This window comes from Pristis pectinata, chromosome 3, assembly GCF_009764475.1.
Source record: "Pristis pectinata isolate sPriPec2 chromosome 3, sPriPec2.1.pri, whole genome shotgun sequence".
In the NCBI taxonomy this organism is placed as follows: Eukaryota; Metazoa; Chordata; class Chondrichthyes; order Rhinopristiformes; family Pristidae; genus Pristis; species Pristis pectinata.
In genome coordinates this window covers 27,878,554-28,151,595 of record NC_067407.1, presented here as the reverse complement: position 1 = coordinate 28,151,595, position 273,042 = coordinate 27,878,554, and the positions used below count along the sequence as shown (strand labels likewise).

Sequence of the window (273,042 nt, the reverse complement as noted above, 5' to 3'; positions counted from 1 at the left end):
GATGCTGGAAATGCGAAACAAACAACAAAAAAAGTCAGAAGTCGAGTTTATTGTCATATGCACAAGTGCATGTATGCACAGTTGCAGTGAAAAACTTGTTACAGCAGCATCACAGGCACATAGCTTTAGTATAAAAAGTACAGCCTCTGGGATACCAGATGGTAGGATGTCAGGCAGCATCTGCTGAGAGAAAAACTTGAAAAGTTTTAAACTTTTCCCCCTCTAATTTCTGCCTAACCTGCTGAATATTTTCAGTTTTATAACTGGATTTCTAGTACTTCTAGTATTTTGCTGTATTTATATGTATATGGAGGTAGAAGATGTAGGTGTAGTGGACTGGCAGATTTTCCACACTGTTGGATATTATTTCAATTAGTACTCCAACACACATTAAATTCAGTTTTTTTTAAGCAGTTACATCGTGGTACAAATTTTTCAGCAAACCCAACTAAATTTTAAAGGAATGGTGGAAATAGAAGCCAGTGAATTTCAATAAAGCATGGAAATAGGGCCCTGATGAGTTTAAAGAGAACACGGGAACTGGGGCCCTTGTTTGTCGAGTAGAGCTTGAGAACCCTGGGCCCTGGTGTTCATAGAAGTGGACAGAACAGCACAGAAATGGGCCTGTATAGCCCATCTCGTCCATGCCAACCTTGATGCCTGTCTACACTAGTCCCATTTGTCTGCGTTAGGACTGTATCCCTCTGCTCCTTTCCTATCCAAGTACCTGTCCAAATGCCTCTTAAACATTGTAATGGTATCTGCCTCCACCACCTCCTCCAGCTTTTTCCAGCTGAAGCATAGGGGCTTAAGATCCCCCCACCCCAGCATCCTTTTGGCCAATGTGCACTCACTGGAGAACAAGATTGCTTTATCAGAGGGACATAAGGGACAACTGTGTACTCTGTTTCACAGAGACATGGCTCACCTGCAACTCTCCTGACACGGCGCTCTAGCCCAAAGGTTTTTCAATCCACTGCATGGACTGAAAATTAGTTTGACTGAAAACCAAAATACTGTAGATAAAGGAAATCTAAAATAAAAACTGAAATTGCTGGAAACATTCAACAGGTCAGGCTGAAGAGAAAAAGTTGATGTTTTGGGTCCAGGACCGTCAGCAGGAAGGAGAGAAAATCAAATTAGTTTTGGTCGTATGGCATTTTCCATCCAATCGCAAGATATGCAACGCCTGGCCTTTCACTCTTTCCTTCCCATCATCCAGGGATCCAAACAGTCCTTCCAGTTGCACTCCTTCCAATCTAGTGTACTGCACATATTGTTCACAATCTGGTCTCCTCTACAGTGGAGTAACCAAATCAGATTGGGTGATCACTTTGAGGACCTCCTGCATTCAATCTACAGGAGTGACCCTGAGCTTCCGGTTGCCTGCCACTTTAATTCACCACACCACTTAAATTCTGACCTGTCTTTGGCCTCCTGCACTGTTAAAATGAGGCCCAGTGCTAGCTTTAGGAACAACATCTCATTTTCCACATATGCATATTACAGCCTTCCTGACTCAATACTGAATTCTACAGCTTTAGATATGTCACTCTTTTTTGTCTGTTTTAGAATTGGTTATTTCTGCCTGTCATCATATTGGTAGTGTTTTTCTTATTGAATTCATATAATCTGGCCTTCTGAGCATGTCCTATAGTCTTGTCATTAACAACATTACAGAAAGAAGCGTAATGTGTTTGTAACTGCACCCATTAACCTCATCCATAGGACTCGCCCTATCCTTATTATAACACTTTGTTCTCCCCATCCCTTCCCCACCTTCTCCCCATCTTTTCCACTACTGAAAATTCCTTGTTTTTCTCTCTTTCCTAGGTGATGAAGTGTCCTGGACCTGAAACCTTAACCATTTCTCTTTCTAAAGCATGTTGCCGGATCTGCTGAGTGCTTCCAGCAGTTTTTGTTTTCATACCATGTGAGGTCACCTGCTTTACACCAGTGGAATTGCCTGTCTATAGAATCACTTTCACTGACAAATTTAAGCATTAGTTCAAGGATTAAGGAATCTTTTTCTCATTAAATCATAAAAGATTGAATAAAGGCTGAGCTTCTAAGGTTGTCACCAAACTCCGAGACCTAGGACTCAACATCTCCCTCTGTAACTGGATCCTTGACTTTCTAACCAACAGACCACAATCAGTGAGGATAGGCAGCAATACCTCCGGCACGATTATTCTCAACACTGGTGCCCCACAAGACTGCGTCCTCAGCCCTCTACTCTACTCCCTATACACTCATGACTGTGTGGCCAGATTCTGCTCTCACTCCATCTACAAGTTTGCAGATGATACCACCGTTGTAGGTCGTATCTCAAACAGCGATGAGTCGGAGTACAGGAAGGAGATAGAGAGCTTAGTGGAATGGTGTCATGACAACAACCTTTCCCTCAATGTCAACAAAACAAAAGAGCTCGTCATCGACTTCAGGAAAGGGGGTGGTGTACATTCACCTGTCTACATCAATGGTGCTGAGGTTGAGAGGGTTGAGAGCTTCAAGTTCCTGGGAGTGAACATCACCAATAGCCTGTCCTGGTCAAATCACATAGATGCCACGGCCAAGAAAGCTCACCAGCGCCTCTACTTCCTCAGGAGGCTAAAGAAAATTGGTTTGTCCCCTTTGACTCTCACCAACTTTGATGAGAGTTACTGGATATATCATGGAGATACTGAGACACGGAGACACCGAGATACTGGATGTATCACGGCTTGGTTCGGCAACTGCTCTGCTCAGGACCGCAAGAAACTGCAGAGAGTTGTGGACACAGCCCAGCATATCATGGACACCAGCCTCCCCTCCTTGGACTCTGTTTTTACCTCATTGTCTTGGTGAAGCAGCCAGCATAATCAAAGACCCCACCCACCCGGGTCATTCTCGCTTCTCTCCTCTTCCATCGGGTAGAAGATACAGGAGCCTGAGGGCATGTACCACCAGACTTAAGGACAGCTTCTACCCCACTGTGATAAGACTATTGAATTGTTCCCTTCTACAATGAGATGGACTATGACCTCACGATCTACCTGACCTTGCACCCTATTGCACTGCACTTTCTCTGAAGCTGTGACACTTTACTCTGTACTTTTATTGTTTTCACCTGAACTACATCAATGCACTCTGTACTAACTCAATGTAACTGCACTATGTAATGAGTTGACCTATACGATCGGTTTGTAAAACAAGCTTTGCACTGTACCTCGGTACAAGTGACAATAATAAACCTATACCAATACCAATTTACAGAAGAATATGCTACAGGTTCACTTCAAAAAAGATTGCTGTTTATACAGTTCAACAATGTAATCTTGAAGACAATGTAATTTTTAGCAGGCTACAAAGGACAGAGCCAGCCTAAACAATCCAAATAATGGAATACATTTGCATTACTGTGGTTGTGTATTCCAGCAATCCTAGTTAGTAACTAAGGTTTGCTAAATATTGCACAGATTTACATAAGGAATAGATGTGAGCTGTTGCATTACAAATAGTAACCCTTTTATGAAAAAGAGTATGGAACCCAGATGTCCAGACTTAGGAACAGCAGGGAGAATAACACACCTGTGCAAATCCCCACAGCATCTGGTGACCCTGTGTTCTCTGTCTCAGAGGCTGATGTCAGAACATCCTTCAAGTGGGTGAACCCTTGCAAGGCATCAGGCCCCAACAGTGTACCTAGCAGGGTACTGAAAATCTGTGCTGACCAACTGGCTGGAGTATTCAAGGACATCTTCAACCTCTCACTGCTGCAGTCGGAGGTTCCCACCTGCTTCAAAAGGGCATCAATCATACCAGTGCCCAAGAAGAGTAGGGTGAGCTGTCTTAACGACTATCACCTGGTAGCACTCACATCTACTGCGAGGAAGTGCTTCGAAAGGTTGGTCATGGCTAGAATTAACTCCTGCCTGAGCAAGGACCTGGACCTGCTGCAATTTGTCTACCACCACAACAGATCTACAGCAGACACAATCTCACTGGCTCTCCACTTGGCTTTGGAGCACCCAGACAACAGCAAAACATACATCAGGCTGCTGTTTATCGATTACAGCTTAGTGTTCAACACCATCATCCCCTCAGTACTAATCAACAAGCTTCAAAACTCATACCTCCCTCTGCACTGGATCCTTGACTTCCTTATCAGGAGACCACAGTTAGTGTGGATCGGTAGTAACATCTCCTCCTCACTGACTATCAACACAGGTGCACCTCAAGGATGCATACTTAGCCCACTGCTCTACTCTCTCGACACTCCTGACCGTGTGGCTAGGCACAGCTCAAATGCCATCTATAAATTAGCCGATGACACTACTGTTGTTGGCAGAATCGCAGATGGCAATGAGGAGGTGTACGGGAGTGAGATTGATCGGCTGGTTGAGTGGTGTCGTAACAATCTTGCAGTCAATGTCAGCAAGACCAAGGAATTGATTGTGCACTTCAGGAAGGGGAAGTTGGGAGAACATATACCAGTCTTCATTGAGGGGGTCAGCGGTGGAAAGAATGAGCGGCTTCAAGTTCCTGGGCATCAACATCTCAGAGATCTATCTTGGGCCCAACACATTGATGCAATCACAAAGAAGGCACGTCAGCAGCTCCACTTCATTCGAAGTCTGAGGACATTTGGTATGTCACCAAAGACTCTTGTAAATTTCTACAGATGTACGGTGGAGAGCATTCTGACTGATTGGAGGCTCCAATGTGCAGAATTGAAAAAGGCTGCAGGGGGCTGTAGACTTAGCCAGCTCCATTACAGGCACAATCCCCCCCACCATCGAGGACATCTTCAAGAGGCAGTGCCTCAAGAAGGCAGCATCCATCATTATGGACCCTCACCATCCGGGACATGTCCTCTTCACTTTACTACCATCGGAGAGGAGGTACAGGAGCCTGAAGACCCACACTCAATGTTTCAGGAACAGCTTCTTCCCCTCCATAAGATTTCTGAATGGTCCATGAACCCACAAACACTAGCTCGTTATTCCTCTTTTGCACTATTTCTTTATTTTTGTAACTTACAGTAAGTTTTATGTCTTGCACTGTACTGCTGCTGCAAAACAACAAATTTCATGACATATGTCAGTGATAATAAACCTGATTCTGATCTTCCCCACTGCCATCGGACTTCTGAACCAATCACCTCTTTCACATACCCTTCCCGGTGGTGCTGACACATTCTCGTACTCTTATTCCATTACTAACACTTTAGCATTTCTTTCTGCACTACTTCAGATTGCACTACAATCTTTGCACCGTTCTGCTGTTTTGCACTCAATGCTATATTTATTGTTGTACTTATTATTACCATGTATACTGATTACTCTGTGAGTCTCATGCGAACAAGGAATTTCATTGCATCCTGGTGTATATGACAATAAACTAATCTAATCAAAGAGGAGGAAGTCCTGCGGCTTGGAAGTGTGGAGTGTATTTCATTACTGTAAATCTGATTCTATTATTTGTTTTATAAGATATCTCTAGTAGTCACATGTACATCAAAACACACAGTGAAATGCATCTTTTTTGCGTAGAGTGTTTTGGGGGCAGCCAGCTAGTGTCGCCACACTTCCGGCGCCAACATAGCATGCCCACAACTTGCTAACCTGTACGTCTTTGGAATGTGGGAGGAAACCGGAGCACCCGGAGGAAACCCACGCAGACATGGGGAGAACGTACAAACTCCTTACAGACAGTGGCCAGAATCAAACTTGGGTCGCTGGCACTGTAATAGCGTTACGCTAACCGCTACACTACTGTGCCTGCAGCTGATGGCGATGACTACCACACATTCTATCCAGGAAACCCTTTTTGCACTGATAACCTCCCACCATCATATTATCAGTTGTTATTTTAAAATGTATTATTTCCAAAAACAATTGTTGGCCAAGGAAATTAAAATGCTTCCATTTCCCTATGTTTGCTTTGCACAGTACATATGATGGCTTTCCTGTGATGAGGTTTTGTGACATTGTTCTTTTACTTAATGCAGGTCTGAGTAGGATAATCTAGGATGGTTGTGGTTCTGTTCAGTGTGAGTCACAAAGAACAGAGATTTGCCTGTGGATGCGGGGACACCTGCCCACTAATGCACACAAAACTTTTGTAACCTTCTGTATCAATGATTTCCCGGAGGGAATCACCTGATGACAGGTACAGGGAAGCAGACCGTGAAGAGAAGGCAGGTGAAAGAATCTTGAATTTCATGATCCTTGGATGTTCAAAAGGTTTTTCAGCCAATATAAATACCTTTAAAGTGTACTTACTGAGATAATGAAGGAAACGTCTAGCTAATTTGTGCTCAACAATCTTCCACAAACAACATTGTGTTGATCATAAAATCTGCATTTTTGTGATGTCAATTGAAAAGTGTACTAGCTTACAGGGAATGAGTTCAGTGCTCTTTTTCAAAGTAGTTACTTAGATCTTTTACTGTTGCATGAGAAATTCCATTTGTAGGTCTACACCCCCAACAAAACAGCTTTCTACCTGTAATCCACTAGATTGTCAATCTGGCATTTGAGAGTAGTAATAATACATAAACTTATGTGGTGGCACGGTGTCGCAGCTAGTCAAGCTGCTGCTCCACTTCCAGCAACCTGGGCTCTCCGTCACACATGGATTTCTCATGTGCTCTGGTTGCCTTGCACATCCTAAAGACAGGTGGGCTGGTAAGTTAACTGGACACTGTAAATTGCCCAGTGTGAGAGGAAGAGGTAGAATTTGGGGGGAGTTGACAGGAATGTGGGGACAGTAAAAATCGATTGGTGTAACTGACTGCTCATGGTTGGTGCAGACTTGGGTTGAAGGACCTGTTTCCATGGCTTCATCTCTTAATGACTCTAAGGCTGTATTGGAACACCTTGAAGACACAATAGAAATAGGCTCTTCAGCCCACTGGGTGTGCACTAACTGTTAAGCACTCATTTACATTGCACCTACACTAAGCCCAATTTATTCTCCCTTAAAGAGTTTTATAAAATCATGAAGGGCATAGATAAGGTGGATGGTCAAAGTCTTTTTCCCCAGGGAATGGGAGTCTAAAACTAGAGGCCATTGGTTTAAGGTGAGAGGGGAAAGATTTAAAGGGGAATCTGAGGGGCAAGTTTTTCCCCACACAGAGGGTGTTGGGTACATGGAACAAGCTACCAAAGTAAATGTAATTGTACCTGCCTCTACCACTTAAGACATTTGGACAGGTTCATAGATAGGAAAGGTTAAGAGGGATATGGGCCAAATGCAGGCAAATGTGACTAGCTCAGGAAGGCATCTTAGTGGGCACGGAGGAGTTGAGCCAAAGGGCCTTTCTATCATGTATAACACTGATTGTTGGATTGCTCTGCTGCCTATAACATGCTGTTTCTTCTGCCCAGCATTTGTGTATTACTACATTGTGGTTTTACCAGGTTAGCAACTTGTATTGAACAAGGGTTGGACATTCAGTTTCACAGTGAAGGGTAATGGCAGTGAGGAATCTGCAAGACCACCAGGTAACAAATTGTAGTGGAGTATAATCATGCTGCTACTGATTGCCTACATTTTATGGTTGCCTAGTTTTGAGCAACTAATATCTGTTCTAAATCTCTCTCACTGTGTGGTAATACCACAGTACTAAACTATCACCGTAGTGGAAAACGTGAATTTAAATCCAAAAGAACTATGTAGCAGTTACTCCTTCAGCTGACACTGACAGATGTATCTGGAACAAGTAGATCGGTACAAAGTAAACTGGTATTTTCACTTTGGTCTGCAGCAGATCAGCCTTTAGCAAAGATACCCAAAACCCTTCTTCACACCACCTGCCACTGCTTAGGCAGACAGGTAGGTCATGCTGTGCTTGGTCAGCGAGGTAAGCTACTGAATCACACCCTCTACTGGACATTGAAGTTCCCTACGTAGAGCATTCTATGTCCTTACTATCCTAACAATGCTTGTTCCAACTGGTGTTCACTATCCATACCAACATGATGAACTTGTCTTTAAAAACCATAATAAATAATTTAAACTAAATTTGCGACCAAGACCTTATTTCTCTACCTCCACCTTTCCATCATTGCAACCCTCACAAACCACAAATGAAAAGCTGAAGCTACAATAGGAACAGAAAGTAAAGGAATATTAAAGGTTACAGGCCTCCTGTAAAACAGGACATTCTTGTTGCTCTAGATTAGAACAGAAGGAAAACAAGTAATAGTACTTCTTTTTTGGGGCAGGAGTCTGGCATTTTAATTTCCCCTTGACTGCATACCAAAAGTTGAGGGAGAATTTTGGTTGCCTGTTTGTCCTTTATTTTCCAGCAAGGCAGATGATAACAAGTTGGTAGCCTCAGAACATTTAAGTGGGCGTGAAACAAAAAGAAAGAGATTTCTTTTTAATGAATTTAAAACTTCTGGCTCTTAAATGGAGAAGCTTACAAAACATCAGAATAAACAATCTAGTGAAAACATGAGATTTGAACCATTTTCATACCACAAAATGAAAATTTCTATTTTACTTTATTTAGTAAAGAGCTTTACTTTAGTAAAGTAAAAACACGTGAGTAAAGAGCTTAAAAACCTAAAACAATGTCAGTTGGTACCAGTTTTGCTCTAATCCAAGTGGTTTTTGCATTCAAGTCCCACTCTATAATGATAGGAGTGCAAAAAGGCTAACACTAGTGCTGTACTGAAAGAATGTTAGAGGTGCCATCTTTCAGTTGAAAAAAAAATCAGACTACAGCCCCATCAACTTTGTCAGGTGGACATAAAAGATCCCCTTATTTTGAAAGAAAGTTATTCCTCTTGGCCAGTATTTAACCAAATATTCTTTGTTGAATAATGGATATGTTTGTGAAAATTGGTGTGCAAATTTACCTGCTGGATATCCTGAATTATGATTCCACTTCAAAAAGCACTTTGTTGGCTACAAGGTGCTTTCAGTGTGCCTAAAACTGCAGCCTTCTCTAATAAAACCAGATTCATAATAGTCTGAACTTAAGTAGACATTAAATGTGCAGTATTTGACTCTCTATTTCTGATGGTCAGATGTCTTATTGATTGTGTTTATCATTAAATACAAGATACAGCTTAAAAATAAATATTTAAAGCAGAAAACAAAATATAAATAAAAAAGGATACCAGCACATGACAGTAATTCATTTGCAATTTGAATGTAAAGTACTAGGGTTGTGTGTCCTATTTATACTGACATTGGATTGAAGTAATATCCACAAAATAATTTTTTCCACAGATTCAGAAATCTGCACATTTGGATATGAATATTCAACAAATTTGTATTTGACTTTTTTTTAAATCAACCATCCATCCATTCTGTGTATGCTGATATTTTCCATTAATCATAGTTTTAAGAGTCCCCCATTCATCACCATCTTAGCACTACTTTCCCTCACCATCCCCATACCCCATGATTCCCCTAATATTTTGGTTGATTAGTGAAATATTAAATTCTCAAATGAAGGCAAGCTCAAATCACAAAAAGAAATTTTTGATGGAAGCATGTTTACAGTTTCAAATCCATATCCATCTTAGTTTCAATTTATAAACACCTGGAATTGAGGAATGAAAACCAATCAGCTTACTGAATCATTTAAGCATATTCCAGAACCCAATTCAACCAAACTGAATCGACTTTCTCCCAAATCAGAGTTGAGTTAACTGCTTATGAGAAGGCCATTTTATTTCAAGGAATGGAAGATGATAACACGTGCAGATAAAATTTTGCATGTTGAGTATGTCCACAAATATCCACCAAGCACCTGGGTAATTCAATATTCTATTACTGACAAAAAGGCACTTCCTTAAATCTATAAAAGAGACATATTTTGTAGATGTGTAATGTTAGGTTATTACTCACTATGCCAAAATTTTCATTCCTAAAAATAACAGCTAGAAAAATGAGTACTCCTATGATTTTCTGGGTGAATAACCTAGCCAGGCAGAGCAGATGACTTTTCTAAATATGAGAGAATGAGGAAGGGAACACCTGAAATGAGGTTGGTTCTTGAACCTACTTGCACAATCCTAACCCTATCTCAGCAATGGAACACTATGGACCACCTTTTGTACTATCATGGACTTGTCTTTGATTGAGTCTTTTGTTTTTGCACTAAGGTCTTGCTTTTGCAATCATTTTTTCCACAAAATGGTATAATTTTATGTACAATTTATATTCTGTATTGTCTGCACTTATGTGCCTGTGATGCTGCTGCAAGCATGGTTTTCATTGTACTGTACCTCACCATACTTGTGCACATGACAATAAACTCCACTTGACATAACTTTGCTTGCAAGACATAATTTTATTCACTTTCAAACATCTAAATTTTCTAATGAACTATTTGCAAACAAGGATTATTTAAAAAGCGATTAAGTATTCTTTCTACATGATGTAACACATTGAATTTCATCAGCAAAATTGGTTTACCAAACAATACAAACATTAAGGCAGCAATGGCTCATCCCACTGTCACTAATATGGATCATTGAAAGGGTAATGTGGATGCAGTGCGTCTCTGAATACAAATTTATTGTCAACCTGTTAACAACAGAAAAAAAAGTGTAAGAGTTCAGCAAATTATGCACACAAATTTTACTTAAGAATGAGTTGAAGTATTTGGAATTGTCAGAAAGTGTTTTTAGGATTGAAAGTGGAGTGAAGGCCATGAACACTTACCTTTACCCTTGGAACAATATAACGGCAGTTTCTATTGAGACTTCCAATTTTTTTCATCTCATCTTCAGTCAGTATGAAATCAAACACCTGGGTGGGGTGGGGGGAAAGAATGTCAAGATTACCTGAAGATTTCTCAGTTAATTGTGGATAAAGTGATTCCTAAAGAAAGAAACTTTTCATGAAATAGCAACTCCACTTTAAAAAAAAATTGCAATTAGAGCTGGGAGAGAAAGAACATGGAGAGGAAGAACTAGTATGCTACATATAATCCAAGTGGAATCTTGGTCATTCAACGCCATTTCCACAATATAGAGTTTAGGCAGATCTGATAGCTTAAACACCAGGGGTATAATTTCTGCCTGAATTGTCAAATGTACTGAAAGGAAATATACTAAAAGGTAGAAATTTGCATTCCATTGTGAGGATAGTCATGTATGCACAGTGAACTCAGCTTCTGAATTTCAGCTCTATTGATTTCAATGAAGAATTGCAAATATCATTCCATTATCGAAGGGAGAGAAAGCAAAACCATGCAAATACAGACTCAATCAGGTGTGAAGAAGCTTCGGAAATCTCAGACAATGAATGACTAACTTCTTGAACAAGCTGATCAGAGAAAGCCATTACTGGTTTGTCAGGGAAAAGTTGTAAATAATTTAGGTACATTTTGAGCAGTCACTGGTTAGATAAATTAACTAGTGTCTCTTGATGTTTACTATCTGGACTCAGAAAGCATTTGATAAGACATAGTTCAGCTGTAAAAACAAAAGCATAATGGAGGAAATCTTGTGGCATGGATTAGAAGTTTGTTAAGTAGAAAAAAAATTCTAATCGGTAGGATATGACAACAAGTGGCTCTTGGAGATAGAGAATACATGCCTAGCCTACTAAAGGAGTTTAGGAAAATGATAGATCTCTTTGAACTTTACAAAATTCCTATAGGGCTTGATAGGCTGGATGCAGGGAAGGCAGTTCTCCTGGCTGATGAGTCTAGAACCAGGGGTCACCATTTCAGAATGAGGGGTAGGCTGTTTAGGATTGAATTAAGAAATTTCTTCACTCAGAGGGTGGTGAATCTTTGTAATTCTCTATCCTGAACTGCTATGGAGGCTGTTGTTGAATTCATTCAAAACAGTGATCAATAGATTTCTAGATATTGAGGGAATCATAGATTTTTTGGAAGACATGTAACAAAGTCCTAAAAATAGATTAATTGGCAAAATTGGTCTTTGTGATCAGTAGCAACAACAGTTTAAAAAATGGCTTAACAACAGAAGTCAGTCATCATAACAGACAGGGGATGGGGAGGGGTGGAGAAATGATGGACAATCTTGTTTCCCGGTTAATGCCAAGACCACTGCTTTTATTGATATAGGTTTGCAGGGCATGATTTCAAAATCTGCAGATCATATTATCATGGAAATGTACAGCGCAGAAACAGTTCCTTACTGCCCACCTCATCCTTACTGAGCACGATGCGCATCTATGCTAATCCCATTTGCCCAAGTTAGACTTGTATCGCTCTACTCTTTTCTTATCCAGGTACTTGTCCAAATACCTTTTAAACACAGCAGTATCTGCCTCCACTACCTCCTCTGGCAGCTTGTTCCAAACATCCACCAGCCTGTGGGGAAAAAAAATTTGCCCCTTAATTTCCTTAAAATTTGTCCTCTTTCACCTCAAGCCTGTGCTCTCTAGATTCCCCTGCCCTGGAAAGATTCTGATTATCTATGCCCCTCAATTTTGTAAACCTCTAGGTCACCCCTCAGCCTCCTACATTCCAATAAGAATAAACCCTGCCTATCCAATCTGTCTTTATAATTGCAGCCTTCCCTTTCAGAAAACATCCTGGTGAATCTTTTCTGTAATCACATCCTTCCTGTGGTGCGGCAACTAAAACTGCACACAATACTCGTGCAGTCTAACCAATGCTTTGTGTAACTATAACATGATGCCCCACCTCAAACTCAATTCCTTGGCAAATGAAGTCAAGCATACCAAATGACTTTTTCACTACCCTATCCAGCTGCATTACTTTCAGATTACAAAATTTGCCCTAATAAAAGTGTGAGAAGCACTATAATAGATGATTTGGGATAATAGAATGAGCAGATAAGTGACAGATGAAATACAGTGAAGCCCGAGTGATATATTTTGGCAGAAGCATCAATTGAGACAATGTGGACTAAGTAACTGACATGTGGAAGAACAGAGAGGGACCCAAATATTTTTATGCATACGTCTTTGATAATGGCACGATATGTTAAGAGCATGGTTGAAGAAAAAAGATTACATAATCTTGTACTCCCTGTGGCTATTTAGAACCTTTACAAAATATGTCAGCCCATAACTTAAACATTGCATCCAGTTTTGGTCACCACCTTTAAGGTTGGAAAAATTATTTACTATAATAAATTCCAGGAATGAGCAATTTCATCTACATGATTAGTTTGGAGAAGTGAAGACATTCTCCTTGAAGCAAAGAAAAAGGAAATTTGATAAAGGGAAATCACTCATTAAATGGATGCTTCAGGACCAGGAGGCACAGACTGACAGTGATTCAAAAAAAAGGGATGCAAGGAATTTTCCTTAAAATAGAGGAACAGCAAGGGATTATGATAGGGATTTTGCCATTGTATGGCTGCTGGAAATAGTTGAAAAAAGCTTTAAGGTAACCGTACAATCACTCCAAGGAATGTAATTTGCAGGGGTTAGCAATCTAACTGGATTGATCTAGGAGGTGACTGCATGGACACAATGGGCTGAATGACCATTGCCTTTAATGGTTCTAATTTCGACTCCACAAATAGTAAATTTTAGGCAAGACTGTTCAATACTACTGTTTAATAGAAGGGAAACATGTTTAAAGTTGTAATGCAAAATAATCAGCATAAACACCTTTCCAAAACAAAGCAGGTTCAGAAGAAAACACATTGCTAAATGAATTAACAGAAACATATGGACTGTATAAATCATGTGTTACGGACTCAGTGAAAGTCCCTTTAAGATAGAGAGAGTGTGTGTATTTGTGTGTGTGGCGTGCTTACGTCAATAGAAGATAAAGGACGTAATGACGTTGTTGAGAGAGAGAGAGCGAGAGAGAGCGAGAGAGAGCGAGAGAAAGAAAAAAAAGGGAGAGAGAGACCAGCCTGCTTGTTTTCTCTATCGATGGATGAGAAACAATAACTGTGTCTGCCACTGAAATCCATGTATGGAAGTTGGAAGTAATCCGGTGGAGTTCACTTTATTGCTGACCTGTAGAAGGAAACAGGTATTTGTGTGGGCGACCACGATTCGGATGCTTTTCGGGGTGAGGAAGTCACTACCGAGTAAACACTGAAGTGTCACTGGGGTTCCATCGTGGAACATTTGGATTTCGTATTTACTCTCTCTATGTTTCTCTACGTCTACGTCTTATCTTCAGACAACGGTGGTTGTTGAAGAAGCCCTTGCTCATGTTTCACCTTATGGCTTGCGGAACTGAACTTTAAGAACCATTCCGGAACTTGGAGTTTGGGACTTTGTCACACACACACGCGAAGAGTTTAGTTTTGGGGTTAACGTTCAAGGTTTAACATTTTTGAATTCTAACATACTAACATTTTTACTTTTATTTTACGTATTATCATAAGTAGTGATTAATAAAATAGTTTTTAACACTGAATCATGCTCAGTGTGTTTCTTTTGTTGCTGGTTCGTGACACATGGGAGATTGAAGAACTTCAGGAGGACTCCAAAAAGAAAAAAAATTATTAGAACAGTAGACACACACCTGGAGCAAGCTATTGCCATTGAAGTATAATTATTTAATGTGCGCCCTGGCTCAAGTTTTAACCACCTGCCAGATGGAGTTGGTTAGTGGGGAAAAAAGTATTGAATTACATAGTCAAAATGGTGAAATAAAGGCAGAAATCATTCTGCATCCCAGAGAGCTGTGCTCAAACAAACAGGTGAAAGGTAGAGAAAAGCCACACTACTAATATAAGTGTTAGTGGTTTATGAGCAAAAGCTGGATACACTTCAATCAACAACACTGGGGGAAAAAAAGACAGAAGAATCATTCAGGAAACAATTGGTTGATACAAACAATAAAGATTTTAAATTTCCCACTTCATGAATCAATTAACAAGAGCTGAATAAATTGTCTCACTGATAATCAATTTTTCACATGATAGTGGGGATTACTATATAAACACAGAAGGCCTGCTACCACCATTGAATTTTCAATCCTAATGTTAGTTTACTAGTTATGGAACAATAAGTGATACTCAGTATTAACACTGGCAAAATATCAAGTTACCTGCAGGTTTTGTGTAATTCGTTCTGCATTGACACTCTTGGGAATGGCTACGACCCCACGCTGTACCTGCCACCTGCAGAGAGAAATATCCTAATAGATACATGGAAATAACTGGAGTGAAAACAAATACTTATTCATCAACTAAAATTCATTAGTCAACTACAAAGCAAGGTAGCAGATCAAAGTTTGAAAAAGATTGCAAAGATTTTATGGAAACTTTGAAAAAAAGTTTCAAATTCAAAAGGTAATCCCTTACAGATAGTAAGATACCAGATATCAAAAAGATCAACGATCTGGTGCCAAGAATTTATGACAATGCCTATTCATCCCCAATGGTGGATTCCAATATGCAAAGATGTTGCTGAATCTGAAATGATATAACTGAGATTCTTGATAAACTAAAAATTGAGAGACATACTAGAAGGCTGGATGTACTTAAGTGGATAAATTACCTGGTCCATACGATATGCATAACTCTCTTTTGAGGAGGCAAGGAAGGAAATTGCAGAGGCCCTGGTCATAATCTTCCTAATATCAAAAGATTCAGAGGTGGTGCCTGAGGATTGGAAACTTGCAAATCTTACAGTAATGACAGACCAGTTAGTGACACACCAGGTGGTGGGGCAAGGTCTAGAAGCATAAATCAGGGCAAAATTATCAAGTCACTTGGAGGATATGGATTTGATAAATGTGTCTAATTAATTTTATCAAGGTTTTTTTGATGAGGTGAGGGAAGCAGACGAAGGAAATGCTGAATGGGCAAAGAAACAGGCATCAACAAGACTAAATGCCAGGAAATAAATGGGGCTCTAACAGCATATACAGAAAAATTAACAGGAAACAATGGTGAAAGGTTGTTTTTCAACTAAAGTTACCAAGGGATTAGTACCGGGACTACTGCAGTTTTTAATATATTAGTGAGTACAACTGGGACATGCAGGGCACAACTTCCAAATTTTGTGTCATCTGCAAACATGGAGGCTAAGTGAACTGGGGAGGATAACCATAGTCCGAGGAGGTACTAATGGAAAATTAAAATAGAATGCTGAGAAATGCAAAGTGATACATTTTAGTTGGAGAACAAGGCTATATAAATTAGAGGACACGTTTCTAAAAGGAGTGCAAGAACAGAGAAATCTAGCAGTATTTCTGCATATTGGTAGGTTAAGTTGAAGAACTGGTAAAATAAAAAGCAGATGGGATCTTAGGCTTTATAATTGGAGGCAAAGGATACAAGAGTAAGAAGTCATTCTGAAGCTTTATAACACACTGGTTTGGCCACAACTGGCATAATTCTAGGCACCACGAAGGATGTGAAGACTTGGGACGGTGCAGATGAAATTTATCATTATATTATGATTCCAAGTTTGAGGGACTCTAAGCTGTATGCATAGAGGAGGTGGAGAATATTTAGTACAATTATTTAATATTCTGAAGGATATATAGAGAGAAACTATTCCCATTAGCAGAGGGGTCAAGAACAATTGAACATATCACCAAAAAATAAAAAGCGATTAGACAACGTATTTTAAATGAGTGTTTAGGGTCTGGAAAGCACTGTCAGGGTAAAGTTGAGGCTGATACAATTGTAGCATTCAGAAGGGAAGTGGATACGTATCTGTCAGAGCACTGGGAAGATAGCAGGTCCAACCGGATTGATCTCGTATAGTAGCAGTATGAACACAACAGGCCCAAAGGCCTCTTTATATGCTGTAACCATTCTTTGATTCTCTGATAAGGTGGAAACTTTAACTGTTTCCAGCCAATCTGCTTTGGCAACTCCAAGGACCATGTACATGACAAACAATAAAACTACCCAAAGGACAATGACTCTGCTTCATCAGTCTCCTCAAAAGGAACAGAATGAGCTACTGACATTGCTATCAAAAGATAATTTCAATGGTACCTCACTTTGCACTTGGGATGTGTTTTCCAGGAATCAGAGCAAAAAGTGGATATAATAGCACAATGCTATTCACAGGAATACAGAAATGTTTGAGCACAGAAGGAAGCTATTCTGTACCACTTGTATACAAGCACAATCCAGCATGTCCCACTCCCAACTTCTCCCTTCTATCCTACAAATTATTTCTTTTCTTTTGATCACTTATTTAATCACATTCTGAATGCCAGAATTGAAAGTGCCTCTGCTCCTACCATGGGCAGCCCTTTCCAGAACCTAACCACTCACCAAGCGAGAGTGCTTTAACCCCTCATGTCATTGTTTTTGCCCATTAACTTCAATCGGTACCTCGTGCTTCTTCGTTAGTCTGCCAATGGGAACAGTTTCTTTCTTTCTACTGTGTGGACCCTTCATGATTTCCAATACCTCTATCATATTCCCACGCATATCTCTGTTTCAAGAGCAACCTTAAATTTAGCAGGATATGTTGGCCTTCAAAGCGAGAGACTTTGCGTATATGAGCAAGGATATCATACTATAATTGCACAGGGCCTCAGTAAGACCACATCTGGAGTACCACGCACAGTATTGGTCTCCTTACCCAAAGAAGAATGTGCTTGGCACAGAAGCTATGCAGCGAAAGTTCACCAGACTATTCTAGTGTAGCAGGTGTGACAAGGGAAGAGATATTAGGACGATTAAGCTTATAGTCACCAGAGTAAAATTAGGGCTCATGGAATTGGGGGGCAGGTATTAACATGGATAGAAAACTGGTTGGCGGATAGGAAACAAAGGGTAGGGGTGAATGGATGTTTCTCAGAATGGCAGGCCGTGACTAGTGAGGTGCCACAAGGCTCGGTGCTGGGACCGCAGCTGTTTATGATCTATGTTGATGATTTAGATGAAGGCATTGTGAATAACATTAGCAAGTTTGCTGATGATACAAAGTTGGGTGGCAGTGTGACATGTGTAGAGGAAGTTAGGAGAATTCAAGGTGATTTGGATAGGTTGGGTAAGTGGGCAGATACTTGGCAGATGAAGTTTAATGTGGATAAGTGTGAGGTTATCCACTTTGGGAGCAGGAACAGGAAGGCGGATTATTATCTGAATGGTGTGGAGTTAGGTAAGGGGGAAATACAAAGGGATCTAGGAGTCCTTGTTCATCCTTGTACCTGAGCAGCACTTGAGCAGGTGATTTCCCATGTTTATTGGCTATACTTTTAATATCAGCATCTTCAAGTAGCTCTCGTTCATCTGGGGCTTTCCACATCCGCTGAGAGGAACCAAGAGGACTATAGGCAGTCACTATCAATCCATGTTTCTGGCAATGCTCAATCAGCTCATTCTGGGCTAAGTATGGATGGCATTCCACCTGGGAATGACAGAATGAAATGCCTTAGAAAGAAATGTTATGGGTAATGTAATCAGGACTTATGATACGAGATCAAAAAAGACATTTTGATTTAAATACAAGATAATTTGTCAAAAGCCCTTAGCAAGAAAACGAAGTATATTTACTGGATCTTTTCATTCAAATGCCCACAAGTCACTCAATTAGTTGGTTATTGGAATTATTGGTCATAGGCACCTTGTGTAAAAAAAAAATTAATAGCAACATGTACCTGCACATTTAGTTCAAATAGTTACTTTGTTCTATAGATTTCATAATACATTATTCAAATGTGAGATAGTATTCATTTCATCAGGATGTTATAAAGAGTTTAAAAAAATTAGAGATATCCATATCTTTGCAGAAGTGATACAGATTATATACAACTAATTCACTGGCTAGCACTTCAATTAAAATAAAGTTTCCAACCTGCAGCACTGCAGGTTTGATAGTAGCTGCAGCAATAACTTCATCTATCTGTCGACTGTTGAAGTTTGAGAGTCCAATAGCTTTCACCAATCCCTTTTCTACTAATTTCTCCATAGCTTTCCAAGTTTCCTTATAATGAATATAATCGTATTGTATTGTGCCATCAGGATTCACTGGAAAGGGGTTGTCACCTTTTCTGCAAACATGAAATTCATAATTGAAAACATGACTACACACAATATAGACACTAATGAATAAAAAAAACTTGGATCTTATTAAAATTAAGGTCATACGAAAACTGTTCACAAACTCTCATTGCTGGAGATACAATGAATGCAAAACCAATTTGTTAGATTCCTATACAAGAATTAACAGGTGAGGAGCATGCTACAATTTGTCAAAAAAATAAAATTTTCATACGTACGCAATTTACAAAATTAAAAGCACTTTCCCCCCCAAAATCCTAAGTTATCACCCAAACCCCACAAAAAAAAAACTTAACTGAAAAGCATAAGGCCAGTGGATCAGGTACAAATCCAGATAAGTGAGCTTCAGGTCTTCCAGAGATTTGCGACAGGTAGGTTCCACATCTTCAGGATGATGCTTGGTATTCCACAACTTGGAGGTTACGAAAAGTTCTTCACGTTTTACGATCTGCAAAAGAAAATGTATGTGATATGCAAGTTAAGTCCCTCAGTTAGCTTGGATGTTCAATCAGTTCTATAATGCCAAGTATCTGAATGCTAGGGATCAAAAGGTTCAATCACTTTGAATATTTAGTGTAGCAGTTAATGTAATGCCATCACATCACGAGTGACCTGGGTTCAATTCTGGCCGCGGTCTCTAAGGAGTTTGTACGTTCTCCCCGTGACTGTGTGGGTTTTCCTCCGGGTGGTCCGGTTTCCTCCCACATTCTAAAGACGTACAGGTTAGGAAGTTGTGGGCATGTCATGTTGGCGCCAGAAGCATGGTGACACTTGCGGGCTGCCCCCAGATCATTCTACGCAAAGATGCATTTCACGGTGTGTTTTGATGTATATGTGACTAATAAAGAAACCTTATCTATTATCTAATTTTGTTTTCTAAATCTGATGCACTACCATCCAAAAAAATTTCAAAACACGATTTTCTTCTTGATTTATTAGTGTTGTGTCAATTTGACCAATAAAACAATATGAAACATGAGACAATTTGTTCTAGAATGAGAGCACTCTTTCTATTTCACAATAATACCAAGAAAAAGCTTCCAGCAGATGTTGGAAATATGAAAACATAGTTAACATTTCAGGTTGATGACCTTTCATCAGAATGCAAGTGACGTCATCAAAAGTGATTGATGAACTGAATTCACTTAAAGTCAATTAGAAAAATCATGCTTGTAGTGAATACTTCTGTATAATTCAGTACAATTTACCAATCGCCTGACCTGTAACTCAGGAAATGGAAAGAAATATTCCAAACAACATGTGGGCATTGTCTAAAGAAAAATGGCAATGCAAAAACCACAATATCTGAAAGGTGATATATTGAAACGTAAAGAAGCATGCTGTTGACAACTTAGATCAGGTGGATGTCATTCTTTAGCGTGGAGTTGAAAAAATTCTTTTAATTAAAGAAAAAGTAATTACTATTGTAGGGAAGAGCAAAAGATGAATTGAAGAGTAGAAAACAATAGACAACGATTAGTCAATTACCGAGTGGATCTGTGAATGAGGGTAATCCAATAATACAAACTAATCACAAGTACCAGGTAGAACTGTTAATCAGCAATATGCTGCATGGTTAATAGAAAAGTTTAAACACATCAGGGCAGCAGACAGAAAAATCAGGTTTACATGTTTTGATGAAACAACCAAGTTTAGACTTAAACAAAAGCTGCATATTTTTACTAGTAAAAATCTTCAGAGATTACATTTAAACAGGTTGAATGCAACTGCTATCTTTTTAATATGAACTGAGAAGGATTAATAGGTAATATGCAGAAGTTCTCAAATATTACCTTGCTTTTTGAAGTTGGATCCACTATTTTGCAATGAAATAATAGCCAGTAATACATTAAATGGCAGAGTCCTATCTATAATTTTTTGGTGGGGAGGGGGTGAACAAAATAGTACATGGCTCAAGTTGTATTTATTCTCGAAGCTGGATCCTTGCAACTCATTTTATGAAAGATACTTCCAAACACAAATCTGTGCAATGCGATTCTTACCCATGTATTGTTCAAATTATTAGATCATACCTTGTCAACACCAACTACTTCTTTGAAGACGTCTCCAATTTCAGCTTCATTATTGTACACTGCAGCACAGTCTACATGATGATAACCATTCTTTAAAGCATTCAGGATAGCTGTTTTTACCTTAGCAAAAGAGCAAACATAGTCATTGCCTGCAGTTAAAGCTCCCTTTTAGGATGAATATTAAGGATGACTTGCTATTTCAAAAATTCTTAATCTCAACCACGATAAGGAAACAAGACAACGTTTCTTAACAGAGTGATACTGCATGCTGAGCAAAGACAATAGAGAATCTAATACAGTCATTCACAGCCATTTTCATACCTCTTAATGACCAAATTCAATACAAAATAACAATGGCCTGGAAATACTTCAATCTATTATCTCAGGAATATATGGCAGAACAAAATACAGAAGTTTCAGATTTCTTATCCATTGGTACTGTTCATTGCTTTAGTTGATAGCAGATGAAGATGACCCCGCTGACGCACGTCTCTATAAAGGAGTACTAATGTACAATTCTGGGCAAAAAAACTACCATTCTAGAAAATTCAGAAAACAAGTAATCCCTTGGGGACCAAATATTCAAAGCCAAAGGGAAGATGGACGAGTGGATTGCTGATTTATTTGATGCATACACAATGTATTACAAAAATAAGAGACATTTATGGAAAACAAAATTATTTTCTAATGTACACACAAATACTATTGAGCCACAGTGATGGGTTTTGTCATCCTTTCCTACACAGCACAAACAATTTTCCCCAAGAAGCGTTTCACTACTGTTTTTAGGCTCAGCATTTTGCTTGGACCTGTCCACAATAATTTCACAAGAATGAGGTAGGTATTAATAATAAACGATAGCTGCCTTGTAAGTGGAAGCAGGTCCAGGACTTGTGTGTGCATATTTTTGAATATGAATGAGAAGTGGTCCTACACCTGTCAAATGCTCTTTTGCTGGACTGAAGTGGTGGGAAAAGAAAGAAATGTCTCTTAGATCCTCCACCAAGATAGATCTAATAAAGGATTCAAGACCACATTCATTTCAAGGGAGATTATTGACCCAATGATATCAAAGAGGAAGATAATATTTGAAAAGTCATTTCTGTTATTATTTTAATGTGTATTAACCAATTATATTTAATTAAAATTAAAACTTCAATTTTAGTAGCTTAAAATGTATCTGTATGTCAGAGATATTTAAGAATGATAAAATAATCCCTCAGCTTTCAGGTGCATTTCAGGAATCGGCCTCCTTAGTGTACTCCTGGAAGTCCTGCTATCAATCAGGCCATACCACTATGATGTAGGCTATAAATTTATATTATTTAAACTAATGGGCCCTAGAAGAATATTTATCCTTAAGCATTTTTCAAATAAATCATGTCATCTCAGTTTTCTAATGCAAGATCATCAAGCTGTCTATCAGGATGGAGCCTACAGGATATTAAGAGGCCATACCACTATGAAGTAGGGTTGGACTTTCTGCATCTGCAGCAGGTGAGAATAGGTATGGGGAGACGATGGGTGTTGATTCTTGGAAAGTGCTGGAAGGGAAGAACATGACTAGGTTGTTAAGTTCCTGGAGAAATACTCCCTTCCTCAGAGAAAGTGGATATTATATCTGGTTAGTATAATATCACTGCATCCTTGATCAAAAATTAAAAATCTGACTTGAATTGATAAAGACAAACGTATTCAAGTTCTTTCAATTAGAAGTCAATGAAATAAATGAGTCATCTTCATATTTTGGGCAGTTTCAATTAAAGAATGATTCAAGTGCACCACAAAAAGTTAGCATGGGAAACAAAATCTGTTCCTACAGTAGGAATATTTGTTTGAAATTTGCTTGTTGCTTAAAGTAGGTAGAGACTTTGTATTCTGCTGTGCTTCAGCTAATCCAAGACTATTTAATGCTGACAGTTTAGGCAACCAAAGACAAGTATTTTTCATTGTGATGTCAGTGAGTTCTACTCATATGTATTAATGACTAACAAAATTTGCTTCATTTTTAGTGAAGCTTCCTTGGATTATTGAGTGATTTGGTGGTCCTTCCAATAAACAAGTAGGGAAACCAAAACAGGAAATGCTAGAAATATTCAGCATGCCAGGCATCTGCGAGGAAGAAAAAAATGAAGTTTCAGATTAATGAACTTTCACCTTCCTGATGAAAGGTTGTCAACATGAAACCTTAACTAGTCTCTCCCAGGCTGCCTGATCAAATTATTTCCAGCATTTTTTGTTTTTATTTAAATTTCAGATTTCTAGCATTGAAGTTTTAAAAATTTCCAGGATGATTAGCATTAGCTACTGACGTATAAATTAGCTCTCCAAATGTGACTTCTTTATAAATTTATCTTATTTAAACTAATGGGCCCTAGAAGAATGTTTATCCTTGAGCATTTTTTAAATAAATCACATAGAAACCATAGAAAGCATCCTATCTGGATGCATCATGGCTTGGTACAGCAACTGCTCTGCCCAGGACTGCAAGAAGCTGCAGAGAGTTGTGGACACAGCCCAGCGCATCACGGACACCAGCCTCCCCTCCTTGGACTCTGTCTTTACCTCTCGTTGTCTCGGTGTAGCAGCCAACATAATCAAAGACCCCACCCACCCAGGATATTCTTTCATCTCTCCTCTTCCATCGGGTAGAAGATACAGGTGCCTGAGGGCAGGTACCACCAGACTTAAGGACAGCTTCTACCCCACTGTGATAAGACTATTGAACGGTTTCCTTATACAATGAGATGGACTATGACCTCACGATCTACCTTGTTATGACCTTGTACCTTATTGCACTGGACTTTCTCTGTAGCTGTGACACTTTACTCTGTACTGTTACTGTTTTTTCTTAACCTGTATACATCAATGCATTTTGTACTAACTCAATGTAACTGCACTGTGTAATGAATTGACCTGTATGATTGGTTTGCAAGACAAGCTTTTCACTGTACCTCTGTACAAGTGACAATAATAAACCAATACCATCATCTCAGTTTTCTAATGCAAGATCATCTAACTGTCTGTCAGGATGGAGCTTACAGGACATTAAGAGGCCTATTTTGTTGATTTACCAACATATTATTTCAGCTGCTGTGCAAAGGAAAACAAATTTCTCCACACAGCAAAACTTTCTCTTGCACAGCCAGACCTGTGGTTTTGGTTGCATAATAAAATTCTTAAATCCTTAAGGGTTCTATCGCTCTGAAAAATGGAAAGTTATAATACAAAATGAATGATAAATAAGTTTCCTGTGGGCTGCGGTGGGGGTCAAAGTAGAGAAACTAGAGAACAGATCTGTTTACCAGAGATTAATATCAACACCATGTAGCCAGTGCTAATTTCAGCACTCAAGTATACATTTTCTTTTGTAAAAACAAAATCAATGCAAAACTTAATGTAAATAAATTGCTGGATTAGACAATGAATTGTCACCTTTACAAGCAAGTTTAAATTCAGCTCACATTGACAATTAAGTTAGTCTTGGAGCTAAGTTTGGGCAGTTTCAATTAAGATTAGTAAATTTGGAAGTACACATCTTGGAGTGATTTGTGGAAAATGGAAAATTCTAACTGATGAATCTATGGTGTTTTAACAAGGATGGAGCTGAAGGACTTTGAGGCACAGCTGAATCTGCAAGAGTTCCTGAAGGGAAAATGTTAACAAGGCAGGAGAGGGGAAATATGATATTTTGCATTCAATTATACCAAATTGCTAGGAAGTTTTTTTTTGGAAGGGTCATCTGCACATGTGAAAATTGCAAATACCAAAAAACTGCAAAAACAAGAAATACAGAAACTAGACAGTTACGCATTTTCAAAAATATGTTACTTTGCCATCCAGCTTTCTGGTACTTTGCCAGCCAACTAACTTTCTGGTATTTCCAACATTTTCTGTTATTAGTAAAACAGAGATACATAAGAGTATTCCTAATACATGCTGCTGACTATTTTTGAATAAACTTAGGAGAATAAATAGAGATAATGCCAAAAACAATTGCAAGTTATGCTTCTGGCTTGGGAGGAAACAAACCATAACACTCAGGTACAGTCAGGAAATTTATTACTGTATCAATCTTCCCAATTTATCACTTGGCAAATAAGAATTGCCAGTTTGATACACGAAATGAACGATTATTTTATTGTTAAAAGATTGATAAATGTAAATATTTGCTTTAAGCACATCAGAACATACTGATTTACCATGAAATTAATGTTTATAAGGTAATCCTTCCTGTGACAATAAGATGATGCCTGTATAGGATGAACTGTAAAGACACAAAGATGTATTGTAAAAATAGAATGAGTAGCATAATGTGTTAATTTTCGTACAAATACAGAAAACAGTGAAAACACATACTCGCTGCCTTTTAGTTAAATAGCAGTTAATTGAGTGATTACCTGGTTAATTCCAAGAATACTTTGTCAGAGGTACCCACAGTCTGTTTTAGTGCCAGCTCAGTTACATTGTGGGGGCCCCAAGGGATCATTAGCCAAGTTCTTAAGTAAAAGATTTCAAATACTGAGACTTTCAGACAAGAGCGGTTGAGTAATGAGTTGTGTAAGTTAACTTGAAAGCTGGCTTAGATATTTGCTTAGTTAATTTTTTGTGTGGGATGTCTTTAAAAGATATCTGCGTTTCCAGCCCCCCCCCCCCACCCCAAAGTCAGTCACTACCACTGAAAACTGGAAGTTGTTAATCCCTTGCACCCTTAAGATTTTGAGTTATACATGCATGATAACAATTTGGAAGACCTTGGTTGAGAGAACAGTTGAGGATAAAAAGAGGTAATACTTGATCACCTCTGAAATGGAGATGTGTGAAATTAGGAACGTGTAATCTTGAAGTCAAAATTCAGTTACGGTGTCAAATTCTGAATTAATGGTGCTTGTGAAATGGTAAATTAATCGAGTTACTTCAAGAAATTGCTTTTGCTTCATCCAGTCTAAATAGAAATCAATAGTTCTGTTTATTTTTAATTTGAACAAACATTTAAGCCCAGTTTAATTCAGTTACTGCAAACCCGAGGAGGTTTTATTTCCCAATTAGCTCCTTCCACAGAGGTCTTCTTGCGCAAGAAGAAACGATGAATTTGATTGATTAAGGATGTTAGTTATGCCCTTAAATGTTCTATTTGATTTTGTTCCCTCCTCCCCACCCCACCACCAAAAGATAAATTCTGTGAGTTTTCAAAAAAAAAGTCAAGAGACAATGTGCAGGAATTGATTTATGGTACTATTACATTCACACTCCATCATTTAAAATGTTAACATTTTTGCTGAATGCAGAAAAGTTAACCACTTCCTCTGACGAGTTTTTTGTTATACACACTAGAGAACAGTTTTAATTGGAGGAATAGGAACAAATAAAATTCAAAAAAAAAATGCGGATATTTGAGCTGTGTGAGCTAACAGAAGCAGATTGCCACAGTAGCAGTAAGGGGAAAATGTCTACCACCAATATAAATCAGGAAGATCAGTTTAAAATCATAAATAATGCCTCCTGTGCCCATTCAATTTGGAACAGAATGCCAAGTGGTAATTAAATACAAAAACCAAACTGCTGGAAGAACCCAGGCCTGATGCAGGGTCTCAACCTAAAGCATCGACCATCCTCTTGCCTCCACAGATGCTGCTTGACTGCAGAGTTCCTCCAACAGTTTGTTTTTTTGTTCCAGATTCCAGTATCTGCAGTCTCCCTTGTGTTACAAATAGAAGATCTGTACTTCCTAGCTATATTAAATTGATGGTGAACCTGTGACAAAATATGACAATTAAAGACTGCGGGAGAGGAGAGAATGAGAGATGTATTGAAAATCTAACATTTATTACTAAATTCAACACAAACACATGCATTAGAGAGTAACCGTTGTGTAAACCTTTGTCGTCTCTGTGTCTTACTGCTCATAGGTCAATGTCCATAAGCTTAGAAATCTATTTTGAGGCGAGAGAGAACTAGAAAATTATGCATTAACATAGTCTTCCAAAATGATTTGGATTGAAGTATGGACTCAAGTGATCCATTATGATTCCGACTCCTCAAGGTACAACAATCTGTGAACAAGGTCATACAAAGTGAGGAACCTATTAAAAGGCGAATATTACAACCAGGCATAAAAAGAACACCTCTAAAGAACTCAAAACTTATGGCAGAGTTCTTGAAATGCAGGTTTCTACTTACTACGGACTTGCTGGAAGTACACTTCCGCACACCTCAGCTCAGGGTTAAGATGAGTCTCAGCTGTTGCACATTATAACTGATTAGCCTGCCAACATTTTTCCTTTAAGGCTAACCTGATATATATTTTAGTGCACTCAATAAAGTCAGAAAAGGTGGAGAGAAGGAAAAGAAATATGGGACCGTAATAGGCCAGCTACACAATATTGCATGCCACTATTTTCAAATTCAACTGAGGCTTCTCAAGATAAAGTCAATCAAATTTTGTCAATGTAACTGGACACATTACCTCACCAGGTCCACTCTTCCATGTCCCCAGCCCAATGAGAGGCATCTTCTGTCCCGTATTGAGCAGAACATAATCGGAAGTAGGCATTTTAACCTAAACAAGAAAAAACTCTTCTAAAATCTCCTAGACAAACATGAATGACAATTGTTACTGAAACCATTTAAATTCATAAATCAGTGCTCTCTACTCTTAATAGTAGACACATTAATTCCTAAAGAAAACCACACAAATCAATTTGGGAAGAGAGAATAGAACAGATTTTGAGAGACTCAGCCCACACCTTGCATTCACATCCTCACGCACCCCACCCAGTGGCCACACAATTCAGATGGATTAAAAACTCAGTAATAAAAAAGCTAAAACCACACTCAATGTGCAAATTAATTAAAAACAGTAAGATTAAAAAAACTTTCCATGCAGATTAGCAATCCTATTCAAATGCAATAGATATGCCAGCCATGGCTGCTGAGGGATCAAATACTCTATAAACAAAAGCCAAAAGAATACTGCAGATGCTGGAAATCTGAAACTAAAAGAGAAAATGCTGGAAACACCCAGCACGTCAGGCAGCATCTGCAAAAAGAAACAGAATTAACGTTCCAGGTCAAAGACCCTTCATGAGAACTCCGTTTTCCTTTCCACAAATGCTGCTTGACCTGCTGAGTGTTTCTAGTATTTTCCGTCTTGGGGCCAAAATGTCAATATTGAGTTCAGCGGTTGAGCAGCTGGTCAGATGCAGTGGCAACCAACGTCCAGTGTATCTCATAATTCTTTGCTGCAGAGCACAGAAGTGGAAGTCAAAGGGAAGCTGAGCAGAAATTCCGTGATTACAACCCACATTGGAACACGATCTAGCCCATTAAATTATCTGGCTTCTCCTGATTACTATGCAGCAAAAGTTATTGCAAATTGCATGTGTCAATAAGATCACATCTAAGCAAGAGGCTCTCTGCAGTTGATGTACTAAGGGCTGCTATTTAGGTTTATGAGATAGAAGAAAGGAGCTAACACCTGTGGAACAGACAATAAAATGATTCTTCCATCAAGTTCTTTTTCAAAAAATTTTGGAGAAAAGGTGCACTGGTAGAAAACTGAATAAAGTACTGAAAGCAATGTCTGGGCCATAAGAACCTCCTAGTATTGGTATTTCTTTTGCCACAAACAGTAATAGATTAGCTTAAGGCCTGAACAAACATACAATTCATGCAATTCCTTTAGTAACAAATACTAGCATTGAAAGAAGTACATTCCTACTTGTTACCTTACAGCAGTTTCTGGAGATCTGTTTTTGCCTTAAAAATTGGATTAAAATCCTTCACATGCTGCCCTTTCAAAATTGAAACAAAGTACTTGTGAATGAATGATATCTCCAACTTTCAAATGATCCTTATAGGATAAGCAATATTCAGGAGGGATAGATTTCAAGGATATGTAGATTTCAAATTCTTTTACTACACTCATTTCTTACTAGCTGTTTGTTTTGTTGCATATTACCAAGTCAATTCTTGCACAGCTTCAAATAACTGATAATATCCTTTAGGAAAGAGGACACAATCAATATTTTTGGGAATTCTCACAAACATGCTGTTAATGTCATAAATTATCCAAATCTGTTCCTGGGATTGATATGATGGCATATTGAATAGAAACTAGAAAAAGGGAAACAGAAAATGCATTTCATTTGAATCTACACGTTAGTAAAGAGTATACTGTTGATCAGATTTGGATTATATTAAGGGTAAAAGTGCTCAATATTACAATCAGGTTAGAGCTAGGCAAGGTAAAATGTGGTTGTGATTCATTTTGCCCAAACAGATTTCTGTGCGGCATAATGCAATCACTCAAGTATGATCACTTCAGGACATATCTTGATTTCACTAAAACACTTTAACATGTGATACAACTACAGTTATATATTTTCTTTACCTTCTGCCATTATGAAATATCACTAGATATTACAATATTACTTGATCAAATTAAAGATAATAAATAGAACATACTGGAAGCACTCCGATCAAGCAATATCTGTGGGTTATGATGAACGATCCTTGACTTGAAACATTGACCACTTTTATCCCCATGGACACTGTTTGACCTTTTAAGTACTTCCTGCATTTTCTGATTTTGTTTTAGATTTCCGGTATGTGCAGCTCTAAAACTAATGCTCCTTATTCTTAGGCAGGCTCTCAGGAATGAGGATGACTTGTTTCCACTCTAGTTTTGTACATCTGAGGTGCCTGTGAGGCCAATAAGGGAACCACAGTCTCTTTCACAGATGGGGCAGCCAGTTGGGTGAATTGTCAGGTGGTAGGATTGACACAGGGTGTGTGTCCCCTCAAAACACCGACTCCAAATTCTTAATTCCATTCGGACAGGCACGGTAGTGTAGCAGTTAGTGTAATGCTATTACAGCGGCAGTGACCCCGGTTCAACTTCGGCCGCTGTCTGTAAGGAGTTTGTACATTCCCCCCGTGTCTGCAAGGAGTTTGTACATTCTCCCCCCCCCCCCCCACCGTGTCTGCATGGGTTTCCTCTGGGTGCTCCAGTTTCCTCCCACATTCCAAAGACCTACCGGTTAGGAAGTTGTGGGCATGCTGTTACGGACTCAGTGAAAGTCCCTTTAAGATAGAGAGTGTGTGTGTATGTGTGTGTGGGGCGTGCTTACGTCAATAGAAGATAAAGGACGTAATGACGTGGTTGAAGAAGTTAGAAGAAGGAGAGAGAGAGAGAGAGAAGGGAGAGAGACACCAGCCTGCTTGTTTTCTCTATCGATGGATGAGAAACAATAACTGTGTTTGCCACTGAAATCCATGTATGGAAGTTGGAAGTAATCCGGTGGAGTTCACTTTGTTGCTGACCTGTAGAAGGAAACAGGTATTTGTGTGTGGACGACCACGATTCGGATGCTTTTCGGGGTGAGGAAGTCACTACCGAGTAAACACTGAAGTGTCACTGGGGTTCCATCGTGGAACATTTGGATTTCGTGTGTACTCTCTCTATGTTTTTCTACATCTACATCTTATCTTCAGACAACGGTGGTTGTTGAAGAAGCCCTTGCTCATGTTTCACCTTATGGCTTGCGGAACTGAACTTTAAAAACCATTCTGGAACTGGGACTTTTGGACTTTGTCACACACACACACAACGAGTTTAATTTTGGGGTTAACGTTCGAGGTTTAACATTCTTGAATTCTAACATACTAACATTTTTACTTTTATTTTACATATTATCATAAGTAGTGATTAATAAAATAGTTTTTAACACTGAATCATGCTCAGTGTGTTTCTTTTGTTGCTGGTTTGTGACAATGCTCTGTTGGCGATGGAAGCGTAGCGACACTTGCCAGCTGCCCCCAGAACACTCTACGCAGAAGATGCATTTCACTGTGTGTTTCCATATACATGTGACTAATAAAGAAATCTTATCTTAAAAGCTCTTCACCACGGTCAAGTCATATGCCAGGGATTCTCACGAATCAATTGGGATGTGGTATTCGTTTCCAAGGAAAGCTTTAAGCACATCTTTATGTCCGCCTGCCAATCTCTTCCCGTGGCACAAGTCGGAAGAGAGGGTGTAATAACGATGCACCCCCCACACCGAGTGTACTGAACAGAAAGGCTAATTATTAAACCGAACACAGGAAGGCATAAAATTTTAAATTACAAAAACGTACAAAGTTACTTATGTGAGAGGCACACAAGAACGCCTTACCGACGCTGACGAAGCTGCTGCAGGATTGCAGTCGCTCAACCTTCCGGCCGCCGCACAGACACTTCTGGCTGCAGCGACGGCGACGTCCTCGCCCCACGTAGCCTCCTCACGCGACCAATCACCTGTCCCCGGCGGCTTTACGTCATTGGTCCGTTGAGAATTTAACAAACATTTGCCTTTATTTATACTTCTTTAAATTTTGTTTTAAAGGAAATAAATCTTTCATTAGACAGCCCTCGGTCACCGTCTCCAACAGTCGGGTTCGACTTGCTGATAGGCTTCGCGCGGGAGAGCGACAGGGCATATGATTTGCACGCGGGAGGGAAGACGGACTTGGCGCTCGGACCGGGGTGCGTGGCTGGGCCTTAAAGCTTGGCTCCGGCGGGCAAAGGGGCAACGGTTGGGGCTGTGGCGGGGCGTCGACGAGCGGAGGGGCAAGGGCGGTTGCGGGGCATCGGCGCGGCGAAAGGCTGGGGCGGTGGCGGGGCATCCGCGCGCTGATGTTGAGGGGCGGTGGCGGGACATCGTCGCGTTGAGGGGCGGTGGCGGGGCATCGTCGCGCGGAGGGGAGGTTGCGGGGCGGTGGCGCGCGGAGGTTGAGGGGCGGTTGCGGGGCATCGGCGCGCGGAGGTTGAGGGGCGGTTGCGGGGCATCGGCGCGCGGAGGTTGAGGGGCGGTTGCGGGGCATCGGCGCGCCGATGTTGAGGGGCGGTGGTGGGGCAGCGGCGCGCGGAGGTTGAGGGCGGTGGCGCGCGCCTTGCACGTGTCTAACGGTTTCCAGTGAAGGCGCCAAAGAGGTTGGAGAAAACGGCAAGTAATGTTTGGTTTCTCTGGTTAACGTGTAGAGAAAGGCTTTTCTTTAAAATAGCAGTGAAGGGGTCACGGTTTAAAAAAAAGATTAGCAAGTTCTTGGACGTGTGGTGACGGATATTTTGAGGAAAAAATGTCCATATTTTTAGCATCTTGTCGCCAGCTGATTGTTTCTAACTGGCAGAAAATGTTAATCCCCTGTGGGGCTAGAGGAGCCCTCTGAGCATTCCTCATCATCTCACGAAGATAGCGATGTAAGAGTGTTTGTTGTTGGAGAGCAAAGAATAATGCCTCTCCAACCTCAAACATTCGCCCTTCAGAATTGCCCCCACCCCTCCTCCGATTTATCCCCAGAAGAAAAGACTCTGCCGTTTCCTCTCCTGCCGGCAAGCCGTCTTTTGTTGCTGATGGTCAGAATGGACCAGGGCCCTAACCATCTATTTCTGCCTCTTCCAGGTCACACGGGCAGGACATGAGGTAAAGTCTGTGACTTAAAATACCTTGGACGTTAAATCTGGACTTCTGAGTGCTTGCCCTATCCTTGACCCCAATAAAGTCATTGGACATTAATGTTGACCTCGGGATATTATAATTCTTCCCCGAGGGAGAGATCAGAAATGTTTTATTGACTATTTTGGGCATTACTGTATTAAATAAGGACTGGCAACGTGAACCAGAGGCTTGGGAAATCTATTGATGGAAACCGGGGTATATTTCCATTTGACTGGCTGCCTAATAGGTTGGCTTGAAAAATCAACTGAATGCTGCACATAGTTGCAAGTTCTGATGCCTTTTATTTTGAGGGGTGCATCTCTTGAAGCATGGATAAATTTTGATTGACCAGCTGTAGAAGGAATCCGTTGCATAAGAGGTGAATAGAAGGGTAAATCCATGTGCATCTCTGATTGTGTTCCTGCAAATACAGTTAGAGGAAGTCCGAGATTAGAGACTCTACATCTGGAGTACAGGAGCCTCCCAGGGCCACTGATAGCCAGAACTGGACAGTGGTAACTGACATGGTGCTATTGCCTCAGGACTGTCATTTTTTTATTGACCTTATGGATAGCATGGGTGATTACGTATTCCCATTTCTTGAGCACATCACAGTACTCCTTTTATCATCCTTTCTTACTAAAGAGCAATTCCTTCCTCTCCATCATTTCTGTCAGTGTACAGTCACAGGGACAAATTACAATGCTGTCCTTTTCCATTCCATGTGCATGCATTTCTTATTTTTGTAACTTGAACAGCATTATTGTGGCCTGCCACTTGGCATATATCAAATATTCCCTTTACTCCTTCCTCACTTCACTTTTCATGTTATACACTCAGTGCATTCCTCCTCTTTCCATTTTGCTTCTGAGTTCTTATCACAAATATTGTATGCACCAACCCAATGCATCACCATTTGCATTTTCAGCATTCACTCACTAATGTGTCCTTTTGCAGGACAAAATAGGATAATGGCTCAGAATCTGTAAATAGGTCGGTGATATAAGTGGTTAAATTATCAGAATTGTAATTCAGAGACTAGGACTAGCAACCTGTAGACACGAGTTCAACTCTTACATTGGTTGCTGTGGAATATAAACACAGCCTTATTTTAAAACAAACTAGTCTTGGTTATGATAGCCATTCCTACCAGTAAACCAGATTGTCTTAAGATCCCATCTGTCTTATAATTGCCCATCAGGTAACGAAATGTGCTACCCATACCTGTGCTGACCTTTGTGTGACTCCAGATCACATACAGCAATGTAGTTGAAGCACAGTTGCATCAAAGCTGCTATATTAAGATAGAATAAGAATGAAACTGGACAGTCTATTCTAAATTGATCTAGGTACTGAATTAAGACATCCAAAGTTACTCCCAGCCTGCTTGACCTTAAAGTTGTCCTCTTAAATATTTGGGGATTAGTGTCTGAGTTGGAAGACTTGTCCCACAAATTAGTCAAACAATAGCCAGACACAGTGGCTCTCACAGAATCTTGCCTCGCAGCTGAAGACTCCTCCACAATTGTAAACTGCCTCTCTACAGTTTAGATTTACCAGAGGTAATGGTACAAAGCTATGTATATGAGAGCGACTGGCCCTGAGAGTTGACTCCAGAATTGAAGAAGTCTAATGATATCAAGTCAAAATAGGCAAGAAAATCTCCTGATTATCATCATTTGTCATCCCTCCATAGATGCATCAGTATTTCTCCACGTTAAATGAAGACTGCATACAAATATGTTGGGAATCAGGCATTCCTAAAAATGAGATGCCAATCTGGCGAAACGGTAGTGTGGAACTTTGTGCATATTAAACTGGGTAAAATAGACAGAGCTAACATTCCCACAATCATGGAATGAATTGAAGCTCTCCAGTCCTGCTAGATGTAACAATGAACTGTAGTAAATAACGAAACGTATATAGGAAGGAGGAGGCTCCAAGAATGTCCTCATTTTCAACAGTGATGAGACCCAAATGTGAGTGCTGAAGGCAAGGGTTTGCTTCTACAGTTACAATAGTTAACAGTCATAAATAATGAGTAGTTGACCCATGTCTGTTTTCACCTGAGCTTCTTACCATCACAAGTCAGTTTTCAGTCAGTTTGATTCTTTGCATGTGATGTCAAGAAACACTTGTGAGAGCACTGGATACAGCAAAGGCTAAAGGGCTTATTTCTGTGCTGTATGACTTGGTGGGCTGAAGGGCTTGTTTCTGTGCTCTGACGGGAAGAAATAGTAATGAGAATAGGCTATTTGTCCCTAGAACCTGAACAGCTATTCAAGAAGATTGATTTGATCTTTATTTCAGCTCTACTTTCTAGCCTGTTCACTACAACCCATCACTTTCCTACAGAGCAATAAAATCTCAGCCTTGAATTTATTCAATGGTTTAGCTTCTACAGTCCCATTGGGAAAGTAATTCCAAAGATCAATAACTGATAAAAGAAATTCTTCATCCCCATTTTAAATTCTGAAACAATCTCCCTGAGTTTTAGATTTCCCCGTTAACCTTAACACACCTCTCAGAATCTTATGTTTGAATAAAATCACCTTTCATTCTTCTTGATTTCAGTCAGTATATTCCAACTGACTTGCTCAGTTTTTCCTCATGGCCACCTTTCATCTCAGAAATCTAGTAAGTCTTCTTGAAAGAAACTCAACTCCAAACTCCTAGATCTAGGACTCGGCACCTCCCTCTGCAACTGGATCCTAATATCTTTACCGAAGCATCATTTAAAGAGGATTTTACTTTTTTATTCCTCTTATCAAAGTGGATAATATTTTCTTATACTCCATATGTAAAATTTTTGGTTGCTCTCTCGACCTTTTTTCCCTCTTCGGAGACTCCATCCTCGTTGGAGTTTGCTTTTTCACCTTACTTTGAATTATCTGCCAATTGGCTGCAATACACCCAAAGTCTCTTTGTCCAAGTCATTAATATAAATTGTATATAGTTGAGGCCTTAACCCAAATCTGACAGCCTCTGGCTAGCAAACTGATAATTACACATATAAATTGTAGATGTAAATCCCATCGTGGCAGGTTGAGAAATTCATTTGGGGGAAGAAATGACATTAAAACAGTTGAATTGTGTAATAATTAAGGACTTTTAGGGAAAGAAATCTACCATTCTTATTCATTCTTACTTTTGTGTGACTTTAGTCCCACTCAAACATGGCTCACTTTTAATCCAGAAATAAGGTGTAAGAGCTAGAAAATTGAAATAAAGAGAAAGATTGCTGGAAATGCTCATCAGGGCAGGCTGCATCTGCGAGGAGAGAAACAACATTTCAGGTTGATAACCTTTCATCAAGTTGACTTCTAACTGCTTTCTAAAGTAGCACACTAAGCTGTTCATTTGTATTAAGCCTGAGAATAATTTAAAATAAAAGGCAATTTGTGCATTCATACCAAGCCTGAATTGGATTGAATCGGCTACCAGAGGCAAAAGCTGCATGGGGAAAAAAAATTCTGAACAAAAAAATTCATTTATAGGAATCAAAGGCATGTTAAGCAGGAAATGGGTGTATTGATTTCTAGATTGCCTGCAGTGTTTTAGTGAGAGGACTCTTGTGATCCATTCAGATGTGTAGATAGCAAATCAAATCCTAAAATAAAAACTGCTTTTTGAATGAGAATTTTGAAGATTGTGATATTCAGTTGAAGATGAAGAGTGGTAGGGAAACATTAGCAGGTGATTTACACAATCAAGGACTCATTAACAACAATGACATAAAAGGGAACAATGTGTGCATTAATTCCACAACTAATGTCTAACACACTGGAATATAGCTTTTTCTTTGAATATTGTCGTGAAATCTTGCTGAGAGAGTAGGCAAAGACTTAAGGAGACTTCTGAAAGATGGTACCTTCAATAGTGGGGAACTCTTGGTATGGAATGAGATGTTACCTTAAATAAAATGGTTAAAATGTTTTGTTCCCAAGATAAACCTATTTTAAGTTTAACCTCAATATATTGTTATCAAAATTACCCTATGTATGATGCTTTCCTGCTTTTTCATTCTGAAGTTTTATCTCTTAGCCTTTTTTTTCAGTCTAATGAATATTCCCTTCACTGTTCAGATTTGTAACAATATTGATATCTGTTTAATTGCTGATCACCCTCATACATCTCCATCTTTGTTTTTATATTTTTGGAAGCTCTTTGTGTTTGTACTTTATTGGTTCTTATTCAGCCTTTCTTTAGAGACCCAAGATTTACTTAGTGAGACATTGAGATGCTGGTGGTTCAAAAAGATGCCAGGTTGGAGGTCCTCTGCAGTTATGCACAGGTCAGGACCTGCCAAGGTCACAACGTGAACAACCTGGCTGGACATGGCTGATGTATTGTTTTACAGCAATGAGAATTCCGGAACAATTGATTAATTGCAATTTCATTATGAGATAAGATATCTTTATTAGTCACATGTGAATCGAAACACACAGTGAAATGCATCTCTTGCGTAGTGTTCTGGGGGCAGACCGCAAATGTCGCCATGCTTCCGGTGCCAACGTAGCATGCCCACAACCTCCTAACCTGTACGTCTTTTGGAATGTGGGAGGAAACCAGAGCACCCAGAGGAAACCCACACAGACACGGGGAGAACGTACAAACTCCTTACAGACAGCAGCCGGAATCGAACCTGGGTTGTTGGTGCTGTAAAGCGTTACGCTAACCGCTACACTGCCGTGCTGTAAAGGTGAGCTGTGCAACCATTTAAATACTGCTTCAAGTTCATGCACGTGTGGGTACATGCACACACACGTGACATGGCCTTCATCTTCTCTGGCAAATGTAGCAAGGAATAGGAAGGAGAACCCCCACACCCTCCCAAGTATAATGCCTGACTGTGGTGGAGGAGTAAAACTCCAATTAATGGGCAGATGGGCCATTAAACCATAAACTGCTCAGCTAACAGGTGCTGTTGGCAATCAGCCAAGTATACTCACTAACAATGGTTTACATTGATTACAGCACCCCCATTGATTTGATCAGTTGTATACATCCTCTTTGACACTTATACTGTATTAACATAAAGGATAACTATCTGGTCTTTCTATCATCTTCAGAGAGGACATAGAACCATAGAAAAATACAGCACAATACAGGCCCTTCAGCCCACCATGTTGTGCCAACCTTCAAACTACTCCTAAGACTATCTAACCCCTTCCTCCCACATATCCTTCTATCTTAAATTCCTCCATATGCTTCTTGAACTTCCCACCCATTACCTTAAAGCCATGCCCTCTTGTATTGCGCATTGGTGCCCTGGGAAAGAGGCGCTGGCTGTCCACTCTATCTATTCCTCTTAATATTTTGTGTACCTCTATCATGTCTCCCCTCATCCTCCTCCTCTCCAATGAGTAAAGCCCTAGCTCCTTTAGTCTCTCCTCATAATCCATACTCCCTAATCCAGGCAGCATCCTGGTAAATCTCCTTTGCACTCTCTCCAGCACCTCCACGTCCTTCCTATAATGAGGCGACCAGAACTGGACACAGTACTCTAAGTGTGGTCTAACCAGAGTTTTGTAAAGCTGCATCATTACTTTGTGGCTCTTAAGCTTGATCCCACGTTTTATGAAAGCTTACACCCCATAAGCTTTCTTAACTACCCTATCTACCTGTGTGGCAACTTTCAGTGAGCTGTGGATTTGAACCCCCAGATCCCTCTGCTCCTTTACACTGCCCAGAATCTTGCCCATTTACCTTGTATTCTGCCTTGAAGTTTGTCCTTCCAAAGTGTACCACCTCAGACTTCTCCGGATTGAACTCCATCTGCCACTTGTCAGCCCAGCTCTGCATCCTATCAATATCCTTCTGTAAGCTTTGACAGCCCTCCACACTATCCACAACACCACTGATATTTGTGTCGTCTGCAAACTTGCTAACCCACCCTTCCACCCCCTCATCTAAGTCATTAATAAATATCACAAAAAGTAGAGGTCCCAGAACTGATCCTTGTGGGAAACCACTAGTCACAGCCCTCCAAACCGAGTGCACTTCCTCCACCACAACACTCTGCTTTCTACAGGCAAGCCAATTCTGAATCCACACGGCCAAGCCTCCCTGGATCCCTTGCCCTCTGACCTGAAGAAGCCTACCATGCGGAACCTTGTCAAATGCCTTACTAAATACTATGTAGACCACATCTACTGCACTACCCTCATCAATCTTCCAGGTCACCTCCTCAAAGAACCCTATCAGGCTTGTGAGGCAATATCTTCCCTTCACAAATCCATGCTGGTTGTCATTTCCCCAACACCCAAGAGGAGGAAGAGATGGAACAGGACCCACCACAGGAATGCCTGGAAGAAAAGCAGAAGAGAAAAGTGGAGCCAAATGGAGGACAGGATATTGGGGAGAGAGAGAGAGGAGTAGGAGGAGCGGGAAGAAGCTGATAATGATGAGTGCAGTACATTATTGTGCATGAATATGCCACAGCGTGATATGAGAAACTGGCACAATGAGGAATGAGCAGATTAGGGGGACTCGTGTCAAAGGGAGGTACACCAGATGTCATTTAGCAGCAGGCCAAAGGAATTTGGTGTGGAGGCTTTTAGAAGGGAGTTCATGCATCTGCAGCGCCTTGGTGATCTCGGATGAAGTCTTTGAATGTGATGCTTTCACCTCGGGCTTGTGCAGATGGACACTGAGATGTGAGAATAGTGTCAGGCCTGTGACTGAATACAGAAAATGAAAAAAGTTATACGGGAGATTTGTGCAGAGCCAAGAGGTTGTAATCTCTGAAAACATGAGGACTTTCTTGCAAGTGCTTGGCATCAATTCCCTTGTAGTACACCTGCTGAAGGAAGTGATGGCTGCTGTGGAGGCACAGAAAGAAGCTGTGCAAACTCTGCCTGATATGCCCTGCTCCAGCCAGACATTTGCTCTTTGCTGCACAGGAGCAGGTTGAGTCTTAGGGAACAGCGATAAGACACCAGAAAGTGGGATGATGTCTTCTTTGAGCAGCAAGCTGCCACTTAAGAGCACATTACTGCTTTTAGTGGATACTGGGATGCTACCCTGCAGCTGGTTATGGTTCTTTGGGGGTAAAGTAATATTGCATATCAGCAGCTAGTTATTCTGTACAAGATTGATGGAATCGAATTGTTGAGAGCTGAGTGAAACTATTTTTATTACTGATATTCCATGGTTGTGCCATTCATAATGGCTTAAAAAGAATTTCAGTTGGAGTTTCATGGAGGATTTCTCACCATTGAACAATTGTAGACTTGACTGGCTTGAACTATGCTCTCAATACATCTTCCTATGCATTGAGTGTCAGTCTTATCAATTTCTTGTGGCATGCATTACTCTCAGCTGCTGTAGCTTCAATGCCTACTGGTCATCATTACTGTTGAGCCAAAGCGTTCAGACCTACTGAGAAGAAATTATCTGAAGGAAGTCATTATTCTTTTACTTAGCTGGTGTTTGTCAGGAAACTGATTTTGCAGCAAACCATTTCATTCATTGTTTCCCTGCTCTGCTGGGTGATGGAGTTGTGTATTTTGTTGGGACTTTCCCCTATATGCTGTCTTGTTATACTCCTATTGCTCCTGTAGGTCTTCAGACTGTCTTTTGGCTCCAGGGCTCCATGTCCTCCTTTCAGTATCTGCTGCTGTTTTCAGATGGCTGGATAATGCAGCTTGTAGGACACAATGAGGAAATCAGTAAACCTGGTTGACATGGGATATGGTGCTGCTAGACCGATGCAGGTACCAGGATCTCATTTTTAAACCTCTGCATTTTCAACAGATTCTAGTGCTTTGTGGCTAATGGTGGATCTCTACAGCTGTTTTTGGTCAAAGGACATTTGAGGAATCAGGGAAGTAGAGGGTAGCTCTTGTCTGCCAGAGTCCATCCTTCTGGTCACTACTAGTTGGAGAAAATGTCTGGAAATGTAGCTGTCCTTAAGATAGAGACATTATGGGTGCTTCCAGAAAATCGTCTGATGATCTGCTGTCAGCCAAACATTGATGGAATGGAATGGAAAGGTTTCTGTTTGAGGCGAAGGTACAATAGGAGCTTTTATATACTCATGAACATAGTCAGTAGTTGTCCATATTCATAGGAATGAGCAATACCGGTAAACCCACTGCTCAAAATGCCATCCGCAGCAGACCTCTGCCATCTTCATTATTGCTTACTGCAGAATCAGAAAGGTTATATAGGCACTCTGCCTGTGGAGAGTTGAATTTATTTACTTTGATTTTAATGAGGATCCTGTGGCGAGAAAATTGAGGATCAAGATGACTTTGACAGTAGTCCAGATAAAAGAGCATGATCAAAAGTCTGTGCAGTATATCATACTTTTTGGTGATGACAGCCCTGAACAGCTTTGTAGGATCAAGTTTCTCATTAGCGAATTCTGGGTAAGAAATGGTATCTCTGAAGGCTTTGGCAGTAGGCTCTTCTGAGATGATCTTATTTCTGCCTCCTGCTCCGTGTTCCCCAATCCATTCTTTGTGCCATTAATTGCCATATTGACTCCAAGAATAGATTGTTGCTAGTGGTGTCACTAGTGAAGTCATCTTTGCATGGATTTCTCAGCAGATGTATGCTGGAAAACAGCACCTTTCAAAATAGTTGAGTTGTGCAGTTGAAAAAGAGTATTATTCAACTTTCATCAGGATATTCTAGATTTATTGTACCAGATCTTGTTGGCCCAGGTTTGCCACTTGGAATTGACGAACTGATCAAGATGGTCAAGCTCACTTAATTGGAGTGTCCAGGTTTCCTGTGGCTTGGCTTGAGTAACTGCAGAGCTTTCAGTGGTTCATTGGGGAGACCCTGCACTCAAAACACCCTATTAACTTTGACAGGCAAAACCTGCTCCTAGCTTTGTTTGTTTTCAGAGCTGTGAGAATTTTTAAATAGTTTTTAAATACCTCTGACATTTGAGAGACAGTTGAAAACTATTAAAAAATAAAGTGAATAATTAAAAAAAACTGAAGAACAATATTAAAGAACACTTATAATTGATTAAAAACCTTAAACCAAAAAAATAAGTACCAGTAGCCCAATTAAAATCACTTCTGTCATAAATTAGTGAAGCGGTTTTTCCAATGTAAAAAATTGGTGAGGGATCAGCAGGTTGGAACTTCGCTACTGGGTGGACAAATATGGCACTGTCCTTGAGTAAATTTGGGATTTCTACATGCTGAAATTTATGATTTATCTGCTATTTCAATGTGCCAGTGGTTCAGGTTCAGTTCAGAACTGCTGTCATTTGCCAACATGATCTGGCTCATTGATTGAATATGGAATATGACGGATGTACCTTGAGGTCTACATGTAAGAGAGTTGAAAGTTTATTGTTCAACTCTAATAGCATCAAGGGAGGCCATGAAATGAATATGAGCTGTGGCTGTTGTGTAGAGTTGGCTAGGGCTAGTGAGATAACAACGGACTGAAGCATGTAAATGTGCGTATATTTAACAGGGAATACTATTCCTTTATAAGCCTAACTTTCAGACTGGATAAAATGCTGGAGTGAAATAACCCCTATTCAAAACTTCAAAGCTGAAGTTTGACATTATTGTTGATGATGCCCATTGTTGAATTCAGCTGACATTCTGACAGTGTGCATTCTGAAACTCTAGTTAAGAGCAGTGAATAGTTCGCAAAGATTTCTGTCTTGCCATTATTAATCAAGTTATTTACTATTAATCACTATTGATTCTGACTCTGCTATATTTCTGACACCATAGTTGTTTTTTGCCAGCAAATATTGTCGTGCTGTGGACCTTTTTTTTTTAGAAGCAGGAACATTAATTCTTTCTTTTACAGAATTTGTACTTCAACCATGTCTTATTTCCATTATCCCTTTAAAATATTCACACAACCTCTCATGGATTCATTTTTGAAGTGCTTCATGTATGTGGCAAAACAGCAGCTGTTTCGTGTACAGCAAAGGCAAAATCAGGGCAAATGAGTGGAATTGCCTGCAGGTTTTTGTTCCTGCCAGCATTGTGAATTCCAGACATCGGAGTATAAAACTCAGCTGATAGTTCAGTGTCAAATCTAAGAAATGCATTGTTAGAAGTGCTGTGTTTGAAGAAGTGTAACATTCCTACTAATCTCTGAGAATCCCTAACACATGATAGGTGGAAACAGATAAGGGAAAAAAGGGCAGAATGAACCATATTTGGGGTGGGGGGGGGGGTGGGAAGAAGGGGAAGGTACAGATACAGTAGATGCTGGGAGGTAATAAGTGGAACCAGACAAGGATGGGATGATGGGTAGATGCAACCAGATGGAGGAGGGGATAGGAAGGAGAAGCCAGGGGAGAGGAAAGCTGTAGATAGTTCTATGGATGATGGGCAAATGGAAATAGGAAATGTGAAGAAAAGCAGAGGATCAGTGGGAGTGAGAAAGGAACACAGGGAATGTGGGTTTCCTAAAATTGTAAAATTCATTGTTCATACCATTGGGTTGATGGCTGCCCACGTGGAATTTGAGAAGTTGTTCTTCGAGTTTGTGTTTGGTCTCACAGTGGCAGTGGAAGTCATTGTGGGAAGGGAATTTAAAATTCCATGCAACCAGAAGCTCAAGTTGACTGTTGTGGACAAGAGCATAGGTGCTCAGCAAAATAATCACCTAGTCTACACCTTGTCTTGCCAATGTAGAGGAGGCCATGTTGAGAGCACCAAATACAATTGACAAGGTTATTGGACGTGCACGTGAATCTCTGCCTCACCTGGAAGGTGTTCCTCCAGCAGTCTGTTTTGCTCCACATTCCAGCATGTACATTTCATTGTAAATCCAGAGTAATTTGAATTGTGCTAGCAGTTGCATTTTGATCTGTACATTAAGTAAATGGCTGATATTGAAAAATAATATTGAATTAAATTTTGCTGTTACCTGTCTTTAGCTCAGAATTTGCCTTTTGTATTATAATTATCATATCCACTGTTGATGTAGCACTGAGTAATCAATCCTTAGAAATGGTGACAACAACCTTTCCCTCAATGTCAGCAAAACATAAGAGCTGGTCATTGACTTCAGGAAGGGAGGTGAAGCACATGCTTCTGAACCTGAAGTCACTGTCGAGGATGTAAGATCAGTCTTCCGGAGAGTGAACCTGAGGAAAGCATCTGGCCTGTATGGTGTCCCTGGCCGTGTCCTCAGATATTGTGCTGATCAGTTGGCAGGGGTACTTGCAGATGTATTTAACCTCTCCCTGCTTCTGTCTGAGGTTCCCACCTGTTTTAAGAAGACCACAATCATCCTGGTACCTAAGAAAAACAAGGTAATTTGCCTTAATGACCACTGACCAGTGGCTCTGACACCACCATCATGAAGTGCTTTGAGAGGCTGGTCATGGCACGCATTAACTCCAGCCTTCAGGAAAAGCTCGACCCACTGCAGTTCGCCTCCCGCCGTAACAGGTCTACAGTGGATGCCATCTCCCTGCCTACACTTATCTCTGGAGTACCTGAACAGTAATGACACCTACGTTAGACTATTGTTTATTGACTACAGCTCCGCTTTCAGTACTATAATTCCAAGCAAGTTAATCAACAAACTCCGAGACCTGGGACTCAACACCTCCCTCTACAACTGGATCCTTGACTTTCTGGCCAACAGACTGCAATTGGTAAGGATAGGCAGCAACACGTACAGCACGATTATTCTCAACACTGGTGCCCCACAAGGCTGTGACCTCAGCCCTCTACTCCCTATATACTCATGACTGTGTGGCCAGGTTCTGCTCTAACTCCATCTACAAGTTTGCAGATGATACCACTGTAGTGGGCCATATCTCAAATAACGATGAGTTGGAGTACAGGAAGGAGATAGAGAGCTTAGTGACGTGGTGTCATTACAACAACCTTTCCCTCAACGTCAGCAAAACAAAAGAGTTGGTCATTGACTTCAGGAAAGGGGGTGGTGTACATGCACATGTCTACATCAATGACGCTGAGGTGAGAGGGTTGAGAGCTTCAAGTTCCTAGGAGTGAACATTACCAATAGCCTGTCCTGGTCCAGCCATGTAGACACTGGCCAAGAAAGCTCACCAGCGCCTCTACTTCCTCAGGAGGCTAAGGAAATTTGGCATGTCCCCTTTGACACTCACCAACTTTTATTGATGTGCCATAGAAAGCATCCTATCTGGATGCATCATGGCTTGGTACTGGCAACTCCAGCCTCCCAGACAATCTCGACCCACTGCAATTCGCCTATTGCCGAAACTGGTCTACAGCGGACGCCATCTCCCTGGCCCTACATTCAGCTCTGGAACATCTGGACAGTAAAGACACCTATGTTAGACTATTGTTTATTGACTACAGCTCTGCATTCAATACTATAATCCCAAGCAAACTTGTCACCAAACTCCGAGACCTAGGACTCAACACCTCCCTCTGTAACTGGATCCTTGACTTTCTAACCAACAGACCGCAATCAGTGAGGATAGGCAGCAATACCTCTGGCACAACTATTCTCAACACTGGTGCCCCACAAGGCTGCGTCCTCAGCCCTCTACTCTGCTCCCTATACACTCTTGACTGCGTGGCCAGATTCTGCTCTAACTCTACCTACAAGTTTGCAGATGATACCACTGTTGTAGGCTGTATCTCAGTGATGAGTCTGAGTACAGGAAGGAGATAGAGAGCTTCGTGGAATGGTGTCATGACAACAACCTTTCCCTCAAAGTCAACAAAACAAAAGAGTTGGTCATTGACTTCAGGAAAGGGGAAGGTGTACATGCACCTGTCTATATCAACGGTGCTGAGGTCGGGAGGGTTGAGAGCTTCAAGTTCCTGGGAGTGAACATCACCAACAGCCTGTCCTGGTCAAATCACGTAGATGCCACTGCCAAGAAAGCTCACCAGTGCCTCTACTTCCTCAGGAGGCTAAAGAAATTTGGTTTGTCCCCTTTGACACTCACCAACTTTTAAAGATGCACCATAGAAAGCATCCTATCTGGATGCATGACGGCTTGTTACGGCAACTGCTCTGCCCAGGACAGCAAGAAACTGTAGAGAGTTGTGGATACAGCCCAGCGCATCACGAACACCAGCCTCCCTTCCTTGGAGTCTGTCTTTACCTCTTGCTGTCTTGGTGAAGCAGCTGGCATAATCAAAGACCCCACCCATGTTACTCTTTCTTCTCTTCCATCAGGTTGAAGATACAGGAACCTGAGGGCACGTACCACCAGACTTAAGGATAGCTTCTACCCAACCGTGATAAGACTATTGGATGGTTCCCTTATACGATGAGATGGACTCTGACCTCATGATCTACCTTGTTGTGACCTTGCACCTTATTGCACTGCACTTTCTCTGTAGCTGTGACACTTTACTCTGTACTGTTATTGTTTTTACCTGTGCTACATCAATGCACTTTGTACTAACTCAATGTAACTGCACTGTCTAATGAATTGACCTGTAAGATCGGTATGCAAGACAAGTTTTTCGCTGTACCTCGGTACAAGTGACAATAATAAACCAATATCAATACCAACTGCCCTGCTTGGGACTGCAAGAAACTGCAGAGTGTTGTGGACACAGCCCAGCACATCACAGAAACCAGCCTCCCCTCCATGGACTCTGTCTATACCTCTTGCTGCCTTGGTGAAACAACCAACATAAAGACCCCACCCCCCTGGGTCATTCTCCTCCCCTCTCCTATTAGGCAGAAGATACAGGAGCTTGAGGGCATATACCACCAGGTTCAAGGACAGCTTCTACCCCACTGTGATAAGACCATTGAATGGTTCCCTTATACGATGAGATGGACTCTTGACCTCACAATCTACCTTGTTATGACCTTGCACCTTATTGTCCACCTGCACTGCACTTCCTCTATAGCTGTGACACTTCACTCTGTGTTCTGTTATTGTTTTTAACCTGTACTACCTCAATGCACTGTGTAATGAATTGATCTGTATGAATGGTATGCAAGACAAGTTTTTCACTGTATCTCTGTACAAGTGACAATAATAAACCAATACCAATGCTCCTGTCTATATCAATGGTGCTGAAGTCCAGAGGATTGAGAGCTTCACATTCCTAGGAGTGAACATCACCATAGCCTGTCCTGGTCCAACCACTTGGACGTCATGGGCAAGAAAGTTCACCAGTGCCTCTACTTCCTCAGGAGGCTAAAGAAATTTGGCATGACTCCGTTGAATCTCACCAATTTTTTATCCTATCTGGATGCATTACGACTTGGTAGGGCAACTGCTCTCCCTGGGACTGCAAGAAACTGCAGAGTTGTGGACACAGCTCAGCTCAGCACATTGTGGAAATCAAAGACCCCATCCACCCAGGATATTCTCTCTCCTCCCCTCTCCCATCGGGCAAGTTTTTCACTGTACCTTGTTACATGTGACAATAATAAACCAATTCCAGTTTCATATGACAAGAGGCCATCAGCCCATAAGTCTTTGCTGGCTCTTGGACCATCTGTGAATACACATGTATTCAGCTAGGTCACAAAAATATAGATTAATTTATGAGACCAAAATTTTGCCATTGGAGTGTCTGTATTTTTATTTAAACATAACTGGTACAACAAATTAAGGCAATGGAAGGGGCAATTAAATATGACACCTAAAAACTGCAGTTTAAGTTGCTTTGCTCCATCGTGAACTTCATTTGATTTGTATTGAATGATGTGAAGCTAACATTACCTTGGGCTGTAGATACGAGCTAAACTTGTCACAGAAAATTGATGCAAGTCCTCTTTTAATGGTCTGCTTAATTAATTACTGCCAATCACAGCATGGTGATTAAAGAGAGTCACATGGTTCTGTGGTTGTATTTGATAAAGTTAATAGAATTATTTGAGGATGTGATGAGTACATTAGGATTTCAAAAAGCATTAGGTATTGAACCACACAAAGTATTGCTACTAAGGTAAAGGCTCACGGGCATTGGGTCAAAATATTAACATGGCCAGAAGATTGGATAAAAGGCAGGAAAGCTATAATTAAATGTGCTAGGTGGATGGTTATTAATAGGGTGCCACAAGAATTGGTACTCGACCCTCAGCAATTTAATGTTAATGATGGATGAAGAGATGTGTTGTAATGGAACATTTTCATGTGCTATGCAATAGTTGTTTTAATCAGAAAACCTTTTTGACAGCTAGGAAAACAAAGGGTTGGTATTTCCTAGTTGTCAAAACTTTCAGAGGTTTTTGTAATGGGGCATCTTCTTTAGAGATTTTGTGGTTATTTAGGTCAAGATGGTGGAATTCAACACTCATTGAATCAGTAAGGAAGACCCTCTTCATTAAGAGCAGGTAAATACAGGTGAAGGGTTACTGCAAATGATGATTGGAGGTAATGGGTCTGTACCAGGAAGATCTGGTCCACAACTTTTGCCCGATAAGGCCAGAGGGCCCAGTGTTTGAATTTCTGTTGCATATTTACATACACAATGTGTGCTTTAGAATATCACCTTCTCATTGCCTTGCATGAATCTCTATGCAGCAGTATTTTAACCAATGCTTTAATGTGTAGAGGAAGTCGTAGGCTGAGGTCCCTGTACTAGGTAATGAAGGTGTCAAAACAAAAGATTAACAGGACAAGCTGTTCATTCAAAAAGTTTACTTTACAGGTTGATTCAGAATGGCTGCTGGAAAAGCCGTGATTGGGAAGTTGGCTCCTGATTTTGATGCTACCGCTGTGATGCCTAATGGACAATTTGAACAACTCCAGCTATCTAAATATAGAGGTAAGAATAATGATAGAGATTTTTTAAAGTATATTTTGGAAAATGACAGAATATTATCTTGGCAGTATATTGATCTCATTTAAAAGAACAAACTATTCTACTGTGTAAGTTAAAGTTAAGTGAATTATCTGCTTGTAGTGTCAGCCTCGAACATTAAAAAACTGAGCATTTGACTTCATGAGCAAGTGAGGTCTGCTTTGCATCTTAAATAGCTTGTCTTTCATACTTCAATTCTCTTGGCATACTTTGTGATAGGTGTAACTTTGTATTTGTTTATTGGGCTTTTGTTTTATTTCTGTAATATTTGATTTTTAGCTAAATCCTTGATTTTGCTGTACAATCTACATTTACTGGCTCATCATTCCTAATGCAGGAAGGATAGACCTCACTTGTATATTAGGTGATGCTGCTATCGAAGACCACTTCATAAGGCCACATTACCTTCAAGACTAGACTTATCTCAGGTGCAATGTGTATTCTTGCCATCATTCCAGATGTATCTTTACGCACATGAAAGCATTTCCAAAGTTAAGAGTACAAAAGAAATTGATTCAAGATATGATCTAATCCTCAGGTTCATTGGATAACCTGATCTGACTAATAGCATTCCCTCCTCCAGAATTGAATTAGCTACAGGAAATACTAAATTTTAGTCCATCATACTTAGTTAGCAGTCAGGAAATAATGCAAACAAGCAACTGAGGAAAAGGCACACGAGATTCTGCAGATGCTGGAATCTGGAGCAACGCACACAAAATGTTGGAGGAACTCAGCAGGTCAGGCAGCATCTGTGGAGGGAAACAAACTGTCGACGTTTTGGGTTGAGACCCTTCGTTAGGACTGCTGATGAGGGGTTTCAACCCAAAATGTTGACTGTTTATTTCCCTCCATAGGTGCTGCCTGACCTGCTGAGTTCCTCCAGCATTTTGTGTGTGTGTAACTGAGGAAGAACTACAGGCTGTCACAAAAGGAAAAATTGATCAGGGGATAGAAACAGTTCTTCTTAATATCACAAAGACACCCCTGCTTATATTTATTACATCCTGTCATTTTGTATTTTACAACTTTATTTTTCTTGTATTTTGGACTTAAGTATTGAATGCTCTGTTCAGTGACATGCACTAAAGGTTTGTGCCTGGTTTAATTAACAAATCCTGGAGTTGCATAGGTAAAATGTGCATCATAGAAGGTCATTGACCAAGTCACTGTCTAGTTTCCAGGCATTTGGCTATAACTGAAGAAGAATGCAGTGCTTTGTGTTGCACATAATTTTCGTGAAGATGGCACTATACTCATTTAGAAATTTTGATTGTGCTGGGAGCTTATTACTTAAGACACTGCATGCAACGATTTGTGGTATGGAAATTCTTTTATTAAACCAAAGCTTCATAGCTTACTTAGCTGGAAAAAAGATTTGGATTTACAAATGGCTTATATAATCTCGGATCATCCCAAAATGCTTTACGTTCAATTGAATATTACTGAAGTTTGTTCACTGTAGCAATGTTGGAAACCTAGCAGTTGATTTCTAGAAATTGAGATCTTACAAAAAGCAACATGATATGAGTAGAATCTTGTTTAGTGTTGGCTGCAGATAAGTGTTGGACAGGAGGAACTTTGGATTAATTTATGGCCAGCAAGTGTCATGGAGAGATCTTCAATATTGGACTCACATGTCAAATATCTGGAATTGGACATGCACCACAGCTTTTCAGTTCTTTTTCTCTCTCTACCATTTCTTCTCTTTCTGAATGTGCATACAGCACGGACAGCCTGTGCTTGACAACATTGTGCCTGCTTCCTGCTACTGATTTACCATAGTTGATGTTTCTTGTTATGTACTTCTGGAAAATTAACTAAGAATTCTTTAAGTTTATGTCGCTGTTTGAAGACCCAAGTTGTCCATAAAAGTGCTATTTACAGAACATTGTACTCAAGTCTGGCACCCTATTAATGAGTTCCCTTTGAACTTCTCCTTTCTAATACATTCCAGCACATTTGGAAATGAAAAGAGAATGTCAGAGCTCCCAACAAGTATGGGAAGAAAGTGTTAGTATCAAAAATAAATTTTATAAAATGCAGTGAAAGAATATAATAGAAGCAGGTGTACGGCATTTGGCTTCTTGTGCCTGCTCTGCTATTCAATAAGATCATGGCTGATCTTTTATCTTGGTGCCACTTTTCTGCACTGATCCCATATATCTTGATTGTAATAAATCTAAAAATCTATTAATCTCTGGAAAATCAACTGAAATATGAGAAATGCTGGAACATGTTCAAGGTGGTATGGTGTTGGAGGAAATTCATTAGCCTCACCAAAAATTGCACTGAAAGCCTGTCCTTTTACAGTGCACCAATTCGTGCTTCTTTCTTATTCTTCCCTTTCTCTACCCACAGTTGCTCATGAACTTTACAATGAATGGCATCTGTTCATTTGCCTAACTGCATGTCCTTCTGAACCAGGCTTCCAATAGACCAAGTGTTTACAGGGTTGGCTTGCACTTTATCATTGGAACCAATGACGACTTCAGGCTATCGCTATATAATTTAAACCTGAGTGGAATGCCCAAAAAACTAGGGCAAAGTAGGCACAGTAAGGGAAAGATTCGTACTGGAATCTTCCTCTTCTTTACATGTGTTGCTTCTTAGAAATTAAATTGAACATGGGTTCCAGCCTTGGCTTTAGTACAAGTCTGCCTGAATGATAACTTAATGGCTTTGACTGCACAGCGTAGTGTTTATGAATTGATTTGTTCATTTTCTTCACAGGAAAATATGTAGTCTTCTTTTTCTACCCACTTGATTTCTCCTACGTGTGTCCAACTGAGATTATTGCTTTTAGTGATCGTGTCGAAGATTTCAACAAGGTTAATTGCGAAATAATTGCTGCTTCTACAGATTCCCATTTTGCTCATTTAGCTTGGTATGTAATGCTACCTTTCTCCTTTTTTCTGACCAATTTATCCAGTGTTTAAATTGTAATTTTCAAATTAACCTAGAGATGTAGATTTGAGTGTTTTCATTTTACTTTCTGGGTTTGTTCATCAATGTAGTGACTGTAGGTAAGAGTGAAGATACTCATGGAACTACATGTTCTCATTTTTCTGAAAAAATGAATAACCACGTGCCCGTAGCATAAAATTTTGACTTTATTGCAATACAAGTTATCCAGTTAGGGTTACAAAATAGATTTATTGGATTATAGAGAAACACTTTTTCTTTAATTATTGCAGTACATAGTCATGCAAGACATACAGTTCAAACATGATGTTGGCTCAGTTGATTGGGCAAGTAAGCAGTAGCATACTTAATTCTGGCAGCAAGGTAGATAGCAGCAGTTTTCTCTTTGGCCTTACTGAAACTTAAAGTAGATTTGTCTTTTCACTTTATTATTTCTGATGAAGGATCCTTGACTCGAAACATTGACTCTGGTTTTCTCTCCACTGGTGCTGCCTGGCCTGCTGAATGGTTCCAGCTTTCTCTATATGTTTGTTTCAGATACCTTGCAATTTTTTTAAACTGCAACCACTCTTGAATTCACTGTCACTTCCAGAAGTGCCCACCTTGAAAGAGTTTCTTTCTCTGGCAGGACTTCTTTCTTTTTTTTAAACTGAGTTCACTCTTGATTTCTATTTCCCTTCTGGCCATTGTAAAGCTGTTGACCAAAATTTGCTTCCACAGCCATATCTCTTTACTTAGCAAATGTTTTTAGCTTCAACTTATTCTATGTGGATTCCAACTGAAATTTCACCCTTAACATTTCGTATCCACCATTGATCACAGGTATATTCAAACTATACAGTGTCCCTTTTATCATTACTCTTGTCAAATCCTCTTTGGTTTTGAGGATGATTTACTTCCATTTCATTTTGTGGGTTCTGAGGTGGCTAATGAGGCCAGTGTGGAAGCCACAGACTCTTTCACACACTGGACAGGAGGCGGCTGACAGGGTGGGTACATGGGTAATTTGTAAGGTGGTGCACTGTTTACATAGGATTTCTGCGTGTTCCCAATACATGACATTGAGATTCTCACTGGCATCCAGAAAGTTCCTTTTGCTCTAAGAAGTCATGGGCTAGAAATTCCAAGGAGTCTGTGGGGATGTTGCACTTCTTCAAGGAAGCTTTGAGCACATCCTTGAATCTTTTTTTCTGTCAACAGAGCTTGGAATAGAGTGCCTGCTTTGGGAGTCTGGTTTCAAGTATTTGGGCGATGAGGCCAGTCCTACTTAGAGTTGTTGAGATGCTGGATTAGCTAATTCTTGATAGCAAAGCTCACGCCATGAAGATGGCACTCCTCTTCTAGTTTGCCCCTCTAGAAGAGGGAAACCAGTCACCGCGTTCTTCAAACAGGTCTCCTACTTGACATGTCTCACTCAATTCTATATTGATGAAAGCACATCTGAATTTCTGAGCTAAGAAGGCAGAGTTCTGATCATGTTTGCTGCTGATAGGATTGTCCATGAGAGTCCTGAAATTCCAGGTGGCAAACTTTATATTGTAGAGTAGAAGTTGCCTATGCATGATTTATTTCAACATGCAGTTACTGTCGGACAAGTATGTACATTATTATATACAAACCACGTACATACATGTGGGCTCAAGCATAACAGCCCTTTGCCACTGCTTCCCTCCTCGCTTCTCTCCAGGTCACCGATCCCAATCCTAGCTGCATATTGTGCCCTGTTCCTACTCCCCATCTCTAGCTGCATCCATGCCCATGCTCCTGAAACCCTGCATTACCCACACACCTAGCAAGATGGCCTGATGGCACACTTAATGTGCACTTGTGTTCTTCACAATAGCACCAATTAACTCAATCTCAAAGATGTCGTAGTCCACAGTTTGAACTTTAACCTTCACTGCATTTGGTGTGTCATCAAAACCCTTTTAAACATCAAATGGTGTTAACTCTGAAAGTTCTTGAATTTTTAATGTACTCCCTTCCCCCCCCACCCCCAACCAATCCTCCTTCCCCCTCTGACTCCATCTCCCACGCTTTCACTCTCTCTTCTGATCTTCCCCTCTGATTCCAAGTGATTATTACTCAACAGAAGTCTCAGTTCCATCCTCTGCATCCCCCACCTTAATGAATTCTGAGCCTGACATGACCCTTCCATGCTCATTTCTTTGGTCAGGGGTTCTCACCCCAGACTGTGGACTCCTTCCATCTGTTTCCAGAATCTCAGTTCAACTGGACCCCTCCATGCAGCTCCCTACCCTATTTATCTATTCACCACTAACTGCCAGTGTGACATAGATAGTTTAAACTTTTCCACTGCCTTTATTCACTCTAACTTAGCCCCCTCTGAACTTGCAACACTTTGCTTCATCATCATCATCAGATCTGATGTCAAAGGGCAGTGTTGCTGTGGTTTTGCAAACTGACTTCTTGCTTGCAAAGGGTGAATGTCAGCTCTCAGAAATTTCTTGTGTCAGTCTGGACCATGACCAGGTCATCATTTCCTGGACAGTCACTGACCTTACTTCCTCAGGAGAGTTTCCCTCCATATTTCCAGCCTCATTGCCCCCAACCTCACACCGCCTGCTTCTATCTCTTCCACAAGCAGGGCAATCCATTAGATTCACTGTTTCTGAAATCATCTTCTATTACATTGATGACTGAATTGATGTTGTTTCCTGTGCCAGAAACTGAACTGAAGTAGCCATATCCACTGTGTAGCTATGAGACTGGTTTGTAGCTATGAGAGCAAGTCAGAGAATAGAAATCCTCTGATGAGTAACTCGCCTCCTAACTCCCCAGAGCTATCCACCATCTACAAAGCTCAAATCAGGATTATGATAGAATACTCTCCACTTGCCCGGATGAGTGGAATTTCAACAACACTCAATACCATACAGGACATAGCAGCCTGCTTGATAGGCACCCCACCCACAACTATTCACTTCACCACCGAAGCACAGGAGTACCATCTATAGGATGTACTGCAGCAACGCACCAACAGTCCTTAGACAGCACCTTTCAAATGCACGACCACTACCAGCTAGAAGGACAAGGACAGCCAAAGTATGGGAATGCCCCCACCTGGAAGTTGCTGTCCAAGCCACACTCTATCCTGAAGTGGAAATACCATCACTTTCCTTTGCCATCACTGGGTCAAAAGCCTGGAATTCTCTCCCTAACCACATTATAGGTATACCCATGCCTCAAGGACTGCAGCAGTTCAGAATGCAGCTCACCACCACCTTTTCAAGGGCAATTAGGAATGCTGGCTCAGCCTGTGAAACCCACATCCCTTGAATGGAAAAAAAAACATACAGAATTCAAATTTTACTACCTCTGTCACCAGTTTCCACCCTCCTCTCACATCTATTTCTATTTGTCTCTTGCCTTCCCTTTCCTGACATCTCTATCTCCAACTCAGGGAGGGCTTATCTACCAATATCCATTATAACCCAACGGCTCCCCACACCTCCTATCCTACTTCTTCTAAGGACTTTCTTCTTTTCTCCCAGTTTTTCTATCCATTGCATCTTCTCTGGTGATAAGATTTTCAACATCAGTGCCTTTAGGTTTTTAAGATCAGTTGCACTTCTTGTGATGATGCAGCTTTACAAAACTCTAGTTAGACCACACTTAGAGTACTGTGTTCAGTTCTGGTCGCCGCATTATAGGAAGGATGTGGAGGCGTTGGAGAGGGTGCAGAGGAGATTTACCAGGATGCTGCCTGGATTAGAGCGTATGGAATATGAAGAGAGGCTTAAGGTGCTAGGGCTTTATTCACTGGAAAGGAGGAGGATGAGAGGAGACATGATAGAGGTATATAAAATATTGAGAGGAATAGATAAAGTAGACAGTCAGTGCCTCCTTCCCAGGGCACCAATACTCAAGACAAGAGGGCATGGCTTTAAGGTTATGGGTGGGAGGTTCAGGGGAGATGTCAGGGGGAGGTTTTTCACCCAGAGAGTGGTTGGTGCATGGAATGCACTGCCTGGGGTGGTGGTGGAGGCAGATACATTGGACAGGTTCAAGAGTTTGTTGGATAGGCATATGGAGGAATGTGAGATCGAGGGATATGCGGGAGGAGAGGGTTAGATAGTGTGAGGGTGGTTTGATGGACGGCACAACATGGTGGGCTGAAGGGCCTGTTTTGTGCTGTATGGTTCTATGGTTCTTCCAATTTATTGTATTGCATTCAGTGTTCATAACATGTTCTCTCTTGTGTTGGAGAAACGAAACAGATTGGCTGTCCACTGTGCAGAACACCTTTGTTCAGTGGATGAGCAACATTTCTCATCAATGTATTTGAGAAGTAGAAATGGAGGGTACTCAGTACTCAAACAACCTTCAGTATGACATAGCTTCATTGCTGACATCAGACCTTGATAGTCAAGCCAGGGTTAAGCAGCATTGAGATCAAAGGTGCAAAAGTATCTTAAGTTTCTGACTGGTGCTGGTGTGGTGTGTTCAGCTTTGTTGGCACAGGGCTACACACCACTCAAAACATAGAATGGTTACAGCATGGAAAGAGGCTATTTAGACTATTGCATTTGTACCAGGTCAATGTAAGGGCAGTCGAGATAGCACCATTCTTCTGCCTTCTCCTGATAGTCCTGAAAATTATCTCCATTCAGATATTTACCCAGCTCCTTTTTGAATGCTAGAACTGAATTTGCCTTCTCTACTACCCCTGGCAGTGTGTCCCTCAATCTGACCATTTGCTGTGCAAAAGAATTTTTCCTCGTGTCACTTTTGGTTCTTTGGCCAGTCATATTCATGCTATCTTCCCCAATTCTTGATACTGCTGCCAGAGGGAACAGTTATCTCTATCCACTCCATCAATAACGTTCATAATTTTACATATGTCTGTCAGATATCCTTGCAATCTCTTTTATTCCAAAGTGTTGCATTCGGGTCTACATTGTTGTTTTCCTTTTGGTTTTAGTTGTCTTTACGTTTGCTTATATGTTTGTATAACCACCTGTTTGTCTCTAAACATTTGTAACTTCTAATATATTTGGTTCTGTATTTCTGTATTTATATTTGTCTGTAAGCTTGAAGTGTTATGGCAGTGTAACTCAGTACTTTTCTCCTGTGCTCTGTTATCATTGATGAGTCCCCTCATCTCACCGGTTCAGACTGGTTTGTGGCATAAAGAGAGAGCAGGAGGACAAGCCCGTTGTTCCTTGCTGTAAATGTTCCTTGCTGTAAATGCCGTTCCTTGCTGTTACAGGCTGATACTGCCTGACCTGTATTCTGATGTACATTTAATAAATACAGCTATAACCATAAGATCAGTGCCTCATTCTTGACTTCTGAAGAGCCTTCTGGATAACAACATCTCCAGATCCAACAAAAGAGAATGACCCCAATTTCTCCAATCTGCCCTCATAACTAAAATCTTTCATCCTGGGATCATTTTGCTAAATTTCTTTGGCATCCTTTAATAAAGGGGTCATTAAAATGATGATCAAGTAGAATTTCTATATAGATTTTACTAAATGAACTTTCCTTAATTGTATACGTGCTTGTAAGATTTATTTTACTTATTGTACTTAAATACAATTAAAACTGTTTTTGTATTTCATAGGATCAACACCCCAAGAAAGCAAGGAGGACTTGGTCCAACAAAAATCCCTTTAGTGTCAGATCTCCGTCGCACAATCTGTATAGATTATGGTATCTTAAAAGAGGATGAAGGCATTGCTTTCCGGTCAGTTGCTGGGGGAGGGAATAGAAAAATTAAAATGCAGGGTAAAACTGAAGATAGAGTGAGGTATAGGCATAGAAATTAAAAGCTAATGCACTGTAAATTTCAAAAATAGCACTGAGTAGGTAACGCATGCTTGCTTATCCTGTTGCTTTTGGAGAATAGTTTTCTATTGTGCTGCTTGTTTAAGAATCTGTCTTTATTTAATGATGTCTTGATTACCCCATTGGTGCATATTACTTGCTTGCAACTTCACTGTGCACCTATGAAACGGATCTACAGGTAATTGAATTCTGAGCTCTATCTTCCTTTTGGTCAGCTCCTCAGATGACAAAAGACTCCTAAAAGATCAAGGCTTTACCTCATGAATAAAAAGTAACTTTTAAAGTTTTTGATAATCATAAGCAGATTAGTACATTGGTAGCTGTACTCACAGTCACCATTGCAGACATCAGATCAGTCTTCTGGAGAGTGAACCCGTCGAAAGCATCTCACCTGGATGGAGTCCCCAGCTGTGTCCTTAGATTCTGTACAGATCAGCTAGTGGGGATATTTCCAGACATTTTTAGTCTCTTCCTCCTCCGGTCTGAGGTTCTCACTTGCTTTAAGAAGACCATTATCATCCAGGTACATAAAAAAAATTAAGGTAACATGCTTAAGGACTATTGCCCAGTGGCTTTGACATCCACCATCATGAAGTGCTTCAAGAGGATGGCCATGGGACATATCAACTCCAGAAAACCTTGACCCACTACTGGAAAGGTCCATCATGGTAGACACCTTCTCCTTGGCCCTATGCTCATCTCTGGAGCATCTGAACAGTAAAGGCACCTACATTAGACTATTGTTTATTGACTACAGTTCTGTCTTCAATACAATAATTCCAAGCAAACTCCTCTTCAAACTCCTAGACCTGGGACCCAACACCTCCCTTTGCCACTGGACCCTCGACTTCCTGATGAATGGACTGCATTCAGTAAGGATAGGTAGCAACACTTCCGTTATGATTATCCTCGACACTGATGCCCCACCAGGTTGCATCCTCAGCCCCTACTTTACTCCCTATACGTTCATGACTGTGTGGCCAGATTCTGCTCTAACTCCATCTACAAGTTTGCAGATGACACTACCGTAGTGGGCCGAATCTCAAGTAACGATGAGTCAGAGTACAGGAAGGAGATGGAGAGCCTAATGGTATGGTGTCATGACAACAACCTTTCCCTCAATGTCAGCAAAACAAAGAGTTGATCATTGACCAGGAAGGGGGCAGTGCACACACTCCTGTTTACATCAACGGCATTGAGGTCAAGGGGGTTGAGAGCTGCAAGTTCCTAGGAGTGAACATCACCAATAGCCTGTTCTGGTCCAACCATGTAGATGTCATGGCACCAGTACCTCTACTTCCTCAGGAGACTAAAGAAATTTGGCATGTCCCCTTTGACCCTTTTAGAGATGCACCATAGAAAGCATCCTATCTGGGTGCATCACGGCTTGGTATGGTAACAGCTCTGACCAAGATTGCAAGAAACTGCAGAGTTGTGGACACAGCTTAGCACATCACGGAAACCAGCCTTCCCTCCATGGACTTTGTCTATACTTCTTGCTGCCTCGGTAAAGCAGCCAATATAATGAAAGACACCACCCAGCCAGCCCAGACATTCTCTCTTCTTTCTCCCCTCTTTCCACCCCCCCCCCCCCCAAATTGGGCAGAAGATATAGAAAGCCTGAAAGCATGTACTACCAGGCTCAAGGACAGCTTCTATCCTACTATTATAAGACTATTTAACAGTTCCCTAGTACGATAAGACAACCTCTTGACCTCACAATCTACCTCATGTCTGCCTGCACTGCACTTTCTCCGTAACTGTAACACTTTATTCTGCATTTTATTATTGTTTTCCTTTGTACTACCTCAATGCACTGTTGTGATGAAATGATCTGTATGAATTGTATGAAAAGGTTTTTCACTGTACCTCGATGCATGTGACAATAATAAATCAATTTACCATTGCAACAGTTGAGTAAATTTTGGATTGCAATGCCAGCTAGGTGAGGCTGCCTTCATTTAACTGAAGAATTTCAGTAGTTCACCAGCATCACTTAGAGGTTTCTTTGTAGCAGGAGCATTTCTGGTCTGGCCTGCAGTCAGAGGCATGTAGCTGGAATCTTTCTGGTGTGAATGTCACTCAGGCAAGTACCTAGTACGAGTCTTTCTCATGTGAGGATCATTTGTGTATAGGTAAGTACATCGTTTTTGTCAGAGTCCTTTGACTTCTTCCAGGTTCTTGAAGCATCTACTGGAGAGTAAGGATATCACTGCTGCATTGGTGATCTTCCATATGTTGCTCCACAACCAGTAAATTGATGCTTTGTTGATGTGTTGTGATCATAATTGATCCTCAAAATGGTTGTATGTGGAAAATGGGCATTCGTCAGATCATGTAGAATTAATTGGAACTGGTGTAACTTCCACTTGATCTAGATACTGTTGTGTCACCCTTGTACCTTATGAACTGGAAGTTCAGAAGACATAATGATCTGAACGAGTGCCTTTATGCCTGGAAGCAGAACCAGTTGATTTGCTTCAGGAGAACTTCTGGGCAATGAAGGAACATCTAGAAAGGCCTTTCTTTGACATTGTCTGCTGTTATCCTCTTCCTTCTTCCTCCAGGTGGTGCAGATTAGCAAGAAGAAAAGGCTTTTGGCTTTATAATACAGCTGATGACAAGGTCCGAGACCTTCTGTCGAGTACTGCAGTACATTTCCTGATTTGTCCAGGTGCTGGAAGTTCATCTTGAATACCCTGACTGCACTCTCCATTATGCTTTGAGTGCCCCCATTTAACAGATGGTATTGTGGCGACTCACCGTCTAGTCGGGCGAACCGGCTCGGCAGTCGGGTCGCGCGGCGTCGGAGCGACGAGGCCCAAGATGGCAGCGGGCCTCGTCTTTCCGAGCGATGGGGAGAACCCGCGCGCGGGAAAGTCCTGATGACGTAGGACTTACGTCATTGCCGGTTGTTTTGGGCGGGAACATTCTCCCTTAAAGGGCCCGCGCAAGGCGGGAAAATAAACCAGTTCTGTTTGGCAATCCTCCGAGTAGAGTCTTGTTTTATTCCGCGGTAGCAACCGCTACATTGGTGGCCCCGACTGTCCAAACGGCTTTTGGACCCGCGAAATGGACGACAGCGCAGCAGCCAATGCAGTGGCCCTCAAGCTGCCCACCTTTTGGACACTTCGGCCCAGCGTCTGGTTTGACTAGGCCGAAGCGCAATTCCACCTTCGGCAGATCACCTCCGACTCCACGAAGTACTACCATGTGGTCAGCTCTCTGGACCAGGAGATAGCTGCCCAGGTTGGAGACTTCATCCAGTCGCCTCCGGAGGGAGATAAGTACCCGGCTTTCAAAGACCTTTTGATCCGGACCTTCGGCCTCTCCCGTCGTGAGCGCGCCACCCGCCTGCTTCATCCGGATGGCCTGGGGGACAGATCCCCATCCGCCCTAATGAATGAGATGCTGGCATTGGCCGAGGGACACAAGCCATGCCTGATGTTCGAACAGGCCTTCCTCGAACAGCTCCCCGATGACATCCACTTGTTGTTAGCTGACACCGACTTCAGCAACCCCTGTGAGGTGGCCGCCCGGGCAGATGTCCTGTGGAGGGCCAAGCGCGAGAGCGGTTCGTCCGTCAGTCAAATCACCAGGCCGCGAGCCCAACGCCCGCCTCGCCTGGCCCCAGCAACCGAGCAGCCACGCCCCAGGAACGCAGACGATGACACGGGTGACCAGCTGTGCTTCTACCATCAGAGGTGGGGTGCGGAGGCCCGTCAATGCCGCCCACCCTGCAAGTTTCAGGGAAACGCCAGGGCCAGCCGCCGCTGATGGCTACGGTGGCTGGCCGCCGACAGAGCCTCCTCTTCGTTCAGGACAAGAAATCTGGACGGCGTTTCCTCGTTGATACTGGAGCGGAGGTCAGTATTTTGCCCCCGACAGGCCGCGACATTCGTGACAGGCCACCAGGTCCTCTACTCAATGCTGCCAACGGTACAACGATACGGTCTTTTGGCACCCGTACGCTTCAATTACACTTTGGCGGCATCTGTTTTACCTGGACCTTTACCCTTGCCACCGTCGCCGGACCACTCTTAGGAGCCGATTTCCTTCGGGCCCACAACCTGTTAGTCGACCTGCGAAGGAAGCGGTTAGTCCACTCTAGCACTCTCCGGACCTATCCCCTGGGAGAAATCAGCCCACTAGCCCTGCACCTGGACTCCATTTCCCTTTCTGGCGACGATTTCGCCAAGCTCCTAGCCGAATTCCCATCGATTTTGGCACCTCCGTTTACAAATTCTAGGCCCACACACGGGGTACGACACCACATCATTACCACAGGGCCACCCCTTCATGCCCGAGCACGACGATTACCTCCAGACAAGCTCCGCCTGGCAAAGGAAGAGTTCCGTCACATGGAGGAGCTGGGGATTGTTCGCAGGTCAGACAGCCCCTGGGCCTCCCCCCTGCACATGGTCCCCAAAGCCACCGGAGGGTGGAGGCCCTGCGACGACTACTGCAGGCTGAATGACGCCACCACCCCGGACCGCTATCCCATCCCTCACATCCAGGACTTCGCAGCGAACTTACACGGGGCCCGCATCTTTTCCAAAGTGGACCTCATTAGGGGATACCACCAAATCCCGGTCCATCCGGATGACGTCCCCAAAACTGCGATTATCACCCCATTCGGCCTGTTCGAATTCCTTCGGGTGCCGTTCGGCCTTAAGAACGCCGCACAGACCTTCCAGCGGCTGATGGACGCGGTAGGCCGAGACCTGGACATCGTGTTCATTTACTTGGACGACATACTGATCGCCAGCCGTAACCGCCAGGAACACCTTTCCCACCTCCGCCAGCTGTATTCCCGCCTCCGCGATTTCGGCCTCACGATCAACCCGTCCAAGTGCCAATTCGGACTTGACTCTATCGATTTCCTCGGCCACAAAATCACCAGCGACGGGGCAACACCCCTACCCGCCAAGGTGGATGCTATCTGCCATTTTGCCCGCCCTGACACAGTCAAAGGCCTACAGGAATTCCTTGGGATGGTCAACTTTTACCGTCGTTTCATCCCTGCAGCAGCCCGTATCATGCGCCCTCTGTTCTCTCTGCTGGCTGGTAAGGGCAAGGACATCACCTGGACTGACGAGGCTGCGGCTGCTTTCGTTAAGGCCAAAGACGCCCTGGCAGACGCCACGATGCTGGTGCACCCCAGGACTGACGTCCCGACTGCCCTCACGGTAGACGCGTCCAACACTGCGGTGGGTGGGGTACTGGAACAGCTACTCGAAGGCCGCTGGCAATCCTTGGCATTTTTCAACAAGCACCTTAGACCGCCCGAACTGAAGTACAGCGCTTTTGATCGGGAACTTCTAGCGCTGTATGTGGTGGTCCGGCATTTCCGATACTTTCTAGAAGGCAGGCCTTTCACCGATCATAAGCCTCTGTCCTTTGCCTTCTCCAAAGTCTCCGATCCCTGGTCAGCTCGTCAGCAGAGACATTTATCCTACATTTCCGAGTTCACAACTGACATTCAACATGTCTCCGGAAAGGATAATGTCATTGCTGATGCACTTTCCAAACCAACCATCCACAACCTATCCTTGGGTGTCGACTACATGGCCCTAGCTGACGCACAGCAAGCCGACGACGAACTGCCCAGCTACAGAACCGCAGTCTTGGGTCTGCAGCTCCGAGATTTCTTGGTTGGTCCAGGTCAGCGGACCCTACTTTGCGACGTTGCGACTGGTCAGCCCCGCCCTATAGTCCCTGCAGCCTGGCGGAGACGCGTTTTTGACTTGGTACATGGGTTGGCGCACCCGTCCATCAGATCTACTGTCTGACTGGTCACCAGCAAGTTTGTCTGGCATGGCCTGCGCAAACAGGTCAGTGAGTGGGCCAGGACTTGTCCGCACTGCCAGACGTCAAAAATCCAGCGACACACCAAGGTCCCACCACAGCAGTTCGAGCCTACCCATAGGAGGTTCGACCACATACACGTCGACCTCGTGGGCCCTCTGCTGGTTTCAAGAGGAGCCCGGTACCTCCTTACCATCGTGGACCGGTTCACGAGGTGGCCTGAGGCAACCCCCCTGACTGACATCACAACTGATTCCTGCGCCCGCGTGCTGCTCACAACTTGGGTCTCACGTTTTGGCGTTCCAGCCCACATCACTTCAGACAGAGGCACCCAATTCACTTCCAGTCTCTGGGCTGCATTAGCGAACTTGCTAGGGACGCAGCTGCACACCACCACGGCCTACCATCCTCAATCAAACGGGTTGGTGGAACGTTTTCACCGCCATCTGAAATCGGCCTTGATGGCCCGCCTGAAGGGTCCTAACTGGGTTGACGAGCTGCCTTGGGTCCTGCTCGGCATACGCACTGCCCCCAAAGAAGACCTCCGCACTTCGTCAGCTGAGCTTGTATACGGGGCGCCACTAGTTGTCCCCGGGGATTTCATACCTGCCCTTCGGGACCAAGGGGAACAACCCCCAGCAGTCCTACAAAGACTGCGCGAGAAGCTTGGCGCCTTGGCCCCGATTCCCACCTCACGGCACGGTCAAGCCCCATCCTGCCACACCTCGGGCGCCATTGCAACGACCATATGAGGGACCGTTCCGAGTCATACGGAATAACGGATCCACTTTTATTTTGGACATTGGAGGCAGGGAACAGGTTTTCACGGCGGACCGCCTCAAACCGGCCCATTTGGATCTGCAACAGCCTGTCGAGGTTGCCACGCCGTGACGCAGAGGCCGCCCCCCTAAGCGGCAGCTGGCACAGCCCACGGACCTTGGGGACTGTATCGCTGGTTCTGGGGGGGGTTGTGTGGCGACTCACCGTCTAGTTGGGCGAACCGGCTTGGCAGTTGGGTTGCGCGGCGTCGGAGCGACGGGGCCCAAGATGGCGGCGGGCCTCGTCTTTCCGAGCAACGGGGAGAACCCGCGCGCGGGAAAGTCCTGATGAAGTAGGACTTACGTCATTGCCGGTTGTTTTGGGCGGGAACATTCTCCCTTAAAGGGCCCGCGCAAGGCGGGAAAATAAACCAGTTCTGTTTGGCAATCCTCTGAGTAGAGTCTTGTTTTATTCCGCGGTAGCAACCGCTACAGTATTAGCGTTCTGCAGCATGACCAAGAGCCCTGATAGGGATGAGGAGCAGAGGAAGAAATGGATACCCCATGGCCCCAAGAGCTAGCATTCTGTTTAGCATGATTGCTGAAGTATGTGGATGTCCTAAAATTGAAGGAATTATTTTAGTTTTATATGGATGAAGCATTCACTGTAAGGATTTTCACCTTTGAGTTCACAGTGAAGGAGTGACAGCCCCTACAAAACCCATCCCATTTTCTGTAGATAGCCTGCACTGTTAATTAATCAGAAATATTTGATAGAAATTCATCTGGGAGTCTGAAACGATCATTAAATATGATTTTATATTACCTATGCATGCTCTGAGTGTTGTTTGTGCCAGTCAGTTGCACATGTGATAGTGCCAGTGTCAATTGCTGGTAATGTATGCTGTACATTTTTTTAACCATATTTGTGAGAGGCAACACTTCTGTGTTTTTCATTTCTGTGATGTCTAAAATAATAAGTGCTGCATATTGGAATTTCTGACCTGAAAGTTCTCTGTGCTTCGCTGTTATGTGGATGGATGAGTAACTTGCCTATGTCAAGAAGCCTTTTATTGTTCTCTTCATTGGATGAATGTTAACTTTGATGCCATCAGTTCTGGGCAGGACTGCCATCTTCTGCCACGGTGTGGAAGTTGGGGAGTTTGATGAAAGGAGCTACAGACATGCATATTGAATGCCCCATCTAGTCAAACAGTCTAAAGTGAACTTCTGCAGTTAACTAGCAGATACGCTGAGAAATCTGCTTGCTGAAATTACACCAGGTTAGATCTGGTTTAGGATCAAAGACTCTTGTGTCAAATTTCTGCTCATAATAGTTGCAGTAAGATGAACAATTTATATAGGTGTCTTGGATGCTGGTCATGAAAGATTCAGAACATCGGTTTGTTACAGTACTGTGCCTTGATATATAGTAGTTACAAAGTAAGATTAATTTTAAAAAATAAGGCTGTAAGGGCAAAAGATACGTTATGGGTGATTTACATTTATAAAAAATTGTTAATCTAAATATATTTAATTGTTTTGTATTTCTCTTACAGTTTTATCCTTTCAAACATTTAAAAACTAATTTGTAACAGTGTTTTTGCACATTTTGGATGTCTGATATATTCACAAATATTCAAGCTCTTTTGACAGCCAGTTCAGGCTAGGTTTGGGTTCTTCAACTTTCAGAACATTTCTGTAGGATTTATGATCAGTGAGACCCTGCACTGTTCAGGGCCTGGTCAATCAGGTTGGAAGTGGCTTATTTAGTCAGCAGCTTTGTGGAAATTGTGTCAATCTATTTCTCATATCCAAATTAATATCATTTACGTATGTTGAGAACAAAAGTGGACCCATTTCTTAACTTCTGGGGTGCATCAAATCTAGCAATTTTTCTACTTGTGGAAAGATTCATAAACCTTAACCCTCTGTTTTCTCTCTGTCAGCTCAATTCCTTGTACATCTGATCATATGCAAAGATTTTTGATGCAAGGTTACTGATGAACATCCATGGAAAATGCATGTGATCCACAGAATTTCTTTTTCAATTGGACATATGTCTGAGTATAAAGAGAAGCACCTGCATGGTGGAATTACATTTCATAGCACAGCCAACTAATTCACTGCTCTTTAATTATACTTTTAAAGAAATGATGTTTGTCTACTAGATTTAGATGTCAGATATTCAATGCCTTCATCTGTGTCACTGTAATGAAAATAATTTTGTGAATTCCTATTGTCACGAACCAGCAACAAAAGAAACACACTGAGCATGATTCAGTGTTAAAAACTATTTTATTAATCACTATTTATGATAATACGTAAAATAAAAGTAAAAATGTCAGTATGTTAGAATTCAAAAATGTTAAACCTCGAACGTTAACCCCAAAACTAAACTCGTCGTGTGTGTGTGTGACAAAGTCCCAAACTCCAAGTTCCGGAATGGTTCTTAAAGTTCAGTTCCGCAAGCCATAAGGTGAAACATGAGCAAGGGCTTCTTCAACAACCACCGTTGTCAGAAGATAAGACGTAGATGTAGAGAACATAGGGAGAGTAAATACGAAATCCAAATGTTCCATGATGGAACCCCAAACGACACTTCAGCGTTTACTCGGTAGTGACTTCCTCACCCCGAAAAGCATCCGAATCGTGGTCGTCCACACACAAATACCTGTTTCCTTCTACAGGTCAGCAACAAAGTGAACACCGGATTACTTCTAACTTCCATACATGGATTTCAGTAGCAAACACAGTTATTGTTTCTCATCCATCGATAGAGAAAACAAGCGGGCTGGTGTCTCTCTCCCTTCTCTCTCTCTCTCTCTTAACTTCTTCAACAACGTCATTACGTCCTTTATCTTCTATTGACGTAAGCACGCCCCACACACACATACACACACACTCTCTATCTTAAAGGGACTTTCACTGAGTCCGTAACACCTCCCACCTAAAAAAAAATTTTTCCCAAGAAAAATTTAACCGTGCATACAGTTAGTAATGTTAATAATTATCATGCTACACAACTACAGACTATCAGATTAGTACAGATACATGTTTCCCATTTAACATCGGGAAAGACAATCAGCAATCACATTATCTTTGCCTTTAATGTGAGTTATCATGAGATCAAACTCTTGCAAAATTAAACTCCAGTTTAACAGCCTTCTGTTCTTGTTTTTGACTCGGCTCAGAAACACCAATGGGTTATGATCTGTATATACAGTCAATGGTTTCTGAGTGGTGCAGACATATACACTGAAATGTTGCAAGGCTAAAACAAGCGACAGTAATTCTTTCTCTATGGTGGAATAATTCTTTTGATGCTCATTAAATTTCTTTGAAAAGTAAGCTACAGGATGGTCAATATCATCAAGGTCACCCTTCTGCAACAACACAGCTCCTGCAGCTTCATCACTGGCATCTACTGCTAATGAAAATGGCTTTTCAAAGTCAGGTGTTTTGAGCACAGGATGGTAGCATAAAATGGCTTTCAGCTTCTCAAATGCTTCTTGACAAGAATCTGTCCAAACAAACTTTACTCCCTTCTTCAGAAGATTAGGGGAAGAGCAATATCAGCAAAATTTTTGGTAATATCCAACCATTCCCTAAAATCTTCTAAGAGTCCTCGTACCTGTGGGAATAGGGAACTCAGATATTGCTTGAACTTTTGCCTGAACAGGAGCTTGCTTGCCTTGACCTACAACATAACCAAGTTGCGTCACAGTGGCATGGCCAAATTCACTTTTAGCCAAGTTAACTGTAAGGTTAGCCTTGGAAAGTCTTTCAAACAACCGTTCTAACGCAGAGATGTGATCCTCCCATGTATCATTCCCAGTCACTAAGTCGTCAATGTAGGCATCTGTATGTTTTAACCCATCAATCACTGAATTAATCATTCTTTGAAATGTTGCCAGAGCATTTTTCATTCCAAATGGCAAAACATTGTATTCATACAATCCAGAAGGGGTTACAAAGGCTGAAATCTCCCTTCCTCTGTTAATGGAACACACCAGTACCCTTTTAATAGGTCAATCTTTGTAAGAAATTTTGCCTTTCCCACTCTGTCTATGCAATCATCCACCCTAGGAATAGGGTAAGCATCTGACTTTGTTACAGCATTCACTTTCCTGTAATCTGTGCAAAATCTAACAGTTCCATCAGGTTTAGGTACAATAACACAGGGCGAACTCCAATTTGAAGTAGAATGTCTAATAATATCATTTTCCAACATGTATTTTATCTCCTGATCAACAAGTTTACTTTTTTTCCACATTCATTCGATTGGTTTTGCATCCCCAACATCAACATCATGGGTAATTATCGATGTTCTGTTTGGAACATCTGGGAACAGATTTTTAAATTTTAAAATTAATTCTCTCATCTGTTGTTTTTGTGAAACTTGTAAATGGTCCAACTTCGTTTCAAGGTTCTCCAGGATATTTTGGTTTTTTAGTTTCAATGGAACAATATTTGGTCTAAATTGGCCTTCCTCAACATCAACATCAGGCATTCTAGAAACAACCTTTACATCATCCACCAAGGCCACAACTGAATCCCTATCATAATAAGGCTTTAGCATATTTACATGACAGAGTTGTGTTTTCTTGCGTCTATCTGGTGTTTTGATTATATATGTTAAATCAGTCACTCGAGATTCAATAACATAGGGTCCAGAAAAACGAGATTGCAAGGGATTATTTTGGCTAGGGAAAAATACCAACACCTTTTGCCCCACTGCGAATGTCCTAGGCCGAGCACGTCTATCAAAATATGTCTTCATTCTTATCTGGCTGGTTTTCAAATTCTCTCTCGCTAGCTGGCAGACTCTCTCCAACCGAGTTTTAAATTTTTGGACATAGTCCAACAGACTCAAGTGCACTTCTTCATTAACCCATTGCTCTCTCAACAACTCCAAAGGTCCTCTCACCCTATGTCCAAATACAAGCTCAAACGGACTAAATCCTATTGACTCCTGGATTGATTCTCTAACGGCAAACAAAAGTAAATGGATACCTTCATCCCAATCCTTTGTGTTTTCAAAGCAATAAGTCTTCAGCATATTTTTGAGAGTAGAATGAAATCTCTCCAGAGCTCCTTGAGATTCTGGGTGATATGCAGATGATACAATTTGCTTTGCTCCCAGCTCATAGACTATTTGTTGAAAAAAATTTGACATAAAATTACTACCTTGATCAGATTGGATTTTTGGCAAACCAAACAAGGTAAAAAATTTTAAAAGTGCCTTTGACACCGTCTTGGCCTTAATATTTGTAAGGGGTATTGCCTCTGGAAATCTAGAAGTGGCACACATGATGGTTAACAAATACTGATTTCCAGTCTTAGACTTTGGTAATGGACCAACACAGTCCACAATCACCTTCGAAAAGGGTTCACCAAAAGCAGGAATTGGTTTCAACAGAGCCACAGGGGGTTTTTGATTTGGTTTACCTACCATCTGACATGTGTGGCAGGTTCGACAAAACATCACCACATCTTTTCTCAAACCAGGCCAATAGAATTGTTTCAAGATCTTCCCTACAGTTTTATTCACCCCAAAATGACCACCCAAAGGCATACTATGGGCCAGGTTTAAAATCTCATCCCTATAAACTTTTGGAACAACAACCTGATGAATAACTTCCCATTCCTCATTAACAGGAACATGAGGAGGTCTCCATTTCCTCATTAACACTCCGTTTTTGACATAATATCCACTTGGCACTTTCTCAATCTCCTCATATGAGAGTGCTTTTTCTTTCAATTCTGTCAACTCAGGGTCCTTTGTCTGTTCCACCATAAAATCCTTCCTCGACAAAGACAAATCTTTAAATTCAGGCTCCCTACAAGGATGTTGATCCTCCAGTGAAGACAGAAAAGTCTCAGATAAGGCATCATAATTTTCTTCCTGTTTAGGACTGTCACAAGGAACCACATCAGACTGCACCGGACTGTCTGCCTTGGCTAATTCTCTAGCTCTAGCTCGAGTCACCGCACATGATGGGTAAACATCTGGATCATTCTCAGACTCATCAATCCTTGGTTTGGTTGTTAACCGTACCACAGGAACAATTTCTCCATCTGCAAGGTCATTTCCCAATAACAAAGAAACTCCTTCCACTGGCAAACTAGGTCTTATCCCTATCTCGACTGGTCCTTCTACGAACTTTGACTTTAAAATCACCCTGTGTAAAGGGACAGATATGGTGTCATCTGTAATGCCTCGTATTAGATTTACCTCACCAGTGTCAGTTTCTTCACCAAAATTTAAAACACTGTCCAGCAAGAGGGATTGACAAGCCCCAGTATCTCTAAGAATTTTCACTGGCACCTGGGGTGACTCATCATTCAGTGAAACAAAACCCTCTGATACATAAGAACGGAATTCCTTTCTCACCTCCTCCAACTTTTCCGCTTTTACCTCTTGCAAGGACTGATCTTTAACAACATCTCCTAAACCTTTTTGATTTTTAATTGCCTGAAGGCAAGCACTGGGCACAGCTTCCTTCCTTTTCTTCAAAAGGGCACAATTAGATATCACATGGCCAGGTTTCTTACAGTAATAACAAGTACGCTCAACAGGTTTCTCCAGCCCTGGCTTCTTTTCATCTTTTCCTTTTTGATTACCTCCCAATTTAATCTCCGGTTTACCTGGATTGTCCTTCTAACTCTTTTGAAAGGTTTTAGGTTGTCCCCATTTGGATTTATGGGTTAAAGCATAATCATCTGCCAACCTAGCAGTTTCTTGTAAAGTTTCCACTGCCTTTTCATTTAAATATGTTGTTAATTCAGCTGGAACACATCTTTTAAAGTCCTCCACCAGTATCAATTCTTTCAATTTATCAAAATCCCCATCTACATTTTTAGCCAGGCACCATCGTTCAAAACATATTCTCTTTCCATTGGCAAATTCCATATAAGTCTGATCTGCTGATTTCCTCAAGTCTCTAAATTTTTGTCTATAAGCTTCAGGTACCAATTCATAGGCCTTCAATATAGCTTGTTTTACCTTGGTATAATCAGCTGCATCCTCAGCAAAGCAGAATAAGCTTTTTGAGCTTTACCTTTAATCACACTCTGTACCATAAGAGCCTATCCTTTCCTTGGCCAGTTTGAACTCACAGCAACCTTTTCAAAATGTTGGAAATACTGATCAACATGATCTTCCTCAAACGGAGGGACTAATCGAACCTCCCTGCTGGTTAAAAAACCATCTTCAGAATCAGATTCCAAACTCTTACGCTTCATTTGTAACTCATGCTGCCTCTGTTTTTCCTTCTCCTCTGCCTCAAACTTTAACCGAATTAGTTCCCATTCCCGTTCAGCCTCTAACTTCATCCAAGTTATCTTTTGTTCGGCCTCTAATTTCTTTTGCTCTCGTTCAGCTTCTAATTTATTTTGTTCTTGTTCAGCTTCTAATTTCTTTTGTTCTCATTCAGCCTCTATCTTTAACTGGGTTTGCTCTCGTTCAGCCTCTATCTTTGCCAGCTGCACCTGTGCCTCAGAAATTGCTATTTCACTGCCAGGAAACTGTTTTAGCACTTCCTTCTCAAACACCTTCTTTTCCACATAATGGCCAGCTATCAGTTTCTGAATATCTGCCTTTCTCATGGACTGTTTTACTTCTGTAAGGTTAGCCTTGTAGCAATCTTTATCAGATCATCCTTTTTGCCACCTCCAATCCCTTTTGGATTGGTGACTCCAAAAATGCCTTAATATCCATTGCTGCTGGTTTCCACACACACAAGCCAATTAAAAAGCAATTATCAGACCTCCCTCAAAAATCTTTGGATTGAATCCCGAACGAATCTCGTCAATCTGGGGAACGATCCCAGACGACACTTGTTAATCTTTGGATTGGATCCCGGACGAGCCCCCAATTTTGTCACGAACCAGCAACAAAAGAAACACACTGAGCATGATTCAGTTTTAAAAACTATTTTATTAATCACTATTTATGATAATACGTAAAATAAAAGTAAAAATGTCAGTATGTTAGAATTCAAAAATGTTAAACCTCGAACGTTAACCCCAAAACTAAACTCGTCGTGTGTGTGTGTTGTGGTGTGATAAAGTCCCAAACTCCAAGTTCCGGAATGGTTCTTAAAGTTCAGTTCCGCAAGCCATAAGGTGAAGCATGAGCAAGGGCTTCTTCAACAACCACCGTTGTCAGAAGATAAGACGTAGATGTAGAGAACATAGGGAGAGTAAATACGAAATCCAAATGTTCCACGATGGAACCCCAAACGACACTTCAGCGTTTACTCGGTAGTGACTTCCTCACCCCGAAAAGCATCCGAATCGTGGTCGTCCACACACAAATACCTGTTTCCTTCTATAGGTCAGCAACAAAGTGAACTCCACCGGATTACTTCCAACTTCCATACATGGATTTCAGTAGCAAACACAGTTATTGTTTTTCATCCATCGATAGAGAAAACAAGCAGGCTGGTGTCTCTCTCCCTTCTCTCTCTCTCTCTCCTAACTTCTTCAACAATGTCATTACGTCCTTTATCTTCTATTGACGTAAGCACACCCCACACACACATACACACACACTCTCTATCTTAAAGGGACTTTCACTGAGTCCGTAACACTATGCTAAAGCTAAAGGATTATATTTTATTCCTCCTTTGCTTTCCCACTGCTGCTACTTCATGATTGCCAGAACATAAGCTTGTCTTTTTCCTAGGGGCTTTGTGCATGAGCGTGTGGTAATAACTCATAGTTAAATTAATAGACAATTATCTTCCACTCTAGTGCCCCTTGCTGATCTTTTGGTGTGGCTTTGTGGTCTAATTTATTCAACTGCAAAATATATAAAATGTGACTCTTAGCATTATTCCTCCATCTCTGCTATTCATATCTTGTGAACATCTGTACTCTCGAGTATTGAATTTGCTTTTATATTTTAATCATTGCACTTTATATATTCTAATATCTGTGATCTTCAGGAAATATTTCTAAATGTAAACTTAAAGTAAATGTAGAACCTTGCATTATTCATTAACAGTTACTCTTTATTAAAGGTAGTGCCTAAAATTTTCAATAAGATTTTAGTCTTGTTTGAAAATTCATTTTGTAAACTGGTAACCTAGAGCTTTTAGGCTCAGACGCAATTGTATTTGTATTGGATGTTGTTTAAGGATGGTACTTTTGTTCCCCCAGAGGTTTGTTCATCATTGATAATGTTGGTATACTGCGTCAGATAATGATCAATGATTTGCCTGTTGGGCGTTCAGTGGATGAAGTGATGAGGTTGGTTCAAGCATTCCAATTTACAGATGAACATGGAGAAGGTAATGTATATTTATCATGCATGAATATTGTAAAAGACACTTGCCTAGAAATGTTGTTGTATAGGGTAATGCTTCCGTGCACTACATGCTAGAATTTTATTGAAAAACTGATTGCTCAATGTGATCAGAAATATATTTAATCTGAGGCTTGTGATTTGCTTGCAGTTCTCTCAGTATGCAGTGCACTAACACAGTGGCATTACGTGGCACCAAAACAGTGCATGGCATGTGTCACTCATGTAAAAGCAGAAGCCTCTCAGCTACAGTGACCAATGACCTGCCTGTTAAATGCACAGTGCCTTTCTATTATGCACAATGCCTTTAGTTTTGCATACAATTGAATTTTGCTGCAGCAATCCTTGTACAAAACATACGTTGGTTTGCCATGCTCAGCAAATTCATAATGCCTTTCTTGTGGAGAAGAATTTGCTTTTGATGGTCTGATCTATCCTCCACGAGAGCAATAACAGTTAATAATTAATATCAGTTAATTTATCATGCGCACTTAGAACAAAGATCCAGAACAAACTTTGATTTTTATTGCTGAGGAGGTATATGTATAACTTCCACTTCATTGTCACGTAACAACAATTGATTCCTGTGCCTAGTTTTCCATTGCACTAGGCTCCCGTCTGAAAATGATGTAATTGATTACTTTGCAATTAGTTGCATTACCAAAATTGACCATTTCATATTTCATTGTACTCCCTCTTTCTATCCCATCTTCTCGACCGATCTATATAGGCTGCAGGAATATTTTCCCTTGTTTTCATTTCATTATGATACATGGATGGAATTTTTGAGCTTCTTGTTTACTAGTTCTCTTCCCCAGTCACACCTCTTGACCTACCTGTGGCTTCCAAATTGTACAATGAAGTAGTGTAGAAAATGTAGGCTCAAATTTCCATTGTTTACGACTCCTTAATATGACAAACTAGTTAAAAGATACCAGCTACTTGTTTACTTACTCATTGAAATTGGTGCAAACAATAACTTGAGTTGCTAGAAAATTTTCATCAATTCTATTTAATCTGTTTTGTTTTAGTATGCGTACATTGAAGATGAATTGGCTGTACACAGTCAGTCTAATGAATGTTGATGATTAATTTCTGGCAATGTACAGTTTTACAGTATATTCAACCAGAGTGCAGAAACACCTGGAAAGTTAACTAATTTGATAAAAGGCAGAGTTCTCTAGCTATCTAATAATATTGGGAGTTAATTTATTGGCTTTATGTGAACACCACTTAAGTCCACTCACGCAATCATTTGCCATTGTCATTGAAAATATTTGCAAAGTTATCATCAGTGCTACATTAAGAAATCTGGGTAGCAGCAGTTATATTTTTGGTTATCACTTGTGATATTTATAGATGTGGCCAGGGATGGGCATGGGAGAAAGTAATGTTCTCATGTTAATTTTCACAAACTGATGCTGCTATCTATGTATTACCTCACCATATTTTGGAGACACGAACATTGCACCAGTGTTTTAAGTCCAACAAATACGATAATTTCTGGTATCAGTTTTGGGATGCTGCATAATAGTGATGAAGTTACTGGATTAGTAGGGCAGAGTTCTGGGCCATTGATCTAGAGACACGCGTTTGAATATCGCATAGGTAGCTGGGGAATTTAAATATAAGTTATTTAATAAAATCTGAAATTTATGAAAAAACTAGTCTTAAAAGCAATAGTTTTGGCATATTGTGAAGACTTTAGGAAGTGTTACAAATACAGTGAATCGTGAAGATGCCCACTGAAATCTAAGATTATCCCTTTTAAATAAAAGGAACAAAGTTGCATGATATTCTCGTAGTTCTACTGAGACTATTCCATGGTGGTTATGGTTTACACCTTTGCACCCCATTTGATGTTGATTAGTGCAGAGTTGGGCATTTTATGATTAGTGATGTTATTTGATGCATATCTAACATTTGAGAAACAGGCACATTAAAATGAATAACACACAGAAGTGCTTGATCCATTTTCAAATAAGAAATGTTCACTAAGATGTTCTATGCTGAGTTATATTGTTTTGCATGATTTGCATATTAAAATGGGTGTTAGTTTTCTAAACTAATCCAATATCTTAATTATTAGTTTGTTTCTAATCTGATTTCTTAATTCATGAATCCTTTCAACTACTTTAGGAATTGATTACCTCTACAGCAGCTGCAATAAAGACATAGAAATATTTGTTCTGATGTGTTTCTCCCACAACTTTTTATTGGAGCCAATTATAATTCACATCAATGTGGCCATTTTAAACATTGGGAAACATACAGAAAGTATATAATGCATTAGGTTACAACATTTTGCTTTATGTAGAATGCAATAATTTTCAAACAATTTGAAATTGGTAGTAGTTTTATTTCGAATTGGACTTTAATGTAGTGAACTGTGAGATCATGCACTTCAGTAAGTCAAAAGGCAGCTTTTATCTAAATGGAGAGAGACTGCAAATGAGTAAGGTTCAAGGGGATCTAGATGTTCCAGTGCATGAATCACAAAAAGTTAGCAGCAGGTCCAACAAACAGTTAAGAATGTAAATAGCATTTTGGCCTTTATTGTGAAAGGGTTGGAGTTTAAAAATAGGGAGTTTATTTTCAAAAGTTGTATAGGATGTTGGTGAGGCAGCACTTAGAATACTGTGCACATTTTTGATCCCTTTACCTATAAAAGGATATAGCAGCATTAGAGGCAGTCCCAAGAAGGTTCACTAGGCTGATTCTTGGGATGAGAGGGTTGTTCTTTCAAGGGAAGATAGACAGTTTGGATCTGTATTCCTTGGAGTTTAGCAGAATGAAGGGTAAACCTTATTCAAAGATATAATATCCTAGAGGGGCTTAACAGAGTTGATGTTGAAGTGTTTTCCCTCGTGGGAGAGTCACAAACCAAGGAACATAGTTAAAAGTGATAAGAGGCCAGTCAGTTAAAACTTGAGGTGCATAGACATTTCTTCTCTGATAGTAGTGAATTACTGGAGTTCTCTGTCCCAGAAGGTGGTGGAGGGCAGATCATTCAAATATTTAAGGTGGAGATAGATGAATATTCGAAAGATTGAAGAATTAAGGGCTATTGGGAACTGACACAGAAGAGGAGTTGAGACCTGCATAGATTAGCCATGATCAAATTGAATAGCAGGACAGGCTTGAGAGACCTGGTGGCCTACACTCTGCTCCTATTTTCTTGTGTTCTTTCAAGAAATGGTTAAACAAATTATTTATTGTTCCTTTTACTGAGGGGTATGTAATATCTGGTACAGAAGAGGTAGAGAAACAGACAGAAGCAGCAAATTGGACTTCTACGTTACATGAATTTTGTAATGGGTCTGTCTTGTAGGAGCAGATGTAAGCCATGTTGGTACCTTTGCCCTTGCAAATTCTAATACATCTTTAACCAAATCCCATTACTGTAGACGTGCAAAATTTGGATCATTGCTGCACAAATACTGAAGAAACCTCATGTGATTTCTATTTGTTTCTTTGGATCAGAATTTCTTTTGTTCCATTTGGTTTCATCTTCTCTGATCTTAAAGTTATTTCTTTATTCTGATTATTTTTGACTGCCTTACATCACAAGAAAATGACTTTGGAAAGTTTGTTTACCTTTGGGGAGTTGGAAGAAAGTGGTGTCTTGAACTAGGATCACAGGCAGGTGCACCTGTGTCTAAAAAGGACTTGGAGTAATGTATCTACCGTAGATCACATTGATGTGAATATGTGGAAGGGCTACATTGCTTAATAATAAACCAGTGACAGCAGAGGTGAGGTACATCATCACATGTAGGACATGAAAACTGGACCAAATTGATGTAGTTGAGACATTGCACAATTTTGCTGCTACTGTTTGCTCTCACTTAGGAAGGAAACAACAGAGAATGGAAATTACATTGTTACTTCCTATTATTTTTGTTTGCATGATGATGCCTTTCCAACAGTTGCTAACAATATGAAATTAATTTAGGGGTATTTCATCATTTGTGAAGATTATTTATATAGTTAATTATGTCTTTCCTTTCTTTCAGTTTGCCCTGCTAATTGGAAACCTGGTGGTGAAACCATCACACCATGATGTAGAAAAGAGCAAGAATTACTTTTCAAAACACGAAATAGTTTCTCTTGTTTTGCAGTTGAATGTAACCAGTGTGGCTCATTAGTGATATATGTGTGGGGGGAAAAAGTTGTTTTTAGTGAGAAGATATTTAGGTGAATTTTTTTTTTGCTGACACTAACACTGATAGGAGAAAGTACATTATAGGCATTGAAATAATGAGAATATCAATTGAAGTAGTGAGTATGGAGGTCAGTGTAATCATTTACCCACTACTAATTTTCTGATGTTTTATTTCATATCCTAGAAAATGGAGTCTGAGTTTATTGTGCTAATCTCCATGCCGATTTTCAATTGTTACTCTTGTTGAGTGATGCTAAGCATCAGAGTCTTGCAGAAGTTATCCTGTCTTAACAAAAAGTTTTCCACATTTGTGCATTCTTCTGAAACGGAAATGCCTCCAATGATTAGGGTGTCATAGTAATGCCTTTGAATAAACCTGTGTTCTTTAGTAGAATTCATTGCATATTTTGTGCATTTATAAATACAAAAATAAATGTTTGGGGAAAATTTTTGCTCTGTTTATGCATTTTTCACTTGTATTTGTGCATTGATGCCTTTTCAGTCGACTCCTGCTGAAGTTGGAGCAGAAGATATTGCAAGACCTGTAACTTAAATTGGTCTATACCACTATTAAAAATAGGAATTTTTATACAGTGTTCAATTCTATTTTCCATCTATTTCAATAAGCTAAGCCCTTTGTTCATTCTTAAACCTTTTCTTCACCTTCTTAGATTTCTTTAACATCGACCTCTTTCAGTAAGTTTTTGCTTATAGTTTTTCATATTCCACTCTACAAAATAACTCTGCTACAATCTCCTAATTCATCCCCAATTCAATTTACCTAGCATCAATCAGCTTCTTGGCTACTAATCATCCACTAATGCTTCAGTTTTAAAATTTATATCATTTTGTTCAAATCCTCATTTGGCCTCAACTCTCTGTACCTCTGTAAGTCCTTCAAGTCTTTCAAGAATTGTTTACATCCATCCATAGTCTTTTGCACATTCCTCACTTCTTTTGCTCATCTTTATGGCTGTGCCTTAATCTGGAATGTGGCCTAAGATCTGCAATTCCCCTCCATGTTTAAGTTCAAGTTATACTTTATTGTCATTTTAAAACACATCGAGGAATGAAATATCGTTTCCCCCCCAGGACTCATACAACAGAGGACATACATAGAACAGATGACATACAATACACCACGACAGAAAAAATTGTGCAAGCACGAATAGTGCAAAAAAATAGTATATACAGGATGCACTTCTGCTTTATAGACTTATAAACATAGCTGACCAGTGTGGCCTCAAATGTTTACAGTATTGAAGTGATATAAATTTAAATTGTCTATCTCCTTTGGCTTGGCGTTTAATTTGCCTTTTTGGTATTGGTTTATTATTGTCACTTGTACCAAGGGTACACTGAAAAACGTTGTCTTGCATACCGTTCGTACAGATCAATTCAATTACACAGTGCATGGAGGTAGTACAGGGTAAAAACAATAGCAGAATACAAAGTGTCACAGCTACAGAGGAAGTGCAGTTGCAGGTAGACCATAAGGTGCAAGGTCATAACAAGGTAGGTTGTGATAAGATAAGAGATAAAATATCTTTATTAGTCACATGTACATCGAAACACAGCCAAATGCATCTTTTGCATAGAGTGTTCTGGGGGCAGCCCGCAAGTGTCGCCATGCTTCTGGTAACCAACATAGCATGCCACAGCTCCTAACCCGTCGTCTTTGGAATGTGGGAGGAAACCGGAGCACCTGGAGGAAACCACACGCAGACACGAGGAGAACGTACAAAACTCCTTACAGACAGTGGCTGGATTTGAACCCAGGTCGCTGGCACTGTAAAGTGATACACTGCTACACTACCGTGCCTGGTCACTATCTCATCTTCCCAGGCAGAGCAGTTGCCATACAAGCCATGATACATCCAGATAGGATGCTTTCCATGGTGGCATTGATAAAAGTTGGTGAGTGTCAAGGGAACATGCCAAAATTTCCTCAGCCTCCTGAGGAAAGTAAGAGGCACTGGTGAGCTTTCTTGGCTGTGGCATCTACATGATTGGAACAGGCTATTGGTGACGTTCACTCCTAGGAACTCGAAGCTCTCGACCTCAGTATCATTGATTTAGACAGGTGCATGTGCACCGCCCCCTTTCCTGAAGTCAATGACCAGCTCTTTTGCTGACATTGAGGGAATGGTTGTTGTAATTGACACCATGTCACTAAGCTCTCTATCTCCTTCCTGTACACTTGCCTATCCTCACTGATTGTGGGTCTGTTGGTCAGAAAGTCAAGGATCCAGTTGCAGAGGGAGGTGTTGGGTCCCAGGTCTTGGAGTTTGGTGATGAGTTTGCTTGGAATAATAGTAATTGAAGGTGGATCTGTAGTCAATAAACAATAGTCTAAGTTAGGTGCCTTTACTGTTCAAATGCTCCAGAGATGAGTGTAGGGGTCAGGAAGATGGTGTCCACTGTATACCTGTAGTGGGCGAATTGCATTGGGTTGAGTTTCCTGGGAGGGCTAGAGTTAATAAGAGTATCTTTATTAGTAACATGTACCCACGCAGACACGGGGAGAGCATACACACTCCTTACAGACAGCGGCAGGAATTGGAACCCGGGTCGCTGGCACTGTAATAGCATTACGCTAACCGCTACACTACCATGCCCTGCCTACATGACCAGTCTCTTGAAGCACTTCATGATGGTGGATGTCAGAGCCACCGGTTGGTCATCATTAAGGAATGTTACCTTGTTTTTTCTTGGGTACCAGGATGATAGTTAGTCTTCTCAGAACAGGTGGGAACCTCAGATTGAAACAGGGAGAGGTTAAATATGTCTGCAAATATACCCGCCAGCTGATCAGCACAATATCTGAGGACTATGGCCAGAGCCCACCTCCAGGCCAGATGTTTTCCTCAGTTTCACCCTCTGGAAGACTGATCTTGCATCATCAATGTGACCATGTGTTCGGGTGCATTGGTATTGGTTTATTATTGTTCATTTGTACTGAGGTACGGTGAAAAGCTTGTTTCACAAACTAATCATACAGGTCAATTCATTACACAGTGCAGTTACATTGAGTCAGTACCGAGTGCATTGATGTAGTACAGGTAAAACAAATAACCGTCGGGGGGTGGTGACAAGCCAATCCTCTTCTGCTCAAAACTTGTAAAGCAATGGTCAAGAGTGTTTGGGCCCCCTGGTGGGACAGGAGATGGTCGGGTAGTACTTTGGTAACACACTCTTGAGGTTGCCTGGTTGAAGTCACCTGCAATAATGAAGAGGGCCTCAGGGTATCCTGTTTCAACGCTGTTGACCACTGAGTACAGTTCATTGAGTGTAGGCTCCGTATCTGTCTGGATGGACCCTTTTATGCTTGCCTTTTTGCCCTTCAATGCCCTCTACCCTTCTTTTCCCTCAAGCACCAGATGTGAATCTGTGTGGCTACTTGGTTCTCTCTGCAGTATTGTACCAGTAAAAAATAACTTGCTGTGTATGCTTTTCAGTGAGTGGGACGGAGCTATTTGATAATGGGCCACATGGTTTTGTGACTGATTAAGGGGTGAAGGAATTTGGAAAATGCCATTTTTATGTAGAGTTATGTATTTTTTTTAGATTTTTATACTATTGATTTTACTTATTTCAAAACTTGTTACGTCACATTCAAATTTCTTAAGAGGTGGCAGCATTGGGCACTAATTTGATAGAAGTGGAAACAATGCCCTGTCAAATAGTGTAGTTCTAGCCTGAACTGAATTAGAAACAAAGATTGAGAACATTGTTGATCTTTGCATATCAGTGGCAGTCCCACCAATGTTACAGTTGGCTCAAAAACTCAAATACAAAGTACAGTGAACATTTTGTTGTGCCCTAAAGAAATGTTGGTATTTGTCCACCTTCATTTATAAGTGTTGATGTACTGAGGCTTCCAGATATTGTTGCTGGTATAATGACTGATAGCAGCATGAGTCTGGTGCCTTCCAACCTCCTCTTTCCTTTAACATCCATAATGCTTTGGAGATTAACAACTACTGTAGTCAATTGGTAAACCAATCACCTACTCACTGCAAATAACAGTGCAAGTAAAACTGATAATCCAGCATCTGATTGTTCACAAATCCTGATAATCTGGCACCTGGCCCACTCATTCGGAATGTGAGCTGGGGGTCCAGAGTGCAAGTGGGGTCTGTGGGGGTGTAGAATCCAAGTAGAATCTGGATGCAGACTGTGGGCCAGGTGTGCAACCAGAGCTAGGGTTGGTGCCTGGAACTCCAGATGTAAGGAAAATGGATAGGTTTGCAGTCAGAGTGCAGAATTCTTGTACATTTCCCACTCCTTTTAAACTTATTGGGTTCACTGGTAAATGTAGTACTCCATAAACACATTAAAATGTAAGATAATGCGTCTGGCTATTAATGGCAGTAACATCCAATGATCCAGAAAACTCACTGTTCCAGCACCACTGAAGTCCCAAGGGTGCCAGATTATTGGAGTTTTACTGCTGAATGGAGACTTATTAAGAGTTTTCATATGAATCACTTTTTAAAATGCCGGAGAACCATTGGCAAGTTAAACTAACAAATTCCTTTCTAAACAAATGAGCTTGGAGAAGAACAGAGCATTTCCTCAGAATCATATTTATTGTCACTGACATATGATGAAGAAATGTGTTGTTTTGTGGCAGCAGTAACAGTGCATTGAACAGTTCCATAGCAGGCTAAGATGGACTCTTGACCTCACAATTAACCTCATTATGACTTTGTACCTTATTGTCTACCTGCACTGCACTTTCTCTGAAGCTGTGACGCTTTACCCTGTATTGTTTTACCTTGTCCTACCTCAATGCGCTGTGTAATGAATTGATCTGTATGAATGGTATGTAAGACAAGTTTTTCACTGTACCTTGGTACAAGTGAGGAGAACAAATCAATTCCAAATATCTATACATTTCAAAAATAAATAGTGCAAAAAAAGGGAAAAATGAGGTAGTGTTCATAGGTTTGTGGGTCGTTCAAAAATCTGATGGTGGAGGGGAAGAAGCTGTTGAGTTTAGGTCTTCAGGCTCCTGTACCTCCTCCCTGATAGTAATGAGAAGGGGGCATGTCCCAGATGGTGAGGGTCCTTAATGATGGATGCCGCCTTCTTGAGGCACTGCCTCTTGAAGATGTCCTCAGTGGTGGGGACGGTTGTGCTCGTGATGGAGCTGGCTGTGTCTATAACCCTCTGCAGCCTCTTGCGATCCTGTGCATTGGAGGCTCCATACCAGGCTGTGATGTAACCAATCAGAATGCTCTCCATATATCTGTAGAAAATCAGTAAGAGACAAAGCAAATCTCCTCAAACTCCTAATGAAGTAGAGCCACTGGCATGCCTTCTTCATGATTGCATCAATGTGTTGGGCACAGGATAGATCCTCTGAGATGTTGGCGCCCAGGAACTTGAACCTGCTTACTCTTTCCACCACTGACCCTTCAAATGAGGACTTCCCCTTCCTGAAGTCCACAGTCAGTTCCTTGCTCTTGCTGACGTTGAGTGCAAGTTTGTTGTTGCGACACCATTCAACCAGCCAATCTACCTCAGTCTTGTAAGCCCTCTCATTGCTATCTGAGATTCTATCAACAGTGGTGTCATCAGCAAATTTATAGATGGTGTTTGAGCTGTGCTTAGCCACACAGTCATGAGTGTAGTCCTTTTTGTGTATGTATTTTCAGACAGACAACCAATTACAGTTTATTAATTGCTGACAATATAACAGATGGAACAATTCTTAAAAGGGCACATGTTCAATAATACATTATTAAAGAAGGATGTAATGTTTATGGCCAATTAAGAGCAGAAAAAAGCATCCAAAATAACCGTTCAGTCTCTTTAAACTTTGGCATAAAGCCCTTCGCATACTAGGATCGATGGGTATCCTGCCGGATCTGGCCTTGCACTGTCTCCCAATCTGAGTTGTTTTCCTCATTTGAACAGGGATGTGGTATTTATCAAATCACCACCACTTTCTACCATTTGTGTTGTCAGTCTTGTGTGGCTTTCATCATCATCCCATCTGCTTCCAAGTAAAGATTACCTCTTTCTGATCTATGATAATGAACTTTACCTCATATCCCTCTTGAAATTTTGGGTTTACCATCTTGCAGAGAACATTTTTCAGCAGTGTTCAATGTAATCTTATACAGCGATTGCACATGATTTGATTTTAACTTTACCACATTGGGATGGCCTGTGGGCCCTCTTCTTCCTTGATTATGGGCCCAACCAGTTCCCTCCGCCAAGACAGTCATTTGCTTGTCTGAACTTGTTTCCACATTGAACAACTTCTTCAACTCTGCTCATTTTCCCTAGATCAAAGATGTAGTTGTGGGAATATGCATGGGTCCAAACATAATCTTTTGTTTTTGGAGGATATATGGAACAGTCCTTGTTTCAATACTATTCAGGCCCCATCCCTCAACTTTTTTCTAGGACATTGATGACATTATTGGTGTTGCTTCCTGCATTCAAATAAAACTTGAAAATTTCATTACTCTTGTTGCTAGTTTCGAACTTGCTCTCACTTTCACAGAGTCCATCTCTGATTCTGCCCTCCTCTGTCTCTTTCTCAGGGCATAGACTTGCAAGTGTTGAATCTCATGGATCTGGTGGTGAAACCTTATTGAAGGTGGTGCCCCTCTGAGCCCCTCACAATATCCATTCCAAGTCTAGACTCCCATAGCTTTCTTAACCATGTATCTTTCTACCTTGCTTCTGGTAAGGACTCCATTCCATTCTCCCATTTAGTCAATCTCTGTCGTATCTTCTCTGCTGACATGGCTTTCCATAAAGGTGTCTCTGAAATGCCATGCTTCTTCCTTAACTGTGGCATCGCCAAATCCACAGTTGACATGGTCCTTGACTGTATTGCATCTATTTTCCGCATGTCTGCACTTATCCCCCTTCTTCCAGCCAGAACAGAAACAGAATTCTGCTGGTCCTCACTTCCACCATACCAGCCTCTGCATTCAGTTGATCATTCTTTTGGTGTTTTCACCACCTTCAATAAGATTTCACCACCAGATCCATCTTACCCTCCCCTCCCCTTTTACCACACCAAAGAGATTGTTCTCATTATGGCTCCCTGGTCCATTCTTCCATCTCTATCAATCACTTCCCTTCTCAGAACAATTTCCCATGTAACTGCAGGAGATACAACACATGCTCTTTTGTCCTTTCCCATCATCCAGGGGCTCAAACACTCTCTCCAGGTGAAGCTTGTACGTCTTTTGATTTATTACATTGCATTCAATGGTCTTTATGTTAGAGAAACCAAATACAGATTGGGAGGTGACCATTTCCAGAGCACTTCTATTCAGACTGCAGGGGCGATCTTGAAATTTCAGTTGCCTGTCACTTTAATTCTCCGTCCTGCTTCCACGCTATCCTATATGTCTGTGGCCTCCTGCACTGTTCCAATGAGGCACAATGTAAGCTTGAGCATCATGTTTTTTTGATTACCATTGTGATAGTTCTCACTTGCAGCATGAAATAAGTGATTAAACACCCCATAGTTTAGATAATTTGCTGCCTTTACTGGATGGTATTGAGATCAAAATAACATATGGAACAAATGAACAATGACGGTATAAACAATTGATTCATCCGGTTACTGCCATGCCATTGAGATGACATATGCATCAGAATATATACGAAACAGATAAACTAGGCCAATTAGGGGAAAAAATCTTGAAAATTCCTCTCCGTTTCCCCTTCTAAAGTGATGATTCATATGAATAGTCACCACATTCACTGAGCCCTCCCACAAATAAAGAGACTCACCGTGCACTCCATTTGCAACTGCTGTCATAGCACATCAATAAACACCAAACTAAAGCCCAGTTGATGCATCATTTCTTACATGATACTTGGCTGGACTAAATGCACTGCTTACAGCGCATTATTGTTTCCAACGTAGCTGAGAATAATGGACATCTAAATATTCTTGACAGAATGACATGCAGGTTGTAGGACATGCATTAAAGGACTAATATTTCAAGCCAATGAAGTCCATCCTCAATTAGCAAGGACAATACTCTTTAATTATTTGGAATCATTGGATTCATTTGAAGTCATTGGATCAATTGACCAGTCCTAGATGAACAATATGCGGATATATTTAACCTCTCCATGCTTCAGGCTCAGGTTTCCACCTGTTTTAAGAAGACCACCATCATCCCAGTACCGAAGAAAAGCAAGGTAACATGCCTCAATGACTACCGACCAGTGGCTCTGACATCCACCACCATGAAGTGCTTTGAGAGGTTGGTCATGGCACACATCAACTCTAGCCTACCGGACAACCTGGACCCATTGTAATTCGCCTATCACCGAAACGGGTCTACAGCGGATGCCATCTCCCTGGCCCTACACTCAGCTCTGGAGCATCTGGACAGTAAAGGCACCTACGTTAGACTATTGTTTATTGACTACAGCTCTGCCTTAAATACAATAATCCCAAGTAAGCTTGCCACCAAACTCCGAGACCTAGGACTCAACACCTCCCTCTGTAACTGGATCCTTGACTTTCTAACAAACAGACCGCAATCAGTGAGGATAGGCACCAATACCTCCGGCACGATTATTCTCAACACTGGTGCCCCACAAGGCTGCGTCCTCAGCCCTCTACTCTACTCCCTATACACTCATGACTGTGTGGCCAGATTCTGCTCTCTCTCCATCTACAAGTTTGCAGATGATACCACCGTTGTAGGCCGTATCTCAAACAGCGATGAGTCGGAGTACAGGAAGGAGATAGAGAGCTTAGTGGAATGGTGTCATGACAACAACCTTTCCCTCAATGTCAACAAAACAAAAGAGCTGGTCATTGACTTCAGGAAAGGGGGCAGTGTACATGCACCTGTCTACATCAATGGTGCTGAGGTCGAGAGGGTTGAGAGCTTCAAGATCCTGGGAGTGAACATCACCAACAGCCTGTCCTGGTCAAATCACATAGAAGCCACGGCCAAGAAAGCTCACCAGCACCTCTACTTCCTCAGGAGGCTATAGAAATTTGGTTTGTCCCCTTTGACTCTCACCAACTTTTATAGATGCACCATAGAAAGCATCCTATCTGGATGTGTCATGGCTTGGTACGGCAACTGCTCTGCCCAGGACTGCAAGAAACTGCAGAGAGTTGTGGACACAGCCCAGCACATTACGGACACCAGCCTCCCCTCCTTGGAGTCTGTCTTTACCTCTCGTTGTCTTGGTGAAGCAGCCAGCATAATCAAAGACCCCACCCACCTGGGACATTCTTTCTTCTCTCCCCTTCCATCAGGTAGAAGATACAGGAACCTGAAGGCACGTACCACCAGACTTAAGGACAGATTCTACCCCACTGTGATAAGACTATTGAACAGTTCCCTTATACAAATGAGATGGACTATGACCTCACGATCTACCTTGTTGTGACCTTGCACCTTATTGCACTGCATTTTCTCTATAGCTGTGACACTTTACTCTGTACTGTTACTGTTTTTACCTGTACTACGTCAATGCACTCTGTACTGACTCAATGTAACTGTACTGTGTAATGAATTGACCTGTACGATCGGTTTGTAAGGCAAGCTTTTCACTGTACCTCGTTACAAGTGACAATAATAAACCAATACCAATAGGAAACTGATGAACTCTTTAGGAAAGAAGAACCCCTTTCACTCTGTTCACATCAATAAGATGTGGTACTGTATTGTCATGCTATCCTCCTCACAGAATCACTTCTGACTAATGCTATCTCACCTGTTCATGCAGCTTTTAATCTCATGCTAAAATTAAGGCTCCTAGGGAATGGACAGCATTGAGTAGATGCTTCATTTCATCTTGTTGATATTCTTCACCCTCTAAAGAGCCTTGAGCCTTCAGGGATTACCATTAGATGTTTTTGAAAAGTACAACAAGCAAGAGACAAGAATTTTGAGAGAGGAATTGACTTTACATTGGAGTTCATACTCAATGATCAACTGAATTACATGTCAGGTATGACATCGTTCTTATTATACGCCTGTGTGCTCTACTATGGTGAGGCAATCTATTTTATTTGAAATGCACCCCTCTGCAACTGGCAATTTGTTATCACCTTAAATCATTTGAAATGAAATACATGCCATCAGAATTTTTACTAATGGTGACACCAGAGACCACAGATGCTGGAACCTGGAGCGAAAAGCAGACTAGGTGGAGGAACATAACAGATCAGGCAGCATCTGTGGAGGGAAATTCACAGAACATTTTGGGTTGAGACCCTTCATCAGGACTGAAAGAGTAGAGGGGAGGAGAAGGGTGGGGCAAGAGCTGGCAAGCCTTTGGTGGATCCAGGCGAGGAGGAGTGATTGGCAGATGGACCGTGGCCGTGATAGCAAGTCTGGGTGAGAACATGATCAAAAGCATAAAGCCAGCTGTTGCCATGTCATTGTGACTTCTCTTTCCACATATCTTGAAATGAAAACGTTGCTTGTGTATTGAAAATGATTTATAATTAGACAAAACTGAAGAATATATTAATAGAAGCTTTTAATTTAAATTAAATTAAACAGCCTAGTGAAATTCCATTTTGATCACCTTGTATGTGGGTTTCCATATCCTAGCAGTATGTCATGGCAACTATTTCAGCAGCCAATCTGTAACCAAATCTATAACCAAAGGCAAATCTATAAACCTCTTTCACACAAATATCCTTGATGATCCACAAGAAGCTCTTTCCTAAGATGGGCTGGCTCCATAAAGTTATAAGAGGCATGGGTACAAAGTCAGAACCTTTACCCCATGGTAGGGGTATTAAAAACAAGAGGGGATAGGTTTAAGGTGAGGGGATGAAGTATTAAAGAGGATTTGAGGGGAATTTTTTTTTACACAGAGTGGTTGATATCTGGGACTCACTGTCAGAGGAGGTGATTGAGTCAGATGCAACTACTATGTTTAAGAGACATTTGATAGGCAAAGCATAGAAGGATACAGACCTAATGTAGGCAAAGGGGATTAGTGTAGATGGGCAAAAAAGTTGGCCTGGATGTGGTGGGCCAAAGGACCCGTTTCTGTGCTGTACAGCTCCATGACTCTGACCTGGTTGACAGAACCCAAATCACAGGTGTCTGGGCCATGCTGTGTTTATCCCTCTCCTCAGGGCCACCTCTGTGCAATCACAGCATGAATCTGTGAGAGATGTGTCGTGAAATGAACTTGTTTCTGTTCCTGCAGGATAGGCATAAGTAGACATATACCATAACTTCATGGTGATGGAGCAGCACACATGGTGAAAATAATTTACACTGGTGTTCAAGACAAAGGGGTCACAATGAAATATTGTTAATGTGTTACATAGCAGGTTTCAGGTAACCTCTGCTGATGACATGCTTTGAGCCTCAATTCTATCCAAGAGAAGGAAGACCGTCTCTTTGAGCCTGCTGAGGTGCTGCACTGGAGAGGGCCCCAACTTCCATCTGAGTGGCTTCACCTCCTATTGCTTAAAGTTTTAATCTAAATGGAGGAGATGGAAAACATTGAATAACAATTTTCCTATATTTAGGATCTTGAATTATATGTGAGGAGGTAAAATGTAAATGCTGGGATAAGGTTGGATGAGGGGTAAGAGAAGCTTGGAGATTTGGGTAGATAAAGGAGAAACAGAGAAAGAGTGGTGTGTGTGTGTGTGTGTGTGTAGATAAGTGTTTGTATGAAAACACTTCTATGCCCCTTTGTGTAAATTTTGGACCTCTCTCCCTCTCCCTTGCAACTTCTCTCTCCTCCGCAACAGTCTTGTTGTATGTTGATGCTGTCTGGCTGCAAATGCAGTGTGCCTTAGCAAGCTGACCCCTGTATATGATTGCTGCACAGCAAAATGTTGGTTGTTGCATTGAGTTTTGCCTGGTCCGGGGGGCTGGCTGTGCAGTTTGCATTTTTATGTGCTTTTTTTGGGTGGAAAATACACTAAGCTTCTTGCTGTTCCATCAATTTCCTGATTTTTGGGAGGAAATTAAAAAGGTGAAACCCAATTTTGGGCCAATAATACAAGAACAAATCACAATCAAATGAGAAGACAAAAACCAAACATAGTTTACCAACTGATGCTTAATAAAGGTTTTTCTCCTTGGCTAAATCAGATGCTGATTATATTGGAAATTGTGCTGCAAGTGTTCTATTCATTTTAGCTGCAGTTTTGTCCACTGAATATGAAAATATTGTCATTTTTAGAATAGCACTTTAATAGTAATTTAATGAGTTAATTCATATAAGATCCTTTTAATGTTTTAGGACACCTTGCCAAAAATAATGCCTATCTTTTTACACAGGTTGGATAGTTGGAGAACTGTGTGTGAACCAAACATCATGCAATTCCCCAAGAATTCATTCCTCATATCAGCTCACCTTAGTGTTAACTACACATATATATTTCAAACAAATGGAGGTGAACTAACTATTCATTCCATTGTTTATGGGATCAGGCATTATCGTGAAGTAGCTACTTAGAACATAAGAACATAAGAAATAGGAGCAGGAGTAGGCCATCTATCCTGTTGAGCCTGCTCCGCCGTTCAATAAGGTCATGGCTGATCTGGCTGTGGACTCAGATCCACCCGCCTGCCTTTTCCCCATAACCCTCAATTCCCCTACTATGCAGTGTCTAACAGTGCCTTATATATATATATATATATATATATATATATATATATATATATATAAATAAATAAAAACAGTGATATATTTAACACATATTATTCAATATATCTAACAGTGCCTTAGATATATTTAATGAGGTAGCCTCTACTGCTTTCCTGGACAGAGAATTCCACAGATTCACTACTCTCTGGGAAAAGCAATTTCTCCTCATCTCGGTCCTAAATCTATTCCCCTGAATCTTGAGGCTATGTCCCCTAGTTCTAGTCTCACCTACCAGTGGAAACAACCTTCCTGCCTCTATCTTATCTATCCCTTTCATAATTTGATATGTTTCTACAAGATCCCCTCTCTTTCTTCTGAATTCCAGCAAGTATAGTCCCAGGTGACTCAATCTCTCCTCACAGGCTAACCCCTCATCTCTGGAATCAACCTGGTGAACCTCCTCTGCACTGCCTCCAAAGCCAGTATATCTTTCCTCAAGTAAGGAGACCAGAACTGCACAGAGCACTACAGGTGTGGCCTCACCAATACCCTGTACAGTTGCAGCATAAACCCCTGCTCTTAAATTCAATCCCTCTGGCAATGCAGGCCAACATTCCATTTGTCTTCTTGATAACCTGTTGCACCTGCAAATCAACCTTTTGCAGTTCATGCACAAGCACTCCCAAGTCCCACTGCACAACAGCATTCTGCAATTTTTCACCATTTAAGTAATAATCTGATCTATTTTTCCTTTCAAAGTAGATGATCTCATATTTACCAACATTGTACTCCATCTGCCAGACCCTTCCCCACTCACTTAACCTATCTATATCTCTCTGCAGAGTCTCCACATCCTCTGCACAATTTGTTTTTCCACTCAATTTGGTGTCATCAGCAAACTTAGATACACTACACTCGGTCCCCTCTTACAAATTGTTAATGTACATGATGAACAGTTGTGGAGCCAGCACCGACCCTTGTGGCGCCCCACTCACCACTGATTGCCAACCAGAGAAACATCCATTAATCCCAACTCTCTACCTCCCATTGGTTAACCAATCCTCTAGCTGTGCTAATACATTACCCCCAACTCCATGCATCCTTATCTTATGGATAAGTCTTTTATGCGGCTCCTTATCAAATGTCTTCTGGAAATCCAAGTGTAGAACATCCACCTGTTCCCCTCTATCCACTGCGCTCATTATATCCTCAAAGAACTCCAATAAGTTTGATCTTATATCATCTCTCACTATCACCCTGAACTCATTCTTAATTAAGAGCGCTACCCTGCCTCCCTTGCCTTCCTGCCTATCCTTTTGTATTACCTGATACCCTTGGATATTTAGTTCACAATCATCTCCACCCTGCAACCATGTTTCTGTAATGGCCACTAAATCATATCCCTTTGTACTGATTTGTGCCACAAGTTCACTGACCTTGTTTCGAATACTGCGAGCATTCAGATAAAGTGCCCTTATGCTTACTGTCCTTTTAGAATCTAGTAACCTTTTTATCCTTTGCATTTGTCTTTTCTGTACTCCACTCTTACTTTTCTCTTTTCTAATTTTTGCTCTGGTCTCTGCTTTGCTTCCCTCTGTCTTTCTGCATGGATTCCCATCCCCCAGCCATAGTAGTTTAAACCCTCCCTAACAGCACTAGCAAACAATCCCCCACGGACATTGATCCCAGTCCTGCCCAGGTGTAGACCGTTTGGTTTGTACTGGTCCCACCTCCCCCAGAACCGGTTCCAATGCCCCAGGAATCTAAAACCCTCCCTCCTGCACCACTGCTCAAGCCACATATTCATTTTAACTATGCTGCTATTCCTACTCTGACTAGCACATGGCACAGGTAGTAATCCTGAGATTATTACCTTTGATGTCCTACTTTTTAATCTATCTCCTAGCTCCTTAAATTAGGCTTGTAGGACCTCATCCCGCCTTTTTCTTATATCGTTGGTATCTACATGCACCACGACAACTGGCTGTTCACCCTCCCCTTCCAGAATGCCCTGCAGCAGCTCTAAGATATCGCTGACCCTTGCACCAGGGAGGCAACACACCAACCGTGAGTCCCATTTGCAGCCACAGAAGCTCCTATCTGTTCCCCTTACCATCGAATCCCTTACCACTTTAGTTCTGCCGCTCTTTTTCCTGCCCGCCTGTGCAGCAGAGTCACTCACGGTGCCATGATCCTGGCTACTGCTGCCTTCCCCTGATGAGCCATCTCCCCCAACATTATCCAAAGCAGTATATCTGTTTTGGAGGGAGATGACTGCAGGGGACTCCTGCACTACCTTCCTGCTACTGCTCTGTTGGTGTCCCATTCCCTATCTTTCCCTAAGCCTTTGAACTGCGGTGTGACCAACTCACTAGATGTGCTATCCACAACATTCTCAGCATTGCATGATTCTACTAAGTGATTCATTTCAAATAAAATAATTTGAGTGGTTTCCAAAAAAACAAGGTGATAATTGCAAGTTTATGAGGTTAGGGATTTTTGTTATTTAACTTAAACTTAAGAGTCTTGCTTTAGTAAAGTTGAATTTTTGAAGATAAGTAGTTAATCATCATTATTTAACCTAATCAAAAATAAAATCATTTTAATGTGGTTCTACGGACTAGATATATATTTGCAAATACAATAAAAAAATAAATGCCAAATGAACAAGAATTTAGTCACTAGTGGTTCTGATGTTGTCTCCCTTTTTCACCAGTTGAGGGTGCTGCTGAATTGTGTTTGCTGTAAGATGATAACTGAACTATAATAACAGTCAATATTAGCTTCAGGGTGAAGACGGGACTGTTCTTATTTTGTTGATGAGATCTAGTTGCATAATAATTGTTACCATTGGCAGATGTTGTATAACAAACAAAACAAAAGTCACTTCCCTTCAAATATTACTTTTTTGAAGATCTTTGAGAAATATCAACATGTATTTTCTTAGGCAGGTCCTCAGGATCAAAGATGACTTGCTTCCATTCCAATTCTCTGGGTACTGAGGTGATTGATGAAGACACTCCCTGCCACAAGTGGGGCAGGACTTGCTTGGTGGGGCAGTTGTGGGCTTTTGTGAACTCCTGACGCATGGACTCAAGGTTTTCAGTACCAACCTGAATCTTCTCCACTTTGAGTGGCCACGGGCCAAAGATTCCCAGGAGTTGGAGGGGAAACTACAATTTTTAAGAGATTTAAAAACATCTTTGAATCTTTTTCTCTGTCTACATGGTAATCGCTTCCTGTGCCAGTGGTCAGAATAGAATGTCTGTCTTGCGAGTTTGATGTTTGGCATATGAATGACATGGTGTGTCCAGTGGAGCTGACTAAGTGTAATTATGCTCTCAGTGCTGGGCAAGCTGATCTGGGAGAGAGCACCGACATTGGATCATTCATACTTCCAGTGGATTTAGATGATTTTACAGAGGTAGTATTGGTGGTATCTCTTCAGCGTTCAGAGCTGCTTGCTTAAGTATCCCAATCTCAGAAGTAAATAGAAGGGCTGGGGTTACTGGTGCCTGGTAGACCTCAAGTTTTGTGCTTGGTTTGAGCTCTTATTCTTCAAACTCCCTTTTCTTCAGATGGCCAAAGACTCTGCTAGTGAATTTTATCAGTGATATCCGTACACTTCTTTCAGTATTTCTTGCCACAATTATGTACCTTACCTCCAACAAACTTCTGCCCAGAGTTGAACTAAGCCACCGGACTAATGGTAAACTGTTCAACCTATGTTGCCTCTGGTCCACAAGCAAGGACACCCCAGCCTCAGTAGTTGATCTGCAGCATGCACACTATGTTTGTATATGCATATTTTTGGAGTCTGGGCTCTGAGTCATTATCAATTTGTTCACTAAAGCACACAAGTGGATGGCCCTTATACTAAAGATCTGTGAAACAGAGGTCCTCTAACAACCTGCTCCTGTTGTGCAATTCTGCCCTCCAACAATAAAAGTCCACATCAAAACCCTGGAAAATATGCACCACTTTCCATTATCTCAGGAGCCACCTCTCAATGAAGGCAAATGACAGGGAAATAGAGTATCTGTAGATCAAAACCTCAGACCCTGCACAATTCATCAGCATGTATAGGGTGCTGTTGAAGTGCAGATAAAGATGAGTGCTAATGACTGAGTAAGAACAGACCTATAAATAATTCCTTGAAAGGATATTGACTTTCTTCCTTGGCAGAGATCAACTAGTGAAAGGAGTTGGAAGGCTAAATTCCTGAACCAAGCCAGAGACTAGCCAAAGGTTTGGTGTACACCAGGATCATCTTATGTTGTTACAGGTACTAGGTTTGTGCAAATGTTTTAATTGACAGAAAAATCTCCTTAATCACTTGCCAGTGCAGTAGGCATTGGTGATGTGATGAAACATTTGTATTGGTAGTTATATCTGAACTTCATTCCCTGTTTTCATATAGCTGTAGGAATTCTACCACGGCAGCTCATCACACGATCTTCAAGCTGATTAAGTAGTACTGAGTGTTACGTAACTTTACCCTTTTATGCATGTAGTTTAGTCTAAAATCAAGCCCAGGCACTTGGATTCAGGTGGAATAAGTACATTATCTCATCTTCAGACCTCCTATTGAGTCCTTAAATTCCATTGATATGGAATCTTTTTAATGTTGTTATATTAGATAAAATTTGACTTTTATTTATCTCATAGGTCATGAATGGTAGCATAATTTTTCTTGTGACATTGTTACGCAGAATAAACATCACAGAAACAAGCCATTTCTTTCTTTATCTAAATCTATAAATGTAATCCTCTAGTTCCCTTCCCTCTCTTATGATTGTCCAACCTCCCTTTAAATGCATCTAACTATTTGCTTCAAGCACTCTGACTATGATAGTGTGTTTTGAAAACTCTTGGAGTAAAGAAATTTCTTCTCAATTCCCTAATGAGTTTGTTAGAAACTCTCATATGTGGAGGGCTTCCATATTCTTTCTCACATAGAAACATTCTTTGTATCCACACTATAAAAAACCTTCCATAATTTCAAAGACCTTTATTAGGTCATCTCCCACCCTTCTTTGTGTGCAAATTATGTAAAATTGATGCTCATATTTTTGCAAATCAATGGAATTTCATCACATGTACACATTACTTTCCTGAGTGGTATTTATCATCTATATGAATTGCATTCTGAATGAAAATACTAAAAGGAAACTTACTTGTCTGTGAGCAGCTTACCTCACCTTACATTCAAATGTTAACATGTAACTGCATCAGTTAATAGTATATATCTCTATCCATGTTAATGGAGAAACATACATGAACAAATTGCTTTCATCTAGAGTTTGATATATTTGCAAATACACATAAATCAGCCACTGAAATTTAGATATGAATGAATCCTTTTACTGAGTATATACTATACATGTACAGGAATTTAAACATGTGCCTACAGGCCACGACATAATAGATGTTACTAGACTGTCAGGATATGCATTGCATTGTATTGTATTACATAAGTGCATTAAAATAAATATTTGTTGTTTTTAATAACTCATTAAATTGGACTAAGTTAATCCACTGGGTATCAAATCCCTTGCGGTGATCAAGATAATTCTTAAAAACTTCCATAATGTAAAGTCAGTATATGGATTCTCTATTGTTTCTAAAGGAGCTTTATCTGATTTCCTAAATGTTATTTTGGTGTAAGGGATAGAGAATTAATTATAGTATAAGACAGGAACCTTTTAGGAGTACTCCATTCCTCATGGTAATTGATGTAACTGACCACATGGAGCCTAAATTTATTCAACAGAATAAGAATTTACTAATCAGATATTTTCATATTTATTTTGTAACAATTATTGTTTCTTTAGGCAGTTGAAAATATTGATATATTACATGATGAACTTACTTTTAGGATTTTGTTTTCTGTGAATTGTTTAGATTTCAGAATTAGAATTATTCTTAGGAGGTTGATTATTTGTTTATTTCTCAATCAAATTACTTTTGAGCCTATTTTTCCTCTTCAGGAACAAGTGATGACGCTTTGTGCATTTTGTGCTGATCAAGATGAGAACATAAAACGTAGAACATAGAACCTTTGGCCCACCATGTTTGCACCGACCACGATGCCAGTCAACTCATCCCATTTGCCTGCACATGGTCTGTTACCCCTATTTCCTGCCTGTTCATGTGTCTGTGTAAATACCTCTTAGACGTTCCTGTCATGTCTGCTTCTACCACTTCCCCAGGCAGTGTGTTCCAGGCATCTACCACTCTCTGTGAAAAAAAAACTTGCCTCGCACATCTCTTTAAACTCTCCCCCTCTCACCCTAAACCTATGCCTTCTGGTATTTGATATTTCAACCCTGGGAAAGAGACTCAGACTATCTCCCCAATCTCTCATAAATTTATATACTTCTATCAGGTCACCCCTCAGCCTCCAATGCCCCAGAGAAAACAATCCAAGTTTGTCCAACCTCTCCTTACAGGTACACACTCTAAGCCAAGCAACTATCCTGGTGAACCTCTTCTGCACCCCGCCCAAAGCCTCCACAACCTTCCTATAGTGTGGGAACCAGAACTGCATACAGTACGCCATATGTGGCCTAATCAAAGTTTTATAATGAGCCAGCATTGTGTTTAGGAATCCTATCTATTACAGTAAGAGTGACCATTTATTTCACATAAATAGGAGCAACAGTAGGCCATTCAAGACTGCTCCTCTATATAATGCAATCACAGCTAATTCTCTGTCTCAGTACCATATTCCTACTCCCTCTCCATACCTCTTGATGCCTTTGTGTATAGAAATCTATCTATTTCCTTCTTAAATATATTCAGTGATTTGGCCTCCACAGCCCTCTGTGGTAGAAAATTTTACAGGTTCATCACCTTCTCTACGAGCTTCTCCTTATCTCAGTCCCAAATGTCGCACAGTGTATCCTGACACCATGATCCCTGGATCTAGACCTCCCCTACCAGGGTCAACGTCCTCACAGAATCTGGACCATCAAGTCCTGTTCAAATTTTGTTCAATGAGATGTCCTTTCATTCTTCCAAACTCTATTGGTCTCATTGATATAAGACATCCTTTCTTCTGTACTCAACACCTCTTGCAATGAAGGGTTACATAACATTTTTCTCCTTAACTGCTTGCTGTACCTGCATATTTATATTTCAATAACTGATGTACAAGGGCACATTCCTCATCCATCACCATTGACATAATCCTCTCCTTTTTGTTCTTCCTACCATAGTAGATAACTTCACACCTACCCACGTGATACTGCACTGCTATGTATTTGCCCACTTGCTCAATTTGTCTAGGTCACCTTGAAGCTTCTTTGCATCTTCCTTACAACTCACAATCCACCCAGTGTTTTGTTATGAGTAAACCTAGAAATATAACATTTAGTTCCCTGATTCAAATCATTGATATGTATTGTGATAGTTGGGACCCAAGCAAAAAAATCAATGAAGTACTCCACCAATCATTGCCTGCCTCCCCAAAAAAGATTCATTTGTTCCTACAAAGTAAAAAAAAAACTGCAGATACTGGAATCTGGAACAAGAAAGCAGAATGATGGAATAACTCAGCAGCTCAAACAGCACCTGTGGACGCAAAAGATGTAAGTCAATGCTTCAGGTCGAGACCCTGCATCAGGACTGAGAGGGAAAAGGAAAGATTGCTCATATATAGCAGTCTGAGGGGGTGGGATAAAGACTGGTGTGTGATAGGTGGAACCAGATTGGGAGGGGATGATAGACAGATAGAACCAGGTGGGGAGGGGGTGAAGGGTGGGATAGAGGCTAATAGGTCATTGGTGGAACCATATGGTGAAAGGATGATGGGCAAATGGAACCAGGTGGGGGGGGGGTATGGGAGAGGTGAGTAAAGGGGGAAAAAAATAGGTGGCTGGATGACTGTGTGTGTGGTTGGAGAACCTACTGAGTTCTTCCAGGAAGGGGAATCTTGAGCTCATGAAATTACTTGATAATTATTTCAAGTCTAGAAACCTGATAATTATTTCAAGTCTAGAACCTGTGTGATTTGTACAGGAGTTTAAGAAGAGCTTGATTAAAGTCAATCTTAGCAGTCAATCCAGGTACATGAATACAAACAAAAACAGAAATGCTGGAAGAACTCAGCCAGTCAAGCAACATCTATGGAAAGAAGCCCAGTTAATGTTTCAGTTCAAAACACCCTTCATCAGAACTAAGAAAGAGAGAAGGCAAGTTTGTCTAAGTAAGAGAGAAGGTGGGCGAGGGCAATAGGTGGAACAAAGCGGATGTCAGTGATAGGGTGAAATGATGGACATCCAGTCTTCAGTAATAAAGTGAAATGTGGCCATCTCTACATTGGAGAAACCAACCACAGATTGGGTGAAATGCTGGACAGCCATTGAATGGACAATTAAACTCCTTCGTCTATGTAATGTGTTGCTAATGTTGTAAAGTCTGGGTGATGTTGTATCATCTGGTCTACTGGGATGTGCTGAGCAAGGCCAGAATAGACAATTGAAATGAAAGGGGGAGAAGAGGAATGACATTTACAAATGGCCAGTCATGATACAAACAGAAAGAAAGAGCAAGTTATCTGAAGTTGGAGAGTTCATTATTAGTCCTGCAGGCTGCAAAATGCCCAGACAAAAGATGAGCTGTTGCTCCTTGAGATTATCAAGCTCTTCTTATACTTGTACAAATCACACAGACTAGAATAGAGGATGGTAAGCTGCTCCTTGTTGTAACAGCGCGGGAGGCCACAGACAGAGAGGTTAGAGTGGGAGTGCGATTGCGGGAGTAAGTAACCTGAAGCTCAGGGTCAGTCCAGCAGACTGAACATAGGTGCTCGCTAAACAGTCATCCAATCTGTGTTTGGTTTCCCCGATCTAGAGGTGGCCATATTTTACTGTATTATTGACTAACGGCTGTCCATCATTTCACCCTGTCATTGACATTCCCTTTGTTCCACCCATTGCCCTCCCCCATCTTCTCTATTACTTAGGCTAACTTGCTTTCTTTCTTTATTGGTTTTGATGAAGAGTCTTTGACCTGAAATGTTAGCTGTTTCTCTTTCCACAGACGCTGCTTGACTGGCTGAGTTCTTCCAGCATTTCTATTGTTGTTTCAGATTCCTACAGTTTTATTTGTTTTACATAAATACAAAGCAAGTTACCCTGGAAAATGGAGGCAAAGATAGATACTAAACAAGAGAGAAAGAGAACAAGGTATCATTTATGTATCAACTTTGTCAGATCCAAGATTCTTCTTCAAGAAGACGTGCTTTACACCCAACTCAGTACTTACTAAAGTGCAGACTCAGTTCTAAATTAAAGAACTGCAGCCGCCAATATACACACAGCAAGATCCTACTTATAGCAACAGAATAATAACAGTGATATTGGGTGAGTAATGAATATTGTCAGGGTAACAGATAGAACTCCCACAGTTATCACTTAATATAATAGAATCTTTAGCAACTACCTGAGAGGCCAGACAAGACTTTGGTTTAATATTTCAGCTGAGAATCGACACCTCTGATTGTGTAGCAGTCCCTTGGTAATACTGAAGTGTCAATCTGGACTATGCATTCATCTCTGGTGTGAGAATTGAGCCCACAAGTTTCTTAGAGTAAGAAGCACTGCTGCTGTGCCAAGGCTGTTCAGAAAGAAGTGGAAATAAAACTGTTATGGTGAATGAAAGAATAGTTTAACAAAAAATTTCTGGAAAAGTTTAGAGAAAGAGTTTGCACAGATAATTCCAGGGTTTAAGGGCTATGTGAAGGCCTGTGAAGTGAGGCGATGAGTGTGGAGTAATCCATTTCAGTTTACATGTGCTGATATATCTCTGCAAGAGGTCACTCTCATGGCGTTAGGTGTATCCCTGGAGGGAATCAAAGTGAAGTCAAAAACTCATGTGTTGAGATAGAGGGAAGTAAAGTACAGAGTTGACAGGAAATGGGGACTTGGTATAAATGAAGACATAGTGCCTGACAATCTGTATGTGTTGCGGTTGGTAAAGACGGAAAATTTGAATCTTGAGGTGACAACAAAGATTAGATAATAGAGCTAAAAGATCATGTGTAAATTCTGTGGTTTACTTGCACAACAGTGATATGCTTTAATGATCTGGAGGAGTTTTATCTAAGATCCCAATAAATTTCCTTACTTTATTTTCTTGACAGCCCTTTCATGAAAACTGAATTTAATTGTATGTGGCATCAATGTGCCCTGAAGGCAGCGACATCAAAATACTTTTATTATTCATTTGCAGGATGTGAACATTTCTGGAATGGTAGCATTTATTACCCCTCCCAAAATGCCCTTGAGAAAATGGCAATAAACTATCTTCTTGAACCTCCTGTCTATGTACTGCAGGTCTTTGCACTGAATGATGGAGCAAGCTTAGAGGGATGAGTGCTGTACTCCTGCTCCTAATTTGTATGTTTGCATATGCATCTGTACGTAAACTTGGCGTGAATGCAATTTAAGTCAGCAAGCAAGAAGACAAATGGAAATTATGTGGGAAAATGTGAGGCTTTAGCAGGAAGAACAGAAAAGCAATATATTTTAAGTAGGGAAAGCTAATAAATGTGAATGTGCAGAGTTATTTAGTGTACTGATGAAATCAGGAAGTTAACATGCAGAAATGGCAACCTATTAAGATGGCAAATGTTAGCCTTCACTGCAAGAGTGTTAGAGTGCTGAAATTAGTCATGGTTTTAGTGGGACCTCACCTGGGACACACAAAGATGGATGCATTTGCCTTGGAGGCGATGCAGCATAGATTGATTCTTGAATGAGAGCATTGTCCTGTAGGGACAGCTTGAGTAAGAATGGCCCATACCTGCTAGAATTTAGAAGACTGAGAGGCAGTCTCATCTAGAATTTTGGAAGGGCTCCTGCAGAGAGGCTCTTTAATCTGGCTGTAGAATTTTGAACTAGGGCCTGTCTGCTCAGGATAAGGGGCCAGCCATTTAGGAGTGAAGATGAGGAGGAATTTTTTTAATTTAGAGGCTTGTGAATGTTTGGAAATTTTTACCACAGAGGAATGTGATTCTTGGATACAGATCAATAGACTTTGGGACATTATGGGAACAGGCGATTTGGGTATTAGTTAGGAAAGTGTTCCTGAGAGACGAGATAAGCCATGATATTGACTAGCAAAGCAGGGTTGAGGGACCAGATGACCAACTTGTGCTTCTGTATCTAATGTACCTTGTGTGAGTTTAATATGTGAGACAGAGCTAAGTAAGTAATCAGCAAAAGATTTGGTGGGCAAAGTGGTGTAAGTGATTGATAAAACATGCTTACATAAAGACTGAATCTTGGACAAATGATGCAAAGCTGCACCTTTTTCACTATGCCAACATGTTCTTGCCTCATCCATGCTGATAGTGAAGCCAGACAATCCTTAGAGGTGAGGCAGAGCTTCACCTGTGAGTCCGAGGGTGTCATTTATTGAATCTGGTGCTCCCGGTGTGGCCTCCTGTACATCGGTGAGACCCTACGCAGTTGGGTGACTGCTTCATCGAGCACCTTCGCTCCGTCTGCCGCAACAGCCAGGACCTCCCGGTGGCCACCCACTTCAATTCCACACCCCACTCCCATACTGACATGTCTATCCATGGCCTCCTCTACTGCCACGTTGAGGCTAGACACAGGTTGAAGGAACAACACCTCATATTCTGCCTTGGGAGTCTCCAACCTGATGGCCTCAACATCAATCTCTCTGACTTCCAGTAACTCCACCCCTTCTTTTTCTTTCTCCCCACTCCTTTGTCTTCCCTTATTCCTATGGCTCCCTTCCCCCGCCTTGATGACCTGCCCATCTCCTCTCCTCCCCTTGCCCATCCTTTATTCCATGGTCCACTGCCCTCTCTTACCGGATTCCTTCTTCTTCAGCCCTTTGCCTCTTCTACCTATCAGCTATTACATCTTCTCCCCCTACCCCACCCACCTACCTTCCCCCTCTCACCTGGACTTGCCTATCACCTGAACTCACCCATTCCCGCCTGCGTATGCTCCTCCCCCTCCCCCCACCTTCTTATTCTGGCTTCTGCCCTCTTCCTTTCCAGTCCTGATGAAGGGTCTCGGCCCAAAACGTCGACTGCTTATTTCCCTCCATGGATGCTACCTGACCTGCAGAATTCCTCCAGCACTTTTTGTGTATTGCTCCGGATTCCAGCATCTGCAGAATTTTATGTGTATCCTATCTACACTAATCCCTTTGCCCATATCAAGCTTGTATCACTCTATGCATTTCCTATCCAAGTACCTATCCAAATGTCTTTTAAACATTGTAATTGCGTCTGCCTCCACCACCGCCTCTCAGCTCGTACCAGATATTCAAACCCTCAATGTGAGAAACTTACCCCTCAGATCTCTTCCATCTCACCCTAAACCTGTACACTCTAGTTCTAAACTTCCCTGCCCTATGTCCTGTATTCTTTTAATATTTCTGTAATTTAATCACATAATTCTCATTGAAAAAAATCGAAACTTTTAAATCTTGTTGAGATTTATATTTATAAAGACGTTTCCTGCATATGCATGTATTCTTAAAAAATATTCTAATAGTTCTAAGTCAGTCCTCTCTGTCAGCAGAAGGGGCGCTCCAAGCCTGAATGAGGGTAGATTGTAGGAAATTGTAATCATCAGGAAGGGGGTTGAGACTGAGTGGCAACTGATCCAAGTGGGTTACGTTGAAGAGCAGTTCAGGAATAAAACAGGAGCCCAAAGCTTTTGCAAACACACTAAAGAAAGGGTCCGCATTCATCACACCAGTGCCGGGCTGCATTGTGTTCGCAAAGGGATTGTTTTCTTTTCAAAGTGAAACCTCTCCATTCATTCATTCCGCAGATTCAAAAGAGAATCATAAATTTGTTACTTCCAAAAGTTTCATAGTTTACGAGTTCCATAACCAACAAGCTTCCCTTTCGGGACGAACTTTTTGTGTTGAAACAAAAATACGAACTTAAGGAAAAAGCGGAACGTCCGATAGGAATAACGCAGGCGAGAGACTAAAAGAGAGAAGTTACTTTAACATTTCTGCTACGGATTTTACAACAATTCCACACATGCAGAGCTACAAATACGACAAAGCTATGCCTGCCGACAACAGAAATGGTGGGACTTCAACTTTGAATAATAAGGACCACAAAAAAGTCATGTTAATCTGCTTGGATCTCTTTTGCTTATTTCTTGGTGAGTACATTTTAGAAGCTACTATATTGCTAGTAGTAATCCATGCTGCTTTGTGTTTACATATCGTCAGGGACAGGCAGTAGGTGTTGCCACTGTTCTTGAAATATTGCTATAAAACAAATCAAAGAATCCAACTTTAATTCACTTAAAAAAAAGATGAATGACCCAGTTTATTCTGTCTTTAGGAACAAACTAAACTAAAATGTCTCCAGCAAATAATCAAGATCGACCAGATTTAAATAAAAGCTTTTACACATCGGCTGAAACTTCACTCACAAATCGTTGGCTTTACTGAAACTTGTATGAGGCCAAGTCATCTGAAAGAGAAGACAATTTGGAGCACTATTGGTTTAAGTTCTAGTATGAAGTAGTGCTTCGAAGCGAGTAGCTTAATTTGTGCGTGATGTGAATGGATGAGTTTCTGAACAGACCTGCTAATGGCATATATCTCTGCTGTGGTCAGATCCATGCAGCGTTTAAACGTGCAGTGGACGCAGAACCAGATGTGACCTCGTTTTATTACATATTCATGCACCGTATTTACGAGTTGTGTAGATACGAGATAGAGAGAAAAGGTTAGATGGGAATAATTTTTAACCGTTTAGGTTCCTCGTATCCCTTTTAACCCTTTCGAAGCAGGACACCAGTTCACAAAGTAGCATTAGTATCATTGTTTTTGCTTTACGTGGACTACCTATAGCTTAATGTGGTCGTCAAACCATGGTAGGATTTATCCAAGTTTGTGGTACGAGTATGACATTACATGTGATGTCATTCCATGCAGCGGAACTCTGATTGTTTTATTTTTTCGCAGGAAAAATTAGACATTTTCCTTAAACAAAATCTGCATTTTTTTTTGTCGGTTAATTCAAGATTAGGACTTCAGTAAGAGGCCATGGTGAAAAATGTAAGATGGATTTTACCTGCCAATTTTTGGTTCTATAAAGTGCCAGCATCTAAATATTTCAAGCTCCATGGGGAGAGGGAGGTGATTGTACATTTGATCATAACTAAACTGCACATGGAGTCTCCAAGGAAACTCAGATATTTGGATTGCACAGGTTTTAACTGATAGGTGTGTTGAAAATCTGTGTCCAAGTTTGAACTTTTAAATGCAATGAATCACAGAATGTGCTAATAATTGCCAACACAAACTTTGGGGTAAACCTCTACTTACCAGCAAGGTGATCTTGCGGTAATAATGAATAAACAAAATTAAGCTACTTCTTCCATATTGCTGATGGCACACAAATCTATGTTCATAAGTACATTTTGACCAATAGCCATTCTGTGATGGAGCTGGTGTTAAACAACTGTTCCACTAGCCCCAAACTCCTGTTGCATGTAATGGGATTCCATTACAGTTCTAATCTAAACAGAGTCCTGGAGGGTACCATCACCAGTCTGTGTTTTGACAGTGTTTGGACACAATATGTTTCATTATATGCAGGGAAATTAAAAAGCCCAGAGTTGTGTTTACTTTTGCAGACAGTAAGTCAAGAGAATATAGTGGAATGAGTATTGAGTGAGTTCCACTTGTACTAATACGATTATGATAAAGCAGTACACTGTAATCAAATAATAAAGCCAATGAAACTATGAAGGGTGAATTCTATTAAATGAAAATTTATTAGAAGTTTATGCACACGCTTTGATCAAGAGCATATGCATGTCACACTCATGAAAACATCACATGAATTTTTTTGTGTCTACGTTCCAATCTTACACCTCTGAATATCTTAATTTTTTTTTACTAACAGCTGTTGCAGAACTTGGATGGTGTTTTATCTCAACAAATTAAGATGGTAATTAATAATGATTTCTGAGTTGGGAACCTTAAACCTGTTTCTAAATAATTCCAAATCCCATCTGCCCTCACTGAGGTGGCAGGTATGATCAGTGACCAGAATAACATGCTTATTTACATGTTTTGTATGGTGAAATCCTTGTTATTTAAAACTAAATAGAAATAAGAATTTTGAATAGCTTACCAATTAAAAGTTGTCAATAACAATTTTCTTGCTAGTGGGGAGGACGCATGTACGCAGACATACACTAGTAGATAGATGGAGAAACTTGCAAGTACACCTAATATTTTTAATACATTGTGGGATTTAACCAAAAGGTCCAGGGCAAGCAATTTTTAATTCTTCTTGAAATGAACAGATTCTGCTGTTGTGAATATGTCAAAGTTTATTCTTTTTGCCCTTACTTTGTTTTGCTTGATGGCATGGAACATGGAGATTATTTTATAGATGGGGCCTGCAGCTTTTATTTCTTAATAATTGATGAAGTATATGATTTTAACTAGTTAGCTTGATTATGATAGAAGGTTAACCTTATAATCACTACCACAAACCATTTTATTGGCAAAATTATCACTGAATACTACTGATTTGTCTTTTGAGGAAGGACAGAGCATTGAAATTAATGCTGCACGTTCCCCCTAGACCAATTGAAAGGGACAGTATATCTTACAGTATTGTTTACCTTATCCTAAAACTGTTAGATATTAGGTTTGCAAGGAAGTTTTCTTTAATTTTTTTACCATTGAATTCCCTCTGTGAAAAACTGTGAATTTTTGTGTGGTGTCTTCTTATGGAGCATCAGTCACTGAACAGATAGATAGTTGCAACATATTGTTTCAATTAAGGTGCTTAAATAGTCATTAAACACATGTTATCAAACTCTACAAATGGCTTATTTAAAAAGGCTATCATTCTGACAAACATAATATCAAAAGCTGAAGGTACTTATTCAGATGTTGACATTGCAATTGTATCTCACCATTCTGCCCCTTGGATGTAAAGGTACTCCATCATCAGGAGTTTCAGACTTGCAAATCGGGAGCTCCATTCACCAATCAATACAATGGCTTGATGCCATCAGATCCTTCAGAACCAATAACTAGTGGAAAGTCAGGCTAGTATTGAGTATGAGGCTGCTGGCTGCATACTTGAAGAGTTAAGTGACACTCATTTAACTCTTCAAGTAAGAAGTTTACTTGAAGAAATAGCCACATAGTCCGTAGAAAAGCTTTTCTATCACTTTTCCTAGTTTTGTTAAAGCATACAGCCTATTCATAAGATGAATTCAGTCAACTATTTTGAGAATTTAGAATTTTTGGGAAAATATTCTTGAAAAAAGTAAACATACTTCTTAACATCAACTTATCTGATGCACCAACTGTACAGAGCTAAGGATTTGTACTTTTTTTTATTCAGGTCAGATTAACAAGAGACGTTTTATTTTAGAGAAATGAGGATATAGTCATCTTTAATAATAAACACAGGAAAACAATATTTTTCTGTGTCACCTATTTTAGGTTTAAAAAAAAGTAAACATGACCAGAAACACCAAATGCTCATTTTCTATATTAAGAACTCTGCTTCTGACTTTTTCAATAAATCACTAGCAAACATGATGTGCTTGTTACAAGTCTGATGCTGATACCACATTGAACTGACTATAAATTAGTTTCTAATGTGAAGTCCCTGAATATGTTAAAAAGTAAGGCTTTCCAGCTGTGGAATGCTTTTGAGCAGTAACAGCAGAAGTTGTACATATCAATTACTCTATTTGTTAGTCTAATTTCACTGTAATTTGTTAGCAGAAGTGAAAATTGAATAACAAGAGAGGTTTTATCACACTGCTGATGGTGCTTTATGGCAAGTTTTCTATGTGACTGCGAAAGGTTCCTACTACCACAACTGCAGGTGGCAATGCTATTCTGTAATTGTTGCTTGGAGCTAAATGATAGCAACCTGGCTCAAGTCATTTCCTTGTCATCTTATTTACTTTTTTTCTTTCGCTTCCTCTTAAAAGCATTTGCCTGTGTGACTGAGTTCTACATTCTAACTTCTCTCAGGATGAAATAGTTTCTAATGAATGCTCAACTGGAAATTTTCTATAGACAAATTTTAAATACCCTTACGTTAAACATCTGTAAAATGTATTCATGATTAGTTGTTTCAAATAGATTCCAATAAATTATGGCTAACAAACTCACCTGGGAATTAACATAGAAACATAGAAAAACCTACAGCACAATTCAGGCCCTTCAGCCCACAAAGCTGTGCTGAACGTGTCCCTACCCTAGAAACTACTAGGCTTACCCATAGCTCTATATTTTTCTCATCTCCATGTACCTATCCAACAGTCTCTTAAAAGACCCTATCTTTTCCGCCTCCACCACTGTTGCCTGCCGGCAGCCCATTCCACACACTCACCACTCTCTGAGTAAAAAAAACTTACCCCTAACATCTCCTCTATACCTACTTCCCAGCACCTTAAACGTATGTCCTCTTGTGGCCACCATTTCAGCCCTAGGGAAAAGCCTCTGATTATCCACCCGATCAATGCCTCTCATCATCTTATATACCTCTATCAGGTCCCCCCTCATCCTCCGTCGCTCCAGGGAGAAAAGGCCGAGTTCCCTCAACCTGCTTTCATAAGGTGCGCTCTGCATTCTAGGCAGCATCCTTGTAAATCTCCTCTGCACCCTTTATATGGCTTCCACATCCTTCCTGTAGTGAGGCGACCAGAACTGAGCACAGTACTCCAGGTAGGATCTGACCAGGGTCCTATATAGCTGTAACAATACCTCCTGGCTCCTAAATTCAATTCCCTGATTGATGAAGGACAATACACCATTTGCCTTCTTAACCACAGAGTCAACCTGCGCAGCTGCTTTGAGCATCCTATGGACTCGGATGCCAAGATCCCTTTGATCTTCCACACTGCCAAGAGTCCTATCATTAATACTGTATTCTGCCATCATATTTGATCTACCAAAATGAACCACTTCACATTTATCTGGGTTGAACTGCATCTGCCACCTCTCAGCCCAACTTTGCATCCTATCTATGTCCTGCTGTAACCTCTGACAGCCCTCTATACTATCCACAACACATCCAACCTTTGTGTCATCCGCAAACTTACTAACCCATCCCTCCACTTCCTCATCCAGGTCGTTTATAAAAATCACAAAATGTAACGATCCCAGAATAGATCCCTGAGGTACACCACTGGTCACCGAACTCCATGCAGAATACGACCCTTCAACAACCACTTTATGCCTCCTGTGGGCCAGCCAGTTCTTGATCCACATTGCAATGTCCCCTTGGATCCCATGCCTCCTTACTTTCTCAATAAGCCTTGCATGGGGCACCTTATCAAATGCCTTGCTGAAATCCATGTACGCTACATCTACTGCTCTCCCTTCATCAATGTGTTTAGTCACATCTTCAAAAAATTCAATCAGGCTCGTAAGGTAGGACCTGCCCTTGACAAAGCCATGCTGACTATTCCTAATCATATTATACCTCTCCAAATGTTCATAAATCCTGCCTCTCAGGATCTTATCCATCAGCTTACCAACCACTGAGGTAAGACTCACCGGTCTATAATATCCTGGGTTATCTCTACTCTCTTTCTTGAATAAGGGAACAACATCCGCAACCCTCCAATCTTCTGGAACCTCTCCCGTCTCCATCGATGATGCAAAGATCATCGTGAGAGGCTCCGCAATCTCCTCCCTTGCCTCCCACAGCAGCCTGGGGTACATCCCATCTGGTCCCAGCGACCTGTCCAACTTGATGCTTTCCAAAAGTTCCAGCACCTCTTCTTTCCTAATATCTACATGCTCAAGCCTTTCAGCCTGCAGCAAGTCCTCGCTACAATCCCCCAGATCTTCTTCCATAGTGAATACTGATGTAAAGTATTCATTAAGTACCTCTGCTATTTCTTCCGGATCCATACACACTTTCCCACTGCTGCACTTGATAGGCCTTATTCTTTCGCATCTTATCCTCTTGCTCTACACATACTTGTAGAATGACTCGGGGTTTTCCTTAATCCTGCCCGCCAAGGCCTTCTCATGTCCCCTCCTGGCTCTCCTAATTTCCTTCTTAAGCTCCTTCCTGTTAGCCTTATACTCTTCCAGATCTCTAACATTACCTAGCTCTCTGTACCTTTTGTAAGCTTTTCTTTTCCTTTTGACTAGATTTATTATAGCCTTTGTACACCAGGGTTCCTGTATCCTCTTGTGACTCCCCTGTCTCATTGGAACATGCCTATGCAGAACTCCACACAAATTAAAATCTCCCATCACAACAACTCAGTTATTATCACACCTCTCTAGGATCTGCTTCCCTATCTGCTCCTCAATATCCCTGTTACTATTGGCCGGCCTATAAAAAAACACCCAGTAAAGTTATTGACCCTTTCCTGTTCCTAACCTCCACCCACAGAGACTCCGTAGACAGTCCCTCCACAATGTCCACCTTTTCTGCATCTGTGACACTATCTCTGATCAGCAGCGCCACTCCCCCACCTCTTTTGCCTCCCTCCCTGTCCTTTCTGAAACATCTAAAACCCGGCACTTGAAGCAACTATTCCAGTCCCTGAGCCATCCAAGTCTCTGTAATGGCCACCACATCGTAGCTCCAAGTATTTATCCAAGCTCTAAGCTCATCCGCTTTGTTCACAATACTCCTTGCGTTAAAATAGACACATCTCAAACCGGTCTGAGCATGTCCCTTCCTATCACCTGCCTATCCTCCCTCTCGTACCTACTATTAGCGTTCTCTATTTGAGAGCCAAACACTTTTCCCCAGTCTCTCCAGTTCGGATCCCACCCCCCAACAAATCTAGTTTAAACTCCCCCCAGTAGCCTTAGCAAACCTCCCCGCCAGGATATTGGTCCCCCTGTGATTCAAGTGCAACCTGTCCTCTTTGTACAGGTCATACCTGCCCCAAAAGAGGCCCCAATGATCCAGAAATCTGAATCCCTGCTCCTTACTCCAATCTCTCAGCCACGCATTTAACCTCTTCCTCATTCTATTCCTATACCCACTGTCACTTGGCACAGGCAGTAATCCTGAAATTACTACCTTTGAGGTCCTGCTTCTCAACTTCCTTCCTAACTCCCTGTAGTCTTTTTTCAGGACCTCATCCCTTTTCCTGCCTATGTCGTTGGTACCAATATGTACCACGACCTTTGGCTGTTCTCCCTCCCTCTGCAGGATATCTTGGACGCGATCTGAAACATCCCGGACCCTGGCACCTGGGAGGCAAACTACCTTCCGAGTTTCTTTCCTGCTTTCACAGAATCGCCTGTCTGCCCACCTAACTATAGAGTCCCCTATCACTACTGCCCTCCTCTCTCCTTCCCTACCCTTCTGAGCGACAGGGCTGGACTCTGTGCCAGAGACACTGCCACTGTTGCTTCCCCCAGGTAGGTTGTCTCCCCCAACAGTACTCAAACAGGAGTACTTATTGTCAAGGGGTAAAGCCACAGGGGTACTCTCTAGTACCTGACTCTTCCCCTTCCCCCTCCTGACTGTGACCCACTTGCCTGACTCCCGTGGCCCCGGTGTGACCACCTGCCTATAACTCCTTTCTATCACCTCCTTATTCTCCCTGATCAAACTTAGAGAATATAGTGAGTGGATTTAGAAAGAGCCAGGACAATCCCATGGTATTTAGTTTTGCACACTTGCACCATTAGGCTCAATATCTTTTCCAAGAGTGGAGGTTCATCATTTCTTTATCTAGGTGAAAGAATCCTTGAATAGTTCCCATCCCTCCCCCTTTTCAGGATAGCTCCCAGGAGTCAAAAGATGAAAAAAAAGTCAAATTAATATTATTTTTACTTTTACTAGTTCTCTTCCCCCAAATGTTGTTTCTGAGTGACTGTGCATTACATGGGAGCCATCTTCAAAATGATGCTGAACTAGAGTGTCTGAGGTTTTCCCAGCATTAGTTGTGCATGTAACAACATTACAAGTCACACACTACCTTATCAACATAAATTAGAGCTTTTGGGTGCAATCTATGACTTTTATCGAATATCCACAGAACAAAAAATAGGGGCACATCCTACTGAGATTGCTAAGGATACATCAGTTAGAGAGAAACACACAAAATGCTAGAGGAACCCAGTGGGTCAGGCAGCATCTATGGAGGGAAATGGACAGTCAACTTTTCAGTTCAAGACCCTTCATCTGGAATGAAGCCCACTGAGTTCCTTCAGTGTTTTGCGTGTTGCTCCAGATTCCAGCATCTGCAGTCTCTTGTGTCTCCATTAATTAAAGAATCTGACATCAATATCTGATACATGGTCTCTACCAGCCTTGACTTTCAATGCACAGAGTATTTGACACCAATCACTGACTGCAGCCTTTTTAAATGATGCAGATCAGTAGTACCTGTTATGATGCCTGCCTCATTGATCATTCCACACCTCATATTGGATGATGTCACTTGGGACATGGGATTAGATTGGTGCAGCTGTTCACCGGGAGTGGGTGAATGTGCCCACCATACACACACACAGAGAAATGTGCCTCCCCTGCCCCAAGTTTTGCCTCACCTCCATAAACATCTTTCATGCAGCTGTTCTGCATATGAAGAGTCCCTTTAAAATCTTAAACCATTCCTAGTGATAAGCACATCAAAATCATGGCAATTTGAAGCATTTTTGCAGCTATTATTGAGGTGGTCCCATTTTAGCTCATGATTCTAGATATAAACCACAGTGCTGTTTTAACATTTTTAGCCACTGATGATTTTTTGCAAGCTATCTATCTGGGTGTGTTTAATGTGCCAAAAAAGGGTGAAAATCAGTTTCTAGGCAAATAACTTTGTAAAAGCAAAATACTGCCAACTTAAAACCTCTGTTTGCTGCATTCAAAACAACTTTAGGACATGCATGTGATTTTCAGTAGAAATTATACGTGGAGAAATGACATTAGGAAGATCTTTTGAAGGTTGTTATTACTGAATATATCATGTTACTAAAACATTCCAGAAACTGATATATGGACAGAAGACTGTTTTCAAGTTGTATTTGTTTATCAGTAGTGCTAAAGTCTCCAGAGATTAAATTAAAACTCTTAAATTTGTAAAACTTAGTTTACAAACGAACTTATTTCTGAAATATTCAGTTTTTGTCCAGAAAAAAATATTAAATTGGTGATTTCCTTACATTCCACACTTTCAGTGCTCTAAATACTATGAGTGACATCTGGAATGAATTTGGAGGGGGCTTCACAAAGGCAGTTGGAACTGATGAAATTGTGCAGGCAATGAAATGCAGCCAGTCTCACTCTGAAATGCAAAACTTTATTGCCCTGCCCATTTCCGTAGTACTCAGAGCTAATTGGCAAGTAATTGTTTGACTTGTTTATGGCAGAAAGCATTTGGTAGAATCTTAGAGAACTGTTGTGAGTCTCAATTGCCTGCTTTCAATGATTGTGAAAACATTATCTCCCCTCTCCTAATTCACTCTCCCTTCTATTCTGAATCACTGGAGACAATCTAATGTTGAAGACAGGATTGGCTTCTAATGTTGGAAATCTTATTTTAAAAGGGGTTTCAGAATGTTGAAAACTACATTTTATATACATCCATTTATGTTTTGTAACTATTGTAGATGTCTTGTTACATGGCGGTGGTATGGGCTGATTGATCTAATACCTTTTGTTTTCTCAATATTGGTGGTGAATTCAAGAGAGATTTAAAGTGTTCGGCTTGTCTTCCATTGTATGCAGAACACTGGCACATTTATCAATGTACACCGATTTAGAGATTGATTTCTTCTTGGTTTTAGACCATGTGGAGATGGCCAAGATTAAAAGATTTCCCATCCACTGAGTACTCAATGGTAGTCACTGATGGGAGGTAATCACCATTAAAGACCTGGATGGCTGTAAGGAAAATGATAAAAAGAGTTGGGGCCAGAACAGAGCCTGGCTTGAACCCATTGCTGATGGCTAAGAAGTTCATCTCTGACCTGCTGTATTGGACAAGAATGGTTATATGATTATGTAAGAGGGCTGTGGGGGCAGTCAAAGCTAAGCAATAGCTTTCACAGGGCTTCATGGTTAATGGTGTCAAAGGCCTTAGGGAGATCAGTGAAAGCCACAGAGAGTTCCTGGTGTTGCAATAAGCCATTTCTTGGATGTGCCTGGTTACAAAGAGCACAGGAGTAACTGCTCTTGCTGGTCTTTGGTAAGATTTCTTCAGAAGGGGGAAGTAGTTTGTTGAGCAAAAAGTGGGCAAGAAATTCCCATGCTCCTCTCAACATACTGGGGCCTCAGATCCACTCAGCACACTGGGGTCCCCACACTCCTTTCAACACACTGGACCTGTGGTCCCTTTGCTCCCCTCCACATGGTAGTCGTGGAAAAAGATAAAGTTGTTCCTTGAGCTAGGGCCCTAAACTGGGGGAAGATGGATTTTGACAGAATGAGCTAGGAGCTGGGACAGGTAGTTAGGGAGCAGCTACTGGGGGGGGGGGGGGGGGGGGGAACACAACATCTGATATGTGGGAGGCATTTAAAAGCAAGGTAGTAAGAGTTCAGAGTCAGCCTGTCTTTGCAAGGATGTGAAGCAAAGAGGGTCAGTCTCCGGAACCCTAGTTAATGATGAATAGTGAAGTTTTGATCAGGCAAGGAAGCATATGTCAGGTATAAATTGTTATCAAACGAGTCACTTGTGGTTTATTGGGAATGTGGGAGAAAACAAGAAAGAAAATTGGAGGGCAAAAAGGGGCAATGTATTGATCTTGGCATGTAGGATTAAGGAGAATCCTAAACCTTTTATCGGTACACTAAAAGCAAGAGGGTAGCTTAGGAAGGAATAGGTCCCCTCAGGGACCAGAGGGGTAATTTGTGTGTGGCACCAGAGGATATGAGTGAGGTCCTTAATGAATATTTCTCATAGCTATTCATCAAGGAGAAGGATGTGGAGGCTGGAGGGGTACACTGTTATTCTGGAGAACATCTGTATTAGAAAGGAGGAAGTGCTAGAAATATTGGAGAACATTAGGGTGGATTAAGCCAGAAGGGATCTAAGGGAATGCTAAAGGAAGCAAGGGAGGAGATCACTGAGGCTCTGATCTTTGCACCTTCCTTAGCCATGGATGAGGTCCCAGAAGATTGGAGGATAGCGAATGTTGTCCCCTTGTTCAAAAAGGACAGAAGGGATTAGTCTAGAAACTACAGGCCAGTGAACCTAGCATCAGTAATAAGGAAGTTGTTGGAGAAGATTCTGAGGGTGCTTTGAAGATAATTCACTGGTTGTGAAGTATTTGGAAATGTCTTGAGAGGTGACTTTGTTGTCATATAAATAGATGGTTGGTACTTTTCTTTTTTAAAATTAAAAGAAATTGTCCAGGAAAGTTTCAATCTCTCCTGGAAAGCATCCTTAGTACGAACTTTTGCAAGATTTAAGCTGCTGATGGATGAACATAATGAACATAGATCAAAGTAACAGATAAATTGAGTTATTGCTTGTCAAGATGTGAACATGTTATTAAGAGTCAGGGCTTGTTTAAAATCTAAACACAATCAAGGATCCATCCAGAAAAGAGCCAAAGGAACTGCAAATAGTTGTTTGAGTTTAATAATTCAGTGGTTAGACTTGTTTTTGAAATGATTGTAGTTTTGTCTCAAAGTGCTTAAAACTTTCTAACAATGTGGCCTGGGCTGATGGTTACAGATAATGTTCTACTTATGAGAATTGAAGTAAAGATTTCCTGTGCAATTAGGAGGGCCTCTCATGTCAAGTTCAATTTGTTGGAAAGCATGATTGTTTTTGACACATTGTGTTATCTGTTTGTTCTTATTATTAGCATGTTATTATTTTAGAATAAGCTCATTACAGATTTTTCCCATGTTTTCAATTGTAATGGTAAGGAGCAGACTGGTGTTGTACTAGTGCACAGCCTAGTTTGACTAACACATTATGACTGTTATGGTTTGACGGGATTGTAGGTTGAAACTTAATTCAAACAGTAAGTTTCTTTTCTGCCATTTCTTTGTTAGTCAATTCCTAACAGCAACTTTAAGAGTACTTCCTTTCAAAATAATCTTTCTTCATTCATTACCATACAAGAAATGCCCTTCCTCTTTTTGTTACTTTGTGTTCTACTGAGTTACTCAGTATTTACCATCTGTATAGTTAGAAAGTGGTAGATTGCACACAAAGAATTAGATGACAGATCAATCTATGAAAGCAAATGCATGAAATTTAAAGTAATCTGTTGAGGTTGTACTCATAATGAGGTTGTACTCATTTATTAATTTGTTGCCAATTGTGCTTTAAGTTCATTGACCTACTTAAATTAAAAGTTCTTGGCTGTCAATGTTGGAATAAATGAATTTATCTCCTTTATCTTTTATCTGAATTTGTATTAGAAAAAGCAGTGAACCTAACAGTGCTTGCAACATTAACGCATAAATCAGAGAGCAACTTGGATGCACTCCTTCTCTGGAAGCTGTATGAGAATATTATCTTGTCTAGACACATGATCAAAATAAATGAAATGGGGTAAAGTCGCTGTTTTTACCTGACAAGTCCTAATACTGGAAAGGACAGCTATATATGATGATTTTGACAGGGTGTTACATCTTAATCATGCCAGGAAACCTCTTTTTCACCTGAAAATTAATTTGTGCATGTGTGGTGTCTCACTCCTTCAGATTTCAATTATTGTTCAATACTTAAAAGATTTTTTTAACTTTACCTTTCTATCTATTTTATCACTCATTTCTTTTATTTACTCTTATTTCACTGACATTGAATTCACTGAGATTTCCTGATTCAGATTCCATGGTGCTTCATATGGGTTTTCATTCTGATTGGTTAAGGAAAAGGAATTGCTAGCTCTGCTCACTCAGTCCTGAACCTCTGTAGTGGGTGGTGTGATTTTTTTTTGATAAAGGCTGACAAAAACATCTACGGCCACAAGTCTGTAGTAAAGTATAAAACTGTTACTAGGTGCAAAGTCCAGATATTTTTTTTTATTAAACTTGGAATTCTCATTTAAAGTAGATCGTTCTTCTCCCAATGATTGATTAATCAATTTCATAACTGTGTTACCTTCCTGAGCAACTATAAGTAGCAAAGCAGAGTTGTAACTTTGGAGAAAACAGTCCTTCGCCTTTTTTCTTGATTTCCACCTCTATCCAGAGGATTTTGTATAAATGGGTTGAACTAGTCCATCAGAAGTGAGCAAATCAGAATGACCTTGTAGTTGGGTATAATGTGAGAAAATGTGAAATTGTCCATTTTGGCAGAAGCATTTTACCTAAATGCTGAGATACTGCAGACCTCTGAGATGCAAAGGGATCTAGGGTGTCCTAGTACCTGAATAGCGATATGCAGGTACAACAAATGCATTACTGAGGGAGTGAAGGAACACTTTTGGAGCTGCTGTCTTTAGATGTGCCATTTTTTCCAGGTATGAATCCCTTTTAGAATGATTGCCAGTCCTACTCCAAAGACAATGCACCTTCCTTGAAGAGATGCTAACTGGTTTTAAGCAGTGCAGGCTAGTTTTAACTAGAACTCGCCATTCATGATGTGGTTAGTTCTGTAAGACACAAGGGATGGCCATGTTGAAAACAAAAACAAGGGGAAGCCTAGCCAACATTTTCCCCCATAACCATAACCCCTAAAATGGATGTTCCTTGGTCATTGTTTTATGTGGGATCCTGCTAAATGCAAATTAGATGCTGAAATCCATACAACAATGCTATCCTTCAAAAGATATTACATCATTGTCTGCATTCACTTTTAAATTGTCCTGATTGCATGAAATTTAAACAGAAAATATTGGAAATTTTCAGTAGTTGGTTGACTTGAAGTGTTAACACTTGTTTCTCTCTCACAGGAGGTCTCTGATCTGCCACATATTTTCAATATTTTCTGTTTTTATTTTATTTACTTAGCATTACAGAATTTCCCTTTTCTGTATATGTGACAGCTGTTATATGATTGCAATTTTTCAGTGATTCTTTATATTATTAAATTAAATTACTCAGTACATATTATCTCCAGAAAATAAACTGGATTCTTTAGATTCTTTTTCAAAGGGATGATGCATTATTATACAAAAATAGATTTTTAATCTTTCTACTCAATTGAAATCTGTGGCTTGGAATAGTGCTTGTAACACTCAAAACTTTATAAATGAAAAAGTTTATAAATGTTTATAAAAGTTTATAAATGTAACGTGTTTGCAATAACATCAATTTTATCCAGAGTATGTTGTGTTCAAACTAATTATAAGAAAGAATAACTAACTATTTGATGAAGGGTAATTATTGTGACCCTTAGTATAGTTTAGCTTTATTGCCTTGTGTCACAAGAGCTTCAAGTCCCTCTCAGTGCTGAACTGTCAATGGAGCCATCTCTTGAATGAGATAAAGGCTCCACTCGTCTTCTCAGATAGATATACACTCCCAGAAAGTTATTTAGGGAAGAGCAGAGGAGTTATCCTGTTGCTTTAGACAATATCCCTTGTTCAACATTTGAAATAGATGACCTTGATGGCAGCTTGTTGTCAGTAAATTGTTTGCTGTTTCCTAGAATAATAATTGCACTACAAAAGTGTTTCATTGGATGTCGGTTGTCCTGTACACATTGAAAGTGCTGTATAAAAACATTCTTTTGTTTTTATATGCATACTTTCTATGATATGAAAACAGGTGAAAATAATATCTCAGATAGTTTTATTTAATAAATTCACAATCTATCAAGAATGTATCTTGTGGAATGCAGCAGGACTTAATGCCTCAAACAGAACTACCATGATTATTTAGGCCACATTTTGGACCAATATCTAGATCTTTATGACCTAAATTACATGGGACCTGAAGGCCTGAGAATAAAGAAGATGAATAAGGAACAATTATATATCAGAGCAGTTATGTTTTCGAAGGAGGAAAGATCTGGGTTCTCTTTAGAACCAAGAGAGAACATAGAGCACAGTCCATGTCTGTGACTTTGTATGAATAGGTACAATTGGCTAGGCTGTATCTATGTGTTGCATTGTTCTTGACTCTTAGCAGTGTAGATATCAGCAGCAGATTAGGATTATCATCTAAAATTAACAAAATTATCAATTCGTTCCTGAAAGGTTGTTGATTTAATAGATTGTAGGAGACTTAATTAGTATTAACAAGATGAAGGATGTCTGAGAAGGTTATTTTTAATGGAATTGTCTTCCATCTGTGCAAAGGGTGAGGGGAAAAAAACGCTCTTTACATTTCATATTCCTTGTGTGGATTTCACCGTATTGCCAATCGTAAATGCCAACACGTTGAAAGTCAATTTCATCTTTTAACCCTTCACATCATAATATGGCCACATCCTCAGCCAGCAGAAAGAGAATTTTTAACCATTTACTAATACCTAGAGAACTAACAGATTGCTTAAATTATGTTCATGGCATGAGATAACCTTTCCCTATAATAGATAATCTTCTGCTTTTTATTTAAGTAAGCAGTATACATTTTGTTCATCATTTAATCAACTTTATTATATATAAATATACATAAATCTTAAGTGGTTTTCAATTAAAATATATTGAAATAAAGGAACGTAACCTTGAATATGCAATTATATCTAGGTAATCTTTATAAATTCTATAAACTAGATATAAGGACTGATTGTTCTGGTGACAGTACACGGAAAAGCACAGTGGTATGTGTAGACATCAACATTGTTTTACTTTATTTCTTAAACTGCCAACAGTTTCTGGGAATTTCAGGCTTCCTAAACTGGCCAGTTTTCTTTCAGAAGGTTTCATTTCCAGCAGTGTGATAATGGAACTATCTGATGTTACCTATGACTTTATTACTTTAATATAAGTACCTTGTCATCATCATCTGCTTTTACTATAGGATAAAACTAAAGCTTTGAACCATTTACTCCTGCTTTCCTTCTCATTTTTTCCATCTGTTTTCTCTAAGGCAAGCAAAAATGGGAAATGTTATATTTCATATCACTGGTCTCTCTCTTCTAGCAAGTCCTCTTCCCCATGAGAAAATTCTTTTATCTGGGACAGAATTGGCTTTTGGTGATTTTGGGCCTCCTTTTTTATTGCACTTACAGCTGAATATGAACATAGGTATAGATTCCATTTTACAAGGTAAGGCTATTGAAAGTGTTGTTATTCACCAAAATAAGTTTTCTTTATTTATAAGTCCAATAGGCATTTCAAAGAAAATAAACTGCATACCCAGAGATGTTATTGCATATTTGCCAACACCAGCAACAGGAGCACTAACATTTTCTGTGAAATCACTTAACAATCTAAGTGGCAAAGCAGAGGGCTGTGAGAACAGTCAATATTACACCCACCCCCCTTCCTTTTAGTGTGTGTATTTAATTTGAAGCTGTTGCTGAATGGCTAATATTTGAATCAATTGCTAAGCATTTACCTTTCTGTAATCTTTAAGAAGACTGTCCATGAAGTATTTAATGTGACGATGGACTGATGGCCTGTCATAACCTTTACTCCAGTACTTGATGCTCCATGAAGTGTTTTTTTTAACATTCATTGTGTACATTGTGTTAATTTCTGAAGGATGATCAGCTGACTTTCAGAAATCCAGAAAATGCTCCTTGGTACCAATAACTGGGTTAAAGCAAGTTCTTGAAAGAATTTTAAGGCAATACTGAAAAATCCTTGAAAGAAGGGAATAGTTAGCTAACCATGGTGTAAAGAATAAATAATAGTGTGCTTTTAAGCCTAGTTTTAATGCTATATTCATCTTGGTACAATTAAAAGAGGCGGAATCCTGCCATTTATTCTCAGATCACCACCTCAATTTAAGAAAGCTGTGGAATTGCCCCATTATGGTACTTCCCTCAGTAGTATACAGATGCTGGTGGTCATTTCATCAACTTCAACAAAACAAGCCTAGTGTATAATAGTTGCATACAAACAATTTCTTACACTTGTCATGTTTATGAGTTGTAATGCCACAATCTTTACTGGATAATCATATTTTGATAATGATTTTGCACTGTCCAAAGTACTTGACAATCTTGAGCAGGTATTCCATGACAAAATACTTAAGTAAGACCATGTTAGTCTGAGTCACACATTGGATTTAGACTATGGCACTAACAAACATTGGCTAGTGAGAAAAGGATGATAAATATTTTTTCTCATATTAGTATTGGCCAGAGTTGATAATTTAGGAAGATTTATATTGTAGAAAACACGCCAGGTCCAGTATGAATCAACCAGTGTAAACTGAATATTAAGGTAGCAAGGATCCATTATGATTCACACAAAGCAATAAGCATATTGTCTCTGGAAATGCAGCCCCCAAAGAGAATTTTTGTTGAAACATTTAACATGTTTCATTTAACTCGATCTGTTTTGTTGTGAGTAATTAAATATTTAAGTTATTATTGACCTTTATATTAAAAATTGGAAAAAACCTGCTCTAATTAAAATTTAAACTTGAAACTGAAAACCATTATACAGCCAGTACAGAAAGCCATAATTAAGTAAAGAGAAACCTGTAACCCAACTATATCTTGCATTAGAAAGGGTGACAGGTTTAAATGCAGGATGTGGCAATTGAGAGAGTGTAAACAAAGACCTCATTCAATGAACTCGTTTTTTTATAAATGTACATGAGTTAGATTAGTTACAAACTGACCAACTGGGACCATTTGAGGCACCGTCATAGGTGCAGGAATGTTCACTATATAAATGCTGTGTTTTTCCCTCATTAGTTTACAGCTGCTTGTAAAGACTCTGTTTAAGAATATTAGCTGCTGCCTATTTGGCCCTTTAACTAAGTTAAACTTATCTGATATTGGTGCATGATAAATATTATACTCCCCAAACTATTGTACTCATTCCTATTGTGTGCTTTCCTGTTTACTTGAAGATTTCTGAATGTGCTTCACTATTTTAGATTGCTATTTTAATTACAAATTTTCACCATTAACAAAACTGTGAATTATCTGGGCAATTATATCAAATAGTTTAATTGGACTGTGATTTAAATAATTGATGAGATTGGCATTTCCTGTTTTCAACTGAAGCTTGCTTTAGTTAATCTGGCTCCTAAATTCTGCATATCTTTGAGCCCTTTGGGTGAGTGAGCAATTTAGCCCTGCTCACGCAACCTTTCACTGTGAGGGTAGTGATATTTGCAGAGTTCTACACAACCTACAGTTGTCCCAATGTCATTTACTTATCTTAGTCTTATTCATTTTTATTTTTATTCACATGTGCAATTTGGATTTACTTGGGAAGGGGTAAATTTAAGGAGTCTTCAGCAGGCTATCTGGCCTTAGATTAACACTGTGCTACCCAGTGTATGATACAGAACAGAGTGTGTCATTACATTTGTGTTAAATGTTATTATTTAGCTTTGAGATTAGGGAAGGGACCAACTAAAGACTGAGGGATGTACTGCTTGTAATTAAGAATATTGGTGGGATAGTCACCTGCTTAAATATAGGAAGGGACTGTTTTCTTGGAGCTAGGCTTTACCAGGTACCATTTTTTTGGATTTCCAGCACCTGCAATTTTTTTTGCTCCAATCATTTTTTCAATCTGATCTCTCAAAGCATGAATCATTAATGACTTTGTTTAAATATAATTCAGTACTATATCAAGACCCAAGTCATCATCCTATTCTTGAAGCTGTCCCTAACTTGCTCCCTGTCTGATTTAGATTGGGGTAAATTGACAGACCTTGAATTCAAGGAACCATTAGTTAAGGGTAATGGCAGGCTTCTGCATACATTGATTACTGTCATTGCCTCTGCTGCTTTGATGTTATTAAGCATATGATCATAGCAATTTTGTCAACTTAATTAATATTTGCATGCCCCCTTTGACCCTTCCCAATTTTTATCGATGCACCATAGAAAGCATCCTATCTGGATGCATCATGGCTTGCTATGACAACTGCTCTGCCCGTGACCACAAGAAACTGCAGAGAATTGTGGACACAGCTCAGCACATCACGGAAACCAGCCTCCCCTCCATGGACTCTATCTACACTCCTCACTGCCTCAGTAAAGCAGCCAGTATAATCAAAGACCCCACCTACCCCAGACATTCACTCTTCTCCCCTCTCCCATTGGGCAGAAGATATAAAAGCCTGAAAGCATGTACCACCAGGCTCAAGGACTTCTATCCCACTGTTATATGACTATTGAATGGTTCTCTAGTATGATAAGATGAACTCTTGACCTCACAATCTACCTTGTTGTGACCTTGCACCTTACTGTCGACCTGCATTTCACTTTCTCTGTACTGTGACACTTCGTTCTGCCCTCTTGTTATTTTACCTTGTACTACCTCAATGCACTGGTGTAATAAATTGATCTGTATGGACGGTATGTAAGACAAGTTTTTCACTGTACCTTGTACATGCGACAATAATAAACCAATGAACCAACTTAATTTACATTTCTGTGAAATCCGTGATATAGTGAGATTCTGAATTTTACTTTTGAAACTAGTTTTGTGAACTAGAAACAAATGATATAATTCTAATGTTTTGCATTTGTGTTTGTAAATGGACTTGACATCTAGATGTCAATAACATACAAGAAGAATGGGGCATCATATCTGAAAAAGGACATGATACTAAAATAGTATTCTTTCATCCCAAGGACTATATTTTAAATTCATTTCACTAATAGGGTGAAACTACATTTGTCTCTGCTGCCAATAAAAATCTGAGAGAGAATGTGATGAACAATCTGAATCCTGGCCCTAGTTTGAGCATAACATCTGTGAATTTGATTTTAGCTTCAGGTGTTGAGGCAGATTAACAGCATGAAATTTGCTAAACTGTGCAGGCAGTATGGTAACCTTGTAGTTTTGTTCAAGACCAAAATGCCACTGGAACCCCAAAATAGCACTTACTTAGAGGAAGAGAATAAAGTTACCTTACAAAATAGTAGTCCTTGGCTCCATCATCTTATTTAAATTATAATGCATTCTCGAAAGGTGGCATGACCTGAAGTTGTCCCAATGTCATTTATTTGTGATCATGATTTTACTTACCATTATTCATTCTCATTTTTAGTCGCGTGCAATTTTTGTGTATGCTAGTCTTGAATGTGATTGGTTGAATCTATAATTCATTAGCAAATTGTTTATCCTAAATACTTCACTTTTATAAACTATTGCTCATAAAGCAGTATTGTTCTGAATGTGAATTAGACAAGAAGAGATTTGGAAGTGTGACATATACTCATTTTAAATTGATCAGAAAAAGGATGAACGTTTAAAATCTTTTTTTGGAACCACACCCATGTTTGTTCTTTTGGCAGGATGAGCCATATGCTATGCAGTCACTATCACAGAGAAGTAATGAAGTATGTTATTACCTAATACTTATACACCCAGTTTGTTGCTTCAGAATGGCACTTTTTTTTGCAATTAGAAAGATTAATGGCACAGAAGTTTTCCCCAACCATGGGCTTATTTTTAGCAGATTCCTCAAAGTCAGCTTGCTGGTAAATGCTGTGCTGATCTTAAGGGGTGAGGTGCTGTGTTCCCTCAGAGCCTTGCACAATACAGTGCTTTCACCTGGGTGGATCAGAACATGTTCCACCCACGAAACAGCTACAAACAAACATTTTTAGTCTGCAAAGCCACTCCCGAGATTATCAGTTGCAAAAGCTGCTTAGGACTTTAAATGGGTTCAAAAACAATTAAAACAAGCAAAGCTATTTAAAATATAAATATTGTATAATACATTAATAAAATTTAAATCACGAATCACTTAAAAACACTTCTAAGCAGTCAAAACATTCAAGCAAGCTTTTGTAACCTAACAAAATGTAATTTACTTTATTCACTAGAAGCTATTCCTCTCCATTCAAATGAATAGACTTGCCATTTCTGCACTAGATGTAACTTGGCACATGTTCAGCATGGAGATTCCTCAGCATAACTGCTGGGAACTTCAGCAAGTTTGTGTTTTGCCACAGGAGAATATGAGCAATCCACATTTGGTGTGCAATTGGGAAAGAACTTGAGCCAAACTTGGCCAGTAAGATTGCAACTCCTGTGTTTGTATAGCAAGCTTGAAGTTAATCACATGTACCAAGAAGGCTGGGGGTTGTGGGATGTTATTGGCATTTTGGTATCACATTGCCAGCATTTCTCGGCAAGTTCTGGTCAAACATAGTGAGTAAATAGCAAATTTCAAGTGTATTTTATGTTCCCATATTGTGCTTTCCTTTTCTATAGGCTGCAGGCTATTGGCATAACTGTGGTTCCTGTTCTTGTCACAGGGAAAAAAAAACATTTGGTAGCAGAGCAGGACTGGCTCGTAACAGTCCCTGTTGACAACCAATTCCTTCCTGTCAGCAATTTCACTGTGTATGGCTGCCTTTCCAGTGACAGGTAATAACACGCTATGTCACAGATAAATGGGCAAGTTTTGCATAAAGATATTGCTGGACATTTTGCAGTATATCTAAGGAAGTCTTGCTGTTACATTTACAGAGGATCATTGATGACAATATGTCATTTCATTTGGTATTAGTTTTGTTGTTTTGAGGTTTTGAATCATGAGTTAATGGTATGCTTGTTTCCAGTGTAAAATCCTGGTTGATTTTTCCCTGCTTTTCCAAAATAGTTGTAGTGCCATACTTTTAGCAGAGATCAGCTCACTCATGGATTGAAAGTGATACTTTTGTAAACTTCAGTTCAACATTAGGCAGTGCTTTTACCAGCTGCTTGGACTTGCGCTGTTACATTAATAATTCTCTTCTCAGTATGACCAATACTTAAGAAGCCTCTTAATTATGGGGCAAAATCAACAATAATTGTGCATTATAATTATGACATGATGCTGCTCTAATTCAGCATATTTTCTTTAACAAATCTGAGATAAGATTCTCCATTTTCCTTTTGATACATTTTAACCAAATGTCTTTTAAATTAAGCTTTTTCAGCATTGAATGTTAGTAATATAATTTGAAAGTTGAGAATTTCTATTCAAAGACAAGAAAACATTGATTTAAAGGACTGTAAGTATAGGTAGACATTCATCTTTGGCCACAATTCGTAAACATATCCTTTATTTCTCTCTTCACAGATGCTGCCTGACCTGCTGAGTATTTTTAGAATTTTCTGTTTTTGTTTTAGGTTTTCCACCTCTGCAGTAATTTGCCTTTTAAGAGTATTTGCTGACATTTATTTTCACCTCTGCACAGTTTCATTGTTTACAACTGAAGGTAAACTTCTCCCTCTATAAATTAATAGGGCAATTCTAGCTTGTCCTTTAAAGAAGGAAATGTAAACATTCCATGTCACATCACTATCTTCCTTGCATCCCTGTTGATTAATGCATGATGTGAGAGTGCAACATTGGAAGTGGTAGCGGAATGTGGATTGTATCAGTTATCCACATGACTCAATTCTCCCAACTTAAGATTTCTTATATAAATATGAACTCTTTTCAAGATGGAAATGTATACATTGGCAGCGATTGTATATGAAGTGAAATTTATGCACAACACCAGATGAGCATCAGCAAAAATAACCTTGAGTGTAAATCTGGTTGAAGCCAGATCATTATTAATGGTAAAAATGTGGAACTGAAGTCAAGTTTATGAAGTTAACAATGGGGGAGATGGAGTAGGTTTGGGGGCTGTGGGTAGGTGGCAGTGATCATAAGGCCAAAATGCATAACAAGAAGTACTTTTGAATGAAAATCAAAAAACTGCAAATACTGGAAATCTAAAATATAAACATAAAATGAAGGAAACACTCGGCAGGTCAGGCAGCATCTGTGGAAAAAGAAACAGTTATACTTTCCTCTAAAGTATCCCAGTACATTTCCTAAAGCAAGAACCTGACCTGACATACCTATTAAAAGTAATGCCACGTGTGGTCTGCTACAGTTTCACAGTAGCCATAATGAGAACAGACCCCTGTTCATGTTAAGTGGAGTCTAATTTGCTTCTGCACACCCACCCACCACCACCGCACAGTCCTCCCCCTACCTTTTACCCAATAGGAAAACATTGAAAGAAATGGTTATTATCAGCCAGCTAGACATTCCTTAGTAACTGGTTATTGCTAAAATGGTGAGGTCAGAACTGAAGGTCTTAACTAATGTTTTGTTTGTGTGTTACATTCCACAACATGTAGAGAGAGAAGCTGAACAGAAAGTAATAAAAGATGGCTAATCAGGAAACAATAGGTAGTAGTGCTCATACTGTTCTGATATTTGACAATGTTGGTTACGAGTAAGATATCTGAAGGCATATGGAGAATAGAATATCAGAGGAAGCCATTTGCAGCTCAGTAGTAGAGCTGTGAATGATTTAATTCACTTTATATTGTTTTAATGTGATTATAGATAAATGTGCAAATCCTGAAATTAAAGAGCAATACTGTAAAAAGAAGGGGTGTCTTGGTTGGATGATCTAAGATGGGCAAAATTTCCTTCTTTTTATCCATAATTACCTCATAGTTTTGTGATAAGACGAAGTCCATCACTTTTTTTTACTACTTATACCCTTTCTCTTAAAATAAAGTTATTAGAGTTCATGGATAATAGAGCTTCCAGTATTTTGGGATATATAAGTCTTTTTTTCATTCTTGGAGGATGTGGCAGAGCAGGATTTATTATTCTTCCATAGCTCCAAGGGCTTCAAGAGTAAACCATGTAGTGTGGACTCGCATATAGGACAGATTGGGTGTGGAATAGTTGAATTCTTTCCCAAAGGGAATTGATTAACCATTGAGTTCTTATGCCACTCTAGCAGCTTTCATGTTAAATTTCTGGTGTGATAACTTACCAGATTTAACAAATTGTTATGGCATGTTTTGCATTTACAATCTCAGTAGTATAATACTGCTTATAACTTAATTTACTTAAACAGAATGACTTTTACATTGATATCCTTAACAGCCTCAGTGTTTGTTCTTGGGTGAGTGGATAGGTATGTCACATAAAAGCTTGTTAAATTATGCTTTATCTTTCCAACTGAACTGCTATAATTTAATTTGCATGCCCTTTCTTTACCGTTTTATAGAGCCATCAGTCAGTCATAGGGTGGAGCTAAGATAGTGAATTGCTGTCAAACCAGAGCTGTCACACCCATAAGGTTTCACAACTCTAAAATTCCAGAAAAACACCAAAGTTCACAGTATTTACAGGGAATTAATGGCTTGATTTTTCAAAAAAATATTTTTGGGATTATTTTAGGAAATGTCAAACAATATAGTATCCTACACACATTTGTCATTTGGCCTGAGATATGATGAGCTTGGTGGAAATATCCATTTTGGGAGGTAAAAGTACTTAGTATAGTCCTCTTGATAAGTTTATTCAATGAGCAAGTGATCTTTCAGATTAGTCCTGAGTTTGCTTACCTTAGGTGATGAAACCATCCCCCTCTTTCATTCCACCCTATGCTTGGCTGAATTTGGACTAGGATTGTCAGCATTGCTCTACTTAATGGAAATTATCTTATTTCAATAGTAAATTTGGTGTCCTGCACATGAATGGTATGGATCCCTTTATTTCCCATATGAATTTCCTAATGCAGGCACTTGACCTGTAAAGTTTGAGCTTCCAGTCGGGAAAGATGCAAAGCATCTGTAGTCTCTTGTGTCTGCAAAGATGAGGATTTTTCAGTCTTTGAAAACGGTGCTGGCTTCAAAATTAAATTGATCTTCTGAGCATGAATTTCCAGGTACTGCTGGGAGAAATCTTTCCTAGTGAGGTACAAGGCCTGTTTATGAGGTGCTTTATCCAAAGAGAATTTGACAGCAGCTTGGCTACGTCTCCTGTTTAGCCAGTTGTAAAGAATTCACATGAGCTTGCAGAAGTTGGAAGAACATGGTGAAAAAACTGGTGAAAGATAGTGAGACTGCTCCTTCTGAGAACCAGTACGCAGATGATAGAGTAATTGGCCTGTTTCTTATTTCAAGTTTTTAAGATTCTATGATATCTTAAGCTACCAAGCAGATTATTGCATTTCCTAAAATATCTTCCCCACTGCCACCCTGATTTGCCCTCACTCTATATTCCACAATACGCAGCTTGCTTTTTTCCTCTTTCCTGTAATGGGGGTGACCAGAATTGGACACAGTACTCCAAGTGTGGCCTAAGGAAGTTTCATATAGCTGCAACATGACTTCCTGACTCTTATACTTAATGCCCTGACCAATGAAGGCAAGCATGCCATAAGCCTTCTTTACCACCCTATCTACTAGGGAGATGTCAGCTCACTGCCCTCTTCTCAAGGGAAAGTAGGAATGGACAATGACTGCTGGCCTTGTCAGCAACACCCAGCTTCTAATAAATAGGTAAATACCTGTACGCAATCTGTCAACTCTCCCTGTAAGTGTTTTTTTTCTGTTATGCACTCTGAAAGGGCAATGACCAGAGGCCTGCAGGAAATCAGCTGCTGATGATTTTGAAGGAGAGGGGACAGGAGAAATCAGGAGGAATGCAGTAGCAGCAGGGTAATGGTAATCTGTTCCAGGGTATGAACTCCTGTGAGATGAAGCATATGTTCACGCTCATGACTGTGCTCTTGAAGGCCCTGCAGGTTACAGTCTGATCAATGACCCGTGTAATCTGCCCTTATGTTCTGAAGAACTGGATAAAAAGGGTCACATTGGAAGCTGTGCTTGGAATCCTTTAACTGCTTAATTTGTGGCTATGAAGCTGATGACTTCCCCAGTCTGTTATTAGAAGAGGAAACATCTTGGCATTTCCTTGCAAACACCAATAAATGAATCAGGTCATATTTATACTAGATTTAAATATATTTCTCATCTTTGCCTCATATGATAAAGGCATGATGTCTCTAGGATTGGAGAATCAATCACTTAATTTTGTACTGGCAGCATTGAAAATCTTTTTTTAAAATACTTGAAATATAAAAATTGCAGAGATAATAATGAATTATAAAACATAAACTGTTGATGTCTGCTTTGGTGGTCACAGTCCTCAGTAAAGGTTTAATCGAGGGGAAAGGACCTTTTTCATATGGGCAGTACTGCAAGAGGATTTGAGTATAAAAGTAGAAACATCTTTCTCCAATTATATCGGGCTCTAGTGAGACCACTTCGGGAATATTGTGCATAGATCTGATCTCCCTACCTAAGGAAGGGAGATCAAGTCTGTGATAAAGAGTGTGCAGTGAAGGTTCATCAGGTTGATTCCTGGGATGGTAGAGTTTGTCATGTGAGAAGAGATTAAACGGACTGACCCTATACTAAAGATCTTGAGCTTATACGAATGCAAGGTGACCTCACTAAAATGTACAAAATTCTTAAGGGGTTTAACAGGGTAGATGAAGGGATGATGATTCCCCTGGCTGGGGTGTCTAGTACTTGGGATAACAGTTTAGAAATAAAGTGTCGTCCATTCAAGACGGAGATGAGAAGAAATGTCTTTACCTCGAGACCAGCAAATCTGAAATTCTCAGCCGAACAGGGCTGTGGAGGCTCAGTCACTGAATATATTCAAGACAGAAATTGAAAGGTTTCTAGATGTTAAGGGAATTAAGAGATATGAGGTTAGTATGGTTGGTGGTACTAAGGTAAAAAGTCAGCCATGATCTTAGTGAATGGTTGATCAGGTACAAATGGCCAAATGGCCTTCCCTTTGCTTCTATTTCTGGTGTCTGAGAGCCATGGGACCCCAAGTTTAATTCTGATGGCAAACTGGGGAGAACTGTGATTTTCCTTTTTGTTCTTCTGCCTTCTGCCCCACGCTTTGCCATATACATGCCACTCCTGCAAGCTGACCTTTATCACGGGAATAAAAATTAGGCAGAACTCTAGCAGATCACCTACCATGCGATGGGGAAGAAAATTTATTGTACTGGATCATATTAGTGGGAGCATTAATCGCTGATGCTGTCACAAGAAGTTAAAGGTCTTTTGTCGTTGAGATGACCCAAGGGGAGAGATTAAACTGGGTTATAGCATACAGGAGAATGAGAAAAATAAAACAAGTGTGGTGTTAATGCATGCTCATTTTAATTTTAAATTGCATGTTAATTTTAATTAAATTGGAATCAGTAGCATCTGTTTTTATTAGTATATTACAGAAGCCCTTAGGGGTCTTGGTGAGGGCCATAATGCGAATAAACTGAATGCCCATGAGAACTAAGCAGAACTGGCAGATCAGGTCCATCAGTCTGCAATACCCATCTGATGCCAATGCTGCCATTTTGGAATTCAGTGTCCTCCTTTAAACACACAACTGAGCATGCATTGAGCAACAGGAAGGACTCCTCTGTCATTTATTTAAAGGTTTAACCCAAAATTTACAGGTTTTTTTTCTTGTTTCTGCAATTCGACAATGTTGATGTTTTGTAGAGATGTTTCAAGCTGCAGAATCCTGCAGATATTAGATGCTAAGTGACATTTTACTGACCAAGTTATTCTAACACTAGGTGCTCATTGACATGGCATTTATTACACATGGTTGTGAGTATGAGAAAGCAGCATGCAGTACAGGAATAGTTGCTAGAAGAGAGAGGAGTAGAAGGGCTTTAAACTAAAAGTCGTAGATGCCCAGATTGTTCATGGAGCAATTCCTCTCTCTTTTATCCAGTGAGGAACAATGTGTGAGATGTTAATGCTTCCATAAGGATGTACTCACTGAAATCTACCTTGTGCTTCAGCCACTATTACCTTCTACCGGGGCAAAGATTGAATTACCAGTGGTTACTGGATGATAGGGTATTAGAGTTTTATGTATCTGTCTCTTTCCAGGATCAAGCTGGAATGATACAGGCACATAAAACCTTCCACTGTGGTATAAGGGAGGTCACAGACTTCTCTATTCAAGGACATTAGATTCCCTCTTGCCAGAGACCTGCAGACAAAGAGCACAGGTCTTGACTGGTTTTGTAAACTTCCCCAATCTGCAAGGTAACACTGACTGCACATACTTTTGAGTGCCATATTGCCAATTCTGGCTATTCTGGAAACAAAAAAGGATTCCATCTCCTCAGTATACAGTAAGCAATGCATCACACAGATAAATGCGCGTAATCTTGGCTGTAGTCATGATGCCTTTGTTCCCCAGCAGTCTGGGGTGCCAGCAGCATTTGAGCTCCCTGCAAACAAAGGGATTATTACTGACAACAAGGACTCTCTGCTGATGACATGATTCATGACTCTGTTGTGCACGGGTACACCCCTCCCCACCATCGAGGACATCTTCTTGACACACCATCTCTTGAAGGCAGCATCCATCACTAAGGACCCTCACCACCCAGGATATGCCCTCTTCTCGTTACTACCATCGGGAAGGAGGTGCAGGAGCCTGAAGACTCACACTCAATGATTCACTAACAGTTTCTTCCCCTCTGCCACCAGATTTCTGAACAGTCCATGAACACTACCTTGTTATTCCTTTTTTTTGCACTATTTATTTATTATTGTAATTTATAGTAATTTTATGTCTTTGCACTGTACTGCTGCTGCAAAACAACAAATTTCATGTCATACAAGTCAATGATAATAATTCTGTTTCTGATTCATACAATGAAATTCGAGATGTCACCTCACTTGAAAAGTTGCTAGTGCTTTTTTTGAAATGAAGCTTCTGAGTCATAACCACTCTAGAATGTGTTCTCCAGGACTCAGCAGAATGTACATCAAGAATTGTAGTCATCCAATGCACAAGAGGTGGAGAACACTGAATTCATCTTCAAATGATGTATCTAACAAAAATATTACTACTGATAACTAAGGATAAGGCATTTGGTATCAGCTACATAATGAGCAATGGAGGAAAAGGAGCAGACAGGAGAAGAGTAAATGAAGCCGGAAGCCAGGCAGCCCCTTCTGTATGAGTTTCTATGATGGACTCAGCTCTGGCACAGTTCCCAATTCCCCCCTAAACAACAGCATCCTAACATTCTCTTGGTTACAGTGCAAAAGTAAACACCACCTCAAAATAAACAAGCATTGTGCAACCTTTTTGGTGATATGGTCATCATAGTTATTCAGCTGGCAGAATGTGCTGTATGAGAGATGTGGAGTGTGCGGTTGTCAGATTTGCTGAGTGCACGAAGGTGTGCTGGGCCATAGGTATGTCAAAAGAGATTGTTGGTAGGTTAGTAATGAGGATGTGATGAATTGAGCCAATTGCCTGCTTGGTAGGATGTGGCATTTGTTGTTGGATTCAGTGCATTCAACCTCTTGTACAAGATTATTGAGATTACTGATTTACTTTGTATGGAGGTCCTTGGATCTTGACTTCTGGATTATCAGTTTCTGCTATTTTCTGAGTATTTGCCTGGAGATACTCCTGTCGTCTTGTAGCTACAAGACATTTGCTGCCTCCTTCAAGGCTCCAGTGGAGCCCACTCTTTCCCATATTGTGCTATTCCTCACAATTTCCCAAATCAGCTGAAGCTAGTAGTTAAATGCCTGCAAGCATTTGCTCCGCCCACACTGCACCTCCCCTTTAAGAGGCATAGGCCAATTTAAACTGATTTTCTTGGTAGCCACTCAAGATATTGGTCCCCTGCTGATGTGTCCAGCTATTCAAAAGCATAGTAGTGCTGGCTGGATGCTACAATCATGGAAATGAGCAAACAACTCAACACTGGCGTGCTGCCTACATTCCACTAAACGGGTGAGAGTTAATCATACATCTTGATCGTGGCTGCCCACTTTGGGGTGGGACTATCAAATTTAGCCCCCTCAGGGTTTTTAAGTTCAGTCTTAATAATACTGTTCTATTGAACCAACTGTACTTCAGGACACAACTATTTTGGGCTTATAGTTAAGCATTTTATTACATTGAGATGATGCTGCTAAAAGAGAATGTCCTCGTGAGAGACAAAGATATTCTCCCTTTCCATTCATTTCTGCAAAATAAATACTGCAGGTTGAATGGAGAATTTACAAATTAAATGTATTCTTACATAATACTTTTCCTTTATTTTTATATATCATGTTGCTGAGGGCAGAATTTATCTGATGAATACAACTATTTTTTTGGAATGCTAGCCTTAATTCCAAATGTGCTGTGTGTGTGAGGCTACATTCAGTAAAATTTTGTCTTCTATTCCACTTTGTTTTTTTTTCCTTTTTAATTATTTTGCACAAACAAAGAAGGTTGTTGTTGAGAAGAAACTTATCTCCTACACCCAGCAGAGACTTGAGGCAGGCATACCACAGAGCACCCGGCCAGCGCCATGGTGAATGGTACAATGTAGGCTGGCATTGGAAACTCAGCTGAGTGGGCAGGAAGAACAGTGGATTCTTTGTAAATCCCAGCACAATGATCTTTTTTTAAAAAGGCTCTATTCCCCTTCAGGCTGTTGTGACCCCTTTTAGTATTTTGTTCACACATTGCCAGTCTTTTTTTGTAAAAGGATTTGAAGTGGAAATTGTCCTTATTCATAGTAAGTTTATCATTGCACTGGGTTGAAACCTGAATGGTGCATATCTTATCGGTATATAATTGGGCTATAAAGAGCAAAGCATAGTCTGGCTTTTTTCTGTTGCATTCTAGCTACTAATCCCTTGTTGTGTGCAGCTTTTTCCCATGTTCCAGCTCCTTTACAGAAATGAGCAGTCAATTCTCGACAAGTTTGGCTTTTAGTTTGTAAAATTTTAATGTTTTCAATTGCTTTTGCATACACAACGATGCATTGCACAGAATTTAAGGGATAAAAATCTTCCAGTAAGATTTATTTATATATTATAAGGGTTTGCAAATCTCCAATGATGTTGCTTTTGGAAAGTTAGCAGATATCTAGGATTAAATGTTAGCCTATAAGTGGAGACCCTTCTTTCTGCCCATTGGGCTCAAGGGGAAACTTGAAGCATCTTAAAGCACAGACCTGATTAACACATCCTGCTGTAAGGTATACATCCCAAATTTGTACCCTGCTGCAATTCACCAGTTAGATATTGTAGGAAATGTAGCGGTCAGCATAACGCTATTACAGCACCAGCGACCCCGGTTCAATTCTGGCCGCTGTCTGTAAGGAGTTTGTACATTCTCCCCGTGTCTGCATAGGTTTCCAATGGGTGCTCCGGTTTCCTCCCACATTCCAAAGATGTATGAGTTAGGAAGTTGTGGGCACGCTATGTTGGTGCCAGAAGCGTGGCAACACTTGCAGTCTGCCCCCAGAACACTCTATGCAAAAGATGCATTTCACTGTGTGTTTCAATGTACATGTGACTAATAAAGATATCTTCTGCCACTGAGATGGCTGCCAAAGCATGACTGCAGCATTGATGGTACATAGGGCAAACCTAAAGCACCTGTCTCTCACTGTAATCCTGTTCCTTCTAGCCCCAGGAAGGGAAACAATTTGTCACCAATTATTGAAATCGTCTGCTTGGATTAACTGCCCCTTTAAGTTTAGTTATTCTGCCACTGACTGCAAAATTCAAGCAATTGTATTACAGCACAGAGGTAGAACTCTTTCCCTGCCAGACTATAACATTTGATTGTCAGACAACAAATAGGTGCTCAGCTAATTGTAAGTTTAATTGTTTGGAGAAAGAATTTTGGAGATTGTAGAGATCATTTCTTCAATGTTATTAAGCAATGACACTGGGATTGGACAAACCATTTGCAGTCCATGGACTGGGTCATGTTAAATATATTTTTCTGAATCCTGCCTGAACCTTGAAGCAAGTGCTGTAACTCATTGGCAGATTACTGCATCCTGGAACCTTTTGGAACCCCCAGCCATTACTTGGACAGGGAGTGGGATAAGGCGATGAGTTGTGGAGCTTCCTGACATTTTCAGGGAGAGAAGTGAGGTGGTTATGGGAAGAAGCAGGAGCTGAGGAATGCAAGGAGACCTGGCTTACAAGAAAATATAAAATCAAAAATTTTTACTTACCAGATGGACCTGTTCTGGCCTAAATCTCTCTGCTGTAGGTCTGATCTGATAGGGGAGTGGTCGCCATCTATGTGTCCAACATGACAACACTTAAAGAATAACCTCTCTTTCCTCTTGGGGATATCTGTTGATAAAAGGCCACATGGTTGCCTATGGTGGGGCAGTGCCCAAGAGGATTTAAGATTGAAGGAGATTGCAGAGAGGGGTAAGCCAGTAGACATATTTGAACACATAGGTGTGGATCTTAAATGCATCATTTGAGGTTATAAAAGCAAAATGTTTTCCTTTGGAGTATTTGTATTTTCCATGACACCATTCACAAATATTGATACTCTGTTGTTTAATTGTGGCCTATATAGTAACAATTAATTTGTGATTATTTTTAAAAATCTGGTTATTTTTTCATCTCATCATTTTCTTCAATTGTCCGACAACCCTATTTATTCACTGGGAAATTGGAAGGTTGCACGATTGCAGCCTGGTTATTAGAGTCCGCCCAGTGCTGCACACGGACATTCAACTGCCTTGCTTTAGCCTTGTGCATGCACGGGAGTTAAATTGGCCTTCATTTATTCTGAATTCTGTTTCAGTTTTAAGACCTCACAGTTTGATGTGAGCTATTACTGAACCGTTTTACTGCTGTTGCCATTCCACTGCTTGTCATATGATGGCTTTTAATTTAAAAGCAATTAGTGCACTCTGAAATGACATGCTGCACAGAGTGGTCATAATGGATATCAGAAAAACTCCCCAGGTCTCTAAGCAACTCTTCAGTTACAGGGACTCATCTGTATAGTATTTTTGCAGCTGGCAAATCTTAAAGTCAAAGAGACTTTTGCATATTTATCTTATGTAACAGAATTTATGGGAGTAGCTTTGAAAGTCAGGGAGAAGCATTAGCCATCCAATGCATGAGGAATAGGCGTTCCATGTCTGAAGCATTTTTCACTGCTTCAAATCATCAACTAAGTTCTCTTTGCTTTTGAAGTCAGTCAGTTAAACAATGATAGTAAAGGCTACCAGTTTAACATAGGTTGTGTCTTCATTTATCGTATGGCTCTGTCATTAAATCAACTTCATTTGCATTTTACAAATGTCAACTTATTTTCTGTGACTAATGATCACACTGACCTCTTTATTTTCCAGTGGTGGGAAATACTACCTGACAAAATGAAACCCAAATGTCAGGATTATTGGGGGTGAAATTGATCTTTGATGGTAGTGTAGAATAGACGATAATAAAAGAAGATTGCAAGGGCTATAAAATAAGCAGCCAGGTTGTTATCACTTCTTGTTATTGGTGGAAACGAATTTCACCCCTAGTATTTTTACTGTCATTTTGCATCTCTAATGAGTATTTCCTGATACTGATGCAGGCAGTCGTGGTGGTGAAGGAGCACTACTATGTCAGAATGCTTTCATTTGGGTGAAATGTTAAATCTGATTGTTGGGATAGGTGGCAAAGATTTTTTGATTCTCTATAAAGAAAAGTTGGCATTGCTCCCAGTAACAAGTTTAGAGCTCTGGGTTGGAAGTTATATCATGTGCTACAGTGTGTTTATAACATTTGCAGCAGAATTTCACATGGAGGTCACCTGGTAAATGCAGTTATGTGCCACTGTGTGCATACTGTTGTTTGGAAAAGTATATCATGGTCATCGATGTGAATGCCACACTGACACATGGAAACCACAGAGGGCATGAAACACTGAGGGAATGAAACACACAGGCAGCACAGTAGCGTAGCAGTTGGCGTAATGCTATTACAGCGCTAGCGATTGGGGTTCAATTCCCGCTGCTGTCTGTAAGGAGTTTGTACGTTCTCCCTGTGACTGCATGGGTGTCCTCCAGGTGCTCTGGTTTCCTCCCATATTCCAAAGACGTATGGGTTAGTAGGTTAACATGGGTGTAATTGAGCAACGTGGGCTTGTTGGGCCAGAAGCGCCTTTTACCATGTTTATAAAGTAAAGTTTTAATTTGGTCAATATGTGTTGCATGATTGATGACATTATTGCAAAATTGTAGCGTGAATATGTGGTTTGCAAACAACACAAGACTTGAATCAGGAACAAGATGGTGAGGGCCATCTGCAACACTGGTCCCTGTCTGGGCCAGCTGTTTTAGAGCCCAGAGCTGAATTAACTGCTTAATTCCTTCCTGATGGTGCTGAGGTCTTCCATAAGGCAAGTCTAGTTAACTAGAAATTCAGCCCCATTCTACTTTGCTTCTGAACCTGTGTTCCTTTGACTTTAATGGAACCAAATATCGAAGCAGAGGAGGATGTGCAGCCATTGTGCTGCAGCTGTCTCATAGCTCTAGCAACACGCGTTCGATTCTGACTTCTGGTGTTGTCTTTGTGTGATTTGTATATTCTCCCTTTGACTGTATGGGTTTTCTTCTGTACGCCAAAGAAGTGCTAGTTGTTTGGATAATTGGCTACTGTAAATTGCCCCTAATGAAGTTGGCTGGTGGGAGAACTGAGGGTGTTAATGGTCATCTATGAGAGAGAATAGATTGCAGGATAATACATGGCTAGTGGTTTTGATGGGATTGCTTTTAGAGCTGGCATGAGCTTGATTGGTTCAATGGCCTCTTTCTGAGTTGTATGGAAATATGAAATATATTATATTTCACTTTTAGCGCTACTGACTGGGATAAACTTGTTGGTCATTATTCTTTAATGTGAGGGCATCCCTGTCACAACAAACTATAAAACAAAAGGGAGCCATGCATGTCAGCCCTTCTACTCATGGCTTTGCAGGAAATTGACATCGGTCCCCCATGCAGTCTTGTTTCAGCATGGATGTTATACACCAAAGGCCTCCATGTTTTAAAGTACAACATTCAAATATAAATCCTTTCTGCATTGTAAATATTTCTGTGGAAAAAAAATTATGAATACTCACCAAACTTGATGGTGACTTATTATGCTGGTCCACTTTGGCAAACATCTGCAAGCAGCTGTTGCAAAACTGAAATTAGAGTAATTGCGCCTTGGAAGAGTGTGAGATTTTCACACCACCAATTATATCTGACGATTTCAGGAAAAAAAGTCATCAAAGCTTAGCATGGGAAATTAAAAAAAAGTGTACTTTTTACACAGCAGCTTTATTTTTTTTTGAAAGCATGTACTTGAATCTGTTTAACTCCTGCCCCACTCCCCGAAAAGAAGGAAAATTCCTAATTTACAACAATACAGTAATATAACTTGAAGCAACATTTGAAAAGCCTTGCATTGTGTATCAGGTCAGGGGTGGCACGGTACCGTAGCAGTTAGCGTAGTGCTATTACAGCGCCAGTGATTGGGGTTCATTTCCTGCCGATGTCTGTAAGGAGTTTGTACGTTCTCCCCGTGACTGTGTGGATTTCCTCCGGGTGCTCCAGTTTCCTCCCATATTCCAAAGACGTACGGGTTGGTAGGTTATCATGGGTGTAATTGGGCAGCGCTGGCTTATTGGGCCGGAAGGGCCTGTTACCGTGTTGTATGAATAAAGTTTTAAAAAGTCAGTGAGAACCTATGGAAACAGCAGTCTGTGTTAATTATTCTTCAGTGCCACCCTTCTAATATGATATACATATGTTGCTCCACCTGCATTTTTAAGTATTGATATACCTGGGGTTGGCTCTGTCTTTGTTGGTTTTAGGTTTTTGTGCATACACAATAACATAATTTAATCCAGGATTTATTAAGGTTTACAATGGTTCACCCACTGGCTTTCTTGTAAATAAGAACAGTAAATGGTGAAAGTACTCAGCAGGTCAGGCAGCGTCTGTAGGGATAGGGTTAACAATATTTTTTTGTCAGACCTCCTGTTGTTATTCTTTATAGTCCTTAGAGCAAAACTTACTAAACTAACTTACTGAAGTAATCTGTTCTGCATTAATTACATCATTCACTGTAGATCTATCTGCAGAATGAGCACTCAGGAATAAATATGGAAAATGTGTACAAACTTGATATATTTGAAGAATGCAGTGAGGATTTTTTTTAGCTGCAGATTATTCCCTCTTTGCCAAGATTATCAGAGGAAATGAGGAAATAATTGACAGTGGGTTTGGTGGCAAAACAGGATTGCAGCTATGAAAGGGTTAACACTTTTGGTAAACTAAATACATGAGATTTACTGCAGCTGTAAAAAGGTTAAAAAATTGTGTTTTTCCTTCCTTCCAAACCAAAGTAGGTCACTTGAGAACAGGGACCCTCCACGTAGCGGAAACGTTTGTTAACTGCCCTATGAGGGCTGTATTGGACAACAACAATTTTAATTATTTCACTTTTTAAAATTATTTTAGTGTTTTAATATGTTGAAATACTTCCAGAGTAGTGCCATTACTTGAAATTATGTCAGGAGGTAAATTTTGACTTTGGACAATTGTGTAAAATGGTCATTGGGCCAGTAGATATCCTGACTGATGTTTAGGTTCAAAAACTAAATTAATTTCTCACAGAAGTTAACAGAATGTTAATTTAATGTTGTGAGAGAATCATGGGTTGGCATCATTTAAGACCAGAGAGACTACCAGTTGGAGAAAATAAATTTTCTTAGGACTATTTCTGGGATCCTGCTCGTCTCATGCCAGTTCCTGGGAGTGAAACCAGGGGAAAGGATCTTCTACTTTATGGGCTCATTCAGGTCCAGTGGGATTACTGGTCTCAAGGAGCATGTGGGCTCACTGTGGTTCCCAGGTCAAGCAACTGGCCTTGGGCTCTAAAGAATGTCAACTTTGGGGGTAAATAACGATTACTTCCCTTCTGCAAAGAGGACATGGTTACACTGTGGTGAGAGGTAGGCAATTGGTGTGATGTTGTTGGAAGCACACCAGGGGGTGTGCCTTGGCAATTCTTTCATGCCAGTTGGGTGCCATATTATCCAGCTGTTCTGAATGGGCAGGAATTGTGGATAAGTTCACAGTGGTGCAGGAACTGGGGTGGGCAAAGCTCAGAGTGACACAGGAACTAGAGTGTAAGCTCACAGTGATGGAAGCACTGGGGATAAACTTGGAGTGACACAGGCACTTGTCTCCCCAGTCCACATTTCATGCTTTACAACTGACCCTACAACTACTGGTGGATTTGAGCTGAAGAGCCCAAGAAGACACTATTCCAAATATAACTGCTGGAAAATGGCCCTTGAGTTTCTTGGTCCAGAGTCTTTCTCATTGTCTTGCAGTCCCCCACACACTGGTCCAACAACAACCCCTATCCTCCTGTGCCTGTAGCAAAGCAACACCTCAGCTCTTTAGCTAAATATGGTACTGTAGTGAGCAGAGGTAATTAGGTTGGCTCTAATGTTCTCAGTGACTCTTTCATGCATGGGTAATATTTGTTTTGAAACATCAGATTTCTTTTAAAGGAGAAGGACAAAGTTGAAATGTATTTATTTTTTTCCTGAGGTAAAAGCCTGGATCTAAAACTAAGAGGCAGACACAGGCCACTTCAGTTATGCTCACCACATGAGTGCAAGCTCAGCACAAAGTGTCCTCTGCACTCCCTCAGGCAGCCCTGGAAAGCCAATCCCCTGTTTTTCTAAAGTGTTCTTAAGTACTAAAGTCTGAGCGAGTAATAGTTCAAAGAATTCTGACACAATACTGACTTCTTTGTGAGGCCTTTGATTTTTTCCCCCTTTAACATTACAAATTGATCAAACTAACTAAAAAGATTTGAAAAATACCCCTTTCCATCCCCCTTAAATCAAAACAGTCCTTGAAATGAGCACAGGTCTGTGCAAATGGAAGCCCTTTTGTTTAACCACTGAGTGAACTTAAGTTAGCAGTATGACCAATGACCTGACACTCATGTGGGCATTTAGAATATTCCTCGCACTAATATATTTAAAGCAAGCAAAATTACCTGAACTGTAGTTGCCAGGGTTTTGTGGCTACAACCTGTTGTTGGGTTGCCACCTGTATGGTTTTGGACTGGAAAGTCTGAATTTTTAAACAGGCTGTCCGGAAATTTTTTTAATGCAAGTCAGATGCCAAAAGCCTGTTTATTAAAAGAGAAGGACAATTTCATGTTTACTTCTATTTCTTATATGAAAACCTAGGCTCAGATAAAAGAACTTCAATGAATTTCCATTAGTGGAAATAAAAACCGAAGCTGTGATTTTACCTGCACTATTCCACCACTTTGTTTTTTTATGACTTGGGAGGAGTAGCAATTGGTACTTTTGATTTTACCCTATGGTTCGGGCTGGGTCTTCGATTAGTAGGTGGGAGAAGACATTATTAGGGGAAAGTTATTTTCTTTGAGAGCAAAGCAGTAAAAGGATTCATTTCTATCAATGAATTTGTGAGTGTTTTTCCTGAAGGTCATATTCTGGGATGTTGGGAACAATGGCTTAATATTACTAAGCCATTTTAAAGATAATTGGAATCAAAATTCTTTTTACTCAAAGAAAACCAAGAGCTTCTGAACACACAGCTGGGGATTTTACTTGTTATCTATCCCATAAATAGGGGAATTATTGTAGCTGACTGGAAAATTAAAATCAGTGTAACCCACAGTCCACAATTGAAGAGTTTTAATGGTATTGAAATTTGGAGAGTAACATGTAACCTAAGCAAACTTTCATCCTGTGTCCAAATCTCTCAGATGGGAACTAGAGGTCTAAATATTGGAGACTGGGGTGATTGTTTTACCTTAAGATAAGCAATAAACATTCCCAGGTCAGTACTGGAACCTTAACTTCAGAACAGCATTTCTTTCAGAGTTGAGAAGACATTTTTTTCATTTTGTAAACCTCTTATCCAATGGTCTGTGATAGAGTTAGTGTCATGTTTGAAGCTGTGCCTATAATGAGCTGGCCTGAGTCAAGATGGAATCTTGCTGGTAAGAGGAAATTATGGCTTGTCATTCTTAACCACAGTCCACTGGGGAAACACTGATCTCACAGTAACCTCAGATCCCTACTTATGTTAATATTGGGAGAGCAGGCTGCGCTTTATTTGACATACGCATACCAGCTGGTGGTCACTTCATCGGTGTTTGTGGCGGAATAGTTGGCTTCAAGCTCCCCATACTCCAAAGAAATTGTTCAATTGTTACTATGATTTCATTAATTGTAAATAATATGAAGTGAAATAAAAATGGAACATGCTGAAAACACTGGGCATCTGTGGAAAGAGAAACAGAGTCAACATTTCAGTTCCTTTGCCCATCGCAGTTAGCTGGATGGTGAATCCAGTACAATATAGAAATTGGTAGTGTATGCTGAAGACCATGTTACTGGTCTTTGTATGCACTGATTATTAAGTATTTGTGTGCCAGCTGTCATAAATATGGAAATAATGCCTGAATTAGCATAATGGTAAATGCATGGTTCTCAAGAAAAGCAAAACCGAAACAAGCATTATCATGGTTCTTCCAGTAAGGAAATTGGAGCCCATTACTACTTCATTGGTAATATCATCAAGTTGAATCCTGTCCCCATAACCACTCCCACCTGTTTCATACCTAATTTATGAAAGAAAAGAGGGGAAACAATTTTATTTTCCAGTCTTTTTGAAATTAAAAGTGAATCAACTTCATTTATGTGTTTCCAGATCCTAAAGGTTTCTGGGACTTCCAAATTCCTGATTTTCTTTTACTTCTACTTCTACTGAATATGTGGCAGAGGTAAATTCCCACAACAGTCATCAGCCCCCGAGTATCCCAGATGTTATGACTGTGACTAAATGATGATTCTGGGTGGCCTCTTTGCCCATGTGAGGCTGAGCTCTAGTCTTTCCCAACCTAGTGTCCTCAAACACAATTTCTAATAGGGACTATTGGATGGTGGCCAGAAAAAAAGAGAACTGCCTAATTTTTCCCTTTCTGAAGTACAAGTGCTGAGGCTAATTATAAAAATACAAATATTGATATAGTTCCCTAGGTTCAGTGACCTGAGTTTAGATCAAACAGTTCTGCATAATCCTGGAATGAATGTGAGTGCTGTATGCTACCACCCTTAACACAAACCCATAAGGCAAGTGTGTTTACTTTTAGGAAAATTTTTGGTGTATAATTGCTGTTTCTCTTTGTATTTTCCCAAACCGGAGACCCCAAACCTTCCAGGGTTCTCACTGAGTCAAAGGCCTCCTTGCCATTCAGTGGTCCAGATGCACTGACTCACATTGGGGCTGCCTGGATTGCTGATTACACTGGTGCAAAGGCCATGAGATTCTGCTTGGATATTATCTCCATGATAGATCAGCGCCACGGCAAAAGACCGAGCAGCATTGACTTGCCAGGAAGTTGCCAACTTGCTGATGCTAGGTGCTGGTATGTGCCAGCAGTTGCTCCTGTAAACACTGGTGTGGGGGTCAGAGTCCTGTCTTATGATCACGGACCAGTCATATGACAAGGTATGCCCTAGTTGAAAGTCTAACTAGCTACAAAACAGAGACAACAGCAATAGGAAAAGCTGCCATGGTATATCCTGCCTATGAAAAGCAGGTCAAGACTTATCAAACCATTGACCATTCCATTAGCAAATAGATCAAATACATTATCAACGGTGATATCAAGTGACACATTCTCAACAACAACCTGCTCACCAAAACTCCCATTGGATTCTGTCAGAACCATTTGGTTCCAGACCTCATTACAACCTTGGGCCAAACATGTTCACAACAGCTGAATTCTAGCCATGATGTCATAGTGAAAGCCTTTGACATGAAGGCAGCAATGGTTCGAGTGTGCTTCAAGGAAAAACTAAAGATATTGGGTACATAAGAGACTGCCGACGCTGGAATCTGGAACAACAAACAATCTGCTGGAGGAACTCAGCAGGTCGAGCAGCATCTGTGGGGGGGGGGGGGGAAGAAATTGTCAATGTTTTGGGTCGAAACCCTGCATAAGGACTGATGAAGTTATTGGGTATTTGAATAAACATCTGTGGCTGGGGTCATGTCCAATACAGGGGAGGATGGTTGTGGGTTTTGGATGCCAATCACCTTACTCCAGAAAAGTGGCGCAGGAGGTGTTCAGGATTGTGTTCTGGGCAGCCAACTCTTGCCATCAATGATTTTCCCTCCATCATAAACTCGAACCATTCTTCCTTCAAAAGATTTGATATAACCACTGGTAACTACACAGCATTTATTTTCATTTGCAACTCCAGTTCCATTGAAATTGCCAGGCAAGAGATGATAAGTGACAAATAATATTCACACCACATGAGAAAGGCAGTGATCAACTTCAAAAGGAGAGCATGCATTCAATAGCTTTACCATCATTGAATTCCCCACCACCAATATACAGGGAGTCACCATTAACCAGAAGCTTAACTGTACAAACAGCTAAATACTATGGTTGCAGAGTAAGCCAGAAGCTGCATATTAAATAAAATGTGAGTGATGTTGATGTATTGTAAAGGAATGTACTGAATTGCTTGGTACAGTAAATTCAGATAATGACATTGTATTTACTGTATAGATAATGATTCTAATATATAGAGTATATTTTTGGGGAAAAAATACATAACCAATGACACACCTCCTGGCTTCACAAAACCTTTCACCAGCTTACAGGACACAAATCTGGACTGGATGGAATACTCACCATTTGCTTGAATGAGTATGGGTCCATCAACTTGACATTATCCAAGTTAAGGTAGTTCCCTTGATTGAGCACCATTGCTCCAGTGTGTACCATTTAAAGCAAGTAGCTATGGCTTCTTTACCAGTTATTCACATACCCTTGATTTTTATTTTCTTTTAGAAGGACAAGAGCTGGATTCCCATAGGAGGCATCTCCGAATTCCCATCTAAATTGTGCAGCATTCTGGAAACATATCACTGTTTCTGGATTACCATTATTGAACTGTTGGAGGTGCTCTCAGATTTTGACTTGGTGGTAATCCAGAAATAATGATATGTTTCCAGAATGCTGCATGATTTAGATAGGAACATGAAGATGCCTCCTATGGAAATCCAGCTGAAAAGAAGACAGCTCACCATCACCTTCTCAGGGGCACTCAGGGATGGCCAATTAATACTGGCCTTGTTAGTGATTTCCAAATCCTGTAACTTATTGAACGTGAGTAAAAAAAATCCTTCCTTCTCTGAATGAAGGAATACTCTAACATTGTTTATCTTGTGCTCTCTGCTGAAACTACTGTCCCATCACTACTGCATAAATTAGAAAATTGTCTTCTGGACCAGCCAAAACATTGCCCTGGAGTTTGAACCTACTGTGACTTCTTTGCTTTTCAATTATTTTGTAGTTCAGCTTTAGCACCCTAATTCCTTGGAATTAACAATAATAAAGATTTAAAATAGACATTTTTAGAAAGATCTGTGCCTGATAAGTAGATAAGAATTGAAGTATTCATAAAAGGCTCAGAGTGGGGTAAAATGGGCTACACATTAATTTTAACATTCAGATGTTATTCCCAAGTTGCTGACTTGCTTTTATAGGGAGCATGACCTTGCAATTGGAATTGCCTTGAAGTTGTTTATCGATTGTTAGCCAGTTAGACTTCGGAAACAAACATAAAGGTGATCCATAGAACAAGCCAAGGTCAGCTAAAAGGCAATTCCAGGTGCAAGGTCATGCTCCCTATAACGTATGTAAAAGACAAAATGTGACCTACGTGTAATCAAGCTGTTCTTTTTAGGTTACAGGTTTCTCAGCCAGAAATTTATTTGCTTTTTAAGTGTTGTTCAAAGAATCCTTACATCTGAATCGTGGAGTATGGTTCAAATTTAAACAACCATGATTAAAGAGTTCAGGAGTTCATCGACGGTAAAGGTTACATAAAAATTGTGTTCTTAGGAAGATTTGTAGTGGTGAATTTGTTGAGGTAATGGAATATCAAAACATTTTGTTTTCAGATTGCTAACCTTTATCTAATTTTATAACCTGGTCAACCATTCAATTGTACAGTTCAGAAATTGGCCCTTTCAGCCCAGCTCATTCATGCCGACCGTAATGCCTATCTATGCTAATCCCATCTGCCTGCATTAGGCCTGTATCCTTTTCTATCCAAGTACTTGACCAAATGCCTTTCAAAGGTTGTATGTGCCTCCACTATTTCCTCTGGCAGCTCATTCCGGATAACCACTATTCTCTGTGTGGAAAAAACTTATCCCTCAGATCTTCTCCTTTAAAATTCTCCCCTCTCACCCTATACCTGTACCCTCCAGTTCTAGACTCTGCTGCTTTGGGGAAAAAGGCTGACTATCCATCCTATCTATGCTTCTCATAATCTTACAAAGTCACATAAGGTCACTGCTCAGCCTCCTGTGAGAATAAACTCAGCCTATCCAATCTCTCCTTATAACTACAGCCCGTCATTCCAGGTAACATCCTGGTGAATCTCTTCTGCATTCTTTCTAATGCTACCTCATCCTTCCTGTGGTGTGATGACCAGACTGTACACAATACTCTAGGTGCGTTCTAATCAATGCTTTCTCCAGCTGCAACATAATGTTCCAACTTTTATACTCAGTGCCTTGGCTGATGAAGGCAAGCATACAAAATGTTTTCTTCGCTACCCTATCCATGCATGTCTCCATTTTCAGGGGGCTATGGACTTGCATCCCAAGGTCTCTGTATTTCAACAACCTAAGGTCCCTGCCATTTACTTTATACGTCCTGACAGAATTTAACTTCCCAAAGTGCATTACCTCACACTCGTCTGGATTAAATTTCACCTGCCACCGCCTTGCCCTAACTTTCTAGCAGATCTATGTCCCACTGCAAATTTAAACAACCTTTCTCATTATCCTACAACACTATCAATTTTGTGTCTTCTGCAAACTTGCTAATCAGGCCACCTAAATTCTCATCCAAGTCATTTCTATATATTACAAACAACAAAGGTTCCAGTCAAAAAACACCCGTCCATCAGTACACTCTGCCTCCTATCACCCAGTAAATTTTGGATTCAGTTAGCCAACATGCCTCAGATCCCTTGTATCTTAACCTACTGGACCAACCTATCATGTGGGACCTTGTCAAAAGCCTTACTAAAGTCAATGTAAAACATGTCTACTGCTCTGTCTTCAACAATTTTCTTAGTTACCTCCCCTGCACAAACCCTGCTGACTCTTCCTAATCAGGCCCTGCCTTTCCAAGTGAATATAAATCCTGTCCCTGAGAAGTTACTCCAACAACTTCCCTACCATTGATGGAAGGCTCACTAGCCTTTAGGTTCCTAGCTTATCCCTACTGCCCCTTTTGAACAAAGGGATAACATTAGCTATTCTTGCCAGTCACTCTTTCGTAAGATATGAAAAGCCTCACACTTTGACGTTCAGTCTGTGAATCTAGTCAATGGCCTCTAAGATACCAAGTGGAGAAATGAGGTGCCTTCTGCAACAAATGTTGATGGGCAGGTTTATGTGTGTTCTGTGGTTTGGGACTTGTGGCCACAATTGCGTTTTGAATCGTTCAGCATCTTTTCCTTGTGTAGCATGGGCTACATCATTCATGACCTGTGTGGATTCTGTTGAGGGCTGTCCACTCTCTTCAAAGGAGGTTGATCCAAGGGCTCCCAATGAGGAGTCAGTGATGAGTTATTTGGTTCCTGCATTGGGCATGCTCCCACCATGTCCAGAGCACAGATATGGGCTGCTGTTTCCTATAATGGCCAGCAAGATTTTAAGTGCATTTTTGATGGTTTTGACAAGCCTTTGTAATGAGATTTTGGTTTTGCCCATTCATGAAGGATGTTAAAATCACAGCGAATGGCAGATAGAGCCATGTGGTCCCACACCAGTAACCATTTATCCGCATTTATGTGATCTTTGTGTGGTGGCTGCATGGCCAGAGATAGATTCTGCTTCAGAGTATACAGGGGCAGAGTGTTCTGGCACTTGTCCCCCAGGATAAGAGAACAGGTGACTAGCAAAAGCACCACGAGTGATATGAGGATTTGTTTTTGTGCAGAATGAAATTGGGATCTGGAATGCAAATTGGCTGTGGAGTAGTTGAGGCAGATTTAATTGTGGCATTCAAAAGGGAACTGGATAAATACCTGAAAGGGAATAATGCAGGGCCATTGGGAGAGAAGAGTGGAGTGGGGCTAGCTGGAATAGAACTGGCATGGACTTAATGGGTTCAATGGCCTAACCACTTGTGCCAATCACTTTCGCCGATCACTTTCATTCTATATTGCCTAATTCTATATCCCACAACAGTGGGAGCAGTTTTTCTCTACTATTCTATAGCCTTCATGATCTTAAATACTTCTATCAGATTTCCTTACAGCTTCCAAGGAGAGAAGGCCCAGTTTCTTCATGTGAATGGTCACAGTCTTTTTCCCAGAGTAGGGGAGGCTAAAACTAGAGGGCATAGATTTAAGGTGAGAGGGGAAAGACCTATAGGGGATCTGAAGGGCAAGTTTTTCACACAGAGGATGGTGGGTATATGGAATGAGCTGCCAGAGGAAGTCATAGAGGCAAGCACGGTTACAATGTGTAAGAGGTATTTGGACAGGTATATGAATAGGAAAGCTTTAGAGGGATATGGGCCAAACACAGGCATGTGGGATTAGCTCAGGTAGGCACCTTGGTCGGCATGGACAAGTTGGGCCAAAGGGCCTGGTTCCTTGCTGTATAACTCTATGACTTTTGACTCTATTGTCTTATTCTGTTTGGGCTGGTGATGGCAGGTCTAGAAATAATATTTCAGTAAGTTCAAATTGCTTGTGAGCATCCTAGTTGCTTTCCTGAGCATTAATGCTTGCATGACCAGTGCAAGGTCATCAGTATTGATGAATTTCCTGGATTCAGGGTGTGGCGTGTTTATTGTGTAGACACACAAGTTAAAAAGGGCTGATTCAAGCACTGACACCAGTGGCAGGCAGTAATTGATTGTTGTGGTCTTATTGCCAAGATAATTTGCTAGTGTTTGCCAGTATAAATTTATCTGTCTTAATAATCAGAGCAAAGTTGTAAATCAAGCAGAGCATTAATTAGCTATGGTGCAAAAAAGCTTAAAAGTGCTTGTTTTTAGCAAAGCCAAACAATGGGTAAATTTTTATGATGAAGTTTGCGATTTCCCAACCTTCAGATCAAAAACAGGAATAGGCTCATCAGGTTCTTTACACAAGTCATTTATTTAGGCTTTGTTTTCTTGCCTTTTAGTTCTTTTTTTGATAGATATATACCATTTTATTATTATTGTACTGATCAATGGAAGCAATATCCCATGAACTACCTTATCAAGACCTATCAAAATCATTAAGACCTCCACAAGATTATTTGTTAATCTCTTCAGCTCTGGTGAAAACACTGTAATGTTTAAACTCTTCATAATTGCAAATCCCCATTTCTCATTCAATTCTAATAAATTACGATGTGCCTTTAGCACTGATTTCATAACTTCCTATAGCTATTCAAAAGCACTCAACAAACTTGTACTCTTGTCTAAGTTCTTGTATAAATTTACTATTCTCCCCTTGTTCATTTGGTATTGGTTTATTATTGTCACTTGTAACGAGGTACAATGAAAAACTTGTCTTGCATACCATTCATACAGATCGATTCAATACACAGTGCATTGAGGTAGTACAGGGTAGAAACAATAACAGAATACAGAATAAAGTGTCACAGCTACAGAGGAAGTGCAGTGCAGGTAGACAATAAGGTGCAAGGTCATAATGAGGTAGATTGTGAGGTCAAAAGTCCATTTTATTGTACTAGGGAACTGTTCAATAATCTTATAACAGTGGGATACAAGCTGTCCTTGAGCCTGGTGGTACGTGCCCTCAGGCTCCTGTATCTTCTGCCTGATAGGAGAGGTGAGAAGAGAGAATGACCCGGGTGGGTGGGGTCTTTGATTATGCTGGCTGTTTCACCAAGGCAGCAAGAGATATAGACAGAGTCCATGGGGGAGGCTGGTTTCTGTGATGTGCTGGGCTGTGTCCACAACTCTCTACAGTTCCTTGCGGTCCCAGGCAGAGCAGTTGCCATACCAAGTTGTGATGCATCCAGATAGGATGCTTTCTATGGTGCATCAATAAAAGTTGGTGAGTGTCAAAAGGGACATGCCAAGTTTCTTTAGCCTCCTAAGGAAGTAGAAGTGCTGGTGAGCTTGGTCAAAATCATTAGTATGTATGTATTTCTAGGCTATTTCTATTTCCCTACAATTTTAAAGTCATGCATATCTGTATTGCCCTTCCTACCTCCTCATTCTATTTAAGGTATGAACACTTAAAAAGTATCTTTACTCTTACTTTAAAAAAAAACATTATTACATACTCTCTGTGTATCGTTGCATCTGCCACATAATCCCCATCCTGTCGGCTATGTTATTTGACATCTTTCACAACTTTCTGCACAGATTGTTAACCCACACCAAGTTGATATCAAGAACATAAATGTAAAAGGTTCAAAACATGAATAATCAGTTCAATATTTCTGATTACTCAGGAGATTTGGTTACTGTAGAGAAGCAGTATTACTTGAATTAATATTCTTAAAATTTAATGTTTGGTTGATCAAGTGTACTTTACCAGTTCCATGACTGTAAGCAATTTCCTACAAAGAAACAATAAAACTGTATTGTTCAAGTAAAAAGCAAAAACATAGTTTGACAGTTGGCTTTGGAATTTGAAGGAAGTCTGAATGCTTTTAAGTAAGTTAGAAGGAGAGTAAGATAACCCTCCATATCTTCACCACTGGTGTCAATGTATAGAAAATCTATATAATCTCAGTGTGATGACCTGTAGAAATTCATTCTGATTTGTAGAGCTTTTAATTAACTGTAGATAATCAGACAGAGGAATTCCTGTTTACCTTGGTGGTAGCTCTGGCTCAGTTGTAGTATTCTTGCTTCTGAGTCAGAAGGTTGTGTTCCAGTCTCAGTTCCGAAGTTTGAGCAGAAAAATGCTGTAGGTTGATGCTCCAGTGCAGAATGGAGGGCAGGGGGGGTCGCGGGGGTGCATTACTGAAGGAGGGGCTGTCTTTTGGATGAAAAAAATAAACTGTGGCCCTCTGCTCACTCGGTTGGATGTGAGACATCCCATGATATTATCTTGAAACAGAAAAGGAGAATTATCTGTTGAGTTCTAATGAATATTTATCTTGCAATGAACATCATGAAGACTGATTAAATGGTCATAATCATATTGGTGTTTGTGAAGGCTTGTTGTGCTCATATTAGATGGTCCATTACTTATATTGCAACACTTCAAAACTATTTAATTAACTATAAAGCACTTTGAAATGTTCTCTGGTTGTGAAAAATGGTGTATAAATATAAGTTTGTTTCTTTCTTTTAATTGACAAGATGCAGTTTAATTATGTTCACAAAAGTGTGCCTAAAATCATATTATATCATAAATCTTTCAAAACCCGTAAAGGTTAAAATTAATTTCTATTAATTAAAAAACAATTATTTGGTGGAACAGTGGCAACTCCTTGTTAGAATTACGTTGGTCTGTCTTCTGGCATGATTAGTAACATGAGATGAACTAAGAATACATAACAGGAATGTTTTTTTAAAAGGATTACTCCATCATGCAATCCTTTCTAGAGAAGAGCCTTTGTGACTTGTGGAACAGTATTACACTGTAGTTATTGGTATAGGGTGACACTACAATTACTAATTCTCAGCATTTCATTATCCTATTGAAGATCTTGTCACAGAGTCATCGAGTTATACAGCGTGGCCCAACTTGTCCATGCCAACCAAGTTGCCTATCTGAGTTTGTCCCATTTAGCCCATATCCCTCTAAACCTTTCTTATCCATGTACCTGTCTAAATGCCTTTTTAAACATTGTATTTGTACCCGCCTCTATCACTTCCTCCTGTAGTTCGTTCCACATCCCCACCACCCTCCGTGAGGAAAAAGCTGCCCCTTTAAACTTCTCCCCTCTTACCTTAAATCTATGCCCTCTAGTTTTAGATTCCCCTGCCTTGGGGAAAAAGGCCATGACCATTCACCTTATCTATGTCCCTTGTGATTTTATATACTTCTATAAGGTCACCCCTCAGCCTCCTACCCTGCAGGGAAAAAAGTCCCAGCCTATCCAGTCCATCCTTATAACTCAAACCCTCCATCCCGGGTAACATTCTTGTGAATCTTTTCTGCACCCTTTCCAGCTTAATGACATCTTTCATATAGCTTGGAAATCAGTACCGCACACAATATTCCAACTGTGGTCTCACCACTGTCTTGTATCCAATTGGCTATCTCAGTCTGGATCCCATGTGATCCAAACTTCTGGACAAGCCTACCATGTGGGATCTTGTGAAAAGCTTTGCTAAAGTCCATGTGGACAATGTCCATCATGCTGTCCTTGTTAAACTCTTGGTCACCTCTTCAGAGAAACTTAATCAAATTTGTGAGACACAATTTCCCACACACAAAGCTGTACTGACCATTCCTAATCAGTCCTTGCCTTGTTCCCAGTATAAGTTTGTAAAATTTCTGCCGCTGATGGGTCTGTATTTTTGTTTCTTCACTATAAGGTCAAAAGTAATGTGATTTGTCAGGAATGAAATTTCAGTGTTTTGCTTACGTGGTTTAATATTACAGCTTTAAAAAAAATAAAATCATGTGGTAGTTGCGAATCCAACCTGAATACATTTCTTTGTCAGTTGGAAATCTGATCAGCAGTTTAGTAATAATTACATTTATTTCTTTATTCATTCAGTTATTCTTCCAACTGCAATTATAAATGTTGCAGGCATCTCTCCTTATCAAAGAGGGTTTTACTGCGATGACGACAGCATCAAGTACAGCAATAAGAAAAGTGTGGTATCCAGTCTCCTGCTCTTAGTAGTGGGAACACTACTGCCAATTTCTTGTGTAAGTTTATATCTGCTGGTGCATGGCCAAGCCAAGACAAAGTAAAATGCGGCATTTCCTGACAGTATTTTCTTTTCCTGATGGGGTCTCTGATTCTTGGCAGTTCACTTTCCACGTGGACTGTTCTCTGCACATCTTAGAATTTTCTTCTAAATGTGCAACATGAAGATGATATGGAAGCCTAAAGTTGTAAGCCATTATACTCTCATTAACTTATGTTCTTATAGTTTTTGCTAATACTCCAGGGAAATCAAAAACATATTTCAATTTTTCCAGCAAAAGATCATTCTCAGACTAAAAATAAGGGAGCCTTGATTTCAGAACAGTGCTGGTTATTGCACCAGCAAAATATTTTTAAAACCTTTGTGCACTGGCCCTGACTTTTGGACTTATCTGAGACCAAATTGCTTTGTTCATTGGTCTTAGTGTGAGTGAAAGGGACAGCGGGGATGATGGGAGGCTTATCATTCTTTGTATCTGAGTTGAACTTAGGTCCCAGAGATGAAAGGGCAGTGTTCTTTCCTGCCATATGTATGATATTAAGCAGAGCTTTACAAAAGCAAGTGGAGCCAAGGAGAAATGCAGCAAAATAGCTAATAAAAAAGCAGTGCCAAAAAACAAGAGGAGGTGGGGAAAAATGGAAGGAAAAAAAGAACAACAGATGTATTTCAAAGAATAATAAAGGAATTAGATGATTAACCCAATAGTTAGAACAACTTATATACTGATACACCTTGTAGATCAATGGGAGTAATAATAATAACCAATTACATGATAATAGCTATGGAGTTATTTATATATTTATTGCGGTTAGCCAGGATACTTCAACCCCAACAAAATGAGTGACAAGCTCGCCATAATAGAATCTAAACAGAATTTTCTCTATAGAAATGACTAAGAGATCCATATTAAAATACTTAATTAAAAGTGAATTTTTTGAAATCTGTTTAAAACTTAAGATGGTCTGACTTTCCCAACATCCAGCTGAAGCATTTTTGCAAGTAATTCTGATAAATTCCACCACCTGAATTCCACACTTCTGTTCACACAGGGTTTATAAGTTCATCATTGCACCGTATGGTATGGAAGAGTGGAGAGGGGTGCACAGAATATTTATTCTATTTGTCCCCTAATGCCACATTTTACTTTGTTGAAGCAGTTATGCTCCTAAGCTGTTTGTTGTCTATGTTACTTACCCTTGCTTTGTCTGTATCTGTTGTCGTCCTTTCCATTAGCTGGCCTTCCTTTCCTGGTTATCGAAACTAGCACCATCAAACCTTATAAGCGTGGATTTTACTGCAATGACGAAAGCATCAAGTATCCCTATAAGAATGGAGAAACAATCAGTGATGCTGTGCTTTGTGCTGCTGGTATTCTAATCACCATCCTCTCTGTAAGTTTCCAATCACTTTGATCAAATCAATTGTGCCTTTTTGTCTGCTATTTGCAGAATTCCTCAGCAAAGATTATTTCTTTAATTAGAACATTCAAAACAATAAGTATTACAATCAGAGGTAAACAAAGAAAGCAAATCAGCAAAAAAGCAAATGTGTAAATTATTCAAAACTTCTAGTAAACTCGATAAATACAGAGGATCTGATATTCTGCATTCTTTATAGGGTAATAATGGTGTATTTGTGGCAAATGGAAACAGAACGCCAGATAATCTACTGTTTCCCCTGCTTTTAAAATAAAGATTGGGAGACCCATCTCAAAAGAGTGCTTGTGATGACACCTATAGAATACTTGAAACATTTTTTTATATCAATTATGACTTTTAGGCTCATTAATGTGAGAGAAACCAGAAAGTGCACCTGTCCCCAAAATAAAGAGGCTTGTAAATATCAGGACATTGAAAGTAAAATCAGCTGACCAGAAATTGGCCCAGGTACCCCAGAAGTAAACCTTGGTTGAAGTTATGTTTGTGTCATGAAGCCAAATCAGGTATTAGGTGTGCTTCCAGGATTTGAAAATCCACAAATATTGTAACAAAGCTTTGATTGGGGCAATTAGAAATGTCCATTTTCACTCTCCGCTTGGAGAACATTCTTCAACCAGCCTTCCTGAATTTTTGAACAGGAAATTATTTATGGTCCCATCCTTTCAACAGAGACCCCTTTCATCGGGTTCATTATCATGTTTTAGTTAAGTCCTCATTCAGAACTGAGGCAGGAGGCAGAGGAAATGACAGGATAGAACCACACAAAATGAAAAGAATAACTGCGAGGAAATCCTGAATTAGAGAGGTCCCTCTAGGATGCATCAGAAATTTGCTTAAGTAGGTGATTAAGGAGATAAAATAGGAACTGTGTGGCTCATTGAAAAGTAACACTCGGACATCTTACCATAAAAAAACCAGCAAAGAATAAATCTGGTAAGAGAATGGCCTTCAATAGTATTGTTCTTCACTCTCTTTCTGAGAGTCATAGATAGGGTAGATAGTAAGAAGCTTTTTCCCATGGTGTAGGTGCCTACGACCAGAGGTCATGGGTTTAAGGTGAGGCGTAAAAGGTTTAAAATAGATCTGAGGAAGAATTTTTTCACCCAGAGGGGTGGTTATAATCTAGGAAGCTCTGCTTGAGAGGGTGATGGGGACAGGTACTCTCACAGTAGCATCTGGACGAGCACTTGAATCACCAGGGCGTGGTAGGCTATGGACCAAGTGTTGGTAAATGGGATTAGTATAGATAGGTACTTTGGTATTGGTACTGGTTTATTATTGTCACTTGTACCGAGGTACAGTGAAAAACTTGTCTTGCATACCGATCGTTCATTACACAGTGCGGTTACATGGAGTTAGTACAGTTGGTATTGACGTGGTGGGCCAATGGGCCTGTTTCTGTGCAATGAATGGCTGATTTCCAAGGATAGAATCTGTTTTACACTAAATGATTCTTAGTAAGTGTGTTCATAAAGCATAATCTTCTGTGAAAGATTGCCTTCTCCTTGGCCATACCTCTTCTAGCTTAGTGAAGTACTCCCTTATTTTAGTTGTGAGAACTTGGAAATACTGCTGGGATTAATATGACACTTTAATGATTCCATTCTATTTTTTCATTAAATAATTCTACTTCCATCTTTAAAAAAAAGACTTTTTTTTGTTTGAACATGCTTGCTGGGCAAAAACCTCATCTAAAATCTAATTAAATGAAAGTGACTAGCTCCAAAGTTACTCACCTTGAAGTCAGTGCCAGAAATATCTCTACTTCAGTGGCAATATTTCAAAAGTAGCTATTTCTGGTGAGTCTGCTACATTTTTGGTATCTATAGCAACACCATCACTATGTGAATTGGCTGTTCTTGTTAGGATTATGTAGGGTTGTTTATCTATAAGACAGTGCTCATTTTTCAGTTTATCTGTGTTTGAAGGGGCCCTCAGGATTCACAAATACTAGGTTAACCAATCATATTAAAGAGGACAAATAAAGGACAAAAATGTTATGATGAAGAAAATAAATAAAGAACATTTTAATAAAAATATGACAACTTTGGAAGGTCTGGGATAACCAAAAGGGCTTGACATGAGAAAACTTAGTTACTTTTAAGCTTTGGTAAAGCGTCTGTGTTGGATTGTGCAGATTCTGTAAAAGACTTACTGATTCTTCCAGTCGACAGTGTTCCAGTTATGGTAGTACCATTGTGCCTCAGCCTCCAGGGTAGTTTCAATTTCTGTTTAGAATGCATGTCTGAGAGCAAGGCATTAGGGACTGAAATAGTTCAGAGGTAATTTCTTGTCTCCGCCCATCTATTTCTGCAGGGATGAAATATTCTTTTGTAGCATGCAGGACAAGAATTATTTTGTTGCTTGTATTCTTTCACTTGCCTTATGGATCATGTACAGTCTGCAGTGTGGATAGTGGGCAAATGGTGTAGCTATCAAGGAATATTTCAAATAAAAGCCAGAGATTAAGTCCTCTGTGATCCATTTACCACAATTACTGTCAAAAGGTAGATTAGGTGACATTGCGGGTTGTGCATTAGCCTTTCAACTTTGGATGTAAATGTAGAGTTAGTCTGGACTAATGGGATGAAAATCTGTGTGACGTGGTCTATAGGGACTTCAGTAAGGCCTTTGATAAGGTTCCAGTGGTAGGCTGCTATGGAAAGTTAGATCACATGGGATCCAGGGAGAGTTAGCTAACTGGATATAGAATGGCTTGATGGTAGGAAGCAGATGGTGGTGGTGGAAGATTATTTTTCAGACTGGAGGCCAGTGACTATTGGTGTTCCCCAGGGGTGGGGTACTAGGCCCATTGCTATTTGTCATCCAGATCAATGATTTGGATGAGAATGCACAAGGCGTGGTTAGTAAGCTCGCAGATGACCCTAAAATAGGTGGTGTCATTGAAAGTGAAGATGATTACCAGGATTTACAGAGGAGTTGCAAAAGGAGTTTAATTCAGGTATGTGTGAGGTGTTGCAGTTTGGGAAGACAAATGAGGGAAGGACTTTTACAGTGAATGGTAGGGCCCTAGGGAGTGTTGTAGAACAGAGGGACCTAGGAGTACAAATATATGGTTCCCTAAATGTGGCGTCACAGCTAGACTGGGTGGTGAAGAAGGCTTTTGGCATGATGGCCTTCATCAATCAAGGCAACGAGTATAGAAGTTGGGATCTTATGTTGCAGTTGTAGAAGATGTTGGTGAGGCTGCACTTGGAATATTGTGTTCAGTTTTGGTCACCCTGCTGAAGGAAAGATGCCATTCAGCTGGAAAGAGTGCAGAGATTTACGACGATGATGCCGGGGATTCGACGGACTGAGTTATGGAGAGAAGTTGAGCAAGTTGGGACTTTTTCATTGGAGCATAGGGGAATGAGGGGTGATCTTATAGAGGTATATAAAATTATGATGGGCATAGCTAGGGTGAATGCACACAGTCTTTTTCCCAGGGTTGGGGAATCAAGAACTAGAAGGCACAGGTTTTAGTTGAGAGGGGAGAGATTTAACAGAAACTTGGGGGCAACTTTTTCACCCAAAGAGTGGTCAGTATATGGAATGAGCTGCCAGAGGAAGTTGTTGAGGCAGGTATATTAACAACATTTTAAAAGGCATTTGGACAGGTATATGGATAGGAAAGGTTTAGAGGGATAGGGCCAAAAGCAGGCAAGTGAGACTAGCTTAGATGGGAATCTTGGTTGGCATGGACCATTTGGGCCGAAGGGCCTGTTTCAGAGGTTATGACTGTAACATAAAATGATGAAAATACTCACCAAGCCAGGTAACATTTCATGGCGAGAGAAAAACAGAGTTTTTGATGACCCCTTCATGAGACCTGCTTAACAGCTTAGGTGGTTCCATCTCTTATTGCAAATGCACTGAGGGTCCACCCACCTCAAAGCTTCAAAAGGAAAGTTCAATGTTCCTACTATAATTTGCTTGTTTCCAGAGTTGTATCTCTAATTGAGAAATGATTGATGGCTAATGAGATGCATCTGCCAGATATAACAATGCACAGAGAAAGAAACATATTGAAAACAGAGAGCGCCTTAACAGAACATTCTCGTTACACCACTTCACTATCCTCATTTGGTTTTTTTTTCTAGCTTAGCCATTGATTGTATTTCTAAATCCTCTGGGACTGCTTCCTCTCTCTGATTTACTTCCCCTTTGTATTTTATGTTTCTGTGAGAAGTTCATTAGAAATTGATTTGTGAGCTCTCGGCTTGATTTTTAATGGGCATGGATTGGCAGCACGAGACTGACCATATATTGCACATGTTGTCAGTATACTGGCAATCTCATTCAGAGAAGCCACAAGGATGTCTGGTATGAGAAATAGTGAATAGTATATTGCACAGTACAAGTGCTCTTATAAAACTGGTCCATTTATATCTGTTTTGTACTGTGCCAGCCCCAGGAGTCCTTGACATTTATTCAAAGTGGATAATTGTTTCAATCTGACCAATTGGCATCTTCATTTAATGAGCACAATCCTGACAAAATTACATAAATTAGAATTCTGTGAGCGAATCCAACATCCCACATCACTGAATCTTTTTACTGGATATTTGCTTCTTAATATTGTGACTCAACAACATCTGTAACTGAATTTATGAGGCGCCTTTGTTCAGGTGTGGCTCATTTGGTTGGAATGTCACCTGTGAATCTGAAGTTGTGTGTTCTACTCCAGAGATTTAAGTAGGGAGAAATCTCTGCTTTTGTGGATATAAGATGTCCCATAACGTTGTCTGAAGAAGAGTAAGGAGGTTATCAACAGTGTACTAGTATTTATCCCTTAATCTGTTTTCTTATGGAGATATTGATTATCTGGTTGTTGCAGATCTGCTGTTTTTGAGAGTTTTCAAATTGACTGCCATATTTCTTCCATTAAGGCAGAGCATACCACATCAGAAAGTTGTTCCTTGAGTGCAAAGTGCTTTTGGATGTGAGATCATACAAGCGTATTGTAATTCCAAGTCTTTTCCTTTTAATGTTCCATAGCGATTCGCAGGAGTTATCAAATGAAATTATCATCGAGGCTCATTGAATATTACAGCAGATGAACAAAAGCTCGGTCAAAGATTCAGGTTTTAAGAACTCCCCTGATTTCCTGCGAGGGTCTTTATTAGAAATTGATTTGTACACTCAACCTGGAGTACAGAAAAATTGAGCCATTGTTACCATTGGTGAAGCAATTAAAATTGGGATGTTCAAGAGCCTAGAACTGGAGGAGTCCAAATATCTACAGGAGGTTTTATAGGAAGAGAAGTTTAGGCCATTGCTGGATTAGACATGCAGAAGACAGTTTTGAAAGCAAAACTGGGAGTTTATGTTGGTCAAGAAACAGAGGGGTGATTGGTGAATTGGACTTGGTTAAGAGAGAAACAACATAGAGTTTCAGTGACCTAAATTTCCTGGAGAACAGACGGTGGGAGGGTAGCCAGGAATGCATTGGTAAGTTCAAGACTTGAGATAACAGGGTTTCAGCAACAGACTAGCTGAAGCAGGATGGAGTTGGGCAGTGTCAGAGAGATGGAAATAGGAAGTCTTAATGATGTTATAGATATATGGTCAGCACTTCTTTCAGGGTCAAATACACCACTTGACTTGGCATATTTGCCAAGGTTGTGAACATTTATGAGTAAGCAATAGAGCTTTTGGCAGGGAACCAAAGATGTTGGCTTTAGTCTTCCCATTGTTAGGTTGGAGTGAATCTCAACACATCCAATACTGGATCTCAAATAAGCATTTGCCACTGCAGGTTTACAGCAGATGCAATCTCACTGGCTCTCCACTCAGCTTTGGAGCATCTAGACAACAAAACATATGTCAGGCTGCTGTTTATCGATTACAGCTTAACGTTCAACACCATCATCCCCAGCATCAATCACCAAGCTTCAAAACTTGGCCTCTGTATCTCTCTCTGCAACTGGATCCTTATCGGGAGACCACAGTCAGTTGCAGATCAGTAATAACATCTCCTCCTCGCTGACAATCAACGTAGGCATTACAGATGTGTACTTAGCCCACTGCTCTGCTCTCCCTATACTCATGACTGTGTGGCTAAGCACAGCTCAAACGCCATCTATAAATTCACAGATGATACTGCTGTTGTTGGTAAAATCTCAGATGGCGACAAGGAGGCATACAGAAGTGAGATAGATTGGCTGGTTGAGTGGTGTCACAACAACAATCTCGCACTCAATGTCAGCAAGATCAAGGAAATGATTGTGGACTTCAGGAAGGGGAAGTCAGGAAAACACACACCAGTCCTCATTGAGGGGTCAGCGGTGAAAAGGGTGAGCAGCTTCAAGTTCCTGGGCGTCAACATCTCGGAGGATCTATCCTGGGCCCAACGCATTGATGCAATCACAAAGAAGGCATGCCAGTGACTCTACCTCATTAGGAGATTTGGTGTGTCACCAAAGACTCTTGTAAATTTCTATAGATGTACGATGGAGAGCATTCTGGCTGGTTGCATCACAGCTTGGTATGGAGCCTTCACTGCATAGGATTGCAAGAAGCTGCAGGGGTTATTGACTCAGCCAGCTCCATCACGGGCACAACCCTCCCCCCAGTCGAGAACATCTTCAAGAGGTGGTACCTCAAAGAAGGCAGGACATCCATCACTAAGAACCTTCGCCATCCAGGACATACCCTCTTCTCATTACTACCATTGGGGAGGTGGTACAGGAGCCCGAAGGCCCACACCCAATGATTTAGGAGCAGCTTCTTCCCCTCCGGCATCAGATGTCTGAATGGTCCATGAACACCATCTCGTTGTTCCTATTTCTTTTGCACTATTTATTTATTTTGTAATTTAGAGTAATTTTTGTGTCTTTGCACTGTACTGCTGCTGCAAAACAACAAATTTCACATCATATAAGTCAGTGATAATACATCTGATTCTGATTTTGATAATTTAGAGATAGTGGAAGCTGGTCGTGGGGTAGAACTTGGGTATGGACAATGTACATGTGTAAACTGACATGATATGTCAAATGACAGTCAACATTTTAATCAGTATCCCAGATGCTCCATCCTTGGCTCTCTCTCATTTTCATTAAAATGAAAGCGAGCCAAGGATGGAGCATCTGGGATACTGAAAGTAATTAAAGGGATGTTCTTGCTACCAAATACTTTTGTTTTTTTTGTGGTTTTGTCTCATAATGGTTTCAATAATATTCCTCATTTACAAAGATGGATTAATGCAGGTGTATTACTCTCAGGAATTTGCTAATGCACAACAATTTGCTTGGGTATCTCTTGGCCTCCTTTACATTTTACCTCTTACCCTGTGATAAAGAATTTGATCTATTCCTGTGGCCTCTTCCAACAGAATTTGAGGGATTTGCTTGTGCTGAAGACCACATGAGTGACTCTTTGTGGCAAAGAATTAATCTGAATGAGTACATGCTGGTTCCATGCTCCATAATAATAAAGAGAAGGTAAAAGTCAAGATTGTTAGTGAACAAAGCAATACAAAAAATGACAGTTGTTAATACATGATTTTTAACATGGTATCATCCAGATTTTAAACAACTTTTGGACTGGTAACAATGTTCATCTTGATCCTGTGCCATACATTTTAAATGGTAATCCTGCCTGTGTGAAAAATGGTTGTCTTGGATCTGGAATGCATTGATAGTTCTCGACCCTTTGATAACCCACACATAAGTTTATCTTGTGGCTGTGCACCAGATCATAAAATGCATTCTGAAATAGCAGGCTGTTTAGTCTGAGGTACTTAACCAACGTAGTGCACTCAGACTGTATATCTCATCCACATGAGGGAATCAAGATGCCATGTGAATGAACCAGCATTATCCATCTCCAACAGCATTGGTAGTATGTAGGATAACACATTACGTTTTAATTCCTTTGTGTAGTGCGTTAGCTTACATAAACTCTTTCTAGTGTTAAACTAATACATGAAGGAATTTCACACAGTATTTAGATCCATTGAAGCCAGCCCCCAAACAAAAGCAGACAGGTTTTCATGTTACCTGAATGACCTCTAACATCAACATTGGGGTATTTTGGTATTAATTCAAATCCTTCAACAATGGTTTTAGCCAACATCATTGGAGTCCAGAGGCAGCATAATTGCCAACTTCTTGCAGGCAGTGATGCTGTTTCAGAATTCCAGTGACCCAGGTTTGATCCTGCCGTCCAGTGTTATCTGTAAGAAGTTAGCACTTTCTCCCTGTGATCATGTTTAAATGGTTTATTGGTTTATTATTATTGTCATAAGTACTGGTGCAGTGGAAAACTATGTTTTGCATGCCAATCCATACAGATTAATTCATCACATCAGGACATTCAAGGTAGTACAAGGGAAAAGCAATAACAAATGCAGAATAAGTGTTACAGTTACAGAAAAAGTGTAGTACAGGCAGACAATAAGATGCAAAAACATGACGAGTTAGATTGTGAGGTCAAGAGTCCATTTTATTGTACAAGAGGACTGTTCAATAGTCTTATAACAGTGTGGCAGAAGCTGTCCTTGAGCCTGGTGGTATGTGCTTCCAGGCTTTTGTATCTGTCCAATGGGAGAGGGGAGAAGAGAGAATGTCTGAGGTGGGTGGGGTCCTTGCTTATGTTTGCTGCTTTACCCGAGGCAGTGAGAAGTGTCGATATAGTCTATGGAGGGGAGACTGGTTTTCGTGATGTGCTGAGCTGTGTCCACAACTCTCTGCAGTTTGTTGCGGTCATGGCAGAGCAGTTGCCATACCAAGCTGTGATGCATCTGGATAGGATGCTTTCTATGGTACATCGATAAAAATCGGTGAGGGTCAACAGAGACATGCCGAATTTCTTTAGCCTCCTGATGGAAGTAGAGGCACTGCTGAGCTTTCTTGTCCATGGCATCCACATGGTTGAACCAGGACAGGCTATTGCTGATGTTCATTCATAGGAACTTGAAGCTCTCATCCCTCTCAACCTCAGCACCGTTGATGTAGACAGGAGCATGTACACCACTCCTCTTCCAGAAGTCAATGACCAGCTCTTTTGTTCTGCTGACATTGAGGGAAAGGTTGTTGTCGTGACACCATGTCACTGTGGCCTTTTCTACCCCGTGCTCAGTCTCTTGCAATATTCCAAAGACATGCTGGTTTGTAGGTTAATTTGTTACTGTGAATTGCCACTAGTAAAGGTGTATCAGGGAAGAATCGGGGAAATTGATGGGCATGTGAGAGAAAATAGGTTATAGAGAAATACATGAGGGAGTGAATCTGATGAGCATGCTCTGAGAATTGGCATTGACTTGATGGGTTGAATGGCCTCCTGTGTTGTAAGATGACATGAGTAAACATTACTCATGAAATCTAATTCACTGCTTGTAAACTTAAAAGCAGCAGCTTTGCTCATTGGTAGCATTTGCATCTTTTGCAATAATCATTGCAACAAATGCAAAATGTTTGTTTGTTTGTCACGGGATTCCTTAGGTATCATACTCCAGACTGATATTCAAAATTATTGCATGAAATAATGATCATTACAAAATATATGATAAAGGAAGGTGAAGAGGCAACTAACATAGAAAGTTAAATCTAATTAAGAAATGCAGCTTTTAATGTGACATAAGTAGGGATAAAAGAAGAAAGGAATGGAAATGGTTTTGTGTTCTCTTGGATACTAGTGTAAAATAATCTGACAACTAAATACATCAAATCTCTCAATGATAAATCCAGATACGATCTACTATATCTGAAATTACGTTATTCAAAGTGCAATTTTCAATGTGCAATTTGTGTTGAAGTGTAACAGACACACATACAGTAAGTTTTGCTTCTGAACTTTCTTCTAAAGGAGCAACAAGAGCTTTGCTGAAAGCAGCTGCTGATCCTTTTAGTTTTTATTGGAAAACCCAGAAATAATGGAGACCTTGGAGGCCCTCAGGGTTGCTATGGAGAATATACATCTTAGACTGAAGTTGAATCCACAAAAATTAAGAAATGTTAATGAGAAAGTCAAGTAGAATAAGAAGATGTTAAAAACTACATAACTAGTACAGGATAAATGTTTTGTGAAGGTGAAAAGCATTTACTACAATTCGTAAAAACCTATAACATGTTTATGTAGGGTTTATTAAAAACATATCACTGCTGTAAATGGGTCCTTTGAGTTCTAAGACTGAAACTCCAGTTTTATTCCAGCTGTGCTGAATTACTATGTTCCAATTCCTCTGACATTTGAGATCTTGCTGTAAATTATTGGCCCTCATTAGGGTCCTGTATGTTCCCAATTAAAACAGGGGTAGACTATACACGCACCTGTGGTCTTTTGGGTAAACTGTTGCCTGATGATGAGATATAATTCTCTTAGTGAGATCTCTCAGGTCTTGAAAATTGCAAAGACCATGTGCAGACAATATAACATGCATAAGTGCAGGCTTATTATCCATTTAAATGTTATACTGTCGAACTTTACACATCTTTAGGGAATGCTACAGGAATTGACATCACTGTACTTGCCCCATGACAGGATATTCTGAAGCTCTCCTACTCTTTGGCAAAGCCATCAAACAATTCGCTCCAGCTGCAAATGGAGCCTCTGGATTATACATGTCCTTGTTAACAGCTATCAATCTATTCTGGTTTCATCCAACAGGAGGCAAAATTCAAACTCCAAGAGCATATACTTTACTGACTCTTCTGCTGAACCACAACTTTTATTTCCATGAAACTCCATTTAAAAGCACAGATGTGAAGTAAGATATTTTTGAGGTAATGGGCAGCACCTTTTATGTTTTTTCCCCCCTCTTTTTTCCTGTTGAAGCCAATAGAAATAATAATCAGAAGGGATGACCTATCAGTCCCTATGGTACATGTCAATGGGCTGGAGAGGGTGTAGAGAAAGATTTACTTAAGATGGACACCAGACTACCAGACATGCAAGGGTATACTTATCAGGAAAAGGTGAACAGACTTGCTCTCTTTTCTTTTGAGAAATCAAGCTGAGAGGTAACATAATGGAGGTAGTTAGAATGAAGGGGTTTGATAGAATGAATTCAGAGAGAGTTTTTTTCCAATATGGAATTCAGAAGAAACTTCTTTGCCCAAAGAATGATGAAAATGTGGAACTCACTACCCATAGGGAATGGCTTAAATAAAACTGTTGATGGATTTGATGGGAGGCTGGACAAGTGTATGAGGTTGTAGGGCATAGAGGATTATGCTGATAGATTTAAATGAAGAAAGATAGAACTCAAGCGCTAGCATGGATTGGTTGGGCTGATTGGCTTATTTCTGTGCCACATATTTGTAATCCAATGGATGGACCATTGAACTCAATCTTGTTGATTATTTATGGTATTTATGGCCACAATGTGCATGCTTCCTTTGCTCCTGATTGCCCTGTTAGTGTTCAGGGATCTTGGGTGGCATTTGAAGCATAGATATGTGTGCTTAAGATCACATGACTTGTGTATGGTGTGTGCACATACACGTGTGTACATGTATGTGTGCTTTTGAAATTTACAGATGTAATTCTCAATTAACCATTATGACTTTAATTATGAGACCTCACACATTCATGTACAATCATTTACAAAGCATTGTTATATAGTGCAAAGTTAATTCTCTTACCATCCATAATTACTCCATTTTAAATTTAAGATTAAAACCATCACAGCTTTTCCTTCGCTCTTCTGCCATTAGAGTTTTTGCTGTTTTGGTCCTACTTTGTTCAATCCATAATTTCCGCCAACCCGCTAATTTGCTTGTTTATTTCATAAACTATATCTGTGCACACAAATGTATTTAAGCAATAAATCTAATTTTCTTATGACGACATAATTCCTATGTGTCATTTACAAATCAAATTAATGGGGATGTTTCCTACGATGAACCTTAAATTGACCAAGAATATGAAGGAAAATTTATCCAGTGAAGTAATACATTCATTGGATTAATGAAGATTTTCCCCTCATTCTGATGAAAGTTCATCAGCCTGAAATGTTAACTCTATTTCTCCCTCCATTGATGCTGCTTGATCTCCTGAGTGTTCCAGCATTTTCTGCCTTTATTTCTTCTCCCCTTATTTTCTTCCTGAACTACTATTGATCCCTTTCTACTGCTTTTTAGCTGGAGGATATAATTCAGTTCACAGAGGAGGCAGAAGGCTCTGATCGTAAAAAGCGTAAGTTGCCTTTATTGGGCAAGTGGGCTTGGGGCATTCTCCCTTCCCTTCAGTTGGCACCAAATATCTACCTGGTGATCACTCTGGTTTCAGTTTAAACTGGAATTAAAACCTTGACTGACATTTGGTGCACTCACTACTTCTCTGCATGCTGGTATATTACTGCTTTTATATTGCCAGTGAAAATTCCACTGGGAATCTGATGTGCAGTCAGGATACATCCCAGCTCAGGGCAATGAATAGATTTTGAGGCAAATTTGGAGTAGCAGAAAGTGTCAGTCCACCATCACCTTCCCACCTGCCTGAACTGAGCAGTGCTCAGTTTGGCTCCTTCATTTACTTGATTGGCCACTAGCAGAAAGCTTCATCTGCGGTTAGATGTGATTGATCGATTGTCCTCATAACCCATAGACATGTAGTTAGAGATCATAACCTAGCCTATCAAGTTTTGCATTGATGATGGATCTTGAGATCAAAGGTTTTGGAGCTTGTAGAATGTGTTACTTGCCTGGCTAGGAATTTATTTCTTACGTTTTTTTCAAAAATTGGGGCAGAGGAAATGAAATCAATTGTCCAGTGATTGGTTCCTGAAGAGCACAGTAAGTATTCCCCCACCCTGTTAGACCATAACAATGGATTATAGTAGGAGCATACTTTGTCTGGTGTTATTGACAGAAAGTATGTTGTATAATATGTTTCTATACTCGTACATCATTCTAAAGTACTAGTCCATTTTTGGGCACATGCATTGAATGTTATTATGCTATGATTTCTGTGGGGAAACTCTGGAAGTGAACACCCATTTCAATTCATAGCGATATATTGAAGAGGTGATGAATGCTAGGAAGAAAGATTAGCTCCAGATGTTTAAGAACTACTGTGAATAATAAATAAAAATATACGTAAAATAATTATCTTCACATGAATTTGAACAGCTCATGTTTAGGCAAACATATTTTTCACTCAGTTGTTCTTAAAAAACATTTAATACCATGAAATAAAAAAATACACTTGTAACTGATTTACTTTCTCAATAGGTGTCTCTATATTTCCTGAATGTGTATTGCATCTTCCGCAAGGAAGGCTGTTGTGGTGAGGAACAGGCAATAGCTTCTTAAAAAAAAATGTTGTTCTGTTATTGCCCCCTAAGGAGACACACACAATGTGGTTCATGAGTGGATTATTGCTCATAAATGGGAGAAAGTGATTATGTCAGGCATTTAAAAGAAAAAGAATCATTTTAAAACTATCCGATTAGCAATATCACTTTTGGATTGTCAGGATTTGCACTGCAGCAGCTGCAAGGTATCTGCTGCTGCATAGAGCTGCCAATGTGGTGATAAGCCAAGTGAGGTTTCCTAGCCAGTTGTGTTGGGAACTGGGTGTGCTCCAAAACTTCCTCTGATGTAATAGCATCCATTCATCTTCAGCAGAAATAAGAATTTTGGATCATTATGTTTAACCTTTGTTTGGTCATCCCAAGGGGATGAGAACTGAAAAAGATGATTGTTAATGGTCATTTGAGAAGGGAAATGGCCATTTGTTACTACATCACCATTATCCAGTTGTCTGGATGGTCACTAAACTCTTCCCTAATCTGCTGCTCTGAGGGTGTGATTGGTTTAAGGTAATCAGTCTATGCTGTGTAAGGGTAACTTAAGCTGTTGCAGGAGGGTGTTACATGTTCCTTGTCTGAGGGAAAGGAAAACTAAGACTCTTCCTCTCCTGATTATAAGCCAACAATCTTGTGAGGTACGTGAGATGATATTAAAGATCAGCCTTTGTTATTGTGTTTATATCACAAAACCAAAGCTCATTACGGTTACACATGGATAATCACAATTGAAATCCGGTAAATTAAAATCATATAGGATCTAGACAGGGAGAAGCTACTTCCATTGGCAGAATGATCAAGAGCTGGATGATATAGAAATAAAACTAATTTGGCAAAAGAACCAGAAACTGATACGAGGGAAGACATTTTTATGCAGTGAGTGGTTAGGTTGAGAAATGCCACTACCAGAGTGGATAATGGAAGCAGATTCGTTCATGGAGTTCAAAAGTAGATGTAGGGCCAGTGTGTATTGCTCCTGCATATAAAGCTGGCACTCAATGGATCAAATGACTTCCTTCTTGCTGTAACCTTTCAATGATTCTGTAATTTGGGTGGTATACCTGTGGAGTCAAGTAAGGAACTAATGAGGACAGTATTCCTTACTGTCAAGTAAGGAATTAATGTTTTTAGGAGAGCATGAAGCAGAAAGATTTTTTTTAGGAAAATCCAATTTTATCTTTCCCAATGTAACAGTAAACTGCATTTATGTGGAACTTTTAATGTAGCTAAACACCACAAGGTGCTTCCGAAATGTGTAATCAACTCTGAGCCAACGTGAGTCATTAGGTAGGGTGATTAAAAATTTGGCTAAAGCATGGATTTGAGAAGAGTCTTAAAGGAGGAGGGGGAGAGAAAAAGGTGGAGAACTGTGAGATACAGAGAAAGAATTGCAGAGTATAAGGTCCATATGGCTGAAGGCAAGTTTGTCAATAGTAGGAAATTGAGTTTTCAAGATGCATAAGATTCCAGATTTAGCGGACATCCTTACAATTTCAGAAATAAGGTGTAACCTCATACAGTGCAATATTCATCAAAAAGTCTCAATATCATTTTAATAAAATTAAGAATATGTATATTTAAAAAAAATAAAGCCAGCTTAAAATCAGAGGCTGAGGAATAGAACAAAACAAATGACGTGGTCAGGGTAAGGTTTTAATGCTCTCTGGATTGTGCATTCAGTCTCAACTGAGAAAATCTGATTTTCATTAAATTGACTTTAAAGATCGCTAGATAAATGGGCTTCAGCCCAAAATGTGACTGGACTGATTATATTAGATGCTGAAGTCTGTTACAGTGAAAGAGACGCACAAAGACAAAAAAAAACAGATGCTGAGATACTCCAAGAAGAAATATGAACTTAAAAAATGTTATAGGTGGAATAAATCATGGTCTGGCTGTTATCTATTTTGTGTTTAGTATTTAAGAGATTTAAATCCTTCAGACTAGATCTCCAGTTTAGAACACAGTTGGGTATTAACAAGTTATGTTTCCCAGAGTGAATTTCTTTTTCCTTTTTGAAAAAGGAAACTGAGCCACTATTTTGAAAGACATATATTTAAGAGTTGTCTTTAAGGGTATAATCAATTTACCTCAAATTTTAAGACGTACAAAAATCTTTTTTAAATACTAAGTCAAACATGCAATTAAAAAGATTGTCCAATGTTTGATGTTGCATAAGCTCAAATACTCTTGTAAAAATGATGTGTTAAGTTGTCATTGCAGAGGCTGAAGCAATCTTTGAAGCAGGTGCCTTATTTATATGTGTACTATCTGTGACAGCAGGTTTGATATTTTTTCTTTTGATCAACACTCTCAAAAGCTTAGTCCTTGAAACATAAGAACAGATGGACAAGGAGAAGGCCATTCAGCCCCTTGTCTATTCTGCCATTGGTCATCGTTGGTCTGATTGCAACCTCAAGTCTAGATCATACTTGCCTTAGTAACCTTCCATCTCCTGACATCAACAATCTTACTCTGCCTTAAAACGTTCAAAGGCCCTGTTTCCACCATTTAGAATCATGGAGCAGTACAGCACAGAAACTGGCCCTTTGGCCCATCACATCCATGCCAACCTTTTTGCCCATCTACACTAATCACATTAAATGTAATAAATGTATTTGATTCCACCACCTCCTCTGGCAGTGCGTTCCAGATATCAACCACTTTCTATATGGAAAAACGTATCCCTCAGACCCCCTTTAAAACTTCCTCCCTTCACCTTAAAACTAAGCCTTTTAGATTTTGATATCTCGACCACAGGAAAAAGATTTTAACTATCTACACCATTTATGCCTCTCATAATTTTATATACTTCCATCAGTTCACCCCTCAGCTTCCTTTGATCCAGGGGAAATAAGCTCACCCTATCCAATCAAAGAGACTTTGCAAAGACTCATGACCCTTTGAGAGAAAGAACTTCACCTTATCTCTGTGTTAAATGAGCAACCCTTTATTTTTTAAACAGTGATATCTTATTCTAGATTCTCCCACAAATTGAAATTCCTCTCCACATCCACTCTGTCAAGACTTCTCAAGATCTTATGTTTCAATCAAGTATACTTTAATCTTCAACCCCAGCAGATACAGCCCTAACTTTCCAATCTTTCCACCTAGGACAATATGCCATTACAGGTATCGGTCCAGTGAACGTTAACTGAGCTGCTTCAAACACAGTATTGGTCTCATCAATTCCTACACAACTGAAGCATTATCTCCCTACTTTTGTATTTAATTCTCCTGTCAATAAATGATAACATTCAGTTAGCTTTTCTGAATACCTGCATACTCGCCTTTTGTGAATCATTTATTGGGACATAGAGCTCCTTCTGCATTTCAGAACTCTGCAATTCTCATCATTTAGAAAATGTGTTCTTTATTTTTCCTGTTGAAATCGACAATTTCATATTTACCCTCACATTGTGTGCCATTTGCTAAACTCTTTGGCCATTCATTTAACTGATTTATATCCCTTTGTAGCAGCCTTATGTGTTCTTCACTTTTCTACTAGTCAACAAAGTTTCTTTAGGTTCGTATATTTGGCTGCTGGTATTACCTTAGCTCTTAACCCTTAAGCTTGAACTTTCAGATCTGTCGATATTTTTGTGAGATCTGTCATGTTTTTGTTTCCTTGCATTCTTTAATAGTCAGGTTGTATTATGGACTCAGGATCTACAATAACTTGAGTTTGTGAGAAAAGGTTTAAAACTGTAACATCTGAGACTGTCATTTCTTGACAAATGCTTCAACCTTTCCTGTTACTGTTTAAGACTTTCACCCTTTGTAGTGTTTTGCTTTTTGACAGCATTGCCAAATTAACAATATTAACCTAAGACTTGTGATCAAAAAGTACAATATATTCACTTTGTAATTCAAATGCATTCTTGATTTCAATATTCCCTGATTGCTATACTTGAAGGAAGTTGGCAGCAATAGGAGAATAATTCTAATTCAGCCTGATAGACTAGGTAGCAGTTTCCCCTTTTATTTCCTGATTATTTTGACTTAGCTATTAAAGATTTCCATGGAAATTAATTGGCTTTAAAGTCCAATAAAATCTACTTCCCAACCTTCTTTTCTGCTACCATCTCATAAGGCCAGTGAGTTGTGTGAAAATTATGAAAAATAAGTATTCAGATTTGCAGTAATTAATAGTGTGAAACTATGAAACAGGCATAACAATTTTGTAGGATGTTGGTGTAAGGTTGGAATTTTGCTCCTGCATCAGCAGTAATGAAGATATTCACATCACTATGTGTAAGGCACAGTAGCATAGTCGTTAGCATAACGCTTTACAGCGCCAGCGACCCGGGTTCAAATCCGGCCACTGTCTGTAAGGAGTTTGTACGTTCTCCCCGTGTCTGTGTGGGTTTCCTCCGGGTGCTCCGGTTTCCTCCCACATTCCAAAGACGTACAGGTTAGGAAGTTGTGGGCATGCCATGTTGGCACTGGAAGCGTGGCGACACTTGCGGGCTGCACCCCAAAAATCACTACGCAAAAGATGTATTTCACTGTGTGTTTCAATGTACATGTGACTGATCTGATCTGATCTTATCTTATCTTATCTAGCACTATTAGACTAAGTGATGGTCCTTGGGGTATCAATGTGAACATAAGTGTATTGCCAATCTAATCTTTGGCAATATCACTGCCTCATGTTACCTTCTCATAGGATCATAGTTTAACCATTTGGAAAAGTTTGATTTGCTTTGCTTTAGCACTTAATATCAAATAATTTATTTTAGCTAGATATGCTAATTGTATGAGCTATGGCATAACTCACAATTTGCAATCTATTTCCAACATTGTGTTGAGTATTACACATCTTACATGGATTTCAGTATAGCGTGTAATTAATTGTGAACATTTTCCTATCTCGATGAGGAGTTTACTTTTATTCCTAGAAAAGCTATCTGCTTTTCTCCACCACCAAGCTATAAAATGGGTGAGATTGTCAACATCTTTACCAAAATTTAAATTCCATTTTGTAGTCCTCTAATTTTTGTTTGTTAAGCTGGCAGTGTGCTGGGAATTCCCACTGACTCAGTTGTATTAGGCTGTATATCAGCAATCCCTCAAAGACGCGTGTTTTCAATTTCACTATGCTAATTGGTAAATTACAGCACATTAATATGGCTTTTGGCAATGTAATTGTAGTCCTCAGGTTTCCTAGACTTCCTGAATCTTGCCAGTATTTAAAGGGATACTGCAAAAGTGCAATATTTGGCAAGAAAATAATCGGTAACTGATGTTGCCTGCAGAAATACCAGTGAAACATGCCAATAAGCACCGACATCTCATAGTTGCTTTCTTACCTGCTTGTGTGAAAGGCTTTCTTCACAGCCCTCATGCCAAAAAGGAAATTTGACAAATTAGAGATTTGTATATTTGATCATTATCTTGGAACTTTGATGTATCAGATTAGCATGAGTGCCAATTAAGCTGTGTTACTTGGAGCTCGGGTGAAGAGTTGGGTGACTGGGAACAGCAACAGCAGCAGGAGCACTGCTGGAAGCAGTACCAGAATCAGCAGAGATAGGAACCTAATGGGCAGCATCAGTCAGAGTAGCAGGAGTTTGATCCACACAGATTTGTAGCACTATAAGACAGAGAGGATCAGGAGAGGGCAGCATCCAGGAGATTTTACCTACCATACAACGGCTACAGGCAGAGGTTAAGCTTCCATGACGTGCTAGAACAACAGTGTTTCAAGAGACTTAAAGCCTCGTATCAAGGGAAGGTTGAGCCTTTTGAGCCAATTCCTTTTGCTGAATTCCAACTCAAGATTGGTACGTTGCATTTTGGAGTGCTCACTTCAAATACTGGAGTTGAAACATAGGAGTTGACTGCATGTGGATAGGCACTCTGTCAGTTCAGGTAATTGGCCAAGAAACCTGAAAATGATGTGGTAGTCAGCAGCTGGATTTAAAGGGCAATGTCATTTGTATTGTATCTACTTCCCAGATTCCAGAGTGCAAGCGAACACCCTCTTAGTGAATTGGGACCTTGATTCTGTAGAATAAAGGTCCACCAATGATTAGCTACCCAGTGTGGGGGCACTACTATTTCTAAACTCATACTTCTTTTGAAGTTATAAGTTAGCTTTGACTATAGTTTTATATAATCCACTCACTTAGCTGTCATGTCACCCAGCTACACAACTAACAAGCTGATCAGAAACTAGTTTAGTGCACTTGAACTACTTCACTGGGCCAATTACTGCAGTGAAAATATAAAATTTAGGAATTAATTTGATTGCCTAAATCAAATTAATTCCTAAATTAATGGCAATTCTTTGGACGATTTGATTTGTTTCAAAGGAAGGTGATCGCTGTTGACGTTTTTAAAATCTGCATGCTCCTTGTAGGCAAACTATGTCAATATTACCAGCCAGAAGTAGCTCAGTACTTTTTCTCTAATCCATTGATACGCTGAGCCAAACAGCTGGTAAATGATTAGATGAATCTGTTAATATGCAGACAATGGATGATTGCTTTCAGAAACAAAACATAAATAGAGAGATTGGGTGTGCGGATGTCACATTCCAGCTCTGCTGTTGATACATTATGAACTGCTGCATTCCTGGAGGGAAGGGTTGCACTCCTGCTTGAAACCGACAAGAAAGCTCACAGTAAACAATGCACTACTTCCTCCACGTCATTTATTTTTAATTCTATGAAAACATTTTTAGAGAAGAATAACTTAATCTGGCAGCTGGTATTAATTACACCGTGTTTGCTTGTGTATATTAACGTATATTTCTTCTTTCTCTTTGAAATTTGCCTTCTTGTTAGCTTACTAACTTCCCCCAAGCTACTGAACTACCCTCCTTCAAATTTATCATCACTTTTCTCCTAAACAGAAATACCCTTGACTCTTCTGACATTTCTAGACAAGCATGTCAACAATCCAGTCTCCCTTTCCACAATAATGTTATAGCCTCCCAAATTCCATTGTACCCAGCATTCCTTGTTTGAGTTGCTCCAACCAGTTCTGCTGTTCATTGATATGTTGGCCATATCAGCCAACATTTGCGTTTGAGAGCTCAGCCAGGTGACCTGTCCCAGAAACTTGGGAATATTTGGAAATATTTCCTATCTTAAGGTGCTCTAAAATTGTTAGTTGTAACTGTATGCTCCTGTTTTAACTTCTGACCAAATAATCAAGCTAATGGTTCTCCTCAGTGTTGGAAGCCCCTCCTGACATTACTTATTCAATAGAGGCCCACTTATCTGCTAATTTTAGGAGAAAGAAGATGTATAACAGTTGCACAATGTCGCTAGTACGTACAAAGAGCAGCTTGACCGTGATTTTTGCCCAAAACCTTGGACTCTTGACATTGCTGAACATGACCAAAATGATTATGATGACCCCTTTAGTGCTGTTTAATGGCAGAACCCAATTTCTAGGCAGGAATGACTCAGTCTTTGAAAATAACTTTTTTGTGGTCTGTTCTCTTTACCGAATGACACATATCGTATCGGTTGCCCTTCCATTTTCACTTCATTCCCCTTTGTGCTTTCTTTGTGTTAGTATGGTGTTCATATTTTAAATTATCTTTCAAAAAAAACCTCTTCCAATGCCACTACTTACATGATTATGTTTGTAATATTTTTAAAAAATCAAGATCAAGGTATTTTTGCAGTACTGTAGGTATTGTTTTCTTGTTCCTGGAGACAAAATTGAATTTTCAGCAGTTTCAGCACAAAATGGCACAATTGCCACAGTCTGATCATGGCTTGTAAATCTGGCAAAAAAATGCATTTCTTTTGGTGAACAAAAAATGTCAGATTGAAAACCATGTCAATGAACCCCATGGTGCATTCTATAGCATTAACTGTATCGTTTTTTTTTTCTTTTCTTTCTCTTTATCTCTCACTCACAAGTGCATATGCACTTGTGCATTCCACACAACACACACACACACACACACACACACACACACACACACACAACACACACACACCACACACACCACACACATGCAGCCCCTTCCCACCCCTCTCTCCATGAGACAACTCTGTGTGGACCTATACTGAAAAATTTTGCAGTTACTGCAGTTTCAAGTACACAACCCTAATTTGTGGAATTATGTTTTTCTATAAGCACTTTAGCTTCTAACTGAGGATTTGACAAGTTTCTCTTGCCTCATATTTTTATTTCTTTCAATCTTGTTTTTCAACTGCTATGGGCAATATTTGTTCTGACAGGCAGTAAAACTTTTCTTCCTCTCAATCCTGCATAAACAAGTTGTCAGCCACCTAAAATGCTAATAATTTTTCTGCCCTACTGTCTGTGTTTATATAAGGAAAAACAAATGACCTCAGTAATAATTTTGTGTGTTTTTCTTAACAGATAATATCAGGAGAATGCCTACCGGATCCATTACATGACAGGAACGTTCCAAGTCCTTTTATCCGCAACCCATAGTAGCTGCTCTGTATCGGCCAAGTCGGCTGCTTCATCTTTGGCTGTGCTATTAAGCCAGTCCTTCACTGACATTGCAAAGTGTCTGTGGTCGCCTGAGGCCACACTTTCTAGATATTTGCAATCCAATTTTTCAACCATCAACTGTTCCCTGGGTTACATGAGAACTTCGAATGCAGAGGCAATGAAAGCAAGGTTCAGGAAGCAAGGTAGGATCTTTGGCCTAACGATATATGAAATAGAAACCATAAATAACCATTGCCATGATGTTGCCCCAAATGTTTCTTTCCTGTCCCCACCTCCCACCCCCTGAAAGATACAGTGAGTGAAACTTGGCCTTTGCTAACAAAGCAAAATTAGCTGATAGTGAACTGACTGTCAGTTTTACATCTTGCCCCATTGTGCTTTTGAAGTATGGGAGAGTTGAACAGATTACCAAAATGCCAAACATTCCTTAGATTAATTATGACACCATTTTTTAAAAGAAGTTGTGATGTAATTTAGTATAAGAATACTATACAGTTTTAAAATGCTATAAAACTGTGTTGAGTAGAGGAAGCAGTGGAGTCTACTGATTATAATTTACGTTCACTGTTATGCCACATGTCAGTGTTACATCGACTAACATCTGAATTCCTACTAATTTAAATGAAAGTCGTGCAACTTAATTGTGAGCATGTAATCCTTTGTGATTGGTATTACATTTTCCTCTTGAATGGCAAAGCCACCTCTCCACTGCATTTGGCTTCTTCTGCATCCTGTGTCTCCTTTCATCCCATTTTTTGGTGGCAGTGCATTCAGCTGCCTGGGTCCTGACACAGGAATTCTTGCCCCATCTTCTCAGCTTCATGCCCTTTTGAGGCCATCTCTTTAACTACATTTTTTGATTATCCATTACCCCGTATTTTTGTGCTGGAGCAGCACCCTTTCTTTGACATTGTTTACTCTTGTGAAATACGTGGGAATTTTTTCTGTGTTTAGCATTCTCTACAACTCTAAGTTGTAAATGTATGCTCCTGTTTCAATTCCTGATTTAATAACCAAGCTCATTCAAAGGGCAGTTAAATCTAGTGTGAGCAGATTCACAAGCATGTTCCCCATAGATTTTCATCCATTATATGGAAGGACAGAAGATCACAATGCATGCAGTTCATTTAGGGGAACAGAAGCACCTTAACCTGTAAGCATCATGCCACATGTCCTGCCTTGATATCGGGGTGCTTGTTTTATTATTGGATAGAATCACAGAACTCCAGAAGGTTACAGTTTAAAGGAGGCTATTTCAGGCAATCAAGTTCATACTAACTCAATGCAAGGTCCAGTTCAGCAAGTCTCACTTCCTCACTCTCTTCCCTTTAGCCCTTATTTTTGCTTCTTTTGAAGTATTTATCCAGTTCCTTTTTGAATTCTACAGCCGAATCTGCTTCAAAACTGACGGTGCCTTCCAGATCCTAAACACTCACTGCATAAAGGAAGTTTCTCCTCATGTCACTTTTGGTTCTTGTACAAACAAAAAAATCATCCTGTGCCCTCTTGGTTCATGGACCCATCCTCCATTAGGAACAATTTCTCTCTTTCTGCTCTATGTAGACACTTAGTGATTTTAAATACCTCTCTCACATCCCTTATGAACCTCGTACGTTCCAAGGAGAACATCACCAACTTCTTCAGTCTATCCATGAAACTAAAAAACCTCCCCATGTGATTATTATAATAAGCCATATCTGCATCTGGTCTAAGACCCTCATATCTTTTTATAAAGAGTGGTGCCCAGAACCAGACACCATTCTCCAGCTGTGTCCAAACCAATGTTTTATAGGAACTCATCATGGCTTCCTTGCTCCTGTATTCTATGCGGTTTAAAAATAAAGTGCAAAACCCCTGTATGTTTTTTGTAAATCTGCATTCTCAACGCTCCTTGCCACTTTCAATAATTTTTGTACGTTCATCCCCATTCTTCCCATTGACAAATAACACTTTTCATTTTTCAGCATTAAATTTCATCTGCTATGTGTCTGCCCATTCTCTTTATTCTCAAAGTTTGTAACTGTGCTCCTCACAGTTCAATATACTTTCAAGTTTTGTTTCATCTCAAATTTGGAAATTATTTCCTTAATACATGTTAAGGAAAGAAATAGTCTTAGTACTCATTCCCAGGGAACAGCACTGAATACTTCCCTCTGTCCTGAGAAACAATAGTGCACAACTTTTCTCTGTTCTCTGTCACTTAGCCAATTTTCTCTTCATGTTGCTATGGTCTTTTTTATTCCATGGGTTTCAAGCTTGATGACAAACCAGGTTTGTGGACCTTTATGAAGTGGCTTTTGAAAGTCCATATGCACTACATCAGCTACATTTTGCTCATCAACCATCTCTATTACCTCATTAAAAATCTCTATCAAGTTAGTCAAACATAATTTGACTTTACAAACAATGCTGGTTTTCCTAATCAGTTCACACTTATCCAAATGACAGCTAATTTTGTCCTTAAGTATAATTCCTAAGAATTTCCCCACTATCTAGGTTAGATTGACTGGTCTGATGTTGCAGTGTTCATGCTTCTAACCTTCTTTATGTAACGTTTGCAGGTTTCAGTTGTTGGGCACAACCCCTAAACCTACAGCTGTTGCAAATTAAGGCCAATAGCTCCTCAACTTCTACCATTACTTCCCTCAGCAACCAAGAATAAATCCTATCTGGGTCGGGTAATTTATCCACTACACATATTTGGAAATGTCAGAGACTTACTTACCTGCCTACTCACCATGTGTATTGTGGGTTCATCAGTGAATATTGCAATATTATAAAGCCATGTTCAAATAGTCTTCCATTACATCTAAACACGAGAAAATAGGAGCAGGAGTAGGCCATTTGCCCCCTAAGCTTATCCCACAATTCAATCTGATTGTGGCTGATCTATGATGGCCTCAACTCCTCTTCTGAACCAATCCTTATCCTGTAATTATGGATCTGACTTATTGATATCACTTACTTACATTGTTCCAACATGCCAGAGGCTATTCACCTTTCAAAAATGTATCTATCTCCACCTTAAATACATCTAATTATCTAGCCTCCACCACCCTCAAAGGCGGAGAATTCCAGAGATTCACCACAGGAATTTCTACGCACTTCAGTTTTAAATGACCAGCTCCTTATTTTGTATCTATGTCCCTTTGTTCATAACTCTCCCACTAGTGGAAATATCTCAACATCTATCCTGTCAAACCCCTTTAGGATCTTTTATGTTTGAATAAGGTCACTCTCATTCTTCTGAACTCCAAGGAATACAAACCCAAAGTGTCTAGCGTCTCTTGATCGGACAGCCTTCTCACCCCAGGAATTAGTGTGTTGAATCTCCTTTGGACTGTCTCCAATGATACTATTTCAAAGTTCCTTACAAAAGGCTGATTTTATGTAGGCAACCCTAAAGGGAATATACACCCTTTGCATTGCATTTCCAGTGAGACTAACGTAACTAGATTCACCTTTGTTAGAGTGGGTTTCCCTCTATATAATTTGAACATTGGGTAAGTAAAGATTTTTGCCATGTTAAGTGAGCCCATATTGCGTAAAAGGGCCTGATGATTCTTTTGGTTTGTTTTCCAGGAAGTCGTTCTTCTCAGGACATGCCTCCTTCTCTTTATACACCATGTTGTATTTGGCAGTAAGTGACTTAATATTTCATTTGCCTTTCTATAGCCCATATCAAGGGATATAAATTTCTTTAAGCCTCCATTTTGTTGAAGGTTAAGTGTAGTTCAAATCTATTTTTTTTGTTAACAATAACTTCACAGTCTTATTATGATCACAAGTGAATAGCTCTGGATGGCTGGGGGTTGCAAATCATTCTGGCCACATATTGTTGGCATGTTGGTAGTGATAGGAGTGTCACTGGAATGTGTTACAAAAATATTTACCGCAAATATACTGGTCATTCTCTTCAATGTGTTCATTCATTCTGGCATTTATGCTTCACACGGTTCTCCTCTTACCTGTCTTGATCTTATCTCATTAATTTACCCTCAAATTCCTTATTCCTCCTTGCATTTTTCTCAGCTTTCCCTTGTATCAACAACTTCTTGTGAGTTCTAACCTCCCTGTGTATTAAGAAATTTCTTGTGAATCCCCATGGTCATCATATTAATGACCTTTGCTTCTGGCCTCACTTGTGCCTGGTGGGCTTTTGCTGAAGGTACCTGTGATTTGACATTTATCCCGATTGGATGTGATTTATGTGGTCTTCTTCTGTTCCCACTTCCAACTGAGATGGCAGTGAATGACAAACTCTCTTCTGCATCAGTTAGAAGGTGAATGTCAGGCACGACTGGTACTTCCCACTTCGAGTTCCAATGCAATATCCTTGTTATGTATCTGCAGTCTTATTTAATTATCTTTTTCCTTGTATGGACCTAGTAAAAGCCAGCCATTCAGGAAGAGCATCTTGCTGTGTTTTATTTCCTGTTGCACAGCTCCTTGGTTACATGCCCTTGAGTTGTGTTTTGTTGTGTTCAAATTTATATGTTGTAAGATTGAAGCAATAAGTTGGTATGTGTATCTCAAGTACTGGGATTCTTGGACATCCTATTTTTGTACCTGCTAGTGAACAACATAATACTCTACAGTTTGTAACTTTTAACAAATCATCCTATGCCCTTATTCTCTGGGTTTTAAGTATTATTAGTAACTCATAAAGGATACAGTAATTTTGAGTATTTAATCAGCAGTGAATAACATAATAAACAGATAACTATAGAGGCATAAGATAGACTGCACAGGTCACAGAGGGAGATGTTGGTTGAGTTCCAGGATAAACACAGTATAAATTAGAGGACAAGAATGCATTAGCCACAGAAGGGACTTGTATTACTGAGGGGGAAAGTAAACCAAAAATGAACTTTGAGAAGCTGCTGACAGTTCTGGATTCACAAACTCTTCATAGTTCTCAAATGAAAATCTGTCTCTAGAACTGCACGGCTTGGGATATAATACATAAAAATAAAAGGTTCAGGTACATTTAAACTTGTACTAAGTGATCAGAAACGGAACACTTCCCTGAGTAATATCGCGTTTCGCCTGTAGGATGGGATACCTCATCTGTCCTAATTGCTTTTGTTTTCCATATCTTTGAGGTTCATTGAGCTTCAATAGGTTTTGCATTCCTCACTGCCAGCAGTGCACATGTTTAGATCTGTCTTTGTATTACAAGTTTAAAGAATTTCTTTGAGGAATGGCACTTTCTAAATTATGTCTGTGATCCCATATGCCTGTTGAAAAAGAACTTTAATCTGCTGTATTACAAACAAGACAAAGTTGCCTTAACACTAATTGAATTCAGGAAACAATTATTCTAACATTATTTAGCTCCTTTTCCTTTTTTTATTTATTCTTTATTCAAAAAAGAGCATTCAATTCCTAGTTTCATTTTGTGTTTACCTTTGATAATTGACAAACCCAGTTTCCTGAAAGCATACAATGCCATGACCAACCAATTGAGGTAACTGGTTTCAACCTTACCTTTTGTTTGTCTTATGCTATTACTCAAGATACCTCACATCCATATGCTTGAACTAAGTTTAATTCACCTAAGCATTCTGAAAATAGTAAACATAATTCCTGTCTTCTGAATAAATCATTGCAGGAACAAATGGCACAAATGACCATGCTCCATACATCATTTACATTCATTTATACCCAAACCACAAATTTTAACCCTGACTGACAAATAGATTTGCAGGCCACAAATATACATTATTTATTGGAATTGTATATGGACTAAGCTGTGTATATATCACAATCCTCTGAAGGGAGTTGTCATTCTGAAATAAAGTGTTGTTAAAATGGCTAAAAGTTTAATTTCTTTAAATGTAAAACAACATTTCTGTGTGGCCTTTTTTTTATTTGCAACTTGAATTTTCTGAATGAGTGTTTTTATTCTTTTATTTAAAATAATCCTTACCACAGAAAATTCCCTCAAGACCAAAAACTGTTAAACAGAATTAGCCATATACAGTTGCGAGCTTAACTGCTTTCCCTTTATGATGTGAGGTTAAAGATCACTGGAATGTAGAAAAAAGATTTGACCCTACCTCCAGATTAGGTTTACTGATGCTGCCCAGATACTGGGCTTCACATGGCTTGATTTATGAAGCTTCTCAAATTGGGGTCAGACTCTTGCCAGTTCAGAGCAATGGCATTGCAATAACTCAAATGCCTTTTCTCATTATAATATGTTTTAATGCATAGTAGCTTGGAGATTTTAAGCAATAGAAGCATTCTTCCAAGACTGTAGCAATAAAATGGTCAATTGTTCTTGTAAATCCTAAACACTAGAAAGGGCTTTTGCAACTAATTCCCAACACAATGCTCTTTGTCTGTGGATATTCCATTATGCCCCTGATGTTAGTAATAACAGAGCAGAATGAGACCCTGAGTTGCATTGAGAACAGAATACTGAATGACATCCAGCACTCAACTGACAGGCCTCAAAACAAGTGAAAAAGATTTTAGGAAAATATACAAAGAGGTACTCATGGAGAGTCACAGACTACTGGGCTGGGACTTAAATTACTTCCGTAGGGATTTGCTTTGACTTAAAAAGGGTTAAGTCCCAAAATGTAGAATTGTAATTTAAAGGAAAGCCCTTTCCTTTAATGTTAGTAAAATCTTAAGAATTGAAGAGAGATTACAGTGTAGAAATTCATATCAGTTGTATATGCTTAACAGGCAATACAGGAGCAGCTGCAAGCGGCTTCCACTTTCCAAATTCCGGTTCATTGAAATCAGTCAAACTGAATTTTGGAAGCAGTCAGTGCTATATGATCATTACATTATGTGATCATTCTGAGATTCTGCAATTTAGCACAATGGCTGAGATTGAATTTCAGCTCCATAGTTCCCTAGAAATTTTAGTGCACTCATTAGGTAGAGTTAGAATGATGCAACTTCTTTGACCCATTATGAACCGAGACCCAACGCTTTAGAGACTTGCCTTGGGTTTTGGGGGTGGGTGAGGGAGGGATACATCTAGGAGTCAGACACCAGTTGCAGCCATGTGTTGGGGTCTGTTGGGGGCAGTGATGGGATGCCAGCAAGGAGACTAGCCTTTGAGCGTCTGGTAGATGGGGAATAATTTGAAGCCAGCAACTGAAGGAGAAGATGGAACCTAGAAACTGGGAGGGAACAGGGGACTTGGCTAAAGGATTGCAGGGGTGGGTGGTTGGGAAATTGGCAGTGTGGGTGGGAAAATTGCAGGGTTGTGTGTGGTCACAGATCAAGGGGTCAGGGGCTGCCTGGAGATCAGCAGGTGTTAGAGGGGGTTGGCTTCAAAGCAACTAATAGGGTGTGGGATGTTGCTGGCCAAGGAGATTGTAAGTAATAGACAATAGACAATAGACAATAGGAGCAGAAGTAGACCATTCGGCGCTTCGAGTCTGCACCGCCATTTTGAGATCATGGCTGATCCTCAACAATCAATATCCTGTTCCTGCCTTGTCCCTATATCCCTTGATTCCCCTATCTATAAGAAACCTATCTAGCTCCTTCTTGAAAGTGCCCAGAGAATTGGCCTCCACTGCCCTCTGAGGCAGTGCATTCCACAAATTCACAACCCTCTGGGAGAAGAAGTTTTTCCTCACCTCTGTCCTAAATGGCCTAGCCCTTATTCTTAAATCATGCCCCCTGGTCCTGGACTTCCCCAACATCTGGAACATATTTCCTGACTCTATCTTGTCCAATCCCTTAATAATCTTGTATGCTTCAATCAGATCCCCTCTCAATCTTCTCAATTCCAGCGTGTACAATCCCAGTCTCTCCAACCTCTCAGCATAAGACAGTCCCGACATCCCCGGAATTAACCTCGTAAACCTACGCTGCACGCCCTCTATAGCCAGGATATCCTTCCTTAACCCTGGAGACCAAAACTGTACATAATACTCCAGGAGTGGTCTCACCAGGGCCCTGTACAAATGCAAAAGAATCTCTTTGCTTTTGTACTCAATTCCCCTTGTAATACAGGCCAACATTCCATTAGCCTTCATCACTGCCTGCTGCACTTGCTCATTCACTTTCAGTGACTGATGAACAAGACTCCTAGATCCCTTTGTATTTCCCCCTTACCTAACTCCACACCATTCAGATAATAATCCGCCTTCCTGTTCCTGCTCCCAAAGTGGATAACCTCAGACTTATCCACATTAAACTTCATCTGCCAAGTATCTGCCCACTTACCCAACCTATCCAAATCACCTTGAATTCTCCTAACTTCCTCTACACATGTCGCACTGCCACCCAACTTTGTATCATCAGCAAACTTGCTAATGTTATTCACAATGCCTTCATCTAAATCATCAACATAGATCGTAAACAGCTGCGGTCCCAGCACCGAGCCCTGTGGCACCCCACTAGTCACGGCCTGCCATTCTGAGAAACATCCATTCACCCCTACCCTTTGTTTCCTATCCGCCAACCAGTTTTCTATCCATGTTAATACCCACCCCCCAATTCCATGAGCCCTAATTTTACCCACCAATCTCCTGTGCGGCACTTTATCAAATGCCTTCTGAAAGTCAAGGTATACAACATCCACTGAATCTCCCTCGTCTATTTTCCTGGTTACATCCTCAAAAAACTCTAGTAGATTAGTCAAGCATGATTTGCCCTTGGAAATCCATGTTGACTCGACCCAATCCTGTCATTGCTATCCAAATATGCCGCTATTTCATCCTTAATAATGGACTCTAGCATCTTCCCCACCACAGATGTTAGGCTAACTGGACGATAGTTCCCCGTTTTCTCCCTCCCTCCTTTCTTAAAAAGTGGGATAACATTAGCCATTCTCCAATCCTCAGGAACTGACCCCGAATCTAAGGAACATCGGAAAATGATCACCAATGCATCCACAATTTCTAGAGCCACCTCCTTTAGTACCCTGGGATGCAGACCATCTGGACCTGGGGATTTGTCAGTCTTCAGCCCCATTAGTCTACCCATCACCATTTCTTTCCTAATGTCAATCCACTTCAATTCCTCTGTCACCCTCTGCCTTTTGTCCATCCTTACTTCTGGGAGATTTCTTACGTTTTCCCCGGTGAAGACAGATCCAAAGTACTTATTAAATTCGACTGCCATCTCCCTGTTTCCTGTAATAATTTCACCCGATTCGGTCTTCAAGGGCGCAACATTGTTCCTAACTAACTTCTTTCCCTTCACATACCTAAAAAAGCTTTTGCTATCCTCCTTAATATTCCTGGCTAGCTTGCCTTCGTACCTCATTTTTCTTCCCAAATTACCTTTTTAGTTAAATTCTGCTGCACCTTAAAAATTTCCCAATCTTCTATCTTCCCACTCAGCTTGGCTCTGCCATACTTCTTCCTTGTTAACACAATGCTATCTCTGACTGCCTAAGTAAGTTATCATACTTGGCTTGTGAAATAAATTGATTTCCAATTTCATAATGCTAAAAAATTGCAGTTTTATAGAGTTGAAATTCCAGGCATGTGCATGTTAGGTTTTTAAGTATTTCATTAAGTTGTTGGAAGTATGAGCTGATAGCAGTTTATTGAGGGCAACAGGACATCGGTGACCTTCATGTATAATGGATCCAGCAATGCAACTCCTTGACCAAAGTGCTTTAAGGATTGTGAAATAAATAGAGCAAGAACTGAAAAGTGTGAATTCGATGTCCAATAATCAGGAGAGGGAGAGAAAGATTGGATTAGGAGAGATAAAAAGAGATTGCATACAAAGTAGGAAAATTAAACTTAAAATTTGACTTTTAAAACATTTCCTAGTAAAGACTTGCAGCATGAAAAGGGTAAGCATTTATAATTGTTTAATTTCTGGGCAAAAAAAAAAGTTGATTGATTGTTACTATCAATTAACACTTAATCTTAGGTGTATTTATTCAGTCACATTTAATCATTAGTATTTAAGGTAATACAAAATTAGTCTGTACAGCCTAATAATTTACCTCTTTTAGCATAAAATCTTTCTGTCAAAACTACACTATGCTCCTTCAAGGTCAATATTAATTTAATTTTTAAATTTAATTAATTTTATTTACAGCGTGGTAACAGGCCCTGCTGGCCCAATGAGTCCGCACCGCCTACTTTAAACCCAAATTAACCTACCCGTACGTCTTTGCAATGTGGGAGGAAACCAGAGCACCCGGAGGAAACCCACGCAGACACGGGAGAATGTACAAACTCCTTACAGACGGCGACGGGAATCGAACCCTGATCGCTGGCGCTGTAATAGCGTCGCGTTGTGAAGTGCACTGTCTAGAACTGCACCAGATGAAGGTCTATCCAGAGACCAGTGTAGCTGTAATTCAAATTGAAATATAGATCAGACTCAAATGATCACTTTATAGTTGACCATGTATTCATTGGGTGGAATAGTACTACTCATAACTTTTTTTTCTTTTTCAATCTTTTTATTAGTTTCCAAATTAATACAGATCAATATATAACATCCATGATTTTTCATGTAATACAAAGAGATCAAGAGAGCAATCATGACATAGATAATCATAAAAAGTAATAAAATATAAATATATTAAAAAATCTTTAGATCTCATGATTTCTTAGTAGATGAATATAATATAAAAGAGAAGAAAGAAAAAGATTTATTGTATATATTAAAGAAAAGAATCCCCAAATCAATAAAAAAAATTGTAAATAATATAACAAACTAAACTATAAAGAAAATTTCAAAAAAAAAGAAACGAAAAGAAAAGAAAGAAAAATCTGGACTGAAATTTCTCAATAAAAACAGAGCAATATTATGTCGTCAACTCCGTTCCTTTAAATTGAAAAGTTATTGAAAAGGGATCTATATCATATGAAAGTATTGAATAAACGGACTCCAAATGTCTTCAAATTTAAGCGAATCACACCTAATTTTTTCCAAGTTTAGACATGATATAGTTTGAGAAAACCATTGAAAAGTAGTAGGGAGTATTGGATCCTTCCATTTAAGCAAAATGGATTGTTTGGCCATTAATGTGACAAAGGCAATCATACGGTAAGCAGAAGCAGATAAATGGTGAGATTCTATCGTTGGTAGTCCAAAAATTGCAGTGGTAGGGTGAGGTTGTAAATCAATATTCAATACAATTGAGATAGTGTTAAAAATGTCTTTCCAGTATTTTTCCAAAAGAGGACAGGACCAAAACATATGTGTCAGAGAAGCCACATTCGATTTACATCTGTCACATTTAGGATTAAAATGGTGATAAAAACAGGCTAGTTTATCCTTTGACATATGGGTCCTGTGCACTACCTTAAACTGTATCAAAGAGTGTCTGGCACACATTGAAGATGTATTAACTAATTGAAGAATTTTCTTCCATGTCTCTGTAGGTAAAGGTGTCTGGAGTTCACTTTCCCATTCGTTCTTGATTTTGTCCAGTAATTCTGGACGTATTTTCATAATTAAATCATAGATTATTGCTATCAAGCCCTTCTGATAAGAATTAAGACCTAAAATTTTTTCTGTAATTTCAGTTTTATATGGTGTCAGAAAAGAGGGTAGATAATTTTTAATTCAAGCAAAATGTTAATCTGTGTAAATATTAAAATGAATGAAAGTGTTGCAAGCACTATCTTAACTGAAATCTGCACCTCCCTTAAAGTCTTTGATATTAATTGCTTCTGTAGACTACCCTGGTAATTTATTCCATATATCTTAACTCCTGCATAAACAAAAGTTCTAGCTTTCAACTTGGTAAATTCTAATATATCCAATGGTCTGAACTGTAAACATCAAAGGCTAAGAGCATTAGAACCAGTCTATGAAATTAATTCAGCCTAAACTTTTATTTTCTGGGAGCGAAGAACACCAACCATGTGCTATGACTTCAGAATGATTATCTCATACCCACATATTATTAGAAAAAGAATCATAAAATGTTTTGAAAACAATTTACTGTGTAATTAAAGTCCCAGTGGTGTTGATCCTTTGTATTACACTTAGTGATGCCAAATAGCTCTAGTCTCCGGTGAATACTTTACATGGTTTGGCACATGTACAACAGTTGCTGTGTATTAGGCCTTGCGCATTTGTTTGAACTTTGCTCTCTATTTACAGGAGATACCATCAGCTACCACATTTGTGTACATTGCCCTACATGTGGAAGCATTCTTATATCAGTCAGAAGCAAGTCCGTAGTTCTCCTTGATAGGAAAGACTGGAAAATGATCAGTTTCATAGCCTTTAATGTGTTATGAGGTTTATCACTTTATCTTTATGTGGTGTTTTATGTGCAAATGTTTTTTGCGCTTGAACTTGGGTCGATACAATCTTTTGCTTTTAGTACTTCTATTGATCTATTGAATTTATTTTTTCATCATTTTCCATGAGTATCCTATTTGAAAGCACACTACCAATCAGAGTAAATGTGCTCACCATTAGGCAGAACTTACACAAACATGCATTTTCTGGTTTACCCTCGTTATTACACTTTTGCAAATTCAAGTCAGGAACTGCGATTCCCTCTGGCCCCTTGGTATCATGTTCTGCTAAATCTGCACCATGAATTGAAACAGGCCTTGGACAGCAGTTCCATTTTATGATGATGGATTAACAGAAAGAAAGAACTTGCATTTAAATAGTGCCCTTCATAGCCTCAGGATACTTCATAGTCTCTGTCAAAGGGGTACTTTTCCATTGTGGTCACTTTTGTAATGTAGGCAAACACAGAAGTTAATCTATGCATAGTAGAGTTGCACAAATAACATGAGATAAATCATCTGAAAATCTGTTGTAATTATATAGGATGAGGGATAAACTTTGGTTTGCACACCTGGAGAAATGCCTACTTGACTTCAAATGGTATCAAGGTACTTCTTACATCTACCTGAGAGGCAGCCAAATGCTTGAATTAATATCTCATCCTAAAAGATGGGACCTATAGTACTGCAGTATTTTGTCAATACTACAGAGAAGTGTCAGCCTATTTTATATGGTAAATCTATGGAATTAAGTGCAACAGATCACATTAATACCATTTTAAAATAAAAAGTACTGATGAAAGCTGTAATATTAACTAAATATAATCATGTTAGCATTAGCTTAGTTAGCTGCCTGCTTCCAATAGTCCATGCATAATTGATGATACATGTATAATCACAGTTAACAGTTTGTTTAATCTCTTGAAGGCAGATAAATCACTGCTTAGACTTATTAACAGATGATAAAAATGTTTGGAATTTCTTCTAACAACCAGAGTATTAGTTTACAATCACAATCTATTTTGTGTATCTGTGATTGTTTTAATCCATTTTAATCACATGCTATTTTCAGTTGCAGTCACAACTTCTTGCTCAATTAATACTCAAGTTTAAACCAATAAATGGCAAGGAACATTTATGCCACGCAAGTGTCAGTCAATAGCCATCTCCAACAAGCAGGAGTCTAACTACTTCCCTAGATTTTTTTTGCTCCCATTTTTGCTTCTGTTTGCCTTAAACTTTTAAGGAAAATATTTTTGTAAAATATGGTGAAAATTGACCCTCATTCATAAATGCATGATATTAAAATCATCTCTTAGTGATAGAAGAGTCAGGTGCAGGGATGTGGGATTGTGTTTCAACTAAGAACAGGGGACATTTCTATTCTTCTGAACTCTTGTGTGCTAAATTATCAAACCTCCTGATTTTTTGTATCAAACTAAGAACATTTACTTATTTTGAGCTTGAGGGAGGGTGGGTGAGAGAGAGAGGGTGGAGACATGTTTTCCCTTCCTTAAAGAGACAAGAAATATGAGACTGCAGTAATTCATTCATGGATATATCACTAGGGATGTTAGCAAACCATGTCCTTATTCTGGTATGGGTTTTTCAGAGACTTAGTCAGAGTACAGGTTTTGGCTGAAACAAATAATGATTGTGAGAGACTGGCAGCCTGTTTTCATTTTGTCTTTTTGTGCGTTCTGTTGCATGGTGTAACAGTTGATTATTAATTGCTTATTAAAAAATAATTCATTAGTTTAGTAGAGCAATATTGGGTCTAGGGCTGGGGGTCATATAAAGGTAAATCCGATTATTTAGGAGTTGATAATACTGCTGTGAATCTTTTCACTTAGACATTTTAAAGGTACAGTAAATCTATCTTGGTTTCTTGGAGTTCCAGAGTGTACAAAAGCAAATTTTTTCAGTACACTAAGGGCAAGCAGCTCAGAGTGGCGCAACAGAAAATTCCAGCCCATTCCTAACATTGATAATGTTACAACAAGGTCCCAGTAGTGAAAACATATATGACCTATGACAAATTATTAGCATTAACATTACTTTATTGAGCAAGATAATCTTTCAATGCTGAAAGCTTGTTTGTGTGAAAGCTGCTTATAGTTGTGACAAGTATTCTCTTAAACTATTTTAAAGACCACAGAATTGAATAAACAATAATTTTCATTATACCTTTTTTTGCAAAACATAAAGTAGGGTGGAGAGTTCAGCTTTAGTTTTGCTGCTCAATTGTGCTGGTTGGGAACATGTTTCATGACTCCAATGATTAATTCACAAAGAGACAAATCTCAGTAAATTATTGACGGAGGTACTTTTATCAGATGTAACTCTCAGTGGCTTATGATTTTAACATGCCTTTCACTAATTGTATCTGCTTCATTAACCTGTGGGTGTGCAAAACAAGACCTAAAAGGAAACTTAGAACTACACAAAAAATGGTTAATATTTGGAATGGTTTTCTCAGAAGTGTTGGTGTTTGCTCAACATATTAAATAGTATAAACTGTCAATATGTGGCTGTGGACTATGGTTTTTTTTATTTGAATTTATTTGCTGTTGGTTGATAGGGAATGGAAAAAAAAATTTAATGATTAAATAAAACGAGCAAAAACAGTCTTCATTAATATCATAAGCACTACCTAATTCTAAACGCTAGCCTGGGACATAAACCTTTCTCTTTGCATTTGCATTAACAGTAAATTCCTGGATGAAATCTTCTATGGATATCTGGAAGAAAATTGTCAAAACAGAATTTTACAACATTAGCTTAAACCAGGGAGAAGCTTCATGCGTTCCTTACCGTTCTTCTGGAATGTTTCTGATGTTGTTAAAGCCCCATTTTTTTGCCCCTTTTCTGTAGCTGATCCTTATTTTATCTTTTGTCACTCCCAAGATGGTTGTGGGTTGGAATTCCACCATTTGAATCTGGGAGTGATAATCTTTGTTTACCTAATGATGGTTTGTGAAATTAGGGGAAACTGCTGATCCCATCAGTTTGCAGCTCCTGTAATTGTGGGGTAGAACTTGTGAAGACAGGAAATGCTGTTGAAATAAGGCAGGCAAATGATATCTCTTTCCATCACTTTGACTGTGGTTTCACTCATTGATGGAGGCTGCTGTCTCTCCCTTTCTTTGACTGCTTTCCCAGGGATTTCTCTATGCTAACAAGTTCAAAGATGGGCATCTTCCATTACATCCAGCTGGTGATGAGAGATACCATAGGATCAAGGCACTGCTGCCAATCCACAGCAATATCTTGCATCTACCATGCCATCCACGAAGCACACCTGAGCTCCACATATCAGTGCTCAGTGGCTGCATTGCTCATCCTGGTTCGCCTAACACCAGATCTCATAGGCAGCTTCTCCACACCAAACTGTTGGTGATTCATTGCTACAAGAGTGCCAATGGAGAACACAGATGTGTGTCAGGCTCCCAGGACCCAGGTTCCCATCTCAGCAATTGGGAAGATGGGAGGGGCAAGGGGTTCACACCCATTCTTGGTATAGTACAGGCCAGGACAGGAGCTTGTGTCATGTTTGCAACATGCCATCTCTCAAAACAAAATGCTATATTGACCCCTTTTAGTGCTTATTCCATTTAGTTATCTTGCTTCTGCGAGTGTATTCTGACTGCTGCACAAAGTGCCAGTGTAAATCGCCAGGCCCAGATGAAATATTTCTCAGCTGCTACGAGAAGAAATGACAGAGACTCTGATATCTCTGTCTATAAGACCAGTGCAAGGGGATTGGAAAGTTGCTAATGATGCATCGTTGTCTAAAAAGAGAGAAAAGAATAAACTGAATAAATATAGGTGAATTAATTGAACTTCAGTGGTGGGGAGGATAAACTCTCACATAGAAAGGCACAGATTAATCAAGGACAGTCAACATGCATTTCTTAAGGGAAGATGTTTTCTAGCTAAATTGATTGAGGGAACAAGGAGGATTGATGAAAGCAGTGCACTTAATATTGTCTACGTAGATTTTGGCAAGGTTTTGATAAAATCCCACTGGGTAAACTGGGCAGAATGGTATTAATTCAGGTAATTAAATTTCCCTCAGAGATGAAAGAACAGTGGGAGTAAAAAATTCTTGTGCTGAATATTTTCTTTTTTTTTGTGGTTTCAGATTTCCAGTACTTTCAGTTTTTGCTTTTGATTTTGAATAATTAGAATAGCTTGATCTGGTAGTTCCACGATGCATATATCTATACAATAATGTTCACAGATTTCAAGTTTACTGTAGTTGCGATATAGTTATTGTAGGTAATTAACAGCTACAGTGATAGCTGAACCAAACTTTTGGATTATGATGAATCAAGAACCTAAGTGGATGATGATTTTTTTTTTCCTGCTGTTTGAAAGACAGGCTGCCACTTTTACCTGAAAGTGAAACATCAGGGGATTTTATCAGAAGACCTAATTAATGTGTAAAGTATATTTAGACTAAAGCTGTCACCAATATAACATAATTGGGATATTTTTAACTTGTTGGTTTCCAGGTTAGGAAGTTAATGTTTCAGATTGATAAATAGTTATCTGATGAAAGAGCATCAACCTGAAATGTTAACGTCTCTATAGATCCTGCTTGACTGGCTGAATATTTTCAATTTTTATTTCCCATTTTCAACATCTGCATATTTTTTGCTTTAGATTTCCGTGCATCTATTTTCTGTTGGACAATTGCCTTCAGCTACCTGGTCATTGGGTTCATGTTGGCCTTATGCAGCAGTACAAGATTATTGATGTGAACCAATGGATGGTTTACCACTCTGCCAGATTTTCTATTTCCATTGAAGTTATTGGATGAATAATAATTGGCCAGCTGATTTATTGTCTGTGTTGCTGCTCAAGACTAATTTCATTTCTACTGTATCTTTAACATGCAAGGAAATAGTAATATTCAAACAATTATATCAATTAGATATAGTTTTGGGATAATAGTTGAATGAGACATGCTTTGGAGGAAGTTGGATAAGTTTGTGCAATGGGTTTGTATGTAGACTCTTTTATGTAATAAACTTTTCTCCCCAACTTGGCCACCCTTATTTTATGAATTATTTGGACATAAAAGTTTATTTGTTAGTCTTACTAATATCAAAAATTGCTTCAATTCATAATTAAGTAGTTAATGACCGATGGTGTACTTGGAATTGATTCTTATTAATTTTTGGATCATAAGGATGTATTGACCAATTTGAAACAATTAATGAGTCAAATTGACTGACTGATTTAAGAGCAATGAAATAATTGAATTATTCTTTTACGATAGTGGTTACTGAATTTCTGTGACTCTCTGTAGCTTGTATAATGAAACTTGACATGGAGGAACCCACATGAGTTATTGTAATGGTTTTGTACTTGTATGCTTCAGTACGTTCGTTCAATGAACAGTGCTCAAGACACTTGACAGTAATCACAAAACAAATTAAGTTTCCAATGCCTGTAATTGCATGCAGTTGCATAAACATAGCCTTTCAACCAATGAAGTATAAAAGAAACAAACTACAGCACAGCAATGTTCCTGTCAAGAACAAAAGCTGCAGTTTCACGTCTGGCATTCTATAAAGCACAGATTTGGCTAATTCTGTGGTTTATGTTCTGCTTAAACAGCTGATGACAGCCATCATTTCTATGTAACAATGGTCCTAAGGGGAAACATTTACTTTGATGGCACAGATGTTAGATTTAATTTGCTAAAAATAAGAGTAAAGAAGATCCAAATCACTTCTATACCATAACGTAGTATAATCTTTAAGTTATTTTGCCATCAATAATCTTATATACTCAATTCATCTCCTATGTCTTTCACCTACAATCCACTTCCATGTTGCTTCTCCCTGCTGATTCTACTCCTACTGACCCACTATAGCCATTTCATTGTTTCTAATGGTTTGTTTTCCTGTGGATTCATTTTGCTTTTAGTTTACCTCAAAACTCTAATTGTAATTGTTTATGTTAGTTGTGTTGCAGAAAGCAAAGAAGCCTGTCATAGGCTACAGTAGGATATAGATCAGATGGAAAGTTGGGTGGAGAATTGACGGATGGAATTTAATGCCAAAAAGTGCGAGGTGAGGCATTTTGGGAAGTGAAATAGGACCTATACAGCAAATGGGCACTAAGGAATGTTGATGAACAGAAATGTCCAAATCCATTGTTCCCTGGCAACATGGGTCGATAGGGTGGTGAAGGAGGAATACAGCAAGCTTGCCTTCATACATTGGGGCATAGAATTTATAAGAGTTATGTTACAACATCACAAAGTACTGGTCAGGCGACCCTTGGCATTCTGGTCACCATAATAAAACAAGGATGTGATTGCTCTGGAGAAAGTGCAGAGTAGATTCACCAGGATGTGGCCTGGATTGGAGGACTTTAGTTATGGGGAGAGATTAGATAGGGCTTGTTTTCTGTGGATGGAAGGAGACTGAGGGGTGACCTGATGGAAGCATATAAGATTATCAGAGGCATAGATGGGATAGATGGCCAAAATCTTTTTGCCATGGTAGGGGTATCAAAAACAAGAGGGCATAGATGTAAAGTGAAAGAAAGGAGTTTCAAAGGAGATATGAAGGGCAAGTTTTTTTTAAACATAGGGTGGTTGATATCTGGAACTCATTGTCAGAGGCGGTGCTGGAACCAGATACAATTACAATGTCTAAGAGGCTTTTAAATAGGCAAGGCATAGAAGTATACAGTCCTAATGTGGGCAAATAGGATTAGTGTAAATGGTTTGCACAGTTGTGGTGGGCCAAAGAGCCTGTTTCTGTGCTGTACTACTCCATGATATTGTTTTGGCCATTCAAGGTTTATGAATTGTTTAAACAACACTGATTTGTTTTTGATTTTATTATTGCCAGAAACTTTTTCAAAGTAGTCAAATGTTTTTTTTATAAGATATCTTTATTAGTCACATGTACATCGAAACACATAGTGAGATGCATCTTTTGCGTAGAGTGTTCTGGGGGCAGCCCGCAAGTGTTGCCACGCTTTCGGTGCCAACATAGCATGCCCACAACTTCCTAACCCGTACGTCTTTGGAATATGGGAGGAAACCAGAGCACCCAGAGAAAACCCACGCAGACATGGGGAGACCGTACAAACTTTTTACAGACCGCAGCCGGAATTGAACCTGGGTCGCTGGCGCTGTAATAGCGTTACGCTAACTGCTACACTACCGCGCCTGCCCTTGTTGTTGGTATACTTGAAATTTATTTTTCCCAGTGAGAATAAGGTAAATCCTGCTTAAAGTCAAAAAAGTGCAAGTATTTGAAAGCTGAAATCGAAACAGAAAGCGCTGAAAGTAGATAGCTGATTAGTCACATCTGTAAAAACGTGAGGCCGATCAAGGTTTCAGTACAAAACCTTCTTTCTGTTCTGAGGAAGAATCTAATAATTGGGTAAAAATTCAACAGTAATCCTGTCTTTTTGATCATTCACATGTTAATCTCAAGTGATGATGCTCAGAAGGCCAAGGTTAGCTTTCACATGTATGATCTGAAGACACTTCATTGAGTAGCCAATTAATAGTTTTCCTGTCATCACTAGTATTGTAATACATTTGTGTGGTCTAACAAATGTAACTTCCTTGGTTCTTTCCCAGCATACTGAGAAATCCTGCTCTACCTAACATCATTGTTTGAAATAAGGTCCCAGCAGACCCATTTGAACTTAACATTAAAAGAGTGAACTAATGAAAATGAATTAAATCTGGTCTAAAACATTTTTAAAAATTTGCATATATTTGAAATTTGAAACAACAGCTGTTCTATACATATCTGTGAAGAATAATGGCAGATTAATGTGTCAGGGAGAGCACCCTTCTTTAGAGTCATACTAAATCTGGATAATTGGGTGAAAATACATTAGTGGCACAATCCTTTAAATGGAAGGAATATATCAAGCTGTGAGGTCAATGTAAACAATTTTCTCTGCTAAAACAATTGACCTTAAAAAAAAGCACTGCCATATGTATATTGAATACAGCTCACAAATAGAATTCTTCCAATTCTTCTACTTAATGAATGATAATAGCAGTGGCTTTTTCATTTGTGTTCGTTTGTGTAAGAGTCTTATCTCCACAGCTCCATGGTTTAACAACTACTGAATGTAAACAGCCAAATTGGACTGGGGGCATAGATTTTGATTCGGCACTCTCTTGCTCTTTAACCCTGTGAGTGCTGAACTTCTTTTGTTCACCATTTGTGGAAAATTTCTTGAAGTGTTCATACCAAAAGAAAAACTTTTATATTGAAACTATTAATTGATAGACATTTTCATTTTTTACTGGAATAAATTTTCTTTTTATAATTTGCACCAAAGATTTTCTTATTTCCTTTTCTTGAATGGTGCAGCTATTGTCACCAGGAACTGCAGTCTGCAGGTGGCTCCATCAATTAAGTGCTGTTCACTAGCTGAACTATTGAGAAATGTACTGATAATTAAGTTTATGTGCAGATTTAATTGCCATCCTTAAATTGAGGAGCCAAAACAAGTTGCCAGAGGAAGTGCTAAAGGCAGATACAATTACAACATTTGTACAGGTATTTGAGGGGTAGAGTGATATGGGCCTAATGTGAGCAAGTGGGATCAGTGTAGATGGATACGTGGTTGGCATGGTTGACAAAGTGGGCCAAAGAGCCTATTTCTTTGCTGTACGATTCTTGACTCTATGATTAGAATTATAAAGACCTTATTTGGTTTACATGCAGAATTTCAGATTTTCATAACCTTCAGTCTATTTTTGACTTGAAATGAAATTTTATGCAATATGGAACACTTTACAATTAGTTGGTCTAGGCATGGTGTCATATGCTTTTCAATGTATATTTCAAAGTTACACATAATAAAAGAAAGCAGCTAAAGAGGTGAGTTGATATGAGATCATTGTTCTTGCAAAGAAATTCAACTAAGCCTTATCTTATCTGTAAACATCATATCTGGCAGAAACTACTTACTTGTATTAAGCTGAACCATAGATGTTTCCTGGAGCAGTAGTTTATTCTTCTACAGTGTTGTTCTATTGATCATATAATAGGAGTACTTAGTATTATAGACATAATTAAACTCCTCCAGTCTGACTGCAAAACTTAAGCTGCTTATTGCATGAGCTTCAATAAGTTCTTGTTACTATATTAAACCAGTAGCATTCTTTGAGATGGCCTTGGCTGTTAAGCAGTTAATAAATTTGATCATAATTTACTCACCGTATTTCGCCCTCATAGAATTTAGTATTCAGATGTTCAGGACTGAAATATTAAATCAGTATTGGCATCCAGTTTTGATTTATAGGACAAGGTATTTTTTTAAAGTGAAAATCAGTATTGATTAACAGATAAAATATGGTATAATTAAAGGATTTGACCAGAATTATGATATATATGCCAATACTGTCATTTTCAATAAGGCAGGGAGAAAAGAAATGTGATTAGTGTGAATTGGTGCTTGATGGTCAGCACGGAGTCAGTGCATGGAAGGGCCTAATTCCATGTTGTATGATTCAAGGCTCCAATACTCTATCTTTTATAATCAATGAACACAAGTTGCAAGTTAAAGGATTTCTGAAGCAGGAACAAATATTTTATGAAAGCTCCTCGTACCAGTGTTTAAATTCCTGGTAGAAAGCTGGTTCTCTCCAGTCCCATATTCTGTAATTATTTTTTTAAACCTTCTATGACTGATGTAGTTTTTAAAGAGTGGGACAAGTTAGGTATTACTTGTTTTCAGGATCTGTTTGTTGGAGGAAACCTTTCTTTGTCTGAACAATTGTCTACCAAGTATAATTTACCAAAAACTCATTTTTTCTGATATTTACAAATTAGAGCCTTTCTTCGATCTCAACTATATTCTTTTCCTATGAGTCCTGATAAAAATTTATTAGATGTAATCTTAATTTGAAGCCTTTTCACGATGGCTCAATATCTAATATTTATGACAGGTTATTAGGAATGAGTGAGGTTCCACTTAGATAAAATTAAAAATGCTTGGGAACAAGATTTGCGGATATCAATTTCTGAGGAAACTTGGAATGAAATTTTTAAATTGGTTAATACTTCGTCATTATGTGCTCGTCATTCTCTCCTTCAATTTAAAGTGGTCCATAGAGCTCACTTGTCTAAAGATAAACTATTTTTATTCTGATATATCTCCTTACTGTGACAAATGCAATAACGAAGAGGCTTCTTTAATTCACATGTTCTGGACGTGTCAGAGTCTTAAAAGACATTGGACAGAGGTGTTTCAAACTTTTTCTGTACTACTTAAGATACATTTTAAAATTAATCCTTTGACTGCATTATTTGGGATCATTGGAGAAAAAGATATAACTTTGAAGGCTTCTGATCTACACATTCTGGCTTTTATTTCTCTTATAGCCAGGAGGGCTGTGTTGCTTAAATGGAGGAAGTTACTCCGCCTACTCATGCTCAAATGTTTACGGGATGTTATGTCATACCTGAATTTAGAGAAGATCCGTTGTTCAATTCTTGAATCTAACTTAGATTTTCAAACCCTGTGGGGACCTTTTTTGAATTATTTTCAAAACCTTTGATTTGGTGACTAAAATACAGACATTGGCTGACATTGTTACGTTTCAAGGGTTTTTCCTTGTTTTTTTTATTAAATAGCTTCGGTTTTTGGTAGTGGGAGTAGATTCTTTTTATAATAAAATATTCCAATTTTTTCTTTATTAACTAACTATCACATGTGATTATTAATTTAGAGTATTGTGATCCCAAGTACGATTTAACACAATGTATTCAGTAGTATTTTTACCCTCTTTTTTTTGATGCAAGTACTCTGTATTTCTTTCTTGTGGATTTAATAAAAATATTGTAAAGGAAAGCTGGTTCTCGATCTTTAACTAATTGGACAATTACATTGAATGTCTGGCACTGAGGTAGACCATATGGTCTATTCAGGCTGGCGCTTATCCTCCATTTGTACTTTTCTCCCTACCTCATCTAAATATACCAGCACATGCTTCTATACCCTCCTCTATTACATGCATATCCAGTCTCCCTTTAAAAAGCATTATACTTTTTGCCTTGGACATGCCCTGTGATAGCAAATTCCATGTTATTACGTTCTTGTACCTTCTGGGCAGAGAGGATAGTCTTGATTTCTTTATTTGATTTCTTATGTTGAAGGTCTTGAGTTTTGCTCATTTCCACAGGTGGAAAAAGCTCTCTTCATTTTATAAGAGTCTTTTACAATTTTAGAAGACTTCTAATCTACCCATAGACAAAACAGAAAATGCCGGAAATACTCAGCAGATTAGGCAACATCTGTGGAGTGAGGAATATTTTCTAATGAAAGGTCAGTGACCTGAAATGTTAACTTTATTTATCTCTTCAAAGATACAGCCTGATCAGCAATTTGATGTCATCTGCAAACTTAGAAGTTGTTGATTTTAAATTTCAACATTTTAGCATTGATTGTGAATAGTGATGCTTGCACTGATCCCAGTGCAAGCATCACTAAAGACTACACTTTACACTTTACAGCTCTGCTGCTCTGAAAAGCCAAATTATGCCTCCACTCTGTGTTCTTCCTCAAAGCCAATTAAATATCCATTCATTCTGAGACATGTGAACCTGTGGAATCTGCTGCCACAGATGTCTGTGGAGGCCAAGTCACTGAATGTATTTAAAAAGGAGGTACTTAAGTTTACAGATGCAAAAAGCTTCAGTAGATATAGGGACAGATATGGTATTGAGGTAGATGATCAACCAATCATACTTAATGATGGATCAGGCTCAAAGGGCCAATTGGCCAACTCCTGCTCCTATTTGTCAATGTTTTTCTGTTTCTGTTTTTCTAATTTCCCCTGACTTCTGCATGCTTGAAGTTCATTAATTTGTTATGTGGCACCTAAACATAAATACATCAAATCTTAACCTACTCTGCTTTCTCTTATAACTTCCATGAATTCATTGAGTTTCATCAAGTAAGACTTTCTCTTTTGATATCCACATTTATTTTACTTTCTCTTTTTATAAGGATTCCATTATTTTTCTTATATTAAACTTGCTGTTATACACTTCCCAAGACACATTCTGTATGCCTTCTTAAAGTTAGATATTGTATTAATAAGCTACTATTTTCTAATGAATTATTAAAACCTCTGATCCAGGTGATTTGCATTTACATATCTTGTAAATAAATTCTTTTAGTTTAATTTTTTAATGTCTCTCCTCCATTTATTTTAAATGGTATACATCATTTATAGCTTCTGATTTTCACTTTCTGATTTCATGACCCCCAGGTTGAGAAAACAGGAATAAAGCACTTGTGATCTGGGTTTCAATGCTAAAGGCACAACTTCAAGAAAACCTGGTAATAATGAAAGTTTATAAAGACTGGTTAGGCCACAGTAAGAATTTGGGATTCATTTCTGTAGCTAAATGTTAGGAAAGATGTGAAAGCCCTAGAGAGTCAATGTCTTTATGTCTTGCACTGTACTGCTGCCGCAAATCAACAAATTTCACAACGTATCTCAGTGATAATAAACCTGATTCTGAGAGGATGTAGAAAAGATTTACTGGATTGCTTTCAGGGATGAGTAATTTCATTTACAAAGATTGATGAGTGGATTCGGAGTTGTACTATAATCCCTGGAACAGTGAAGGCTGAGTACTGATTTCATTATCATGTGCCCAAATCATTGAAAAGCAAAAAAGATTGGAGATGCTGGAAATCTAAGTTAGAAACAGAAAATGCTGGGAATATTCAGCAGTCAGCCAGCACCTGTGGAGAGAGAAATGGAGTTAACATTTCAAAATCATGTCTGCTTTAGGCAGAGAAAATATAGAGAAATATTTCCCATTGGTGAGAGACAAAGTACCAAAGGACACAGATTTAAAGTATCCAGGGGTGATTTGGAATGCACTACCTGAAAATGTGGTGGGCACAGATTCACTTGTGGCTTTCAAAAGGGAATTGGTTAAATATCTGAAGGTAAACAATTTTGCAGGCAATGAGGAGTGTGTGGAATTGCTCCATAAAGATCCAATATAGAAACAAAAAATGTTGGAAATGACCAACACTTCTGAGATAAAAACTGAGGGTTCTGGACCTGAAATATCAACTGTTTTTCATTGTATGGATATTGTCTGACCTGCTGAGTGTTTCCAGCATTTTTTGTTTTTATTTCAGATTTCCAGCATCTGCGATTTTTTTTTGATTTCCATGGGAAGCCAGTCTGGGTTTGATGTGTCAAATAATAATCTCCTGTGGTGTAGTGATTCGATGATTCTACTCTGTAGTTCTATCACTGTGGCATATACATCTATTGTGACAAAGAATGGCAATGTGGTTAGCTTTGCCTTTGGTAGTAAGCTGTTTATAGACAGATCTGACTGTGAACAAAGTCTGTTATTTACCTGGGTAACAGCTGATTTGACATACTCTTCATGTAATTACTGATAATCTGATTATCCTCTGCAGGTGCATATTTTATTTGTTGAAAATACACAGTATTTTTTAAAAAAATCCAACTGTATATTCCTCATTTGAACCTCATGAAAGATTCTTTCAGCTTTGTAGATATAATTGTATTTAATATGATTCAAGCTCCTTTGATATTCCAGACCAGGTCTAGACGGACTTGTTGTGACAGTTTTGCCAGAGCCCAAGCCCACACAGACAGCATGTGAAAGTGATGGCATTGCCAAAATCACTGATCTTAAAGAAATCCATTAAATGCTGCTGGCATTGTAGAACCTGCATTCTGGAAATAGGTGCATGAGAAATTTTATTCTCATCTCCAACAGTCTAGTTCTGGCTGATTTTGCATTGTTACTGTTTAATTTTGATTTTTGCTCTGAACTGTTCACTGGGGTTTTGCCGTTTTGTTGTCCCAGTGACAGAACATGAACAATATTGTCCATAAATTAATCATCAGGATATGGAAGCTGGACTGAGAAATGTAAATTCTGAGAGCAGGCCTATGCATTGCTGATCACTTGAAATCTGATTGGCATCAATATCAAAACAGCTTTAGGCTGTGAACTTGTATTCCAGATCTAGTTAGGATTTGTCTTCTGATCTGTAGGAGTCTAGGGTTAAGTTCAGTGAGCTGAAATATATGCTGAACCTTTTCTTTATCTGTCACTTTAATGTAGTGATTATTTGAACGTGCAGCTCTCAAGTTTGCTGCTTTCACTTTTCATAGTTTGAGTGTCTTTTGAACTTATCCACCACATCTGATTGGAGGGTTAGCCACTGTGTAATTTACATGCACAAAGCGTAAGAAACGAGGGAGTAATTATTGCTCTTAGATCTGAATCCCCTTAATCTTTTATGTCATTTTGTGAGAGGTTCTAGAGTCATAGAGTAATAAAGCACAGAAATGGGCCCTTTGGCCCACCATCCCCGTACTGACCTCTTGCAATTTACAATAGCCAGTTCATCTATCACTCAGCTCACCTTCGGCATGTGGGAGGAAATGAGTATCCACTAACATAATTCCACTTATGCAATAGTCCAGCTCAAGCAAATGCTCAAAATTTTGCAAGTTCTGAGGGGGCCGTGTATTAATGACTAAAATGTTGGGTTCAAAATGATTCAAGTCAAATGGCTGATGTTTTTTGATGATTTGTCCAAATGATTTATTTCCTTCCTCCTCACTAGAATCTGTAATATTTTTCCTGTATATTTGAGTTTGTCTTTAAGGCATTAGAATGAATAGCATTAATAGTTGCAGTTACATTTTCTTAGGCTTGCACCGTCTTTCCTGCATTAATGATAGCTTTGTGAGTTAAACTTTCAATTTCATGCATAATGGAACTCAAAGAACGAATATGGGTTACCTTTTATTATTCCGTCAGGTTCCAGCGAGAGGTATTGGGACTTTTAGGAACTTTCAGCACAACTTGCCAGCGGTAATGTGCCAGGCATATAGTTTCTCAAAATTTCAGGTCAATATTTTCTTTCAATTCCAGACTTTTATTACTCACTAATTAAGATTCACATACTTATTTTTGTAGACTTTTTATGGAGAAAAATACTGTTATAGTTTGAAAGTTATGAGGCAGTGTTGTACTAAAAAAGTTAGTTGCACTCAGGTTTGGCTTGAAGTTAAGATCAGTTAGTGAGTTACATTTAACTTTGATCGAAATCTCCTGGTTTGCAGCCCAGGATGAGTTCTAAATCATGTGGTGATAGTTCTCATTACAGAATAGGATTAGACTGAATAACTCAGCATTGTTCTCAGTAAACCAGCTGTTTCAAATTCATTGGGTGCAACCCAACCTGGAGAGGGTTGCTGTGGATTATATGTATGTACTAAACAGTGGTATTCAATTTATGTTATATTCATCTATCCCCTGTGGTGTTACACATAGGAAGCCAAAACCAAATGTTGTCTTCAGGTGAATCAGAGATAGGGAATAGGGTACAAATTGAACAGGGTATACAGCTGCAATTCAGTGTTGATTGAAGTGTAGGTGGTTCTCTCTGGTGCAGACTGAGGAGTGAGCAGACAAGGGTGGTACAGTGTCACACTTGGCAGCAGGGTGTAATTAAAGCATGCATAGTTTATGTAGGCAGTTACCATTATAAATGGAAGCACAGGAATTTATAAATGAAAACTTGATAGGAAATGCTTGCAGATAAAGGATTTTTGTTTGAATTGATATTTTAAACTGGTCTATGAATTTATTGCCGCCCAGAGAGGCTCATTAATCTGTTGCCAATGAAAGTTTTTGATGTGGGCCCACCTCTTGAAAATTCAGCAGCATCCAAGCAAGGTCTTTGCTTGCTGTGTCAGTGCAGATCACAAGGAGAAAAACAGATACATCTAGGGCCAGCTCTGGTTTGAGTTGGCGCTCATGGGGGAGAGAGGTTGGGGATAAGTGGATTTGGGATGGGTTTGGAATGATAATGGTTTTCAGGTGAGGGTCATTTGACCATTGATAGTAGGGCCAATGGTCACTGATGAGATGATGGGGAGTCACCCAGGGAGGCATCTGTAAGTCGTGATGGATGGGGTTGCTGAGTTGGGTGCCTCTTATCAAGGAGTCAGGTGTAGGATTGAGGATTGTGTGGTTGGGGCAGTAGGGTTGTGAGATCACAGGTGCATGGTGTTGGGCAAAGGTTGGGTGGTAATTGAGGCTGTTGTTTGGATTGGGAAGCTGAAGGTGAAAATGTTGCTATTGCCTAAGCAGTGCTATTTCAACCTGTTGGGCTGAGTGCCAATGGTAGGCACGTTTCTGAAAAATGCAAACTGATTTTTCTTGGTAACACCCTAACTCAGTATTGTATGGGAAATGGCATCATTGCTTGCATGCCTGACATGAGAACGCATAGTGGAAGGTGCCCAGAAGAAGTTTTGGAATGGCATAATGTGACCCAAAAACCATCATAATCATATTCCACTCTGGAAGGAAGTGATTTTCACACATGCAGCGCTGTGAACTCTATGCTACAAAACTGATTTTTTTTTAGCTATTCAGAATGGTGCATTCTTAATTTAAAATGTAAATTAAATGAAGTTGGGAGTAAAGAGAATTGGGAAGTGTTTCACTTAAGAGCATCTGATACTGATCAATGATATATATGAAAATCAAAAATATTATGTATGTTCTGCCATCAGTTGTGGAGGGCGGTGCATAACACTGCAATGTTTAACAAATAAGGCAAGATAAATATTGTTCAATTTCTTTGTACCTGTTTTATTTGATTCCTATATTCCAACTGTTGATAGCACATGATAGTTTGGGTTTTATGTAGTTCATTTTCACAATCTGGGCATCACTGGCATTGAACGTTTATTGACAATGTAGAATTGAGCAAGTGGTAATGAGCTGCAGCCCTGGACCATTTCAATCTTTCTATTGAAGCAACTCCCATAATTCTTTTGGGTAGGTTTTAGATGATGGAATAGCAAAATATTTCCAGAACTTGGTGCTTGGAAGGGAGTATGCAGGTGGTGCTATTTCCATGCACCTGAAGCCCTCATTCTTCTTGGTGAAAGAGATTGTCATTTTGGTAGGTGCTGCCAGAGTAGGTTGTATATGTAACTGCAGTGTGTTTGGAAGTGTTCACACTGCAGCTACTATGTGTTGGTGGAGGGAATGAATATTTATGTACTACTTAGTCCTAGATGGTGTCAGATTTTATTAAGCATTGGAGCTGCTGTCCTCCAGGCAAGTAGAGAGTATTCCATTGCACCCTTGACTTGTGCCTTGTAGGTGAATGAAAAGGCTTTGGGTATCAGGAAGTTAGTCACTCACCACAGGATACTCAGCCTCTGACCAGCACTTTTAGCCACATTATTTATGTGGCTGCTCCATTTGGATTTCTGGTCAACGATGTTGATGTTAGGGGATTTAGCAATAGTAGTGACATTGAATGTCAGGGATGGTTGATTTGATCACAAGGTATTCAGACATAACCAAAAATGAATCCTGATGTGAGAATCTAGTTTGTGAGAACTTTTGTGTTTTTGTCAAGATATTGCTCATTATCTTTGTGCTTTCTGAAATAATTAATTGGTACGATGTGGTTGTATGGAATGTCCGAAACTGGGAATGACGCCATGGGAACTCTCAAATGCACTGCTAGGAATAGCGGACATGGAAAATCAGCTGGCAAATGTACTAGAACAATTATGCAATTCTGGGTTATTAATACCAGGTTACAGATATTATAACTCATCCAAACTCGTTGGTGCCAAGGACCACGGTTTCACTAAATGGGAACTCAGCACAAATTTTCTTTTCCCAAGCCTTCGTGCCACCTGTTTTTAAAATATAACACATGCGAATAAATGATGCCTGATACTTTAACAAGTGTATAAGCACTCTCTTAATATTAAGATTATGTGACAATTGCAGTCAATGTTATTTAAGCTTCACTGAATTGTATTACTGCAGCTGCCATTGCTAACATTTTTGGCCACATTTACAATGATTACATCTCCTCTCATCAATCTTTCCATTGTTTAGTGGCACGTAGTTTAGAATTTAAAATGTATTCACGATTAAGTTATAGTTGTGATTAACTTATAGTTAATTGCATTTATTTTTCCCTTCAACAGTTTGCTTGCTTCTTTTTCCAGCTGCTACTAATTGTTAATGGTGATGTTAATTCTAGTAGGAAAAAAATCAGACTTCTTTTTCTGTGAAGACCTGACATAATTTGGAAGACCAGCAGAAATATTTGCACGTTTTTTTAAGTATGCATCAACATGTCATTTTATTTCACCGCTGGATCCCATATTTACTTCCAACCCAGAATGATGGGATGAATTATATGTTTGATCTGCAAGGGTTAAATGTGGAATCAATTTCAAAATTGTAAAACTCATTTCTAGAGGCCATGAGCCTATAGAGAAATATCGGTCGTAATATTGCATTAAACTTGCACATTACCTGAACTGTCTGGTCATTGAAACAGACACTGAGTGTAGTTAAATATATCATCCCAATTTTGATACATTTTATGATTGTGTTTATACTTTGCACCTGTTTAATTTAATTGAAGAAACGTAAGTGGTGTTTGGCTTTTTACAGATTGAAAATGCCCATTCATTTAGTTATTATCATTGGATGTACTCCCCATGCTACACCTGCAACTCAGAGATTCTCTTCTCATTAACTTCCTTCCCCGTTCATTAAGGTGCTCTCTTCCTCAGCTACTTAGGATAACTGAAGCATTCATTACTTCCTCAGTTTTCTGGTGTAGCACTCCCAAGTCACAAAAGCACCCCTAGACCCAGCAGCTCCTGGATCTCCAACAGCCTCCTGAAGTTGATTAGATGTTGCTCAGAAGCTCTAGGGAAATAAACTGCTTCTAAAGCCTTTGCAGTTCTGCTGGTGTTGACCTGCTGGCAAGAGCTATCTTGACTCTAAATGGCGAGGCCTTGCACTGTGTATTGCTATACATGGATGGGCAAGAACAAGCTCTGAACTCGAAGCAGGTGAAAAACTATCCCCTGACGAAGCTGGTTGTTAAACCTGTGAAGGGTCATAAATGCTTTTGTGTGTCCCTAATGTGCCGAAGCATTGAAAAAGATTCAAAACTATTAATTGTCAATGAAACAATTATGCAAATTAAAAATATTTAATGGGAACAAAAACCTGTCAAAAAGCAAAACTCAAAAACTCTCTTAAATAATTAAAACCAGTGGTAGTGGGTGTGAACTAGTCAAACTTGGAGTGGTGGGGTTAGTAGGGGCAGGGGTGGAGGTAGAGCAGTAGGGATAGAATGCCCAGTGCATATGCTACGCTCTAGTGGGTCCTTGTCTCTGATGTGTTTATTATATCAATCATCGAATTTTAATAAAGTCAAATTAGTATGCAGTCCTACAGATGAAGATTGTAGCAAGAGCTTTTCTCACATTCCTTTGACTTGTGGTGAGCAAATCCATATGAGATTCTCAAGAATTGTAGATACTAAATACCCGTAAAATGTTACAGATTTATAAAGGACATATAATGGCTTTAATGAAGAGACCTTGTATAGGCTCTCCCATTTAAAAAAATAGTACTCTTTTCCGTATTTGTTAAAAGATCTCAAAGTTAGAAAATATTTTTAACTTTCTGCACAGCTGTTTGCATTCCATGCAATCTCCCAGTGGTTAGTCAAGGCATTGAGAATTGTTGATTGTTCATGGACCAAATGTGAATCATTAACCATAAATTTTTTAAACATGCAAAGTGCTTTAGCAGGATGTGCTTAAGTGATGGCAGAAAACTCTCAACATTTTAGGGATGGGAGTTCTCTTGACTTGCATTATTGATATAAACAATAATCTTTTCCGTTGTGCACAAGGACATCTGAAATGTAATGAGTACAGTTCTGCGTCTGCATCTTCCTCCAGTTTGTACAGGAAGGCAGCAATTTGCTGGAGTGCTTTCCTGTGGTCTTGTCCTACCTATCTCTAAGCTAATTTACCTTTGCTTCTTTGACTTGTGAGAAGAGTGCTGTGCTTCCTGTTACCTCTTACCATTGTGTCCCCACATTTCCACAGGAATTGGCAGGGAAGCCCAGCCCTTAAATTGCTGAGAAAACAGTCATGGGATAAATTCTGTTGAGGCAAAACTCCCCTCCCCCACCCTTGGAACTGTACAGCCATCTGCATCTCAGTAGTGGGATTATTGTTCATTGTTTTCTTTATTTGTTGTATTTTAAAACTCAGACTATTGCCTAAAGCTTTCAATTAGCTAACCATAGGCTGTTGCTGCAGTATGCCTTGTTTATTTCTGGTTGATATTGTATACTGGTAACATGAAAGGCTAACCATTTGTGGATTACAACAGTAATGGTTGTCAAAGTTGTGGGAACTTTGGAACTCTGCCCACACTAAGATTTTCGCACGAATCTTCCTGAAGCGCAAAGCGAAAGCAAACTTTTCAGCTACATGAGCAATGCATGCCAGAGGCCCAACATTATTCATGGTACTTAAATGAATTACCAGCACCTGTAACAATCAAGGGAAGATGAGTGAGCAGGCCAGCAACTGTTCCAATTTCCTAATGTGTCCTAAAGCTGGCATTGAGCTGCTTTATTAGAATATGCAAAGGGAGCTATCACACAAGGTGCTATTGAACCTGTTTAATGCTTCCCTGGGGTGCAAGCCATTTCTTCTCTCATGCTTTCATATTACTGATATTTTCTTCTGACATAAAGGAAGACACTTAGTCTATCAATTCTATGCCGGCTCTCAAGAGCAATTCCATCAGTCCCACTCCCCCACATATTCCCCTGTGACCTATTCTCTCTCACATGCCCAATGAACTCCACTCTGATTCTTCTGCCATCCACCAACACTGGGGGCAATTTACTGTGGCCAATTAACTTACCAACATACCTTTGGGATATTGGAATACTCAGGAGAAACCCACGTGGCCACAGAGCATGCAAACTCCAAATAGATGGCACCAAAGCTTTTTTGATACTTTACTCACTTATGTCTCATTCTTTGCCCTATTGTGGGTGAGTTTGACACGGAGAGTTAATATGGTTCAGAGATGGTGCCTCTGCATAGCTCAAGTGTGCTGAAAAATCTACGCTGAAATTGGAATTGATTCAAATACAAAACATTGGTGAAACTGTCCCAATGCCAAGCTGGACTAGATGTAATTAAACTTTCAATTTTAATCAAAAATCAATGCTGAAACTGAAGCAGCCCAGTTTTTTTTGCTTGAGTCTGACTGTTGGAGGGTACTGTGTGTTCCTCTCATTCCTCCCTGTTATAATCTGCAATCATAGCCAAGGAAGTTAATAATGGTGAGTGATTTGTATTCTATTGCAAATTGGCAGCATTAAGGCAGTAATGGCCTTGTGTTAAATAACAGTGTTGCCCTAAAGGAATACTCCAAGATAATGCTTTACAAATGATCTTTTCCTTCGATATTCACCTGCAGAAACATATCATGGGACCAATAAGAAAATACTATACATAGCTGGTTTCCTCACAGAGGTCATCAGTATTTCATCCATTGATGGAAGCTTGCTGTTTCCTTGTTTAACCTTTGCTTCCAGGACAAGTCTCTATATTTCTTCTCTGGTTTCCCTAAACCATGTGCTTAATGTTAAGTTATGCAAATTGGTTCCAGACCTCAAGACTGCTGTGAGCTACCATCCGGAAGATTTATGACATGTGTTTGGAGCAATTATCCCAACCGTCTTATTGGGTTGTTTGATTTCCATCCATTAGCACCCATAACCTCGTGGCTCAGATTTGGAGGCTGGACTGTGGGAAATGAACCAATCCAATGTCTCAATTGCCCTTTTCACTGTTCCATACGATCAACTATCCAACTTGTAGTAAAGTCAAGTTACCATGTGGCATTACAGATTAAAATCATAGCAAGGCCTTTTCTCGAGCATTATCTCTGATTAGGTGCAAATTCTACTTTGATTAACTACCTATCTTACTTGCAGAGTTTTAAATTTAATTTTCATTCAGCTATTAAAAATGTATATAGACATTTCTTAATGCTTATCTTCTTATTCACAAATTCTTTGTACCCTTTCATGTGTTCAAGAGTAATAGTTACAGAATTCATTTTTTTTGAGGACTAAACTTAACATATTACAGAAAATAAACAGATTTGAAGTGGACATTTCTGTTAAGTATGTAACTGATGGTAAGAAAACAGAAATTTCACACCTAAGGGACATGCATTTCAGAAATCAGTTAGACTATTGCTGTGGTGTGATAAAATTTTGTGTGGTCCAGGTTATTTTCTTTCAAATTAGATCTTATTTATTTTATATAGACTTGAAACACTCCAATGATGTAAGCAGGAATTGACTGCAAAACCATATTGTAGCAAGATGACTGAAATATTTGTTGCAGTTTGTGCAAATGTTTTTTGTTAACTTTGATTACTACTCATTGCTACAGTCACTTATCTGGGTACACCCAGTACCATTAAAACTCTCCTTAGGTTAGGGTCTCCAGTTGGAACAATGGTAAGTAGTATTCTTAATGTTTACGGAGTTAAATTTGAACACCTGTTTCTGAACATTTTTGTCCCATTAATTATGAATGTTTCAAAGTGTGGTTACAGTGATTAAAATTTCCTTTAGAATTTATGATTACTTTGTGGATGCTAAGGCTTGGCACTTATTACTTTGCTTAGATTAAGTTATTGTTAACAGTACAATAATTAATCCAATCAACATGCCATAATAGGTCAAGGCCTGGATTCTAATTCTAGCATCACCAACATCTGAATTGTATCTGAATATAATTTTGGAGAGGTCTATGGTATGCATAGGAATGGAACAATCTGTCTCTAGGGTAAAACATTTTTGGAACCAGAAGAACCAGCCACACACTGTATAAGTGCATCTTGTCAATCAGTGATGGAACTGATTAGTGGAGCAGAGATGTTAGCCAAAAATATGAGAAATTGTTAGGAGGGGTGACGAGGAGAAATTAAAATAAATAATGAAGTGAGGTGTGATATGGATTACTTTCATACAAGCAAAGATAATAGTAAAAACTGTACTCTAAAACAATTCTATGCATTGAAATCTTGAACCATGAAATGTACCAACAACTCTTACTGGTTGTGCTGCTTCCATAATTGTGCAAGACTTGGCATGAATGTAAAGGAGCTCTATATTTGGTAACTGTATGACAACAGGAGCATTTGAATTAAGGTTGTGCTGCTTTCAATTAAAAAAAACAAGCGAATTAGCAAAAAAATTCTCAAACTACTCAGGGTAAATAAAAATAAAATTAAACCTGTTTAAAGGTTTGGAGTATTATTTAGATTTGTATACTATTACATTTCCAGTAGGTTATTTAAAGTCTTCTAGTATCCACAATGGCACTATTTTAAAGCCGGACACAGGAGACTGCAGATGCTGGAATCTGGGGCAAAAAACTGCTGGAGGATCTCAGCGGGTCAGGCAGCATCTGTGGAGTCAGAGGGATAGTTGATTTCTTTAGGGTCGGGATCCTTCATCAGCTTTATCTGTGTGCTACATTTTGTCTGTTTTTGGGATGTCTTTAAAGAAAAGACAAATGAAAGGAAAAGCAACACTAATTTCAGAAACTTAATGTCCCTTTCTTTATCTCTTCAGTTTTATCTACAGGCTCGCTTCACATGGAGAGGAGGCCGGCTCCTTCGACCCCTGCTCCAGTTCACACTGGTGATGATGGCTTTCTACACTGGGCTGTCTCGTGTTTCAGACCATAAGCATCATCCCACAGACGTTTTGGCTGGCTTTGTGCAGGGAGCCCTGGTGGCTTATTTCATTGTAAGTATTATGTCATTGTATTTTACAGTCTTTCTGAGAAAAATCTGTGTTTGAGAGTCTAAAGCAGTTCTTAAATGGCCATGATTCAACAATTGCAGCTCCCTGGGAACTGAGAACAGAGGAAGTATGGAGAGTGGAAATTATTATCTGCTCTGGTTAACCTGCCAATTTTTTTCTATGAGAAAGTATTCCTGCTTTAAGATGTATGCTTATCATTCTAGGGGTAGGTTGATTACAGTTTCTCTGAGTTGGGGTCCGAATTATATGGGAGTGTATATCTGCATTCAGTCAGTTCCAACACTCTAAGTTATACTGGAGAAGGGAGAAAAACAGTTCAAAGAAAAGACAAGCAGCAAAAATTAGAACCTTGACTTCTGCCTTTATCTTTGAATCAGCTGTCAACATCAGGACACCAGTCCTCTGCTTTCATCAATATTTTTCACTGTTTTGGTGGTGAAGTTGAAAATATCAGAGAGCTAGATTTTACCAAAAAATATAGCAAACAACAAACATTTTGACATGGTTTAAGTTGAGTCCACATATCTCTATGAATTAATAATATTTACTTAGAACCATTAAACTATTCCATCACAGTAAAGAGGTGTATGGATCTTTAGGTGTATACTACAAGTTACTGACTGCAGTTTGAGCTGATCCACTTACACATTTAGAATTTAAGTTTGGATTGTTTGGATAAAAATGTCTCAAGCATCAATTGAAGGCATATTTGAATGCTTGCAGCTTATAAGTGATATTATAATGCAGTTACTGATGGAACTAGACATTAAGTGCCCACTTTCATGAAAGCTCTACTACAGGGGAGATTGCACTTCACTGAACTGCTGGAGGTACCCAGGAAATGGCAATAGTTCAATGCAAAGGCAAGACCATGAAAGAAAGATTAAGACCATGGAATTGGCATTTAGATCAGTCATGTACACTTCACAGCTACACTTTACATCCATTTCCTGCACACACCCTGTGAATCGAGTAGCTGAGTTTCAACTTGAAGCTTTTGCACAAATGTTATTTTTTGATGCATTGTAGGAGTTAGTCATTGCAAGAACACATGTGTCTTCAAAAGGGTTAGTTGGAACGAGTTTGAGTCCAGATTTTGTGGGCTGCTATCAGTTCCAATAAGCTGTTGAAGTCCTGGAATAAGGACTACTGACTCCAGTAAGAGGTCTTGCTAATGCTGATTCCCAAAGGCAGCTAATGTACTTAACTGGTTTAAAAAAAAGAATGACAGGATTATGCATTGCTTGATTATTTTCATGTGATGGACCAATTGGGAAATAAGTAGGTGATTGTTGAGAACTGTTATTTTTACAGTATTTTCTACCTTGTGCAGACCTCTGTTATATAAACAGAACCTATAATCATAGAATTGTTTGAGCACTAAAGACCATTTGGCCCATCGAGCCTGTTCTGGCTTCCTGTAAAAGTAATTCTGATCCCTTCTCTGGTCTCTCCCTGTAGCTCTGCTGACCTTTTTCCTTCAATATTTACTTAATTCTTTTATGAAAGTGAGAAATGAATCTACTCTTTCCATCATTTCCCAGCAAGAATTCCAGATCATTAGTGCAATTAAGCCAAGCTAATGATCAGTGTAAATATTACAATCTTAGATTTTCACGAGCCAGTAATATTAAGTGAACTGCTGTGACCTGGATAAAGTTCTGAGTTTGTTCAGCGTAGGCTGACCCAAACCGACCATGTTTTATTGGAATATACACTCAGTGACTGGAACCTGTTGGGCTTGGATCCAATAGCCAGGTTCTACTGTGATATAAGATGAGATAAGATATCTTTATTAGTCACATGTACATCGAAACACACAGTGAAATGCATCTTTGCATAGAATGTTCTGGGGGCAGCCTGCCAGTGTTGCCACGGTTCCAGTGCCAACATAGCATGCCCACAACTCCTAACCCGTATGTCTTTGGAACGTGGGAGGAAACCAGAGCACCCAGAGGAAACACACACAGACACGGGGAGAATGTATAAACTCCTTACAGACAGCGGCTAGAATTGAACCTTGGTCGCTGGCGCTTTAATAGCGTTACGCTAACCGCTACACTGCCGTGCTTGATATACCACCCAGCACGAGGTTTCACTCCTTGAATGCAGCATAATCATGTTGGTTATTGCCCAGAATCGAGGATATAATCATGATACTTTCATTCCTCACCACCACACTGTGCCTTCTAAATACGAGCCACCACACTGAACCAAAGGGTGGCCACTGGGAGATAAAACCTATCGTCTGATCTCTTGGCTCTTGCTTCCAGTGCACAACTTCTGAACCATGTGGGCCTAGACCTCCCTAGCAGCTGGGGAGCAGGAGCATGAGGTGTGGAAAGAGGAAAGGTAATATAGGAAGCTCCCTTCTGGTCAGACAGTCAGAGCACAATTGCTCAGACTGCACTTGCAATGAATGTGATTCCATTTCCCTTTCCACAGCAGTTGTCTTCTCACCCTCTCCATTGTTGACCACCGCAGCACCTCCATTGCCACAATAAGAGCCCAACAAATCCACATTCCAAATAACAACATTTTTACAACTATGACCAAAACAATACAGGCATCAATTAATCACCCTTCTTCATTCTCTTAGTATGTTTTGAATATCCTAGTTCCTAGACAGTGCTGCACCAATGTGGAAGGCTGCTGACTTTCAGCTGAGGAGGGTGTTGATGGCCTAGGTGGACAGTTTTGACCTCTAAGCCTAGAAGGGCCTGCTTTGAACTGGACCCTTTTTTTTCTTGATCAGTCACAGCCTGGGCTGAGTACTAGTGCTGCTGGTGGTGAGATCATGAACACTGTCATTTTAAGGGAGCACAACAGATTTATGCTCCATAGAGCCACAACCACCACCATTGGGTGGCACCTCAGTAATCCTAATAATCTTTTGGGAGGACAGGTGATAGGAGTGTAGTGATGCCCTCAAACCTCCCTTGAACACTGGGATCCAGTGCTATGATAGCATTGTTTGAGCTTCCACAGTCAGCACAGAGGGCTTCTCTTGTCCTGCACTGGAAGCTAAGGCACTGACAGTCAGAAGGCACACTGGGACTGAAATCACATGCATTGAAATGGAACTGGGTACCTCATCCATGCTGGAATGGTGAGCTACAGGCTCCTTCTGCTAGCTTGTAGCTGGATTCCTCCATACACTTGACATTGCACCGTGCTTTCTGACAGGCCTAATGATGCAGCTAGCATTCTGGTGTGCATGCCCATTAGCTTTCTCTTGTACCCTGTCCCATTTGAAATCCTCATCTGAGTTCAAATTCTAGGGAACAGTCAGGGGCAATCCTTTTCCCTTCCCTAGTCTGAAGGCCATGTGTCTGTGACTCGCCACATACAGTTAATGTACGCGGTATGTGGAATGCAATATATGAGCTTGCACCTGTGAATTTCAGACAGAGTGACGGTATGTCTTAATTTTTGATCTCTTGCTGTTCATCTTGCTGGGTTGAATTTCTTGGCTACAAGGGTATAGTTATAGTAAATGAAGCAGTAGGAATGTGGGTCAATTAGAAGTCCTGCTTGAAGTTTCTGCACCAATTCAGAAGAACTTGTGAGTTGGTGAGGAATTAGGCTGCGATGAGGATTAGTTGAAACATACTTTTGTCATGAATGATCTCAGCTGAGCTAGTAGCCGTGGACTCTGTCATGATTTCTTCATTGATAGCCAGCGCTATCTCCTGCAGGAGTGTGGGTTGCTGAAGTCGTCTATCCTCTGCCTTTAGGTTTTGGAATGAGGATTACATTCTCAAAATGTCAGGTACATCATTTAGGAGTGAGATTAGGAGAAATTTATTCACTCAGATGATGGTGAACGTGTAGAGTTCAGTATCACAGAATACTTGGAGCCCAAGTTGCTGAAAATACTTAAGAAGGAGGTGGATAGACCTCTAGACAGAATAGGCATCAATGGATATGGGAGAAAATGGGAATTTGCTGTTGAGAGAGAGAATCAGCCATGGTTGTATTGAATAGTAGAGCAGGCTCAGGCTGAATTGTCTACTCCTCTTATTTTCCCATGTCTCTATGTACGCTTTGCTTCTGGCATTGGTTACCTTATGTTGGTTACCTCAATGTTACCTTATCCTTCAAGAGAGAGATAAGTGCATGTCAGTTAGCACACGGAGCGTGGTTGATATCTGAAACTTGTTGGCAGAGATTTTATTGAAAGAGGGGAAAAAAGGTTTGAATTCTGGTTAACTGTAAGTCACAAAGATATTATGCTCAGAAATGACAATCTTCAGGTGAGGAGGGGTTGAAGTCAGATATGTTTAAGAGACATTTAGACAGGTGATTTAAAAAGGCAAAGCATCAAAGGATATAGACCTAATATGGGAAATGGGATCAGTGTAAATGGACAAAAAGGTTGGCATGGACATAGTGGACCAAAAGGCCCATCTCTGTGCTACACAACTATGACAATGACATTATGATGCTTCTTCTTTATTTAAGAACCCTGTGTTGTTAACAGAATTTTGGAATACTATTGACAACCAGTTTCATCAGAGCCTTGTGTGTGCCCACCCATATTTTCCCTTGCGGTATCTTGTATTCCCTCAAATTTACGGCACTGGCTCCTCGGAATAGCTCCAAAAGATTTTTGGGAACCACAAAGATTACTCTTGCAATAGTATTATAGGGTTTACTGACTGAAGAATGTTACAGCATTTTGAGGAGGGGGTAATTTGAAGATCTATAAATAGTTCTATTCATAACTAGTTAAGGCCAATATATGTAATTTTACACAACATCATGTTACTTTGGGGATTGTTATCTGGGATTATCCATACAGTCAAACTGAGCAAAGTTAAATATTAAGGTGTACACATTCCTTAATATTGGTCCCTTTGTTTTAATATTTGTAATTGGCAGTCTCTGACTTTCAAGCCATACATTTTTATTGAGATGTGGGTTTCTGCCCATAATTTGCTGCCTATTTAATTGAAATGAAGAAAATAATTGCAGGTGATTGATTCCAGAAGCAGAAATCTTTAAGGGTAAGGGGAAAGGGAAGTTTTGAGTGATTATCAGAGTAAGGGTAGTCTCCACCCCAGTTTCACCAGCAGCTCATGCAACAGACTAGAATATGGCCCAAGACTGAGGTGACAGTGGGCTTAGGGGAGTTGGACAAGTAAAATAATTACAGCCAAGCATAGCAGCACATGTATAACCATGTAACCTCATATGGTTAGAGAGCTGCTTTGCTTCACCTGAATCCTTTGGTTTCTTAAGACCTGGAACCTGAACCTTCATTTATGTTTCAGTACTTCAGGGGTGGCTCAGAAGCAGTCTTATCGTAATCTCTCATCCTCTCTTGATCCCTAGAGAAATTTATGAGGCATGAATAACGTACTAATTGTTTCTCGTAGTTCAGTTTGTTTGGACAATTTTGAGTTTAGTGTTTGAAGATTGTCATTTCTGAGCATAATATCTTTGTGACTTACAGTTAACCAGAACTCAAATCTTTTTCTTTTTTCAATAAAATCTCTGATTAATAACAGAGGTCAAAGGGTTCAGAATACTTTCATTCATAGCTCATCAGATCCTGACTAAATGGTGCATTCTTCCTGAACACATTGTGGCTGCTTAATAATGCAGTAGTAAGCTGTGACCTTTATCCTCATGTCTATCTCTGTTACACGACATGGCATTGTTCTGCCGGAGCTGGGATTGTAAAAGCTGACTCATGCATTTCTATCGCCCAGATGTTGGAAGGAAGCCCCATTACTCATAGCTGTATGTAATGATCATTTGCCATTCACTTTAAAGACTATTTGATGGTTGCTACTACCGCAATAGAATAGAAGTTAGCAAATTAAATTTTGGCCTGAAATTATCCTAAATGCATTTTCTGTTTGTATGACAAATTGCTTGTTAAAAAGTTTGTTTCATACTTTTCCATTGAATGGCACAATTAGATTGATTGCTACTGTTCAGAGCTCTGATTTTCATGGGAACTTTACATTTGTAAAATGTAAAAACAAACTGAATTTGTAAGTACACATTATGTTACTGAGGTATTAAATATACCTGGCATTCAATATATATTTGTGAATGCAAGTCAGTCGTGCAGGGAGGTAAGCTTGCCTGTAACAAATGATGCGATGACTTTGATACCATAGGCAAGGCCCAAGATTGAACCAAGTCTTTGTGGATTGTATGGTAGCTTGTCCTCACTTTGACACAGTATCCAGTTTATTACCAGCTGGTCCATGATTTTTCAATCCATAGCACTTGCACTAAGACCCTTATTAGAGGGAAAACTTGGAATCACAACACTTTTGTGTGAACATTATAAGGTGAGACTTTAAGGGCATGGTAATAATTTGCAAGTGATTTGAGGTGTGTGTCCTGTAGAAGGAGGGGTTAGTATTTGTTGTTCTCAATTAAGTATAGGTGCAACAGGAAGTACAGCTAATTATTATCTGGTAACAGGTTGTAATTCAAAACCTAATTCCAACATATTGTTATAATGCTTTGGCAAGTACTTAGATTTAAAAACATTCAATTTAAGTCAGTTTTTAAATGTATTGCTTCACACAGCCACTATTAATCTTTGTAGAAAATGACTATGTTAAAAGTGATAGTTTTAACAACGATGCAATCAATGTCCTTAGCAGCAAGGTTCAATGCAAGAATGCAGGTTGAACACAAGAAAATAAGAGTAGGCCACAAGGTCCCTTAAGCTTGCCTCACCATTCAATATGATCGTGGCTGATCTACGCTGGCCTCAACTCCCCTTCTGTGCCAGTGTCCCATAACCGTTACTTACTCAATTTTCAAATATTTATCATCTCCACCTTAAATATTTTTAATGATCTGGCCTCCACCACTTATGAGGGCAGAGAATTCCAGAGATCCACTACCCTCTGAGAGAATAAAAATTCTTTGTACCTCGGTTTTAAATGACTCTCCCTTTATCTAGTAAATATATCCCCTTCTTCGTGACTCTCCCACTAATGAAAACTTTTAAGGTGGAAGTGAAAACTAGGATGGGGCTTTTAAAATTCCCCGATTCCTATGGAAAAACAAGCAGATCATTTATTGTGGATGTTAGGGGTTGGATAAGATTGGATGGAATAGGTTGGCAGATCTGTTCATGGTTAGTTACCTTTTTGTGCAAAACACATTTGATAGATTACAATAAGATTACAATGGTATTCATTTTTGCACGTCTCGTGCTTGTCCATTTGACACTGCTCTTTGAATGAGTTCCATAATTATTGATTCATAACCACCCTTCTCTTAATATTACAAACACACATACAATGTTTTTTTCTCCATCAGTGTTGTAGAAAGTACAAGAAACCTCTGTCCTAGAGTTCTGTTGAGTGCCAATAAATCTGATGATAGTAAAAAAAATGCATGCTCCTCACTCTGAAATTGTGAATGCCTTTCATGATAACAGATTCAGAACAGATTCATAGCTGCAAAAAGAAAAAGGTGACTTTGGACAATTCATTGCAATTAGATTGTGTAGTCTGTTAAAACTTCATTTTCCTCCATATCCCCTTGAATTTGTATTATGGTGCAGATTGTTTTGTGAAGGAAGTTGAATGTGCTTAAAATAGTGTAAAACCAAGGCATTGTCTATAATAGAGAGAATAAAGATGTGATTTGAACAGGATATTGTGTGAATACACTGTAATAATAACATCTGAAAGCAGATATTCAGAATAACACTTTGGTGCTGAACAACTGAACTGACTTGTGGGTCATAAATTGCTGTTTCTTTGTATATTCCATCGTGCATTGATAGAACAGGATTGTTCTTTCATTAGATGTGTTAGTTATTTTAGCAGGCAAGAAAGAACGTGCTTTTCATTATCCTAAAATTTCCTGAAGCAGTTGACAGCTAATCAATTGCCTTGCAATCTGATTACTGGTGTTATATGGACAAATGCCAGGGACACAAGAAATTCTGCAGATGCTGGAATCTGGAGCAATATACAAAAAGTGCTGGAGGAACTCAGCAGGTCAGGCAGCATCCACGGAGGGAAATAAACAAATGCTATATGGACAAATGCAGATGTTATATGGATAGTTGGACCTCAACGCTACGTGCTTAGATCACTGCTCTACTCTCTCTACACTCATGACTGTGTGGCTAAGCACAGTTCAAACACCACCTATAGATTCACTAATGACACCACTGTTGTTGGTAGAATCACAGATGGCAATGAGGAGGTTTACAGGAGTGAGATAGATTGGCTGGTTGAGTGGTGTCTCAACAGCAACCTTGCACCCAACATCAGCAAGACCAAGGAATTGATTGTGGACTTCAGGAAGGGGAAGTCAGGAGAACAGACACCCGTCCTCATTGAGGGGTGAGTGGTGGAAAGGGTGAGCAGCTTCAAGTTCCTGGGTGTCAACATCTCAGAGGATCTATCTTAGGCCCAACACATTGATGCAATTACGAAGAAGGCACGCCAGCAGGTCTACTTCATTAGGAGTTTGAGGAGATTTGGTATGTCATCAAAGACCCTTGCAAATTTCTGTAGATGTATGATGGAGAGGATTCTGGCCGGTTGCATCACGGCCTGGTATGGAGGCTCTGCAGGATCGCAGGAGGCTGCAGAGGGTTGTAGACTCAACCAGCTCCATCACTGGCACAACCTTCCCCACCATTGAGAACATCCTCAAGAAGGCAGCATTCATCATTAAGGATCCTTGCCATCAGGGACCTGCCCTCTTCCTGTTGCTACCACCAGGGAGGTGGTACAGGAGCCTGAAGACCCACAACTCAACAATTCAGAAACAGCTTCTTCCCCTCCACCGTCAGATTTCTGAACGATCCATGAACACTACCTCATTATTCCTTTTCTCTAGCGCTATTTATTTATTTTTGTAATTAATCGATTGTTATGTCTTTGCACTGTACTGCTGCTACAAAACAATAAATTTCAATCGAATTGAAGGCAGAATACAAGGTTAATGGCAGGACTCTTAGCAGTGTGGAGAAACAGGGGGATCTTGGGGTACAGGTCCAAAGATCCCTCAAGGTTGCCGCGCAGGTCGATAGGGTTGTTAAGAAGGTGTATGGAATGTTGGCCTTCATTAGTTGGGGTATTGAGTTCAAGAGCCGCGAGGTGATGTTGCAGCTCGAAGCTGTAGAGAGGGTGCAGAGGAGATTTACCAGGATGTTGCCTGGATTGGAGAGCATGTCTTATGAGGATAGGTTGAGCGAGCTAGGGCTTTTCTCTTTGGAGAGAAGGAGGATGAGAGGTGACTTGATAGAGGTGTACAAGATGATAAGAGGCATAGATTGAGTGGACAGTCAGAGACTTTTTCCCAGGGCGACAATGGCTAACACAAGGATGCATAATTTTAAGGTGATTGGAGGAAGGTATAAGGGGGATGTCAGGATGTCAGTTTTTTTTTACACAGAGAGTGGTGGGTGCATGGAATGCACTGCCTGAAGAGGTTGTGGGGGAAGATACATTAGGGACATTTAAGAGACTCTTAGACACATGAATGAGGGAGAAATGGGGGGCTATGTAGGAGGGAAAGGTTAGATAGATCTTAGAGCAGGATAAAATGTCGGCGCAATATTGTCGGCCGAAGGGCTTGTACTGTGCTGTAGTGTTCTATGTTCATGTCAGTGATAATAAATCTGATTCAGATTCTAAAATGCTGTGGCCAATCTGCAAACAGAAAGTGGAAAGAGATAAATGAGCATTTAATCAGTTTTGTTGACCCATGTTGAGGGTCATTATCATGTACTTGGGGATAGTACCAGGGATCTTATTGAAGAGTGAAGTCTAGGTGTAAGATTTCATCTGAAACAGCACATATGGGACCACATATCACTCCTCCAGTCCTGCACTCAGCACTGCCTCATCACGGCCTTGCCCCAAACACGTAGTGAAGAGCTGAATGACAGCAGTGAGAGTGACTGGGCTTGACAACATGGTCACATCTGAGAGAGTCTTCCATCAAGAAGTCCTGCCAATACTTGTCGATGGGAAACAAGGGGAAAAGTCTTCCAGTAGATTTACACTTCACATAAAAAAAAGTGTTCTGGTTGTCAGAGGCCCAGAACTTTGGTGGAGGAGTTTCTGAGGACAATATCTGAACCACCTGCAGTTGTTTCTTTCCTTGAAAAGGTCAGAAATGGGGATACTCATTCAACATTGCACAATGTTGAATTCCATTTTAAGTCTTCAGATAATGAAGCAGTGTATGCATGCATGCAACAAGACCAAGATGACATCGGGCATTGGCTGATAACTGACAAGAAATGCTTGTCAGGCTTTGATCATATCCAATGAGAGAAACAAAATACTTATCCTTGATATTCGAGGATAGTACCATCAGTGAGTACTCCACCATCCACGTCCAGGTTTTGAAACTTAACTGGATCCAACACATAAAGTCTTTTGCTGCAGGAGCAGATCAGAGGGAAAGTATCCTGCGTGAATAATTCATGTCCAGACTCCCCACAGCATTTTCAGCATCTGTAAGGCACAGATCAAGTGCGATGGACTACTCCCCACTTGTTTGGGGGAGTGCATCTCCAAGGACACTTAAGAAGGTCAACACTATTCAGGATAAAGCAGTTGAATTAAATGACATCCCGTCCACCATCCTAAACATTCCTTCCCTTCTCCACTGATGCATCGTGATCGCAATGCGTAGCATCTTTAAGATGTACGAAAGTTACTTGCTAGCTACACTGATAGCGCCTCCCAAACCTACAACATCCACTACAATGAAGCATGAAGGCAGCAGGTGCATGGGAGCACCATTACTTGCGAGCTTCCCTCCGTGTTGTGACTTAGAAATATATTGCCGTTCCTTTGTTATCGAGGGGTTAATACCCTGGAACTTGTTACCCAAAGACACCGTGGGAGTACCTTCACAGGAAGGACTAATGCAGTTCAAGGAGTGGCTGAACATCACCCCAAGGGCAGTTAGGTGTGGGAAACAAATAATGTTTCCCCCCCCCCCCCCCCCCCCCCAGCAATGCCCACTTCCTGAAAAATGAATAACTTAGAGCTCTGGATAGGTCTTGAACCCACAATCTTCTCAGTTAGACAGAAAAGAACAGGATCAAGCTGAAGTTTACCGGTCTTGTATGCGGGCATCAGAAGTTCAGCTTGATTGGATACCCATTATAAACAATGCAGATCAGCCCAAGATCATCGCCAGAGATGAGAATGAAAATCAGTTGCAAAATGAATACATGACCTCCATATCTCTTTTACAAAGGGTGTAAATTTGTTTCCACCTGTCTTAATGCCAAGAAGTGGGTTCACCCACAATGCAGTCTTCAAATATTTGGTGCTTTTTTTAAATTTAAATTTTTTTAAATTTTAAATTTAAATCTTATTTTTTAAAATTTTATTTACAGCGTGGTAACAGGCCCTTCCGGCCCAATGAACCAGCTCTGCCCATTTTAAACCCAAATTAACCTACCCGTACGTCTTTGCAATGTGGGAGGAAACCGGAGCATCCGGAGGAAACCCACGCAGACACGGGAGAACGTGCAAACTCCTTACAGACAGTGATGGGAATTGAACCCTGATCGCTGGCGCTGTAATAGCGTCATACCGTGGTAGGAAATGAAAAAAATTCCTTTTAATATTCCCAACATTTTAGTGGAAAATGTTATCAATTGCAACATGTATACTATATATGCACAACAATTGCAGCCTTACTGGGAAATAATATTGCTTTGTATGTAAGGTTTTGCTTTGAAGCTGTTTTTAAAAAAAATTTTCCTGTCAGACCAATGCCCTTCAAAATTTCCTGTTCCCTAGTGTCCTCCGGGGATTAAAGGGTGCCGTTGTACCCTGATGATGTAATTGGGCAGCCAGGAAGTGAGTTTAGTATTGCATCCGCTCATTGACTGTCTCTGGCAGCTGTGCCTTCATGCCTCAAACTGCTTTTGGTGTGGTGAGAACTGGGAAAATGGAATCAATCTGGACCTCCAGCTATTGGTCTCTGAAGGATTCACTTTGTGTGTGTGTATGTGTGTTTGTGTGAGTGTGTGTATCTGCAATTAAAAGAATGTGTGGAAACTTTACTATATACTTTTCCCCTTTAAATTGCTTTCCACCAGTACTGCATTTATAGTGAAAAAGAAAGACTTATATTTATGTAGCACCATTCATGATCTCAGGATAGGCCAAAGCTTTTTACAATCAGTTATGTATTGAAATTTAACCACTGCAGTGAAGTAGGAAATGTAGCAGTCAATTTGTGCAAAGCAAGATCCTACAACCAGCACTGTGATAACCAAGGAAAATGTTTTGTAATCCTAGCTTTCCTTGACAAACACTTGTTCAGTGATGTCTGGCAGTCATGGTAGTGTAACGCTTTACAGCGCCAGTGACCCGGGTTCAATTTTGACCACTGTCTCTAAGGAGTTTGTACATTCTCCCTGTGTCTGTGTGGGTTTCCTCCCACTTTCCAAAGACGTATGGGTTAGGAAGTTGTGGGCATGCTATGTTGGCGCCGGAAGCGGGGCGACACTTGTGGGCTGCCCCTAGAACACTCTATGCAAAAGATGCATTTCACTGTGTGTTTCGATGTACATGTGACTAATAAAGATCTTATCTTAATCCAGAAAAAAGGAAACAACATTTTGCTGAAATTTGCAAGTTAATTGTATTATCTCTAACTTGTACCAAAGTATGTGGACTTCTGGTAAGCCCACCTTATTTCCCAGTCTTAAGTGGGTTTTCATGCTTCCAGTTCAACATGTGGAATGGAACTGCATCTTATTCTCAATGTGTATGGGGAAATTTCTATCCATGAGGCATCATATATTTACAGTGAAGGGCAATGACAATATTGCAGAAGTTTTGGTCTGTTAAGTACTGTGCTTGCAATCTGACAATTGAGGGATGAGGCAGTTAATGAGCTTCATTGCAGCAATGGGAATGGAGCTGCTGATAGCAGAGGGAAGCTGCAAAAGAACATTACCATCATAGGTCCACTTCATGCTTTTATAATAATATGTACAACCAACAGAGATTGCTCTTATGGAATCTGCCTTCAAGGACATACAGAGCAGAAAACAGTCACTAATGATACCGAACTCAGAAATATAATTATCTTCATTCATAAATTAAATTATGATGCAAAATTTCACTGTCTTTGTAACAGCAGTATTCCAAATAAATACTTTGTGTGGTGACTGGGATATGACAAAGATATGAATACCTTGTTGATGAGTTAAGTGGGAAACACAACAGGGAGGAGGCTGAGGAACCAGAAAATAGAATGGAGATGACTTAGTCAATTAACTGTCTATACAAATAATGTTTGCACCTCCTCTTACTCATGTTTCAATCAGTTCATGATAGCTTCCCTTTCATCTTGTCATTTTTAAACAGAAAAATGACGCATACTGTTGGCAAAGAAAAAAATGTTGTTTTAAATTATGCATAATGCTGTTTAATCTCTTTGGGATTGTATTCTGCTAAAACGTCTTATGAGTGAAATAGAATAATGATGTTTTCATACACCAGCTCTAATCTATATCATTCTTCACTCATAGGCCTTCTATGTGTCCAATCTTTTCAAACCCAAGATGAAAGTACCCCCTCCACCTGTGAGAAGAGAGATAATTACCCCTGTGGACATCATTGACAGGAACAACCATCATGGGATGTGCTAATCATCTTTGCAATATGGGAAATGTGTTTAAACAGCAACAAATCAAAATGGACTGAAGCTGGTGCAGAAATCGAAAGAGAAAATAGTGACTGCTGAACAGCAAGTATGCTGCTCTCTAATCTCATCAGACAGTAGAATGTAGGGGGAAAGACATTTTATCCACAATCTTGTGGGAATGTGTACCATAGCAGCATTTTAATCAAACCACAAAAATCATACAGAAGGCATGAAAACTTTAAGCTTGTGAATTTGTTTTGAACTGGTCAAAGTTGGCCACGAATGAATCAATGCATTTGTTCAACAAAAGGAAAAGAAACTTTATAATAAACATCACATGCAAAAATGTAACAGTGGCCATCTCATTGTAAGTGACGAGGACCACGGCAGCAAACTTTCATATTTTATATATAAATATATAAAAAAACTAAAACAAGATAACTATGTAAAATATTATTTCTGAATCAATTTTTTTTAGATATTTTATCCACTGCAATTAAAACTGTTTATGTGTCTTGACCTGTGTTATTTACAAAGTGCTGCTTAAAAAATAGCATTGATTTTTAAAAAAACATATTTTGTATGTAGTCAACTAAAGTATTATAAAGCTTTTTTGAGGTGGGGGATAATGTTTGAAAAAACTACAGCTAGAGCCACTTGCATCAATAATAAACATCACAATAAGTCATTTGTTAGTACTCTATATTTTTGTTTTGTAAAAAAAAATGTTTAGCTTCAACTTATTTCTTGTAGAATTTGAACGTTAACATCTGACTATTCTTCTGATGTAATTAGCTGTATGTTTTGGTTATGTGCTTTTAAAATAAAAGCTTCTAATGGACAGTGTGCTTTTGTTCAGATTTCTAACTCCCATTTTCCTCTCTGCTGCACAGGCTTATTCAAATAGATGATGTAATTATTCACCTTGGTATTATTCCCACTTATTAAAGAGAGGTCAAAGGGCAATACAATTTAACAAACTCCATTTAAGTCAGACTTCTTTTTGTTTGGGAAAAAAATAGTGTATTGCTTCCTGTACCAAGAATTGATCCCATCTCTGGCTTTGGATATGTCTCTTACCCAGAGTGACGTTTGAAATAACATCACTATTTGAGGGGGGGGGGGGGGGAGGTGGGGCATTCATTTTCCTGAAAATTCAGCCCCAATTGGTACAGCTAAATGTAGCACAGGTTGTTCTCTGCTACTGAGATTTAAAACACAGAACATTACAACACAGTACGGGCCCTACAGCCCACGATGTTGTGCCAACCTTATCCACATTCAATCTATCCCCCTCTCTACTTCACCACCCATAACCCTCTATTTTTCTTTCGTCCATGTGCCTATCTGGTAGTCTCTTAAGTGACCCTATCATATTAGCCCCTACCACCACAGCTGGTAGTACATTCCAGGCACCTACCACTCTCTGTGTAAAACAAAAACCTACCTCTGATATCTCCCCTGAACTTTCCTCCGTGTACCTTAAATGGGTGACCTCTAGTATTGGCCATTGCCACCCTGGGGAAAAGATGCTGGCTGTCCACTCTGTCTATGCCTCTCATAATCTTATACACCTCCATCAAGTCTCCTCTCATCCTCCATTGCTCCAAAGAGAAAAGCCCTAACTCTCTCAACCTCTCATAAGACATGCTCTCCAACCCAGGTAGCATTCTTGTAAATCTCCTCTGCATCCTCTCCAAAGCTTCCACATCCTTCCTATAATGTGGTGACCAGAACTGAACACAATATTCCAAGTGTGGTCTAACCAGAGTCTTATAAAGCTGCAACATTATCTCTTGGTTCTTGAACTTAATCCCTTGGTTACTGAAGGCCCGCACACCATACACCTTCTTAACCACCCTATCCACTTGTGTGGCAAATTTGAGGGATCTATGTACTTGGACCCCAAGATCTCTCTGTTCCTCCACACTGCTAAGGATCCTGCCATTAACAATGTACTCTGCCTTCATGTTTGTTCTTCCAAAGTGTATCACTTCCTACTTCTCTGCCCAGCTCTGCATCCTGTCTAAATCCCGTTGCAACCTATGACAACATTCTTCACTGTCTACTACACCACCAACCTTCGTGTCATCTGCAAACTTACTAACCCATCTTTCCACTTCCTCATCTAAGTCATTTATAAAAATCACAAAAAGCAGGGGTCCTAGAACAGATCCCTGTGGAACACCACTAGTCACTAACCTCCAGGTTGAACACTCCCCTTCTACAACCACCCTCTGCCTTCTGTGAGCAAGCCAATTTTGAATCCACACAGCCAATTTTCCATGGATCACATACCTCGTGACTTTCTGAATGAGCCTACCATAGGGAACCTTGTCAAATGCCTTCCTAAAATCCATATATACCACATTCACCACACTACATTCATCAATTTGTCCTGTCACTTCCTCAAAAACCTCTATTAGGCTTGTGAGGCATGACCTGCCCTTCACAAAGCCATGTTGACTATCCCCAGTAAAACTATGCTTCTTCAAATGTTCATAAATCCCGTCCCTAAGAATCCTCTCCAATAGTTTGCCTACCACTGATGTAAGTCTCACTGGTCAAAAGTTTCCAGGATTATCCTCTTTACTGTTTTTGAATGAAGGAAAAATGTTTGCCATCCTCCAATCCTCCGGTACCACTCCTGTAGCCAGGGAGGACTCAAAGATCATCGTTAACACTCCAGCAATCTCTTCCCTCGCTTCCCGTAGTAACCTGGAGTATATCCTGTCCGATCCTAGGGAGTCATCTATCCTAATGCTTTTTAGTAGCTCCAACACTGCTTCTTTATTAACCTTGACATGCTCCAACACATTTGCCTGTTCTGTGCCAACCTCACATTACCTCCATTGATTTCAACAAAATGGATTTTGGAGCCAAAGTTCAACACACTAAAGTGATTCCATAACATGTTCAACACTAAACATTGAAAATGAAATTCCAGGCTCTTGCGTCTTGGCTAACATTCCTCCTTCAACCAGCACGATTAGAACACATTCATCCTTGGGGACACAAAAGAGACTGCAGATGCTGGAAATCTGGAGCAACACACACAAATTGCTGGAGGAACTCAGCAGGTCAGGCAGCATCTATGGAGGGAAATGAACAGTCAACGTTTTGGGCTGAGACCCTTCATTCATCCTTGGGCATGTGATATTAATGCACAATCACACAAAGCTGTTCCTTTTTGTTCTCCTCTTCTGTAATTAGATTCTGTTGAATATGTTTGTTCACATCATGGATTTCCTCATCTTTTGGAAACTTGGCCTATTGTTGGAAGGACTTAAGATATAAAGTCAAAAGACGCAGGTATCTAATCCAGATGATGTGGGGATAAGGTTGTTACATCTCTATGTTGTGCTATCTTTAGAAGGGATCTGCAAGTCAACATGTAAGTGCAAGATACCCTGACTGCTTAAGTGACCAAGTCCCAGATGTATACAGCAGACACAGATGTATAATACTGCTCAACCTACAGTTTATTCTGCACGTCAGTAAGTAACAAAGTATTGTACATGTGATTTGTGCAACACTGATGGTGTAGCCTAGAAATTAGATGCTTCTGCACACCTTTTGTGTAAATCATGCACAAAAGTGGTTTTACTCAGGGTACCATGCTAACAATAATTTCTGAGTAAAATTGTGCTCATTGGGAAATGATACAGCACACTTAAGATAAGATTTATTTATTAGTCACATGTACATTGAAACACGCAGTGAAATGCATCTTTTGTGTAGAGTGTTCTGGGGGCAGCCCGCAAGTGTTGCCACGCTTGTGGCGCCAACATAGCATGCCCACAACTTCCCAACCCGTATGTCTTTGGAATATGGGAGGAAACCGGAGGAAACCCACACAGACAGGGGGAGAACGTACAAACTCCTTACAGACAGCATCCAGAATTGCACCCGGGTTGCTGGTGCTGTAATAGTGTTACGTTAACCGCTACACTACCGTGCCATGTGTGAATAACCTGAGCATGGCTGACATTTGCTTGTTGTTGATCATACCCCAATGACATCCCTCACAGCACATTTTTTTCATTGCCCAAAGATGGGAGCTGTTGATGGTGGTGGTGGTGGTGGTGGTGGGGGGGGGGGGTGGTAGGGATTTGGGTCGAACTCTCAGGAACGTCTGTGGAAATCCTAGGAGAACATCATGCAGGGTTTGGCAATAAGATGGTAATTAATGGGTCTGCGCAGTCAAAACAATATCTTGCCTACAACACCTGCCAGCCTCATATTTCAGTGGTCATTATAATGGAAAATGAATCTGAGGTTCTTCCTCCACTGATTGTAGCCCCTTTGTACAGATCCCCTCTGAGTGATTTATAGCACTTTGATTAGCCACATCTTGCAGTGGCTTGGGGCCATTCGTGGCATGGAAACCAAATGGGTCTGGCCATTGGACCAGTCACAAAGGAGATCACTACGTCACTGCTTCTGCAGGTTTCCCCTCTACTCCACGACAGTTTTTCCTGCTGCTGTTCAACGGCTACCATTGGAGAGGTTTCTACAAGTGTTGACTGGCTTTCCAATGGTCAATGTGCCAGTGATGCTGCAGTTGTAGACTCTTCATGCCATCATGAGGGTCCATTTTCAAGGTCTTGTACGTAAACAACTGAATGTGCCAAAGGTGTCTGTCATAAGTTTTAGATTGAATTTGTTTCTGATTAGCATATGTATGAAAAGGAATGAAAATAAAATCCCTAAACTTTTAGATGAGATGTTGCATGGACTACTGATAAGCACTGGATAGATTGTAAATACTGAACAGGTTTCAAATATTGAATGGGTGAATAGGCCGGACTTGATGGAAAATCTTAAAATGATCTATACAGTAAATAGTGCAGTGGCCAAGGGACTAACCTCTGGAATTCCTTCTGTAAATCTCTCCACTTCTCTATTCATTTATCCTTTAAGACTTCCTCACTCTGGTGAAGCTTTGGGTTATCAGCCCTAATATCTCCAGAAGTGGCTTGGCACCAAAATTTGTTTGATATCCCCACTGTGAGATGATTTAGGGTGTTTTATAACAACAAACTGCTATATAAAAACAAGTTGCTGTTTGGTAGTCCTACTTTAACAGGTTCCTTAAGGTTTAATCTCTTTTACCTATTTCCAGGTTATGATGTAGTGGAAGCCTTGCCCAGGCCAGCTCTCACTTGCTCCTTAGCACACCACACCAATCATTACTGGGGAGTTTCCCTGCTACACCATTCACCACTTGAGGTTTTGGGGTAAGACATTTTCAGCAATTTTCCATCAGAAAATTAATTAACTGGTGACTTTAAGATTGAGAAACATTGGGCAGGAACGTACTGATCCAAGCCCAAACCTTACTGCTGCCAATGCCAGTGGAGTGACCACATTAAATCTTCACAGCCATGCAGCTTCCAATGCAATGCTGTTGTCTCTGCTGCAGCAGCTGTGCAAGGTGCAATGAGCTGCAGGCTTTGACTAGGCCACCGCTGGTGTAAAATAAGGTCCCACCCACTCAATGGCCAATTGACAGCCAATAGAAGGGGATTTCACTATTTCCAAATGTAAAAATTAAAAATCCTTTATTTAAACTCATGTGATACTGCCATTAATGAATTTAAAACATAAATATTGAAAATAAACAAAATTTACTTGATTGCCTTTTAAATGAAGGGCAGTGTCCTATTCATATGACTGGATTCATGCTCAGAACAGCAGGAAAGGCTGAAGGGTCAGATATGAAGTGTGCCTGGCTGCTTGGCTCAGCCACTTATGGAATGCCCTTGGAGTCGGTGGTGAGTTTCTGCTCAGAGCAAGAGGTCAGATGTACATATATTGGACTTCTGGTGCATTCCTAGCTTCTGTGTTGTGGCGTGCAGATGCAGAAGTCCAGGACACACTGTTGTGTGCTCTCCAGCTGGACCATAGTTCCCTACAGGACTGCCAGCCAGCTGCCAATGCATTCAGGCCCAATAGCGAAACACCGAGCAAAACAAATTAAGCAATGGTTAAGATGTCATAAACTTCAGATTCATCTATAATGTAGATTATTGGAAGAAGGAAAGATGAGGCATTTTTATTTTAACCCTTGTTCAATTTGAAGAGGATTGGTTATGTTCAAATCTGCATGGAATGTATCTACAGTGTACTCTCAACATCCATGGAGAAGGGGGGCTGCTGGTTGCATGAGAATTGTTTAAAAAAAAATTACTTCACACACTAGGATTCTATGCATAAACCTTTAAATAAATTGCCAAATTATATGTCATCTCCTTATCCTTTTAAATACCAATGAGTTATACTGCAATTTTATATGTTGAGGCTAAGCAGTATTAATGCAAATTGCAGGAAAAATAAATCAAATGAATAATTGTATTCACATTATAGGAAGTGCCAAATCTTGAAGAGGACATTGGAATTAATCAGCCATTACCTTTTATGCATAAATGTAAATAAACTAAAATGTCTTTTTCAGAATTATTTTGCACATTGAAAAAAAAAGGAATTACTTAATATTTAAGGAAATTTTGGTGGTTGCCTGACAATTTTGTATACCCAAATACTGGATAAACTAGAGTTTGCTGTAGTTACTATATTAGGCAGAATAATTGTGGTTTTATAAAAGTGAAAATGAGTTTAACAGATTTATTAGAGTATGTATTTAGCAGGAGAGATAAGGAGGTACTAGTGTTTGTGATACATATTGGGATCTATTGTAGTGTGTTGAATTACTTGAGTGGCCTTGCAGCTCTTGGATGGATACGAAGTTGGCACCATCTATATTGCAAATTGCTTCATTTCCACTCCTTTATGACAAACGTGTTTTATAGTTTCATCATGTAAATGTCCAGCGTAAGAGGATATGACTAGGAAGACAGGAAATTTTAATTAGTTGGTGCGATGAGTAATAGATGAGCAATGTAGAAATTCAGAAGAAAAAGTGATGGCAGCATATGTGAACAGCACTTCATGTGTTTATTAAAATAGCAAACAACATAGCCTCTGGCTAAGGATACACTGCTTCACATTTTTTACATCTAGGCATCATAGACTAATAAACTGCTCTAGAAAAAGAAAAAGGATTTTCTCTTCTCTAGAGAAAAGTCAGTTTGGAAGCCACAAAGCATATTCTGCTTTGGTTTAATAAATATAGAATAATGAATTCACTCCATAAACTGTGCCCTCTATAAACCCCTTTTCTCCTTTCAGACACTCCTTCAAACCCATCCCTGAATGATGTTTTGGCTATCTGCTCTCACAGTTCTTCATCTGACTTGGTGCTGAATTTTGTTTGATATCCCTCCTGTGAAGTGCCCTTTCATATTTTATCTTATTAAACATGCTATATAGATACTACTGTATATGCAGCATAGTGACTAAGTTATGTAACATTTAATGACCTTGATAAATCACTAGTCATAAGTTCGAATCACATCAAGGTTCAGTTAACTAACTAATCTAGAATCAATAGCTGCTATTATTAAAGGTGACCATGAAACTAATGGATTTGTTTTAAAAAACTTACTGAGCTAATTAGTGTTTTTAATGATGTAAATCTCTAGCCATTTTGGCATAAAGGTGACATCAGATCCACAGCAATGTACTCGACACTTAAATGCCTCTATTAAGCCTCTCATTTGTACTTGGTCATGATGTAACAAGAACAAATCTGGCAGGCCCCCCAGCTTTGACTTAAGCCCTGCAAGCTTCTCCTTCCAAGTACCTATGGACTTGTGTCCAAATTGGGAGCTGTGAGCCAAAGGCCGTTCAAGTCCGAGATTGTTGTAGTCACAAAATCGTAACTTTCAGTCAAGAGCCCAGATTTTTCTATTATGATCCCTGGGTATGCCCCCTTCACAGAAGTGTACCACAGAAAGCATTCTATCTGGATGTACCATGGCTTGGTATGGCAACTGCTCTGCCTGTGACCACAAGAAACTGCAGGGAGTTGTGGATACAGCTCAGCACATCACGGAAACCAGCCTCCACTCCATGGACTCTGCCTACAGTTCTTCCTACCTCGGTAAAGCGGCCAGCATAATCAAAGATCCCACCCAACCCAGACATTCTCTCTTCTCCCCTCTCCCATCGGGCAGAAGATACAAAAGCCTGAAAGCACATACGACCAGGCTCAAGGACAGCTTCTATCCCACTGCTATAAAACTATTGAACGCCTCCTAGTGCAATAAGATGGACTCTTGACCTCACAATCTACCTTGTTATGACCTTGCACCTTATTGTCTACTTGCACTGCACTTTCTCTGTAGCTGTTACACTTTATTCTGCATTCTGTTATTGTTTTACCTTATACTACCTCAATGCACTGTGTAATGAATTGATCTATGGGAACGGTATGTGAGACAAGTTTTTCCACTGTACCTTGGTACAAGTGACAATAATAAACCAATTCCAATGGAAGATGGTTATGGTTGTTAGAGGTCAGTCACTTGGAAAGTGAAGCAAGGGTGTTATCAAGTGGCAACCATTAATAAACTGTTCACTGATGCCCAGTTTGGGTTTCACAAAGGCTAATTGGCTCAGTCAATGGAAGGCATTTTAGAAGATATATTGCACAAAAATATTGCATAACTATTTGACATTACTACTCATACAGACAAATTACTCATAAAAAGAAATAAGACCTCTCTTTTGTAGAGGCAGCTGGCCCATGGAGAATGGTGGAACCAATGGGTACCAAAGATTCAACAGAAAGTAAAAAAAGGAATAGAAGAAAGTTGAGAGTGAATTTATTTATCTGGTCACCAAAACTAGAAGGCAATTGGATTTTTTTCTAATTTGAGTTGCTGAAGAAAATATTACAGAATCACAGAAAGTTTACAGCGTTGAAACCCCAAGGTTTGTATTGTACTTTGAATAAAATTTACATCAAGATTATTTTCCTCTTTAAACAGGCAGGAATTATAAAAGTAGATGTGGCATTGTAGAGGGGAGAATTTAGATTAAAAACACCACTTCTCAAAAGCAGCCATACATTCATAACATTTATTCCAAAATAGTTCAATCTTTGCAACTCAGGACAATTAGATACGTGCTGTGATGGCAAGTAAAGCAAGCATTTATTATTAATCTGGATAGAAGCTTTGACTAATTAGAAACCATGCAAGAGGCCAACTGGCCTTTGACTACTCTTCTGCTTAAATTCAAACAGCCACTTAGAATGCCATCATGTGGTGTCTTGTGAGAGTTACAGTTTCATTAACAATGGCGTCAAAAGGGACCTAATTGCAGGAAGTGACTATTGACCAGGTAGAAAGGTGATGATGTTTATTTGGTTAACACTTAATTTCTCCCCGTTGATTAGACTGGAATACTCAAATGGTCCACTATTTGTCTTGAAACATTATGGTTCCACTTCATAGTAGTGCTCCTCAAATCTCCTAACACACTCAAGACAGATGGCAAGTTTTAGTTTTATAAACAAATGCTTTATCGATTTCCCAACAATCAGCCACAGATTGTGTTACACAATTGCAGTACAGTGATATCACAGTTTTGAATACCTTTCCATGAATATGCTTACCACAGTAATGAAATTAACAATGTAACCAAAAAAAAACACAGCTAAAACTGAAGAATATTGCTTCAGGTAACTAAAATAGGATGCCTTGCTGACTTTAAAGATTTGTTTTGAAAGATGCAAAGAAAGTAATTTCAAAGGTATATTCAAATCTCAATTTGTACAAACCACCCTCGGCTATTTCATTTGAATGTTTTCAGATTGCATCCTTTATTCTCTTGAATAATAAGTGGCAATTGCCCTTGACCGCAGCGCTGCACTTTGTTGCTTTTTGCTTTCAGCCTGTTCTAATATAACTCTGCTCAAATGGCATCATTTTATAAACGAATCTGCTTTCTGTCATCTAGTGTAACAAAGTAAATTGCATTCTACCTGCCTACTGCAACATTAAAAGAATTTCTCTCTCAGGTAAGTGAAGCTAATGGGAACAAACTATTATTAAAGAGCAAGAAACAGTGGAGTTTTTCTCCTCAAAGTTCACACAGAAGGCATACAAACTTTAAAAATAACAAAATAAGGAAAGGTGGCATTTTTTCCTCACGTGTCCTTTCAAATTCAACTCACACTATGGTGTTGAAAATCTGTGTTCTTTCTTAAAACTTAAGTATACTTTGTGGATTGAATTGGATTGTTTCATTTCAGTCTCTAGCAGCACAAGTCAATTGTGTAAAACCAGCCAGATTCTGGCATAATTTGGCAAAATAAATTGGATAAATACACATTGGTGCCCTGGGGGTTGTTTTACTGAGTTACAGATCAACATATGTTGCTGAAACAGCATTCAGTGCTTTACCTTGCCCCTGTGAGGATGTGGAGTGGATAAATGATCTCCCTTGCAATACACTTTGATGAAATTAAAGGTAACTATACATATTCATAAGGTATTCTATATGGCAGCTGTTACTATGGAAAGTAAGGCTGACTCCTTTTCTCATGCTGGAAGCAAGCAACTTCCAAATGGCATATTCTGATAATAATAAAAATGAAACTAATTGTAGTGAAACACTTTAAGTAATGTCCTCATAAAGTGATATCTGATGTTCTTTGAATAGAAGTTTCTCAAGTGTATTTATTTTTTAAGAGCTATTAAAATATTTTAAATACTGAAAAAATGGATTAAAAGTAATGTGAAATACTAACAAGTAGTTCAAAACAGCTAAAAAAATGTATCAAACAATTAACTGCACTCTCCTTTCTCCACAAGGTTGGAAAGTCCAGTCAAATAAGTGGTGTAAATTGGAGGGGGTGAATGTAAAGTTCATCCAGCCCCTCTATCCAGCAGGTCAGTGCTCTACCACTGGGAGAAAGTAGCGAGTCAATGTTGTTGGACAGAGAATTCCTAAGACTGGAATTCCAGGAGAAATGATTTCTTCTTATCTCAGTCTTGAATAGCTGACACCTTATTTTGAGACTATGAATCCCTGGTGCTAGGTACCTCAGCCAGGGAAAACATTATCTTTGCATCTCCCATGTCAAGCTCTGTAAGCATTTTGTGTACTTGTATGTTTTGCCACACTGTGTGTTTGTATACACTAACCAAGTCACATTCTCAGCTCAGTGGAACCTCTCACCACCTTCACTGTTACTCTGGCAGCATCCTCTGTTCCCTCTGGAATTGGGTCAGTAAAACAGAGACAGGCAGGGCCTCTTCCACCCAGCTTCCTATAACGTGCACTGATGGATGTCAACTGCACTGATGAAAATATTTTCCCAAAGGAACTGATCCACATTCTAAGGGGGTTGAAGGTAAACTGGGATGTAGGTTTGTATTAGATCTGATATAGGCAAGGCTAGAAGGATGCTGAATGCATCAAATTTAGAAAATGTGCGCCCATGGAAAGGAAGTTGTGTTTATTTATTTCAGGGAAAACAATGGCTACTCTTTAAGCATGGAAACAGAAGTTATTATGAGAATGTTAATAAATATCCCATATCTTGAGGAAAGATATGAAAGGGAAGAGACTGTTTAGCTCTCCTTGTATACAAAAAAATGATGGTCTAGATCTTCTGCTTGTCCCTGAAACCTGCTGTTAATTGAAACCAGACACTGTGTGCATTCTTCCACTAGGGAGAAAGTTTCAAACTGATCAGTTTGGCTCAGTTCAGCACAGGCATTTTCCTAGTGAAAATGGCAAGCTCTGTCCTGCAAAGTTGCTTTCAGGGCTGGTTAAAGCCTGCCTCCATGATTACCTACTGTGAAGCCTGCCAAGGCAATGGAATGTCTTTGAAATTCTCTGAAATCCACAGAAATTCAAAATCACTCAAAAACTATCAAAGATTAAAAACACTTAACATTTTTAAGAAAATTTAAAAAAATACACGTGATAATTAAAACAATTAAACACATTTAAATCTTAGGTTAAAAAAAGTCATAGAATGGTTAAAGCATAAAATGTGGCTAATCAGCCCATCATGTCCACACTGGCTTTCTATCAGAGCAACAGATTAGTTCCACATCCCTTCTCTGTAGCTTTGCAAATTTTTTCCACCATATATTTCTCCATTTCCCTCTTTAAGCCCACAATTGAACCTGCCTTTACCACAACTATAGGCAGTGCATTTCCAGATTCCAACCACACAGTGCAAAAACAGTTTTCCTTGTATCACTCTTAATTCTTCTCCTCATTATTTTGTATCTGTGACCATTATTTTGTACTTTGTGCTGAGGTGTCTGAAGTATTAGAACCTTTAAGCTTGAGGTAAGAGATCTATGAAGTGAACTACTGGTGACAGTTCATGCCATAAATGTCTGCTGGAATTCAGTTGCATAAGGGTGGTTTTAATTGAAAGAAATGGTAAATACTTAATGGTCTAAATGTAATGGAAGTGTCAATAGAGCAAAATGGTTTAAAATAGAAGTGGTAGTTAAAAGTGGTTCGCTGCACATCTTAAATTTCCCTATACAGTAAAACTCTGATAGTCTGGCACTTTGGGACTTTGGTAGTGCAGGACTAGCAGATTTTCTGGATTATTGGATGTTACTCATCTTAATACCCAAATTAACCCCTCCACCAAAGGCAACAGCTTCCGACTATTCAGTCTGTACAGATCCTTCGTTATTTTATATACTTCTATCAGATCTCCCCTTAACCTTCCAAAGGAAACAGCCCCAGCCTCTCCAATCCACACTGTTACCTCATCAGAAAAAATATATTAAATTGATAAACACAATTTCTCCTTAAAAATCCTTGCTAGCTTTCCTTAATTAATCGATTTTCCTCCCAGTACCCAATAGTCCAGTCCTGGATGAATGTTTGTATAAGCTTTCCCATTGCTGAGGTTAAACTGATCAGCATGCAATTGCTATGCTTATCCTCACTCCCATTTTTTAACAAATAAGTAACAGTTACCACTCTCGTCTCTGACACCAGTCCTATTTCTAAAGAACAAAGAAAAATTATGGTTAGTATCTCCACAACTTTGAGGGGCATACATAAGGTGGAAGTTCACAGTCTTTTTCCCAGAGTAGGGGCATCTAAACCTAGAGAGCATAGGTTTAAGGTGAGAGCAAGTTTTACCACACAGAGGGGGGTGGGTATATGGAATGACATGGTGTTTCAAGTGCTCATCTAAATACTTCTCAAATGTTGCAAGAGTAGATGCCTCCACCACATACTCAGGCTGTGCGTTTCATATTTTAATCTCTCGGTGGAAAAGTTTTTCCTCAGGTTCCCTATAAGTCTCCTACCCCTTACCTTAAATCTATACCCTCTGGTTATATCATCTCTGTGAAAGAGAAACATTTCTCATTACTTAGCCTACCTATGCCCCTCATAATTATGAATACAGATCTTCTCTCAGCATATCCAGGCTCTCCTGAATTGCTCTATCCTGGCAACATCCTGGTGAATCTCTTGTGCACTCTTTTCAGTGCAATCACATCCATCCCAGAACATGGCCCAATTAAACTTTTAAATAATTGTCCTATAACCTCCCTGTTCCTTTATTCTGTGCTCTGGCTAATGAAAGCAAGTGTCTCTTATGCTTTCTTCACTAACTTATTTTCCTGTGCTGCTGCCATCAGGGATCCTTGGATATTTCCTCAGTACTTCCTAAGGTCTAACGTTCATCGTATGTATCCTAGCCGCATTATTTCCCTCAAAATGCTTCACCTCATTAGAACAGTACAGCACAGGAACAGGCCCTTCAGCCCACCATATCTGCATTGACCATGAAGCCAATCTAAACTTATCCTAACTGTCTGCACATGGTCCTTATCTCTCTATTCCCAGCCTGTTCACATGTCTATCCAAATGCTTTTTAAACTTTGCTATTGTATCTGCTTCTACACCCTCCCCTGGTAGTGCACTCCAGGCACCTACCACTCTCTGTGTAAAAACTTGCCTTGCATATCTCCTTTAAACTTATAATTGTCGCAATTGTACCCACCTTTGCCACTTCCTCTGGCAGCTTTATTCCATAAACGCACAACCCTCTGTGTGAAAAAATTGCCCCTCTCAGCTTAAAGCTATGGCCTCTAGTATATGACATTTCCACCTTAGGGAAATGATTCTATCTATCCTGCCTATGCCTCTCGTGATTTTATATACTTCTACCACATTTATGAGGATTCAATTCCATTTGCTATTGCCCAATCCATCTTACCAGTTCATCAATATCATTCTGTAGTCTAAGACTAACCTCCCCACTATCAACAACACCACCAATTTGTGTGCTGTCTGCAGATTAATCATGCCACCTATATTTACATACAGACTGTTAATGTATAAAACAAATAGCAAAGGTCTCAGCTCTGATTCCCTGTGGTACACCACTGACTGTGATAAAATTGAGTGTACCATCTGAGAGCTCTAAACTTAAGTCAAGACCTTAATTTCCATTTGACATAAATATCTATGAGTACCCTCACTACAGGGAGATTATACTTTATCAGCCTACACTTTCAGGACTAGTTAACTTCACTACTTTAGTCTCTATAGAAAGGTCCAGCTGTCAATAAACACTATTTCAAGCGGTGGGTCCCTCCTCCAACCAAGGAGAAGATACTTCCAGCTAATGAAGCAGTTTAAGCATAATTTTATTTTAAGTGAGACACATTTAATTCTAATAAGTAATTCTTAACAACAACTTATAACTTACAAAGGATTTCCAAACACAAGTACAATTCTTACAAACTAAGAAGTCATACCAACAAGTTGCAGATGAACAAGTCGTCCATCACAAAAACCAAAGGCTGAGGAATGAATTCTAGGTCTTCTTTCTGTAACCCCTTCTCTCTGTCATTTCCCCTACCCTGACTGCTTTCTAACAGTTATACTGCGTTTTCACGTAGTTGGCATCATTGGCATGTGATGTTTTTTCAACCACATTTTTAGGCCAGGTGGCTGGAGTGTTTAATTAAGTAAATGTGGATCCTATTGTTCTCTTGTTTATGTTAAGAGGCTGAGCAGGGAACATTGGTTAGAAGTTTAACTTAGCAAACAAAAACGTCTTGAGCCTTGGACAATTTTTGCTGTTTTTGCAAATGGGATTTTAGCTTAATGAGTAACCACTTCTTGACATTTGGGCAGGTCATGCCGCTGTGCTAAAAAGCTGAGGTTAGCAATAAGCCTTTTTGGGGCCTCGGAAGTGAATATTCATCACATGGTCACAGGCTTCCAATCACAAAAGCAATCCTCAACCATCATCCTTTGCCTTCCGTCACCAAACCAAGTTGCCAGGGTTCAATGGGCTCTTACCTTTTGGCCAGTCTCCCAAATGGGATCTTGTCAGCAGCCTTACAGAGGTGTACATAGACTACATCAACTGTATTATCCTTATCAACACAGTTGCCTCTTCAAATAATTAGTCAAATTGGTCTGTTAGGACCTCCCCCTATCAAAACCATGCTAACTATCCTTGATTAATTTTTGCTTCTCCAAGTGCACATTAATCCTGTCTCATTGGAACTTTTTCTAATAATTATCTACCACTGATGATAGGTTTATCAGTTTGTATTACCTGACTTTTCCCAGTTGTCCTCCTTGAATAAATGTACATTATTTGCCATCTTCCAGTCATCTGACACCTCTTCTGTAGCCAAAGGTTTGAAAGTTTCTGTCAGAGCCCCTGCAGTCTCCTTCCTTGCTTCCATAGCAGTGTGTGATATATCTCATCAGGTCCTGGAGTTTGCCTATCTTTAGCCACATAAGACATCTAATACCTCCTCCTTTTCAACAGTAATTGTGAATAAAGAAACTCTTAACTATTCTGTGCACAATCTCAGGAACTGTTTTAAGTTGAAAACTATTGACAACCCAAATCAGTTAAACTAATCTTCAACTTTTTACCGAGCCTTAGATTTCCATGGTCAAATTGAAATAGTCCTAACCTAAGATCCTCTGAAAGAATTGTTGAATCTTGTGATGTTTGTGATCACTGGCTTATTTTAGTTAGGATGTACATGCCATACATTTTTAGTTCTGGAAGTTATATGTCTTGCTAGCCTCTACTAAATGAAGTGATAGAAAGCAAATCTCTGGAAAGTATCCTGGACATCACTACAGATACAGATGAAAGAGATCAGAATGTTAAGAGTAGGATCAATGTACTCACTGGGTTAGCACATTTAGGTTAGTCTTGCTCACTGGTTGGGTGTGCAAAAGAAAAACAAATACAATAGGAAAAGAACCAATATGAGTGAAAATCTGTGGAGTCCAGAAAAATACCAAGTACAAAAGGGCTTTTTCATACACTTAAGCTCAGAAGGTTGACATTCCTTAAAAGTAGAACTTAAGGAAAAAAGTTTCCCACAGCCTTATTCAAACACCAAGCCTATACACACAATTTCTGATTAGTCAGACTCAATATTAATCAAGTCCAGCTGTAGCTGCATGTGCAATAGGCTGAATTAATTCAATATTTCGTTCCACCAAATAACTGCCCTTTTAAAAAAAGCCAGCTTTTTATTAAAAAATAATCATTGGGGAATTTTATGACTGACAGGCCAGTTGTTGACCTCTGTGCGGTGATGGGATTCCGAATAAAGCCCTTTAGAAACAGTGCAATGAAAGCTCAGGAGACGTTTCGCAATCATGTTTCACAATGCCTTTGATTACTGAAATTTTAAACAGTTCAGAATAAGGTTGCAACAAAAAATTGTAATAATCATTGTAATCAATCAACTTGTTATTAATCATTCTCCTGTGCTGGAATGGGATTTCCTGAATGAGGATGTGAAAATGTCATTGAGTCGCATTCAGCATGATGAGTTTGATGCATGATTCCAATCTCCAAAACAGTGATGAGCATCACTCTTTCATATGTTTATATTATTGACAATTTTTAACCGTAATAATTTAGTAAGTTCATTTTCTGAGTCACAATTTTAATTTTGATTTCTTTGTGTATTACTTTTTGTAGCAATTTTATTAATTGTTTGATTTCTAAGAAAAGTATTGCTGCAAGTTATTGAAAAAATAACCATCAGTCTAGTTTAGATTGATTGTAAGAGTGGGAAATATTAAACCATAGCCTAAAAAGAAGTGAATGGAAAGGAACAGAATGGCCAAATAGACTAAGTGAAGACATGGGCACACAAAAGTAACCTACATAAAACACTAAAAGGATGTGAAGGAAAACAGAAGAAAGCATCAGATTTTCAACAATGAATCTGAAGAAAGCAAATAGCTTAAATAAAAGTAATAAATGAATGAGGAAATTTCTTCTTGTCGGAGTTACCCAGACTTTGGAATCTGAAAATGCAACTTTCTAGAAGTCCTTTAAGTGCCCTAAAATATACAATAAAAGCTGTTAAAAAGAAACATATTAATCAGTTGTAAACATTTATACTTGCATGCACTTCCTGTTAACTTTCTTGCATTGTATCTTTCTGTATCCATCTTTATAATGGAATCTGCTAATTAAATATCACTGTAGCTACATCCTCCTGTCGGTAATGGCACTGTGGTATCTTAGTTTTACACCTCTTAGCAGAAGGACTTAATAATTCAATAATATTGCTTTATATTTCAAATCTCCATTTAAATTTTTATAACTAATGATAAATTTAAGAATATTAAATACAAATATGATTAGAATGATTTTGATGTGTATTGACTTATATCTGTATGACCTGGTCCATATATCTTTGTCTTTCTAATGCTCTTCACAAGAACATGTTACTTGGTCTCCTGTATAACTCCATGGCAAATCAACTTATATGTCTATAATCAATTTGCCAAAGTTATTTTGAAACGTTTTGTCAGTTAGTTTTCTGCAGTGTTTGAGAGAAAGTCAACAGATTAAATTATCTTGAACTGAAACTGAGAAGAACTTTCCCTAGTTTCAGAAATAGAGAAGGTTGACTTTATTTTTGTTGAAACTAGGCAATTTGAGAAAAAGTACTGGTTGAATCTGTTGCTACTCTGTTTTCCAATTTTAATCATTAAGGCATAATTCACTAAACAAAGGTGGTAGTAGGTGCAGAAAATGGGCTAAAGTGAACAGTTGGAAATATGTCCAGTTCAGCAATGATTATATCATTATAATAAGTAAAATGACAGCTGGAAGAGCCATTATGAGATGTTACATTAACAGGTCACCATAGACCAAACAACACAGTCATTTCTACACTGTTGTCATTTGTTGAAGTGAGACGCTAAGAACCCCAGATAGAAGTGCGGCTGGCAGATGTGGCCTCACTGGAGACTATTTTGGGTTTACGAGCTGTGTAATGAAAATCTGGAAGTATTCCGCATTTGGCAAATACTCTTGGGCTGTTAAATCATGCGAAGCACGAATGCTACAGGGAAAGGATATACTGGAAAGTGTTTTGTGTTAAGTTGACCCAGATAACTTAGCATGTTTAGGAATTCTATAGCACATCAGGAAGGATGCAGATCTCTTTCACTGTACTGATAATGGCAAAAAAAAAGAAAAAAGATTAAATGTTGATTATTTTGAAGTTTCTGAAATAATGTTGTTTCTGTGTAATGCACACATGGAAATGATGTGGTACAGCATGTTATTACTAAAATGAGAACTATTGTTCAGAGTTGGAAAGAATAAAACGTTGAGAAAATTGGTTTAACAACAGTATTGAAACATGCTTTCTGTAAAAGTTATAAAGTTCTTTCTCCCACATATATCTAGCCCTCTGATGCAAGTCTCATGCTTCAGAGTAATACATTAGAAAATCTGCTTTTGCGTCATATAGATTTTCCAAGAATTATATTTTGCTACATGTTATCTATGACTATCTGAGCACTGTGGAATCCCACTGCAAATTGTGATCCGTTCACTAAGACTTCAGTTGACTACTAATCTTTGCTTCCTGCTACTGAGCCAATTTTGAACTCAGTTTGCCAATTTCCCTTGGATCCTGCTCATTTGTAGTTTTTTAATCAGTCTGTCTTGTGAGACCACATCAATAGTCACACAAACTTCAAGTGCACCACCTTTATCAGCATTCCTTGCTGCCTCTCTGTTAATTGGAAGGAGCCTGGAACTTTCTACCTGAAAGGGTAGTGAAGGCAGAAGACCTCAGAGCATTAAAAGAATACTTGGTTGAGCACTACATTTATGTAATGTATAAGACTGAAGGCCAAGATCTGGAATTAGGTTGGATGGTCCTTTACTGGCAGGCAAGGAGAATTGAGCTAAATGACATCCTGTTTGTAAATTTGCTTGAAATTTATTGCCTTATAGCTGTAGATGGTAAGCCTAGAATAAACTAAAATATTAAAAAATAATTGGGCATCAGTTTTACTAAATATAAGCTGTACAGTACTAATAATCAGATAACAACACCCCTAATTCAGGAGTGCCCTTTTTGTGCCATTCACATAACTATTAACTGTTAGTTGATAATAAAGTTGTTCACATTGAATTCTACTAAGTCCTAAATGACAGATGTTGAACAATGCTGGGAATATGGAGCCCACAACTGGTTGGCTTGATGCAGCAGGAAAATTAAAATGATGGCAGATGGCTGTGGTTTTATATAAAGGAATACTCTAAGTGCACATGCTCTGATCGATCTGTACATTTAATTGCTTAAACTCCAAAGATAAATTAAGATGAACAATTTAGCCCATTTTCTGGAATTCCTCAGGCACGTTTGAGAGGCAGTTTAATGACCAGCTGCAGTCAGTAGCACCGTTCCAAGGGACAATTTGACTGGAGTGTGTCCCATCACCATGTCTTCTGTCCCTAATGTTTTCCAAGCAGAGTGTGGAAAGGATAAAACATGCAAGATCCCATGCTGAAACAGGTTCAATTGAATTTTGACCTGAATACTGATAGCCCTCGGCTGGTACTTCACAATTCTGGACTGTGAGAGAAAGACACAAAAGCTCTCTAAATGTCTGGTGTAGGTTCAGGAATAGGCTCTTCTGGCTTTTGAGTCTGTTCCAGCATTCAGTTAGATTATGGTTATCTGTATCTCCACTCCATCCATTCTGCTTGGTTATGCAACCTTTAATAAGCTTGGTTTAAAAAAAAATTAAATTGAGATGTTAACTTTTCAATAAATGTAGCCTTAATAGCTTTATAGGGGAATGGTTTGAATGGTTCCTTTAGCTCTTTTGTAAAGAAGAGCTTCCTGACGTCAATGCCTTAATATCCTAGCTTTAATTGTACAGTTTTCCTTCCTTGCTTGTTGCTGCCTCACCAGAGGAAATGATTTCTCTCCATCTACACCTATCATCAACTAAAACATCACAGTTAGATCACATTTATTCACTTGTATTTAAGAGAATATAAACCTAATTTATATACTTTATCCCCATGAGTTAGCCCTTCTAGCTCCAAATCATGCTGGTGAAATTATGTTGCAATCTAGCGTTGCAAAGTCAATGTAATTAATTTGACCTAACTATATCTTTGGGCAGCTGCAATATATCTTCCACCCTTTGTATTTCAGATATAGAGCATCATTTCATGAGTTTTTAATGAGCTGTATCTGTGTCCACTGGTTTTTAGTGATTTCTGAACTTCGAACCTAGTTTCTGCCTTTCCACTGTTCCCAGATTCTCAGCAATTGGGAAATCCTAAGATCTAACTTTCATTAGTCCAAAGTAGGTGACTTAACATTTTCCCATTGAACTTCACCTGCCAAAGCTTTGTGTACTTATTTCACTCATCAACGGCCTTTTTGAACTATTTTCTCCAAACAGCATTATTAACTATAGACAACAGAATAAATTATGTATTGTAGATGTAATTCCTTTTTTCATCCAAGGTATTTATAAATATAATGAAAATAGATAAGATTTCTTTATTAGTCACATGTATATTGAAACACACAATGAAATGCTTCTTCTTTGTGTAGAATGTTCTGGGGGCAGCCTGCAAGTGTCGCCACGCTTCCAGCACCAACATAGCATGCCCACAACTTCCTAACCCGTACTTCTTTGGAATGTGGGAGGAAACTGGAGCACCCGGAGGAAACCCACACAGACACAGGGAGAATGTACAAACTCCTTACAGGCAGCAGCCAGAATTGAACCCAGGTTGCTGGCACTGTAATAGCATTACGTTAACCACTACAATACTGTGCCCTCCTAGATTTGTGGTAGATCTCCACTCAATCTGAGCTATACCTAATATCTTTCCTTTCTGCTTGCTTCCTCTTTACCAATTTCCTTTATGACCATTAGGTTCATTCTAATTCCACATGCTTTTACTTTTATAATAGTGAGGCTTCTTCTAGCCTATGCATTCATAGATTCGTTGTTCTTCTGATAAAAAAGATTGGAGTGGATACAAAAGAAGCCAGATTACACAACAGTGGTGATCATATACTCCTACTTCACGTTCTAATATATCTATTAGAATCAGGGATGGAGCCATACTTGTTTTTAAGAAAACTGGTTATGAAATCTTGAGTTTGCTGTCAAGATACTAGGAATTAAACCATTTACCTCAATATTGTTGCAAGCTTGGCTTTAGAGTAGAGGTGGCATTGCCCATGGATGTCACGGTACTTTAGTGCCTAGAATAGTTTAAATTCCAGCTCTTTTTAGTCTGTTGCAAGAAAGATCACTCAGCCTATGCTCCACAGATGCACTCATCAGGTGACTCAAGTGACTCCTACAATGCATACAAATGCAAACAAATTTCTTTCTTTCCTTATGGAAGAAGCGTAAGAAAGATGTAAGACTATTGGTTTTTCTTACAACCCTACTCCCCCTCTCCCCCACCCCCCAACCCCATATGGTGGGAAATGAAGAGATGAAAGAGGCAATGTGCATGTGCAGGTGGTCTATTCCAAACAGCACAAAGGACTTAGAAGATCTTCCATATACTCCTAATTCATGTTCTAATATATCTATTAGAATCTGTCGTAGGTTCTGAATTAAGGGGCTTCTGTCACCGCAGCTGTTTCATGATCCTGGTCTTTCTAGGATTCCCACTGTGAAAGGTGGTGGAAGAGAGGAAAGTGAAGCAAGTTAGGACAAAGAGAGCAGCAGTTGGAGGGAGAGCAAGTGGAAGGAGTGCTTGGAGTAATTCTTAGTAACAGATTTTCTAGAACATGAACATACCTGCAATTCTCAGAGGAGCATTGTTTAGGGTAGTTTCTCATCTCCAGGAGCTACAGATGATTGTTACAGCACTGGATGCTGAAGCATAGCCCACTGCACCCCTGAACTTCTTTGCATCTCTTCCTTCCAAGCTGTCCAAGGCAATACCAGTCACATTAATTAGTCTGCTGTCCATGCAAGCAATGATTGACAGCTTGTCTGCTGTAGCAAATGCATTAAGCACTTCCCCATAGGCATCCCAAAGCATAGGAAAAGTGATAAATGTGTTGCTTTCAGCTAGAGTATAGGGTTTCAAGCAGACCCCAGGGTTCCCCCTAGTGCAGAGTGTCATTTATCCTGTGTACTCCTTCACACAATATAATTAACTACCTTTATGAATTGCAGAGGATTGCATTATTATCATGACCCTATGACTCACCACCCACTGCACACTGGACAGATCTGTGCTGACTTTCATAGCAAATGATTTCACGTTTTATAAACCATGCAATGCTCACTGATTGCCCCTGCTTTAAGAGTGAGAGGGTCACTTCTCATCCTCTGCATACTTGACTGGGGATCTTTGCAACTATTTACAAATATCTTGCCTCTGAGTCAAAAGGTTATGGATTTAAGTCTCACTCAGAGACTTGAACATGAAATCAAAGCTGGCACATCAGTGAAGAACTCAGGGCCTGCTGCACTGCTGGGGGTGTTTTCTTTCCTTACTGACAACTTTTCTCCTATATAATCATTCATTCACAGTGTCTCATTGTTATTTGCTTTGTTCTTGTTATTCACAGAATATATTTCTTTTGAGCTCCAGTAAACATTGTTTCAAATGTTCTCCATGACAATTCTATGTAGCAGTTAGCATAACACTATTACAGTGCCAGCGACCCGGGTTCAATTCCGGCTGCTGTCTGTAAAGAGTTTGTACGCTCTCTCCACGTCTACGTGGGTTTCCTCCGGGTGATCCTGTTTCTTTCCACATTCCAAAGACGTACGGGTTAGGAAGTTGTGGGCATGCTAAGTTGGCGCCGGAAGCGTGGTGACACTTGCAGGCTGCGCCCAGAACAATCTATGCAAAGGATGCATTTCACTGTGTGTTTTGATGTACATGTGACTAATAAAGATATCTTATTTTATCTTATCCGTTGTCTGCCCATATTGCTGTCCGTTTTATTTTTCCACGTTTTCAGCCCCTTAGTATTGGCTTTTCAAATCATTGTGTTGGTCATAATGTCCGTTTCAATTATTATTTTAAATCACATGTTATGGTCACTATTGTCTTAACATTCCCAACGTTGACTTCTTTTATGTGCATTGGTTCATTCTCTACTTTGTTACAAATTGAGTAGGAAGGGAGTCATATGCACATTGTAGCAACAACATTCCATTTATCTATTTCTTCTGGCCAATTAAGTTTGAAGTAGTTGAAACCTACCAGTGATTTTGCTGATTCCAAAATCCAGGCCATTAGCTTGTACCTCTGTCTACAAGCATTATTGATGGATGTGTTGATGTCTCTACTGTAAAGTATGCATTTGTGAATGTTGGCCTCAGGTCAATGTAATAGTCTTGCAGGGCAGACATACAGTATAATTGGTAAAGTAAATTTATGCAGATAGGAGTTGAAGTATAGGATTTTGTCAAGACATGAGGAGTCATTACTTAGAAAATAAGATTCAAAGGCCAAAGAGAACTGAGAGTACAAATACCCAAGTCACTAAAAGTAGTGACATAAATGAATAAGGCCATAAAAGGCAAATCAAACATTAGAGTTTATCTCTAGAGGTTTTGAGCTTAAAAATAGAGAAATCTTACTAAACTTGAATTAAACCTTGGATAGGCCAGACTTGACGTAGTGTATATAATTCAGTGGGATACACGAGAGGGTGTAAAAATGATGATGGGTGATACCAGAAATACAAAGCTTTTGGAAGGGGAAGCAGTTCTGATAAAAGATCATCAATCTGGAATATGAACTCTTTCTTTCTCCCCAGGGGTTGTCCAACTCGCAGAGAATGTCTAACATTTTCTGTTTTATTTTAGATGTGCAGCATCTGCAATACTTTGCTGAATGATAGACCGGTTGGATCTCTTTTCTCTTGGAAAAATAAAGCTGCAGGTAAACTCCATAGTGGGGTTCAAGGTTTTAAAAGGTTTTGACAGAATAAATACAAAGCTCACTTCCACCTTTGAGAAAGAGCAAGACTGAATATGTATTTATTGCCAATAAATCACAGAGGAAACTCAGAAGGAACTTCTTTACTCAGAGTGTGGCAACAACATGGAGAAGGCTAGATAAGCATTGATTGAGAGGGGAACGGAAGGCTACACTGATAAAAGTAATGAGTGGAACATAAACAGTAGCATTGAGTGGTTGGATGGAAAATCCTAGTTCTTTGCAGTATAATTAATTTAATTCCATGCAATTGAAACTATGATCTTCCTGGCAAGAATGACTGAAAGAAAGAGCTACTTTTTAATAATGATTTGTTTTTATGTTTTGGGGGTTCACTGTAGTGTAATAAAGTGTGATAAAGAGATTACTTACTTGAGTTTCAGTATGGTGCATTGCTAATTCTTATGGTCACTGAAAGGCTCAGATTAAACAGCAGGGAAGAGGAAAAATCTGGGAATTATGTCACTCATGTGGTTTCTGATAATAGAACAGCATTAGTAGAGATCTGGTGTCAGGCCTAAGGCTGTTCTCACAGGTCAACAAAGGTGCTCCACTCATAAGATCTCCAGAGAGAAACCAGGAGAAGACTATCCCTCAAACAGAAAAATGATGAATCCGTCTGTATTCCAAATCTGCCTTATTTGATCAAAATAATATTTAAAGTTTTGGTATCTTTTATCTGAATGGTTAATGTAGATTTGAGTACTTTATGTTTGATACTGCTAATTAGTTATTGATTTCATCTAAGAAATTTATTTTCTGCACATCTTCACCGTATCACTGATATCTGCTTCACGATATCATTATAACTTAATAATATATTTCATGTTTCCTGTGAAAAACATGGATCAATCATACATTTTAGAGATGACCAACTGTTGCTGCTTTTATCCTTTTTTGGCTTGTTCTGAAAGAGATGATTATTATTATATTGATGGTATCATTGGCCGTACGCAGACTATGATACATACATCACACCAGAAGTATGAGGCGTGGTTACTTGAAAACAAAAGTCTCAAGCATTGGTGCTTTAAAATGAATGTAATGTTTTTTAAATAACGCTGAAACTTGGTGAGCTTCAGATGTTCTTGAGAATTGCTTTGGCCACACAGATGAACCTACCGGGAAATATTGGCAAGAGCATTGAGAGTCTGTATATGGGAAAAATTTGTTGATATGAGCACCACATCAATGTTACTCATATAGGGAACCAAAAAAAATAAAACCATAATGGGCAACTTCTGCTTTCTTGTATGTTCAGTGACACACTTGTTCCAACTTTATATAGTTTGGTGCATAAGTCTACCAGATCTTATTTGTTTTAGATGTTTTGATGGATTTATGTGATATCGTGATGATGCACACAAGAGCTGCGGAATGGAACATTTTCTCCCACGTTAGATATTCAGGATCAACAAACAGTCATCTCTTCACAGGCTCTGTGTCAGCAGAGAGCCAGATGAAGAGCTGGTTGTATTGCTGCAAAAACACTTGTAGTAACCACACTTCATACTGCTGATGTGATGTATGCATCATAGTCTGTGTTACAGTCTTTGTACATGTATTGACATACTGGATTACTCAATATGTAACTTAGCAATAACTCTTTCTTGCATAGAACAGACTACTTGCAATTTTGTACGGTCAGAGATAGGGTTAGAATGTCTAGTCATGTATGTCTAGTCAGAGTGTTGAGTGTCCACTTGACAGATACAAGATGGTGACATCATCATATGTACAAACTATCTTAAAGCAATAGGTCTATACACAACAGCGAGCACATCTGATGACAGTAGTGGTCAGCAATGACCTGACATTTGACTACAATTACTTATGGCATGCTGTGAAGAGAATGGCACAGTGGTCTGGATCAGAGGGCAACCCTTCTCACATCTCCATGCTGCAATGCATTTGTTTAAAAGCAGTTACCAAACAAAGATTTGAGTTCATTCACTTGTAGATTCATGCCCGAATCTTGTTTCTTTTCCTTTTTTTTTGTGTTGCTTCTTTCCTGCTTTTTCAGCCTTGGCTTAAACTGCTGATGAGTTGAGGTGTCTTCTGACCTCCAGCAACATTTGGAATGTCATTCCATCTTAAATTGTTCTTATCCATCTAAGCTATGCTTATGTTTAGTTTTCCACTTCTACCACTAATTCGCTATATGTAGCCACCTGAATAATCATCAGAAAGGTTCTAACAAGCTACCTAAGAGACATAGGCTGCAAACAGTGCACTTCTATTTCAGTTCGCATAAAGCCCACCAATACGCATTCTGGAATGAACTGAAACTTCAGGCATATCATTCTTGAATTTATGGCATAGAGTGGTCAAACTAGCTTGACCTCTGCAATTAAGAAACCCAAATATATGCAAGAGGTTATAGCAAAGTAACCAAAGAAACTCCAAGTGAACTGGAATTTCACAGCAATTAATATGATTTTAAAAAGGTCTCCACGGCAGACTGCAGAATGAGTGGTAGTTTCTTCTGAAGCAGGTAAGAGAAGAGAAAAATACATTTCCTGGCACAGAGAGAACGTTCTCTTCTTTCCAACATGTCCTTGACTGCACTGTACTTACCATTTGTTTTTGGAATAACACAACTTGCGTTAATGCATGAACACATATGCACTAATACAGACAGCTCTTGTGAGACAGTGCAGCAAATCCAGAACTGTCATAGTACAGTGTCTACTGTATCCAATAACAATCAACCTTTTATGGTTATTTTGGCAAAATATTCACTACAGATCTTAACTCTGAAGCATGGTATGGCACATTGCATACCTTTTGAGAATGTTATTCATAGCATTACCATCCACAATATAAACTTAGTAAGGAGTTACCATAATTAATCATTGTGCTACATTGGCACATATGCTTTTAAAGTGAAACTCACCTGGGTGAAATTACTTAGTGATTTACTTATTTTGCTGGAACATTTTTTTCTTTCTTTTTTAGCAACTAAATCCAGATTTCCTTGTTAAATTCCAATCACAGCAGCATCATCCACCTGTGTAACGATTTCATGCCCTGTAATGTATCCCAGCAAAGTCAAGACACCCTAACCTGAGACTGTGTCATTTCAGGTATGAGTCTAAAAGAGCTTCTGGGGTTATATGTCTTATGTAGTTCTCTTTTATTATGCATTTCCTGTCTCCATTCACAAGTTTCTGGACATAGCTTTTCTAAGGAGTCTTAGCTGCTGTTATCTTCTGATAACATTGACATTTCCATGAGATGCCGTTCCATGGATATTAGTTATCCACCAATACCTTCTCCAACTGAAGCTTGCATGGCCATCAGCAAAATATTAAAGAGTGAACTTGGGTGTGAGGGTCATTTGGTAATATCATGAACAAATAGATCCTGTTCTCTATCACTTTCAGACCTAATCAGACCAGGTTTGGGTAGTCACTTCACCCAGCATTCAAGCACATGTGCATAACAGTCAGGACTGATAATCTTGGCTGTGTTTCATTTCCCCTGATCCATCTGTAAGCCAGTTATTCCACTGACCTGGCATGGAGCAACTAGCTTAACAGAGAGTGGGTCTCGAACTGTGTACCTTAACATTTTCTTGGATATACATTTTAGGCCATTGTGACAACTTGATGTTGTTTTAAATAGATGTGAGTATGTTCAGGAACATTTCATTTTTTCCATGCAAATAAACATAAGGGTGGAGAAATTGGATTTATGGAAATTGAGCCAAACCTCAGATTTCCATCCAATTTTCCTTTCCTTCATGGCAGAAATCACATGGAGAGATATTGACATTGGAATAGTTTCCAACCTACAATTTATATATTAGATTTCATGGCCCATGCACCAATTATTTTACTTAGCAGCTAGGTAGAAAAGTGATTGGTTTTAATATGACTTTATTTGTAGTAACTCATGGTTCCAATGTACAAGGTGCACTTTTGAGACGTGTGTGAGCTGTTAACTTTTTCAAGATTACTCTTGAACAATTTTAGATGTCAAGAACTCTTCCTTTGGGGAAGGACAGGAAGTGGTTGACTGAGAAAAGGAAAGACTTGTATTTTCATGGCACATTTCACAATGTGAGCTGTGGTCCTTGTTATATATTGGGGAGTGTGGAGGCCTCTGTGTACATCTGCAGACAGCACAATGTAAATATTCTCTTGATTTGGGGATGTCGAGTGAGGAATTGGCATTGGCCAAGGTGGTAGAGGTGGATTCCATGGTCCCCTTTCAGGAATGACTTTTAATCTTTGATGCCACCTGAAGGAAAGAGTGGTGGCAGGGGTGGGATGGGGGTGGTGAGTGGGGTGAGGGAAGAATATAGAGCTTACTTCCTGAAAGGATACTGGAGGCAGAAACCCTCTCCACATTTAAAAAGCATTTGGATGAGCAGCAGAAAAGCCTTAACCTGCAAGGTTAAGGACTTAGATTTGGAAAATGGGATCCATCTGAAATTTACTGGTTTGGTATCACATCCAGGGGATCGTGTCTCTGACTGCATGGCTCAATCTACTGCATGCTTCAGTCCCTCAGTGCTGGGCTGAAGAGGTGGCCTAGTTTTCTATGCTCGTCTCTGGACTGGGACTTGAACTCACGACTTCCTGATTTTGGTGTGAGAGTGGTACTCGCTGCACAATATTTGCTCAGCTGCAGCAATTGGATTGGTACAAACCAAAGGCATGCTTAAACAATAACATTTAAACTCCTGATAATGTGGACATTGCTGTATATCTTTTGGTTATTGCCAATTTTGAGGCCAATATGTCAGCAGACAGCTTCACAGGATGGAAGGGAGCACAACCGGGGAATACAGAACAGTGACACACTCTGTCTGGGGCATAGAAAACAAGAGAGGGGTATTGAGCCAGAGTACTGTTAACAGTTCTGATCACAAAACAGAAAAGATGTGATAGCAGTTAAGAGAGGATGGAGATAAACTATGGATATGTTGCCAAGACTGGAGTCCTGATGAAAACCAGTCCTGATAAATGGCTTTGGCCCGAAACGTCGACTGTTTATTTCCCCCCATTGATGTTCCCTGACCTGCTGAGTTCCTCCAGCACTTTTTATGAATTGCTCCAGATTTTAGCATCTGCTGAATTTCTTGTGTCACTGGAGAATTATAGTTATGTTAAGAGGCTGCTTAAATTGGGGAAGTTTACTTTGTAAGAAAGACACCTAAAAGATGATTTAATTGATGAATAAAATAATGGGCTTTAAAAAATGTGAGGAGAAAGTACATATTTCCCTTAGTAGAGAGGTTAATAACAGGTCATTGATTTAAGCTAATCGTTGAGAAAGAAAATCATTTCACTTAGGAAGTAGTAGGAATCTAGAACTCATCTCCTGAAAGGGCCGTGGAGGCAGAAACCCTCACCACATTTAAAAAGTACTTGGACAAACTTCTGGTTGGATATGGATTTTAGTTGAGAACTTTGTTTTCTGCCGGATAGAAATGAGTGTGCCAGTGCAAGGATTTGGGCAATACCTTAGCGAGGAGCTGCTTCCCAATTCAGTTGCATGCAAAATCTGAGGAGGAACTTCTTTACTTAGAGGGTGGTGTGAGTGTGGATCAAGCTGCCAGTGGAAGTGGTAGATGCAGGTTCAATTGTCACATTTAAGAGAGGTTTGGATGGATATGTGGAGGGGAGGGGTTTGGAGAGCTATGGTCTGGGTGCAGGTAGATGGGACTAGGCAGGTCAGGTCGACATGGACTAGATGGGTGAAAGGGCCTGTTTCTGTGCTGTAGTTCTCTTTGACTCTATGACTCTAAAAGGACCAACAGTACAATTCAAAGAATAGGACAATACTTAGTAGCCTTGCCACGTAAGTAGCATGGCATGGAAGCAGAACAATGGATTTTTATGCTGCTACTCCATGTGAGACCTTGCAGTGCAAATTATCTGGCATATTTGCCTGTACAATAGCGATTGTACTTCAAGGGTAAGTAGTACCTTAGGGATGTTGTGTGGACATAAAACATTGGTATAGAAATTAAAGGGTGAGGAAATGCCACTCAATACTTGCAGTAGAGGAGTAGAGCTGGCAGAGGAAATAAGTCATATTATGTTAGAAGTATAAACAACTGTGGGATTGCAATGGGAATGATTTAAATCCCCTTGCCATGGAAGTGCTGGGTGTCAAGAATATGGTGCTATTCCTTATAACTAGCTTTGCTGTTGTGGTAATGACATTGAATGTGAGATACATCATCTCTCCATCATTACTGTGGAATTTAAATGAGTCCACCCTGATATGAGGTTGAAACTGAAGCTGCTCTCAGTTCTGGTAGGAAATCCTGGAGGTATTGGCAACTGGTGGGAAGCACACAATGGAGACGCAAGAGACTGCAGATGCTGGAATCTGGAGGAACAAACAATCTGCTGGAGGAACTCAGAGGGTTGAGCAGCATCTGTGGGAGGAAAGGAATTGTTGGCATTTCAGGTCAAAATGTCAACAATTCCTTTCCTCCCACAGATGCTGCTCAACGCGCTGATTTCCTCCAGCAAATTATTTGTTACTCAAGAAGCACACACTGTCTGAAGTCAAATTGAAAGCCTACAGAAAGATCAAGACTATTCCAAATTTGATTTTCCTAATAACCTGTAAAGTTTTGAAGTAAACTTCACTTTGGAATAATGAAATGTTTTCAAAATGCAGGTTGAATTCCAATAGTCATGGTTAGCAAGAGCTTCATATTGAAAGGAAAACACAGTGAATAGTATAGAGTAAGATTAGAACTCTTCCATTTTTGTCTTTGATAATAGATAGTCTTCTCTTATAAGATGTTATAAATCTTATTTGCTAGTTTACCTTCAGGTTTTCTTCCACTCCTTTGCTTAACTGTTTGATTGTCCTTTGAATACATCAGTGGTAGGGATATTATTGGAGAGGATTCTTAGGGATAGGATTTGCTCGCATTTGGAAAAACATGGACTGATTAGGGATAGTCAGTATGTCTTTGTGCAGGGCCAGTCCTGTCACATGAACTTGATTGAGTTTATTTGGAGAGGTGACAAAGATGATTGGTGGGGGTACAGCAGTGGATGTTGTCTACATGGACTTTAGTAAAGCATTTGACAAGGTCCCTCATGGTAGTCGGTCCAGAATATTGGTCATATGGATCCACGGTGAGTTGATAAGTTGGATACAAAATTGGACAGAGAGTTGTGGTGGAGGATGTTTTTCTGACTGGAGGTCTGTAACCAGTTCTGTAAGGCTCAGTGCTGGGACTTCTGTTGTTTGGAATATATATAAATCATCTGGATGAAAATGTTAGTGGTGTGATTAGTAAGTCTGCAGATGACATGAAAATTGGTGGAGCTATGGCTAGTGGGGAAGGTTGTCAAAGGATACAGCAGATTGAGATCAGTTGGAAATTTGGGTGGAGAAATGGCAAATGGTGTTTAATTCAGATAAGTGTAAAGTGATGCATTTTGGGAAGTCAAATGCAAGAGGAAAGTATAAAATAAATGGCAGAACCCTTACGAGCATCGACCTACAGAGAGATCTTGGGGTACAAGTCCATAGCTCCTTGGAAGTGGCAACACAAGTGGATAGGTTGGTAAAGAAGGCATACGGCATGTTTGCCTTCATCAGTTGAGGCATTGAATATAAAAGTTGGCAAGTCACTTTGCACCTATGAAAACTTTTGCTTAGGTCACACTTTGAGTATTCTGTGCAGTTCTGGTCATCCATACTATAGGAAGGATGCGTTCATTTGGAATTTCCACCTGGGAGACTTTGAAGAGGGTACAGGAGAGATTAACCACGGTGTTGCCTGGATTAGAGAGTATTAGCTAAAAGGAGAGGTTGGACAAACTTGGATTGTTTTCTCTGGAGTGCCAGAGGCTGAGGGGTGTCCTGATAGAAGTATATAAAATTATGAGAGGCATAGATAGGGTAGATAGTCTGTCTTTTACCCAGGGTGGAACTATCAAATGCTCAAGGGCATAGGTTTAAGGTGAGAGGGGGAAAGTTTAAAGGAGATGTGCGAGGCAAGTTTTTTACACAGAGAGGTATAGGTGCCTGGAATACGCTGCCAGGTATGGTGGTGGAAGCAGAATCGATAGCAACGTCTAAGAGGCATTTAGATGGACACATGAACAGGCAGGGAATATAGAGACACAGACTGTGGTAGGGGAAAGAATAGTGAGGGCTAATAACTAGTAAATAGGGATGTGGATTGTGCTAATATGGTAACAGGGAACCACAGACAAAGCCTAAGAGTAGAGACGTGGAATGCAGCAGTGATGATACTCAAGTTTCAGGAGCTTCATTAATTATGTTATCGTGTGCACCTATTGTTGTAGTAAAAACTTGGATTTACTAAGTTACACCTGTGAATAATCATTTTATTCTGTAATCAAGACCTAGTTTGTTACTTAATTAAGTCTTTCTGTCACCACCATTCTGTTATCCAAACCTAGTTTTACTGTTAATCAATTTCCTGTGTAATCTTGTCAGCTGAGTATGTAAAAGCTGTACCAAATTTGCGCTCAGGAGGATTAGCTTTGACTGGTCTCCTGGTTCACACTAGCTTTAATAAATCGCCGGTTATTTTGAACACCAACTCCACGTGGTCCTTCTGTTTGATCCTACAGTTGGTGTAGTTGGCAGGATACCCCACTGGATTGTATCCTGCGACTATGAGGCTCCTGGTTGGGTGAGTGTGTTTGAGATACCACCCTGTCAGGTTAGGGGATAACCCCATAGTCAACTCTGACCATAAGTTGTGGTAAAAAGAGCCCTTAGAGCGTGAGGAGTTTGGTGTTGGAGAACAGGGGATTGGGGTGTCTGGGTAACTGGCGGATGGGGTCCGGGTTGCAAACTGATTTGGGAAATCAATTGACTCACCAACTTGATTTTGAGACATAGGTTTGGGGAGCCGGAATTGCAGACGCTGTAAGGTATGGCCATGGCAGAAAATAGGAAGCTGGAGGAAGCTGGTGAAGTAGTGTGGGAATGGGACGGATCCCTCATACAGATGGTAGCGCACCATAGCCATAAGTGGATGCAAAAAATAGTAAAGAAGGGTCACACAAAAAATTCTGCAAATGCTGGAATCTGGACCAATACACAAAAAGTGCTGGAGGAATTCAGCAGGTCAGGCAGCATCCATGGAGGGAAATAAATAGTCGAGGTTTCGCCCGAAACCCTTCATCAGGACTGGAAAGGAAGAAGGCAGAAGCCATAATAAGAAGGTGGGGGGAGGGGGAGGAGTGCATGCAGGCAGGGGTGAGTTCAGGTGATAGGCGAGTCCAGATGAGAGGGGGATGGTAGGTGGGTGGGGGAGGGGGAGAAGATGTAATAAGCTGAGAGGTGATGAATAGAAGAGGCAAAGGGCTGAAGAAGGAATCTGGTAGAAGAGGACATGGAGTAAAGGATGGGGGAGGGGAGGAGAGGAGATGGGCAGGTCACCAAGGCAGGGGAAGGGAGCCACAGGAATAAGGGAAGACAAAGAAGTGGGGGGGGGGAAGAAAAAGAAGGGGTAGGGTTACCGGAAGTTGGAGAAATTGATGTTGAGACCTTCAGGTTGGAGACTCCCAAGGTGGAATATGAGGTGGTGTTCCTCCAACCTGCGTCTGGCCTCAACGTGGCAGTAGAGGACGTCATGGATTGACATATCAGTATGGGAGTGGGATGTAGAATTGAGTGGGTGGCCACCGGGAGGTCCCGTCTGTTGCGGCGGACGGAGCGAAGGTGCTCGATGAAGCAGTCACCCAATCAATGTTGGGTCTCACCGATGTACAATCCGGATGGACAATTCCTCAGCAAATTGCTTGGTGGAAGGGACAAATGAAGGACAAATATGAGAAGGCTGTAGCAGTAGTAACAGTGTTATTGCACAATCACCACAGAGTAGCGATCGTCAGACAAGCTCAGAACCTTCCAATTTTGGGGCAAATTGTAGGTAGCATAAGTCCAAGTCCGCCCCCAGAAGATGATGTAGATTGGAGTGATTTGGCTCATGCAGTTGATGAGTATGGGACTCGTAATAAAGGTTTACCACCTCCACCCTGTAATGAGGCCTCAGAACTAGCACCCCTCCGGGTCATCCGGAACACCGTAGGGAATAACGCCACAGAGTCCAGGGTGGAAGAACCTTTTACAGCAACAGAGAAACAAATGTTGCTAAATGAATTACCTGCTATCAAACGTAATGATGATAATGTGTTTTTTTGGCAAAAGATTGAAGAATTAAGGGATGCTCATCATCTGACTCTTGATGATATATACATCTTTTTAAAGGCTAAAATACCCAGGCAGGTCTGGTCTGCATTGCCTGACCATATCCAAAATAAAAATTGGCTTAAAGGGAGAAACAAATCCCCAGAGGACAAACTGGAGGATTTTACTGAGGCAGTTAAGGATGTGATAGGTAAAGGACAGGCAAATTGGACCAAGACTACTTTAATTAAGAAAGAGCTAAAGAAGAAAGTTGAGGGTTATGCCGAGTGAAAATATCAGGTATGTGGGCAACATAGTGGCCTTAAAGGGCCTAAATGGGATGATGATGTCTTATTACAGCTTCTAAAAGATGGCATGGGTTCACATCTGATCCGGATAATAAAAATGGGGCCACACATTTCAGCAAATTCTTAGCTGGGCAATGGGAACAGAAGCAGAGAGGGGAAAACAGGAGAATGTGCAGCCGTAGTGACAGGTGTAAGACAGGACAGGCAAGGTGATGTGGAAGGTTTCAGGTGCGGAAGGAGGGGGCATATGGCCCAGGATTGTAAGAGCAGGGGAAAAGGCCAAGTTAAGTGCAGCAATTGTGGGAATACAGGGCATAGTTAGGAAAATTTTTGGTCAAAAGGTGAAGGGAAAATGGGGCAAGGACTGTGGACCCAGCAAGCTGAGGATCACCATTCCGCTTTGAGCCGTAGCGTAGCAGGACCTGCCTTTCAGATCTCCGCAGAGGTCGAAGAGGCCTGACTGAATGTGGTTTCGCTACATATGATAACTGTTCCCTGTCTATTTTGCCTGCTAATAAAACCCCAACTCCGTGTGGTCTTTCCGTTTGCTGACCATGTGCAGACAGATGGGAGTAGTTAGATTTTCATCATGATCAGTGTAGACATGATGGGCTGAAGGTCTTGTTCCTGTACTGTACAGCTTTATGTTCTATGAATATTATATTTTAAGCAGGTGTAGTCTATTAAGGGGAGATTAAAATTGAGTAATAATGCAATTCATTAATATTATATTTTAGATTACTCTTGCCCTGAAAAATTGACTAAAGTTAAAGACTGCAGAAATATCTGTCAAACTCACTCTAACATTACTCAAGACCAGCTGGCATTTGTTTATATTTAGATTTATTTTATTGCATCCAGCCAGATACTCAGTTCTCACTCTATGCCTCTCTAAACCAAGCATCAATGTTTTCAATCCAACTTTGGGAGCATGATATTTAGAAACATCTGGCTAAGGATTGATTCTGAAAGTGAGTGAAGGGTTCTGGAATGCAGATACTTATGGAGCAGTGCAGCTGGAGGCAGGATACAGGGGGTAAAACTGTAAGTTGTAAAATGGGTTGAGAGATAAAGAAGGGAGACATCTGGAGGGTTAAGCTCAATTCCCTGCTATGTTTGTATCTTTGTAATCTCATTGTTGGCCATAAGGATGTTGGTTCACTTAACTTTCAATAAACCAAATGCTTGATTGTATATTGAATAAATTCTTGGCATATGGGCACAGGACTTCAACACCGAGATTATCAAATTCCTAATAGCTTCACTAACAAACTTTACGATATTAGTTTTTTGTGAACAGCTTGAACAGCAGGTCACTCAAAAGATCTAGCTGTAAGATGTTGGCAGTCACAAATGGTTCGAGTCAATTTCTTGTTAATTTCTTGTTTAAGTCCTTTTTCATTTCAGCCAGCTCACATATTATTAACTTCATGAATTTTACTTTTCTTTAAGAGCATATCAATAAGTGTTTTTTGAATAAAGACAATTTAGGGACAAGGAATTGCTGCTCATCTGACCTGGTCTTTGCTGATCCTTATATTTTATTATTGTTTTTGCATAAGGAATACAATAAGTTATAATATAGAAACAGTATACATCATTAGTCACTCTTCCATTAAGCTGATCACTTACACTGACCTTGCTCCTTTATCCTTTAAAACCATTTAAGATAAAATAAGATATTTATTTATTAGTCACATGTACATTGAAACATAGAGTGAAATGCATCTTTTTGTGTTACTGAGAATGTGCTGGGGGCAGCCCACAAGTGTTGCCACTCTTCCGGCACCAACATAGCATGCCCCTAACCTGTTCATCTTTAGAATGTGGAAGGAAACCGGAGCACCCAGAGGAAACCTACACAGACACAGGGAGAACGTACAAACTCCTTACAGACAGCAGTGGGAATTGAACCCGGGTCACTGCCGCTGTAATAGTGTTACGCTAACCACTACAATACTGTGCCTAAGCTTGAATGCCATTGGCAAATACCAATTTAAAGCAAAGAAACTCTTAAGAATATTTTGTGTGTAACATCAGCTTGCATGGACATAACAGATGACAATGAGCTGTGTGTTCCATGCCATAGGAGGGCTTATTTTTCACAATGTTTAGCTCAGTATTTCTGTAATACACACTGCATATGATATCCATTGGCACAGGATCATTAATGAAACCCAGTTTTTCTAATAAAGTTTTTGAACATTTTGGCTGCATTGATGAAAATGGATTTGAATGTCAGCTGGTGTTACTGCTGTACCTAATGCTTTAAAACATGGATTATGAGATAATAATATATGGAATCTTGTGCCTGCGTTATAAAGTAGAAGTTCACATGAAATAGACTGGCCCAATCAGCCATATCCTCCACACTTATGATGCTGCCTAACTTTGTAAGTTTCAAATGAAAATTACACTAAAACTCAGCAGTGGCTTCTTAAACTATTGTAATCTATTTACAATATACAGTGTTTTGTAAGATACTGTCAAAGTTTTCTTGGGCACTTCTCAATTGCAAACTGGAAATTCGTTAAAGACTATGACCCTTAATAATTTTTTTGCTTATACTGCCTGTGAGGGAGAAGCCTTGATGAATTTCTTATATTGTCAGAGTATAGTAATGGAGAGAAATATAGTGGGGTTATGTTCCATGGTGGAAGATCACCAGAAATAGCATAGATGCTCCAGGTAATGTTAGGCATTTGTGATGATCACCTATAGCAAGGGCAGGGATCATTTAAATGTGGTTAGAGTTTTGTGGTGGAATCTTGTGTCTCTATAGAACATAGAACATGATGTCTGTGCCGACCATGCTTCCAATTTAAACTGCATATCTGCCTGCACTTGGTCTAAATCCCTAAATTCCCTGCCTATTCATGAGCCTCTTAAATGTCACTATCATATCTGCTTCCACCACCTAATCCAGGCAACATTCTGGTGAACCTCTCCTACATCCTCTCCAAAGCCTCCACATCCTTCCTATAATGCGGTGACCAGAACTGCACACAATATTCCATATGTAGCCTGACCAAAGTTTTATACAGCTGCAACATGACTTCTCAACATTTGTACTCAACACCCCAATTGATGAAGGCAACCATGCAGTACCACCCTATCTTTACCACCCTATCTACTTGTGTTGCCACTTTTGACCAGCTACGGACTTGCACCCCAGGATTCCTCCGTACATCAATTGTCCTTAGGGTCCTGTCATTCACTGTATACTTTCCCCTTACATTTGACCTCTCAAAGTGCAACTCCTCCCACTTGTTTGGATGAAACTCCATCTGCCATTAAGCTTTTCTGCATTTAGGACTCCACTTTCTTAACCCATCTAGAGAGTCCACATTAGAAGAATTGGTAAATAACTTTAACTAAGTGTGTTTAAAAGCAATCTCTTCCCCATCAAGGTATGTCTCACTTACTAAAGATAGATGAATGTCAGGAATACACAATAGGCCCAGCAGCATCGGCACAGAGAGATGGTTCAATTCTGTGGTCTGCCCCGAACTGTAGAAATGTTTAAGCTTTCGGTTAATTATTTTAATATTTACTTTTAGGGGTCAGGCTTTTGGCTGATCTGGCAAATGTTCCTCTGTTTAATGGTGAGCTTGTGGATGGCAAAAATTGTTCAACAGGGTTGCTTGTTCTGGTGTGCTGAACAAATGTCTAATGCTGGGCTGATCATTAAGGGTCCCAAATCAAAGCAGGAGGATTAGCAACAGGAAGCTTTGGTAAGTCCTACACACAGATGGTATAAAGAGGGCACTGGAGGCCATCAATAGTCAGGAGCTTATCATCATATCATTGTTTGACACTGCATTGTTTCAACAAGGAGCAACCTTGGTCCTCCATCATATGTTATAAGAATTGGAGTTCAATGGCAGGAACTGCACTGCCCATTATAATGAAAAGGCTACCCCTTTTGCCTCTTTGTAAAGTGTTTCTAGTGACATCAGTTGCTATACGGGCCCTCAAATAGGCATTTGGTCTCTTACTTGTATCTGCAAGGATCCCATTACCCATTCTTAACAGCCACCACAGATGTCTTTGTAACATTCAAACCAATATCACATTGGGCATGTTATCTACACTTCTTGTGTGTTTCATGTTGGATTTTAATCATTAATTTTGCCTGTAAAATAGATACCACAAGGACCAACTTCACTTGCTGCACTACCCACACTAGGATTGCAGCAGTTCAAGAAAGTAGCTCATCTCAGCTCCTCAAGGGCAATGAGTATGGGCAATAATTGCTGACCTTTCCTGTGGTGTTTATCCTTTGTGTGAAATCAGGACAGAACACTATTCAGGTGTTGATCAAGCCACTATATTTCTTGAAAAACCTTGGAAATCCTCTCAGACTGGCTGATCTATTCAATCTCTGATGTGTCTTATACGGTCATTATGGATTATATCTTAAAATTCAGTCCATTCAATTTTTGTATGATATTTTGAACTTAATTTTAATGATATATACACCAGTTCTACATTCCTAGGTGGAAAACATTTACTTGTGATTCAGCAAATTTTGCTTTAAGGAAGAAAAATAGCATTCAGAAAATATTGATAAAAAATATTATGAAAGAAGTTTCCTATTTTTGTCTCTCCAATACAATATCTCATTTTTTGACGTTATGGCATCTTAATTTCCAACATTATCATATTAACTTAGAAATCAATGTTTGATATTACTGTATAAGCATTTATCAGTTTCCTAAGAGATATTTATTTCTGATTTATGTTGGACAACAGCCTCTGTTGAACTAGTTGGCAAAAGAATGTGGGTAGGTCAACCATTCAGCCTTTGGTGGTTCAGGCCACTTCCCGATCTTGCACGCACATCTGTCCATTTGGAGTTTGCTGCACCATATTGCCTCAGAGTCCTGCTCCCAAATGGTCCTGAAAAATGGGAGCACTTAGCATGGGAACTCTCATGCCAAGATATGCACAAGATTCATTCCCCAACATCGTTCGTCTTGTAACAAGTGGCCCGAGTTTCTATCTCTCAAATGAATGTCCAGAAAATCTTGGAAATGTTTATGTCCTGATGTTTTTGCTTCGTTGCTATTTTCTCTTAGAACTCCATCTGAGTGACAGTGGGAGAGCAGTGCAAGACCCAAGGAGATTTGAGGCCAATATAAATTTCACAAAGCCAAAGTAAATATGTTATACAAAAACCAAACTGCTGGAGGAAGTCATTAGGTCGAGCAGCACTTGTGGGGGGAGAGGAATTGCTGACATTTTGGGTTGAGACCCTGCATCAGGACTGGACCAGGGGAGCTCTGTCTCTGTTCTGTTTGTGGGAGAGTGGTGGTGTGAGAACAGGTGTCTGGGAAATGGAGGAAATGTGAGAGAGGGCTCCATCAACCACAGTAGAAGGGAAGCCATTTTTGCTGAATAAGGAGATTTCATATGTCTTCTGCAAGGTATACCTCTGCAAGGTAGAGGTCAGTCCACCAGACTACACCAACACTGCCCTTGTCTGCAGGTTTGATAACTAAGTTGGGATAAATGTGAAGTAGATGGAGTGCTGCACGGTCAGAGGGGGTGAGGTTGGAGAGGGTGAGGTTGGAGTGAGTGAGGGGTGTGGAGAAGTTGAGGAGGGTGATGTTGCAACAGCAATTGGAGATGAAAAGGTGAAGAGAAGGTAAAAGCCCTGAAGGGGTGTCCTAGAAGAAGGGGTGTATTGGAGATGCATGAAGGGGTCATCAGTCAGGGTGAGGACTCCTTGCCTATGTATATTACACTTCCACTATTAACAGGATTTGCACAGATTAGGCATTTTGCTACTTATTGCAAGGTGTTTTACTTGTGAGTGTTCCTTACAATTAACAGAAAATGCAGAGCAATAATATTAGGAGGCAAAAATTCTATAATAGGAATACTACCTCTTATGAGAATGGGGAGCATTTTAAACATCGTTAAATCCAGTTCCAGTTCTGCATTTTGTACATGTAATAGATCAGCTGGCCTTGACGTGTAAACAAAATTATAATTGTAGCAAGGTGACCAGCATCTTTTGCTTTACATTTGGTTCTGCACTCTTTTACTGCTACTCAGAATGATTAATCTGCTCTAAGATGCTATTTATTAATTTATTTATTATACTAATGCAACAAAGAATATGGTCAATATTCCAATGATATCTTTTAATGGCCATGAAATTTTGATAATGAGTCTTGTCAGATTATTTAACGATGTCATTGGAAGTCTGCAGAGTAGGTAGTCCATGCTGTCAACCCTTCCGCAGGACTGATTTGACACTAGTTTTAACAAATTAAGTCACAGCTTCCTAACAAACACCATGTGTAAAGCACACTTCAGTTGTCTTGCCCCCTTTGCCACTGGATCAAGACCTCGTTCTGTTGAAGTCCATGTGACAGCTGATATGCAACAGCTACCCCACATATAAAGAAACTACACACAGACAACTTCCACTTCCAATGTGAAGCTTGGACCTGGAATGTCAGTACCATCCTGGACAATCCCAGCAGCAAAAGAACTGAGCATTGCTCTGTCATCATAGATAGGGAACTTAGACACACTAACATCAACATTGCCACACTGAGGAGACACATCAGATAGAAGAACAAAGTAGTTGGTACACCTTCTTCGGGGGGGCAAACTGGAAGAGGTATGCCATCTTCATGGAGTGAGCACCATCAAGAATGTGCTAGACTGGCATCTTAGTGACTCCCTCTAAGGAACTGATAGTTGCTTTATGATCCTTCAGCTCACCCTAACATGGAGCCACCATGCTACAATCATTAATACATATGACCCGACCCTGAAAGATTCAGATGAAGCCAAGGGGAACTTCTACTCTGACCTCCAAAAGATCCTTGTCCATATGCCAAAGGGAGACAAATAACCTCCTGGGTGATATCAACACCAGGGAGGGAAGGGATGCAAACCCCTGGCAAGACATGATTGATGAGGAAGGAGTAGGAAAGACTAACTCCACAGAGCTCCTTCTCTTGACAAAATGCTTGGAGCACAGCCTGTCATAACAAACGCCCTGTTTCGTCTGAGGGATAAGCACAAGACATCATGTCAACACTATCAGTCCAAGGACTGGCAGCTGTTAAGTTACATCATTGCACGCACTGATAACTGCCAGACTGACCACTGCCTAATCCACTCTATTATGTGCATCAACCTGGACCGAAAACAGAAACTTCAACAGAGATGTTGCTGCAAGAAGATCCATGTTGAAGCCCTCAAAGACCCCACAAAGGCATCTGTCCTCTGGTAGTGCCACACAGATAGCCTGTCAACTCCCGGACTATAGGAGCTGCATGGTGTCCTTAGTGCATGGGCTGCCCCGAAGTCCATCATAAATGGCACCTGTGATGAGACTCTATCAAGCAGCAGCAGGACTGGTTTGATGGGAATGACAAGGAACTTGAGGAGCTACTCAAACACAAATGCAATGCATTGCTGGATTGGAAGATCCACCTTTATTCAAAGGAAAAGAAGCAACTCTGAAAGTACCTGAAGGCAGAGGTCCAGCAGATGGTGGATGGAGAGAGTGCAGGAAGCTCAGCAACTCACTGATAGTCATGAAATGTGTGGGTTCTTCAGCAGCGTAAAAGCCATCTGTGGTCCAAATATCCAAGGTCCCACCCACTGAGAGCAAGAACTGGGGTGAACTTGTCAGAGACTGAAAAGCAGTCAAGGCCTGTTGGAGGGAACGGTCTGTAAACCTCCTCAACTGCATTGATGTGGGCACCTTGGACTCCACCCTACAGCAACCTATTGGAGCCAGCCTTGCTGCTACTCCAGACCGACAGGAAGTTGGGAAATTCGTATCCCAACTCAAAAATAACAAGGCCTTAGGAACAGATGGCATCCCCACTGAAATCTTAGGACTCAGCTATGAGGAACTTCGGTTACAAATCAATAATCTCATTATGGACATCTGGGAAGTAGAGGATATACTAGGGGACTGCCGAGGTACCATAATCATGACCATCTTCAGGAAAGGAGATTGTGGTAACTACAAATGGATCTCCCTGTCACCTGCTACAGAGAAAGTCTTCACCAGGATCCTCCTCAACCACCTCCTCCCAGTGGCTGTAGAGCTGCTCTTCATATCACACTATGGATTCCATCCATCTGGAAGCACGGTGGACCTCAAAGTCAAAATCAAAGTCAAAGTCAAATTTATTGTCAGAAGCACAAGTACATTTATGGACAGGTGCAATGATAAACTTACTTGCAGCAGCATCACAGGCACATAGCATAAGATAAGCAGCATTCACAAGAAAAACTTAAATTAAACATAAATTATACACAAGTTTTACAAAAAAACATAGGTAGAACAAAGTAAAACAAAGAAAAAAAACCCCTGATCTGCACTATGTAACATCTCTCAGAAAAATGCAGGGAGCATCACCAGCCACTAAACCTGGCCTTCTCTAACCTTACGAAAGCCTTTGACCATCATTTGAGAGGGACTGTGGAACACCCTTCTCAAATTCAGTTGCCCACAGAAATTTATCTGCATCTCCTGTTTGCTCCATGATGGCATGCAAATCATGATATCAACCAACAGTCTACAACAGAATCAATCTCAGTGAAGACTCATGTCAAACAAGGCTGTGTCATTGCCCTGGTGCTTTTTTTCAATATTTCTCACGTAATGTCGTTTCTCACCTCCAACAAACCTCCCAAGGGTGCAGAGTTAATTTCCAGAACTAATGGAAAACTGTTTAACCTACGACAACCATAGTCCAGAATCAAGCTCACCGAACTTAAGTTGTCAAGTTGCAAAAAAGCTTGCACTTGCACATACTTGGAGACTAAGCTCCAAGACATTGCTGATCTGTTCACCAAAACCAGGCAGGCCTAAGGAAAGCAAGTCTATTATCTGTGAGCGTCTTCCCTTTTTGACAATATCCAAATGAAATACAATCACAGCAGTGTGATGATACCTAGTTAGGTGGCACTGTTACATGCACACAAGACAGTTTGAAAATTACTTCATTTTGTAAAGATGTTTAGGTGATTCCCTACACAGTCTGATGTGATCAAATTATGAACTTTCTGTTTCTCTAAATAGAGAAAAGTTGCGGAGTCCTCAGCTTGAGCAGTGACTGTGCCAAATATTCTCTGCTGACTGTTATCTAAATGTTTAAATGCATTCTGATAACCTACTAACTAATATTGAGTTGCTGGAGGGCATGGAATGGCAAATGATCACATGCCTTTTGAAAGCTGATGTGGGAAAGTGGCTACTTTTGAAATACTTAATTTAAAGGAAATGAAAATTTGGGCCTGATCAACAGTGCACTGCCGATCAATCATATGCCCATTTTACACTGTCCATATTCTGTTAATGTAATCCTGGTGTATACTATTTCATTTTAATATTATTTTAATTTTATGATTTCCACAGAACCCAGCAGCTCTATGAATATAATAACTTGCTCTGTTCTTTGACAAAAATGTACCAAAGGCCTGCTATATTCATCCTCCAAACTTCATTCACTACTCTGTCTGTTGGATGGATCTTGTGGAGTAAAACAATGGCTGATTTAGAAATTTTAATTTTGGCTAATATCCCGGAATGTACCTCTGGGGGGATGATCCAATTAACATTCCAAGATGTTCCACAGAATTTGTCCAAAGGCAGGGTTTAATACCAGAGGGTATATAAGCACATTGACTTATTAGGTGATATAGTTGAAGGGTATTGGCAGCTCACTGCTAACTCTCAGTCACAGTTATTATTAATTTTTCAGCATGTGCCAGAGTACATTTGGCAGTCATCTAGGAAGCATGGTGCAAAGTACTATTGCCTTCAACAGCAAAGACCGTGAAGAACATTCATTTTGGTGTTGGTATTGGTTTATTATTGTCACTTGTACCGAGGTACAGTGAAAAGCTTGTCTTACAAATCTTGTCTTGCATCATTTGGGAATGCTCGGAGAAGGGCACCAGAACCAGTGGAGGTACTGGACAAAACAAGGGCTTTGAGAAGGATGAAGGAAATTATAGTACAAGTTCATATAGCATTTCTATCTCTCCCCTACCGTGCTTGAGGAATGTGGGTTAAGCTAAAAAATAAATTACATAGATAAGAAGGGGAAATAATAACTGAAGCCACAGCTATGCCAATCACATGAATTTTTTCTTACTAAGCTATTCAAAACTCATTAACTTTCTTTAGTTTCAAGAACCATTGACGTGATCATTGCAACATGAAGCCTCCAGTGTTCTCAGAGCTGAACTCTACTTCAGAAGTATGAATTTTGAAAGTGCAGTATCTAATCAGTGGCCCGTGTTCAGTAATAAAACACAGTGTTTCTTTATTTTTCTGGCTAACCTCCCATTGATTCCCAGAATTTAATAGGGTCAGTGTGTAAGAAGGAAGATCCATTTTACTGGTTGTTATGAACAATGATGTTAGTGGATTTAGTGTGATTTATTTTCATCATGATATTTAATTGTTATTTAGGACCCACCCACAAGTAAGAAACATTTCAGAATGGAACAAATAATATAAATATGCATCTTTTCAAGTATAGTTAAATTATTTGTGTTTTTTCTTTATTTGCTGTATGTTTCTTGAATGAATACTATTAAAAGCTGTATCTACTGCATGTTACAGTGTGTGGGTTAAAATGTAAACACAATTTATAAAGTGTCAGACATACAGCATTTTCGTTATTTTTAACCTGATCAGCTCAGTTGTATGTATGTATTTCAGGATCAGTGTGTTGTAAGCAAGGCCAGCGCTTATTGTGGATTCCAAAATGCCCTTGAGAAGATGGAAGTGATTGACCTTCAACTGATTGGCTTGCTAGGAAGTGGGCATTTAAGAATCAACCATCTCGGGTGGGTCTGGAGTCACATGTGGGCCAGACTTCTTAAGGATGGTATATTTCCTTCCCTGAAAGACTTTAGTGAACCAGATGGGCTTGTGGTTATTGCTCTTATGATTAGTTGTTGTTGTTCCAAATTATTAACTGAATTAAAATTCCATAGCTGGGATAGAAGGATTTGTACCCAGTTTCTTGATTGTTAGTCTAGGCAAGCTCTCTGTATTCAGAACAAGTTAGTGTGGGTAGGCGGGAGCCATGACTGATGAATTTGGGCAGAGTGCCACATCCATTCAGATCTGTCCCAATGTTTCATATTGATGACTTTTCAGAAGGTCATTGACCTGAAAGATTAACACTATTTCTTATTCCACAGATAGTCTCTGTTCTGAGAATTTCCAGCATTTTCTGTATTTATTTCAGATTTCCAGTAACCACAGTATTTTGCTTTTGTAATAGTTTTGTATTGCCATTCCAAAAACATTATTTATATTAATAATCTGTCCAATAGAAATCCCACATCAATCAATCATCTAGGAGTTACTGGCTTTACATAGCTATTAAACCATATGTTTACACTGTTGAGAGAAGGCCTGTTAGTTAGTGATCCAATATTGCTGACCAATGGATAATTCTTAAACAACATCTAATGGTTCAATATTAGATTTCTTAATCCATGAAGTGCATAAAGTAAAGCTTGTTTTATAACACAGAAAGTTTATTATTGTTAAATGCATCTGGGAAAGCAAATTCTGTAATCCATCCCAAATAATCTGTGTTGTTTGCACGGCCTTATGAATCCACGTACATGAACACAAGAACATACAAAATAGGATCAGGAATAGGTCATCTGGCCTTTGGTCTTGCTCTATAATTCAAAATCACGACTAATCTTTTACCTCAACACTATTTTCCTACATTGTCCCATGTTCTTTGATTCCATTAATATCCAGAAATCCATAAATCTCTGTTTTGAATAAACTTAATGACTGAGCCTCCACAACCCTCTGGGATAGAGAATTCCAAAGGTTCATCATCTTCTGCATACTAACTAAGCTATCCCCAGAAAGAAGGTGACTGATCTGAATTATTTGTATGGCTGATGTGTAATAATGTTTGAAACCTGAAACGCAAATTAATGTCTCCTTCCAAATTGAAAGACTTGCTGCCAGATGGGTTATAGCAGGTGATAGGAGAAACATGAGGAATAAACCTACATGCCCCTGTCCTTACCATTCTACTTGTTGCAGATGAATGTGAGTCCAAGCTTCACCATGAGATATGGCACCAGACAAAACAATGTACTTAAGTGGGAGAGTTTAAGAACTCATCAACTAGTTCAAAACTGGGCATCCCATAGATTCTGCTGGACATTAGCAGTGGTAGAATTCTATTCCACCACAAATTTACCCCAGAGCCTGATATATTTCTTATTCCTCTAATACTATCAGGTCAGATGGCATACTCGGATCTAAATGTTGAAGTATTGAAGGATATGCCAGGGCAGTACCAGGTGAGCTACAGCCCAGGACTACATGCATGCTAAACAGGGAAGCAGCACGCCATAACTGCGTCTAAATCATACTGCGTCCACGCTATGCCTTTGCAGCCCTGCCACTTGCAATCACCATCACTTACATTACATTAATGCACAATGTGAAACTAAAGTGGAACAAAATCATAAACTTCTTTGTGAAGAATAGTTTATGATTATATTACATATAGCACACAAAGGAAAAGTATCCCTGAATGCTTGTAGCTAACTTTTCCTTTGTAAAACCTAATTCTCTTAAGTGGGAATTATACCCCTGGGAGCAAACTCAGGATCTCTGAGACTTTTACAACAGCTGGCCTTGCAGCATGGAAGAAGTTGCTTTGTTTAATTGACTCCCATTATTGTTATTTCATGTAATTTTTGGATGTTAATTTTGATAGAAATCCCATTATTGTTAGCGTTGCCTTCACTGGCAAGGGCCTGTTGGAAGATGCTCCAGTGTTACTTTTTGTACAAAACAATTGAGGAAATCTTCACCAGTTGCAATATAGACTCAGGCTGCAGGAAGGCTAAAGGACATTAGAACAATCAAGGTGGCTCAGTGAGGGAAAAGTAATCTGACCACAAGAATATGAAACTGTTGAGAAACATCCTCAATAATAAAATGGAGCGAAAAATGAGTAATATAACCAAAAGGATGACTTCACCACTGAGGATTAGTATCACTTTAAAGGATTTTGACCCTCAATACCATATGGTATCAATAAGTCCCCAACTTACAAAATGCTGGAGAGCCTGTCAATTTTTTAGAGAGAACACTGGGAGCTTTTTACTCCGTTCAAATCCCATGAATTTCAAACAAAAAAATATTGGAATTCCTCCAAATGACGTCCAAAACAGAAGAATTACTTATGTTCTACCACTACCAGATTTATTGACACTTTTTCAAAGGTTCCAAAATTTTAGCACATAATGGTTTTTATTGACTGACTTAAAAATGGCCAAAATTTCAATAAAGGAATAAATATTCTGGTCAATATATCATCTTCTTAGCATATGGTGCTTCTCTTCTTTTAGTTCCAGTAGTCAAAAACACCATAGTATTCTGACCAAAGCAACCAAGGAAGTCCTATAGGATTCAAAATATATAATCCACCTTGTAAATATTGGCAGTGCTACTGGGTAAGTTAAATGACCAATAGACACGAGTGATGTGTTCTGATGCATACGTTTCTGCTTATGAGTTTCCCCAGAACAG

The 273,042-nt window shown here is 39.7% G+C and overlaps 2 protein-coding genes and 1 pseudogene across 4 annotated transcripts; 2 read left to right on the top strand and 1 right to left on the bottom strand.

Annotated features, from left to right (window-relative positions):
• Nucleotides 1-10,290: 10,290 nt before the first annotated feature.
• On the bottom strand, nucleotides 10,291-31,274 carry akr1a1b (aldo-keto reductase family 1, member A1b (aldehyde reductase)). Of its 3 annotated transcripts, XM_052010808.1 has the most exons (10): nucleotides 31,111-31,147; nucleotides 28,660-28,725; nucleotides 27,399-27,491; nucleotides 20,933-21,052; nucleotides 19,196-19,347; nucleotides 18,694-18,889; nucleotides 18,047-18,246; nucleotides 14,972-15,044; nucleotides 10,672-10,758; nucleotides 10,291-10,533 (listed from the first exon to the last, which is right to left on the bottom strand). In XM_052010808.1, the coding sequence occupies exons 3-10, from the start codon at nucleotides 27,483-27,485 to the stop codon at nucleotides 10,468-10,470; spliced, it is 981 nt and encodes a 326-aa protein (XP_051866768.1). In that variant the 5' UTR covers nucleotides 27,486-27,491; nucleotides 28,660-28,725; nucleotides 31,111-31,147; the 3' UTR covers nucleotides 10,291-10,467. The 3 variants fall into 3 exon arrangements, with proteins under 3 accessions (XP_051866768.1, XP_051866769.1, XP_051866770.1); XM_052010809.1 differs by lacking the exon at nucleotides 28,660-28,725 and having other exon boundaries at nucleotides 31,111-31,274; XM_052010810.1 differs by lacking the exons at nucleotides 27,399-27,491; nucleotides 28,660-28,725 and having other exon boundaries at nucleotides 31,111-31,201.
• On the top strand, nucleotides 31,231-76,830 carry LOC127567776 (peroxiredoxin-1-like). The gene is made up of 6 exons (XM_052010811.1): nucleotides 31,231-31,460; nucleotides 47,985-48,101; nucleotides 50,871-51,024; nucleotides 56,653-56,775; nucleotides 72,611-72,741; nucleotides 76,772-76,830. Exons 2-6 carry the CDS (start codon nucleotides 47,996-47,998, stop codon nucleotides 76,816-76,818), a joined length of 561 nt encoding a protein of 186 aa, XP_051866771.1. The 5' UTR covers nucleotides 31,231-31,460; nucleotides 47,985-47,995; the 3' UTR covers nucleotides 76,819-76,830.
• Nucleotides 76,831-102,172: 25,342 nt separating this feature from the next.
• Nucleotides 102,173-225,653, top strand: LOC127568319 (phospholipid phosphatase 3-like; annotated as a pseudogene).
• The last annotated feature ends 47,389 nt before the right edge of the window (nucleotides 225,654-273,042 follow it).

Coding starts and splice junctions, on each gene's coding strand:
- LOC127567776 (XM_052010811.1), top strand. CDS start 47,996: ATGGCTGCTGGAAAAGCCGTGATTGGGAAGTTGGCTCCTGATTTTGAT. Junction 56,776..72,610: donor GATGAAGGCATTGCTTTCCG/GTCAGTTGCTGG, acceptor TTGTTCCCCCAG/AGGTTTGTTCATCATTGATA. Junction 72,742..76,771: donor TACAGATGAACATGGAGAAG/GTAATGTATATT, acceptor CCTTTCTTTCAG/TTTGCCCTGCTAATTGGAAA.
- akr1a1b (XM_052010809.1), bottom strand. CDS start 27,485: ATGCCTACTTCCGATTATGTTCTGCTCAATACGGGACAGAAGATGCCT. Junction 15,045..18,046: donor CCTGCTCAAGTGCTGCTCAG/GTACAAGGATGA, acceptor TTCTCTCTGCAG/GTGGCAGGTACAGCGTGGGG. Junction 10,534..10,671: donor ATATTGTTCCAAGGGTAAAG/GTAAGTGTTCAT, acceptor TGTTGTTAACAG/GTTGACAATAAATTTGTATT.